Source organism: Polyergus mexicanus, unplaced genomic scaffold (genome assembly GCF_030449975.1).
Source record: "Polyergus mexicanus isolate NDT 795.1 unplaced genomic scaffold, iyPolMexi1.0 SCAF_4, whole genome shotgun sequence".
NCBI lineage: Eukaryota > Metazoa > Arthropoda > Insecta > Hymenoptera > Formicidae > Polyergus > Polyergus mexicanus.
The window spans coordinates 1,049,225-1,337,582 of NW_027223324.1; the positions used below are offsets into that span (position 1 = coordinate 1,049,225).

The 288,358-nt window shown below is 38.4% G+C and overlaps 7 protein-coding genes across 9 annotated transcripts; 2 read left to right on the forward strand and 5 right to left on the reverse strand.

Moving 5' to 3' along the window:
- Positions 1–6,807: 6,807 nt before the first annotated feature.
- LOC138932481 (uncharacterized) lies at positions 6,808–46,498 on the reverse strand. Its single transcript, XM_070294374.1, has 3 exons — positions 46,239–46,498; positions 33,056–34,878; positions 6,808–12,417 (listed from the first exon to the last, which is right to left on the reverse strand). Exons 2-3 carry the CDS (start codon positions 33,335–33,337, stop codon positions 12,403–12,405), a joined length of 297 nt encoding a protein of 98 aa, XP_070150475.1. The 5' UTR covers positions 33,338–34,878; positions 46,239–46,498; the 3' UTR covers positions 6,808–12,402.
- A 2,598-nt stretch (positions 46,499–49,096) lies between these two features.
- Positions 49,097–134,242, reverse strand: Mdy (diacylglycerol O-acyltransferase). Of its 2 annotated transcripts, XM_070295089.1 has the most exons (12): positions 133,785–134,241; positions 119,688–119,816; positions 112,363–112,457; positions 99,921–99,973; positions 94,791–94,899; positions 77,371–77,520; positions 72,104–72,284; positions 70,080–70,188; positions 60,023–60,067; positions 53,615–53,793; positions 50,195–50,345; positions 49,097–49,758 (listed from the first exon to the last, which is right to left on the reverse strand). In XM_070295089.1, the coding sequence occupies exons 1-12, from the start codon at positions 133,904–133,906 to the stop codon at positions 49,582–49,584; spliced, it is 1,500 nt and encodes a 499-aa protein (XP_070151190.1). In that variant the 5' UTR covers positions 133,907–134,241; the 3' UTR covers positions 49,097–49,581. The 2 variants fall into 2 exon arrangements, with proteins under 2 accessions (XP_070151190.1, XP_070151191.1); XM_070295090.1 differs by lacking the exon at positions 119,688–119,816 and having other exon boundaries at positions 133,785–134,242.
- A 6,207-nt stretch (positions 134,243–140,449) lies between these two features.
- Slmo (PRELI domain containing slowmo) lies at positions 140,450–168,304 on the reverse strand. Of its 2 annotated transcripts, XM_070295093.1 has the most exons (5): positions 168,070–168,300; positions 167,461–167,629; positions 162,419–162,505; positions 148,774–148,947; positions 140,451–148,315 (listed from the first exon to the last, which is right to left on the reverse strand). In XM_070295093.1, the coding sequence occupies exons 1-5, from the start codon at positions 168,099–168,101 to the stop codon at positions 148,253–148,255; spliced, it is 525 nt and encodes a 174-aa protein (XP_070151194.1). In that variant the 5' UTR covers positions 168,102–168,300; the 3' UTR covers positions 140,451–148,252. The 2 variants fall into 2 exon arrangements, with proteins under 2 accessions (XP_070151195.1, XP_070151194.1); XM_070295094.1 differs by lacking the exon at positions 162,419–162,505 and having other exon boundaries at positions 140,450–148,315; positions 168,070–168,304.
- On the reverse strand, positions 168,290–170,394 carry LOC138932861 (ATPase WRNIP1). Its single transcript, XM_070295091.1, has 5 exons — positions 170,003–170,394; positions 169,102–169,924; positions 168,852–169,043; positions 168,693–168,747; positions 168,290–168,374 (listed from the first exon to the last, which is right to left on the reverse strand). The coding sequence occupies exons 1-5, from the start codon at positions 170,342–170,344 to the stop codon at positions 168,341–168,343; spliced, it is 1,446 nt and encodes a 481-aa protein (XP_070151192.1). The 5' UTR covers positions 170,345–170,394; the 3' UTR covers positions 168,290–168,340.
- A 131-nt stretch (positions 170,395–170,525) lies between these two features.
- Positions 170,526–172,505, forward strand: LOC138932494 (uncharacterized). The gene is made up of 2 exons (XM_070294395.1): positions 170,526–170,627; positions 170,704–172,505. The coding sequence occupies exon 2, from the start codon at positions 170,737–170,739 to the stop codon at positions 172,291–172,293; it is 1,557 nt and encodes a 518-aa protein (XP_070150496.1). The 5' UTR covers positions 170,526–170,627; positions 170,704–170,736; the 3' UTR covers positions 172,294–172,505.
- Positions 172,506–172,665: 160 nt separating this feature from the next.
- Positions 172,666–176,255, reverse strand: Eogt (EGF-domain O-GlcNAc transferase). The gene is made up of 11 exons (XM_070294394.1): positions 175,619–176,255; positions 175,258–175,545; positions 174,773–174,979; positions 174,534–174,682; positions 174,292–174,455; positions 174,100–174,220; positions 173,855–174,008; positions 173,572–173,772; positions 173,374–173,507; positions 173,185–173,287; positions 172,666–173,091 (listed from the first exon to the last, which is right to left on the reverse strand). The coding sequence occupies exons 2-11, from the start codon at positions 175,429–175,431 to the stop codon at positions 172,831–172,833; spliced, it is 1,668 nt and encodes a 555-aa protein (XP_070150495.1). The 5' UTR covers positions 175,432–175,545; positions 175,619–176,255; the 3' UTR covers positions 172,666–172,830.
- Positions 176,256–285,413: 109,158 nt separating this feature from the next.
- On the forward strand, positions 285,414–286,501 carry LOC138932182 (uncharacterized). Its single transcript, XM_070293762.1, has 5 exons — positions 285,414–285,617; positions 285,695–285,835; positions 285,925–286,045; positions 286,126–286,304; positions 286,378–286,501. Exons 1-5 carry the CDS (start codon positions 285,414–285,416, stop codon positions 286,474–286,476), a joined length of 744 nt encoding a protein of 247 aa, XP_070149863.1. The 3' UTR covers positions 286,477–286,501.
- Positions 286,502–288,358: the final 1,857 nt, after the last annotated feature.

The window sequence follows — 288,358 nt, forward strand, 5'->3', positions numbered from 1 at the left end:
TTCCGTTACAGAGCTTTGATTCATTCCACCCCGCTTCGTGCAGTAAAATGAGAGGAAGTTCTCTTGCTCTTACAATTGTATAATTAATTAAAGTAGATATGCGTAAATTTTATTTTGTGTAAATTTTATTTTAATCAATTAATAACGATTAAAATTCATTGGTTTGTTCTGTCTCGAAAAAATCTCAAGTCATCGTACCAATTTTCGTACTTGTGAACGCAACGTCTCACAGTTAGCTCGTAGCACGCGTCAGAGATCTCATACGATCTTAACGAAGTACTACTTGTATTATCTTCTAACACGTGAAACCGTGAACAAGATATTACCGACGAGGAAATAGCATGCCAGACACGTTACATTTCCGGAGCATTATCGCTGACAAGGAGTTCAAAGTTTAATGTGTTTTCCGACTTCTGCTGTCTGTTAACGCGATTGCTGTCGCGAATCCTATGCTTTACCCCAGTCTAATTATAAATCGCATTTTTCAACATCGAAACACTCCAAGACATATCTATTCGCAAGAGTATTTGTCAAAAATGTACAAAGAATTATACGAATGCGGTTCGCGGCTTGAGAAAGCCTTTAATTTCGCCAAACGATCCCGCACGTAGGTACACGCGCGCGGGTTCTATTTTAATAGGACGACGATGCAACGTAAACAAATTTTCCAGCGTTAAAACTGCCCCGCAGGCACTGACCGACTTCGTATATCTCGAATGTGGCAGAAACATCACAGCGGGATCGTCAACATAACGACCGTTATTAAAAAACTTATTGTAGCTGTCCCGCGAGAAACGAATACTCTGAAAATTATTAAGTTCGGTACGGAAATATGTCCAACGTGGGATTAATTAAATTTTTAATACTTTATTTAATATTTGGAGCAGTGCTGTTGAAAAATAGATGACATTTGTCGAGAACGTTATACATTCAGTGCGAGGAAATGTAAACGTTATTATTAACGCGAACAGTAATTTGAATCGCATGCGAATCGGGAACATTAGAATTACGCATACTCTTTATTTCTAAAATGCGTTTTGAGCGACAAAAGTCGCTCCTTTTCATTGCAATTTTATCAAAACGAGTATTGAAATATTTTGTTTAATTGTTTGAAAGCATTTATGCTTTAATCTTTAATGCAATTGAACAAATATATGATTCATTTTCAAATATAAAATGTACGACTAAAAGTTTTAAATAAAATATGTCAAAGTTATATCATGAAATCTTTCTATACAAAACATATTTCATACTTTCTATATATAATATTTGCGAATATATTTTTATCATAGTTTGAAAACTTAATCAACTAACATCTTTTTTATAAATAAATTATTTATCAAATAAAATGTGAAAATCTTATTGTACTAAATTAATAAATTTGTATGTTATATTGAATAATTTGTAAAACGGAAATTATATCCAAGATTTAATGTACGTTACATATAATAAGTTGGACGTTAATTCTTGAAGAGACTACCAGTTTCAGAACAGAACTGCATATATATATATATATATATATATATATATGTGTGTGTGTGTGTGTGTGTGTGTGTGTGTGTGTGTGTGTGTGTGTGTGTGTGTGTGTGTGTGTGTGTGTGTGTATATGTAGATTAAGTTCAGTGTGTCAATTTCACGTTGATTCTGTGTGAAATTTGAAATCAAGCCCTGCGGCGCTTGATTGATTCTGAGTTTCCAGTACTATGTTGGAAACATTGACTTAACGATCGTCGTTAAAAAACCGTAACTCTGATTCCATCTTGCCTTATATTTCATCTCCTCCCCCTTTCTCACTACCATATATCTATATTTTTCTACATCCAGTTAAGCATTAAAAATTATATAATGTAGATACATACATATGTTTTATTGCATTTTGTTTTATGTTGCTTACCTAATATTAAATTTATATTTTTGTATATAAAGTTTATATAAAAGAAATTGGATACTTATATAAAAGAATATAATATCAAATCAAATTTCCGCTAAAAAAATTGACTCTAAAAAACCAATGTAATATTCTAATGTAATATTCTAATAAATAATTGAAGAGAATAAAAATAATAATATGTTTATATATATATAATAGTTTGCAATTTAACATTGGAACACTACACATTTATTGCATGTGTGTATAATTACTTATATATTAACTAATTTTTCGTTTTTTCAAAATCAATTAAATTAAAATTACACACACATTTAATATTTGAACTGTCAAATGTCATTGAACTGTCACTCATCCATGCAGGCTTTTATTTATATGAAGTAACGCACACCACAGCGTCGAAAAAATAACGAGAAATATGTCTATTTTAAAAATAATATAAATGAAAATCAATTTACTTACCGCATATCGTTACTTCGTACATCACCCGATGCTTTTCCAGATCTGTTTTTCTTGTTTATCTCGTTTATCCTTTACTGTTTCATTGTGCAAACTCACACTCACTCGCGAAAATATAATTAATTATGGTTATTGTCCTATATGCAACGATCGCGAAACCCCCACAATTATACAGAAGAGATACACATTTTATTATTCAAGATATAAAAGAAAATCAATTATTTATAATTATTATTAATTAATTATAAATTAATTATCTTCCGATACTTGTCGCGATCGCGTTTAGAAAAGGAAATTGACGGAGCATCTCACTATTATTTTACTCTTCGAATGCCGTCGTGTGAATGATAAAAAGCATTGTATGAAAGCAATTTCATACGGAACGTCTGTTACTATGACAGTACTATTCAAGTGTCGCGTAAATGATAACAAGGTAGAAGCACGTAAACATTAGCGCGCTATTGTATACCCTACCGAGGCCGAATACCATGTTATTGATCATTCGAAGTCGAAATGTTTAATTTTATACAGGGTGTCCCCAATTTAAATGGCAAAATTTCAAGAGCGTGTAGGGGACCGAAAAACTGAAACAAGAAGGACTCCTTTAGAGGTTTGCTCGTTTTTGCTCCATTTTAGAGAAAATCGCAAAAATTCAATCTCTCATTGTCACATTGTCACATTGTTCTCTTGAGTTGATTGGCACTGAATAAACTTTCTGCTTCAAGGTTCCTTACATATGTAAACGCTTGATGTTATCCATTACGGTGCCAATCAATTCAAAAGAGCAATTAAGAGACCGAATCATAAATGCAGTGCACCAAATATCGCTAGAAGAATGTCTAGCTGCAATTAATGAGATCAGTGCTAGATGTAATGCTTGCGTTGATGTAAGAGGACAACATTTTGAACAATATCTGCATTAAATAGATGGAGCAAAAACGAGCAAATCTCCTGTATATTATAATGTATACGCGGAATATTAAAATATTTGAGTATTTTAAATTATAGATTAATTATTTAACGTATTATACGTTTAATTAAACGTATAACGAAATCTTTTGTTATATTAATTATTCAATCTTGTGATTCGATTATTTAATTGCGCGTTCTTCATACGAATTATATTTAGATCGTCGGAAAGTCGAACAATAAAGCATCGGACGAAATATATTTAAGTATTTTTAAAGAAATAATTATAGCTTATAGAGATCGCAACAAAACAATAATTTATAATTTTGATTCCTGTTATTAAATATGTACACATCACGCGAAATACGCTTCGAGGCCTATCATTGTGATATCATATTTTACATATTATTTAATGTATATAAAAGATTATATTAATTATTAATTGTATCAAATTATTTCCCGATACCTATCACGATCTCGTTTAGAAAAGGAATTTGATGGAGCGTCTCGCGCTACTACATTACTGTTCAAGTGTGTTATGCGAATGATAGCAAGACCAAAAGCCGTATCACATAAACATAAACAATAGAACGTTATACGTCAAGGCCAAATACAATGTTATTGATAATTCGTTACCGAAATACTTTGCGTATTATATCATATGTATATGTTTTAACCGTATTCTGTCGATTTCGGAGGAAATTTATTCATTAGTAGCGCGTTAAATAATTCTTTTACATTTATATGATCAGTCGATGATACGTATGCTGTTAGGTTTTTGCAAAATGTTATACATAAAATCGCGATATCTCTTGCAAAATTGATTTGAACGTAGTAAAAAGATCAAGAGTTTCTTTTCTCGTCTCGTTTCTTTTCTTATCTCGTGGGGTAGAACTTTAAATAAAAAGCCGAAAATATGCGAAAAAATCTATCCTTCCCAAATTGGAAGTATATTTTAAGTTATATCTTTATATGACATTCGAAAAGTTGTGATTTTCGAAACGCGAAAATCTATTCTATTATATTTAATATTTGAACGCACGTGCATACGTGTGGACGCAATGAATCCTTTCTTGATGAGCCAGCATTTTGCAACACAAAGATATATTCGCGATCATATACGTCCATTCGCATATTTTATGGTTTATTAGCCATCGCAAACTTGTTTGCGTCGTAACCATGTTCCGTAATTCCCGGATAGTCTTTTTTACGACTTCTCGCGATACTGTTACACGATACTAGGTCTCGTGATTTCTACCTTTCTCATTTGCGCTTTATCTCTGGTTTGCCGCAAAATTCCATTGCCGTTATAGCCGCTCTATAAAGTCATACTCTTCTTTCGTGAAAACATTTGGTCCTTTTAATGGCTCATACAAGTAGGTTACCGCATCATACATATAACTTTAGCGATATGTCAAATAGAAATTATGTTACATGAAACGCATGATGTAATATTTTTAGATGGTTCTTCTAAAAAAAAGGATAAATCTCTGGCGTATATCTTTTTCTAAAAAATTAATTTTGCTTGAAAATTACATTACGATATGTATATGGTATATAAAAATTTTTAATTTGCCATTTAGTCATTTTTCGTCCATTCTAATATATCTTTTAATTCTCATAATTAGTTATGATGAATCGACATAAAAATGCAATCAATTAGATTGGAATGTTTAGTAAATTGTAAAACTATATTGTAAAACTATTTTATAACTATATTTATATTTTACAAAATTGCCAGACTACTCTTTTCGCAATGCCAGGTACAGGTTGCAAAGTTTAAATGGATGCATGAAACATAAAAGAAAAAATTCCCGATTGATTGCGGAAATACGACAGTGCACAAAATGAAAGTTATGCATTATATTCCACCGCTGGGAGAACGTTGGCTCTCCCTCGATGTAGTAATATATTTTCCACGTTTGATCGATAAGGGAAACTATACAGAGGGTAACATACTCGTACATAGTTACAATGGTTTATGAAGTAGCTGGAAACGAGAGACTGAATCATATCGCCCATATCGAGAGAGCATCGAGAACGTTTTTTATACGAAATAAAATTTCAAATATATACTTACGCTTATATTTTGAATTGAAAAAGATAACGTACTGGTGCTGAATTTCAACTAAGGTATACCATAATAACGTTCACGAGATAAAATCGAATTTCTATATCGAATAAAAAGCAGCATACCTCAATATAATATTCAAGAAAATCTCGAAAGATGTAAATATTTAAATTATTATGGCAAATATCAAATTTTTCCTAGATTTAGAAAAAATAGAAAAATGTTGTATAAATTAACTTGCTGAATATTTTTCTATTTGATTGCGTATCTAATTATCGTTAATGTGATAAAAACAATTGCTAATTTCTGCAACGCTTGCCATTAATTCTACGCATATAAATTATATCAAATTAATAAATCTTTCGATAATTACGACAATCAATCCCGTTAATTACTCTTGTATCATTGAAAAATATACCTTTTCATACAGATAAATGTGATGCAGGAGTGTCAAAAACGCGCGTCAATATTTAATTCATCGGTATTTTAATGCGAGATAAAATTTTCGATAGAGCTCTGTTTGCGGCAGATTTTATCGATCAGGGCTGGATACGTTCGATTATTAAATAATCGCTTTGGCTTTGATTTACCTCAGCGGCGCATTGTTATCGGCGCAATCGACAGTGGAGTATATCGTGTTTACAGGACAAAGCATCGCCGAAAGCAAACGCCGTCGTATTTCTGTCAAACGCGTACAATAATGCACGGATCGCGCCATTCGATGCACCGTTATTTCAGCGACCGGAGACACGATGAAAATTGCGTAACATTCGAGATGTTAAAAAATGCAGTTGCGTTCGACGTATTTCGACCGACTTGATCGATCGTGATAGTTTATCGAGTAATACGGTCACGCGTTTATACGGTTACGGCGTAACAAGAATACGGTCGAATAAAGCCGCGGCACACAAGCCGGGGGTAGCTGAATATACCGATCGTGAATAGTTTCCCATGCCGATCGGGCATGAAAAACGCATCGATACTCAATAAAAGCCGCGATACATTCGAAAGTACGATGCGCTAAAAGGCGAGGCCAATGCGTTTGTATTTCGCGGCCGCTTTTATCGCTCAGCCAAGCGTGAGAGCTGCATTGATCGCATATCAGTCGGGATGACGTTCGACGTTTTTATAGAAAGTAACATACGGGTTGAAAAAAAGTAGAGAAATGTAGCGTGTCAAATTTTTCTTCACATTTTTCATCCTTTAAACAATTTTTTTTTTCAAGAAATCTTGATTCTATTTGCCATCTGTAATAATTTTTAATGCTTCTTATCGACAGAATAATCACAGACGCGTGAAAATATACCGATGAGATGTAATAATCTGTTAAATGGATAAGAGAACAAATCGAATGTAAAAATAAAACGTACTATATTATGCTACGATAGATTTGCTAGAATATCGATAATTTCTCTCTCGTTTCTAATTCAATTAGGTTTACATCTATCGCTTATATTTACGAATGAGATAATAAAGTAGATACCATGTTATATGACATTTTTATTCGAATGTGGCTTATCGTGTTAAGTACATAGTTTCAAGCTTATTGTGTTTGACCATCTCGCACGATTTCATAATTCACCTCGCCGAGACAAGTCGATCCACTTTATTCACGTGGGCGAATGTATCTCGGAGAAGATATTTCCACGAAATAGATAGTTGGTACGTCACGATCGTCGGTGCTGAGGAGCGAGCAAAGAAATGACAGACTAATTCGACCAGTGATTCTCAAACTTATTTTAGACTTTAGCTCTCTAGTCGAGAAATGAACAATTTCAACATAAACAAGGTCGCAAATATAGGAATCGCGTCTATTAGTTTCTATTACGTAAAATCGCAAATGTCGTAAATCTCAGGGTAATCGCGGTAATGGTCGGATGAAGACGAATTGAATTAGCCGTCGCAAATAGAGAGAGAATTCCCCTAAAACGAAAACTTTTCGAAAAATACTCTGCGACAGCCGGTTTCCACTCAAGAAGAGCATCGAAAGGAACTTTCGACTTTATGTTCGTTCACGCCGCCCATCCAGCGAAAGGGAAGAGTCCGAGGAAGCGAGGGTGTAACAGGTGGCACGTTCCCTCCCTGCTTCCCTCTCACTCTCTTCTCTTCGACGACGCGATTCAACCACGAGTCGAGTCCGTGGCAGTCTCGTCGTCATTATTGACCCGTTCTCCTCCGACGGCAAAAGGGGTTTACTATAAGCCCGATAATTCTCTCGGTGCCGAATGAAAATTTTCGTTCATTGTCGATCGAGAAAACCGCAAAAAGATCGTACGCCACTCTTCCGTAATAAAGTTCCGCTCGTCTCTTGTATACATGGCGCACCCGTTGAATAGAGATTACGTTCTTTCGAGGATGTGGGCTTTGAGAGAAAATTCAAAGATTCGGCACCGTGAAACAATTTCATACTTCCAAATGTAATATGCCGCGCATGCAGCCGGTTCTTCGAGAACGTTCCATTATACTTCGAAATGTAATATGCGTTGTAATCTCCGCAATAGATAGCGTCGTATCTCGATTCTTCAGAAAACGAACAATTTCGAGAAATTTATGATTTATAAAAATAATATTGATTTGTACTACTTTTTTGTGCAAGTAAAAATTCTTAAGAAATTAATAAAATAGAATTTTTCATTAGAGCAAATCAATATTTCTAGTAGTATGTAAAAATATTTTTTTTTTTTCTTTACAAACACGTAATATCAATAATTTCAACGTATTTGATTGCCGTTTAAGGATAACACTTCCAAGTAAATTTTTCTTCTCTCGTTCACCAACCTCTTTACGCTGTCGCCATAATATTCTTCGCAGAAAACCTCTTGTCGCTAAGAACGCGATATTTGGGTCGACTCGCAGAACATAATTTTACGAAGCTCGGTATTTACCGTCGTCGACGGATGTTGAAATATTCATGAAACGAACACCGCGCCGCCCCGCCCCGCCCCGTCCCATCGCTCGCTCGCTCCTGGTAGCAGTCTTTCCCTCGATGGTCCCTATTGTCTACCCTGTGTTACACGCGCTCATCTTCTCTTACCTCTTCATCATTTACATCATCACGCACGCCTGGACAAGCCCGGAAAAGTACTCCCGCGATCGCGAGAGCTCCTTCTTCCTGAACATTACGCTTGCTCATCTACAGCTACAGTATTCTCTCTCGACGAGTTTACCGCACACACGTACACACGGACGCACACATACACACGCATACACGCGAGAAGAAGCTTGGGAGCTCACGCGATCGTGATCTTCCATCGAACAAGATCGACAGTACGATCATCGCGCGGCTCTTTTCGTTGATTCGTTTTCTACCACGAGAGGAAAATGGAAAAGAATAGAGCAAAACGTCGTCCGCGTTTTTCGGATCGACGCTATCCCCGCTACACTCACACATATTTACAAAATCACATATGCTGCGTCGCGCTTGTGGATGTAAATTGATATCGGTATGTGTCTTAAGCGATTAGACTCGGCATTTCGCTCGCGTGCCACCTATGTAGGAAATTCTCTATTTTAAGAATTAAATGTCTCGTTTTATCTATATCGTAAATCTAGATTGCAACATCGTGTTTCTTTTTAGCCACGTATCTTTTGTGTCTTTCGAGCATTTATCGAAAAGCGAATCTGCGGATATCACGTGCGCGCACACCTTCGAGAATTCGCTTGTCGGGTGAAGAGGAAAGTGTTTGTACATTCTGATGAAAAATTCGCAATGTGATATATATATATATATATATATATATATATATATAATGTATAATTTACGTTCTCTTGTACAAATTCTTTTAACTGTATCAGTGGAAAGAAAATTAATTATAAACGCAATTACATCTATCACAAGTGTACAAACATAAAAAGCGTTGCATCGCTCCTTATTTTATCATAGGCCAATGATATTTGTTTATGTCATTTATCGACATAAGCGCTATATAATTGATATAAAATGCTATTTCAAAATTGTTGATAAATGGTTTATTTAGATTAATAACTACTGCACTTTCACATTTGTCGCTCACTTTACTATATTTTATACAAAAGCTTTATAACAAAACCTTTTGCGCGCGCGCGCGCGCGCGCGTGTGTGTGTGTGTGTATGTATGATGCAACGTTTTCCCTGGTGTATATAAAATGAGATGTATGCAACCCTATTTTCAGTCGTACTCATCACGTAACGCAGTAAAATAAAATAGCTCCTATATATATCACGTATTACATAAATTCTATATTATCCAAATAGTCAATAAACTGAACATTCGTGCACATTTAATCTTGTGCAAGATTAAATCGATGTTATTCCTCGACCTGCGAATTTCATTCCATTATTCGCTGTCGATATTTGAGATTTTAAAACAGACAGATTAAGTAAATAACGAGATAAATCAATAACAATGGGATTATAACTTAAAAATACGTCACAGTTGCGCATTATTGACAATTTTATTAACGAAACGATAAATCCCTTGCATTTAATTTAATAGCTACATTAATAGATCAGGGAATCAATGCGAACTGTGTAATGTACGAATTATTGTATATTACGAATATCCAACGAATAATAAACGAGAAATTCAATTTCTGGCTCCGCGATTTCTCGCCGATTCTGAATTGGGATTCGCTCGATTATCAGAAGGGCGCGTAATTAGTGCGTCCACTCGCTCGGCGATTAGCCGGTCTATCCGGGATGGTAATTAACATTGGCATCGTTAGCGCGTTAGTCTCGTTATCCTCCGCCCACATTATACCTCGGAAATAGCTCGAAAATACACATGTCTGACGAGTAAGAATAAAAACTGACGTTTCGCGGAATAAAAGTAACAATTAATAAATGAAAATTATTAATTAGTTTAAGATAGGAAAAATATTTAAGTTGGCGAAATCAACATTACTTTTTAATTCGAGATAATGAAGTACATGTATTAGATTACTTATCATTGATAGAAGTATCTATTCTTTCTTTAAAAAAATTAATAAATCCTGCATCAATATTTTATAACACTCGAAGCTTCTATTAATTTAAATTATCTCGGATGAAAGTTACTCTGTAGTAACCAAAGTTGCTTTCTATTAACGCTGAGGGAATTGATTAAAGCCCTTCCGTCTATGAAACTTTTAAGCGCTGTTCCCGACGATTTTTGCACATATTCAATCCTCGGCTCACGTGCCCGACGAGGATGGAGATAATTCGATGCAACCGCGACGAATAAATCAGCCATAGCGGAGTCAGGGATCGCTAATTTGTTCGAGACACGCGATGATGCGTGTCCAAGTCGACGGAAAATCGACTTTTTCTCATTTTGTTGGACGGCTTTTCTCCGGCGCTCTCTTTTCTCTATATTCGCATCTCTGTCATATAATGTTGAGAAATTTATCATACACAACTGCTTCGATTCCTCTTTCAGGATTCAAAAATCCAGAAGCAACATTTGGCTTGTGAAATATCCTTAACCAATCAGATCTTGTGTAATATGATTAACATTATTAATTTTATTGCCAAATTTTTCGACAATATGCAATAATTAAAAGAGAAACATATCGTATTTTTTGTAAAGTCAAAGTACCGCAAGTAAAAATATAACTTGTTATGTATATATCTTTTTACGTGAAATGTTTTCTTGATTAAAAGTGTAAAAATATGAAAATATATAAGATATGTTTTCAATTAGAATCTATTTAGGAAAGAGACTAGAAATTCATAATTTATACAAATTAATGCGCGCGTGCGAATAAAATGAGAAAGGTAGTGAGCATCTTCGCGCGTTTTTTTTTTATATATTTTCATTGATTATTTATTATTCTCGCTGTTTCCCGAAATAGCTTGGATATTCGCTATTACGCGGCATAGAATAGATTCTTGAGGAAATTGCGATAATTTGTGTGATTTACATGATTGCGGAAACAAAATGTCAGCAGAGACAAATATAAATACATAAGAATATCTTTGTAATACGTTCAGAGCACGCGAAAACGCGTGCTTGACCGACATGGGGATTTGTAAAGTTTTATTTTTATTGTTTGCTTTGCCTGTAGTTCTCCCTAATTTTACATTTCTCCGTGTATTTATTCGCCGCAGCATATTAACTCAATTCGATTATCAAGAGAAACGTTCGCTTTCAAAAATATGTTGTTCTTCACCGTGTAATAATATTTTTCTTTTTTTCGTACATTCGAAAGAAATTTTTTAAATAAGACATAAACAAGCAAGGATTAATTTTCATAATGAACACAACGTACTATATGCGTCTAAATTTAAGAAGATAAATTATATATAAAGAAATTTTCATAAAAAAGATCTTCGATAAAAAATATTTTGTATTGTAAAATGGTTGTTGCTCTTACCAAAGAGCGATGATAAAATATAAATTGTGTTTAAAAGCTTCTAAAATTAAATATTAAATATTAAGCTTGTCGATGAATAACATATTATATGTATAAATACCTGTATATATATATATGTTATCTGAAAAATAAATACAAGAAATTAAAAATAAAATTTTGATATAATAAAATTTTTCGATAATACCTTCGGATTTGTTTCTTGTGTTGAGCGCACTAAATATTTTCTAATCTAATAAAATCTTTCGAAACACGATATACCATACATATCAAGCTTCAACTCTCTCGTTTTCTCTCGATCGAAAATACAATTCGTTCTCATTGCATCACTCGCTAATTATCGCAACATTCCGAACTAAACGTCACACAATACTATCCTTCGTCTGATTACCTGTAAAAAAATTCAATACCGTATCACACTACCCTTAACGGGCGCATCTTATCAAGTCGAACGCGATTGTAAGCACACGCTCCTAGTATCGTAACACTGTTGTCTTTTATCACGACACCATCGGGTAACGACGAATTGCGCCACCGGAAACTTCTGAGCGTGATGTGCTATTGTCTTGAAGCGGTTTTCGGGGCCGTCTGAATAATTTGCATCGTTGTTCCGCCAGCTACATTCGCGTTGGCACATGGTGGTCTTTGTGTTTGAAAGATTCTTCATCACTACACCCGATGGCTTCGACGACAACATCGTCGTCACCGTCGCTATCGGTTTCCGAGGAATGATGAGCCGCAATAGCTAGGTCGCCAAGCTCTGCAACATGCGAAAACGTGAACAATGAAACTCGGTATCTCTCGTTAGGACGTTTGATCGGAGATAGCAAAAGAATACACTGGGCTATTATACGTGGATTAAATGAAAGAAAAAGGAGGGCGACAAAACAAATGGACGGTTAATCCGTTTAAAACACAATGGACGTTAACGAGAGAGGGTCGTCGTTAGCGCCTTTCGAGCCCTGTACTTTCGGCATTTTAACCCCTCGGGCCATTAGCCTATTTTTCTCTCTGATGTGACTAACGGCTAACGGCATGCCGTTCCAATCGAGTGTGACGCACGAAGCGCCGATGTTAGTTTGTTGCGACGCGGCTATTAGAATTGTTTTTCCTCTCCCAATACCGTATAAACGAGCATAAACTTCCATATGCGTGTGAAGCAACTATTAGTGTTTATCGTAATTCGAAACACACTATTGTAGAGTCTTTATTATCTTACACACGTGCGTTAGAATCGATATTAAATCTTTCAGCGAATATGAACTTATCACAGAAAATAATCAGAGGTATTTTTAAAAAGTCTAGACAGTTTAATGTCGATGGATTGAAATTGTTATATAAATGGTAGGTTTGGCTATTCTACGATACATTGAGTTAACTGAGTTTTTCTATTCCTCCATTCTCTGCTATTTTTTAAGCAACGTATATTTTTGGCAGAATTTGATTTGCGTTTTTGTTCGACGTCGATGGAAAAAAGGAAATTAAATCAATGAGATCGCCGTTAACAAGAGATTCAAGATTAATCAAATCGTGAAACCGATATTTGCAGAGGTCACTCGTCATCTATTTTTTAGAACGGTAGTGTTTGTCTCTCTATATAAAGGAATTTGATTTTCGTTAATTGAATTTGCTAGAAATGAAAACAATTTTCGATGACTATGAAGTGTGTTAGAACGTGACTATGAAATATGTATATATTCGTGATTCACGATCAAAAAAATTTACGTAAATTATAGTTATAAAAATAATATATATTTTCGTCTTGTCTATTATAAAATATTTTTATTTTGTTATATTTTCATTATCTTACGCTATTAGTATCGGTTACAACTGCTGAATACAGTAATTCCTAAATGTAGCAATCTTTATAAAAGAAATATCAGAATACAATAAAAGTATATTAAATTATATCAAGTCGACAGTTTAATAACATTCTCTTCCGTCAAAAATTTTTTGCAATCGAACAGTAATCAGAGTTATATCCGCAAAAATGAAAAAAAAAAAAAAACCCCAGCGAAATCCATCATACGTGACTATAAAAGCGGAGATCAAGCGGCGGACTATAAAAATGGGACTTAACCCCGAAAGACGGCGGCGCCGTCGATTTTCCAATAACAATACGATCGTGGAATGGCGGCGCTATCTTTAATGACACCATTATATTATCTCTCGCACAAATCCGTGTATAAAGATCGGTATTGCCGATCGCAATTTGCGCGATCACCGATATTGCGCCCGAGCGGTTCCGCATCGTTGGATATTAACGTTGCAAATCGTCTCTGCTCCAACCCTATCTTCCTTTTCAACCTATCTTGCTCTTTTTCTCTCTTTCTCTTATTCATATTTTCTCTCGCTCTCTCTTGCAGAATTCTCAGTTAACCAGAGCTATAGCTGCTCGAACTTCTACCAGGGACTGTACGCAATCAGCTGCTAATTGGGAAATGATTGGAGGCGCCTCCGCCGATAGTATCGCACCCCTAACTACTCCTGCTGCACCGCTATATAATCGCCAGCCAATATAAATGCCCTCATAAATGCCAAAGCAGACACATATGCAGCTAGAATTGTTCTGCAATACTGCACGAAATAGGCACCAGCCATTCCATTTATTTGCTACCACCTTAGAATCGATATCAAGAATAAAAACAATATTTATTCTGCTACATGTTCTACTTAAAGAAAGAATGATGTTGAAAATAACATAGATAAAAGATATCAATTATATTCTATTTATATTTTAGACAAAAACAAAAAAAAATTTTTGAGAAATTTTATAATATACGAGTAAAAATTAATTTATCAATAATTTTCATATTGCAATGTCATACGTCATAATTGTATGCCTCCATTGTAGAAAGAAATTCAATTTTACTAATAAAATAAAATAGCTTAGATTTATATCTTTTCTAATATTTTACGTTTGATTTCTTGTAATAATAAAAAAAATATTAATTTTTTTCTTTTACGCCACGAAAACATTTTTTTCATTGATATGACTTTAGATGCCTTAATGGAACGGGCGATGAATGCATGCGAATAGACGTGCCAGACTTTATTGGTAAATCGTTTATGATGTCTATCGAGAAAAGTCGGGGTGTTTTATCTATTTATAAAGCTTCTCCCTCTCTCTGAAATTATGATGCTTTTATTTTCACGCGAAATGCAGGTCAGCCGATGGTCGCGATTTTTTGCATTGCACATCGCCTGGGAGAAAAATGCAATTGTACGTTTCCTCATATGAACCCAGCCGGCTATTAAAAGAATATGTATGCTTGAAACATCTAAAAAGAATTATGACCAAAACGAGCAATTAAGATGCAAATAATAGTAATATGACTTTATTACCTTATACATATATTTCAACAATTCAAAACATATAATAAAAAATGTTGCAATTTTTATTACATTATTACATTTGAATATACCATAAATGGTGCATATAATTCCATTTAAAGCGCAAACGAGAATTTATGTTCTCTTTTTAAATTCTCAAGTGCCAGTATTGTTTGCGGTGCATAATTGACATTAATATTTACGAATCGATAATAAAGAATATCTTGAAAATTGTATATGCGACCGTCGATGATTGATTACAATTTTATTCGTAATGAATGTTTTACGACTTCAGAATAATCTTTCGATCAATAATGCAAAGATGTCTTAGCGTGCGTTACTTTGAAGCTTACGTAGAACTTTTAAACGAATTTTCCTTTATTGCTAAAGAACAAAGATTAAGGAAAATGTGAATGAGAAAGATATTATATTAATCTTTATTACGCATATTTGAACTTTGGCATGCTGATATTAGAAATATATGCATAGTTAATAATTGATCAACATTTTTTATCTGTCTTCCTCTCTCTCCCTTTACTTCTCTCTTTTTTTTTACTCTACTCTATTTTTTTCTTTGATTCTCTAAAAACGAGGAGTTCGTAAAACTAATTTCCGCATTCTCGCAAACACGATTCTCAGCTGCAAATGAGCCCGGACGTCGATTATTATAAAGGGTCAATGAAGATATTACTTATATCCTTGGCAGAGTCGTTGTTTGTTCTCTTTAATCTAACGGCTAAGAACAGAATAAAGATAATAGCTTGGAGAGAGTATCTTCCCAACAATTATAATGCCTGGTTTTAAAAGATATATTTTGAGATTATGAAAATTGATATGATGATTACTCCATTATTAATATATATTATATATTATTAATGTAATGTAGTACAATAATCATTATTATATCCGCAACATTTATTAAGACTACTCGTCTGTATTTGATTAATTATAGTTGATACTTCCATCAACTTCCCTCCGCAATTAGCACATTTTTCATAAAAATGTGGCTCTAAAAATAATCTGGAGTAATATAAATAAAATAAACTTTACTTCTAAGATAAAAAAAATATGTTTGGCTGTCAATTAGAATAGAGAAAAAAAAATGTTAAAAATTTATAATAAAGAATTATTTAAAAAATGCGGAGTAAATTTTAATCCTGAGAAGTTTTCTTCCTTCCTCGCACAATCTTCTAACAAAGCAAGCAATTAGCCTGTAGCGATTGTAACGCGATTATAGAGTATACGATGGACAAAGTAATTGCATGCCCTCCGTCGTCTTTTCTTTCTCGTTATCCTTCTGGCATTTTTATTTTTTTGAGGGCACTCGCGATATGAACAGAAGCATTCTTTTTTCGAGATTACTCGCTCTTTTCCGATAGAAATTTTATAGCTTGCCTTTTGACCGTAACTTCAGCGACTCGCGATCGTGAAAAAATTATGGACTCTTTCATAATGGAGAATTGAGAAACGCTCCAGATTTTTAAGCGAGCGTAATTTTAGTGGCCTCGGTCACGACATTAAAATGTAACAGCTACTTCGGAGAATTGCGGTTTCCAGAACTCGTAGTATCTATTTTTTGCGCTTCCGCAACTCGGCTAAGAAATGGCGAAATTTTAAATTCATCGAGAAAGAGATACACTTCTCAGCATATTTTTAGAGGAAGCTATGTTTTTTTTATATTGCGCATTTTGCTAAAATTATTGAAATAAAATACACGCTCATAATCATTTTCTATATTAAATATATCTAACACAAAAGTCTACATTCTTTCATATACGAGCCAGTAAATAATATGCTTAATATCCAGATGAGAATGGAATCGATATCGATATGCAGGAAAAAGTATACGATAGTATGCATCGAAAATCATTCAACTTCGCCGAGTCGAAGCTGAATATGAAAGTTTAAGGGAAAAGATGTCTCTCTTCAGCGCAGAATGTTATTTGCGTCTTCTGTGGTCGCGCAGAATGTCAAATATCTAGTTAAAATTTGTTCAAATTCGTTAGGCAAAGTTGTAAGTCCTCACGGTGAGTTGCGTAAATTGCGACGCCGGAGCGAGTTCCGATTCCGGTTGCGTCTACTTCGCGAGATAAGTATCTCTTGCGAGTTTCGTGTGATCCCTCGTAACGCCACCCCGGAAAAATTCAAAGATTCAACATAGAAATGGCATTATCATTAAAATAAATAAAATTCGATTAATATAATTGAGATAAATAATAAAATTGCGTCGATGTAATTAAGTAAAAGACAATTTAACAGGCTCCAATAAAAATCTCATTTAAAATTGTGGATTATAGTTAAAGTGAGGCACTGTCTTATTATACACGGGACATGTAATGGGAGCTTTAATATTTCTTTAAAATTATTATAATTCACCGTGTCAATTCTCTCTTACACACTATATATAAAATGCGCATTCCCGAACGACATTTGTGGATGCATTCCGAGGTCTCATTCAGTCTTCAAGATACCCTCAGGAACACACACCACAGTGACATTAGGACGATATGAGAATGTAGCACCAACTGCGCGCACATGTAACGAGATTTCGTGGAGTCGATAGATACGGCATCATCCCCTTAGGATTTCGATGGGGTTGCAGACTCGCGGCAGGATATAGCAAAGGGGGTAAGAGAGCAACACGACACGGCGAAGAGGCTGTGGTGCAGATATAACTGAGCAGATAACACGTTTAATCCCCTGCAGATGAGGTTTAATTGCCCAAATTGATATCGTGTCGAATTCAAAGTCGGCCTATTCTTAGTTCAAGATTCCTTTAAAACGCGTGATATCCGTGCATCAAACAAGCCGTGAAATTCTCTAAACTATCTTTTTCTTCTAGAAAAAAATTATTGAATAAAAAATCAAGAAAACAATAATTCTCTCTCTTTCTCTCTCTCTCTGACTTAAAAGCATTATATACATATATGTACATAATTACGCGATTATCATATTTCAATTGTAATTTGTGTGCATCAGTGTAATGTAACTTAATTAAAATCGGATTATAAATATATCGGATAAATTAAATTGCATCTAGATTCCTTCACCTCTTCACTTATAAATGCCGTGTAAAATATTCTTTCGCCTATTCAAAGCCATCGTGTCACCGTAAAAGTGCCAACTCGTGAGATAAAAAATTACAAAGTATGCACAAACGTAATCTCTCCTTCGGCACTTTTCTTTCTTTTTTATTTAGGAGACTGAGATCTCCGGGTGGTCATTTGTTATTTTAATATCTGTGTGTATCAGACTGGACCAAGGGTTTGCGCGGGTTGGTTTAAGGTCCGATTTCGCATCCATCAATGTCGGCGGCGATTTTATACACGCTTGGCGGCAGAGTCGCGTGTCAGGGCTTTACGCGTGCACGTTGCACACGCGCGCGCGAGAGAGAGAGACAGAGAGACATTTCGCTCGTTTTGCGGTTTTACCGGACTCCACACGCGGAACAATAATTAGCGATAAATCGTTGCCAGTTGACGTGTTGTCGGCTTTTCTTACCGCTTTCCAAAGAAAGAAGATGCAATGTTTGCGAACGATAATTTCGCTATCATTTGACACAAAAATGATGCATCTAATGAGATTCGTGTCTGAACGCGATAAATAATATTTATGCAGGTCTACTTGCGGCTACGATATGTCTGCACGCTCTTCTCATAATAGCGTATTTAATCGAATACTATTATATAACATTATCGTTATTTGTAAACGACGTAACATAATTTAATATACTATATTACTATAATAACGATAGCTATTATAGTTATTGTATTAGAATAGTTATACGATTGTATCAACATTATCATTGAAATTATCAGATAAATATAAAATAGCTATAATATCGGCATTATTCAAGCTCTCGTATCTTATTACGCTAAAATTATATTTGTCTTTATTTTTTTCATTTCGTCATTTCTCTCGTTATTATACAATAACCTTACATACGTTACATTAATATAATTTCATTTTATCCCTAATAGTAAACAGCTGCGTACACACACGTCTGGAAAGAACTCCATCAAATTAAAATATTGACATTGCCATATGTCTCGATAGTAATTTCATCGATGCAATCGCCTTCAGTTTACAGTCCTTCGGTTATAGTATGCCATAGCGCAGCTCGGAGAACCAGAAGATTAAACCATAAACCAATATTTGCAATTTACGGCCATCAAAAGGTTTCATCGCTATGCAATCTATCCTTTCGATTTTATACCATGCAACTTATTTACAATGTTCATTTCTATTTTAATGCAACGTACCGTACGATAAACTTGACGGACAATAAAAAGGTTCGTTTATCTAATAATAAAAATCAATATACATTCTCCTAAATTATTTAACGTGTCAGTTTATTAACGCCAGAGAAACAGAAATCAAACCTGTAAATTTCCATGTTTGCAGACTAAAACAATAACAGTTATAGTTTGAAACAATGCAATTTATTATCACAGTTATAACGCTTTTAAAACTCGGCTTGATAAATTAGATTAATGTGTGTGTATGTTATAAATCATTTATTTTTTCGCGTGTAAAATTTTATCTATCGATAAAGCAAATGGCCAAAATTAATAGCATATTTGGATTAAACATCATCTGTAGAAATATTTTTACCGCTTAATTAAAATGCAAAATTATAAAATAATATTAATGTTTACGGCGATAAAAAAAAATTAATTGCGTTCTACGTAATATAGTTTTATAGTGGATAGAGTTTATATGAAAAAGGAGGAAAAACATTGTACAAGCGCCAAGTGACGTTTTAATATAGGGCGATGTGAGAGAGGGGGGTTGCAAAAAATATTTAATAATAAACGAGCTCTCGTCGATCCCGGAAGCAAAATTCCTGTGTTACGCTTCGTGACGCGTGTCTCGATATCTTTGGACTGACCGCTTGGACGCTTTGATCGGCGCTCTCGAGTAAACGACATCGTGTTACGGGAGCCTTTGTGCCGTAGCTTTCACCAACCGCGCGAGTTTACCAACTACACTCGATTTCGCATCGACGGCCGCCCATCCTTCGTGTATAAACGTGGCCTTTCTCCCATCGGTAAATGTTCGCAACGAAATGTACCGCATTCTGCGTGCAATCTGCGTTTCATTTTCGCAACTATCAAACATTCATATTATAATGCTTACAGAGAGATGACACTCGATAGGACTGTTTATTGATTAAATGTAACGAGCTTAAAGGCTATAACTTAAAACCGGATATACACTCGAATACTGATAAAATTTTCAAAATCTAAAAATTACAAGGAAAAAAAGAATCCATTTACGAATTATAGATGTTTTCCCTTTTCACCACGAAAATCTTAATAATCAGACAAATAAATTTGATGGTTCCAAAAAAATTTTACGCATAACAAGATATAAAGTATTATCTTTAAAAAATAATTACAAAGAGAGGATTTTCTCTCATTCACCGCAAAAAAAAAAGATATTTTTTTTTTAAAGATTTTCTTCTCCTTCGCATAATAAGCATTATGCTTTGCGAAGTTTCGCGGGAAAAGCAAAGGTGCACGTTTCAATTTAACAGCCTTTACGTTGTCCTCGTATGCACAAAACGCTACGACGCGCAACAATCCAATGTCCTTTCGCCCCTTAGAGATCGGTGATCAAAGCAACAGCTTTTAGAGCAGAGTGTCCGCGGGGTATCGAAGCACGCGAAGCGTAATACGGAAATTTTGCCTCCAGCCAGAGAAACGTGCGTGAAACGCGGCAGCGATGTGCAAAAAGAGCCGCGCGGAAAATCGCCATTGCCGCGCATTGGTCGCGTTCTGGAATTGTCATCAAGGGAGAAATTCGCCCGTGGCGCTAAAATATTTCCGCCGACTGATTTCTATCCCGGCGTTATCTATTTCGCGCTCGTTCTCTGCTTTCTCTCTTATCCTCTTTCTCTCTCGTACGACCGCCGGTCCCCTTTTGTCTCCGTGTGGCCATGGATTGTTGCCATAACCATTCCTCTCGACGGGACTCTTCTTGTGTAACCTTAGGGCACATTTCCGACAACTCTCTGAGCTGGCACTGATTCTGTGGCTACAACCCTTTGTGTCGTATTTCCCGATCGTGTCGGACGCTCCTACGTGGGCGTCTTCAAGTTATTATCTGCGGACGCCATTTACTTCTCAGCATTGTCCGCGATCAGTTTGCTCCTTTTTTCGTATCATTTCGGGTCTGATTTCATCTTCTACTGATATCGAGATTTCTGAAGGCTCGCAATGATAGAACAAAAGAGATAGTTTACAACTCTCACCTCGTCTCGAAACTTATTATATCTTTGTATTGTTATATATTTTTGTTTTCTTTTTTTTTTTGCTTCAAAGAATTATTTAACAGATTGTTCATAAATAATTATTTAACAAAATTTCCAATTTATATTCTTATGTAACATCTAGGTATTTATAAATTTTTATTTTAATTATAATAAATATAATTCTCTCGCGTCTTATAGTGAAGATTAAACATATCTTTCTGTAAGATTAATTTTAATCAACAACATGAGAGATTAAATTTGATAACAAGTTTATCGTAAATGAGAAACAGGAATATCTAACATCAAATGCTGTACCTAACTAACGCTTTCAACTATCGATATAATCTACAAACACGATCTCGTTAAATTCGCGTACCAATTTCAATGCATACTAAATCGCGCTTCAAAGTTCACCGCGGATAAGTTCGCCGTCTCACCTCCGACATTCCATCGTGGATTCGAGGAATTATTAGGTCGTATAACGTACAACGAGAGCGCTCGCTTCTACGATGTATCGACACGAATTTTCGGCCAATTACACACATCGAAACAAAGTGCTTGCATTTGTGCGAGGAACAAACATGAAGACATAGAGGGGTAGTGTCGCGCTTGTAATTACGTTTCATTCAATTAGTTTCACAGTCCGTCGCAATTCCGCCGATCGGCTGTCGAACTGTACGCAAACAACATTTTGCAATGGACGTCCGCGACATGTACTTCATTCGTGCGGTATTCGCTCCTCGATACTGTCGAAATTGAGGACAATATTTATGTCCAATTACAGTAACAATACATAAACGAAAAATAGATAATAGATGGATGATAGATTGTATGAATTATGATTAATTTAAGAAGAATAATTTTTTGTCTTAATTCGCGCGTATCGATTATCAGGAAAAAAATTGTACTAACTATAATTATGTAATAAAATAGATTAAATGCTTCTGCTGATAAATTTGATTTAGGCGAATGTAGCAGGTGCGGGAGAATAAGCAGTGTCTCTTCTTCTGGTTAGATTTCTTTCAATCTTCTCGTGCCTGTTATTTTGCAATACGTGCACAGTTTTCCGCGTCAGCATTCGCACCATACCGGAAGTACGGACCCGACTTTCTCCCTTCACTTTCCTCGTCGCTTCCCGATGCAGTCGTCGCCGACGCTGCAGCTGCTGCCAGAAAAGCCGACATAGATCGTTGCTGCCGTTGCTCGGTTCGTTTGAAACTCTCGTCAAGCGAGAACGAAATTGTCCGCTAGCCCCGACCTCGTCGTTTTATCGTTTACGTTCGCTCGATCCTAGCAAAGGACGTTAAAGACATGATAGCTGCAACTAGGGCGCTTTTATATAGTTTTTAAATGAGATATCTTGGGGCTATTAAATGTATATATATATATAGACTTTTTGTATGTAAAATACATAATTTGTATCCGTTATAACAGTATATTATGTAATTTATTAAACAGAGAAGAGATACCTTTCGTTTATATCATGTTTAAAAAAATCTACAAAAGTCCAATAAATTTTTTTTTTATTATAAATTGTAATCAGCATGTTTGTGAGCACTTTAGTTCGTACATAGATTCTAGATCTAACGAATCGAAGATAATGAGATTAGCAAGTAGCAACGATCAGTCAACGGTAATTCGCGTAAAACTTTTACGAGGATGAAGGACGCTTAAGGAAGAGTTTCTTACACAGAGGCAATTAACGGATAGATGTGCCGCGTGGATCAACGGATTTCTTGTCGCACGTGTTGAGGCGCAATTTTCGCAAAGGAGTGAATGAGCGAACGCGTCGACCGTATCCACTTAAATCCGAGACGCCGGAACAAGAATTTGCGGCCTTATAAATTTAGCTTGATATGCGACTTTGAGACGTTAATATTTTGTGGAGCGATTAAGCTTGCTGGTGCATCTGATCCTTGTGGGAGTTAAAACTGAGATCGTGTAAAAATGCATTAATTAAATAAAAATTATTTTATTCAACGACAAAGCAACGCAAATTATTTTCGGATTAAAGATATTTGCGTGCGCGCCAAAAGAGAAAGATTATGAAAGAATATTTTTATATTTAATATATTTTATAAAATATTGATATTAAAGTAAAATTATTGAAAAAATATAATAATAAAATTGTTCAACAAATGAAATAAACTTATACTTCTTTCTCTTAATAAAAAAATAATTAAAAATCTATGTATCTTGAAATTCATAACGAGACACTATTTAGACTTTCTTATCTTGAAGTATCAAATAAAGTCGTTATCGTGATAAACAGAAATTATAATTCTATTTGAGATATTGCTCCAAGAGATCATAAATAATGCGTGATTTTCGCATAACGATAGTCACGGTATATAGTGCGGTTAAACACGGTCAAACGCGTATCAAAGTAATTAGTCGAGCAACGCTCGGGTCGATGCTAACTTCATCGCGAGTGGGAATATTTTCTCGGGAATAGCAGCCCGGGGCGAAGGAAATTCGGGGAAAATCACGATAGTAGTCAAACCCCCACGATAGCGTGACTAATTAACCGCGGTTTTCGGAGATACGACGTTTGATCGCGGCCACTTCGAATTCTAAAGATTTCGCGCGCCTCTGCGAAAGCTAGAAGCGATTGTTGGAAAATACACGTTCGGCCGCCGACATCCGCCATTGCATCTCGTCTGTTTGCAAATTTCGTAATTTCATTGCTACGTGTCCGGGATGCGAGATGGTCGCAATATTGGCACAACCGTGACGCACGATATAGGCAGGTCTAAATATCGCACGCAACGTGTTTGCCGTCGGGATTTATTATAAACCATCACATCGGAATATCGTGACGTTTCCGTGGTGCGTTCATAGCCATTTCCTGCTGAAAATTTTACGTGTATCGGAATAAACGGTTTTAGACGAAGAATATTTGAAGTTCGAGCGCGTGGCTGTAGCTAAAATCTATGCAACTAAATCTTATGACATCTCATATATCATAGAAAAATAAATGGATACATAGTTGCATTTTTGATATTCAAATTTATTACGCGCAATTTGTAACTTGACAGCGCAGTGTTAACAAACTTAATTAAAATAAGCCAAACACGAAGAATGAATTTGACGTTTCCTCAAAGAGTAAATCTGTTTGCGTGTGTAAAAAAGAAGAAAAAAAAAACACCTACACTTTAGCGCTAGAATTTAATCAAGTTCAAGGCCATTTCCCGAAGCATTCCCAAGGAGTTTCCTGAAAGATCTCGGTCAATGAGATGGGTCCCCGTTTTCGGGGATATTCGTGGCGCGAGGTTCTAATGTAGTTGCCGAGTTCTCGCAAACGACGAGACAAAGCAGTCTCGGCAACTTTGGTGAACGGGTATCGCGTCAAAGCCGCCATTACGATGGAGAAGAAAGACTATCGCTATGAACCGAACTATACTGCTAATTGGCTCTTACGTCTTACATATTAATGTTACCGATCTGCTCCGATCCGAATGTCGAACTTGCAGACTTAAGTTCAGTGCGACGCGTGACACTACCGTCGTTGGATCGAATTCCAACTTTGACGCTTGCTTCGCCGATCATTATAACATGGCAAAGTTAGAATCCTGTACGTGCTCTGACTTGGTATTTTCGAATGTCTCTATAGGAAGACATTGGAAAATCTCCTTCATTCATTCTATCGAACTTTAACATGATTTTAGTAAGATTAGAAAATTGAAGAACGTCTTTTTTTTAAAAACGTGGTGCGTGTCGAACAAGCGTCTTCGTCGTTGGAATCATCGTTTAAGCATTTTTATGCACGAGATAAGATACGAAATCAAAGTGTTCCAACATCCGCTTGCGGCGAATCGCTGAGGAAAGCGGATCTCTTTTCCCAGTTTCCCGCCGACATTGGTGTCTCTGGCGGGTTTCTCAGTACCCTCTAAGCTCAAGGTTAATGCACCAAGATATGTACCTCGAAGAATATCGAACAGTTGTCCCCTGTCAGTGCCAGGGACGGTGTAACAGCTGCAGTATTCCAAGATCGAGGAATAAAACGCTGAACGCACGAGAAAGAGAGGAGCGCGATATACGGGAAGCGGAACATATGCGGGGATACGTAGGAGGGGGGGAGGAAAAGACATGACACGGAGAGCGCCATCGAGAGGCCTCGTCGCACTGACAAAACATCGATGCTGCATTTACGCGGAGAATATTCCCGGGTAACCTTGCATCCATGGACGAGCGAACGAGAGAAAGAGAGAGAGAGAGAGAGAGAGAGAGAGAGGGTTGACGGACCGACGGGGGTGGCCGACCCAGGACGGGATGGTAGAGGAAACGGAAGATGGGAAAGGGAGAGCTGCGATACCGGCAGCTTGCTGGCAGCTATATCGAGTTACGCTCCGGCGCCTATCTATCCGCCCGCCCTTCGAATCTCTCGCCACGATTCTCCCTGGCTTTCTCGTTCGTCCACCCTCCACCGTTCTCCCTTCCCTCCATTATCCCTTGCTATCTTACATATATCGAACAAACGACAACGTTTTCGGGATATACCGACAACAGCCACTGATGTTACCTTATTCGTACGTTTCGGCTGATTCAAACGCAAGATTTGCAATGTGAAAAAAAAATTTGTGGTAAAAATAGAAGGAATGATTTATTTTCCGTATGCATCGCGAGTGAAATATTCGTGCGATGTGAAAATAGCTGTGATAATTAAAAATACATTTTCACGTATTATTAGGAGAACTGATAAGTGATATCCATAAAGTATTAATTATATTCAGATATAATGAATAATTAAGGGAATATGGTAAAAATAAATTTTTACTTTGTTATAACGATTACGATAATTCATGTATGATCGATAAAATTCCAACTGATCGAGATCCGTTTAATAATAATAGTAAGATGAAAAGTAAGCGGAACGTCTTTTTCGACGAATAAAATCTCGCTTTCGTCGAGCTGACTACCGGATGATCGCGGGAAGAATGCTCAAACGGAAAATCTGAGAAATTCCCTCACGGTGGCGTGCAGGATATCGATGTAAGCCAGGACGGCACGTAGCCGTAAATGTCAGGAATTCAGCATCGGCGGCCGAAATTGACATTCGAAAGCCGACTTTCTAGAAAGGGATCTGATCTAAAACGCCCGCCAGCTGCCGCAGATTCGAGCTTTCCCTTCAATTCCTCCGCTTCTTCTCTTTCTCCGTTTCGTTTCCGCCGCAGTAATCACGGAAACGGGATTTGAAATTCGAGGCCTCGTTAATGGCCGGTGATACTCGTTCGTCGCTTGTGCGATAATCGGATTTTTTCTACGAAGCCGAAAGGCATCGTTCCGTCAATGTCATTGATTTCGTCCATATCTTGATAATCATAAATAATAATCCCTCTTGCATGCTCGCTTTTCACATCGTAAAATGTTTTAAGACGTTCTAAATATTCAATCGTCAAAATAATTGCGGCAAATTGAATTGTCATAATAAGTTAAAAATAAATATATCAAAAAAATTATACGTGAGATGGCAGTAATAACGCTACATCACACACAAAAATTATTTCTTAATTATGAAATTCGAAAAGACATGAACATGATTCATCTTTTTGCTATAATAATTTCCAAAAATTGAAGACAGTACGCAAATCAAGCGGGATATTCCGACATAGCAAGCAAGCATGACAAACAGAAATTGGATGACACGAGTCAATATCGATCAGCGTTCGGTTTACATCGTGTTTATCGTCGCTCCGCGAAGCGCACCGGGTGTGCCGGTACCGGCGATGAATCTCGAGTTCCGTTCGCTGGAACGAGAGCTGATAAATTAATGCATTAATTAATTGCATGATGCGACGCGGCATCACACGCAGCTGTCCCGAGTTATCCCAGAATTATGCTGGCCTGCGTGAACCCTGTCCGCGAATGGGGCGGCCACCACCGGTCGGTTCGCGTGCGTAGCACGTCGACGTAGATAGCAACTGTCTCGCGTCGCCGACCTGTCCCGTTCACTGACACGTAGCAGCCGTCACACATGTTTGCCGATGCGTGCTTACACGTGCGCGCGCATGTACTGTTCCGGACGAATATGCACTCGCAGTTACTACCATCGACTCGGCGATGAGGATCGTATAGAATCATGAATGTCCGAATGTTTGTGCATGCAACAATATAGCTCGTTGAATCTGAAGAGAAATTGGAAGAATGTCATTTGGGCGAAATAGTTCTCGATTTAGAATCATTGATTGATTCTTCTAATAATATATTGGAGATAAGTAGGAAATATGATTGGCTTGTACTACTGTAAACTGTCCACAAATTTAATATAAAATTAAATTTGAATAATTATTGTGTACAAAATATTACTACAATAAATGTTACGTGCTTTTAGCATTTTATTGGAAAAAATATAATTGACTTGTACTACTGAAAATTGTCACAAGTTCAGTATTTTATAAATTTGAATAATTATTGTATGAAAACATTAATGAGATAAATGTTATGTGTTTCTAGCATTTGGAAAATTGGAAGTGTCGTCTTGGCGAAACAGTTTTCGACTTGGAATCATTGATTAATTCTTTTAATAATATATTGGAGATAAGTAGGAAATATGATTGACTTGTACTACTGTAAACTGTCCACAAATTTAATATAAATTTAAATTTGAATAATTATTGTGTACAAAATATTACTACAATAAATGTTACGTGCTTTTAGCATTTTATTGGAAAAAATATAATTGACTTGTACTACTGAAAATTGTCACAAGTTCAGTATTTTATAAATTTGAATAATTATTGTATGAAAACATTAATGAGATAAATGTTATGTGTTTCTAGCATTTGGAAAATTGGAAGTGTCGTCTTGGCGAAACAGTTTTCGACTTGGAATCATTGATTAATTCTTTTAATAATATATTGGAGATAAGTAGGAAATATGATTGACTTGTACTACTGTAAACTGTCCACAAATTTAATATAAATTTAAATTTGAATAATTATTGTGTACAAAATATTACTACAATAAATGTTACGTGCTTTTAGCATTTTATTGGAAAAAATATAATTGATTTGTACTACTGAAAATTGTCACAAGTTCAGTATTTTATAAATTTGAATAATTATTGTATGAAAACATTAATGAGATAAATGTTGTGTTTCTAGCATTTGGAAAATTGGAAGAGTGTCGTCTTGGCGAAACAGTTTTCGACTTGGAATCATTGATTAATTCTTCTAATAATATATTGGAGATAAGTAGGAAATATGATTGACTTGTACTACTGTAAACTGTCCACAAATTTAATATAAATTTAAATTTGAATAATTATTGTGTACAAAATATTACTACAATAAATGTTACGTGTTTTTAGCATTTTATTGGAAAAAATATAATTGATTTGTACTACTGAAAATTGTCACAAGTTCAGTATTTTATAAATTTGAATAATTATTGTATGAAAACATTAATGAGATAAATGTTATGTGTTTCTAGCATTTGGAAAATTGGAAGAGTGTCGTCTTGGCGAAACAGTTTTCGACTTGGAATCATTGATTAATTCTTCTAATAATATATTGGAGATAAGTAAGAGATATGATTGACTTGTACTACTGTAAACTATCCATAAGTTTAATATAAATTTAAATTTGAATAATTATTGTGTACAAAATATTACTATAATAAATGTTACGTGCTTTTAGCATTTTATTGGAAAAAATATAATTGACTTGTACTACTAAAGATTGTCACAAGTTCAGTATTTTATAAATTTTTAAATAATTATTATACAAAAACATTAATAAGATAAATGTTATGTTTTTAGCATTCGGGAAATTGGAAAAGTGTCATCTTGGCGAAACAATTCTTGATTTGGAATTATTAATTGATTGTTCTGAGGATAGATTGAAGATAAGTAAGAGATATGATTGACTTATACTACTGTAAATTGTCCACAAGTTCAATATAAATTTAAATTTGAATAATTATTGTGTACAAAAATATTACTAGGATAAATGTTATGTGTTTCTAGCATTTTATCAAGAAACGAGATTGTGTCACCCACCAAAATTACGTGTGGCAAAGATACAACAAAAACGTTATTTTATCAAAGTAATGTTATATTCACACAAGTTCCGCTACTATCGGTTTTGCCTGTGTAAATTCATTATAAAAAAACCTTTTATACTCGAAGCCGACAACCGAGATTGATTTCATTGAATAAATATTGCGTATCCCACCGACGTAATCCTACAATGACTACTCTTACGTTTATCTGTACTACTCTGTAGTAGTCTGCACGTTTCATTCGTAAAACTGCTCTGTATTCAACGATAATATATAGTCAATCCCCTTAGGTAAATATTATTTCCATCGATCTCGCGCAGTCTTATCAATTTTGGTCTCATTCGGAAATGAGGAATTCCTATGCAGACGATTTTTTTACTCGTCTTAACATTAAGGATGTAAATGGAATTTGAGATTTGGAGTCGATTCGGCTGTCGCGTGTTCGTCGATAACGCATTTAAACACACGCACCCCTGTCGCACAAGTGGCCGTCACGCACGTCCGACGCATCATCGTGTTCGCATATTGCGTGTAACCGGACCCGGGTGCGCTCGGACGCACGCATGAATGTCCAATATGCGCTTTGAGGGATCGCTGCAACCGCGACAGGAACGCGCCGCGAGAAGATAATCGCAGGAGTTGTCGCACTAGGAGAGTAGATAGAGCGCAATGGCACGATGGTGGTCCTCCGACGCTGCAAAATTTGCAGCCGTGTGATGGGATTTGACGGCGTTGCCATAAATTTTGTACGCCGCTGTCTCAGATAAATAGTGACGCAACATACTTCGCGCAAATCGCCTGTTTCGCCAGTGCATAAAGCCATGCATAATTACCGTTAGGTTTTATCTTGATGGGGCTCGTGTAAACGCTCGCGAGTGCATTATAATTTAATATTGAGACGCTTGACGAAAAAAAAGAACTGATTAGATTAAACAGAATAAATGTTGAGAATCGCGAAGTGTTTAAAACGGAATCAAGTTTTCCTTGAAACACATATTTTCCTTTTTAATTTTATCATTTCCACGCCTCGTATTCGTCGACAGTGTTCGCATGAGATATTCCTTTTAGCTTTCACGATAATTGTTTCGTGTAATCGACAGTACCGGTTCTGGTTAGGCAAGGTAGTGTTAACAAGCTTTATATAAGCATTGGCGCAAGCAACTACCAACCACGGCGACATCAAAGAGAATTCATGCTCTTCACTCTGATCCATTGTTGGTAGAACAACTTGCCCTACGAGCTACATCAATGAAGCAAATCGAAGAACTGCATTAACGTGTCGCATGATGAAAAATGATTTTCGTAAATTAAAAGAACAGTAAAATCGTGCTGTCGAAAAAAATTTTCTCCAAATAATTCTCGATAATAAATAATATTTTTATTGTAATTTTTAAAATTATACTTGCAGATTGTTATAAAGAATCTTTAACATATTTGCGAATCTTGATTAGAATTCATTCTTTTCGTAATCAAGAAATCAAGTTTATTAAGGAATATCTTTTGTTTGCAATAAGACCACACAAACCGTGTATAAACAGTTAAGTAAGTGCTACCACGCTTCTACATGTTGTTAGATGTATTATGTATGAACATCCCGTTAGCACAACGATACTCTTTAGGGGTCAAACTATTTGCATTAACGAGCATTGCATAAGCAATACGTAAGCAATTGACTACCGATGCAATCAAAGAGAATCCGTGATTCTCCAGCAGACCCATCAGCGATGACCCTCCGTTTAACATCCAGCAAGCAACGCCTAAGGGACCATCGTCTCTCTCTCTCTCTCTCTCTCTCTCTCTCTCTCTCTCTCTCTCTATCTATCTATCTATCTATCTATCTATCTATCTATCTATCTATCTATCTATCTATCTATCTTCATCTTTATTTTTATTTCTCTACCGTATCTCTTCTCTCACCCTCTTGACCATAAGGCAATGTTGGTCCCAGGAGGGCTTGAGGGATGTTTCTAACCGCCAATCAGCCGGCAGCACGATAATCGCGGCTCAACCATGTCAGTTAAAATCATTGTCAATCCCTGCGGCGATTCAAAGGCGAACTTTCCGCGTTGCGGTTGCTGCGTTCGATGTAATGGTAGCAGGGGGTGCGGGCGAGGTACCCGCCAATCCTATACGCGTCTGTGTCCGTGCCGCTTTACCCGGGGGCACAATGGAGCGGCGCCGCCGGTTTCCCGTGGGGGAATATCCCGAGAGAGAAGAGGAGTGCGAGCCGCTCCTCTACTCTCGTCGGTGGAGTCGACGTAACCCACCGCCGTCCATTGGCCGCCAGTGAGAGAGCACTTCCTGTTAGCCTCGACCCTCGTCCGCAACCCTCAGCCGCAGGCCGCAAGCCTCGGTTCCTACAAGCCGTAGCTCTCTAACGTCACGCTACTCCAGGCTTGACCTCCCGTCGACAGCGTAATTGTTTAGAAACCCTTGATCTGTAATTTCAGAAGCCGCCCGACCATCCTCCCTACGCGCGTGTAACATCGTTAACACGATTCCATCGCCTTGCACTATTCTCTACCTTTATCTTTCTCCCTCTCTCTCTCTTTCTCTCTGTTTGTCTGTCTCTCTCTTTCCCTTTCTCTCCCTTTCGTTGAATTCTCGCGCGTGCATAATCCGCGATTCGCACGCTTCTCTGCTAGGAGTTCGTTTCGCGAAATTGAACGAGGTATGCGAGGAATCGGTGCATACGATGCACTCGGAGAAAAGGCCTGCGGTCGGGAATCTCGAATGAATGACAATAGGAGAATGTAAAAGCTAGGCAAAATGGATTTATCACTGATTAGTACACTACTGCAATAAAATATTTAATTTCGAACTACTAATATATAATTTAGTATTTTCTTTCTCTTAATGATTTTATATATAACTTTTTAATAAATTTTTAAAATAGAGGATAATAACTGAAATATATATTGTATATAATAAAATCTTTAAAAAATTTGTAAAAATATTTTTTAAAATAATTTTGTAAAAGTACCATATGATGGGCTTATTATAGAATATTACAAAACAGAAGATAGAATATACAATATTACAATATATATATATAATAATATAAAAATTTCAAGTTTTCACATTTGAAAATATAAAATATAATTATCTAAAAATTTTCCTTATATTTTTATATTATTATATTCTCTTTGTTTGGTCTTTTTAATAAAACAGTGAAACTAACAAGAGCATATCTATGGAAACGAAGGATTTATTCTACAGGTGGTCTGAAATTTAGGCGAGTTTTAGTGAAATATATTTTCCAAAGGAAGATCTGACAGTTCCTGTCCGACCAGAGCGTGACATCAAATTCTTTTTGACGGAAATAGTTTCTCTGAGTGCACGGAAAACTTCACCCTCGTCCCTTTCATTGGAAAATGTGTACGACGTGTGACTTTTACTCAAGTCAACCGCATGTTACGTACGACGACTTCACATTTCCACCACTCTCTCAGGTTCATGAAATTCTTTCGAAAGTCACGTATATGCGGCCGTCGGAGCGAATTTACAGAAATGTGGCTTGTTTAACCTTTCAACTTTCAAATTGTTCATGGCTCAAAGATCTTTACTTACGTAAATTTATGATTTTCCGATAACTATGTATTATGTATACTATGTAAAATTATTTACGCATCAATAAAGTTACTCTTGAATTATAATAAAAAACACGCACATTTATAACTGCTAAAAATTTTCTTCGAACATATAATATTCCTACATCATTATTTCGTCCTTTTCGCCGTACGGAGACGCGCTATTTCGTGCACTTAAGCGTAACGTTTCTAAAATAAAGAGATAAAGTTCAACTTACGATATCCTCCAGTTTCGAACATCCTTTCCTGGCGGTGCATACTAAGGCGACAATGACTCCACCTCCGAACATGAGCAGGAGAAATACCGCCAATTTCCAACCGTGATCTCTTTGGGGGATAAGTTTCTTGGCCGCCGGTAACCTGGCGACTTCCGCCGTGGAGATGCCGAGACGGGACGCCCTCACGAGGATCGTCCTGAGACGTCTCGATGCTTTCTCGCAGGCCATCTTCGTCGGGTTGCTCTTCGAAGCTGACCTCGACTTCACGTGCACGTGATCCATTTCCCCGTCTCTCAAACGTTCTCGAAACAAATTTTATGCTCGAACTTGCCCGATTCTTTCGCGAAAGAGAGATTTCCAAAGCTTTCCGGCTGGTTGCAATCTATCCGAGTTTCGAGCAACGCGCGAACGAACATTGGACGAATATCGGTATCCGGAAATAGATTCTCTGTCCGATTACAATATTCACTTCAGGGCTTGTGGGCGTTTCATTAAACTCACCGGCGCTACAATTTACAGAAGTATTCAAATATCGCGCGGTCCATTTCGCGATTGAATTCCCTCGCGTCGAGCACGTTGGGTCAGCGTCTCTTTGGAATTTGCCGGACCAGCTTTACGGTTCACCGCACTGTGTATTTTATCACTCTTACGCGTACTTGTAATATGGAGATTGAAGAGTTACACAAATGAGTACGATTTATAATCCGCCATTTTATCCATCTGATTTCTCAATTGGCCTAATTTAAAATATCTCAGCGTTTTATTTTAATTTAAAAGTTGCAATTATTTTACCTGTTTCAAAAATAGCACTAGTATTTACGGAAATTTTTCGATTTTTGGGTCACAAGTTTGGAATGTCGTTGATCTTGCCGATTTCGTGTGAACTCTTCCAAGAGTTTTACATAATTATGTCAAACGATTTCGCGTCATCGTGAAACTCTACACACATCCTTATTCCGTAAACCGCAAGCGTAACGCGTCCTAAGTTATACTTTTATGCTCGCGACATAGCAGGACGCGTAATAACGGAGCGATGGTGCTCGAATGAGAATCCGGGAGAGACGAAGAGTGACGGGAATTGTCGGCCAAATAGAGAGGGTTGCCGCCTAGAGGTTGGATGATACTATATCCCCGGATTTTACTCTTTGTTAGATGATATCCGAGACTTACTTTTCGTTATCTCGAGCTGGCTTTTCCATGCCGTAAATTTAAAAAAATTCTATCTTACGTTGCTTAAAGGACCACTCACCGTTTTCGTTCAATCAAAATGAATAGTATCTCGAATGAAATTTCGGAAAAATTGTTGCGAAAAGTTAAATATTCGATGAGTCAGTACTATCTGCTCGTCTTTGTCTTCTGAATTGACCGGAAGAGAAATTGGCCCGATGCGACTTGTCTTCTTACGTTGGCGTGCCTCTCGCACACGTTCATGGATCGAGGAAGGATCGCTTGTTGTTCGCTGATCGAGCGACTAATGGAAGATCCGCGCTCTCATGAAGACACGATTAATCTTGATAGCTCGGTCATTTCGCCGCGACCCGATGACCGGAAGGGAAATTAATTCTCGTCGATCGAGCAGACTCTCACACGATGGTCTCATATTCTTCCGCGCTCGTTTGTGGCGCCGTTAATTTTGCTTCAATTTTACCGTTCAATGCACGGCCAGACCATCCGTTTCTGTATAGCGTCGCGTATGGTCGACGTCCTCTTATTCGCAAGATATTGACACTTTCACGGTTTATGCCTTAGACTTCTTTCATAAGCGTGGATAAGTCCCCAATGGCCAAACGAGGCTGCGCTTCTGCCATATCCTTGCGTGGTATCTGCGAATTAACAAATAAAATTTTGTGCAACTATTCTACATTTTTGATAATTTTACTTCTACGAGAATAAAAACGCAAATTGTACCTCGAAAAATTTATTATGTCGATTAATATTAAAGCATGCATGAAAAACCGTTAAGATAAATCAAATTCTCGTTTTTAGCGCGATATTATTTAATATAAAATATTATCACCTTATTTTTTTAGATTACACTTCATATATATTGAAAATATAAAAGAAAAAATATTACGATGAGCGTCCAAGCGAAAAAAAAAAAAGGAAAGAGACCGTCGATTTTTTCCAATCCACGGGTACGAAAACAGTGCCACTGACAGCACAATAAATATAATATGGGGCGCAATTCCGTTTGCCATAAAGTTCAGTTTGGAAAACAGACGAAGATAGTCCGAGATAGTGCGGCAAGTTTGCCAAACTACCATCGACGATCGCAATTCGATCCCGTCGTATCGGAATATAATGTGTTTCGAAGTGGATGGATTTCGCGAGTACATTAAAGATGAAAGTAATATCGGAGATGAGATTATCCGCGCGTGGACGACGATACCGCGACGAAAATACTCGTCGCCGTTACGGAATGTAGTAACGAACGGCTTCGTCGCAAGGGCCTATATCCGAGGATTAAGTGAGAATTATCCTGGATTCCGCTTCTCGAATTCCATCCGCTTCATCCTGTTTCCCGCCTCGGCCCGTTTCGTCTACGCGCCGAGCGGACGGTCGCGACTGGACGTCCCGGCTCCTTCTTTTCTGTAACTCTTTCCCGCTTAATCTCGAATCCCCGCTGGTAATTGCGTTATTATACGTCTGAGGGAAAAGACCGTATTTCGTTTTATAGCGGTCACGTACAAATATATCATTCCCCGCGTTCTTATTGTTTCTTTTCGATACTTCAAGCCGCGTGGGCTTTGGGGAAGTCATTTCATTGAGAAGATAGATAAAAAGATAGATAAATGCGTTATATCTGTACTTTTTTTTATATTTTTTTTATTATATTATATATTTTATGACTGCGTGCGCTTTAATGATGTATTCGTTATTTGAATATACAATACAAATATTACATGCATTTAAAAATCTGATCTTATTTTAAAATACATTACAATGACAATATCTAAATTAATTTTTTTACCTTATTTGTTCTTTTGTTTAATAATTAATTCATAAAAATTTGTCTTAATTTTATTTGGTCGATATATATAATAAATGCAATTTTGTATGGGTCAATATCAGACTGCATAATATCATCTCCGAGTAGTCCGAGGACTTCTCAAAGCAAATGCGTGGCCGTGACGGGAACGCCATTTATAAGATAACGGGATGGCACAGAGAGCGAGCACGAAATGTTCTCGAGTACCGCCATCACATATCTATTGAAAATCCCAATGGTGGATACAAAGGAAGAGAATGGAGCTCTCGTCGACGGAAATTACGTAAGCGGTGCGCGGGCGTTTCTAGCTTACATCAGCGGTGATTAATTTTAGGAGATTAGCGTGGCGCCGGTCGTTAGAATTAAACAGGAGGAATATACCGGAGACCGAAATCGCCTTGTCGGCTCTGCATTAGACCGCACTAATTAGCTAATCGCGATGGCCGATGGATGTAACTGCCGGATCTGCCGCATTAGAGCTTCGTTCCACGGATCGTACACGACCTTAACATGGCGTTCGTGTTCGCGTTAATTTCACGATTAAAAGCTACATACTTCTAAGCTGGCTGAAAACGCACAAGAATAGAGGGAGAGACGGAGGTACGGAGGGGGATCAAGAACGAGTTCTCAGAATAGTGAGGTTCCTTGGCACGTTCTCATACGCGGGCTCTCATGCGAATGTTACGACTATTGCAGTCTGGAGAGTTTCGAGTGGGAATTAACGTGGCGCGATTAAGCTTATGCCCTTTAAGGCCGCGATTATCGTTAGCGAGAAGTGATTTAGATACGAACCGGGCGGTTCCATGGAAAAGTTGCTAAGTGCGGGCGAACCGCGATGTGGCTATTTGAGGCAAGTTTCGCGGAATGAATGGTTCGTGTGACGAACTCGCATCGGAGTTGCCTCGCAAAATCGTTCGCGATAGTATCGGTGCGTGAATTTGTCGCGTGAAATACTGCCGTATCTGGACTGGCACACGAAAATTATTCTCCACGGCCGCAAGTATGAAAATCAAAAATAAAAACAAATATTTTATTTGTAGAAATTTCTTTTGCCATGGCACGTAAATAACGTTCACAAATTTTCTTGCGATTTTATATATCTATGATTACTTTTTTGCAAAGAGAGTTGTCAGAACTGCATCAATTATTTTCGTCTATTCGGTATATATACAGACACAGTCTGATTGTATGTTAAATATATAAAAATATTATTTAATCATGATTTCTAATTTCGCGAAAGTTTATTTAAAAGCGACGTGTCATTAAACGAAGAAACAAAGGCGACTGCATTGTTATTAATATCGTCAGAATCCAAACTTGGGTTCTCATCATTCTTTCAAACTTATATTTAAAGGTTTATTCCAGAGGCGGGTAAAGTTTCGAGTTATATTCGATAGACCCCTTCAAAGAGGGGTAAAGTTAAATAAGCGGTTGCGTTTTTTACTTTTTCTTTTCTTTGCTTTCGTGCAATAATCGTCGATGACCATCGAGCTTTCAACCCCTCTGCAACTTGTATCGCGTTCGCTTGCTATCGTGAGATCCTCCATGTCCCGGCTCGTAAATCGCGACGTTCTTTATCGGATAAAACTCGAGAAAAAACTACGACCGGTAAAGCCATCGAGAGCGGCCTGCTCCGTTCGCTAAAGAAAATGAGATAGCTTAATAAGGCAGCGCGTCCTTCGGTATAATTACGCGCCCCAAGTTTCTCGCTATTTTCACGCTGCGAGTAATTAGAATACCGATAGCTTCAGCAAGAGAGAAAGAGAGAGAGAGAGAGAGAGAGAGAGAGAAACTTGCGCTGCCGTCGTCTCGGCGTTTAAGATTCCCATTTATTTTCGGCAGAAATGTCACATAGAATTCACAACGCATGCTCTTCTCCGGAATTCCAGACGGATAAACATCGCGGACACGGATTCGCTGGAAATCGACACTAACATCAACGGCGATGTCGAAACATTTAATGCCAAGTATTTAAACGTGCGATGTTAAAAGGAATCGCACGATGTTGCACGTGACAATTGTACAAAATGCTAAGAGATTGACATAAGATACTTGACTATTAATATAATTATTTCATTTTTATGTTTTTAGTCTATTCTATATTTGCTCCCTTATATATATTAATTCTTTACAATATTCTTTTGCAAAAGATAATGCAATATAAAATTCTTAGCCAATTCACGTGCAAAATTCAAAGATTACGATTATGATTTTGGCAACTTTATGTATCAAGATAACATCTCTTATTTTCTAATATTAGTATAATTTGTATATTATCAACATTTAATATCTTCAAAATAACGCTAGAATGATTATACCGCGGATCGATCTATTCTGAATTACGCGTCTCGAAGGTAAAGCTCCAGGATCGCTCGGATGAATAAATAAAATAGCCTCGATGCTCTCTTCCTTAGTAATTTATCGGCGTGCTATCGAGCGTTCGATTCTGAGACGCAGCATCGAAGACGAAACGGAAGATGTTGTATTGGGTTGTATTGAGAACGGTAATTTAAATGGTGTCGGCAGTAAATTGGTGGAAATATTTTTGACTGAAATATCGAATTACGCTGCTGAATGAAAGACGTATTGAAACTGAGTTGAAAGTATTAACAAATTAATATATTAATCTGTGTGCACTATAATATAATAGAAAGAAACAACATGTGATTTTAATTTACAGTTTGCCAGCATAAAATAAATAAAAATATAACTTTGGCCATTGTTATTAATTATGAAATCGATAGAACTTTGTGTCATCACATTTCTAATTTATTATCAATGGATTTAACTTCATCAAATTTATAACAGACGCTGCTACAGACGTTGCCGATTTTATGATCCAAGATTTACAGTCGCTTACGAAGGCCGAGCGCGAACTCATTTATGTATCCACAATCGAATTTTTCATATAGCGACAATTGTCGACGCAAAATTATTCGACGGCAGAAAGAGAAAGGGAGAGAGAGAAAGAGAGAAGGGAGAGGGATGGAAAACGAGAGGGAAACACGTCGGGTCTCTTGCTCGGTTATGGTTTGATACATCGTCCAGTTACACGCACTCGGTGGACTTGCCGAGCTTAATGTGATTTACAGGAGGGACAGAAGTTTCGAGCGATGGGCCGTATGTTTCGAAAGCCCCGGGAAATTATTGGATACGTGACAACTCGGGTTACTTTGGGCACGTGCAGAAGCGAAATTGACATCAGCGAGGACGGGAAAGGATAAAGTCGTAAAACGATATGACTCGTTACTTTCGCGTCTCTCACTACGCGCGACGCGCAACAACTCACAAGCAATAAACTCCTTAATCAATGAAATACTGCCACAAGTATTTTTCTGTGTTTCCCGCGTGTATATGCCACGTGTTTGTATAAATATTCTAAATTGTTTTGGGGCACAAAAAATACATCTATCTTTCAAAAATTATACGTAGAAATTTAATTTAACAAACTCTAAATATTGTATCTGTGCATTATATATATATAGCGCTAATAATATTTCTCTGCATCGCGTAAATCAATTATTATCTTTAAATTTTACACAAATATCCAGTTTAAAAGATCACTTGATTAACAGAGACATCCAATAGTATCGGGATCAAAAGATTGAACGTATCTGGCCCTTCGTCGTTGATGAAATCATCCGTAAGGGCGTCCCTTTTCGTTCCTCTGCACGGGTTTCTTTCGGAAAGTTTTCGGTACAACGCGCGAAATTGCATCTCGTACGCTATGTTGAGTGTCAGAAATTTACTGGTGACGCTGCTCGTTTACCACATGTAACTACATAGCATCGTTTTCGACAAACATAATAAAACAAGCTCAGCATGCGGATGTACCGCGAAACAAAGATCGGACAGAGCAGCTGTGACGTGATTTGCATTTTCCGGAGATTCGTTTTCGAGGTTTAAAGTGAACAAGTGATATTACAATCATCTTCCAAAAACACTTTTTTTTTTCTTTTTAATCCTGTTACATAAATCTAATTCGAGATGTGGACTAGCACGCTCAATAATATCGTCATCCATTTTCATCGTTGCTTATAATTGCGAGTATTTTCTCATGAGAGTTAAGCCACACATGAATCGTCATTTTCCTCGAAAATGTGTAAATAATATAAACGTTTATTATCCTCGGTTCTAAAATATGCAGGTAAACTCTGCTAATTCGAACACGTGCCGTGAATAAAGATTAACGTATTCGCATCACACGCAGAAGAGTGCGTGAATAAATATCATCTAGGGAAGATAAATAAAATTAGAAATTTAAACACGTTTTTCACTAAAAAATCGCACCTTCCAAAATAAACTTCGTTATTCTCGGTTTCGTCAAATAACTACGTATTCAAGAGGGAATCTCCCGAAGAGTTAGGCGATCTACCTCAGATAGAAGTTCGACGATTGTTCGCATTGTTATCGAAATTGGTAAGGATTTGTCGTCGATGCTAACGAGAACTTTATGTAAATGCCGCGTCTTTCGTTTGCGAACAAAATTGGAAGATCATTCGGCAAATCGCGGAATTATCGCCGCGAATTTGCGATATCAGTGATCTCTGTTTTCTGTGGCATCTTTAAAAATAATACGAATATAGTGAATGAAGAGACAAGCTTGTAGATATTAGCTTTGTTACAACTGTCAAATGTGGCTAACAAACAAAATTGACATAGAAATGTCGTAACAAAAACTTTTCAATCCGAAAAAACTAATAGATGTTCTAGACAACACTTGAGAATTATTTCCTCTGAATTAAAATTTTTCCGCGAGAAAGTTTACCGCTATATCTCCTCTTGTTATATCTCATTAATCTCCAGTATTCTCTCGTTAACCAAGCTTGACATTTGCGTTGGAAAGTGGTCCATTTTCAAAAGCGCATAATTCTACTACTTTTATATATAACTCGCCGACTATCTCGCCGCTCGTATATACACATTCCGTTCAGTATAAAATATTATACAAAATAAATTTTACTAAATGATATGTATTCGACAAAATGATTTCGATAATAAGTGTCAAAAGAAGTATCAAAGCGATCATATCTAGCTTCCGAAGAAAGGCGAAAATAGCGGTGTATATATTGGCGACAAATATAGAAGATAAGGGAAAAAACGCGAGAGAAAGAAAGAGAAAGGGAGCTCGAGAAACATCCCTGAAAGGGTGAGGAAGCGTGCTCAACACGTGTTTCCCTTATCACCTTCATTTCGAACCGCAAACTGCAGTCGCTCTAATGACACTCGTCGGCATGACACTCGTCTTTTATCGCGTCGTCGAGTGTCCTAACGGCAGAGGAGAGAAGAGAGGCTTTGATTTATTTCGTTCTTCAATAATTCTCTTTTATTTTCCTCGTCGTTCGATCTTCGCGGCTACCTTTTGATCTATCGCTCTCGACACGTCGGCGACGATTCATTTTTATTTACGATCCGACGCTGCTGGGCGATGAGATTCATCACCCTTTTCCATTGACCTCTCTTTTTTCGTCCATGCTCTCGGTGCTTTTTCTTTTTTGATTCGTCCAGCTGTTCGCGATTTTATTTCCCCTCGTTGAAATTATTGCCGATACGAGAGACTTCTCTCGTCGACGGTCCATGTGTGCTGAGCAGCCGAGCCCTTGATAAAGAACTCCCTGGTAAAGCTGTTTGACGAATTTAACGAAGGGAGGCTTCAGCAATTCACGCGTGATAACAGCAGCGAACCAGTGACTGCACGATTAAAATTTTATCATGGTCGGTGGACTTTACGTTCGGGCGTTACAACGTTGATTTATTCTGACGGTATACGAAAAATGTGTGCGTGTACGTTAAAACGACGGAAAGTAAATTTTTTAGAAAATGTGATAATAAAAAATGAACAGACACGGTGACGAATGAAATTGTTTCACAAATTATTGTGAAATAATATAGCAAGATTTTACGAAGAATTGCGAGAGGGGGAGTAAAAATTATATTTATGCGATAAAGAGAAAAAAATATCATATAATTAGAAAAATTTTCAGATGCTCTGTAAGTATTGGAAATATTGAAATTAAATAAAATTATATTAAAATGACATCACAGGGATTGATCTTTATAATTCAAAATGTTAGATGCGCTTTGTTCGTTCCATGATTCGTCGGTGAAACGCGATAAAGGAAATACGTATTGAGCACGCTTTCTCACTTCTCGTAGCCACTCGCTTTCACAACCTTCATTACTATCGTCTCTCGATCAGCTCACGCTCGTTCATATCGCTTTTTTACATCCTGCTCTGCTTCCTCAATCTCATATCTCAGTCTCGTTCGACTTTCCCTAGAAATTTTCGTCAACGCCGAAGTCACGAAAAAAAGCGGTAATCGAAAATATCATTTTTAAAAAATTTGTATACTTACGAAAGTAAATTTTGATCATATCAAAAAGAGAGAGTTTGTCAGATTATTATTATTATTATTATTATTATTAATTTAAATGCTGAATATATTCCCTTATATTAATATAATAGAAAAACAAAAAAATTAACAAGAAAACAAGAAAATTATAGTTTCTAAAATGTAAAGAAAAGAATATAATCGATATAGAATATAGTAGTTCAACCGAGTCCGACTAATGAAGAGAAATTGATGGTCAAAAATAGGTTGTTGCTTGAAGTGTGGCAAACCTTTGTACAGTCTTCAAACTTTGAGATTGTTGAATATGTTCCTAGTTGCCTAACTTGAGTAATTAGTTTTCTACCGTAAAACTGAATAATAATTGAATAATAGAATATTAGAAGCGGGAGAATGTCATGATATACTGATAGAAATTTTAATAAGATCAACAATTAAGGAAAAATTCATTTTTGAACAAAATTCTTTATTTTCCTGCCTTTTTTCAAGTGAAAGTAATTTTTCAATAACAAATCAATAATTTTAATTAGTATCGCGTTGTCTTTTCATATCTCAAATCTTTAAATTATTATACTCTATAAAAAATATATATCCTCGTTTAATAGTTATTTTTTTATATTATTTTATTTATTATTATTCTTCTCTCTAGAGAAAGAAAAGGAAAATTTATTAATTTAAGCTTCATTTTCTCTCCTTCTCTCTCTCTCTCTCTCTCTCTCTCTCTCTCTCTCGTGTTACAAATATTCTATTTCAGGTGAGATAAATATTAAAATACGAGGCGTACAATCACTATTTTATATCTTACTAGAACTGTCCGCGTGCGTTTTGCACGATAACGCTTTTTGTTTCGTAAATCGAATAGTGCCGGATTTGATAGGCCGCCATTAACAAGACTATCTATACGTTGGATAATCTGGGATCGGTAACGATCATCGGGAATTGGGTCAAAAGCCTAGTCAAGCGATCATTCGGCAATCGAACAGCAAATAACTATTCCCGCTTGCACTCGTGCAGCGCCGATTTTGTAATGATTCCATGCACGGAAATGCAATCCACCGCACGCACTTCTATGCGTGAGATCGGCCTTTATTTTCGTTTGCACGATACGAAGTTGAAAGTTATTCTGTGTTAAATGCACTACACGTCCAACATGATACGAAAAAAACGACAGTATAGCTGACGCTTTCAAAAAAAAATTTTCGTTGCGATATATAGATTTACAGTGTCTGAAAACAATAATAATAGTGAGACAAATTATACTTGTTATCTTAGTCAACTTTCTCGAATCACGCAGCAATAATGTTCGCGAAACACTGACGAACGGGTTAATCGATTGAAATTTTGCATAATCTGACCCGTCGTGACGTAAATAGTTTCAGGGCATTCACCGAGACTCGATATAGACAAAGCCACTTGTATAATAATCTCAGTGCGAAGAGGTTAACGTGAAGATTCAAATTTCCGGTTTATATTTGTGCGCTTCCTTTAATAGAGATTAATAAAAATCCAACAATTCTATAATATATAAATAAACTTATAACAAATATGTACATTAATATCAATATCTTATAATATGATATTTTAATATTCTCTATGGAATATTATTTAAAAAATGTTTCGGATTAAGAAATTGTACCACACAACTATATTTTTGAACAAGAAATGCTACAGGAAAAAATTCACAATTAAAGAATGGTATACAGTCTCCAAAAATTATAATAACGAGTTCAGTTAAGAGTTTTTTATCATCACAAAAGAATAAAAACTACGCGTATATCTGGAATATCTGATACGAATTTGATCTAAGCAAGAACTTTATCTAAGAAAAATGATCATATAATTCTCATTTATCTCGTTTGCCCAGCCTTTTCCGCGGAAATCTTCGCGTCATCGCTCTTGCGAAGTACCGTCGATCGTAGAACGATAATTCGACCGATGATGATCGTTTCAATTTTCCATGTGTCGGTTGCGAACGTCCTCGGATGACCGGTACCATTTTTCTTACACAGTAAGATTGCTGTGCGTGGCTCTTAACAAACGTCGAGTCATTGTTATCGAACGTCCGGAATAAGGGAACGGGAATAATGTATTTCCCGGGACGAAAAAGAAACGGCGGGAGAAAAACCGATGAGTCGAAGGGGAACCATTAATCGATCTTGGACTATTTTCGACGGGTTTATAAACGAAGCGCATTAAAGCGGACTAACCGACGCCGTTTAGAGCAGCAGGTAAAATTCAGGCGTTAAGTAATTAATTTTTTAAGCGAATTTTATACATTCTTCGCCAAGAGAATTTTCTCGGATAGATAGATATTCTAGTAACAATAGATATTAATAGTGGATTACACATATTGTACATTAACATCCCAAAGAAGCATATGAAAATTAATAATAGCTATTGGAAATCTGCGCGAGATTGACATGAAATCATTATGTAGAAACTCTATTTATACTGTTCGAATAGAAGATTTAATAGAAATTTCGTAGAAAAATAAATAAAAATATTTTTATCTTAGAATAAGATATTTTTAAAATTTTTGATCATATAATTATAAGAAGTTTATTGAAATCGATTATATGTTTGTATCGCACATCTAAAAAACATATTCTAATATGATACATCTCACCAGATTATATAATCGGGTTATCGTAAATGCGCTGAGCAACTGAATTAATTATCTGCATTTGTAAAATTTATAAGGCAACTTGTGTGAAAATCATGCAAATATAAATCGTGAAAAGGATAAAATTCGCGGCGATGTAATGCGGATAGCTCAATGTGTGCGCATTTAAATTAACGATGAATTTTTTTCCGCATTCGTCCGACAAGGTACCGCGATGCTGCGTCACGGCGTCGTAATTGAAATCGGAAGAGAAACGCGGAACGATGTCGTATCTCTAAGAGCGGGAGCAAAAAGGACCATTGTACGTTCGCTCGTCGAGGACACTCTCGGATATCCGGCTTTCGTTAACCGTCTGCAACTCGATTTACCCGAACGCACGTCCCTCGTAGCGAGTAAATATCGCGAGGGAATTGAATTCACCTGCCCAGCGGCGTATATTCACGGTAAACAGGGACATTATTTCCACTATTCATCAGGTAACGTTCAACTCGATAGCCTTATCTTCCGGCCATATATTATTGAAGTTGTTGAATATTTCATTCGCATAAGACACATTCATTATCGCTCATTCATTTATATCGGCATGATTAATAATATTCGCTTAATAAATAACCGTAATCCCTAATTTATAATATACGTGTAATCGCATCTCCGATGTTACTATAAGCATCGATAGACTATTGTGGCTATTTTAAGTACTTCTGAAAACGTGCTGTAGTAGGATATCGACATAGAAGCTCGTAAACTAGGCTAACATAAGATTAAAATAAAACGAGATGGAGTCATATCTGTTTAATATCGTTAAAATAACAGGAAAAAGGTTTCTTACATTTTTTTGTAAAAATAAAAAAATGCATTTTTTTGATAACTATTTTTATGAATATATAACGCATGTGTTTTGTTTTTTCTCTTTTGCTCTCCCTCCCTCCCTCCCTCTCTCTCTCTCTCTATGTGTGTGTGTATTCCGCCTATCTCATTCTGTTCCCATTTACGGCCGCATCTAAATTGAATGGAATGTAAATTATACTTGTCGCATTCATGCCGACAATTACTTGGCACACAAATGCTGCGAAATTTCCCGGCGAGACGTACCATTTTCCGCACAAGCCAGACACATTCTCCTTCTATTAGAACATAATGTCGCTCGCTCGCTATCTGAAAACTGTCGCGTCCTCCGTATACCCACCCCCGTCTCTCCCGGAATCTCCCGTAAAAATCAACCTGGTTGCTCCAGTGCGAAATACGTCCTAGGTCATCCGGAAAGCTTCTCTTCCGGGCGGATCGAAACGCGACCGCAGTTTTCACGGTGCGGAATACGGGATCGCGCCGCCTCTCTTCCCTTCGTCGGAGTTGACTTGCGGCTCGATAAAGGTGAAACAACTCTTACTCGTCACTGCACACCGTCAGCGTAATACGCGACGAGAGCGGGACACCTCGTGCATCGGCGATCACCTAACGTGCGATCCATACGATACTCTCCGCAGAGGCGTCGCGGCGCTCACTGCGGAGACTCCGCCGCGTACCCGCCCTTATAGCATCGTGTTGCGCTCGCACTGCGCCCCCTGCGCCCCCTGACCACCCTTCCACCTTCCTAGTCCGCCGCACCATCATCCCCGCCATCCTCTCCGCGCTACGCCTCTCCGATGCGCAACCCCCAACCTCGTTCACCTTATACAGGATAACGCGAGCGCTCGTTCGGAGAGACCAACCGATGCATTCTTCGAGAATGCCACGTCGGGGATGCAGCGAGCTATAGGTAAGAACGCGAGGGCATGGTCTTCTTTTCATTGCTCTCTTTCGGTTACTCAATCCTTTGTTTGCAATTGCGTTAAAGCGGAAAAATACGCTTCGTCGTATCCTGTGCTCGTGACATGCCACTTTATCGTTGTTCCGTTATAGAAGAGATGACGTCTCGAGAATATGTGTATCAAAGTTTTGACAGGATTTGAATGATTAATCTTTGGCGCAGAATTTGATTATGCCAATATATGAATTGTTATTTGAAGTGTTAAGGCGAGCGGAACCTCAATAAAAAGATAATAAAAGAGAACACAAGATTCTTCTTGTATAACATTATATTTACTCGATACTCAACTAAATTAATGTTAATGGGAGAGTTGCAAATTATGAATTTCACACCTTGCTCTTATGCAAATATTCGTCATAAAGCGCTTCCGGCGATATTGTGATGCGATACAAGTCAGCCACGTGCCTCAGAAATTGCCGAGATATTCGCGCGCGCGGCTACTTTTTTTTCTTCATATTTACATAAAGCTAATATAACAGCGCGCGAATTCGCGATCCACGTGGAGGCAATTAAGTTACAAGTCCCAACATATCAAGAGGAATAATTCTTGCTTTTACGGCACGTTCAAGCGAACTCGCGTATCAGTTTACGGAACAATGCAGCTGCCAGAGGGACGGACAAAAGTGCCTCCTATCTCAGAATTTTGGCGCTAACAAAGTTATTTACCATGTCAGACGCGAATGCTAATTTCTAAAAGGTAACCGCTATATAATTGACGCCAAAGTCAAGCCAATGATCTGATAAAATTCAATTTATACAGATATTCAATGTTTCTCACTAGCGCGGGACAATACACAATAAAAAACTTTAAGTCTAAAAACGATGCAAATGATTTTCGGTTGTCGATGAATTAATCCCGACATTTCAAATTCACGTTACTCTCGATTAATTAAACGCTGAGTTTCCGACAACGACATATTCGATAATTCTCTATATGGAAATATATCTTTTACGATATGTTATTTTTGATCATAATTAAAAGAAAATTGTAAAACAAAATACAATAATGATTCAATTATAGTTTATAAGCTTTTCCTCGATATTGCAAAATTTGGCGGTTGAGGGAATTGTCATTTCTTTTAACGATTCTCCAATCGTCGTTGACAAGTTGACAAGTGAAAAGAATCCATTACAGTTCCATTACAAATCCATTAAAATTGAGTTATCCTCAGTTAAAAATAAACTTTTAAAATAAAACTTTTTTTTTAGGGGAGATTGTATTATTTATATGTTTTCAGACACTAATATATTCCTGTGCTAAATGAAGAATAACATGTAATACATTATACATGCGCGATTAATATTATATTCTTTTACGATAAGATATATACCGATATAACATTGTTGTTTAAGGATATTGCGATCCCAAGTAAAGTACCTGTAAAAATTCTGTGCCTAATGTGCTTAATATTCTACGAGATAAAGATATGTATCGCGATTAATATTAAAGATAACATAGAGTGGCATAGTTGTCCGTTTAAATAATACATTACCAGTTCTATGAAAATCTATAAAATATATGAATTTGTTATAAACGCAAATTGACTATAACTTATTCTGAAAGCAGAATTCTACCGCTATTCTTACGCTTCTTACGAATCTTACCTGTATCTATCATTCTGACATAGATGTATTTTCTACCGTCAGTCTTCAACATGATTAATTTATCCATCGTAGGGAGACAGACTCATCAGAGAAGAAAAAGAAACTCAAAGTGTTTCTTTCGAGGGTTAGGCTTCTTCATTCGTGACGTGACCTAACTACCTCCGCCAAATAACCACAGTAGATTATTCAGCTATGTTGTTCACCTAAACATCTTTTTATTTTCTCTCACTCTGTGTGTGACAGATTATATAAAATATTTAAAAAGATTGCATGATAAATTAGCACAATATCGGGATAAAAATCATCTTCGTTTCTAAGATAAAAACAGAATTTGGAAAATGCGAAAATTAAAGAATTGCAAGGATATTCAAAGGTATAAAATGGTGAGAAATAAAATAATTTTCTAATACATTTTCTAACTTGATATCCTAATACAAATTTTAACGAAGATATAATGTCTCATTCTCTACGGATAATATATCAAAGAAAAATAAATTCGAACATATGATTTCTGCTTCATTGGTGAGAAAAGAGGACGTGCGTAGTCGCGCCCTTAAAAAGCTGTCCTTTCAACGATCCATGAGACAGCCCTTCAATTTCCAGCTGAGAGAATAATACCCTGATAACCTCATAAACATTCCCAAGGTGCGAAATAAAATTTCGCAGGTCTGATACAAAAAATATTTTATTTATTTGACAACAAGCTTTGCCTCCGGCGTCGCGGAAGCGATTAAGAAGTTACCGTACAAAAATTATTATATAAATTCCGATATACATCTGACACCGAATTGACTGGGAATTATTTACAACTTTATAGCACATTTGTGTATTAACATACTTATTAAACACATGTAATAGTACCTTCAAACAATCACGAAACTACGGTTTCGTTTTAATGTTCATTCGTGATGTACCGTTTATTCAACGCGAACAATTACACATATATCCTGAGGCACATTTATCGTTATTGAATTTTCAGAGAGAAATCATCAGGATGATGATTCGGGGAATTTTTTCTCGCCCAGAATACAAGTGAATAGTTACGCGATTGATGAAATCGTTGACCTCGAAAGAAAGCGATAGATTGCTCGCGAGCTTCTTTTTAAGAAGTTCTTCTCCCGTTTTCGCGTTTTTATTCTTTTTTTATCTCCCTTATACCACAGAATAGTCCTCGATTAGAGTCTCGCCAAAATGAGTTACAACATAATCGTGGTAATACATCATTATACAAAGTGGTTGCCCAATGATGAGGCTTGCCCATACGACGATGTTGCCCCATCTGGCGCCGCAGTATCGCTCCGCCATCTTGCTCAACACCGACAGTGGTATCTAGAATGAACAATTAGCGTTGCACGACCGGAATTTCCGTACTTAAGAGCGGACAGGATGAATCTTGTATGCGCATACAGGATATAGTACGCAACATAATTTCATGCAAAAGTCTATAGCGAATAATGTTGCAGTGTCTGCGAAATCTCTTAAAATCTCTATATAAGGGGTATTAACTGAAGTCATTACATATAATTTAATACGTGTTTAACATAGAATATTATTTTGATATATAATTTTATCTGGAGTATTAAGAATTCGAGTGAATTCTGATCCATTTCCCAGAATTAATAGTGATCTTGAAATCAGAACGTTATTGAAATTGTCTAAAGCCGTACAGTTTTTTTTTGAAGGATAAACAAGAATTTCTTGACGCTAGAGTCAATATTTGTACAGTCAACAATACATAGTCGAAGTAAACGCGCGAGAATCTTACCTGTCCCATCATACCCATAAAAGCCCATATCTTGAACGTCTTCAAGGGTACACTGACAAGATATTCATGGAAGAAAGCGCTGATGAAGAAAACGGTCACTGACGCCGTGGTCTTACTATAGCCCATCTCCACAATCGGAATGTAGAGATGCCTGCAACATAAATATGTCACATATTCATATATCTCTTGAATGTAAAGTATTTAAAAAAAAAAAAAAAAATTTTTATCAGCAAATTTCACACAAAAATAAAGTGTGAAAAGAAAAAAAGATCTTTTTTTTCTCCTTTTACGAAAGAATTAGCCACATAATATTCTAGCTAAGCTGCACACATTCGGTCCAATAGAAAATGCTCCAAACAATTTAATCGATTAAAGATCCTGATTCTAAACCTGATAACAAGGAATCCATTTGGAGCACGTTCGCCTATTATGCCGACAATATCATTATCGGCGTCACAAAGGGGAACAGACATTTCTATAGTATCCGCGCTCTTAGACGGCGGTTGTGCCGTGGAATACACGCGAAACATTGTTAAACCGATAAGATAGGCAAAAAGTACGATGGTGACAAAGACGAGAATTTCGCTTCGAGAAATTAAAGCGATATACAGGAAAGTTTCGCCGGATTGGCAACACTTTGCCGTTACCGTTTTCGTTTGTATGACGGGACAAGGAAAAATAGACAACTCAGGGGAAAGAATCGTTAGCCGCTTGGTTATCGGTGAAGCTGCATCGGAAAGGAGACGAGAGTACGAGGGGTGTGGAGATGGAAAAAGGAGTAGCAGAAGACACAAGGCGGAAGGAAGGAAAGAAAATTCAAAGGTAGAACGACGACAGTTCTGAAGATTTCAGACCGTGCACGTTTTGCCGCGGTCCCAGGACTCGAGATTCTGCCGCCTTTTCCGCGCCCCTCGTCCTCGTCCTTTCTTTTTCTCCAACCGGGGCGAGCATCTCCTCCGCGCAAGGCGCTCGAGAATATCTTCAGTTATAGAGGTATTATAAGTGCCGCGGGGAATAAACAGCCTTAAGTGCGCATCGCGATGCGTATCGGCTTTTCCCATTACAAACCTGAAAAGATCGTCGTCGGCCTCAGCGTTCTCGTCGACAACGATACACCTCCGTGCGTCTGACGTCGTCTCCGATACATTTCCATTTTCACGTCGGCCGTTTTCCCCCTCCCCCTTCCACTTCCCCCTCTGCGCACATACTAAGCTGCGTGCCAGTCGCAGCTTGCAATTGCAGCTGCGTATCTATGTTGGTGCGAAAAAGAGGAATAAATGACCGTAAGTGAGCAGGTGCGTCGTGAGGTAAAAAGAAGCGCGAGCGTCGGGAAAAGACTTTGGAAGTTCGTGCGACGTCTCTTTAGCGGGTCTCATTTTCATTCGTTTTTGTATCATTTAAAAAGGGAACACGGCCGGTCATTTTTATAGTACGTGTCGCGTTTTATATAAGACCCTCTCGTTTTAATTATGCAGTGTTAGCTACTGCTCTACGATTGTCATAATTAATTCGAGTAATTCCTTTTCCCAGCTCAACAAAATTAAGCGTCTCCGTCACGATGTAATTCGTATTAAATATCAGAATGCTAAAATGTAAAAAAGTATATATATAATATCTAAATCGAAGTACATGTCTTATCAATATCCGTTATCTGTAGTATTTACATCTACTATTTGGTACGGGGTATATCGGCTCTTTATACGACATTCATGGTGTACACCGGGCAGTTTGTACGTGGCAATTCCGATGGCTTTCTTTTCTCTCGGTCACATAATAAGAATTTCGTACGGCCACTTTTACAAGGATTTAAACTTTCTTTTGGGCTACTTTCGAAGTACAAAGAACCGGCGCGAGCTCTTGAAAGGAGGTCGTCACTATCGCCCGAGTTGTTAGGTGCACGTGCGATGGGTAACCGTATAGAAGATGGAAAGCCCGCCGGAAAAGTCTTTCGGAAGTTCGTTGATTGTATTGAGCGGGGGATGTATAATCTAATGTGGCGGCGACAGCCGAGATGTATGAGCTGAAGTAGACATTTTAGGCGGAATAAAAGGTTTTCGTACACGCGCGAAAACTCATTCTTGTAAAATAACAAAATGTTATCTCTCAAAAACGTATTATATATAATAACGCACGCGTCCCTATATGAAATATAAAAATTTTTACATGCACAAACAATCGAACAATCGAATTGTTCTTGCAATATCGATAGCAAAAAATTCAAATAAATAATAAACATATTAATAATATGTATTAATAATGTGTATAAAATGAATATTATTTATTCTACAGAATTTAATCGAATATACATAGATATAAATAGAGTTCTGTAATTTAAAAAATTTAATAAAATTAAAGTCTTTTTTGTACAAACAATGTTAGATAGCTAGCGCGACATGACATTTTCTTTTGCCGGCTGATGTTTTTACGTAATTGGTAAGATGCGCTGACGTTACTGAGGCGATACACGAAATGTTCCGCGTTGAAATGACGGTCATAGTTGCGAAATAACCTCAGCGAGACGCGTATTGCGTTATTATATAATCATGTTACCCCTACACAGCCGAGTCAAAGGTGTAAAGTGCGCGGAGTAAAGCGTCGAAAGTTTTTCCTTCTACGGAGCAGAACGTACGTGAGAGCCCGAGTATTACGAAGCGTAGAGATGGCGAGGGTAAATAGCGTAGGGGTGCAAGGGGGTGCAAGAAAGAGAGATGAGAGACAGGAAGTAAAAGAGATGAAGGCCGTCGCCTCTCGCTGCATGCCGGACCTTTGATCGACTCTTTCTCTGTTCTATCTAACCGGGATTAAACTTCGTTAACAAGTATGCTCCGCTTTAAGAAGATTTAATTACATTTCTCGCGAATGTCTGGCATCCCCCGTCTGATCTATGGAAAGAATAAGAAGTTTCCATGAATTGAAAACATCTAACCGCATGCACTTCTTGCGAATCTGATTGCATCGCGGTTAAGTTTCACAATTGTATTAAATCTCGCTTGATTCATAATAATAAATGGCATTCTCGATTATAACACGATGATATCCATTCTTAATAACTTCGAAATGAATTGTCGTTAAAATAAGTCTGTTCGCTTAATTACGAATATTTCAGAAATTTAATCACGTTATTGCATTTCTGAAAACGGCAATAATCAATATTTCCTAGAAAGATGTTAATAATTAATGCTTGATATAAAAAAATATCAATATTCTCAAACCAATTATCGACATTTCAAGAATAATCGTTCAGCAAAGTGTAAAAAATTAAAAAAATACTAAAGTCTCATTTGACGCTTCAGATTTATAATTAAACTTATAATACTTTTATTGAACTCGAAAAATTATTTCAGATTAATCTAAAACAGTAATCAAAACCAAAAGCTGCTGATATTAAACGTTGTTATGAATAAAAATCGTTTTACTCACCGCACAGCCCAGCGATGCACCGGCATGTTCCAAGTTCTCCAAAATGTATCGATATTGTTTGCGTTCCACCAGTCACAGTAAAAATTTCGATCTGCGAAATGCAGCAGCTCGCCCATCAAATTGAAAAAGGAATGAAATATCAAGTAGAAGAAACAAAGCCACACCAAATGATTTGGTATCTGGAATAATAAAGAATTTTGGCTTATATAAGACTCAAACTTGCACGACAATCGCGTAATTTATGATCGAATTAAAGAAAAATAGCTGAGTGCAAAAAGATAACTTGTGTGCCAAGAATAGAAATGGATTCTGCTTGATCAGAAAATTACATCAATATTTTATAAGCTTAGAATTCCGATTGTTCCGTTTCGAAAATAAAGTCCCAATTATAAGACAAAAATATCAATTTCTAATATATTGCTATATCAAGAATATAATTCCATTCCATCTGATCCATAAATATATTAGAATTTTGTTTCTAGAACGTGATATTTTACAAGTTTTCTGTAGCGGAATGTGTCGGAATTTTCTAACATTAATATAACTATTTTATAACTTTTCTTAATTTCTGCTACATTCGTGAAAAAATACTCTGAACGTGGAATGTTATATAATTTTAGATCTATTAAATCTCTTAAATAATAAATAGTTTTATATTCAATTATAAAATTCTAAATAAGCATTATAAAATAAGATATTTTTTATCAATATATTTTTAAAAATCTTTAGATTTATTCAGAACTAAAAAATATTCTTTATTAAAAAAAAATAATTTTATATTTCTTTATATTCTGTCTTTGTCAGAAGTTTGCATAAAAATTTCTTATAAAATTTGCGAACGAGAAACACGTGTCTAAAAGCGACAATACATGCGGCGTGAGAAGGTGCCACGATTAATGGAAAAGTAGAGAAAGATGGTGAAAGCTCTTTCTCTCTCTCTCTTTCATTATATGTCACATTTTTAATAGATTGAACAAAATGCAATGCCTCGAGATGATGTCGGAAAAAATTAATTAAAATGAGTATATGATCGACGTGCAAAGAGGAAGATGTGTTGCGGTATTATTTACGAATTTGCAGACATAAAAGTGAAGCAACTACAATATATAACAAACTTATAAAGTATCTCGTCTATTCCTTTAATTACGTTTTAATGGAAATAAGTAACTTAGACCGATCTTTGATCATTTATCGCACACCTTTATATAATATGATGCAGTTCTAAAAGTTTTTATTCATTTTCTTAATAATCCTCCTTTTCTTAATGTTATTGAAAGATTAAAGGAAAAAGAGTAATATATTATATATCGTCATTATGTCACTTTTTTATCTTTTATCTCCACATTAAGATTGACTATTTCTTTTTATACCGCGACACGTGTTGGCCTCGTGGTGAAATGACAACTGAAATAAATGCTTTCACATCAAAGAGCAATGCAGAAAAAAAAATAAATATAAGCTCGATCTAACATCAGATGAATAGTTTCGCAAAAATTTCTTTCTACTTTTATGGCAAAGAATTCCGAAGCTGTTTCGTTTCGGATGCCATTTCGGGGCCGTCGAGTCGCCGTATCATCCGCGTGCTTCCGCCGAGCTCTCTCGCACGAGGCAAAGGACTTAATAATGTTGCCAAGCACAAAGGTCAAGTCTCTTGCGCCGCAAGGCATCCGCCGCACTTTCACGAAAAAAGGACAGAAAGCCCTTCCGCCCGCTTCCTGGCAGCCTCTTCCGGCATAGTCCGGAAAACTTACCTCGGCGTTTTAATTTCGTTTACTCGGGGATGCTACTGTAGGAAAAAGAGGAAGACAGAGACGTAGTGCGAAGAATGAAAGAGATAGAGAGAAGAAAATGGGGGGGCGGACCAGAAGCCAGTGAATCGTTCGAGACATGTCGACGATACCACAAAGGGAAAAGCGGTAAACTTTAAGCCGTCTCTTCGGCCACAGGCTATCTAAAAAAGAAATGCTTTCTCTTCAAGGAGTTATACGAGAGATGCAAAATCTTGCCGATCACAAACGCGACAAAGCAGAATACGTGCACGTCGTTTCTCCGGTAGTAAAAAACTTTGAAAAAAAAAAAAAAAAAATTATCGATTTTAAAATAATCCAATCCTTCAAATTCTCGTCTATATTTATATGTCGCAAATTTCAATTGGTAACTTTTATTGGTAATTCAAATCTTGGTACATACACGTACCATCACTTTGGATTCATAAGTCTTTCGAAAAAATATTTAAATTTCACAATGCAAATATACACCGACACCGTTTCTTATTCATCTTAAAGAAACTTCGAATCAGAAATTGATTTTTTCCTCGTCAAGTCGTATACAGATTATATTGATATAGAGATACAAGATCTAATATTGAGATCAGCAAAGTCTACCAAACGACGTGCGTGAAATGCGCGAACGGGAAAGCGTTCATTCATATTGATGCGCGGCTCAAACATCGATCCCCGCGCAAGAAACCAGCAATATCGTCCGATTCGTGCTTGATCCCATCACCGGCTGCATAACATTAATGCGTGCTTGGCTTACGTATACCATCTGGCAGTCGATTTTCATCAATAATGCAAAAATATCGGATTACAAGGCGCGGCGGGATTTTCTACATGCGCGTATCGATACGCGATATCCACGCCATTAGTAGTCGTCGCGGAAAAAAAAGTACGAGAGTATATAAGTCGACCTGCTTAACCGCGTGTATCGCATTATGTTAATAATCGATATTTTCCATTTTCTTTTCGATCAGTGACCCTCCCTCGTCGTCTTCTTCAACTGCCATTCTCCCTTCGTGTCCCGAGAACGCTCGAAGTGTGCCTGTCTATCAGATACGTTTACGCTTATCAGGTCTCTCGAAAGATATTAAAAACATACCCCCCCCCACCCACCCCCAGTAATATAATGGTTGGGATAGAGAATATGTAAATACGAGCGGATTGAATCTTTTAACTTTATCGAAAGCCAGCTATTAGTCTGCGAGTCAAAGAGTGGAGCTAAATTTCACGAATAAGTATGCAAATGTTGAATAATCAAACTTCTAGACTATGTAGAAAAAATTTTAGTACCGGAGATAGATACTGATCGATGGCGAATATTCGATGACTATTCTCCCATGTATCACTATCGAAAAATAATGTAAGAGTAACAGTATTAATACCGTCTCGCTATGATTCCCCTATGTCAAATGTAACGTCCATTATCCTATGTTTATCGATGCGTAAATATCTTTTGCATCGTCGAGAATTGCACGTCGAAAATTAGATCGTATCCATCGTTATGCGCAGCCTTTGCGCAACCAATCGACAGGTAAAAGCGACGAAGAGATCGCGCGACGGCGGTGCCGTTATAATTGTCGTTTTGCACACTTTGGATGATTTTCAAAGGCAAAGGGATTTCGGAATGAGGCACTGACGCGCGCGAAGGGCGCGAGCGTGTGTAAAGGGCGAGATCGACCCGTGAGGAAGAGAGGGACAGAGATAAAGAGAAAGAGAAAGAGGAAGAAGAGAGGAAGGACCTCGTTGAACCGCGGGAAAATTGCGTTTGCCCATTACGACGAGATTAAAGTCCCGTCCCGCATTGCAGTTCCGTCTTGTTTCTTCGACGCCATCCTCGGGCCGACTTCGTATATAAGAACCGCAATTAACCCTCGACGGTCACACGCGTCCCAAAGTCCACGATCCCCCGCGGCTATTTGCGGTGCAAACGAAAAGTAAGACTGTGCGCGAAAGATCGAGAGGGACGATCTCGATAAACAATTACTTTCTACGCACGCGTGGAAAAACAAATAATTTACCATCGCGAATGAGCAACCTTTGCTTTAGCGGAAAAAAATCTACTTTTTTCATGGCAAAATTAATTTTGCCCCGGGGCTAATGAGCCGCCTCCCTTTCCTCCCTTCATACGTTATTAAAGAAGGGAGGGATTTTCTTCGCTCTTTTTTAGCCGATGCTTTTATTATCTATAATTTTATCGCTTTACTCTGTTTCAAAAGAATTCTGGGATTGAAGAGAAATCTATTTTTCGACAAGATTTTTAATTTTGCTTCGCGCTTAAATTTATTCTAGTACCGTACTCGATCTCCAGTATCTAAGTTCTCATATCAACCCGTATATCAACCCGTTTTTTATATTCGCGCATCACACACCAAGCTAGATAAAACGGATTAAACAAACACGGTCGGATTATGCACTAGGACGGAATAATAATATACTATCTGTACAATCAATGTGCGCGGGCATATTAAATTTTTCCATAAACAAGCTTATATTTATTTTGTATCATAGTTATCTGGATCGCGCGTCTCGACGGAAAAAGTCGGCGGCACGAATCGACGAAAGGAACAATAATTAACAGTATAGCCGGCTCAATTAACGCGAAACTTTTATAACAAAACTCAGCCATGCACGACCACCAGTCTACCGTTTTAATCGTGAATAATCGACATCTACCAACTGGCCGGACGCGACAGGAAAGTCCGTCGCGCGCGCCGCTACACACTCGAGGACAGTCGCTTTGGGACGAATTTATATAATTGAATTCGGTTCACTGGACTCCGTCCAGCATTCGAAACACTACGACCGGCTAGTTCCGATCCGAAGCATTCGAGCTAACGAGAGAATAACGAGCAACGTCGAACGAATGGACGCGAACGCAGAATAGCTCGGACCCAGTCTGAACGTCGAAGAGTAGCGGAGCGTGTCGGCGCTGCAAGGAAAACACGAATAAAAAGACACGATGAGCGCTACAGCATTCGCATGAACAAATCTTTGGATATCGGTTATTTTTTTTCTTATTTTTTTTTGCGTCACGTATATTCCCAATGCGCCGAGAATGTTCTAAAACAATCGTACATTCTCTCAACTGCGGATATCGGAATTTAAAATATGAAAAATAGAGACTGTTCGAATGTCGAGAGGAATTAATCTTCCATAATGTCAAGCTAATTTTAAATAGTCTCGAAAGAAATGTCTTTCAAAAATTATCAATACTTTAGAGATTAAAATGAGTTGAAAAGAAAAATTGACTTTATAAATTCAACAAAGAAGTTATCGTTTAAAATAAGTAAATTCCTCTTCTTTAAATTCTCTAAATAGATATCCAATTAGTAAAAAGAATTATGTTCTCCTAGATAGATTTACTATTTTGACATTCGCTTTCTAGCAACTGTTTGTATTAGCGGTACAGAAAACAGGTGAATCGGAAGTATCAAAATAACATCTTCGGCGCGTATCGTTGTGTATCGATCTCCCTGCGGACTTGGCGACAAACGACCTTTTTCCATCGTCGAACGTGCATATTTTACCCGGAAGCGTCAGGAAACTTAAATCAAGAATTCATAGATTCCGGCGTACTTTTCGCGAACGCCTGAAGCTCTTACAAAATCTCCTCCTCCCCTCTCTGTCTCTCTTTCTATATATATATATATATATATATATACATTTTTTTCAGACGTACTCTTCTTTGAAGAGAAACACAACATTTCTATTTCACATTTCCATAGACAATTTCGTTTATTTTCCAACATGCAACAGATGCAAGTTATCGTAAAGCAAACAGTTGTAACCGGGAACATTGAAGTTAACCATTTCTTATGCTCTATTCACATAAAAAATATGGCAGAAACAATGTAAGTAGTAAATTAATTGATAATTAAGAGCATTTGCAAAATACAGTTATATCGTGACAAAGCAATCTTCATTAACGACCCCGAATATTCCCGAATAATATGTATTATCCAACCAAAAACTTAGTTTTACATATTCTGGATTATGTTCTTGTTGGAATATTCGTACAAGAAAGCTGGTGCCGGCTCGCAAACTTGTGCAACGAATGGATTTATAAGGCGTTGTATTAACACGACATTTATCGACGACACGTAGTTCGATATGAGTTCTCTCTGTCTCGCATTCTAGCTGTCGAATGAACTCGTATAGTCGTGGCAAAGTTCAGGTGAAAACTGCGTTCTATTGCGGAAGGGAAGAGATTGAATTCGCAAATATTGCCTCGAGACTTTCCTTGTAAAAGGTGTGCTGTAGAAAAAGAGAGGAAAATCTAGCGCGAAAAATTGGAAGTATCTATCTATGGCATGCAGTTACGCAAATAAAATACGTTCGCGTGTGAACGGTATCAATATGACGACGAGCTTAAAAAATCGCTGAAAGAAAGATTTTACGTTAAAATAACGTTTAATAATATTTTATGTAGCCAGTATATACATACGTTTACATTAATTGAGAAATACTTAATATCTTCGAGTCATATGATGTCTGTCTACGTGACGACAAAAAAGTCTTATAATGTACTTGACATATAATATAATATATTTGACTTGTAATGTATTTTGGACACACCCGGTACGCGCTTATAAATTTGCAAGCGAATATATAGATACATGTGTATACTCACCGCTAACTTGAGAAGACGCTCGGAGGCCTTGGCTACGTCCATATTCTGGAACGTAAACGAGAGAGATACAAAATTATTAATGTAGAAGATAAATACATGAGAAAGAGAAAGAGGAGGCTAGGAATTAAGCAGATATGCTTTAAAGCTGAACGCAAAACAAATACAAGTTGGGGGCCGAAACATATTGAGAGCGAAACCAACGACAAAATATTACTTTCTTTAATTGGATTTAAAATTGTAAATATCAACTATAAGATCGCCGTGGCTGAATTATTTCGCGCGTCGCACAATTCCGGAATCCGCAAAAAAATATCGTGATTGTACGCCGCGATGGAAATTTTGGGCCGCGCGTTGCAGTTAAATCGAATCAATGAATCGTCAATTCTTTTGAAAGGATGCAGTATTTATATCCGTCTCTGTACAACGCGCTATGCTTTGCCGCAGTACAATTGAAGGTTTATTTTCGTGCAAACGTCCGTATACACACACGCACACACGCGCGCACACATGCGAAATTAGATTAACGTCATGCATCCAGAATGCAAACCGCAATATTTAATCCGCGAATCGAAAAAATGCGGTTGTATGGTATATCGCTTCTATTTTTATTTGAGAAACATTGTTTTGTGAGGAATTTTTGTTTTGACAGCCATCTCTCCAATATCTCCGAAATACCCAAGATAATCGCATAGATCAAGAATATGAATGCGATAAATATTAATAGCGGATATTAAATCTCTGAATAATATTCGTGAAAAATTATTAATCATTGCAAAGATAAAATCGATAATTTGATCATTACATTTCAGTCGTTTAATCCGGTTATTATTAGATATCCAATGATCGTATTTAAAAAATAATCCTCTTCTTTATTTTAAAATATATTTCTCAAAAATTATCATTTCAAAGCATTTTGATTTAATCGCTTTATCTTTCAAAGTGTATCAGTAGTGTTCCTACTTTTAATTTGACGTTAAATGTTTCCTATATAACTATGAACGTGAGAATTATTTAAATTATTTAAATGATTTAAATTATTAATATAAAATCAAAACTAAATATCATGTACTATTTTATTAATTTATAGATCATAATTTTAGAATAATATTATTTTAAAGACAAAAACCACTTTATTAATAAACTATTTTGTGGATTTACCTATGTTTTAATATGCGAACAATGAATATCTATTTAACTCTATTTTTATCGTATTATTTATATCTCAACACAAGTTAAGATATATTACAAATTGAAATAAATTGCATTTCCCTAAAATAGAATTTCTAAAATGTCGGACAAAGTAAAATTTAATATTCGGATCCGAATGATATAGAATTAATCAGCAAAGTTTAACGGAAATCCAGGCACTGTTAACTGAAGGCGCGTTATTAAATTATAAAGCTAACTTTTAATTTGACTTAACAATAGCTTCGTCACTGAGCAAAGACGTCCAAGAGTTTTCTTTTCCTCATTCATATTTGCACTCGGTTTATGTATGTTGAACGAGAAGCTTTCCGCCGATGGAATTGATATTTCGTGCGCTGGCGCGCTGATTGAACACAAGGGAAGGGACCGTCCCTCCGATGTTCCGCTTAAGTGGCGGTTGTCGAGAGGTCCCTTCGAATGCTGCAACAGCCAACCCCGCGCTTGTATAACAGGTATGCAAATAAATACCTTAGAGCTTCGTCGCGACTTCAACACGTCATTATCGCGTATATGCACGCGTCAGTGATCGCGTGTATCCCCTTAAAAAAAGTGACATCTTCGTTGAATATAAACGTAAATCACGAGTCTTGAAATATATATTTCATGTAACAAGTTGTATGTATGTGCATTTCGATATACGTACAACTTGTATATTCACTACACAATTATACATCACACATATTAAATATAAATAAATCTTATGCGACATAATTTTTGATAAAATGCTATCTAATTAAAATATTTTTATTGTATTTATATTTTTAAACGCAACTCGTTTTTATTGCGCGCGAGCGTGCGTGTATGCGTATATATATATATATATATATATGTTTATGAGAGATTTATATATTATATGTAATATCCAGAAGTAATATTTAGAATTAAATATCGGGATGATGTATTTTATTTCCCAATTTGATAACAAATAGCAGATTTAATGACAACAAAACGTATAGAACTGGATCAGGATAATTGCAATTATCATGATATGTATAGTCATTATTACATTTAATATTCTGCAGCATATATATTGTGGTAATATCACGATATTAATTGAATTATTCGTGTTTGTGTCATCGTTGCAACAAATTGAATAGAAAAACGACAAAGGCGAAATAGAGAGTGATGCTATTATCTCTGGTGGTGCACAAGTCAATATATAACACATGAAACGATTAACGCACACTACTTCATCCATTTGTGCACTTCATAGTAATGTGTTCGCTTATTGCAATGCTTTTGCAGTTACAAGTAGAAATCTGGAAACTAATTGCGACGAATTACTGGCTTAAAAAAGCGCGATTCAAGCGAGTGGCGATAAAATTTAAGGACTGCATCGTAAACAAACGCTTACGTCCTGGAGAAAATGATTTTTTTACGACAGCAACAAGTTGTCCCAACGAGAATTTCATGTTTCCTTAGCGCCAACTTTACAGCTTGGTTTAATGAGGCCGCGATACTTTACGCGGTCTGATAATTACAAGCCGGGACAAGTGGTGAGCTCGGCTTGCACGGCGCATCTGCTATAAAACACAGTCTTCTTACGTGTTTTAATTGAATGATTAAAAAAAGCTCTTTAAAAGAATATAAAAAAAGGTAATAAAAAGAAGTGCTTTAAACACGCAGCAAAAGCAAGAGAAATAATTGTTGATGAAAAATCTTAAAACATACAGGATTTATCAGTCGTTCAGTCTAGACGCTTCGGAAGAAGAAGCGAGCTATTTGAATTTGTATTTCCACAAAATCACGGCATTCCAAATGATTGCATTCCGTCCGGAGCTGCGAGAGTGCTTGGTGGCTGGAGAGAGTCTTTGCGAATGAATAGCGGTACTCGAGACAAAGGGAAAGGGAAAGTAAAGGGTGTTCTAAGGATTGAAAATAAAGCGAGATGGATTTTCCTTCGGAGGATCGCGTCCAAAACATCTCACGTAGATAGTTCGAGCCATTTCTTCCTCTTCTTTCTCATTCTCTTTTTGTTTCCGCTGCACTCGTGGAGTGCGATCGAAACATTGGTTTTTTAATATGGACTAGAAACCCGGGCCCAAAAAGAAAGTACAATACAATGCTCCTCAACCATACGTTATGATTCTCATACATGTCGTAAAAAAACAAAAACAAAAAAAAATTTATAAATTTATAGATACATAAATAATAATATAATTCTAAATACATATGCAAACGCGCGTTATGATTGCAACGATATCAATAATATACTCGCTGGATGTTGGTAAGTTAAATTTAGTGAGACATTATATAAATATCAATGCGAGAAAATATGCCAATATATCTGAAAGCCGCGAACAAAGTTGCAACAATTCACTAATACCTTCTCGCGACACCTCCCTCTTCAACTGCCTTTCCTGTCATCTTTACTCGACGTTGATACAGTTGAGCATTCTCATCCTTTTCACGGAATGAAAATAAGTGCTACTCGTGGCATTCGCGATAAATATACACGTTGCGGAATGCGAAAGAAGATGAAAAAAAAATGAAAGATAAACGCGGACAGAAAAACGAAGGAAGCTAGAAAAGATTCTCGGCATCAAGGAAACGTCCCCTCGTCATCGCCAGTCGTTTCTTTCGTTTCAATTAGCACCGAGAGATTTGCGGCTTTGCATTCGCGAATACTTTGTTCTGCAGCTGGAAAAAGTCTTCAAAATACCGGGAATTCACCCCCGTCGAATTGAATCCTGGTCGACTGACAATAGCACATGTCGAATGAGAGGTACTTATGTAGACATCGCGCTCTTTCGACGATCCTTCATCGCGCACGCTAGTAACTCCTTGAGAGAGCTTTTACGAGCAAAGCAGATGTAAATCGATCCATCGATAGGGAGATTCTCGGAAGTTTATTTAAATCGACGAGTTCTCAAAGTAAATATGTTAATGATTAATGTTAGTGAAGATCGCATCATTCGGAATGACGCGTAACGCTAATAGAAGTTATTGTTACTCAAACTCCATGTCGTAATTAGTCAAGTAATTAAAGTAATGATTAAATTGAATGAGATGTAGATTAAGCATTTACTTAAGCTTTCCTTTAAAATAAATTTTTACTTATCTGACTTTCTACTTTTAACATTAAAAATGTGTCGAGAATATCCTCATAAAAAAATGTGAAAAATAACTTAAGCGATGCTTGTTGTCAAGCGAGTTTCCACTAAGTCCCTGTTTCCATCACACGAAAAGTCTGTTTTTCAGCGAATTAATGTCTAGAGAATTATCCTCAGAATTCAACTCACAACTCTCTTTCCGGAGACCTCAAAATATTTACTCCGATCTGACAGTCGCATTTTCAGACTACGCTGCTGAAGAAGACAGGAAGAAGACTGCAGCGGAAGACAAATAAAATTAAAAGACGCTCAACGTGGTCTTAAGTGTTTCGTGTCGGAGCATCGGCAAAAAGGTGGTTCCGCGGACAACTACGCCTTCGCTGTTCTTCATTCGCTGACGTCTTCTGGTACTAGTTAGCGGTCGAATAAATATGGTCTTCGCATCCCCTTTTTCCTTGGCGTGACAAACACCCGAGAGAAGAGAAAGAGAGAGAGAGAGAGAGGCCAGAAAAAAATAAGATAATAACTCGCTCGTGGGACCGCAACAATTCTCGCAAAAATCCGAAACAGTGGAATCCCTTCTTTATAAAGATTTTATTTCATCTCGTTCGCGTTTCTTTTTTTTTTTTTTTAACACGAACGCTGCAAGATTGAAATGTTTCCGCAGCATATTCCGAGAGCAATTCGCGGCCGCTTTTCGCCGTCAGTTAAAAGTCGGAGAAATACTGCCTGAGATTCTTCGCCTCGGCAAAGATACGCTGCCAATAAAACTTCCCCTCGCTTTTCGGTCTTTTAGCGAGCACGTTTCGCTGTTAAACGTTAAGCGGCCGGTTATAATAACGTGAGCGGATTTTCAAACTTCGGAATAACACTAAAGTCTTGATCAGACAATATAATTATTCGAAAATGATTTATACAACGACAAAGCTGAACAGTTTCTTTATAGATAAACACAAATTTCGATAGAAAAATTTTTAGATTAAATCTTTTAGAAAAGATTGAAGTAATACGTTGAAAAGAAAGTGAGAAAAAAGTTATGTAACTCGATATGCTGAAATGTCGAAAATGTCGAAACGAGGATTGAAAACGAAATGCGCGCTCAGGCCTCTTCGAGCTTTAAAAAGAAAAAATTCGGCGGCAAAAGTATACGCGCCCATTTTCGTAAAAGTCCGATTCCTGGTGATTTTCGAATCACGTGCAGTCTCACCAGCGATTTTACTTGTTAGCTGCCGCCTCGACGGCATTTTATTTTTGCTCGCCTATCACGGGGCACGGATAGAAAGAATTTTTGCAGCGTCATAACTCGGCGCGAAACTTTCGCTCCGGTCGGCGAACGCATATCGCTAGCAATTTCGATACAAGAAGGTGCGATCGGCTTCCGGTATTCTGCGAATTCCGCTTCGACAACGTTGGTCAAGTGTCTGGAATCTTGCCGACAGCAAGAAAAACGAACAATAGGCGAATGGTATGCATGTCGCGCAGCTTTTCTCGATTCGTTGCTTCTTGACCCTTGCACTTTGATTCAATATGCGAGAAAAATAGATAAAGATATATGAAGGAACGTTAAATTTGCGCATAACTAAAATTTTTTTCTAAACAAATGATTCACATTTAAATATTTGCAAGTTTTTAATTAAATTTTTGACAGTATTCTTTTTCACGTTCTATTTTTTCAGAGAAATTTCTTTCTTTCTTGCTTTCTATATTTTTTTTAGGATATATATTACTTGTTAGATTAAATACATATAATGCGTTAAATTATAAGTGACAATATACAGAGCTAGAGGAGATGCGTTCTACCGCTAACCGTCATAAAACCTCATGCTTTTTGTGGTAATAATCACTTTCAACGCACTTCCAAAAATCCTTTAAACGCTTATCCCTGTTAGCTGCAGTGTGTCGTAAGCCGATAAGCCAAATCTTGATGCACTCTCCCTGCCACTCCTCGATTGCTCAATCGATCAGCAGAGTAAAATATCGCACAATGCTGTAGGCGGAAACTGCGGAAGAGCCGGTAATTATCCTTGTATTTTCGCGATGTAAAAGACTCATTCATAGTATTAATGCCGTTGAATTGCAAGAGATATTAATGATTATAAATAGATTAATATATCCCGCAAATAAAAAATAAAAAAAAGAAATATGAAAAGTAGGAAACGATATAGAAATAAAACAATAAGTGAATAGAAAGTGCACAGATTTACGTTTGAATCGGATAAAGTTATGTATGTATCCATACATGCGTTGGGCACGTGAAAAATCGCCCATGCAAAAGTAGACGTTGGTACTAAGCAGGCGCAATGCGACGGATTCCCTCGGCGCTGGAAGGGTTAATCGTCCGCTTGCCAGAGGAAATCGTGAGGATTTCCGGTCGCGCGCAGTGCCGATTCTCCTTCTCATCCATTCATTCCGCCTTATAAGAATAACGAGGCTCAAGTCTGGAGCACGCCGGTAAAAAGTGATTACCCTCCGACAAGGTATCATCTCCGCGATATTATCAATTTCCCCCTCTTCTCCCTCTTCTCGATCTCGCGACCCGAGGGAAGCAATATCCTTGTAGATTTCTTAATTTCTGGATCTCCCTCCCGCTCCCGATCCCCTTCCTCTTGTCACCCTCGTGACATCCGCGCCGGGTGACAATGATAGACCACGCCGGGTTAAATCCGAGGGAAGGGTATGTCGTCTCTCAGCACCAGCTGGAGCTCCATCGGGGACGTGACTGACGTAATCGCGACTCGCAATTATCAGATCCAATTTGTCGCCGAGCGAAGAAAGAATAGCGCGCGGAACGAGCGCGAAAAGCGATCGGGTATGGAAGAAATCGAAATGGCCAAAGAAATAGTTCGATTCCGATATTAACTTCCCTGCATTAAATAATAGCAGTGGCAATTACTTTGCGTTCGGTCGATATTGCGATTTCGAGTGAGTCTTTGCGAGAGAGGCGAAAGGATTCCGATGTTTCCAACCACGGTGCGTCCCGTTTAAGCGTTTCCTTCGAGTCTCTTTGGGGAACGGCGAAGGAGAAAGATGAAGGAAAAGGAAGTGAATGAGAGAGAGAGAGAGAGAGAGAGAGAGAGGCGTCACGATTCGCAGAAGCAATTTGTCTGCGGCATGAAATCATGCAGTCGAGAATCGATTCTTCGTTGAGTGGCTCGCGTCGATCCCGATTCGAAGCAATTCGAAACGCTTAATAATCCCACACGCGATATAGTTTCGAACACAATGGAGGAAGGGAACGTGCCTAATCGCGAATACGGAAGTTCCGACTAGCGCGGTTATGGAAAGGAGCAGCTAACACTCTCGCAAAGTTCCGCAACAATGCATCCGATTGTAACATGGGAGTGCGCGGATCAGACTTGACGATCGGCACTTCAAAGAGATTGCTCTCTCCAATGACAACATGAGTTTTTATTAGAAAGGGATGTATCATGTTGTTTATTAATTATACAAATTTAGTAAATGCAAACGTTGTCGATGTTATCATGTTTGTACATCTGTTTCACATTATAGCTTTATCTCTTTATTAATTACACGCGCGCAAAGCGTCTAACTAATTTTTAATCATATTAGAAGCTAAAATTGGAATTTCTGGCCTAAATGTGCTTAAAATATTATATTTATAATTCGTATTTTGTCATGCCTGCGTAAATAATTGTAAATTAAAAAGCGTTCTGGGGCAAAGGAAGAAAATCCTAGAATCTATCAAATTTAATCAAAAGGTTAATTATGTCTATTTGTGTTTTTTTAATTTCTATATTAAATAAATTAAATTTCATTTCATTATGAAATTTCAATTTCATTAAATGAAAGAAATATAAACATTGTGTTTTATCGGCAAAATTTATAGCCAAGAGTTTCTACCGTGAATTTTTAAGCCACTGCATTTGGCATTCGCATGAATAGTAGAATTATTAGTAGCTCTACCGGATCGATGGTAGGATCTGAATTCTCGATAATATTGTACATATATGAAATATGGGCGTAGATGGTAAACCGCGGATGCCAGTTACGGATCAGATGCGGTTAAGCTCGACCACGTAAAAGGTTCCATTTAAATCTATGGTCCTCTCATGAGCACGCAATGGAAAATTTGCGTTTGCGACATGAATCGACGCACCTCTCGTTACCCCGTGATCAAAGCTATAAGTACACACGCGCGCGAGATTAAAAAATACATATATAAATATCGAATCAGATTCTCTTCGTACTCCTCTAATTAACGCTTTAAATTACCCCCTTCCCCTTCCACAGCCTCCTCTTTCCCCTCAGAATGTAGCTTATTTAATTAAGCGGTTCATTCATCACACCTCATCGCCGACGATTGATAATTGGCTAATTAACCGTTTCTCCTCATGCGCGCGTGTGAACTTTTTTAATTAATTTATAAAATATGCTACATCTCTCTTCATTATCTGCCTTCATAGAAAAATGTAATAAAAATCATGCCAGAAAAAAAAAGAGAGGTGATATGATGTTACGTATTTAATGACGTTATATAATTTATTATGAAATATTATATTTATTACGAAATATAAAGAGAATAGAAAAAAGGAGTAGTTTTTTCATTCGTGTTTTTGAGAATAAAATAATTATTATAGGTAAACCAGCTGTCATATCCAATTCAATACTCGCAGATAATGAGAATTAAGATATTTAATTCGAGATATTAGAGTAAAATTAAGATGTCGTTGCGAATCTCTGTTGAATCTCACATAGATAATAAATGACAATTTTAAATTCCGCGAACGTATTTAACTTTTATCGCACCGACGGGGCACATCGCTTCAAGTGAACACGTGGGATATTTGCAACGAAAATATCACTCCCGTCAACCTCCCGCAGGATCAAATATAACTGGCAAATCATAGCAGTAGGAGGATTTACCTCCACATGAGATAAAAACTGATGGCGTGCCCCGAGCATTATTGCAACGCAAACGGAAAAAACTACATGTCGCTGGCACATTCTTTCTTTCTTCTCTCACTTTCGCTTATTTTTATTAAGAACCGCCACCCAACGCGAAAATAAATTGGGCGTATATACTGTTACTGCTGTAAATGTTTTGTTGTCGCGACAGATGGAGACAAAGTTATTAACATCGTGAAATATACCAGCGGTACTTTAGAGCGAATATAAGCGATAAAAAATATACTTTGTACGTGTCGCTGAAACTCTTAGTCTCCTTTCCTTTCGCGTCCATTTAGCATTTTAGGAAATGCAATTTACATCGTATTCCTGATATTACGCAACGTTATATTGTGAAGAGATATATTGCTTACAGATGCAACTTGCAATAATATTACTGCAACTGCAGCGCATGCAACAGCTCCCTTTTTCCTGTGTATTTTAACGCGCGAGAGAATTCGGTAGCACGGTGATACTTGCCCAGGATAGCACACAGAATTCGTTGTATATCTATGTGTATCGAATTTCCGGGCGAAAGCATTACTCGAAAGATTGATCGTACCTATTTGCCGAAACCAAATTACACTTCTACTCATCTCCCGGCCCCTCTATCTTACCAGTTATTTCGCGGTTAGTCCGGTTTATTTATGACTACAACGATAAATAATTAGCTCCCGTAATAAAGCGCAAGATATCGCGCGAGACATCAATAGATCATTATTCATGTTGTTCGAGAATAAAAGCTAGTAAGAGAGCGAATTGCGCTTCGGACAAAAAATTGATTTATTGGAAGAATATTATAAATATAAAATGTATTTTCTCTCTCTCCCCCCTCAAAACAAGATGTTTCTTTTGAAATATTATAAAAACGTAATAATATTAAAAATACTTACACTAAAGGGAATCAATGAATTTTTCACGGAAGGTATCATCCACTGTTGAAAAAGAGACATCACTACCTGGCATCCTACAACGACTTCCAATATTCGTTTTATGAGGAACCTGTAAATTAGATAGTACGCCGATATACAAAGAGAATACTATCTTAATATAAAAAAAAAATATTCACGTATAATGTGATTAATATATATATGTATGTAGATATGCATGCGTGTGTTTATATATAATTTTATTTAATTTTGGTTGCACTTAAATTCTGTGCAAAAATTTTATATAATATTTTATATAATTTCAAAATCTCTGTGTGTATGATTTAAATATTATATAAATATATGATTTTACCATTAAAAAAAGAATAATATATGCTTTTGCCGTTTTTACACATCTAGATTTATATTTCTGCCATTACGGCGAACGCGCAGATATACCTTTTATCGGATTTATCGGCCGTCCGACCTAATTCTTTTCCACGTGATTCTATTACATTGATCATTATGCGACACCAGTACACATCTATTTGCTCTCAGATTTTATCGACGGCGCAAACCGATTTCCGGCCAACCCCATGAATCCCCACCCCCGTTCTCGTTACCATCCCACCAGCTCTCTCAACCATATACCGATTCTCGAAAAATCGAAAATACGACTTTTGAGTGCTGTCGCGCGAAACGACGCTCCCATTCGACGGCACGTCGTCCGCACGAGTTTCGTTTCCGGTAAACTGCCGGCGACAAGCAAAGTCTGGATGCACTTTTCGACGAACGCGACTGCACGAAAAGTATACTTGTGCACAAAAGGGAAAAGCGAGCTATGAAAACCGGTAAGGATGACGATACAGTCAGGAGAACAAACTTGAAGAAAGATATGACCCGCAGATTTATTAAATCTCTGATTGAAATATAATATATATAATCCTTTTCAAGGTAATATTCAGGATACATAATTAATATTAAATGAATGATCTAAATAAAAATTTAATTGATATTAATTCAGTTATGTGCGTAAAGATATTTAATGCTAAATTCCTTGCTAACATATATTCTATAATAATTTGTTTTACGTTTATTTTACATTATTATAATATTAATAATATCGTAATATTGCACATATTGCTACTTACAATTTAATATATTGAAATTAAACAAGTAGCGCGATTCTTTTTGAGGGGTTCATTTAAAGAGATCTTCTGCGCACATTTCTAACTAAATTATATTAATAAAATATAAATGTAATATAAAATAAAATATGAATAACATATGATAAATTTAAATTTTACACATACGATATAACATAAAATTTTAAACTTTATTCAATTTCGACTTATGCAAATAATTCATGTTCTCGATAAAATCACAAAGAATCTTTAAAATTTTTTTTTCGAAGTGTTTCGGAATTCGTTTGCAGGAATCTGAGTTTTGTAAATCGGCAACTTTGGCATCTATTGACATTCTTTACGAAAAGAATATAAGACGTAAAGTAGAATAGCGCGGGGTTACGTCATAGCGAAATCTATACGAGAAATCTGAGAGCAAACATGGATTTATACGCCTTATGCAATGTATACGCTCGCGTGACCGAACTCAGACAATATCAAGTTTCCACTCGACTCACTTTCCGATCGAAGCAAACCTATAGTGGGATTCTTGAAAACATATGTAAACAGAAACAAGACTGTATTGCTTGGTAGGAACAAGTCTAGGAACAAGATTGGAGAGGATACTAAAAGACCTATTTTGCATAACTTTCGAAATACTTTCGTTTCCCAACTATTTCCTAAACGATTGGCAAAAGTTTTCGACATATCGCGAGGGGACAAAACGAGAATATGGAAATTTCATGCAATGATTAGATAAAATCGTCAAAAATGATTCGATTCCGGAAGAAATTCATGATTCATTGTTGCTTAAAAATTAGTACGATATTTCTACAAAAAACAGGCAGATCGCAAATTCGCGTTTCCGATTGAAATCGCTAATAATGCCTTTCTAAATAAACATCAAGATACCAGATCACTCACCTCTTACGAATCCGCTGCGTTCTAGGAAAGTTCAATTCATAGCATAAAGTAGGCGCTAATATATAGTAATAAAGATCGGCGAAATTTAAGTTGTCAGGATATTGTACCAATGTATTTCCGTGATCGCTCATCTTGTGCTCAAAGTCATTGGCATCATTTGCACTTTGTTTAATGCTGGAAGCTACAACAGAGAAACCATATTGTCGTCAATTTTTATTGTCATTAATCAAAAATAAAATAAATTACATACGATGTTATCGAGGTTGTTTCTTATAACTCTGCTCTTATTCCAAATAAGAAAGTGGTTTTTCATAAATAAATATGCAGCAATTGGCCGAGTAACAGAGAACAATAAAATAGAAGACAAAGATAAAAACCGAATAGATAATGATAAACATTCGTGCAGAGAAACATTTTACATTTGGAGGCAAAGAAAAGATCAGAAAGACAAAATTTATAATAAAATGTTAGACTCTAATAGGATCTAAGCATCTTACAAAGAATAATATACTTTTAGGATTAACGTTTTAAATGCTCACTCGATCGCAGTCTGTTCAAAATTAAAATAAGAGTTTCTAGAGAACTCTTCTAAAAAGTTCATAATTACATTTTCCTTTATACAATCGCTCGTCTCGAGCTCGAGTCTCTCTCAGATTGTCCTTAAACAACAAAACCGAACGCTCGCGCAATTTTCTCGGTCGGGAAGCTCGGAATTCCTCAGCGCCGCGCTAAACACGTGGATTCCCATCTGCGCGTCTAATCCCACCCCGACGAGGACCAGTAACTAATAGAATCCCCTCAATTATCCAAATCCGATGAATAATCCAATCTGGAATTCAAATAAGCCCGGGTTGCACCGACTGCTGAGCCGCGCCGATGCTGCTGCTCGTACTCGACGATCTCGGTTGCGTCGCGACATCGTGATTTTGTACTACTCGCGGCTCGTTCCCCGCGACGCCGATCGACGTCCATGTCGACGACCGAGAGCTCCGACGTCGCGTTCTACATCCCTACGTAATAAATGTAGAAGAATTCGACCAAATTAAATTCCTCGTGCTTCCCATTTACTTCGTCGCATTCCACTTTTCCTCCGTTCTTATAACGAAATAAACAAATATTCTTAAGTTATCTAGCCTCCTTAACTTTTTAATAGTTGGAGCAAAAAAATTACTTGTTTAAGCAAAAAATTTGCAAATTAATTCTATATATTATTATGTTCTGATAATTTGGCTTGGAAAACAACTTAATACATAATATATGTGAAATAAATGTTGCTCCTTTTCTTTCCTTCTTCTTTCTTCGAGATTCATTATCATACCCACAGAACAAAAAATTTTTGGTTACAGAAATATCGTCCAAGACGTTGCATGTCAACTGTTCTCACGATCATTTACAAACATTTCTCGAGTAATAAAAAGAAAGATACAAAATAATTTTAATCCTCAATGATTGTATGTCTATATTTATATTTATATATTATAATATGAATCGTGTATCGCAATTATATTGCGATAAAATTACAAGTGAATATAAACGCAAGTAAAGAGGACATTTGAATGAAACATACAGGTGAATTGTGCACACTCACTAGTAGAAATAATAAAATTGCAATGTAATTTCGGCGAATGTTCAAATATACAAAGTTAGCGAGTGCATGATTGCGCACAAGCACGTGGAAGCGATTTAATGATTCGTTAATGTTCCAAATTTATTTGATCGACCCTGTAATCTCCGATTATCACACCGGGGAACCCTTATTCTCTCTCTCTTTCGCTCTTCTTTCGGCGGATTAATAATTACAAATCATTCTCTTCTCGACTTACAGAAACTATTTGTATTTATTCGGAGTATTTCCGATTGATTAATTATATATAAATACTCGAATCTTTTATCAATTTATTGACATGTAGAATTACAAATAAAAATTATTAATATCGCTTGATTTGTAATATAATTCGATATGTAATAAAGGTTTAAAATAATAAGAGTAAAAAGCCACGTACTTTTTATTTGTAGATAAATAAGATTATGCATGCTTCATTTAGTGTTTATGCTGATAGAATAGCGTCAGATATAATATAAAATTTATCGTTTTCTCTAATGGGATAAGCTTCGTCTTGCAATAGATGTTCCTTGACACATTTTTGACGGAGCATGACATTGTTTATTACAATATGGCCGAGAAGTGACTTGGCTGCATCGTAACGCGACGTCCTTGTATTAATGTGCCATACTACTAGCAGCGCGATGTTACAATACACAATAATAATTATACGCTATATACATGTGTAAACCAGAATCAAGTGAGCAATCAAGTGTCTTCAGTAACGTCACTAATCGAGTAACCATTGCATTCGCGATAGCTTGTACCGCAAATTTGAGCGAAATAAATAATGAAATATGTATGTAATACTTGTATATATATTTACTATTTCTTTTTTAACATTTCAAATTAAACTAAGTAATAATAAAAGATTATATCCGACAAGGGAGGAAATGCGCGCGTGTATGTGTGTAAGAAATTCCTGACGTTATGACGAAGGTCAACACTGCGTTCTCCGATTGCGTAAAATCCGCCTACCTGCGCTCTCGAGTCTCTTTAGCGATTCCCATCACGTCCATGGATAGTCGCAGAAGGGTGAAAGAAGATCGGAGATCGTGGTTGTATCGGGGAGAAGGAGGAAGTCTCGTGGGGATGTGGCGGAATCGAGCGAGCTTCCGTTCGCGACGGGTGTAATTTCTATTTTTTTCAATCTCGGCCCGAGGGCGTCTCGAGGGCCGATGTAATTTCGTCTTTTGTGCCAAGGGATGCCTCGCGTTTAAGACCACCCTCGTTCATATATCTCGAAACTGGCGCGGCGGACGAACGACGGGCGAAAAAAGGGATCGATATCGAGGAGCAGAGGTAACGTGGAGGGTGGAAGAAGAGGTAGCAACCTTACGAGGACGCCGCTCGAATGAGAAGTCTCACAAATTAAGCACCGGCATCGCCGAAAAAGAAGGAAGAGGAGACTTTCGCCGCTCGACACGATTGCCTGCGATCTTTGATCACGCAATCCTGCAGACTCGTAAATTGTCTTGCATCCTCGATCCGACGCAGATCTAAGAACGACATCGACACCATCCATTTTTCTTTCAACTCTGGTACTCTCTTAAATTAAGTACCAATTCCCTTTTATTTTTCAAGCTTATCCTACTAGCTTTCGGAATCGCGTTTATTCTTATATCTGCGATCATCGTACCGGGTATAGTACAGTTTATTTTTTATTCACCTTTCCGTTCGCTAAAAGTTATTACATTAAAATAATCGATTTTCTAGAGGAAAATTCGATGTATGCACATTATTTAAAGTACAAGAGATATAAACTTTTGTGCGGATGTACCGGGGAATAAAGGAGAAGTTCCCGGCTTCTTCCTAGGAAAGGCGAGAGCCGACGAAGCTTCATTTCTCGCATGATCGATCGACCTGTGACGAACAAAAACGCAAAGAGTGCCCCGCCTTCACGATGCGTATACGCGGCTAGGTTACAAGCTCAGCGGCTGGTTCTACATCGTCATTACGGACGTAATAATACGACGACGCTTTAGGAACCCGGGTTAGACGGAGAGGGCGAAAATTACACGGCATCCACACGGTACGCTAGATTATACGAAGCTCGTGGTCGTAATAACGGAGTCCCGCGGGCGGGCTTTTGTCGATTCCATTTGTCTATCGATCGATCGGCCAGGTTGTCGTCGCATCAGTCGCCTCGCGATGAGCATCCGAGCGTTGTGCGAGCACGGGCTCTCGATAATTATATCAAACTACGTCACTTTTTGCGTCGTAATTAGGATATTACTCTACGAGAGGACGTTGCAGATCGTCCGAGCGGATAACGGGCTAATTAGTTGCGAATGAATCACCGAACACGAATATACGGAGAATATCCATCTTAATTTTCGAACGCGAAACACGATGCGGAGAAACCCTGAATGCTAGTAAACGCCAAATTTAGAGGAAGATTGGAAAATTACGCGTTCATGAGAAAATTCTCGCTTCGATGAAGCGGAAACACCTTGCTTATCGCGCATTCGTATTTTTGCAATCAACGGCATACGCACATATCTGCATACTCGCTTTTGGTCATATCATTCAAAAATATGAAAAAGTTCTAATAAATATTTTCTGTTTTAAAATTAATCTAGAGAATGCATCGAGAGATAAAAAAAACTTGAAAATTTCAAGTAACCTCTATTTTCACGCTCTAACTATTCTCGGAAATTTTTTTTTCCCGCTACGTTCTCGTGCAAAACAAGCTTCACGTGACATCGTATAAATCATCGCGCATTGATCTAAACGCGATCGGAATCCATTCGACGTACACGCGCCAATCAACTCCGTCACGTCGGCCGTGTTTGCGCAATCACGATTAAAAGTGCAAACGCACCGACTCGCTGCTTTAATGTCGCTACGGCCGTAGAGAAGAAGGTTTAATAACTTCGTACGGTGAGTTTATTGGGGAAAGACCGCTTATATATAATTTGACTTTGTCGGTTGCATCTGAATAATCGATATCGACCGCGATGCGTCCGATACCGGAAACCTACGCAGACCTGAGAAATCGGCTGTTTAAATTTAGTGGAAATTATTTCTCTCTACTCTATACTGTGCATGAATATATGTAGGTATACATTCGCACAATCAAGTGCACACCCATAAACGAATCGTATGTATACATACTATATATATCGTATGCCACAATGATACGTGCATGCGCCTTCAGGAGAGTGCAAATACCGCGAATGCAGTGGATTACCGATTCGTATAACGTGTTTGCACTACTTGGATGTATGCATTATATTATATGTATAAGCGCAAATATACGTAACGACGAAGATTTATGCCGTCAACTTCCGCCCGAGCGAAAATCCTGGTTAACTACTGACAGTATCGGTAAACCGTACTACGGCATCACAGCTCCGCAAAAAAAAAGCATACGGCAGACAACATGTTACGTAAAAAATAGTCATTCGTATGCGTTAAAGCAATGATATAGCTGAGATACGTAAGGTATACATGAAATAAATCGTAAATATCGGGTATATAAAAATGCCATAAGAAAGATATTTCCATCCTTTTGTTTTATCTTTAGTCTTCTGATCAAAATTTATGTTGCAGACGTACGCACAAAAAATATGCACGCATAAAACGCGTTAATATATAATACTAATAAAATACCGTAAAGAGATTATAATATATATATATATATATCACTTTTTATACTTACATTGAAGATTACTGTAGGATAACTGACGTCTTATTCTGCCATGCGTAGTTTTCTTTCGACTGCTCAAACGGCACCACATGTTCACTTGTATGTACGACCATAACTTTAGAAAAAGTATAGCGTATAGCATGCACACGTACATCGCACCAACTGAAACAACAAACCGTAAAATAGTATTAAAAGCGAGATATTTTAAATATCGTATAGTTAATATTTTTAGTTTTAAATGTTTCATGTACACACATTCGTTGTGAATCTCGTCGCTTACCATAAACTCCAGAGCAATATCCTATTCTTTTTTTTTTCGCAGCAATATATACGCATAATCGCGATCACACAATCGCCTAATCATCATAACTTTTCAACTCTCTGCATACACGACTTATATAACGATTTTTCCACGACACTTTTGTATAAGTGGTCGATTGTCGTTTAATTATCTATCCAATATTCCCATTGCGATCCCGAGAATGTCTGTTATTATTATGCAGTGCCGGTAATCGCGTCGTTGGAAAACTGCCGACACGATGACGAAGGCGACGCCGGCACGATCCTCGTATTTTCCGATATTTCCGTCGGGTGTGTGGACCTCTTTCGCGTTCCGGATTGTTCGTATCTTAATTAAATCGCGTCTGCTATCAAGTCACCTCGATCCCCTCGATGAGATGACGAGATTCCGCGCAGATGGAAGGACATAATTTTAATAGAACGAAACTGTTCTATCGCCGCTTTCGCTTTTATACATACGCGCGCTCACCCTTCTCTACCTGTACCCTGACTTGCATTTACCTGTGTCTAGAGTGTCAGCGAAGATTTATATCCGTACTCGCGCTATTAATTCCTCAGGACACACCAGGACGACGAGGAGGGAGATAAAATATCGATTGCGAAAGAAAATTAAGCGTCGTGATAGATGGTTGGCAACAAGCGTACCGTCATTCACTTTGTTGGGATTAGTTTGCGGACTATCGAACAGGAAAATAACAGATAAACAAAACGTGGTTATATGCAACAATCGGCGACGGTAGAGACGACGCAAATCACAATCGTTGAAGCGATCGAAAGCGACAGCTCTCTCTCTCCCTCTTCCCCCTTACCCCGTGGCCGCAACATCGACGAGCGATAATGGGGAAACGGGAGAGCCCGAAGCAAATATTACACGGCGATAGTATCGTTCGTTAATGTATACATGCTCGTCAGCAATGCACGAAAGCGGCAAAGCACTTCCGCGAAATATGCGCCGATGCGTATATTTGCGAAATATTTGCCGCCCTTGCAGGACCGCGGCACGCCAGCTAAACTATAACATACATTACAAAGCGATGAAAACTATCCCTCAAAGTACACTCCGTATGAGTTTGCCATTCGTAATTCTTCCCGCTTCTCGCTTTAGCGGTTTCCCCCCATCGTCGGACAAGACACGCACATCTTTCTCATAAAAATCGTCTGAAGAAAACAAAAAATTTTTACCAAATGTAAATGAGAAATAAAGTGAGAAATTTAATAAAATTAAAGTGTTTTCCGGAATTTCCCTCACTTCTTGATCTTGCTCGATGACTGCCAAACTGCATTAAGCGTTCGATAGTCAAAACGCGCCTCGGGACGCGTTTTAGCACCGCCGTTCGTTGCCGCTTATACCGTTTATGGTTTGTCGTCCGCACTAGTATTCGCCCGGGCAAGCCGGCGACGTTATAAGCGCGTATAGAGTGCTCGTACATGCCGAGGTAATTGCCAAATGTCGTGACGCGCATATATATATTACACGCGCGTATACGGTCTGTTGCAAAGCGACACGACGGATCTATCGGGTGGAGAAACCACAGTCTAGTCCAGATCTTGTTATTCTCGTAAAAAAGAATTCTGATATAGGCTGAGCTGGTCAAGGTTGAGTGACATATCGCATCAATCCATTTATTCGTTTAATCTAACAGAATGAGAAAAATTTGCTTTCTGGAAAATCCAAATTTGTGAATTTTTCAAAGTTAAGAAGCCAAAAAAAATGTGATTAAATATGTCATTTATTTTTTGATACAATATTGCCTCTTTTTTTTCTTCCATTTTAAAAGGATCATGTTAAAAACACAAAAGTCTTTTCTTTTTCTTTTCGAAAGATACATAATTTTTTAAATATTTATTTTTACCTGTTTGTCTTGCTTCAACAGGAGGATATATTTCTTTGTCCAAAGAGTACTAGAATTAAACAGAGCTCACCGTCTCGTCGACACTGTAAAACTACAAAGTTATTTAGTGCAAACACATCCATCCTTCGAACGTCTCCCAAGAGTACGGTAAAGCTCGACAGGATGATTACTTTTCACTCTTCGCGAAGTCATTAAATTTCCGCATGTTCGACAAAGGCTATATTTCACTTGATATCAAAAAAAGAGAATTGTCGCGACGAAATACCCTGCCGATAGCGGCGAGCAAGACTATCGCGCCGGTGCACCCTGTATGGTGGAAGGGTATCGACGAGAGTGCATTGCGCTACCATTGGTGGCTCAATGGGGGGTGACGTACCGCGTGTGAAAATAGTTTCTCAATTTTCCACGGCCGTTTGTTGAACTGAGAAATTGCCAGTTCTCGCCGGTGGACTATTGTCGTTTGGTGCACCTCAAGACCCACAATTCCCGACCTCGCCAACCCATTTTCGGCCCTTTCGCTCTCCATAGACATTTCATGTCGACAAAACCCGAAGCGCGCTATAAAACTTTGAATCAAATTCGTTTAATTGCAAAATTTAACATCACTGGAAATTTAGAAAATCTTGAACTCTGATACGCTATATAATAACATCGAGAATTGATGTTATCACGAGGTTCGTAAATAAAATCAAAGTTTTCCTATTATCCTGGAGAGATAAAAAACAGATATAATCCCCTTCTTTCATTATTTCTTAACATATAATTTAGTAGAATAGAAATTTTACATAAAATATTGTATTGAACTAACAATGCTAATAAGATCTAAATCCATTCGATATTCGTCAGTAATGCAAAGGAGCATTTTTATTGAATATTTGTATTACTTCTCTTTTCAAATATCACGCGCTATGTTATGTTACAGCGAGAGGTAAGAATTCAGTTCTCTGCAAACGTCATCTGTCTTTGCTTCGCGCTCGCGTTGACGGAACTTTTTAGATACACCTCGTACAAGGTTAAATTAATGTCAGCTCCTGAACGGACGGAGGAACAAACAGTGAAACACAATTTCCAGCGAGACCGCGCTTGGTATAACATTCCCCGGCGAATTTCATCGTGCACGCTTCCGTGCGCACGGCAAGTATAAAAGAAAAAGTCAGATCAATGATCAGGACTTTCTTTCACGGAAGACACACTCGGCGATACGTTTTCTCGTCTGCGAAGTTCAAGCATCATGGACTTTTTCGTTTCGAAGTTCACGCGAAAATAGTTTCTAATCAAAATGCATCAATTCGCATTTTTCTTATCATACGTGTCGAGAAAAGGGGGAAGAAAAAAAAAACGATAAAATATTGTATCGATTTTTATCAATGGATTAAGAGATAAAAATTATCTAAAGATAAAACATTTATTATTTTTTTGTGGTTTTTTAATCACACACTTATCATTTTAGCATGAAAGTGTTTGTATGGATACAAAATTGGAATTACCGGATAATGTATTAATATTAACGTAAACCGTTTCAATGCAAATATTAATTATAAAATTCATAGTGTTTTCCTTTTTCATTTTTATATCGCACAACTTTCTCTTCATCGTATTATTTTTTTTTTCATCTTTTGACGTCAATCCCGCCGCAGTTTAGACGCTATTCTATGTGCAAATGCATCCCGATTCGTGAAAGAAAAGCCGTTCGATTAGAATCCATCTCCGCGCGTCAGCTGAAACGAAGCAATCTATTGAATTATCTGGTGACGAGCGCGAGAAGCTATGCTGTAGACCACGTTCTTCTTGAAATGCATTTGCGATCGTGAGGATTCAGCTTTCATCCTTTATATCAACACGAGCGAGCACAACTCGGAACTCGGTGTGAATTTACAAACGCGTACGGGGTATCGATCTACAATAAAACTCACCGAAGAATCTTATCAAGCAAGATATCTTGCTCTCTTACCGAGAAACTGATATTTTGTTGTTTGTTTTTTGACGTAATACATCGGCCGCTATTGTTCTCCAGGGAAGGATTCTTTCACTATCCTACTCTTCAGTTTCACTGCCTCTCTTTCTTTTTCCTCTATGTGAATGTAAGAACTAATAATGAGAGTATATATATATAATCGTGTAGAATTCAAAAAATTTGTTGTCGTATTTGATTATCACATATTATGTAAATTAAACGCGGGGATTGTGACCATTAAATCTCTTGATGAGGCGCTGGAAGAGAATGGGAATTTTTGGTCCAATATATTCCATAGTTAATATTAGCCATCTGCATTCATTACGCATCGCTAAATAACACTTATAGCTCTCGTAATTTTTCTTAATGAATAATTGTCTGTGGCAATTCGTACTATCTGATATATGATAGAAAGTGACAAAGAGATGAAGCTTAGAATTCATTTCCGAGTGACTACGTATTTTATATCGCGGTACTTACGCACGCGCGCGCGCATTCCATTTCAGAAGCCGATATTCTTTCTCCCGTCGATGTAATTCGATTAATTCCTTTGTCAAGCGGTATCGAAAGTCCGCGTCGAGACGAACAATGTATACGGCTGCCGTACGTTTCTGCATCGCGTGCGCATTGCATTTGGCGTGACAGCGCGTGGAGATGCAGAACCGCAGCGCCGGATACATTTCCGAGTCGATGCCGACATATAAATCGATGCTCTCGGAAAAAAGTAACGGGAAAGAGGATGATAAAAAGAGGATCGAGTTGTCTGCTACGGTGAAACGGTATATTTCTGACGCGATCGTAATCGGAGACCGCCGCGCTGCATTTTCGATTCCACGCGTTTCCCGATTGCACGCCGATGTGCGTGAAAATTGGAGAGCCGGGGATAGGAAGCTTTACGTTTCAAATTATGCGATCCGATATTAGGTTCAGTTTCGCATAAAATATACAACTTTACGTTAACAAATTCCAGGGAGTGTTTGAAAGATATTAGAAAAAGTTTACAACCGCAACAAAACATGCATAATTAAAGCAAAAACATGACTTGATTAATTATTAAACAAATGATCTCGAGTTTGTATACTTGCTAAAAATTTCTACATTTTCTGCTATCCATGAAAATATAAAATTATTTCGATATACGTTCTCTATACGCATCTCATCGCTCTTTTAATCGTGTTCTTCGATGAATGTACAATATCAGTCTGGAGTCACATTGCCGAAGGAGCTTAATTTAATCCGGCAGTTAGATATCTCGCACATTAATTTAATGAAACAATACGCAATTAGCGTGGGCGCTCAACTTTCGTGAATGAAGGCCGAAATCAGTTTGCCAAGTAAAGTTGCGTGTTAGAAATTTTCGGCACGTCGAAACTTTGCGGTGTTTGGCAGATGTATAATTATATCGGTAAACGGCGGAGTGTATAATTCTGCGCAATGCGTTACTAGAAGCGAGATGTGTCACGGGCATAGCTCGAAGCCATCTCGATGGAAACGGGAAAGCAACATGATAACGGTATTTACAGCTATATCTCGCACTGTGCGAAATTACTTCGTGTATATCTCGCGCAATTTCGATTCTCGACTATCGCAACTAACACGCTGCTTGAAAATCGATAAACCGTGAGAGACTCTGACTTGCACGAATACTGTGATATTTATTTATCAATATTATTCGCCGGACTTTATTAGATTTGTTAGGAACGAGAAGATTTCTTTTCGATCTGTTTCAAATAGATAGTAAATAATATGTTTATATCTAGTTCTTTTATTGTCGGCAAAATAATAATTTAATTCTTGCAAATTAAGAATCATCTGTTAATAATCGAAGAGAAATATTTCATACATCTCGATGATTATAATTAATCAATCATTTTTTTATCAGATTTAATCAAATCCATATTTTATAAATAGCCACACCCGTGTATTTTTAGTAAATTTAACTAACGCGCTAGAATTAATCCTGCCATATATCACGGGTAAAATCCGTATTTGCAAAATTTGATTTATGCAGATATAATTATATAAAAACTAAAATTGCATCAATCAATTATTTATTACTATTACATAGTAATAGAAAACCGCTATGATTTATTCTGTGGCCAATTCTTCTCTAAATTTAAATAAAACTACGTATAATTATGAAATAAGATAATTATATGTATATTTAGAAAAATTCCTATTTTTGCGATTGCGAAGAAAATAATTTTCAACAAATTTTGGTTGTCATATTCAAATTTTATCTCATCTTCCCATTTTCGCTTGCATTATCACGATTACACATATAAAGTTAATATTCATCGATACAGATATCGTTATTCTTAAAATATTTAATGTTTTAAAATTTCTAATCATGAACTAAAAGACAAATTAGACGGATCAACAACGTTAAAAGTTAATAAATCTAAAACATTAATTAATCTAAAATAATCTAAATTAATCTAAAAATTCTTTTTTGTTAATTTTCGTATTAGAAATGTATGAAATTTATTAACACACACACTTTGTAGCTGATCTATCCAGTTCCTCTTTAAAAAGTTTAATTCATAAAATTTGACAATTTATTTCAATTTTATAAAAAGCCCAAAATTACATGTTAAAAGTTGTATAAGTTACCAAATAAGAATCATTTCTCATTGCCGCTTAGAAATATTTTTCTAAAGATACATCGATTAAGATAATTTATTATCTACACAAATATCCGGCCGTTTATGTTATGTCCGCGAAGAAGTCGCAAACAATTCACGACGCAACGTAAGTCTCTCTCTCGAGCGAGTGACAAAGCTCTTTATTTTCAACGATATCCGGCCGGATGCGAGCGATAAATTTATTCCCCGATTTGTCGTCTCGGGGACCTTTTACCTTTTATACAGACGTATGTATTTCGGGACCGATCGCCGCTCATAATTCACTCGGCACGTGTAATTCCCTACTTATGTCCTGACAATTTCTTCGCTCGTTCTATTGCCATACCCCGATCTTTCAAGATCCCTGATTCTGGCACGGTATCCAGTTGGCACAGGGATGTAATCACCTCGCCGAGCTACCGTGCGTGAAGAAGAATTTTGGCAGACGGCACGCATTCGTTTCACGCACATCTACACGCATGTCTACTGCGCGCAAAATCTTGCCACCGAGACTTGCGATTGGCTATTCTATACAAGTTTCTTTCGACAAAATGATAGATTCGGTGCCTAAAATGACTAAGAATAATAAACATAAAGATCAAGACTCTAATTGTTCTTTTGATTTTATTGAGAATGTCAAAAGTTAACCAATCAATTCTCGTTTGAGTAATTTATGAAGCGTTAAATGGCATTTAATGTTATTGCGATGCCGGCACAATATCAGTTTGATATGATTCTTTATTATCGACGTGATATCGAGCTCAAACTGTGATATGACATTGATGCGATACGCACTTTTGCTGGCATTCGTTTCACCGGAGAACGCACGCGCACGTTAGCGGGAAAGAGCGCGATATCTTTTACCAACAGTTATCTTTTGCAAACAGTCAATAGACTCTGAAACTCCAGATCAGACTCGTCGTTTTGTAATGGAAAGGTGTTTCTCTTTTGGCGGGGCTGGCGTAAAAGGAAGACTCCTTGAACAACCAACGCAAGCGCATCGAACTCGTTTTTATTCTCCCCATCCCCATTTCCCCGTTCCATATTTTCAATCTCCGGTCGAAAATGTTATTTTTCTGTGACTTTTCGACACGCTGCAGCGCGCTTTTAGTCTCGCACAAGCAAAACGTACAAAATGCCATCCGTTTTGCGAACGCACAATCGTAATGCTATTTCCGCTTTCGAGGCAATTCTCGAATATCGTAACTAATCTATTAAAAATTCGGAATACAGCGTGATTATAATCTATCACTCAAATTTATAATTTCTATTTACATAAGTCAGCATAAAGTATAACTAAGCTAACTAATAAAAAAAAATGATAAAAAATCTCGCAAAATTGAATTTGCCATTATCTCAACGCATCAAATTCTCTTTCTAACGGAGAAGTTATACAAGTTGTTCGCAGTTGAAGCGTTAATTGGAACGCTTCGGAGACGAATGTAAAGATGCTCGAATGTACGCCAGAATGGCGGGAGTGACCGCACTCGTGCATTGTTCGCGCGATGTATCGTGTCACGGCTTGGCCGCTATCCGCAGGATCAGAGATCCTGCCACCATTCGCATCCGCAGTGCGAAACACTCACGGTACGACGTTCTTGGCCTGACCCGAAACCTTGCGGAAATTCGGGCTATTCTCGCGCGAGACGCTCTCGAGACATCCTCACTATGTTACTGTCCGCTAGAATATTTGCGGCGGAAAAGAATCCTGTATAATTCGCAAGGATAGGCGAACGGCATTTGGCCGCAACTCGCGGGGCACGCCGATGCAACGTCGAAACAATGCGTGAGGGATCCAGATTGAACGTAACTCCTAATTCGAAGATTTAATAGATGGTTCGGAGCGAGAGTAAGAAATATGGAGAAATATCTCTAGTTTATAAGATGTTTCGTATTTCGAGCGAATCATACAAATTGTAGACTTCATTCATCCTCTAATTTTCCAAGTAATCAACTTAAGTTAATCAAGCAGAGAAGTTTCTTCGGATTTCGAATATATTTTTTTACGTTTTCTATAATAGTAAAATTATGCACACACAGTTATGTAACGTAATTTATCTCGACGACAAAGTGTCTTAAGAATATCAAACTTTGTTGACATCGGCATCAAAATATTTTTAAAAATCTACGAATGGAAGTTTTTATTCTGAAAACTATTGGTACGATATTAAACATTGTAATTCGATGTCATATAGCCGTCGGTATTAATATTCCAAAATCATCACGGGCTACGTGCACTGAAATTTCGACGTGATTCTCCGTGACGTTGCGTCGGCAAAAGCGGGTTCACTTCAGTAAACTCGAACCCACGAAATCCACCAACGAGTCGTTCATTTCCACAGAATTCCCCGCGACATCCAAGTCCCTGCTGTAAGCATGCTTCTCTCCGCATTATCCATGCGGCAACCAATCTCGTAGCCTAATTTTAACCGGATTATCTTACATAATAGCATCGGCGCATACATGCTCTGTAATTTTTATATAATGCTAATGTTATTCAAAAGCAAAGAATCTTATGCTTACAAAGATTCAATATATCTGTTTTTATATAAGAATTTCTGTTTTTTTATGTAACAATTTATATAACATATTAGAGATGAAAAGAACAAAATTATATATCTTATATATCTTATCGCTAAAGTAAAGAAACAGTGACGAAAGTTCAGTTCGTCTTTTGATTACAAATATACGTGGAGATTATTTTGGAGCGCGACAGGTGTTGCACGCACACATAATATCACGTGTGCGTAGACATCTTCTTTGCTTTACCCCGCGACATTTCACGCTACGTCGAGTCTACTGCTCGTTTGAGATCTACGAAATTGGTTGCGCATCTCCGTTAACGGGCTCCGCCGTCAGACGACGAGATGAATTGTATCCCTTATTTGCCGTTTTTCTTCTGCTGCCCTCTAGCTCTGTGTGTATGAATGTGTTTGTGAACTCCCTTCTTTTTTAATTTTCTTGTCAAAGGTGATCTTAGTGTACAAGTATATGGATCAATACCACAACAGATTTCTCATTCTTTGTCGGGACGGTTCCGATGGTTCATCTGATTGCTATAAATTCTAGAACGAGCTTCTCGAGTTTAACAGTGGCATTCAAACAAATTAACGGTATAACGAACGGACTTGATGTCTCTTTGAACTCGGCAAATATACAACTATGTGCCTATATTACGTGTAAAATAAAGGAATGCTTGGATTAATGTATCTTCATTTACCGCTTTTATATTATATTCTTCTCTTATCCCTTTTGTTTTTATGTCCATGTAACCGTTATATCTTCAGTAGTTTTGAGTAAAATCAAAAATTAAGAAAAGAACTTTAATTTTATAAGCATTTATTTAAATCTTTAGTAACCGAGGGAGTCTTATTAAAGGGAGTCTTATTAAATCTCCAATTCTTAAAAATAGAAATTGCAAAATTATTATATTGTATTGAATTATATTAATCAATATATAAAGTCTATTTTTTATAATTAATATTCCTTTAATTAAATTTATCAATTAAGCAAAAATATACTGAGTTTCACAGAACACATTTTATTAATGAAACATCGAGGCAAGCGAGAAAACTTTATTATTCGATGTGTATCGCGTTGATTTCAGCAATTCTCTCATCATACTCTATTACAAATTAATCTCTTCAAAGCGCTCTTCGAGATCAGGATTATTTATTCATGCTTCGCTATTTCTTCTTCACAATGGTAATGTTCCGATGTTTGCGGGCTCAGTATGCGGATTCAGCACTGATTATAGCGGACAAAAATCTTTAGTTGGGCACCAATCTTCACGGAAATTTTTCGAAAATAAAGAACGCCATTGTCAACCGTGAAATTTCGTCCACGTCCATTTTCTACGCCGCGTGCTATTTTCGAAAAATCAACCGTTTTATCACTCCCTCAATTCATGTTTACATACCCAGCCCTTCCCGTAACTCCCGTAGAGGTACAAACATTCTGATGAGCAATCTTCCACGTCAAGCTTTCCACGTCGATCGCACGAGACTCTGGGAGAAACTCGAATCTGATTCACTCTCGCGTTTCTTTGTTCCAACCTGCTCCGTCCGTTCCTGCCTAAACCAACAGTATCCTTCAGCGCTTCCGCGCGACCCTTCTGTACACAGAGTACCGACTGTCTGGACGTGCAATTTGTAATTCCGGTGGAACTCATCGGAGGAGAACTGGTTCTCGCCGAAGAACTGCTGCTGCATAATTTGTAATTCCAAAGAGCACCAGAGTCTACGAGGCGTTCGCGGGTGATGTGGTAAGGAAAGGCGACCTGATGACGGGGCTATGAGTTGATGAGAGAAAAAGCAACGGCAAGTTCATTTTTCTAAAGACAGAATTTCTAGAATCATCATGTCAGCGTCAGAATCGTGTAATTGTATTTTTTTGAATTCATTTTTAAATCAGAAAATGTGTTTAATTATCAAGGATCATCCTCGAACAAGTATTTTCTTTCCTTAAAAAAGATTCGTCACTCGCGACGAAAAGCGTAAAATATTTACTGCATACAGGACAGAAATTAATCCCAAGCAGACTTTTCGCGTTATTCACTGGTGGAAGTTCTCATTTGCTGAAGTAGACGCCGGTAGATTAAAGCATAATAACGAAGTAGTTATTCCGCCCGACCCGTTCTCTCTTGGGAGCCGGACAGAGGGAAGAGGAAGGGGGAGTCTGGTCGAATTAGGTAGCGGACCCCGATTTGTTATTCAAAATTCGCGGAAAGGCGTCCGCCTATTCGCGCTTCCGGCTACGTTCGAACATAATTTCCGTTTCACGTAAAGCTTCTACCTCCGCGCAGCTTCTGTCATACTTGTCAGAAAAGCGCGACGAGTTTCATCTAATCCCTTCCTCTCAAGACTGCATCGCGCATGCATATAAAACGATGCTTTTAAAAATGTGCGTTTCTCTGATTACAATCAAATATATAACAATCTCATACCACAGCAAATTTAATAAGCTCAAAAATCATATTAATTTTATACATTGTATTATTATCATATAAAAAACGAAAACCGCGTGAGTTTTATTCATCTTGTTGGAGAAATAAGATACATTCATCCCTCCATCTGTGTTTCGCGAGTTATATTAAGTCTATACTTAAAGAAAATTGAGCATTTTTAACACATTCCTCTAACATAGAAATGTTATCAAAAAACTATAAAATTTTTACTAAAGCACCGATTTTATTCTTGTTATCACGCCACCGTCTAACGCTCTATTTCTTATTCCGTAACAGAATTCTTTTTTTGCCTAATTACTTATTCATGTTAGGATTAACATTGGCGAAACGGATGCCGCGACAATCGAAAATATCGCTTCACGAGATCGTAATGATATACGGCAAAGACCGTTCGCAAACGTTAACGCTAACATTGTGTCTGCGTAAACAAGAAACGCGCAGAATAAATGTCCGTCTGCCCTAATTCGCGAAAGAGTTTCAACCGCGGTCTTTGTTCCGCGAGATGCAATATTGCATTTCCAACTGGCGGCTGCTGTCGTGCCGAGATTTTACGTGGCACTCGTTACAGCGTCACGTTAGCGTATCCGAAAGGGTAGATCGTCCCGGTAAATGCAAACTCTTAAGATCCATACATACACGTACAACACACCTCAGAACGCGTGTCACCGGCACGAGACTGACAATGAAATAGGATAGGACTTACATTTTTTTTATCCATCTCTGATAATAATAACACTGATAAATATGAATTCGTTTTTTATCATGGTCCGTAGCAGCATCAATCCATGTCGTATCGCAGGTATGTATGAACCAACCTTTACACACGGCTGCGAGGTGCGTGCGCGAAGTGCGCACCACGGAGGCGAATTTATGGATCGGCTGCGAAATTGAAAGCGTAGAGGCAGAGAATTATTAGAACGCCCGGGTTATATGTTCGAGTATATCCGCTTGCTCGTGACAGCTCGCCGCGAAGAGTGTGCAGCAAGAATTTGCGAGTATCACGGGGGGGGGGAGGGGGATCGGTAATTTCGGGTGACTGGATTCGCACTCGCGTCGGATGCATGGGAGTTATTACGACGAGATGGATAGTCGTCAATAATCGAAAGCAAGGAAAAATATCAGCAATATTGAGGCATTTCGGATCATAATAAAAAATATCTAATAGAAATCGCAAATTTAATAAGAAATAAAAGATCTAAATTTTTATTATGTTAACATATAATATTACGTAATTAAGAACTTGAATAAAATAGCGTAAATCAAAATATTATCGAAATAAATCAAATACAACAGACTTCTATTGATTAAAATACGTGTTTAAAGAACTTAATTAAAATATATTTTAACAAAAAGAACACGGAATACAAATCATAAGCAACAAGCTTTTCATGTTTTTACCAAATCAATTTTTATAATCTGGATTAATTTAATAATGATTTCGTACATCACATTAACGAATAAAATGTGACGCAAATCATATTTGTTCGTCTTTCAATCGAAGAGACATTAATTAGAGATCGATACGACAGGTTTTTTATTCGCGTGTCTGACCACTATACGATTTTTCTACTGCAGTTTTCTGACAAGGACTCGATATGTTTAGGATTCCCTAAAAATATTTATGTATAGCATATATGTGGGTGTTATCTAAAAAAATATATCTTTAATCGACTTAATCGGATAATTGCCATTGACAATAACTTTTATATAATTTTTTATTTCCGGTAAACGAAGCTTTCGACGCGTCGTCATACAATTATGCGATTGATTTACATCGATATATACGTCCAATCGTCAAACCGAAGACGAGGGCCCTCTTTATATGACAATATGGTACCACTTAACTGTGGTAAACACTCGACGCCTTTTATTGCGTTTGCGGCTATTGCGCGAGCGGCGCGGGAAAATGCGAGTAGATGAGTGCGGTTTCGAGAGCAACAACGAGGCGCGTATACAAAGAGACCGAAGGGAGTAAGCGAGAAAGCCAGGCGGTCGAAAGGTGCAGGGGTCCATGTTGCATTTCTATCAGGTGTCACGTTTCGTGTATCAATAGAAAAAAAAGTGCAACGTGCTCGTCAGTCGTAATTACGGCAGTCGACGGCAAGGTGCTACATGTCGCGCTTTACTCCGCTTCTTCCCCTCACTGTAAATCTCGCGTGTTTTAACTACGTGGTTTGATCGGACGAGAAGCCCGACCGAGAGAATTAAATCATTCGATACCCGCGTTTACAAAAAAAAAAAAAAAAAAAAAGTTGCACTGAGTGTACGTGACAACGACAATTATCGAAGTGGAAACGGACAATATCGAAATAATAGGACACGCAAAATCAGAGAAATTTAATGAGATATTCAGTAGCGAATTATCGGTAAACGTAAAAATGTAATTAATTTTTCGAATTAAAGCGAAATTCCCTTAGTAATTGCAGATTGACATATTATCGTTATGTAAAAAATAAACAATATTAATTAATTAACAATGATAGTATAATCAATAAAAAGAACATTATAGCATACGATCGATCAAGAAAGGGTTTTCCGATGCAAAAAAAAAAAACAATGTTTACGTCACCACTTAAAACGAATTCACCGTTAAATCTTTTCATATCGATAACATAAAAATGCAGAAGAAAGTTGGAAACCGCAACAGCGAGAAAGGCAAAGATTCGCACGAGTTTGGTCCGCATAAGCGCTTTTTAAAACTTCCCGTAACCGAGTACGCTTCGCGAACTAGAGTACAGTGGCTTGGTTGGTTCAAGTACCCGGGCGGACAATTCTCACTCTCTCAATAGAAGTCTTTCTCTCTTTCTCTCTTTTCTCTATCTGTCTGTCTATCTCTCCCTCTCTCTTTCTCTCTTTCCATCGCCGGTAGTATTCCTCGTCGCTCTTTTGCCCGGGATGTTCAACCCCTCAACATACGACGTATACGAGGGTGTGCACTCAAAAGTATATTCACTCATGTAGACACACTGGGAGTCTCTTGATGTCTTTACGCGAGCCGGGATGTAAAGATGCATTCACACCAACGAGAATTCTCTCAGGATGCCCATCCCCCACGATTTACGAGCAAAAATAAGAGAAGAATAAGGCTCTCAAAAATTCCTTGAGCGTCAAAGGTTTCTAGATGTTTGCCGAAAATTGTTTTCTTCTCAACTATTATATTCTGTGTCTGATTAGCGTCTTTTTAAACAATCTTTTCTTTTGTTTATCCTGATCATATGCAAATATTTTATATATAGTTAAGATTGCAATTTTTATCAAGCTTTTCTGTTTATTTTTTTTCTAATATTTTCTGTTATTACAAATAATACGTAATTAATTAATAATACCAATAATATATATATATATATATAATTGATATTATTATATTCCTTTGCTCTCTTCAATATGTACATTATCTCTAGACCTTAACTTTGTCATATAGTTGTTATACTGCGAAACCAATTTACAATATTCAACTTTTAACTATCATGATTATTTAGATAATGAGTTTTCAAATGTTCCAATATCCACGAGAACGGTAACACTTCCACTTTCGTAGTAGCGAGGTAAATCTAACGGAGTTTGAAGCATGACGATCCTTCACCTTCGGCTACACTGTATCTCCGATGATAAGAGATCATATGTTCTCCTGTCAAAGTTCAAAAGCTTCAATTCAATCTTTGAAGTTTCATTGTCATTCGTTCAATCTCAAGCGAGTTCTCTGGTATGAAATCGTGACCACAAGAAACGACTAAAAACTTTCTACGCTCATCAACTTTAAATTACATATTACATATTTACACAATTACACAATTACATATTTTATCATGACTTTCCGTATTTACTGAGATAAGCGTAGAAAACTATAATTTTTATGAGTTTTTCATGGTTTTCACCATGAAAATCAAATAGTCGCCAATTTTCACTATGATACTCGTAATCAGCGCATCAAAATACGTAAAAGTACAGAGTTTCAAAAAAACCGGGGCTGAGTACTTTTCGGAACTACACCCCTTTCATGAATGTGAAACATCTTTCTTTGTTGGTGCTTCGAGTTCTGACAATACTATTCTTCGCAAGCCCGCATTCTCCACGTTTTATTCAAACTGCGATCGATCGGCAAATCTTGTCTCTCGTCGTGCCGTCGACCATATCGCAAACGAGTGACGGTCGAATATCGACGGAATCAAAATTTTCTTTGGCCTCGCCGAAACGTCGTAAAAAGCGGACGATGGAAATACTACTCGATAACAGTATAAAGTTGGCATACAAGATTCACTTTGAATATTTTTACGGATACCAAAAGGACCATACATCGATTCGTTTCGCTCGAAAAACTGGTGAGAACTCCTTCACAATTATTTATTTATAATTATATATATATATATAAAAAATATGTAAATGACAGAAATAAATTATAAATATAATACCGAACGAGATTACCGGAAAAACACCGGCTTATTACAGCTCGGTGTCTTTGGCCGACTGCGATTAAAGATCTTTTAATTAAAGTTGGGGCGAGATTTTTCATAAAGTTCTAACTTTTCTTTGCGATTACTCGTTATTCAGATTGAAAAAGGAAATTAGATCGCCGCGCGCGACAATACACCTATCGAATCGATCGCTCGCTTACGAAGTGCGTCTGCTCCATGAGAATTAATTTAAATCCTTTTAATTAGACAAGCGCGCGCTACTGTTTTAGTGCTCGCAAATGCAGTCGCGTTTTAATTACTTTTCTTCAAACAAAAAGAGATTATAACATACAATCTGTAAGGAAAAAAATAAGATTTTGATTACATCTCTCATTTAATTGATGACAAACGCTCCAAGATGAGATTAAACAAGCTTCAATATCTCGCATTTTCTATATAAAAATGCAGAATTAAAGTGCGTAATATACATATACATATACATATAATACATATAACGTCGCGTATCCTAATACAGCTAACGTGAAACGAACGATGCAAGCACTCGTAAAGTTTTGTAGACAAAAGAGACTACAAAGTAATTGCATTTGCATGCGAATTCTACGATCCTCCGTGGCATTTGCCGATGCATCGATTTGCGCGAATAACCATACATATTGCATTTAGATAGAATTTTTGACACGGCAATTTTTGATATGTCTCTCCTCTGAGAATGAACATGGTACTCCGAAATGAATGTAGAAATGGAGGACAATTAAAAATCAGTTATTTCGTCTATATTTTTGCCTTAATTTTTCAGTATCTTTCGTAATGATAATGTATTGTATAGTCTATTGAAAATAATAACACTGGAGTGTTTCAGAAATTATAATATTCCGCAATATAATTAGAAAAACATGCTATTTGATGAAAAGCTATATACTCTGTTATACGAGAATTTGCTCCCGTTAACACTTTTATGAATGATGTTCTTGTACATGCTTGCAGACACATATGAATGGCATACATACACCAGGAAAGTTCGTGAGCGGGTTGAGAATTAATTATGTGTCATATGAAAAAATGTATAAGCGGGACTGATGAATGTCATGAATAGTTTCAAATCGCGGTAAGTGACTACGTAAACCGGGCACCTCTTCACGTGCACGACGGCGCTAGTATTATTTTAATCGCGAAGCGAGATAACTCGAGAACATTACTTATACATATTCTGTACGTTATTCCAATCGATCCTCCGCCGCGGTGCCATGAAATAAGTAATATCGCGTCTTGTGAGTACACGCACGAAAAATTCGCGGATTAAACGATACGTAAAATGGCACTTACCCAAGCTGAATCCGGAATCCTTTACGTGGATGACCACCATCGGCATCAGTACCGTCACGATAAGGTTTATGACGTGGAACACCATCCCTGGACCGTGAGCTATGATATCCTGCGACACAAAATAAAAAGATACACGAGTTATGACAGGAAGTGATTTGCACACAACACGCAGTGTATATCTTGTCGCGAATGCGAAAGTGATGACGAAGAAACTAAAATGATGAACACTGTTATGAGAGTAAGTACAATTTTCTGTTGTAGATTAAAAACAATTAGAAAGATAAAGAAAGAGAAAATAAGAACTAGTATACAAACAAATATATATATATATATATATATATATATATATATATATACCTATGTATTTGTGTATATATAATCGCAAAAGATTATTAATTGCATAAGTTTCAATGTAAATAATTAAATGTGATGAAAAACATTGTATCATGAAAAACAATGGAAGATTATTACAGTTAAATAAGTTTTGCGTTGATATATTTATAATTTCATATTTCGTGAAGGAAATATTTTTCTGTTTACGCTTCCAACGTGCTCGATTGGAAACCTATGGGATTCTGAATATGTGCAAATCACATCGCCATATTGGTATGCGTGATGTATCGGAACCGAAACGTTATCCGCGGCGCGCCTGCGGTAAAATTTACAAAAAATTAAACGTTATAACAAAAGTGGATTATTTAAACCTGCGTAACTCGTTACTTGTGGATGATGAATTGATGGAATTCAAACAAATTTTTTACTATCTATTATTAATGAAATATTTTCCTTTTATTCTCAACATAAAAGTATAAATAATTATTCTTTGATATTCTCTCTTTATAAAAATAAAATACAATTTTTAGTCAAATATCGTAACCACGCAGAAGTTAATTTTCATTTAAGATTACTCTTGAATCCAATTCAAATACGAACAGCGCTTATAAATAAACATTACTTTAGCAAAGGATAAAAGCCTGTATGTGTGCAAACGTAATTACTGTAAATATCCAAAACGTGAGATTACCATGAGATTAATTAGTAGGATAAAATATGTTACAAAAAAACGTACAAATCACGGCCGTCATCGCAACGTTCGCAAAATTGAAACACGGTATTTCATTCGTGAGATCGCACAGTTGGCTCCGCGCCTGTTATATAGAATTCAATAAAAAATTACACACCCGTCTGGGACAAAAGGTTAATTATTTAAACGCACTGTCGGGTATCCGTTTGACAAAGTATCGCATGAACGTGATTTATCACCGGTAAGTTATCATGGCGCGAAAACAAGCGTCTCGATGTTGGCGGTGAGAAACATTTGCTCGTCCGGAAAATATTTTCGCTTCTGCGTCGCGCACTGCAGCCTCAGCTGCAAAAACAATAGCGGCCTTCTTATTTGCATCCTCGTACTTCGCAAAGTTTTGTATCCTGAACTAATTATCCCCCCTAGGGGTTTAGAATAGATTCCATAAAGAATGCAGTTTTACAGCTTCTTCGAAACTTAACCGGTGAAGAATGCACGAGATCTTCAGAGGATAGTTAAGAAGAAATTTCTCTTCGTCGAAAGCACATTGTCTGCCGAAATCTGAACTAATTAATGAGCTACAGTTGCGAAAGATAAGATAATTTTAGAATTTTCAAACTAGTTATATATCGCACAAAGAGCTCAAGTCTTTTAAAATTATTTAAATCTGATTTGTAACAACTGTAAAAATTTAACAACTAAAAATTTACCGATAGAAAAACGCGCACGTACGTATAACATATATATATATATATATATATATATATATATATATATATATATATATATATATATATTTAAAATAATGAAGTTTGAAAAATATGTAACAAGCGATATCTCACGCAGTTAAAGGTTAAAACCCGCTTGCGATTTAGAAATCACCCAGCATTCGCATAACAATATAGAACACAGAAAGCACGTTTTCTGTCCAGTCAAATATTTACGGAGCGCTTGACCCAATTATATCGCACAAAAGAATACCATGAATTTACAGAGACCGGCGTACGTTTAAACATTTATGCAGCAATACACATCGCAGATTCCCGACACACAAAAAGTAGAATTAACACAATTTTTGTATTCTTTTGAACATGTTAAAACGGATTTAATACCGTATCATACAGAGACGACGAAATTAATGACAAGAATTTATTATCACAAATGCAAGAAACATAAGTAACATAATGCAAGAAACATTAGTAACAAAAAAATTATTGCTGGAAATTAGTGAACTTAATCGAGATTTAAACAATATTCAAGTGTTACTAAAATAGTTTTTATATTAATTATTATCATCATTATCATAATGCTTTATCTTTTAATTAATAAATAAAAATAATTATCTTTTAATTAATAAATATAATTTTTATCTTTTAATAAATAAAAATAATTATTTTTTAATTAATAAATAAAAATAATTTTTTAGTTACATAGAATATTAATCTGCGTCATTTTTTAGATAAGCTAAAGATAAGCGCAAGCATATACAAATGCTGAATAAAGACAAAACGCTATATTCTGAAAATGGATACATTTATCACAGTAGTTATCATATCTTTACTACAAATGCGCCGCATATCACATTGTTGATGGTTGACAAAACAGTTAAAAATACAGTTTTGCAAGCGAACGTGACCGATAAGTTTTCCGTGCCATCAGATAACTGTACGTTAAATTATGAAACGGAATCAATAGCACACGAGCAACTCGCATAATAAAATCCGACAATTTCATTCGAATGTAAGCGCGATCACGCAAATGATCGCAAATGCATGCGAAAACGGGAGCAGAAGTTATCCACGCGCGCGATATGTTAGTTCTGAGTATTAATTTGCTACATATTATTCATACGAGACTGCGCGAGTCTCGCGTCAGCCGAATTATTCATACAACGTTGTAATTATGCGTTCGTCATTAGCCGAATTATTAGTCAATTAACGGCCAACGATTAATCAGTGAGTGGTAATTCACGAGCCAATCCTATCGCCCGAGTTTGTATGTCAATGACGGGATTTCGTTTCAGAAAAGGAAACCGACAAGTCGAGTTCGATGTTTGGATAAACATAGCGGATTATATCGAACTGATTATGCATCACGTGTCAAGTAAACATACCGTTGTAGTTTACATGAAAATACAAGTGCAAATATATATGTCTTAAATATATATATTCTTATTTCAATTTGTTCTTCGATTTTTATATAATCCAAAATTTTTTTATTTCTGACATTGCAAGTTTATTGAATTTTTCACGCGGAATAATTGAAAAGTCACTCGTTACATATCATACGTTGCATGTTACTCGATCCATGACAACTTTTCGATCCACGAATAATCATCGCGAAATTATTATAATAATGGTATAATAATTATATTGACATTTATATAACGGACTACGTAACACGAAAAGTAACTGACAAACGTGTTCATCGTAAGGGAATACACACACAACGATGCGCGATAAAAGGTCCGTTAATGCATCTCTATTTTGTATGACGCTCAGAATCAACGGACTTCATAATGTGAGAATGACTGGACGCGTTTCGTCGGCCGGTGATCACTTTTACGACACGACGATAAGGGAACATCGAGCGAGAGATTTCCGACATTAAAATCCCGCTGCTGTCCGCCGGCATTATCAGCGCAGATAAAACACTATGTATGGCACAGTACGCGTCGACTTTCACCCTCGCAACCGGGAAAAATATCACCGCCCTTATCTACCAACCGTAGGATCGTCAAATCGATCGAATTGATTCGTTCGCAAACTTCGGCTAAGTTACGGCCAATAATCTGTGCTGACTTTAAACGGTATTCTTGGACATTATGACGGTTGTTTGAGTAGTGATAAAAAACGCCATTACAGGACCACTGATAGTTTTAATGATGTAATTATTGTAAAAAAAAAGACATCGTTTTAATGTTCACAATTTATCATATAGGATTTTACTAAATCTAGCATAAATAAATTTATATACTGCATTTCTAAATCAATGCATTTTATTAATAATAAATACATAATTTTTTATAATTCCCATAAAAGAGAAAAAGAGACAAATATAACAATATGAAAACAGTTTGTGAAATAGAATGAAACGGGGGTTTTTTTTTTTTCTTACATCGTTAGCAAAAAAGGCGGACAATGTAACGTTTCGGAATATTTCGCAGAGATGAATCTGACAGTTCATCGATATAAAAGGCTGAGTGAGAGCTCGGGAAAGCGTAAAACGCGACGAATATCTCCCCTGATAGTGTTTCTGTATTTTTCTCTAGTAGTTGTAGAAAGTTACTTGCCACGAGTTACTCCCTCATATCATTATTATTTAGTCTCCGTCTCTTTATAAAAAAATAAAGGAAAAGAAACAGTGCGTCGGAGGTGAAAAGTGTGCAATGTGTCCCTCATGTTTATTTCTCTTTGTCTTTGTCTTTATTTTTGATCGCTCCTCGATGTCTGCCGCGAGTGCGAAAAGAAGAAGAATAAGAAGTGAAAAAGCACACGAGTAACTTCCCTTCAAGACGCGAACTTTCTTTCTAAGGTTTCATATAATAAAACTCGAATGAGTTTATTTTCGTGATAAAATGAAAGGATCTTGATAAAGCGCTTGTGTATTATACCCAATTTTTATTGACTTTATAATCGCTCTGTTATGTTAAATATAAAATAATTTAAGTAAAGGAAATTAATATCGTGCACGTATTTAAAAAATATTGAAAAATACCTTCCTTTATCGGCAATTCTCATTAAAATATGCGTCCATATCGCTTTGCATTAGACATGCTATCCAGCATACATTATCAAAAATATGAGAATGATTACAGTGCATACTTTTAATCGAGAGAATAAATAAATTAATCGTACGCAAAATTCTACAAAGCCGTTACTGATGCAATGTCTCGCCAATTCTTTTATATCCAATCGGTACAATGCGAAAGCATCGACGCTATTAAGGGCAATAAATTACAATGTAACGCCTCCCTTGTCGAACGAGTTGCGGTATCGCGCGACTATCGTTCAGTCGATTACCCGGATATTGGATTTGCTCACTTTCCGCTCGCACGCCCCTTATACATATGTATATCAAAATATTTGGAAGAAAAATTCACTCACCACAGACAGTCCTTTCTCGATCAGCAGACAAAGGGCCACTGGTACGGTGGAATCTGCGAAACAAACAAAACAAAAGGGTTAGTTTATCGATAATATGGCTCCGCATCGCTTCTCCTCTCCGCGAATTTGTCATTCTCTCGTTCTTTTACTCTCTTTCTCGCTTTTTTCCTCTTCTTCCCTTTTTTTGAAACCGACCGAACATCGAAATGTGCAGTCGACCGATCGGCAGCCGAGCTGAAGAGAGGAAGTGACAAGGGCTTGTCACTTGGAGTGACGGTATAGAAGCGAGTGAGAGAGATGCGGAGAAAAAGAGAAAGAAGAGAGGACAGGCGAGTGTGTGGCGAAAGCTGCGCGCAGTGAGGATAAATGCTGCCAGTGATCGAGAGCGTCGCTCTCGAAGCGCTCGGTAGGGAGGACACGAAAAAAGAGAGCAAGCCGATATCGAACTAGCAGCGACGAAAGCGCCTCGTCGATAAATCATCCAAAATAGCACTCGATATAAAGCGGAAGTACGATTGGGCGTACATCGAGCTCGACGCGCGCCCGGAGTTCGCGGAAAACAATATCGTTCCCGATTCCAACTCTATCTGCAGAATAAGAACGAAATGTGTGTTTCGTAATCGTTTATTCGTCTAAATTTTTATCGCAGAATCGTCCGTAAAATTGCGTTCCAATGCGGCCCTGTTTGACTGCGCCAAGAGACTGTCGCATTCTGGAGATTTCAGAACATAAGTTATGAATCCGTCGTTGCAAATTCTACGATTTATTGTTGGAATGACAAGAATAAATGCTTTGGTAAATTTTTGTATTAAAGCAAAGTTGTTGCAAGATCATTATTTTCAAAATTATTCGTCAAAATTAATAATTAAATCGTCCCGTTAAATAATTTTTAATTATGCATCACGTTAAATATTTTGTCAAATAAATTCTTTCTCAAAAAATAAAATCTACTGTTATGTATTTTTGTCTTGAAATCTACTCCGCAAGATTCTATTTTGATATTCAGTTTGGAATATATTTTTGTGAGAGAGCTTCTCTTATTTAAATAAATTCTATGGGAAAACCCATTAGGATGTACTCTTCTTTTAATCTACGTACATATAAAAAATATCGTAGGAGAATATATATCGTATTAATAAATCGTACTACCTACGGAAACAGTATCCGATTATACATTTGCCCTTTTAATCGAAGAGCCGCATTCGATATATTAAATCGATATATTAATTCGATATATTGTATGTGTATCGTATACGAAAATTACATCCGAATGGGATCATTCAAGGATCGATCCTAACAACGGCGTTTGACGAAATACAAAATTTCTCCTTTATTTCATGTCGTTTCTCTTATCATCTCTCGCATCGTTGCCAGAATCGAGAACACTCGGACACTTTCGAAGATTACGTGGATTTTCAGCGTGGATGAGACACGCGATAGCGGTCGCTGTACTCGGTAAGATTTCACTGTGAGTGCCTCATCGTATTCCTCGAGCTATCATCCGCTCTGGGATAAAATATAGGCGAAACTTAAATAAGTTTAAGAGATGCAACGGGGTGATAGGCAAACTCGCAGGATTGGGAATTGCGAAAGCGTCACGTCGAAGGAATCAGACGCGAGGATCCGGAAATGCATGCGCCTGCGATATCAAGAATTTTAATAGTATGAGTTATTAGCGTTTTAATGAAAACATTGGCTATGCATTGTTTTCAAGAAATTTGATCTTTTCGACGCTGATACGAAACGTATTAATATATTAATACATCACGCAATCTGCAGCTGTCAAGCTTCGTTAAAGTAAGAAGATTTTCGTCCGGCTACAAATGATATTACAAAAATAAATTTTTGCTTTAATAAAGTTCGGACATATTTCTCCAAAGAGATTTTTAAAAGTTATTGAATTTGAATATTTCAACTAATATTTTAACTATTTTAATTACTGCCTGTCACTTTTGTTTGAAATGTCTAGATTAGAAAAATAATCGAGTTGTCTTTATCATGACAAATTGTGACGTTTTATGAAATCTTTATACAAGGAATTATAGTTATTACAAGATATAGGTCGAACATAACAGGTCATGCATAATTACTAGTTTTCACGTTACACGCAAGTATCATATATTACTGTAATAATTGTACAAGAATATTTTTTGCCTCCGCAACTATAATTAAGTACGCGAACGTTACGCTGAGTTTCCCTAAAGTTTTTTTTGCTAATCCCAAATTAACTTCAGCTAACAAAGAAAAAAAGTCGCATGCTGACGCGTGTAAAATGTCAAGTAGGTAATCAAGAATACATTAGGTCACACAATTGGTTGTTCTACAGTAATTCCCATGTAGAGTCTAAACTTCTCTCCTTTCATTATTACTCGGAATGTCAAGTAATTTGCACAATTGATAAAATTTTCTGTTAACGAACTTTTTAATGCAGATAATGTTTACCGTGAAATAAGATACAAAAATAATTACACACATTGCAATATGTTATAATAAACCAAATGCAGCTTTTGCATTCTTTCAACCCGATTGAACGATTGGTAGAAAGCTTGTTTGAGATTTTATTACTTTGAATGAACTTCGATAATGACATTATTATCACAGCTCAATAAATGTTTTCAAATTTTTCCTACGAATTTGTATGTTAACTTGATTTACGAAAACAAATGTTGCCCAAGAGGATTATCAAACTCGTTGACTTGTTGTTGCAACGTATCAAAATTTGTATTAGTATCAATATATATTCTGTTACCGAGTATTATTTATCGTATTTATCGTAATAAATACGTTAGAAAAAATAATCTCGTTAAAAATCTTATCTAATAACAATAATAATAATAATAATATCAAATCAAAAAATAAAATTTAACGATTGATTAAAATTTTACGATTATTTTCAACACAAACGTAATGTATAACATCGTGCGAATAAAAGTTTTTCAATTTGTCTTTTCTACTTATTATCATTTTACTTATTGTCAATTTTCGTTCATTTTTTGTGCTTTGTTAGGCACAAAGAAATTCAAGACCAGCCCGTATCAGAGCACAATGAGCAAAGGTTAAGCGACGATTGTTACAACATGCCAGACTAATTACGTCGACTAATTACGAGCTTTTTGAATTCGAATACGCTTCACAAATTACTGTTTTTTGACCTCTGGCGTTTTGTAGGCTCGCTTTATCAGGCAAATTACGAGTGCGCGTAATCGTGAAGGAGAAAAAACGCGGAGGCGTTTATTCGGTGAACGAAGCGCATCGTTCAAAGTGCATAAAACGTTCCAGAAATTGAAAGCACGGACGCTTTAAGAGGATTGAATAAGAGGATTGAAATAAAGTAAAGGGAAACAATCCCTTTTGCTCAATCGATGAATAAGATATCCCACTGAAAATACCTCGATAACGTTCCTACTTACATAACAAAAATCCTTTTGAAATACGAAAAAGGAAAAAAGAAGAGAAGTGAATGAGAATAAGTTAAACATAAGTTAAAAAGTTGAGCCGTTGCGAAAGATGCGCGAATTCTTTATATAATTGCAAGTTTGTTCATTAACACACACAATTAACACCAAAATTATATTTACAATAATAATATTTACAAATTAACATCTACAAAAATTACAGTAAAATAAATATTATTAATATGAGAGAGAAAAGTCCAAACACATCTATTCAAATCGTCAAATTTAAGAGATTTTTTTCTAACTTGAAACTATTTAAAAGCTTGAAGCAATTTAAAAACGTTTGCTGCCCGTAAAATGTTTAATAAAATTATCCATCTTTCCCACAAGCGTTTAACTTGTAAATCCCGCCAATCAATCTATGTCCAAAAATCCAGAGATAGAATCTGGAAAACGCCGCGAGGCAACAAAATTCCTCTCGCTCTTCTCGTGGTGAAATAGGTGATGGAATACGAGCGCGAAAGTGAAAATTGTTAGTAATGAATACGAAGGATCCCATCGTTGCTGGAATATTGATAATCCGGAAAACGTATCGGTTTCGGCGTCTGACATTCCAGCGTTGGCGTTAATTAATGAAAACAAACGACGTCTCATATTTCAGAATATCTCCGACTTTCCTCTCCCGTCGCTCGTTTTCTCGCACTTTTTTTTTTCTTTTGCGATAGTCCGACAGATAAGAGATTCGAAGAGAAATTTGGAGAGAGAGAAAGAGAGCGGTGAGGAGGAGATGTATAAATCCGGCCGATGTCGAGCACGGTTCGCTAATAGATATTAATGGAACCCTTTTCGTCGTGGAAATTTGCTCGGTTTTTCACGCCGACTGCGGGGCATGATCGCAAAAGCCTTCAGAGCTCGCTTCGTCCGAGAGGAATTAAGCGAGGAAAAAATGGGTTTTGACGAGGGTCGAAAAGCATAAGGGGACGAGGAGGGTTAATGGGCGACGGGCAAATCACGCGTAGCAAATCGAGCCGCGGTGATTGTGCTGCGTAATTTCGTCATAAGCGCATGCATTTTTTCTTTGATCTATTTTTGAACTCCATTTGGTGTCCCGAAAACAACGTTTCACGAACGACGGTTTTGTTTCATGACGTATACGGGCCGAATTTATGAACGATGAACGATTACCGTCGAAAACGATACGGCGATACCAACAACGTTGGGAGGCCGGCATTCGAATGCATTTTATCGCACGAGCGCTAGCGAACATCAACATCGAAAAATCGATGAAATATTTCGGCTTGTTTGGCGTTGAGTTTATTTATTCTTAGTATTTGCCATGCAGTATGTCATAAGATCCAATATACAAAAGCAAAGAAAAAATTATTCAAGCAAAAACAGACTTTTTGACAAGGTAAGATACATTATTTTATCTCGCGAAAATATCAGAAAAATCAATCTTCATATTTATTATATTTTCTTATCCATATTGCGTTTAAAATTGCAATCTGCGCTGGAAGTTTTATCGCAAGCAAATTTATATGTTGATTGAAGACACGAAGTTTGTTTCTTGTTTCATTTTCCGCATTTTAACTTAGATCAACCGTTTATGTATTTATAAAATAAATATGAACTTTTAAATATATAATATATATATATATATATATATATATATATATATATATATATATTGTATTTATATAAACGGTAATCTTTGATGAGTTAACAAATAAATATTATCATTAAAAATATTGTTACATTATACTCTCTTGCAAAAGTGAAATATTTTTTGAATATTATATTCCCCTCAATTGTATTTATAAATAGAAATCAAGGTAACTTTAATACATTTAAACTGATGAATAAAGACTAATAAAGTAAAAATAATACTACGATATTGACTGATCTTGGTGCATCTCATTTTAAAGAATTTATCTATCAAGAAAATAAATTATCGTAGATACATCACTCGCGTCCTTAGATATGCCGAAAATTGAATTTAAAAACAAACAAAAAAAAATATTTCTACGATACATATTTCGCGAAAGACAAAAGAGGCACCTTAACGAATTACAGTTGCCGCATAACGACGAAGCCATCGTTAACGGGATGAAATTTTTCTGAGGTTTCATCGGAAGGTAAGAGAGAGAAAAAGGGAGAGAAATGGCTAAAGGTCAAATATACGTACGAATATCGGTACGCAACGGACAGTGACAGTGTGCATTGACATCTCCAGGCTCGAGGGTAATCGACCTCCACCCTCGAGCACCTCTCCGATCTCAACCGCTAATTAAGACTTTTACCTTTTTCACGACGAGTCTCTCCTATCTCTCGAAGCGTCTCGGACGGCTGCGAATCATCGCGTCAAACCAGAGAACGGTTAGTTACACGGCGCAGCTCGCGAGAGATGGCGGAGATGAGAGAGAGATCAAATTCTGGTAGGAAGCGGATCTTAATTAGATTCTGACATCGAGGACATTCTTTCGACGCGTTTTATGAAAGTTTGATAAACTGGCTGGACTTCAGGCAAGCAGCGCGATCTTATTCCTCTCGCCTTGCTGACACAATAATTAAAGTAAATTAACGCGAGGACTGTATTTTTTCAATAAATATTTTTTTAATAAATCGGTATACTTCTTTTTTCTTTTTTTTTTCAATATTTAATTCTTGTTTTTATTTCATCGCTGAAATCGTCTAAAAATTCTAGTGCAAGTAAAAGTCTGTTCTAAAGACGATAAGGTATATGCAAACCGCATGTGTTTGTAGCAAAACAACGGTTTTATATGTAAAGCGTACGAAATATTCAGCTTGCTTTTAGCGCTTTTAGCGAAACTTAAATCGATCATTTTTACGACATCTCGGACGTTAGCACAGGTTTTATACTGAACATAAAAGCGCAGATATATCGCACGTTGATGTGTCGACGCAGCAAAGGAAGGCCTTAATTAGCACTCATAATTATTCGTAATTAGCACTTGACGCGCGCGGTTCAGACTACTCTCGACGGACTCGCCGGATAGTGGTGGTGATGTTGGTCGCGGTGCCGACGCCGCCGCTACTGGCTATAAAAAGGCAACGTAAACCGCGGACGGAAAATCGCCTCTTTTTATACCCGGTACTCCAACTCTTCAGCAGGTTTTGTATATAGGTATATATGGCGCCGCCCTCCTTTCCCTCTTTCTTTTCACTCTCTGGCGTCCGTTTTTCCACCCCCTTACCAACAAGTCCTTTTACACACAACTCTATCTTTCTTTATATCTCCTTAATCCAGGAGTGGGCTCGCGCCGCTCGAACGGAGGTTTCCGCGAGTTTTAACCGACACTACCCTGTTTTCGTATCTCAAGCAATACACAGAGGAGATTTATAAACGCAATTCTAAAACGATTGCGGCAGAATGACATGTCCCAAATCTTTTCGTCATGGAAAAAACTCTTAATGTTTTTAATTTTTTATAACAATATTTTGCGACGCTCGTCGAACAAGATTTTCGAACAATTCATAATCGAGCATTTCAAAAACCAAATTGATCGACCTCATTTTTTATAAATTTCTTAATTTTAGTAACACATACAGTGAATATATTTTATAATTACTAATGTTTTCCAGTATTAAAATTTAAAAATTTTTTAAAGTGGAGTTGATTAGTGTTGTTCGAAGACTCAATTGTGTATACTCATCTCAAATAAATGTAAAATGAAATATTCTATTATTCATTTTTATTTCAGTTTTTAATTTGTTATTTCACAAAATTTTTTTACGAAAGAAATCTTGTACAAAATTGCATAGAAATTACAAAATTTTATCTGCTCTTCGCTTTCCGCAATTTTTCTGCAATTTTCAGCAAGTTGAATTTTTCATATCCTATTTCCCTCTGTCGTGCCAATGCTGATCAATTTTTCAATATCATCTAAAAATTATTAATTATTTATCCGATCAATGATAAAGCTTGCGCTCTTGCTCGATTTCTCTTGGTAAATAAATAAATTAGTAAGTGTACATTTAGTTTAATTATAATAGTTAATCTTGAAAACAATTTATTAATGTACTTTTATTTTAATTACAATACGTAACGTCGAAAAAAAAATGTTAACGCATTATTTTATGCGCATCATGATTATGCGCAATCATACAATCGGCCGATGCTTTTTCCTTATTTATGCTGCTTTTTCTAATGAGAAGGAAAACTACACGATAGAGGGGATGATGATAAAAAGAGCGAATATTTTACGTGTCTAATCAGGAGCGTATGGACGGAGAAGCGAAAAAATACACAATAGCTCGATCGATACGCACTTTGTAATAAGTCTATGTTTATCCTGGCCATGTGCATAACCCGCAATAAACGAGAGAGATATGCGGATAGCGAGTGCATGCGGAGGGATCTCGCGAGGGATTTAGATCAATCTCGCATTTAATTCGATTACTTGCGTGCCGTGTTGCTTGTGCGCGGATTAATTCATACGACGACCCGCTTGTCCCGTTTTCCATTCTATACTTTAATGAGCAGCGCGCGAATGGCGAAACGTATAACATCGCACGACCGGCGTGAAAACCCGGCCCGGACATTAGCCTTTTGAAATTAACGCGAAAGCGATCCCTATCGCGCGAATTTCCTCATTCCGCTGGTATCTGGTCTGGTCGTGCTGTTGGTCCTTTTAAAGTTTCATCTCTCGTAAAACTCATTCACGATACTGCTGCAATTTTGATAGCGAATTGGATAAGAGATGAAGAAAGAGTAATAATTGTTTTGGGAATTAAACTCAATGTGAATCCGCGTAAGATCTCTTCCACGAAACTGCATGTACACCAATTTGTTCCACGCGAGAAAGAGAATTAAAAAAAAAAGAACTAGGGAAGAAAATCAAAGGAATCATAATCATCGACATACTAATTTTGAAAATATAAATAGTGGTTATCAAACGACGTATTATTTTCGAACAATAATTTAACATAATCTAAAGCGACAATACACTGAAATAAATCACGCAAAACAAATAATCTTCTTTACGGCTATAAGTTTGTTACACGTGTCCCGTACACTGGACCGTTTTTCACGCGAAATACCGTTACAACAAGTAACGTTAATGGATCGACGGCGTTACAACGGACAGTCGTTAATTGTTTTACCGCGATGAGGTTGTTTCCGGTGCGCTGCGGCGAAATCCACAGAGACGTAGCATGCAAATCTCGCTGGGTTAACACTCGACTAACAGAGAATAAGATACGCCACGGCGGGGCACCGACAATGTTGCCGGCATTATGAGAACAAACACTCTCGCCAGTGAGCTATCGTGGCCGTTGACTAGGCCGTTGGACAGGTCTGTGTGGTGGCTTGTCGGTACACCCTTTCAGATTTAGCCCCGAACTCGTTACGCAGTTCGAGGGCCACGAGCATTAAGTTACAGTCAACTTTAAGTTATTCTGGAACTTGTCGTCTTTGAACTTCCGGAAAACTGCCAAATGGACGCCCGCTACACGTTCTCGGAAAAGGTCCATTTCCTCGTGAAAATCCTAAAGGAGATTCAAAAGAGCGAGAGGTGAACCGGTATCTATCCGCTTCTTTTCAATTCTCCATCCGTAATGTTATTTCTAAATCAACGTATTTCCATTACCAGCAAATACAGCTGATTCGTTACGAAAATAGAATAAACTTTAATTGAGATTCACTTATCAATAATTAAATTAATTTAAAAAAATCCGATGCTCGTTTAATACAACAATACGCGGAATAAATAATCTAATAGATTATTAATAACAATTTTGCGTTTGCTATAAATTATGATTTTATATTTGCAGGTTTCTGTATATATATATATATATATATATATATATATGTGTGTGTATATATTCATATGAAATACAATACAAATATCAAAAATATATAAATTCATTGGTACTCTCCTCGCGACGATAGCAAACTGTATGGCTTTATTAGCTCAGTATTTTCGCGTCGCTGGCATTGTCATGGAATGCATACAACAAATTTCCGATTCAACATTGTTTTTGAGCTCGACATTTTTTATGTATGTATTTCTATCCATTGAAATCCCCCGTAAGAGCGCGTTTGATGTATCGTCATTTTAGTTAACAGACGATGTGCAAAAAACTGTGAGATAATATAAAGGACATAAACCGTATCGTAGATGCAAAATGAAATAAGGAAAAAGGGAGAAAAGAAAATACATGCGCACATGTCTTGCCTTCTCGTGATTTATAAAAAATAAGCTAACTCGCCGAAAAAATTGGCTAGCTCATATAATAATTAATACTCTAATCGCGAAACGGTTGCCGCGAGAAATCTCGCGTTTAAAAAGCAATTTCGGCTCGCTTGCTATAAAAATTATTATACGAGAGTTCGCGCAAGATACGCGAGGAACGAAACGCTTTCTGCCTGCTCCCATGGAGGGTGTCGTGGGAGCAGGCAGAAAGAAGACCGAGGGTTGAATGTAAAAAGAAAACGAGTTTAGCATCCCGTCAGAAGGAACGACGCCGCACCGCGCAGATTCTAAAATACAGAAGCTATTAGCCGTAGTTTCCCATGAGCATTACCTTCCCTTATGTGTAAATGATGCAACCCCGTGGAGGCCTGTCCGACGTAAACCTCCCGCGTTCAATCTGTACCAGAGATTGAAACCGTTAAGAAAATAATTGCGTAGAAATTATATCTATAAGGATCTTTTTTAGAGCGGCATATCAAAATGTGAAAATATAATCTTTCTAAATAAAATCAATACTAATAACATTTTTAAGTAAAACCAAATAAAAATGTATATTTTATTAATTTACCGTAAAAATTGATAAAATGTAAAAATCATATATGTTTCATTCTTATTTTTTTATTACTTATATATATAATGAGAGCAAGAAAACTCGCCTTACTAATTGTATAATTTTTTATTCTACTTTGTGCCTTTAAAAAATTTCGAAACTCTTTTTTGAATTATAATCCCTGATCTGCAACCATAGCGCGTGCAATCTGCGTTTAAAGTTATACGCGGTCGTTGCGCGTATGTAAGTTATAGTGTTGCTCGGGTGAAAGCACAACAAGCGAGCACACCGCGCGGTACTAAAGGGACAATACACGAGGAATATGTTCTCTATTTAAAGGCATGATGCGTGCCGTGAAATTTATGCCTCACGGGAGACTCGCTGAATTTCGACCCGCTTTAAAAGTCTACTTTAAAAGCGTTACATCATGGAATTTAAAGAGTTTGAACTATCGAACGTTGCGCAATATTGTACCAAATTGACGAGTAAAATTTGATAGTCAATTTTGCAAATGTTAGCTTCTTGAAAATTATTATTCTCACATATCGCGTTGATTTAATTCTACCTTGATTAAAACCAAAATTACTATTATTTGTGTGCGTGCCACGTATAATTACACATTTAACACAATAGAAAATAGAAACATATGCCATGTCTGGAATAAAACAATTCCAGTAACAAGAGATAGCAGACTGTAAATTACGAAAAAGATTCGTTCGTTAAGTTCTTCCTGCATCGCAGAAATGAAAAAGCAGCTATATGCAGCGCAGCAAATTATACCACATTGCAAAAACGCTCGAATGTTGTTCCCAAATGAACGACATTTAAAGAATATTCAGAATCAATGAATTCTGGCGAGATGGGAAATTACCTCGCCAAATTGTTTCCACCTTTTTGTAATTTTGCGATGCGCGCACTCTGTAATAAGATAACTAAAACAATAGCCAACTTGCCAGACAGAAACGAACCTTCATTTTCTCCATCTCATATCAGCGCTACTGACACCACCCCCGCACGCTCCTCACCTCATTTCGCCGAACCCTTTCAGCACATTTTCCCTATTCTTTTTTTATTAATTTCTATAGTACTGGGTAAAGCGCTTTATCGGTGGACGGCTGTTAAGAGAGGGTGAATTCAACTTTGAATTCTCAGAGCGTTTATCATTCTACTGTTCTTTTTTTTTTGCATACGTATTCCTGCCTTTTTCAGCTGTTCAGAAACCTTTTCCAGAGTCAAAGTCGTATATCTCATTATTCTACAGTTCTTTGGAGCTATTCTCGCTGTTACTCAACGAGATCACGTTAACGGGGATCCGTATTATGTATAGGTTGAATAAAAAAAGCATAACGTCCGAAAAACGGTAAAACTGAATTATTGCGGATACCAGAATAAAAGCGGTACTTAAAGTTCACACTATGCTTTTCCTTTTCTCATTGATATGACTTAATTTCCAAGTTTGTAAAAGCCAAAAAACGAATGCAAGCCCGTTGATTTTTCATTTTAAATACTCGAAAAAATTCTATTTTATATATATATATATGTATCTGTATATAATACCACGAGTAAAAAATTACTTTCTGTATATTTTTATTTTTATTCCTAATTTTTATTTTTCTTTAACATCATAGTATTAATGAAAATTATATATATATAATTTTTAATAATTTAATAATTTCCGTATTTCATTAATACTATGATGTTAAATAAAAATAAAAATTAGAGATAAAAATAAAAATATACAAAAAGTAATTTTTTACTCATTATCTCAAAAAAAAAAATCCAAACAGTGATGATAAGATTAATACATCAATGCTCAAAAGCTTGCATTCTCGATCCTATTATCGTTGCAAAAATTAGAAACTTAATATATATTATATTAGATAATAATGTTTAATGACTTAGGAATTTTGTGCATTTTAATAACATTTTCTTATTTCCGCGACTCTATTATTATATTGTAACTTGATCAAATCAATCTAATATTTGATAAATTTATAATAACAAATAAAATAATTGGCACACGATATTATTAGCATGTCGTACACAAGTGACAAAATGTAAAAAAATATCTTGTCAGAAAAAAGTTACCTCAAGCTATCAAATAGTGAGAAACGTTATCAATAACTTTCCGATTGACATACTTTTGTTGATATCGACAAAATGACGCAGTCGGGAAAGCTTCTTGTAATAAATGTCGATCATTTTGTAATCGAGGCCATGAACATCGACAGTTACGTTTTCGCCATACGATTATAAAATGACATATCGACAGTTTTACTTACAACAAATCAGCAACAATGAGGGATATTCTTCACCGCCATCGCTTTTACCGCTAAGGAAAATAAACCATTGCCTAGGATCCACTCTTATTCCATATCTGTAATATAAAATATAAAGAAATAAATAGTTTTTATGACAAATTTCCAAAAAATAATTGTATCACGAATATCTTTGCATAAACGCAACTAAATAATAATTGCTGTAAACAAAAGCAATAATAATTACAATAATTTCCATTTTAATATGATATGATTATATTGAATATGATATCATTTACATTAACATAACTATAGAGTAATAATGATAACAAAAGCAATAATAGAATACATTAATTCTAATAACACATTAACTCTAATAAAAGATATGCACGATATGAAAAAGAATAAACTATATTAATTGTTACGAAATAATATGCCAGGTTCACATACATGCTTAAATGCATGAAGAATAAAATGGCTGTTGATATAAATATATTTATATTTAACAAAATATGCAATCGTATATATATATCTTAATAAAATAAAATGAAATCAAGAAAAAAATAATTATTAGAGACAAAAATTGACACGTTTTCCATTATAATCTTTAGTTTTTCATTACTCGTGTATTAAGTGCAATACGAATCAAGAAGCAAATGCCCCATTATTATAGTCTATTTCTGTTTCTCTGTTACAATCTTCTTTACAGAGATAGTTGAGAAAAACAAGAGATAAAATGAGAGATGAAAGAAGAGAAAGGAGTTTGCTTATATTCTTTGTTCTTCAGATAAATAATAACCGTCACATTGCAAGAGGGAAACCCATGCTGGAAAACAAACCAATTTTCTTAGCAGGACAACTCAAAGAAATGTAGAAAAAAAAAACGCCTGTTTCATGATTGACTGCGATCTTGATTCGAATCTGTGATTTATTTTGATGGCGCACGTCGGAAATTATAAACGACGCCCTCAAACTAGATCATACCGGATTATTTATTGGCAATTTCGTAAAATGGCACTTTCTGTGTGCGCACGAATCATACATTAATTTCTGTACATAAATCAAATGAAGTTATGCAGAAATAGAACGCGTAATAAAACAAATGGAATATGCTAAACTACAATATTCAATTAAGTTATGTTTGTCTCCACAATATAAAGAACTATATTGATTACAAAAACAACGTAGAATATGCAAAGAGGATTTACATAAATTTAATATGTATTTCATGCATAAAAATATAGACATTGATAAACTCTAACGAAATTCTATCGAATGAGAATAATTTGCAAATAATGCGTGAGAGAAAATTATCCTTGCGTTTATTCCTAAATATAATAATATATATTTCACGACTGTGTTATTATTATCGTGTACATAAAAATACATTTATATAGCTTATCGTTACATTATCTTGAAAACGCAATTTGCGATGGTATCGATCGAACCCATCGAGAACATTATTTTCTCGCGAGTCACACAAGATAGGTGTACCGGCCGAAAAAAGGTAGCTGACGGTGTACACTAATGGTTTCAGGTCGTACGTGCACGCTAACGATGATAAACGAGACTTATGGGTCAAGTAATTAAAGTATTCCAAATAGACGCGGTTGTTACAAAGAGACAATATTTATTGGGACACAATCACCAACCTAGTTCTCTAAGAAAACGCAATCCGTCATGTTGACGCAGTCACGTTACGGTAATTGGATAATAGCATACAAAAAATATCATTTATAATTAATTATTATAATGCGCCATATGACAGCTGATCGGTAATAATTTATGAAAGTGGCTTTCACACGTCATATTATATGTATGTCAGATACATATGAATAATGCAAACTCCATCTTGGACATATATCTATAGCAATTATTTGTGCATGAGTCCGTTAAAGTTTATAACTTTATTGCTATATCTACAATTAACTTATTTTTTTATATGCTCTATCATAAATACGTAGAAAAGTAATTTAATTGCAGGGATAAAAAACAATTAATCATCATCAATTTTATTTTACTTTACGCTCGAGCAAATCTATCAAAGTCAAATAATAGAGAATAGACAGATTCTACAATACATTAAAATAATAGAATAAATTTTAAATATCTTATTCTGTTCCGCTAATGCAAATAATAAAACCCATTGGAATCAATACCATTATGCATAAAAAATATTATTCAATAAACCATTCATACACAAATGTTTATTTTAGCGGGATGGAAAGATTAATCGACGAGAAGAAAAACAATTACTCAACACCGTCGATGATTAAACCGATCCACAATACACATGATGGACGAATCTCATAAAGCCTTTTTCAAGTACTTGAAAGTTAAGGAAATATCACACTTATCGAAACTCATCGCTCCGAGACGTGAGCAGAAACGATATTAAATTTCTTTCCCGGCGGGAATAACCGTCTTGATCCGAGAACGCCCGTTAAATCCACGCTCGTTCTTCGCCCATCGGAGTTCGTTAATACAGCGTCACGATAAAATCCCCAATTTCGCATCGAACGTGATGAGAGGAGCCCTGGAGTGACTCTCGATCGATACGAAAGCGCGCAAAAATCCAGATTGAAAGAGTTATGGCGCCAATATGCGACAAGTCCGGATGAAAATATGAGCGCGCGCGAACGATTCGCATTAAATATTAATAAAACGCGTAGAACGAAAACGTCTTCTTCATTTCTATGATTGTAAAGAACGCAACGAATGATTCTTTTTCTCTGAAATTAATGGAAAGGCCTCAGGACTCGTTCCAAATGTCGGATTGTTCCGATGAGACGAGATGAATTGTTCTCGAGGAAAATTGGAAAAGCCGTGAACGTAGCTTGGTTAATTTATTTTTTGATATTTATCTAAATGAAATACATGTACAGCACGGTGTAGCTCGAGTTATTAAAGATCCTTTTTAAAGCTCAATATATAATATTAATTTATTTACTTTGTATCTGAAATTCTTTTCTATCTCTTATTATATTTAAGATATAATATTCTTTCTCTCTCAATTTTCTTTCAATACTAAAAATATTCAATAAATACATTATCTCATTTATGTCCGTGACATCTCTCTTTATTATTTTATCTTTCTTTTGGATCAATATATTTTTTAATTTGCGCTTAATTATTTTCTGTTCCATTTCGATCTATCTAGAGATATGAAGAACGAAAAATATATAAACCGATAATAATATATCACATACGAAAACATTAAAAATTTCCATTATCAGATTCCCAGAGATGTTAGTACTTCTTTCCGAATTATAATATCGAACGAGATTTTACGAAAATCGCTGATAATATAGAATGATAGAAATGATCACTGCGACGGCGTATTATTCTATTTATTTTATTTATTTCACATTCTTATAAATATCCGATATTTACAACAACATATTTTTTCAACGTGTCGTTAAAAATTTTACTGCCATACCGAACTGAAATTGAGCAGTATTATTTTTTATTCTTGATCGTTTGTATTTTATTAATTTTATTTACCACGTACTCATTTTATCACTGAAGAGAGCATCCAGTCGAGAACAGAAACGTTTGACAGTTATTTATATTTGTACTTCGCGTCTTTATTATTTATGAGAGTTTTTATTTATATTGACAGTTATTTATTTTTGCGATTCGCGTCTTTATTATTTTTAATCTTGATTGTTATTATTTATGTTTGCGATTCGCGTTTGTACAATATATTGTGAGATGCCTAAGGTAATGGCGCCTATTATTAAATATCGCTCCTTAAGCCTATTTTTATTTATTTGTCTATTCTTGATATTTGAAAAATTTGATATGTAAATGTTTATGTACAAATATCATGTACTCTTATATCATACGCAAATGTCTGTCATATATTTATATTGTATATTATTTATAATCTTTGAAATATTGTTTCCGCTGCGATTATAAATGGCCTAAGCAATTAAAAAAAATTGAACAATTAATGTATTCTTTGTACATAATCTATGGCACGAGAAACACATTAATTGTTTTATATTTTCTTATTTGTCAGCTCGTTTATAATCGCAGAGCAAAGACAATAATTTTTCAAATATCGCAAATTTAAAGAATTCAGAAAACACATATGAAAAAAGAAATTAACGTGTATCACAGCCGCGCTAATGGATAGAAAATAATTCAAGGAAACCGAGCCATGAAACAAATGCACTGGACGGTTCTGACTGCATAAATTATGACTGCATATCGGTTCTATGAAACAGTTTCAATCGATACGAATAGGAAAGACAAAGAAGAGGAAACTTGAGTAACTCCCTTTACCCGTCCCCATGGACTTTTATCGATAGCAAGGGAACCTTCCGTCGGAGGTTCGATTAATTGAGCTCTCTCGCTGCCTTTTTTCACTTTGCAGAGAAGCATCTACTTGCTTTCTTACGTGCTATTTTCAGTCGCCAATTCTTCCTTTCGTCTCTCCCACCCTCGTCTTGTCGATTAATCTCGATCGCAATGGAATCGTGTCGGCAACCTCATCCTCGTGATTCGATCACTGCTTGCGTTCTTCGCGAATCGAGTCTAAAAAGGATTTTTTGCCGGTTGGAACAAATCAGTCGAGAACGCAGCGGCATTAAATGGTTACGATTCTTTCGAAGTACTCGATTGGAAGCGCCGATAAGTTAATTAAGAGATGACGATTGTATGCGAAATTATCTGGCCAATTGAACGTTATATCATCAAAGCGCATTATGAAGCGCTATATCTATGTATATTAATGAAGAATAATTTTTTAATTTACTAGAAGATATTTGCAGCTCTGAAAAAATATTCTTTTATGAATGTAAACTAACGTGAAAAGAAGATAATCTATTTAAATCTTTATCTCGATATTTACCGAAGCTATTCCACATGTCCTTCTTCCATTTCCGTACATCTCTTTTTTTCGAATCGCAAAGATCCGCGATCGCCGGTTGATGACAACTGACTGATTGCTGGTAAAATCTTCTGTTATAAAGTATGTATGGAAATTGAATGAAAACATTCAGAACGCGGTTTATAAACACTGAGGTAAACATCGTAAGCGATACGTAGAAGCCAAGTCAATCATGATGCTAACATACAAAAATATTATATCTCAAAAACGATTGAGCTTTCAACCTATGTTTACTAAGGTTTTTTTTATTCAGTATGGTGTGTCCTATCTACCATACAAATATTGAATAGTTTTCTTTTAACCTGTATTATACATACACTGTGTATGTATTAAAAAATATATATATTTTACTAAAAATTTATATATATATATATATAACTGTGTCTTTAAAAAATAAATATTTATCAAATAAATATTTATTTATATAAACATAATATATGTTTAATATATTACTAATTTTGAACTAGCTCTTTTATGGATATATAAATTTTAAGCCAATTAAAGACATTAATCGAATTCCAAAATGCCTTTAAACGTCTCACAAAAGAATTTTCAAGCGATTTCGACTAGAATCGTTTACGATATCTTCGACAGCTCGCAGCTGCGTTTGTTTCAGGTTTCAGGTTCGTATGAAGCGTGTCAGGGCTACCTCGAGCAATTACGTCGCAAGAGTTCCCTCGAAAGTTTTTTCACGTTTAACGAGCGTGATAAATTTCTGTTACGCGCCCCCGGGAGCAGCCGGACGCGAGAGTTTACAACGACGATAAAAATCTCGTTGAAATTATTCATGAACAGCGCTTACGCTCCTCTCTCATTCTTAGAAGAAAAAGGTAGCTCTCTCTTTCTCTAACTTATTCCTTCAAGAATAATATTCTGCAAGGAAGAAACGTCGCGGGATTATCAATGATGCCAATATGCGTGAGAAAGAAGTCAGTTCTCTGACAATATTATCTTAATTCAAATTAGACATTATTTGTGTAAACAAATTAATTGTTGTTATTTTTCTAAACTCTAGAGATATTCATATTTTTTATATTTTTTGCATCAATATATAATTTTATAAATAAAATTTAAAAACTTTATAATTTTAATTAATCAAAATTGCACATCAGTTCGTAGCTACTGTCGCAGAAAGCTAATTGAATTTTAATTGAAGGGCGAGATTCAAAGGTCAGTTTTCCGCTCCATTCTACTATCCATAATTACATTATTTGCTATTATTCGTACTTTTCTTTCACCGGTAGCGCAAAAGTAATAATTGGCATTTGGAAAAGTCAATCGAATAATTCATACTGAAAATATTAATTTCAGCGCTGAGATAAAATTATCACGATGATAATAAAGCATAAATTATATCTCGCTCGATATTGATATATGTAATAAATTATACAATTCAAACTAGTTCAATTTTTACGGCTTTCTTCATTTCTTTTGCAACTAAACACTCTATGTTACACGATATTCATATATATATTGCTATCTTTTTATAAAAATATATAACTCTGAATTGTCACAAATGTAATGATCTATATTAATGATGGGCTATATGTATTTTAATTCTTTACTATGCTACTTTTATTTTTATTATACTTTTCATCTGTTATCGATTCTTATCGATTTCCCGATATTAAATGCAATATTTATGTAATATTTTAATAATAACGCAATGTCCCTATAGTTTTTAAATATATGTCAAATTTTTTTTTTCACATGCGATATGTGCTTGATGAGATACGAGCGTATCAAAACAGATTATGCAATCTTATTAGTCGACCTATCACGTTGTATCAACAATACTTGCTGACAGACTCCAAATAACATCCACTTACACGATCGATCTGTAACCATCTCTGAAGAACAACGAATAATCGCACTGTAGCAGTTACAGTTACAAACTCAATTCTGTCAGCTCGTCGGCAATCGATTCTTTTTGTCGTACGCCGTCAATCGCTACGGTAGCGCATCCATCAAATAGATGGGGGCGTTTTTGATCGCCTTTTGTTCCCCTATCGGATTTCCATTGGTCACGAGGACGTGTTTCACCTCATGCAGAGACATTCTCTTTTAATCCCAGTGAGCAAATAACAACTTCTTGATAAAGCTATTACTTGTTAGGATTTTCTCTTTTTTCGGTGTTATTATAACTTTGACAAATACGACCCGATCGTTAACGTTTTTTTCCCTTTCGTGTTTTTTTTTTCACGAAATTCACGCATTCTGATCCGAATGATGGAAAGCTTTCCACTTAAATGTCTTTCGGAGGATTGGAAAAAAATCACGTAAGACGCATTCAGAACAATAATGTCTCATCAATGGCACGATAATTTTTCGCGATTTGCGATTGTTTATATATCCTATTTAAATTGATGATAAATCTATCGCAAACTATGATTTCATCGTGATCCGCCGCGTAGTTAAACGAGAGTAAAATATCATCGATAATTTGACTCACTTTATGAAATTTTCCAGCAGTAACCGGATACCGCCAATGCCCAACAGTAGGAAGCCCCAGTTGACGAATCCCGTGAAGTTGTCAAAGCCAGAGCTCCACGAAAAAAGACTGTCTCTAGGACGATGACATCTGTAAAAAAAAAGAAAAAAAAAAGATTTGCAAATATAATAAATCTGATATAATTTGTACAAAAATAAAAGAATTTACAAAATTCGTTTCTACTCTTTCGTTATTATAGCGATCTAATCAATAATTTTCCAGCACAATTTCTATAAGATGTATTATACTATAATACAATAATCCTTAATAAAATGTATTCTGTAATAATATTAAATTTTTCCAAGATTAAATTATAAGTAACATCTTCACTATACATATATTTTGCGTTCCTCTATTTGCGATCTCTTTATGAATAGCGAACTCGTTACTATACCTACTAACCTACGGAAATTCGAGACCGTTGCTGAGTCGCTGAAGGAGAAGGTATTAAGGAGAATATTCTCATTCTGGCGCCATACTAGCAAAATGCTCCTTGTGCGCGAACAGTATGAAGAAAGACGTACGAACGTCATAGGGATGAAAATGGAGCAATAAAGGAGCTTTCATATCGCACGGTTATACATGTCCTTATATCAATTTACGGACTGACGTATAGTTCACACGTGACGACACGGTAAATGATACGAGTCATTTTCATCGCAATAAAAGATGCTCGTTATATGGCGAACGTTCGAGCAAGCAGATCTATCTCGAAGACATTCGCGGGATTTACGATTGTCCCGTGTTTTCCATATAAATGTAGCAAAATGTAGTTTATAAGAAATTATCGTAACAAGATTACTGCTATCCGTACGCGACTCTTTCACTTTGTATACTCTCGGTGGACGTTGCTTTACATCCATCAAGACATTGCAAATTCCGTTTGAACTACGTACCGCTAGAGTATCAAGATGGGCAGCAATAATAATGCATTCACGGATCCACGAAGATACATGGAATGCGTGTTTCACATCTTTTAAACTCTTTCCAGTACAACACGCTTTTCTTATAGAAACTTTAACGCATGAATATTAAAAAATCTATTAATTACGCATGTTAAAGATAAAAGTATTACACTGACAATGAAATATACAGACAAATTAAAAAATTGATTTAAAAAGGAATTTTGCGTAAAAGTTTTCCATATATAAACAACAATTTCGATCATGCAATTTTTTTCAGGAAAATTAGCACGTATTCTCTCCTATTTACAATAACCAATTTATATATTGTTTCTTTTTAACTTACTATAGCGATACGCGGTACAGTTCATCCGTTATAACCACTACCACTATCATGAATCGCAAGCGCGCCTTATCGATCAAAGATACAAGAGGCACTCGAATGTTTTGTGCACAAGACAAAACTCTTTCGAAAAGTTTATATGATGATCCTTGTCGGTCCTCATCGCGAGCGCGCAACCAACAGAGGGATGATAGACGCGTATCGTGGAAGCCGATTACGGGGACGCATCCGGCATATAATCCACCTAAGAGACACCAAAGACAAGAGGGTTTTGTGTTACGACCCTTCACCATGCGCTATAGATATCATTCAGATTTCATGCACGGAGTATTGTTGGCGATGTGCACTTGTCAGTCACACGAGAGATCGGCGCACCATATGGAATCTCCGATATCTGAAGTGCTTATTGAATGTACACGATGACGCAAAAGGATCTCAAATGGTACTGCGGTAAATCGATTACATAGTGGAGAACGAAAGGAATGATGATGATAAAGTGAAACTTTTATCTCTTCTTGTATTCAGTCACAGTTAGTATTCTTTGTAACATTACTTTTTCGCAAGATCATTTACGAAACTTGGAAATATCTTATTTTAAAAATCGCAAAATATATTTTTCACACACTGAGAGCGTGCCTCGAAAGATTTCTAAACAGTTTAGAAAAAGTCTGTTAGCAACCAGTGTAATATATTTTCATAAGTAAATGAATTTAAACAATTCAAGAGAAATAGAAAGAAAGAGATACGTGTATTTTTGTAAAATTAATTTCTGCATCAACAATGATAAATAAAACTGTTTTCCAAATGACTCGCGAATAAGTTTTGCGGTGGAAGTAAGTTTGCAATACGTATATCCGAACGTGATTCGAAAATAAATCTCGTATCAAACGATACGATTTTGCTGACTTCTCGATTGGCTCTTATTTCGTGACCACTAGTATCACGCTAGTGATCGAGATAGATCTCGAGAAGCTTCTATATCACTTTCATGGAAGAACCTATCGTCTTAAGTATTTACATGAAAGATCCTGGCAGAATCCGAGGCGTGGGCGATAAGATGTATCGTTGAGATTTTGTCTCCTTGGAACTTCGGAAGACGAGAAGCAACCGAAAAGCCATGAAATTGAATTTATATCCTTCAAGATACTACAATTTAACTTCTAAATCATATAAATTCCTCGGAATATTGCGAAAATGCAAATTATCTCCATTCAAGATCTTTTTAAAAAGCAAATGCAAATTACAATTTTAAATGTAATACGAAATGCACGTCATTCTAGTAAGATCAAAAATGTGATACGTTGCTTTTATTATTTATTTGTAATTATTTGTAATTGTGATACGTATATAATTATTTGTAATTATTGTATAATTATTTGTAATTATTTGTAATTGTGATACGTTGCTTTTATTATTAATTTGTAATTATCCAAGCTGTAACGTTTATGCTTGTTGTTAATATTGTAAATTTTCACAACAACGGCATCGCTAGGATGACGATGCAATTTGTCTAGCAAAAGAATTCCGTCGGTTTTGCGTACAAAATGTAACAGGCGAACGTTATATATCGCCCCGCCGTAATTACCCGCAGCCACCCTCAGAAGTGCGGTTTCTGCGTGTATTCAGCAGCATCGTCGCGCCTTCCCTCCTCCCCCGTTCTCCCGCATAACGGCTCACCTAATAAACCCTCTCGACCTGTGCGCCGTAACTATTACTCAGAATTTATGGCAGATCGCGATAATTAATAGAGCCGCGATAGAAACGGCGGTTTGTGCACGAAGAGCTATCTCTCACGCTTCTGGTATTGGGACAACATAGCGAACAGAATGCAGACGTGTCACTACGGAAATTCCATATGCATAAGAACGATAAGTACACTGGATATTTCTAAAATGTTTTGTCCGGCATCTTCGCAAAAACACGATGAGTGAGCTATAGTCATTAATGCGATCTTTTGACTTTTTTCACTCAATTTGCAAAACACGATGAGATAAACTCGATATGTATAATATCAAAAGGGTTGAAGATAACTATCATAATGTTTCATCATATTATAATTGATACAGCGTTGGAAATATATCTCCAAAGTTCGGTTTATAGACATTTTCCTTTCTTTTCTCTGCTTTTCTTTTACTATTATAACACGTTATTATTTTCTGTATTGATAAATTAGAATCGACAATGTCGCCTTGTCATGCCGAAGGAACCGAAGTTACACGCGCTCTCGGATGATTTATTGCGATTGTCGACGGCACTTTTTAGACGAAGGTCGAGCGGCATCTCCGTGGGATAAATTGCAATATCATACTTCAGTCCACTTTCTGAACAAACCGTAGCCATGAAAGAGCAAAAAGGATCAACTAAGTTGTCGTTGCTATTCCGGAACTGAGAGACGCGCTCCCAAAGCGCGCATCACTTTCTTGCCGTTTCGAAGCAAATCGCTTCCGCTTTTTTTACAGTGGACATATTACAAGTTGCGCAAAAAGTTCCTCTTAAGCGAAACTTCCGCTAACGCGACGAGTTTTCGGCACGTAGTCGTCGCGTCGCTACATCCCTTGATCATCGACACCGTATCCGTGCGCGTAACTTCGGCGTCGAGTTTTTGCCTGTAACATCCGACGAGGATCCGGTTTTTCTCATCCGCGCCGAACGTGACTTCGGTCCGATCCGCGGATTTAATTGAATTATGAGTTATGATCGCTAATATATTCCAATGACAATTGATTTCGCCAATTGATGTTGATGCTTTTTGCATGAGAAATTTTAAATTCTGCCATTTTTTAAATTGCTAATGCGAATGAATATTTCAATAAATGACTTCTCAATAAAGTTATTTTTTCGATATACTTTTCAATATACTTTTATTTGAGACAACAATGAATCACATATCTTATTAGGGAGGGAAAAAAGCAATTTATCTTTTAATATATTTCAAACTTACCAAAGACCCAAGCTATAATTCTCACCGAAAAAAATTAAGAGTCATAATTTCGCGCAATTCTCCACCAACGCATCATTACCATCCTGCATTATTATCAGTTGTAAATTTCCGTTGGAAATGATATTCGTATTTCTCTTTTTTTTTTGACATTTCTGTTAAAGACTTTAATGAAAATATGGGCTATCGCCATCAAACGTACAAATTACTTTGAAAGTTTGTCCGCGGCCAAAAATAGCGAGAGAAAAAAATCAAACAAGCAAACGCGGATCATGATCGATAAAACCGTGACAATTTTCAAATGGAATTATTTACAGCGCCTAAAATAAAAATCGTGTTTATTCGAAACTCGCATTCTATTGAAAAATGCAAACCCACGCTCGCGGATAAATTTTAAACAAAATAAAAGAAGTCGCGCACAAAAAATGTCATCGGTATTCTCGTCGCGTGCTCTGATTCAAAAATATGACGATTATTATTCCTGTGTCTGATAAAATGGACACTCGCAAGTTTGTCCGGCGAAAAAAATCCTTCCGCAATGAACATAAAAATGAGAGCGGAGAGTAAAAAAGAAAGAAATGAGGATAATCGACACGTGATGATCGAACGAAATGAAATAAAGGGGAAAACGCGTTTTCACATTGGAAAATGTCCAAAACATGGTTAATGTTTCTGTATAATTATTCAAGCGTATTGTCGCAGCTACAAAACATAATTAAATCAGAATACATTTTCGCGTCGAGGAGATATGCGGCTGTCCATCATCGGCATTTTCGCAATCCGACCAATATTTTTCCGAATGATCGACATTACGTGTTACTTTTCGAACGAATTTTATTGGAAATTATGAACGAGACTATTAGTACTGCAAATGACTAAATTAAATTGCAAATATTCCTCTCTATAATAGAAAATGACAAATATCGAAAAAACATTAAATGTGCATAAATTTTAAATATGACAATGGAGATTCCAGCAAATGCTAATGTTTTAGTTTTAATTCTAGAGTTCATGATAGATTAAACAAATAATTCGGGCCGTTAAACGAAAAAAGTAGCTCAAAACAAAATGAGACACAGCGAGAACTTGACGTATCAGTTGAGCCATTTTTTCATTCAATGACAAGAACTATTAATTTAAGTTTTTAATTTATAAGAACTTTATATATATATATATATATATATTAAATCAAAACTCTCAACAATAATTATTTTTCACGAAATGGGACGCCAACTTTATACACACGAAATTCCAATATTTTGTAATAAATTATCGTTTTCTTCGTTTTTATGAAAGTGTATCATAATTTATTAATGTAGTGTCGATTTATTTAATTGCTCGTCGGAATTGTCCAGATAGATACGCAAACATTGTACCTCGCCACTATATAATAACAATGTGTATGTCCGACTGCACATCTATCTGTGCAATAATTATTCAGCGTATCACGGATGACTAATGTCCCACGTCATACTGAGTTGCATAAATTATTCCGAGATTTGGAGAGACTTATATTCAGAGACTTAGTGATTTTCCAACATTATAGAATATCGTGCAATAAGATTAAAAAAATATCTATAGTCGCAAGCGACTAACATATATGAAGTATTATTTTTCCACAGTATATTCTTTTTTGTTCAATTTCTTTCATTCGTTGTCCCTGATACTACTCGTATTTCATCTGCATATTTTTCTGCAGCGTAATACAATAACCATTGTATTCAAGATACAATAGATGTATTAAATGAAAAATAGAACATGAAACATTAAACATCTAGACGAATAAATACTATTAAAAAAATAACTCAATTGAAACTCATTTGCAAACTATGTAAAAAATTACATACAGATTTCAAACAACTTGTATACCATATATTGATAAAGACATCGTATTTCATTATTCGATAATAATCCAGCTATATCGTTAATTTCATTGTCTCGACGTAATACCTCTTCATTTTCTTCAATTCATCTGATCATCATTTGAATTTTATTATGCTTTTAAATTAGTCGAAACCTTGATTTAAAAATTGCGTGTTTCATGAGTTACCCGTTAGAATGGACGCGTCTTTGCGAAGGATAAAGGTGCCGAATCTTTTGCTTCCAGGTTGATCTGAGAGTCACCCCGACAAAAGAAGAAACGCCACTCTTCTTCTTTTCTCTCTTTTTCTTTCTTTCTCTTCGCAGAGAAACGGCGAAAAGTAGTTCCTCGCGCCGAGGAATAAGAAGAAACAACCGATGAGAAGGGTAAAATGGAAGAATAGCAGCCTGTGTCAGGACCTTCCTTGTCGAGTGGTATTTTCCTCGCGAATCTTACGAGAGGAAAGACCTCATGAATATTTAAACGATAGACGGATATACATATATTACCGGTGTAATGAGGAGGGAATCCCTCCCACTACAACATCCGGTTAGCGAATTGGATAGGCAAATGGAATAGAAGAGAATAAGAGAGAAGAATAAGAAGAGGGCGTTCTTACAGAAGAATATTCTAAATGATTCATGAAGAGAAATTAAATGGCGCTTTAAACAGGTTTTCTTTTTCTCGCTTTCGTTCACCTCGACCCTGCACGATTCTCCCTTATCCGCACCTTCAACGACCTACGGCATCGATTACCTATCGTTTCCTTCTGTCTACCTTCTGATTCATTTCTCCTATCGCTTATTCCACCTTCATGCTATCCCATGATTTTTCTCATTGTTCTCTGTCCGCTTATCCGTCTATCCATCTATCTATTTATCTCGCTTATTTGCCCGTCCATCTGTGTGTCTCCTATTTTATTCTCTCGCTTCTTTCGCGACAAACCATTTTATCGCCATTTTCTCTCGCTGACGACATTTCTACCACTTAATATTGCATTCCGGAGATTCATCAAAATTTTCTCACCTGTCTCGCGAATGGCAAACGGCATTCGCATAAACCGGACAAGCGTTAAAGAAGCTAATTTAAGCTCGGTCGTGACACAGCCACTAAATTTTCCTTTTCGTCTTTTTGCAAAGCCACGCAGCAACTTCGTCACTCCCAACCGTTGCAGTCGTGGTCTAAATTGCGTTTCTTTTGACTCCACCATTACAAATTACGTATAATTGCAAATTTCGGTACTGTGAAATATCGGTCGTTTTATTTGAACCATATATATCCACGTAAAATATTTAATCGCCTTGCTTTATCATAACAGCGTAAGAAGGAAAGATAATAACAATCTTGTATTAAATTTACGACAAATATCGTACATAACATCATGTATTTTACACATTGTTTTTAATTAAATTAAAGCGACAAACGATAATTTATAATATAATATAACATAAAACGGTAATATTGTATGTGCGAGAGAGAAAGAGAGAGAGAGAAAGAGGTGCCTATATATATTTTTAAATATTATTTTAAATTATTTCGAAGATTGTGGAGCATTTTAAAATTTCTAACATATGAATCTGCAAAATATATATCTTTCATCCGGCACACTATCTCATCTTCGCGATGATTAGTAGAACAGAAGCTTCAAGCCGATAATGTTTTTTTTATCGCCAAAAAACCACAACCCTTCCTAATCCAGATACTCGTTCCGTCCCTTCCGCCGGCGTAATCGCTACCATTGTTCTTCCGCCTGATTTCGCGCGCGAAATCCGCCATTACTACCTCCTATCTTACGGTGAAAATGATCCACTGTGCCGGAGGGGGACAGAGGAAAAGAAAGAACGATAAAAATTATGAGGCAGTAGTACACTGGAGGAAAAAGATTGCGGGATTGACAGCACAATACCGTTAATCCTTATCCATTTCGAAGGCGCTACGCGAGACCGTCCTCTATATCACATAGGTTTGCCAGAGATTAAAAGTTTTTGCCGAACTCGACAAAATGCAAAAAAGTAGCAACGGAAGAGAAAACAGCAGACGAGAAGCAAAAATCTGCCGCGACAGACTGAACATTGAGGCAGAAATTTGTCGCCCGTCGCGACAAATGACGTGTGGTTTTAACATTTATTAAAAGGCTTTTTGTCAGAAAACGTGCCACCCACACGAAATTGAACGCATATAGAGTTACTTCTTGCGAGTTAGTATCAATGCAGGCAATAACGCAATTAGTAGCCTAGCGTAAATTAAAAACTAAAAGCAAGATTCTCTCTCTCTCTCTCTCTCTCTCTCTCTCTCTCTCTCTCTCTCTCTTGCCTAAATGATCTGTTAATTAAAGAACGATATAAATAGTTTTATCGAAACTTCATCATATCTCCAAGAATAAATATTTAAAGAAGTTTCAGTATTTTGTAATAATTATTACTATTGAAGAATTGTTCTTTTAAGTAACTCTTTCAGATATTTAAAAAAGATATATTAGCTAAATACAAATTATAATTTATACAAATTCTTTAGATATAACACTCGAGCTTGTTAATCTTCTTCTCAGTAAGCAAAACGGAAGACTTTAATTTGTATCTTGTCTTTGTAATCAGTAATCAATTGTTGCACTGAATAAGCATCACAATGTAATTAAACAATGCATCGATAAACTTAGCGACATTTCCTTTAACGGCAAAAGACGAAAGCAAATCGTCGAATCAGGTGCGCAACATGTCCTGAATACTCGTGCGCCGAAATCGAGAATTGGAGAGATCGAAAAGTCTCCGAAATCAATCTCAGGCACTCCGGAAATACACTGTAAAGTCGTCCCGCTTTTCTCACGTTGTGTCCCTCCATAGCCTTCGTCACCCACACCCACAAAAGAAGACGAAAATCCGATATTGCCCGACTGCATCCATCGCGCATCTAATTACAAACACGCGAAAACAAGAGAAGCGCTCGACAAACACGCCGTGAGTAAATATGAAGATCGTTTGTGCGAGGATGAATTCGCCGGAATAAGGAGAGGGTCTCGAGAAGAATAAAGGAAAGCGCGCCCCAAGACAGAAAAGAAGTTGCGACGTAGCAAGATAAAAGAGACTCGCCATTTTCGAGAACAAGAAACTCTTGTTTGCAAGTCATTATACCATGTCGGAGGAATAGTTTTTACTCTGTCTTACTTTCTTCCCCGTCTTATTAAACGACGCGATGAACAGAGCATATGTAAACGTGAGAAGAGACAGCTAAAACTTGGGGCATAACAAAATATATGCATTTTTTTTTTTAAATAAAACAAGAATATAAAATTTGTTATAGTTAATTTCAATATGATACGTTACATATAAAAAAACATTTTTTACTTTCACAATAAATATTTTTTCTATTCATTGAAACATCTTTCATTAAAAATAATATTAGAATTATATGCTCGTTGTGTTTTCATCCATTCGGACACACACATATTAATGATTTTCATATATTGTTATTTAAATCACTCCGCGATTCTTCAATAATACAACGTTTTTCCCACTATCTATAATAAATATAATAAAATAACAAATAATTAATCATGTGTAAATTTAATTTAAATTAAATTAAATTTTTCTTTTAGTAAATATTATATATGTGCTTTTCATTTTACAATGCAATGTGAATAAATTCTATAGTTCTCATGGCTAGTAACTCACGTACGATCAAAAAATTAATATATTCCACACATTTATCTCCAATCCACTTTTATAATATGCAAGAAAGATAAATATATACATATATTGTCATTAAAGTGTTATTACAATTCTGTATTCTCTTTCACTGCATATAATCCACCATTACTGTTCCATTAATGTACATTAAGCAAGCGATTACATGGCGATACAAAATCGGCATATTCTAGCAATGCAGATTATCAACGAGCACACGTATTCTCTACTTTCAGTCAAATCACGAATGGCCTATCAATTTGTTAGGTTCCATTATTAGTAGAATGTTCGGTTGAACGGGAAACGCACTTGATAATAGAGCAATCGCATTCCTGAATCCATATAGTTGAATAAGAAATTTGTGTAATACAAAAACTCATTTAATTCCAGTAAGAAATATTTCCATGAATAAAAAAAAAAGATTATTTATTAAATTATAATAGCATTAATCTCATACTTCAATAAAATTGCAACCTTAATGATAGAATAAAACAAGACTTGAATTATAAAATTTTATCAATACTCTACATTAAATTGGAAATAAGTATAAAAAGAATTATAATATATAAGAGAGTTTATATTTAATTCGATCTTTTTATAAGATCATTTTCATTATAAAGATCCAAAGTCCAGAAAAATAATAAGTAACAACAAGCATTTATTATGTAAAAAGTAATACAAAATCATAGACTAAATTTTGCATAATTGCTGTTATTTTGCAAAAGAAAGATTGCTAACGTATTATCAAGTGCGTATGACGCGAAGATCGGAGAGAAAAAGCTTAACGACACCATCACGTCAGAGTGATTTTGCTGCGTCACCCGAATTAACATTTTAATTAACGGCACGGGAAAGTGATGTTCCAACGCGCATATCTCGCTTTACGTTCCACTCTATGGAAACCGTCAGCGGTTCCGGAAGTCGCTAAGAAGAGTGACGACTACCTCACGAAGGAGTTTCCGAGGCATCGAAGCAAAACCTCGGCACAACACAGAGCTTAATTAAGCGCACCGAGGCGCACGGAGGCGTTTAATTTGTTCGTGCATTCGCGTGATCGAAAGTTCATAGTCCTTAACCTTGACCTACGATATTGCGGTTTCTTATGGACGTAGAATTATCAAGTTATTTATGCAATTTTTATTTTGCTTCGACGAAGCGCACACAAATTTGTATATTGCAAAAATTTTTAATAATAACACAATAAAAATTCCAAGCTTGATGTCTTTTCATTTAACACCTTTATTAAATTTATTCGTAAAATTAATTAACGAAAGTAGCGAGTTTTGAATACGGGAAATATAATACTGGTATTTAGAAAAAAAAAAAAATGTGTCTTAATAATGAAATTTGCATATTGCTGTAAAAAAAAGGTATCTTTCTGCAATATTTATTGTTGCGTGATTATTTTATATAAATAATGGAATAAAACATTTTACAAGATGACATTTTTTTTTTATTTTATCGGTAAAAATCTATTCACAAACTTGTTCCGCTTGATTTCAATTTGTTGAAAATAAATGTTTCATTGTGCAATGTAGTATTTAAAAAAGTATTTATTTGTTTTCAAGCGAACGGTAGTTAGCCTTGCAGATATTTTTGTGGCATTATTGAATTGTAGTTAAAATAATATTGTATGCTCTCTCTCGAGAGAGATAGATAGATACGCATGATAAATGATTGCTCTAAAAGTCTAAAACATTAATATTAAGAAAACTACTCAATCCAATTAACGTTGAAAAATAAAAGATAATATAAGAGATATCCCCTTTTAATTTATTGAGAGAATAAATCACTTTATAAAAAAAAAGGAAGAGAGAGTAAAAGAATTTGTGTAGTTTTAAATAATATTTAATTTCTCGCAAAATCAATCATTCTGCATAAACTAGGTATTCTTCGATTTCATATTCCACGAAAATGTCATAAATATACTGAATTAATTGAAATTGGACCTTGTCGATCAAACCATGCAAAACATGTTTTTAATAAGTCTATTCATTATTAATTCCGAGTCAGGCGCCATAATGTTTTAAATACAAAAATAAGAGTTTCTCGACTATAAATTTAGATTCTTGACTGTAAATTTAGATTCTACTAAAATTGATACTTTTTTAGCTACGTCAATTTTCAACTTCTTGTAAAAATCGAAAGGTATCGGAATCTCGATTGCATCTTGATGTTAACAAATATTTTCACTAAATAATTGACGTGACAAAAATGGACAATATAGAATAAATTAATTTATCTATAATAAAATACTAAAAAGTGTATAGAAATAACAAATGCAAGTAGACCAAAATCGGCCAAAATCGATGAGATATGTATTCAATATAATTTTTTTCATGTTTTGCATAACTCTCTACTTTGTAAACGTTATAATAATGAAATCAAAATATATATATTTCGTGAGATTAAATTTTGCATTTCTTCCACGACCACTTCTCCAAGTTCCTCGAATTCGATCAATCTCGTTAAAGATTGATTCATATTCAAAGTTGTGTAAGCATAATGCAACCAAACTCTAACTCGACTTCATTGATAGACATTTGGACAGAATAGAATAGATCGTTTCGATGTTAAACTTTGAAATAGCAAGAAGTATGCGTTAATTATATGCGATCGAAACGAATTTTATTCCAGTTGGAGTCAAACAAGATTTTGACAATAGAGCAAACTTTTGAAATGTCAGACTATCGTTTACATTATAAATTAAATGATCAATACTCCATAGATAGATCGTATATCCAGAGATATCTAATTTTATATCGTATAGATAGTTCCATCATCATTCTGTCATATAGACACGCTATCAAAACAAACTTAATGCAACATCGTTTCTTAAAATGGCACGAGGTTAACTGCATAGTGCATAAACACTTAAGAAAAATTACAATCTACACTTGATCAATATTATTATGCATACGTACAATGATAAATATATATATGTCATATATGTTTTTACAGCAAACAAGAATTAGTTAGATATTACAAATATAAAATGTACACAAGAAGATAGAACATGTTATTGCATTGGACATTTTATTCATATAATGTATTTTATATGCTCGTGTACTGTTTTTATAAAATATTGTTTATGTGAATTATAATATTTTCTAATATATACGCGTACATATACGTTTTAAATAATTTTTTCAAAGTTAACATACGAAACCATTTAAATGCTATTCAAATTTATTATACATATAATAATAAAGATTATATGAAAATAAGACATCATTGATATCGTTGTGATGTTAGGATGTTGACATAAAAGATAAATACTAAATAAATTGTTATTATGTATGAATTATGCGGAATTTATTTCCGCGTGCATCTTTTTTTCCGCAATATTTGCATATTCCAGTCAAAGATAAACAGTCAATTAATGAAATTTTCGCTTGCGTAAATACTTAAAATATTTAAATTCTCGACTCTATATCAAGCAAAGTATTCACTGATATCATGTTAATGACGTAAACAGGCCTATTCAAACCTCTCATCAAATTTGTATCCATTAATACATCTCTACAATTTTTCATTACTTATTAAACATATGTAATGTTTAACATATTAAAATTTAAATTAAAAAAAAAAAAAGATTTTCTTTCTAGAAATTTATATGTACTATAAAAAATTCAAGTATAGTAATAAGAATAAATTATATCCGCGTAATATATGCTGACCTCAAATGATATGTGGTTTTATGTACTCACATTAACAAAATGTTACGTCATTTATTGCATTGAATGTAAGGGGATGTCTGTTAGTAATAAATTCCCTGGCATTGTCATTCTTTTTTCTAATATAGACAATACGCACCTGTCCAGAGTTTATTATTTCGTGATTAATTCGTCAGAGGTACTTGTGCGTGTCGTGAAACGAGCTGTAGTTCGACCGCACTTTGGAGCGCCAGGCAGCTGACCTCCGCATCGATTACAACATTCATTGAAGAGAGATGCGGAATGTGAAACGGAACGAGACGGAGTGCGAGCGTCAAGAATGGGATATCCCCTCCCATTGTATCACCCCGTATACGATGAGGAAGACGCATGCGCACGTTAAACGAAGCGTGTCTGTTATGTCGCGTGTTAGGTTCTCTCCAAGTTACTAAAAATTTCACGTCCCCGCGTATTTGGCGACATCGCGAACGTCCGTCCTCGCCGTAACCGTGCACAGTCATCGTCCGTATCGTTATCTATATTTGGCTGATAATCGATATGTCATGGTGCCGAACGGATACCCGTGATACGTGCGTCAATGGAGATGAGAGAGAGGCACGGTCGCGTAAGTGAACAGGTATACGAAACTAGCTAGCTATGTATCAATGCGTTACTCACGGCTTGTCAGGCTGCGATCTGCGGACCATCTGTTCCGCTTTTTTGATCTCCTCCGCCCTCGTTACGCTCTTCGTCCTACGCGATCGCATCCGAAAGTCACTGTGCTCGTGCTCGGCCGTCATGATATCGTCGTTTAGATGCGACGTAGAGGAACATATAGAAGCACGCTTATTTGTGGCACGACGCAAATTACGTTCGTTGGCGTGAGAAAGAGAGACTCGCGGATGAAAACGAGAGCCGAAACGTTCCCGAACTTCTTGCTCTGACTCTCCGCCGTCAGTGAGACCTGTCCGCGTGGTAACGGCGGTAACGACCACTGATGCTGATAACAAGGAAGCTTCCTCCCGACGCGTGAGAGGCGTGCACGCCAAATGTTACAAACGATATGAATTTTAATCTCCGCTCAGACGCGATTCTGTCATGCTCACTATGACGTGGAAGATCGTGCTACTATGGAATGTGCGCGAGTCTACCTTTTTCCCTCTCTCTCTCTCTCTCTCTCTCTCTCTCTCTCTATATATATATATATTAGACGACTGTTTTTATCTATGTATTTATCGCTTTCCAGCAGATAACGCTCGTCGACGGACTCTTTCCGATATTGGAAACTTATAAAGCTATATTTGACTCATGTGTCTCGCGAAACATGTGCAAGTCACGTGTACGTTTGTCCTTTGAAATTGTTCAGAATTAATAAACAACGTCACTTAGTAATCAAAATGAAATCCTATCTTTCTTTTCAATGCATAAGGTTTTATTAAAATAAAAATAATGATAATAATGATATTAAAATAAAATTAAAATTTTGTATATTACAAAAAATATTATTATTTAGGATTTTAAATAAATATCTAACTATCTTTATATATAATGCCTATGTAATTTACATATACGTAATCTATATATAAAAAGCGTCGGTTTATGAATAATGGTTGTAATTGACTATTCGATATAATAAATGTTGTCTGTCTGAAAAATGAAATCATCTGAAAATAAATTCTTTTAGTTTCTCCAAGTTTTTCGGATAATATCGCCCCCTCTCTCCCCTTCTGCAATTAAAATAAATGATTACAATTTATCGTAGTCTGACCTTACAGTCCAACTTTGTATTTTAACTTTCATTCTAGTCATATGTCTTTATAGCACTTCTGTCCTAATTTGATAATGATAAAAAATTGTTGCGCGCAGTTTTTTAAAAGACCAACAATAAGACGTGACACGTTCGAGATAGCATAAAGAAATACATTTTACACATTGAGCTTTAAACGATTTTTAAACATTTTGCAAAAGAATGCAGACAATACAATACTTCGTATATAAAACTGCTGCTTTAAAATATATCTTGTATATTGTATTTATATTTTAAAAAAACTGCGACTCTCTAAAAAAAAATAATAAAAATAAATGTTATTAATAATTAATTACGAATCATTCGTTTAAGCTTTAATATTTAAGAGAATATGATCTGCCATCACAGCTTGTACTACTACAAAAACAACACGAGTTCTAATTTCATCGTATCATTCGCAGGCCAGTTTCATATTACGATTCAATTACACACACGAAACTAGCTGGCAAGTCGTCGGTCATTGCTAAATCAAACATTTTGACAACGACATATCCCATCAAGCGATAAAGTCGACGACGAGGTAATCACTGTGTTGTCACTTACATTAAGATTTCAGATAGCGCAGCGCTGTCACTTCGTCGCGGAACTTCGATTTCGGATAACTTCTGACTCTCCGGATCTCCAAAGTTCGGAGCAAATAAAGCCTAAAAGCCCCGAACACGTAAGACAATTTCGCGAATCGGTCGCTGGAAGGTATCGTCAAGCCAAACGAAACGAGGAACCCCGAGCTAATTAAAGTACACATGCGACGCAGGGTGCTGAGAGCCGCAAAGATCCTTGGGATATGTATGAGGGATCTACCCTTACGTAGATTGCGGGCTTACGGAGCGATGACGCGTACGAGTTTTCACGATCCGTTATTACACGAAGACATGATATACGTGATATACTCCGAACTGTTTAAGCCATTTTTTTCCCCAAAAGAAATCAAAATCTCGCACGTTTCAAAGATGTATAAGGATGGCTAATACAATTTTTTTAATTTATTTATTTTTTTATTTTGCCGCATTTCAACGTACGTCGATTAGTGTAAAATAATTAAAAGAATTCTCCGATTTATATATTAATGTTATCGATAATAATATATGTAAATATAAAAAAAATAGAAAATGTATAGCGAATGATATTTTTTTCTCCAGTTCTGAGCTTTTTTTAAATGTAATAAAATTTTAAAGTAATCTTAAGTAAAATATAAAATCGTTACGAATTTATTAATTTATTTTACGATCAATGAGATATCGACTTCATATTTTTGCGTTTCCTGACCTGGTTCCAATTCAATTGCAGAACAAATACTAATCTTGTACAGACCTTTAATATTGCAGTAGTATTCCATCGACCGCAAAGTAACAAGTAAACATTCGCCCGATGGTAAACTGCTTAGCGTAATCTTCATATAAGGAAAAACAGAATAGCCGCGTATTTATCCCTACATCCTCGGCAAATTTACCCGAAAACTTGTGTGGCTGAAAATCGCGTTTGTACGAAACCTCGGGAGACCAGATTGGCACGTACCAGCAGTACAATCTCTAGCTTGCCATTCCGCTTCGCGTATTACTGGCGGTCATCAAAGTTCAAGGTTATTGTAAAATGTAAACTATTGCAAATGCGAATGCTATTTTCCTTCTCGTAAACGTTTGCTATATATATATCCAAAGACTGTTTCCATTTTAGACCGATTCTAAACTTTGCCCTTTCTCTCTCTGTCTATTATCAATGTTATTATTATCAAATTGTTGATTTGTTTTTATAATTGTTTTTATAATTTAACGAGAATAAGAGAGACAGAGAAGACACGCGTCTATCTGCATATCTATTTCAAATCATTCAATCTCATTTTATTTTTCTTTTATCTCAAATGAATATTTTTGCATCTCCAAAAATTTATTTTTCTTAAAATGTGTTTTTATCGAACGGTGCATTTGAAAAATCCATTTGTGTACGATATGAACAAATAATAAATTGTACCACTTTTATATCTTTTGGAATGAATTTAATTCTTCAGCCGATTGTACTATAACTTTGCCGCACTTAATTCCAACGTAATCGGGGGTATCTCTTTCCGCCAGTAATGCAACTTCGCGAATTAAATTTTGCGAGATCGAGACGACCGTGCGTTTACCGACACATTCCGCAGGAATTTCGCAAACAATTCCGTATACGAGTGAGGAACGCTCTTGCCCTGCGAGACCGGAAGCGGATGAATCGACACGTAGCGGCTACAACATCGCACGTTTATACTCGTTCGTCGACGCTTTTCAACGCGAACTCGCGCATTCCGCGTGCACAGTCGTTCGGACCGCGATAGGGAAAATGCAGTGGGAAGAAAAGCTCGTGCAAGTCGTTTGTGAACTCCCTTTACAGCCAACCGCGAATATACCGGACGCTATGGCGAGCACGTTACATCGCATACGCAGTTACACGGGTTGTCGGGGTAGATATCTGCCGAGCCAACCCTCGGAAGTTCGGGGGATGTGAGAGCGACGCTCTTGCATACCGTTGCATCTCCCACACCCAGAGACACCCTTTAACAGACGTTTCAGCACGCCCGTGGAATGGGATATTTCACTGTTGTTAGTATCTTGGGACTCATCAAGATCTATCATTTATGGCCGAATTTTCGAGCACTCTAACCATACACGCACATTGCTTTATGTGCCATACGAGACCGTTGAAGATTTTATTATCCGGTGATAACTCTTTCGATTCTCCGATACTTTAGAAGGTTTTGCTATCGACTTGATACATAATACAAGACATAAGAGAGAACGCGAAGGAAAGTGAATGTATGAATAATAAATCGCTTTATAATATTTTTATAATTATTATTATAAATATATAATATTTAAAGTCGTGAGTCGTTTATTTCTATCGTGTGTTCTGAATTTCTCGTCATGTCATATCGCTTATATTTCTATGAATCTTTTTGCAACGCAAACATTTTCAACGAGGCAATTTCATGATTCTATAGTAATTTGCGCGAATGATTAGTTGTTTCTTGTCAGATGACACGGAACGTCAAAACTGCAAATTAAAAAAAAAATTGTATGGCAAGATATTGAATCTCGCAAATTGTGCCAATATTTGTAGATGTAAATTTATACGAATCGACGAACAAATGATTAAACAATACGAATCGCGTTAATTTACCATTTCGTTAAATACAATCAAGATGCATGTTACTGTTAGATAAACTACAACATCGGCTAAAAGTTGCCATGAACATTGTTAATCGGAAAATGTTATATCTATGCACTTATTATGATACTTTCTCGTTAGTTACTGAGCGATTCGTTTAATGATCTTGATGAGTTGGGAAGTTGATCAAGCGTCTAAGAGATTATTTTGAACGTTTATAATCGATTGTCCGCGCGAAATTGGCGTTAACGAGATGTCTTGTCACGTATATTACTTTCATAAAAGAATCTATAGATACAAGTTAGCTCTCTGTCCGAGTTTAATATAACCTTGTGGTTCCATATAGATCGAAAGATATCGCGGGAATCGCAAATTAGCGCAGTAAAGGCAAGCGTGCATCAAGAAAATCGATCTATAACGAGTTATGGTTTCCGCTAAATGAAAATTTCCGCAAGTAAATAATAATTTTACTCGTTTGACGTCATTTGAAAAGTTGATGCATCACAACGACGTGAACGTTTAAAATCCCCGATAGTTTACTGCGATCGAATTTATTTATTCAATAATATTTCAACAACAAGTTTTATTATATATGAAAATGGAAATATCAAAGGTCAATACAAAAACAAATTATTATTCTTTCTAATAATAGTTTTTCTTTCTAATAATATTACAAAAAAATAACCAATTAATATTTCGAAATGATAGTTATCTAGTGTGTTTCTAGATTTTCAATCTTAAAATTATTAATCCTTATCATTTTAAAGAAATTTCAAATAACAGTCTTGTACTGTATAAAAAAAACATTATATTGTAATAATCCGTAAAGTTTGCGGTATAAATAATCCGTAAAATTATTCACTTTTAGTTTTATCTGATAATATATACGATTTGAACACGGAACATTTAATAATATAAATACGATTGTCGTCTGGCGACGAATAAATGCGCGCGGATAGCGCACCTCGCTTTTAAAATATGATGCAATATATCCTAAGGAAAAACTAGCAAATATTCGTCAACGTCTAGCGACTTTTGCAGAACATCGAGTTGCATTCCTTATTGTCTTATAGTCATGTGTCAGTCGTCTCCGGAAGGGACGACCGGCTGAACTTTAACAGACCAAGAGTAAGCTTGGAAACTTTCGCAATATTGGTCGGACCGCCACCATCCCCGGGATTATTGCCCCCTTGTCCCGTAAACCACCCCCGAAGCAAATTGAGTCACCAGGATCCGTACTTCGTATTCAGACAACGTACACCTGAACGACGTGGTATCATCATCGTCTGTTCGCAAAAGGAGCACTCTCGAGGTCAGATGCTGCGATTAAGTATGCCGACGATTAAACTATATCATAATATCACGTGCGCACAAAATATCATGTATTTTACTACATGTTGTAATCCGTTATGAGCCATTAATTAAGCAGAAATACAATTATTATAGAATAAATATATATCTTTATAAGCTTACTTGACTAGTAATAAGCAAACAAAAAAAGCATTGAGAGAGAGAGAGAGAGAAAAAAAATATATAATGGATATTTTATATATATTATATTGCAAATAATGCAAAATAGAAATCATCGCGAAGACAAATTGACAATTACAATTTAATAACTAAAAAATATAATATGTAAATTAAATAAGTTGTAAATTTTTCTCACCTCACAATTGCCTCGTCGTTGTTCGATGCTTTTCCGGGTCACGTTCATCATTCTTGCTATTCCTTTTTGCCACTCACATGTTATTCGCGGAAACAACGATTAATTACAGTCATAATCTGCTCGGCAAGTTCGCAGCTAAACTTACGCGTAATGCGTTCGTCGCGATAATGTTAATGAATAATATACGCTTTCATTTTAAAACGATTATTTCGATCTTATATTACACGTGCGTCTATATATATACAAATATAGTTAAAGTATTCGCAAAATTTAATCCGAAAATGCGTCATCGTTTCACATTTGCGATTTCCGTGGATCGTAGCTTTGTACGATCCGTACTTTTCGCGCTTTATTCCCGAAAATATACACAATATATAATAATAAGAATCACGTATGATATCGAGAGCATAATGTATCGCGCAATTGTTGTGTTCTATTGATTAGTATGCGTGCGATCGTAATTAATCGTATTTTTGCGAGTGTCGTATGAGTGCGACAAAGTGGTAAAATCTGAACAAGAGGAGAAGAGGAGGAAGAAATCCAGGAAGGCATTACACGGCAGCGGAGTGACAACAGTACAACTGCAAGGTAAATAAAACTTATAAACTATTTAATTTATTATTTAATACTTTTGTAAAATTAATTGTTTATCTCGGCGATCCATTTACATTATTATAGAATATATATTGTATATATATGTATATAAAATATACGCTATACTGAGATTAACTCTGAAATAACATTACATATTGTAAACTTGAATTTTGTCAGTTTTTTTAAATGTAATCATATACATATATATAGAATAAAAAAAATAATGGTTGATATTTAGATATCAAACAATTAATACTCGACATATTACATCCAAATTTTATTGTTTATTTCTTAATGATAACATTAAAATGATAAAATTAAAAAAAAAAAAATTCAATACTTGGTACGTATATATACATATAATATATGTATAAACATTTACAATACACGCTTCTCCCGAAATAGAGACGTGAAAAATCGCTCGAAATGATCACAATTGGGCGTTACCTGCTAGTTAATTTATTTAGTAGCCTAAAAGGGAGACAAGTTCCGATGTCGCCATTGTATCGACAGGTTTTCACTGCTTTGAAATATTACCGACGCACCGGTGAACGGACACCCCCGAGCTCGAATAATTTCACAGAGAAACAAACGGCGTATACGTTTGTGTTAGGGTCGTCCAGACGTCCCAGTTTATCGGGACATGCCGCCGCCTGTCCCATTATTTATCGTCGTTCGAGCGCCTCGACTACTTAAACGAGATTTAATTAATGAATGGCACGTCGAGGGCCGCCGAACTCGAACTCTCGTGGATTTGTTTACGTGTGTCCTATCGAGTTTTCGTCGTCAACCGAAGAGAGTCCCGTTTTCGTTGATAAAGGTCCGCATAGGTGTTGCACATTGCCACCATAAATCTCGCGATTCGCCGGTTATTTAGCGTGCACCGCGAGATAATGACATTATATTGCCTCCGCCGGGAGTTTACGTAACTGTCGTAATGTTTCGCCAAACTTTTCGCATCGATACGAATTGCGATAGCCGATATACGCCGGTGAATAAATTCTCCGCTTGTCGCTCGGTTTATTACGCGCTGGGCGTCATTCCCGTCTAACGAATTCTTTTGTCGTTCTATGTGAAAATTTCTATGAAGATTCCGACATCGAAATTACTAGTGAATTTGATGCATATGCACCCGCGTTATTAATGCTTTAAGAAACTTGCTTTAGACGCTCGTAAAGGTTATTGCTTTTAAAATGTCGCATGCGCTGCACATAAAAGCGACTAGACGAGAGCAGCGTCCGCGTATTGGTGCGCATGTTATTTTCCGAAGGATTCTTTATTAATATTCTACTTGAAACTTTTTGATAGCGAAATTCAAAAGGACTTTATAAGAATACTTTAGACGCTTCGTAATAGACTATTACGCAATGTTTTTGTAACTCTTAACTCCGCCTTTCGTGTACTTTTCATCAAGTTTTATACTCTTTATGACTTGGTCACACATAAAAAATGAAACAGAACAAACTTTACTTTTCTCGCTATTATATATTTTCTAGTTGTTCGGAAAACATGATGCGTATTTTATATTGTTATTCTAATGTATTTTAATCATATATGCACGCGTTTTCTTTTATATTTAGATTTATTTATATTAAAAAAATTAATGAAACTCTTTATGGAGCGTTATAAGAATACATGTTTTCACAAATGATATAATTCAGTCAAACGCATATTGTCAGGAGATACAGCGTGGCTATAAATCTCCATTTTGAAAATAGTACGCGCGATCTATATTCAAGTCAAGACCTAAAAATCAGTCAATGACACAAGCTAATCTATCGTCAAATGGTAAGAAAAGGAAATCAGCAGTTTGCAAGGCTCGCACAGGCTTAAGGATCGTATCTAGGGTTAAGGGGTTTGCTCCAGAGTCTGAGAGCCAAGGAGGGTGCGGTCGCTTGCAGCGTGATCCTACCTAAGCCGAGGCTAAGAGGCTATTAGTTAGCTCTGCTAGCTGCGACATAACCCGTAAGACTAACACGGTACTTACACCTGCCTCGTCGGGATAGCAGGATATTCAACCAGCCACCTCTTTGCGCGTGTTTGCACGGCGGTTGTCTACGCTCATGGTGACTCCTGAACACGATTAATAGCGAGGAATGAATATCAAACAAACTAACCCACATCGCTCCGCTTTCACGTTCCATCCGATGTATTTAATTGCATTTAAACCGAGATAATAAAATATGCAATGTGTGTGGAAATAACAAATGCAAATGCTGACTGTAATTATACAATATAAAGTAAGATTTATAGATAATGCAATTTATATAAAGTAGAATTTATAAATAAATAGAAAAAAAATATATGAGAGAGAGAGGAATAATGCATGTAATGGTTAATATTAAGATAACATATATGTATAGGATTAAATTTATGACCGTGATATGTGAAAATGTAAATACGCATAGTTTTATTATTTATGTAACGTCACATTTGCAAAAAGTTACATTTTTGTTAAAACATGTAATAACTCTTAATACACTATAATATTACGGGAATCTTTCACAAAATTTTTCGCAAAAATAGATAATCGGTTTCTGAATTTTTATAAGACTAACCGTTTTGTACTTTGTGTATGTGATAGATGTTACTTAATTTTATTTATAATTATTTGTACTTTTTCTCTTTCTGAAAGAAAGAAAGAGAGAAGATGAAATAAAAGATTGACCATAATGGCATGCTAGAATATTCCGTATGCATAATTTATTTAGCGATGCTTAATGAAGAATACATTATTATAGACATCTTCATTAAACTGATGGCAGCTTTGCTTGCGACCAAATATTTTTGTAGTTTCTGATAGGTATGGGGGCTAACGAAAAATATGTAATTTTTCGCCACAGCGCGGCTGAAAATGCGCGTGTATATTTTGCAAATTCGATCCGCCGTTTCGTCAAAGTAAAACTCAAATAAAGCGAAATAAAGGGTAAAAATAGGTCGTTTTCATGCCGGTGCAAATGGATGCGTATTAATTAAATTAATGGATAGCCGGTGGCAATGGCGAGTCATTGAAGATATCGCAGCCATAGATTGTGTAAAAAACAGTACGGTATTATATATAAAAAGTTACATATATGTAACCTTTCATTATTGTACTTTATTGCTTCGAGCTTTTTTCTGTCCACTGTTTCGAAAGCGAAGAATACACGATGTCATTTGCCCTAATATGAATCATATGTCGTAATTAAAATTAAAAAATCCTCGGATATATCTAATGCTATCACACTATTAAATTATTCAGTAAAAGGGAATAGAGAGAGAAGAGTGAAAATATGACATTGTTTGTATCGAAAACACAATAAAATACTTTAGTTTGTTATTTTAAAAAAATGGTTTTCATATTTTTTACATTATATATATATATATATAATATTTTACATATTATATTATAAAAAGTTGTCGATACAACATGTGATCGATGATCTCATCGTTATCATTGATTTAATCTCGCTAATCACATTGACTTTCGCGCGACAAAGCAAACATAATCGACACACATACCACATCAGTCGATTGTTCGCACGTATGATGATAAATTTTCGTATAGTGCATGTTCTTGAAAGTGTTTTCCGGGGCATGTTTAAAATCGCAAGGGTATTATGATAAACCTGATAACAGGCGAGCACGAAGTACGTTAAATTTCGAAACAAGTATGATCGTAAAAGTCGTTAATTATATTTTGTAAGCAGCTCGATTTTGACGCGAAGGATGGTGATGGCGGCAAAACTGGCACTAAGTATGAATCATAAAAGAAGTATAAAGATAATTGTATGCTAATATGCACCGCGTCGACCACAACGGCTCGCATTATTACCTATCTATCTTTACGATGAATACTTACGTATTCGCGTAATTGCGATATAATGTTGACATTGGTCAATTTCATGTGATCAACACTGCCGTAAAACTATCTACTAGTGCCCAAAAATTACACATATATTACTTAAGTAAAAAATCTTTCTTTCGCACGCGCGCTAGCTTTTATCGTGGCCGCCGTTCGCCGATGATTATTATATTAATTATTCACAATCGCACCGCCATTATCTTCGTGGTTTTGGAGATAGTGAGGAGACTCAAACGCCCGGAACGTAAAATCGGGGATACAATTTTAATATTGTTGTATCGTGTATCGTATTTCCAAAGAATAATTTTTTTTTTATTCGAACAGAAAGTTTATTTGATTCTACGCGTACTTAAATCTTATTTTCCTTTCTTGTGCCAGACATTTAAACTTTTACTGCATAGATATAAATATGGAAATTATATCTAATTAAAAGATTTTTTTGATATTAAAAGGATTCGAATGATCTTATTACATATTTGAAGGCTTCCTTTCCTTTCTACTTTCGTGCATTTTTCTTTGAATTTTTGATAGGATACAGGCAGCGAAGAATTAATATACAGAGGCAATTTTTACGATGTAATATCGCAGACGTTCTGTACGTCATAATAATGCTCCGTCCCGTCTGTAATACTTTAGAGAAGCATGGCAAGATCTCTTTGAAGCTCGCAAAACTTTAAATCTTTAAACAGTGTACGCGATCTCATTAAAAGTTCTTTCACAGAAAAGATAAAACGGGATGTATTGACGAAGTTGGGGTTCAGAAATACACCGTTTGCGATGCAAACATCGGGTGCTAGTTTACGGCCAATTCTCTTTATCCATTACAATGCAAGTAAAATAAGAACTTGACAGGCAATACCGGAAGATAATCCGCAGAAGAGGAGAATTCTGTATTAAAATCGCGATTACGATCTTCCTTGAATTAATTTAAAAATACCACGCGATCGCGTATAAAAATAACGAAATTTTAATAACAAATGCCGTTCCGAGTTCTTACTAATAAAACACAATCCGTTGGTTTTTTTGTTTTAAAAACTTTCCGAATTAAATATCATAACATATATTTTATTTCTGCTGCACAGTCGGGAAACTTTTTCTTCTCGTCGACCCTGATTCCACAGGCGGAAACGGTCGAAGCTCGCGAAACTGCGTTCTCAAAACTTTTAAAAACGTCCAATAGAAATAAAGCAGCCGTTAGAACTTCTCGGAACGTACTTGACCGGTTGGGTGGTGGATGGATTCGCGGGCCAGTCGAATTTATTATTTGAAAGAAAATCGACGTCGCTTTGCGGCCCCTCGAGACCATCGGCGCCAAGGAGCGCAGCGGAGCGAGGCGAGGAAAATAAGACGAGCGCTGAGACCGCGGCGGGGATAGCTTTTCACGAGGTCGTGAATCGGCAACGGCGAGGAGGATCTCCTTGACCGTTTGCTAGCTCTCAAAGTCGATCGTCCCCGAGAGCTTTTACGGGTTTTGACGAGAGAGCGCCGTCACGATGTGTAAACCATGAGCCCCTTCGACGATTCTTCGAATCTCACCCTCTCTCGTAAGAAACGGAACCGAAGAGACGGAGACGGGATTCGACTGAGAAGCGAATCCTTTTTACGAGCACGGATACATATGCCGAGAGCGACATTCAGTGTCCCCAGACCCTCTGCGCACCGCTGCAATTTCATTGCAGAATCACGAGTTTTCAAGGCGAACAGCGAGACGCCTTTCGATTTTCCGAAAACCGCGCACGAGAGCGACTTCTGTTTCCCCTGAGTATTGCTGTTTTGCCCGTATCATCTCTAATGTAAAGCATTGTAATCTAAATATGGATAAGGCAAGACGCGTGCGAGCTATATCGCGATGCCAAAGTAAATGTGTAATACACGTATGTATATTCCCTCGGGATTATACATACTTTCGCAGTTATTGGCCGTTTGAAATCGTCGATGCTGCAGAAATCGGAAATTTGAAAATTCGAAATCGAATCAAATTTGCGAAACGGGAAGAATGCATTTTCTTTTTTCGATATTATTGTATCAAAATTTTAGAAATTTCTTTAAATAATATTGAACGATTTTAATAATATAATATTAAATTATAACACGATATAACTGAAAATGTAGAACCGAATTATTCTCAGATAGAGTAGTCATTATACATATAAACTAAATTTATTAATGCCTTTCTAGCCTCCACGTAAAAAAAACCTTGACTTTAATCAAGATAATCCATCAATCCTCGCAACAATATTCATCACAAAATATCTTATTTTCTCTTTAGGGTAGTTGTTCGCCTGCCCTAACTACTGTTCGAGGGCACTCACGCGGATCATAGAGTAGTTTCGTGTAGAGTGCGCAACGTATGCGCGGGAGATTAATTTAAAGGATCGAACACGATAGTGTGTACTCCAATAATTTCCGATCAAGCGGAATTTCGACCAAAGTCATTATTGCTTTCGATCGTCAAGAGACAATTTTCACCGGGAACGATTCCGCGTACTTCAGTCAATCACCGTGAGATGAACCGTGAGCGATCGTAATCAGAAGCGAAGGTAACGATAGAGGACGGACAGGACAAGTTTAACGCGCGACTCGTTTGATGGCGGAATGTAAGAGATAATTGATGAGGTTAGCGATTCATTGCTGACCTCTCTGTTACCCGACAAATATTGACAGCTTCCAATCACAAAGCGGCAAGCGGTATCCTTTGTACGCGCCCCACGCAACGTTGCTCGATGTCTGCTCAGTTTTTGTATCGGACCATCGAACTCGTGGGTGAATCAACATCCGTGCTCGACGTGCATGTCGACTTTCCTAAATTAAAGCATCCGTCTGCGTAAAGTGGACGTGAATTCATCCTCTCTTCTCTTTGTCGACTTTGTGATACAAAAGATACACTTTTGTTCGATACTTTTTGTTCGCTTCTTTTATAGTCAACAGGAGGACTCTTTCATGTTTCGGTTGGAATTTAAAAACGACCGATGAATTTAGATCGACAAATCATTGATTAAAACAACAAAATATCCATTATAAAAAAATTTTTCAAAATTGTAAAAATTAACACGGAAAGGAATCGATACAAAAGGAAAACCGCGAAATTATTCGGTCGCGACAATTTTGGATACGTCGACGTACGATAGATGCATCAAAGAGACCACACAGTGATTTCGAAACGCGTTGTAAGTTGCCTCCTCGCCGCAATCAAAGGGCTTTACCTTCTCGTTGAGAAGGAACGAGAGTTCGGAGAGAGCGAACATAGTTCGGAGAACATAGTTTCGCAAAGGTCTGTGTCCGCATTGTTCGTTTTCGGCCAGTCCATGAGACTGTTCGTGTGTCGGCTCGCGATAGATTCATAAGACGTACTCTTCGTGCAATTGGATTACTGAGCAAAGTAATTTATACGATAATCGATACGTGTAATAAAAAATATATAATAATAAAAGATTTCACAAGAATATGGGAGGGTAGTAAACGAAAACTATTTGTGATTGTTGATGAAAATTGTGTCTAATACTTATTAAAAATTTTTGCTACGACTAAATTATATAAATATAAATTACATATATTGACACATATTTTTTTCTAATTCTCTTGTACACGATCGAGAACATCCACGTGTTTGAATTGGGTAAGTGTAGTAGACTCATGATACAACTGGCTCTCATCATCATCAGCAGTTTACTGACATAGGTACGGGAGCACAGATTGAGATGTCAAGATTCAATTACCGAACCAATCGTTATACTTCCTCATTTAAAAGTTAAACCTACACATTTTCATATTTCTCTATATCAGTCATGTTATTTCGCCCGTTCGTTAGACAGATCCTTGCGGGTCTGGACCCAAGGGTACGGTTGCGAAGGCAATTGCCCTTCAAAGGGAACGTTCGTTCCTGCAAACCGGTTAGTAACAAGTTCCGCAAAATTCAATTAGGCTATCTACGTGCCCCGCGGCGAATCATCTGCTCGTTTCTGACGAAACCCGGGACGTTAATATTCTTCTGATCCGCGTAATCGTTCGATCTAAAAGTTGCCGCTGCCCACCGACGCCGGCGCTCATGTTGTGCTGATAGCGGCAGTTTAGAAGTTTCGCGACGGCGGCCGGGCCTTTCAGGCGAACTCCTTCATCTCGGATTCGAGTTTGTTGATCACCCATTCCAACCCTTGTCGACCCTCAAACGTAAGAAAAAAAAGATTACGTGCATACGCGAAAATCCGGAAACGCTTCCTCGGATCGCGAAGATGCCATTGACGGGCTATCATTCAAAAACTTTTATGGAATACGCGAACGCATCACCGTTTTATGAGATATTTTTTATAACGCAATTTCATACTGTCCGCCAAATTGAAAACGCGTATAATGCAAAAATGTCTCTAAATTTCTCTATATTTCTCATATTTCTCAAATTTATGTATCTCATTATGTTTTCTTTTCAATCATAAAAATCAAACATTTATTAAAAATTACAACTAGTTTATAAAAAATTAAAAATATCATTATTGATATTGTTATAATTGCAAGTAAATATGGTAATGGAACCTGAAGTTTTCATTAATATCCCATTTTTTCGAATGTTTTAATAAATTGCATATATGTATGAGAGATATTTGAGCAAAAGAATATTACTTACTTTGCTGGCATTGAATGAAATTTTCGAAGCTAAAAGGTCCTCCATGTAGTTGGTTAGTGGTACCCCTCGGACGGTGACTACCGCTTCTTGCGTGAGTAGCGTCTTGTTAGGGTCAGTCGGATGGGGTGTATATCTGACAGCTTCATCTACAGCGATATAATTGCCGAAAGTTAACTGTAAAAACAACAATAATTGATCCGATCAATGCAAATGCAATATTTTGTGTCTAATTATTAAATAAGAATAACGCTATTTCCGTATATTTTTATTTATTAAATAAAAATAACTTCATCGAGTGTTATATATATATCACTAAAATATCAATTATAAATCTTTTGATATTAGAGTATCAATTATAAATCTTCGGACATTGGAGTATTAAAATCTTCTGATTTTAGTAAAACACATAATTCGCGTTATAAAATTTGCCTGTGTTATTATATCGTATAAAAAAATGCCAATAAAAAATACCATTACTACTATTTCATGACGCGATATACTTGTGTCAAAATTCTCAAGATTTTTCACGATTAATTTCGCGCACGGGAACCGAATTTCGATCATTCGTATCGATTATTGTTGTTACAATTCGCAGGGTTAGCAATCCTCATGGTAGATGGGCAAGTCGGAACTATCGAGATGGAACGTTTCGACGAAAGTGACGTAGACCTTTGAATAATCGATGCTACGAAACAAGCTTGCAAACGAGTTAGCAAACGTGGCTCCTATGACAAGTTGTAAAAAGCACATCCGGTGCTTTCACTTCCGCGCCTTGCGTTGTGCTGTATTTCTCTCTTTTTCTATTATTTTGCTTTGACTGCATTATTTGACGTGAATTCCCGACTTGCTTTTAAAATTATTAACTTCTTTTCTCTCGTACGCAAGTGAATCAGATGCGAAACTTAATTATATATTTAGAAAATTAATCTTTCGACAAAACATTCCATACATTATTAACATTCCATAAATTTTTAATAATGCATATCTTAATTATGAAAATTATGTTGATAGAATTATTTTTCATTTTCCAACGTGATTTTTTAAATTATAAATATCATATTGTTTCGTTAGATTAAAATATATATAAAACATTGTAAACATGTTCTTTATACCGCGCAATTTGAAGGTAATACTTGCGCAGCGTTTTGCGATATCGCGCTGCAACAAAAACTGTTAAATTCGCGAAAGAATCGTGGCAACTCCGCATTGAATGACCACAGTGTATCGTGATCTCAATATACTACAGTGCGCACGCGCTACGAACTGGATGTGGATATGCAAATTCAACGTATATGGTATGCCGCAACTAATTGAATACGTAGAAAAGCGTGGAGCGTATAACAAAACCCGGAGAGAGTGGCGCGCGTTGGAAGACCATCTCGAATTCATTACAGTGCGCCAGTGCGTAAACACGCGGCGCGAAAACGACAAACAGCACTCTGCGAAGCGATATGTGTAGCGGGCTTTTGTTGCATCGTGGCATGCCATTGGTAGACCAAGTCCTGTGTTAGAGAGAGAGCAGCAGGATGCATCGCGTTGTCATCGCGCACGGATTTGTTTCCTGCCGCGAGAGAAACAATCACGCGCGCCACTTGCGCGATGAAGGCAAAGGGCGCGGAAACGCGAGAGGATTGAAAACTAGTGTGGCAACTGGGCGCCTAGAGCTCGTTACTCCCCCAAGACCTAAAGATTAATCTATGTCGTCTATTCGTTCCAGCTGAAACATATTTGCTGTTGGTATCATAAAGTGTGTAAATTTGCGGTGGGAAAATTGGCCGTTCGATCTCTCGTATGAATCTCACGGCGCGAGTATAGCTTTAGGCGCTATTCGATCCGAAAATTGCAGAGCCGCGGCATTGATTGCGTTTGCCATTTTTTTGCAAATCACTCATACAAGTCTCTAAAAGCTGCACTCTCAGAAAGGATTTCTGATAACGAGACAAAAAATATTCTTGACATATTTAATCGTATCACAACCTTATGCGGTATAAAAATAAAACACTTTTAAAATTAAATCAATAATTCCTTTTCTTCTCTCTCGAATTAAATAAGATTGTCTTACTATCTTGAGACAAGAGTAACATATACAAATCTAAGCTTATATCTTCTTGCATTTAGAATAACTCGATGTTAGATCGCTACAAATTTCCATCTTCATCTTTGTTAGAAAATTAACGGGATAGCACCAAGAGCATTTTATTCTAGATTTAAGAATTTTCCATTTAAGATTAAAATATTCCTTTTTCAATAATAAATATGATTGTCGCTATATCGATCCTATTTTATGATAGATTGAAGAGTAATAGCATTAGATCCGGAAATCTTTTCTGTGGGTGTGTAGCCGCAAAGGATAAAGTTGCGATTACAGATTTCCAAAATTGATATCGCCCCTTTACGCGCACGACCTCGTAAAACACGGACACGAGATTAGTAGAGAACCACATCATTATGAGTTCCGAGGACTAGCCATCGCAGCGTAGCGCGCCGTAGGGTGGAACAATTGAATCGCAGGGACGAAATACATTTCACGAGGAAATTAACGCCTGTGGCACATTGTAGGTCCGCGACCATCGCCGATATATAGAACGGTACAGCATGCGGTGTTCTATGCACTCTGCCATATTGGCAATCAGTGAAGCCGACTGTGTGTTTCGCCACGGCCAACTCACCATCCAACTCGCTTCGCGGTACGACGGTTTCCAAAGCATAGAGGTTCACATGGACGTAAAGAAAGAAACGAAAAATTAACATTACACCGCGAACTGTTGCGTTTCATGGAAACGGTCGGCGTGTCAGAAACAAAGATGTCGATTGAATTCGGAGAAAATGAAACGCCACTGGTACAAATGCACGATCGCTGCCATCCATAGAGATCATTGAAATCGCAGAATTATATCGATGTTAGAAAATGATGATGATGTACGGATTATGTTTGATTCTGAATTTCATATTTGGTTGTGTGATTTTGTAATATCGTTCTACTCTTTTAATTCAAAAGATAATTACGAAACGTGCAGAGTCGTCAAGAGACACAGTAATCCCATAATTATAAAATACTGACGAATAAGTTCTATATTTACGTTCTATTTTATATTACACATTTAGAGAACATTGAAATATGAGAAGAGAAGAAATAAAGACAAAATGGGGTAACCAGTGAAAAATGGAAAGAGTATTAAGTTTCTCGAGTAATGTATTCTCCTCGAGAATTTCCGGATCTATTTCGAGTATATACTAAGTACACGGTTGTAGAATGCGAAGAAAGGCGAGGTTCGTAGCAAAATTGAAGGACTGCTACACGACTGGTTATCTAAATAAGATACCGTTATTGCAGCTCTCGTTGCAATCGCGCCGCAACGGCAAGTTCACCGATGCGAAATATTAGTATTGTTGTTACTAGTGGTGTTGCGGTCTGTACTTAATTTTCTATCGCAGCAAGAATATCATGTTCACGGATCGAGCATGTCTAATATCTTCCGACTAATACCATCCATCTTAAATACCATTAGATATTAATATAATTATTTTATTTAATTAAATAAAACTGTTTTTATATTATTATCTATGAAAAATATTATCTATAAAAACTATTGTTATACGTTATCTCCAAAATGTTCGATTGAACGATTAAAACTGTGAAAAGACTATCTCATTATTGGGAGAAAAAAAAAATCTAGTGATATCCAATAGCTTAACGTTGTACACGAAAGAAGAGTGAACAACGAGAAAGAGGAGAAAAAAGGTATAATTAACAAGACGAGAGATTTTATTGTCATATCTGTGACGAAATCGCACTCATGTTGAAGCAAATTTTTTAAACGCGATGCGAAAAACGCTTCGCTTAATACTGAGTAGGATTATGACAATCCGGTGTTATATCAAAGAGCAGTCGCTTCTCCCTCTCTTCCGACTCTTGTTTCAATCCAGCTTTTTTATCCCAACTAACTGGGCAAAATAAAAGTAGATTCAACTTTTGATTTTCGAAATTTCCCAGCGAATGTGTGACATATAAATAGACTCAAAAACAAATAGTTTTTTACGCGGATTGTAAGCCTTTGAGCGCATATTCACATTGCCATAGGTGCGAGATTTTATCGCGAAAATAAACGAATAATAAAGTAACGGATGATCTGAAAACATTATAAATACATTGGTCGGTTTTACTTTATATTTTTTTTTCACGAGGATTAGGATCGTTTTTTAGAGAGAAAAAAAAAATTGTATTTTAAATATCCATTAATAGCGGTGCTATTCTATTAAAAAAAAAAAAAAAAAAACGGCAGACAAATTTAATTATACTCTTAATAACCCGGATAATTTAAATCGTGTTTTTCACATGAAAACTGCATCAATTTCTTTACTTTTAGTACATTTTTAATTAATTCCTAATGAAACTTTATAAAACAATCGCGTTCCATGCCAATAACAATTCTTTTTCCACGGAAAATATTCACAGAGATTAACTCACAATCCTTTTTCTTACGTTCTTTGAACAACAAACAACATAATCTCTCTCGTTGTCGACATCTCGTCTTAGCGCAATGCGTAAACATCGTGAAGAAAAAGAAATAATAAGAGAAAGAAACTTAACGATGGAGAACGAACGAGATTTAATCGTATCACGATCGAACAATCGATCGTCCCGTCAATTGCGAATCTGTCGTTGACGCCGAAAGTAATTAATTTCAGCCTCTTTTCCCAGTACGACCGCGAAGAGCGGTGGCGCATCGTCGTACTGGCACGTTGCGCGATGCCACGGGTGCATCGGTTAATTGAAAATTTTTCTCGTCAGTCGCGCGCGTCGAAATTCATGTTTGCCAATCGCTTCGACCTCTCTGTGCCAAAACCCCCCTCGTTTGCTTTCCATTTACCGGTGAACGAAATGCGACCGCGCCCGATGACGCATCAACCAGGAAACGAGATATCTCGGACGACTTCTGAGTAGCTACCTTGAAAGCGTCGTATCGATTCGCAGGGATACTTGACAATAGGACGGGCATTTCACGCTTTAAGGACCCTTAATAATCTTATTTTACGAGCTAGATTAGCGACGCAAAAATAAAATCAGAAGTAGTAGTAAAATTAATGAGACGATACATTTTTTGTTGACAGACCGCTGACTTCTTTTTAATTTTTTGATACGCGATCGAGAATACGTTATTATCAATTCGTTGATATACAAGATAGATAATAATAGAAGTAATCTTTCAAAATCTCAAAGTTCTCGATGCCGTGTAACGAATATATCAATCTTCTCGTGATAGGGAGAATTGAGAAATGTTGACTCAAACTTCGCTAATTAAAACCACGTCGTACGAAGAAGGAGTTCCCTGATGATTGTAGGCATAGCACGCGCGTCCCTCTTCGAGAATTCCCACGATTCCATTTCGCCCTTTGATATTACGAGCGGAGAATGGAAGACTGCAGGGCGTAGAGGGAATCGTTGTGTGTGGAGTGGAGGCTCTCTCCTTCAGCGTGTACTCGCGAGTAATTAGCATCGCCGCATAATTGAGAGGACTTTGCGGATTTGGCTGCGCGGGCTGCATTGTTCGAGCTCGGTGGGCTCGCAATTCGCCCATACCATCCCCGATGCCTCGAGAGGGTTTCGCGGCCGGAGAAGCCCAAATCTGCCGGCGCACAACTCTGGAAGCTGGATCGACCTCGATGCAGTTCGGACGCTTCCTCTGGGCGCGCTAATCGCCGATTTCAGCGGATTTCGGTGTTGCTGACAAATCGGTATTAGATTGTGTAAGCGAAAACTTGCAGCAACTCGCCCTCAACTTGATAGCGCACACATCGGCTGTGCGCTTTATTCGCATTTTCCATACACGCGGCTAATAAAATAGTTCGACAATAATATGGGAAAACATGCGAACTCATTTTAATTCGATTATAAAGTGATATACTTTTTATCTATCGTTTTATTAATGATAAGAAACTAAATATATATCGTTAAAATCTTCAAATAAGTTCAAGCGAGTGATTAAATGTACATATAGCTCGCGAGACAAACGCGGCCATCCATCATTTTGAAGCGAGGTGCTTATAAAAATCCTGTGGTATCGTCCCGGCGATTCAGAAGAAAATGGGGGGGACCATCGAATCCAGATGATTTAAACGCCCCTCACCGAAGGGGTTAATACGCATCCGCTCGCCGCCGATCAGACTTTCCCGGAAATCCCGCAAAAACAGAGAGACCCAGTAAATCAATCAAGCGCGCCCGTGTGTAAGCAGAATCGCAATACGTTGCCGGGCACGAAGGAAACCGGAACGATATTTTAACGGCAACGACTCGTGTATATATCCCGCTAACGATCTCCGCGTCGCGCTGCCGCCACCTTCATCGCCACACAAATTTCCGTAAGCGAACGCGAGAACATGGAGAGACAGGGGGATGAGACGGACAAAGGGGAAAGGGTTAACCCGACAGTGGCCGAAGAGGATGCGCTCGACCGTTCGCCATCGAGGACGAGAATTAATAACGGACACGCGCGTATCGACGATGTATCCCCAGGCTTCGTGCTCGTCGACTCCCCGCGGATTTGGATGATGGAGAACCCTTGCCGAACCCTTCCCAACCTCGCTTCATTCCCGGCCGAAGAGATGGCTAAACGGGGTGAGAAGGAACGAAAGAGGATAGCAGGCGAGAGAGGGTATCACTGGATGCGTAGGGGACTGAATTATTGTACGTGTGGTCCTCTAAATCATAAAAACAACAAATTGCGCGCGGTTCAACGCGCACTATAACGCTGAGTCACGTGTCTCGCACATTTCGTATACGCGTATACATACATCGAAAGGGTATTTATACGGATGCGAAACGGCTAGTGCGAGTTTTCGAATCGAATGAAATGTAGAGTCGACGGGCAAGCGAATGGCTTAATGAAAAAAAAAAAAAAAACTTCATATCGCGTTACGGAATAATTTCATCGATTATAGTTGTACAGACGCGTGTACGTTAGAAGCGTTGATCCCCTTTAACTCGTCGTCCGTTGCACGCTGTCATCCGAAATATCCTTTTCCGGCAGTCGGCTTTCAGCTCGTTTGTCTTTGTTCCACGAAACCTAACCGATGCATGCCGGAATGCACAACTTTGCTTTAACATATTAGATATAGTAACAACGATGTTGCGTGATTACTTTTACACACAAACTGCAACTGTAACAATTTACACTTTTGACACTTTGTGGCGAATACCGCTGATATCTACGCTTATATTCGTAACTAACTATTGTATTATATTCAATCAACAATTAAAATAATCAATTAGTAAAATAACATAAATTTTTGGTAAAACTATAAAAGGTAACACCTCCAATTTTATTGCCGCTTAAATATATTATAAAGAATTAAAGAGTTTCGCAGTTTTAATGCTTTCTCTCAGGTATTATAAAGTAATATTAAGAATAATGAAGTTTGTGTATCTTGTATTTGTTGTAGAACGGACAAAGTGGAAAAAGTGTTTGTTTACATTTACGGGATAGGTACACGGTCATGGATATTTTATCAACAATGTGTTTCACCTATTTTTCGAAGTTCGTTAACAACTTTCAACGCGCAACTACATGAATTTGTGAGTCTTGTCTTGAGAAATATCATTTATTGAATGCGTGAGTGGAGGACCCCCGCTCACGCGTAAATATTATAAACAGTTTTCTTCAATGAAAAAAATAACAGATCATACATCATACACATACTTTAATATCAAACTTCAATTTGTTGTATCTTCTAAACCAATGCCGTTCCCCATTCATTTCTTGCGGGGAATTACTCAGAAGAACCCTCTCCTACAACATATTTAAACGACGATCGAAAATCGAAGGTGTGTTACGACTTTTACGCAGTTTTATCAAATTTTTTAATATTTGTCTTCTTATATTTTACAAAGATAAGTGATATATAAAATATTATCAAATATATGGGAGGGGTAGGAGGATGAGTTAAGCGGCACGGCGGTCGGTTCAAGATGCCCCATCTGCGCGAGGAATGCGAGAAAAGAATGAATGAGTTTAAACAAGCGTGTGCGCGATTAATGTTGTGCAAGCAGACACATGCTAGGCGCGGTCGGCTTATATAACGCCCGCTCTTATTCGTTCTATAATCTGATAATATCCAGCCGGTGTAGCAACGGGAAAATATTTCATCGTTTTTGCGCCCCGACGCGCGCTTATATTCAACTACGAAACAATGACGCCCGCGAATTCCCGCGAGGCGCCGAGGGAGATCCCGCATCGCTGTAAATTAACAATATGCAATTTTATAGCAGCGCAATATTTGCGATGTCCGGACAGTGTAGTATTTTCATTAGCGCGAGTTTAAACAGATCGGCGTAAAAACACCTTGCTTCGTCGTTAACTATCGCTAGCACCGTGTAACTCACCGAAAAAAATAGCATTTGTTTCAATGTCCTCGTAACCGTACATCATCGCGGGTTCATCGTGCGAGTCGAATCGCGAAAATGATAACTTCGATACGTAGTAATATAATTACGATATAATATTGTGATCTCTCTCGTCGTTAACTGTATTTACGTCAACTCAACATTAGAAGAACTTCAAATTTTAATGGTTTCATTGATTTCTTTAAAACAATTGACTTTTATATATGTATAATATCAATCTGTTTATCCTAGTAAAATGAGATTTACATGGAACGTACGATAATTTTTCCGTGTACAGACTATAAATAAAAAAATTATAAACCTATTTAATATATATATATATATATATATAAAGAAATAAGAGAAAAACTCGTGATTCCAAGAATTTATTCCAGAACAGTTGATATTATTATTGATTAGTAGCAAATCGGGCAAGCAAATTATTTCACAGAAAGCATATCGACTTATAGTTGTTACAGAAATCTATCACACTCGGTATGCTAAAGCAATTAGAGAGAGAGAATCTTAACAGCCATGTGCCGACTGTGATCCTCCTATATACGGACTAATACCCAGTTGCGAAAGTAATCTCCTGAAGATAATGCCTTACGATTGACACGGAAATCCGTCAAATCCATTGCGTGTACGCGCGCAACATAATTATTCCAAGCGTGACTGTGATCGTCTTAATAGCGTTATACGTGATTATGATCCTCGCGAATGATATCTAGCTATCCCATTACGTTCGGTCCTGTAACAATATAACGTACATATACCTAGGATCGACGATACAGTAGCTCGTTACGGCGCAACGTATGTGTAATGTCATCATACATATAATATATCTAGTGTTGAGAAGTGAGGGCCAGATAAAAAAGGACATACTTTGTTCCGTGCCTCTTGCGCTCTCTCTCTCTCTCTCTCTCTCTCACACTCGCATGTAACATAGCGAAAGAGTACGTTATACTACGTGTGAGCGAAAGAGAACGCAAGGGGCACGAAACAGAGTATGTCCTTTTCTACGTGCATCTTTACCCCCCTCTCCTTAAATAAAGACTAGATTGGTAAAAGATATCTCCCGTAAATTCGACTAGTTGTACATCTGAAATTTATCGAGTTTACGTTTCTACCACGCGTCGTCCGTCTCGATTTTCTCGCTCGAGCGAATTACGTTCTCGTTCGGAAACGTATATAACGTACGCGCACATGTCTATCTGTATCACATGCCTGCAGGCACATTAGGAAACATGTAAACGCCGTGAGAGGATTGCTCAGTTACAGTCCGAGTTCATCCGTAAAGCGATAAACATCCTTATAGATTACAACAACCAACAACGGATGGGATCATTTTTGAGAGACAATCGTATACTTTAAAAAGATATAAGGTAGAATAAGAGTATAAATTAATAGCACGAATAAATTATTATATCCTGCTATTTCACGATGCTTATGAAAATCAATATATCGAAGATTAATACTGTTTAATTTTCAAAAATTATGGAAATTTTATCAATTTTGGAGAAATTATGTAAAAAAATTATTATAGCAGTAAATCTAGCAACAAAGCATATATATAATTAAATATATTATTTCTTATATAAATATAACATTTAATAAATATGTAATTATTGTAGATCAATTCTCTCATATTGAAAATTATATCGCGATCAATTTAATTTATTTTTAATCTAGAAGTTTTTTAAAAATTTAATGAATTTATAATATAATATCGCACGACATCGTAATACTAATTATTGCATGTCTCTTTTACACAATTGACATTTCTCAACAAAGTTTCTAGTAATGTTTATTTTAAACTTTATTCCTCAAAACGCGCCATGTCACATTAATACGAAAATTCGTGAGACATGCTAGCAGGTGAATAACCGAAGAGAATTCGGCCGCAATCTTAATTGCGGAGACGTTTCTCGATGGGAAGGAGGGTGGCACGAACAAGAAAAATGACGTCGACTCTCCCGCGATCGAAAGATAGAGTCGAAATACAATGAAAGACTATCTCATTCGAGGCATCAAGTAAAAGCAGCGATCTCCGGTGACGCACCAAGATTTCTCCTGAATCATCCCCATTTCTAGTCTCGCAGTTATTGGATATTCTGCGACGTAATGTATGCGCACGCAATATCGTATTTCGCCACCTAATCCTGCGTGAGACGATCGTGTAAATTATATACGTAATACATCCGCGTGAATAAAAATCGCACAATTACATCCATAAAATAATCAATGAGAGAATAAAGATGAATTTATTGTCGCAGCGATATTTGATTATGCGCGACTGCATCCTGCGTTGTATATAGCTTTCCGCATTAATAAACACTCTCCGATTTGTTTTTCCGTCGTATCGGTTTACATGTGGCACACAATAGCGTCTATCCAACTCTACAATGCAAAATTTTTTAAATGTATTATCTTTACGTCCCATAGTATTTTTGGAAAAAAAATAACACGGTCCGCCGTTGCACCTTGCTATATAAATATCGAAAATGGTGAAACTATTAGCCATTTTACGTAACCGATCGCGATTCACTATTCTACTTCTCTCTTTTATACGTTTGATAAGCTTAAAATTCTCGTATTTTTATCATTAATCATTGATAAACATTTCGAGCAATAAATTGCCACTAAAGTATCACACGTATAGCTAATGGAACTGCCACATCGACCTTTACAAAACCATTTACACACTCTCGCTCTATCATTCTATCTTCAGTTATACTTCAGTTATCCGCGCGAGTACATCATCGCTCAGCGTACGCCGATTTAGCCGCTTGTGAAAGCACTCTCTCGTACGAATTAGCCAGAAACCAGAGCATGCGAGTGCGATCTAAGATACATAATGTATTCGCGCGCAGATACATATGGAATGTCGATGGATATAAAAGGTCGACGTAACAGCTCCTCGTAGACGTGGGAGGGACTCCTCTCCTCCTTTTGCTTTAAGCCACCTGCGAATCGTTCATCATACCAGTAATGCATCTACCGCCCCCGCATTTCTCTTGGTCTCTTTTCCGTCGACGAAGCGGGGGATGATCTTCGATGCGAACGGGAAAGCCGCGACCAATACTACCGTCCACCCCTTCCCGCCCTCCTATCCTTTTTACTCTCCTCGGTTACCGCATCCCACCGCCCTTTCCCTGACACTTCAGCTGATACACCCCGCCAAGGAGCTCTCCCAGCTATGCAACCTCCGGTAATGTGCGCATCAATAACCTATCATATCCAACCTTCTGGATGCGGTAGTGGCGTGCGTTTCAACTCTCATGCTCCCCCTCCAACACATTCACCCCCCCTCCCCCCTCCCGATCTCAGACGCGTCGATCTCTTCGAGCTTGCAGCTAGATACTTCTCCGGAGGGTCTTTACTATGCATATATATATATATATATATATATATATATATATATATATATATATATATATATTCCTTAGAACGGATGTTATGTAAATCGGAACTAGAAAATCGTTTTCTGATAGCGGCTCGGAAAAAATCTGGTGATTTTGCGCCGACGCACCTCTATCCGAAAGGTGTTGCACATGCAACGCTAGGAAAACTATACGCGGAAATTGTCAATTTTTTATGATATCCCTGTGTTGAAAAATATTGAAAATTTCCAAGTATCTTTGAACATAAATATGACGTGAAAAATTTCGCACAATTTGATAAACTTGTTCGCTGTAGAACGGAACGGGAATATTGATTCGTCTTGATCAAGTACACCTCCCACTTAATGCAAAAAAGATGATATAATGAGAAAAATCGTTTAGTGACTTATCTCGTAATATTAAAAGATTGAAGCTGTATTAATATCCATATGTCTAAATTTTAATTTAATATGATACCTAACTACAGAGATTCGAAACTCTACAATCAAACTAGAAAGTATTTTCCTACAATTTTCTTTTCGTTCAGTTTAGAAAAAAGAATCAAAGAAATAAAATAAAAATCCAATTTTTACCATCAATATGTAATATAAATAATATATATCATATATAAGAAAAAATATGATAAATTCAGGCATCAACAATGATTCAATCAATAATAATAATTCGGAATTATTACAAAACAAAGTTCATTTATCCATAACATTTGCATGATTTCAACAACAAAACATATAAATAGAAACAGCGTTGCGGGAAAAATGCTTTATTATTCGCTAATGGAGCACAACCTCGCTCGGTATTCTCTCTTTCCGGTTGATACTCTATTATATCATTTTGCGACATGAACCACAACGCATTTGCAATCTCGTCATGGTCGAAAAATTGCCCAAAAATGCTCGCTTCGCCATCGCAAAAACGAGGAACCATAGGCGACGCGTTTCGACATAACATTTCTATCGATAACCAGCCGCCGAGACGAATATTATTTTTGCGGGCATGCATCTACGATCGCAAAATTGTTTATTTTATCATTTACGTTCGCTAGTTTTGAAACCAAAAAATTGAACGGCCAAACAGAAATAACCATAGTGCCGAGTCTTTAACAGCGATAATCGTTACTGCCCTGAAATTACCAACATTTTTCCCACGCATACTAATATCACTGCGATTAGATTGTAAAAATAGCAAAGAGAAGGGAGTGAGGTTGTCGATGCTGCCAAAAATTCATTTCAGTTTATAATGATATTACTCTGCGGGTATTTAATTTGGGATTGCAATTGAACCGATTGCAATGCACTCGTATCAAATACGATTAAAGATCTCTTATAGAAAGAAAACAAGAAACGTATATACATTAAGAAAATCAATAAAAAACGCGCGGAAAATATATTTATACGATTGTAATTGAATAGTATATGTGTATTGCGGAGAAATATATTTCATGAGTTGACAGAATTTTGCACATACCAGAAATACAATCGAAAATACAAAAATATAATTAAAAATATCTTTTTTATGTTTTGATACTACACGTGTTCTTCGCGAAAGATGTTAGCAGCTTATGCAAGGAGATCTCTCCTCTTTAACGCGCACTCGTTTTCTTTAAAACATCAAAATATCCAATACATTTACTTTTACATTTACATTAAATGCACCGAGAAACTATTTTTATTAATGACACACGTAAACTCAAAAATCATAACATGTCGACAGTGTTTGTTTTAAATAATTACATCTATTGCGACTACATTTTATAATGCAGAATTCATTGTAAATTGCACGTTGCAGAATCGCAAAACAATATAACAATTTTTTTCTTTCTACTCATTTTTTATTTTACAAAAAACAAATAAAAAGTACTTACATTATGCGTCCTGAGGATCATTTCTCTATTCACAGGATCGACCTCGCTGCGCTCGCTGGCGTAACACAAGTTCGCGTAGCCAATTAACTGTAAAAAAAAGAGGAAACGTGCGCTCGTATAATAAACCCTGATATCAACGTAAAAATTTTACTCGCGTAAAAAAAAAAGTCCGCACTATTTAAATGTAGTTTCGGCGAGAACTGGCTGGCGAACTGCTAAAAACCGATTCAGCCACCGATAAAAATCTCGGAAGTGCTATAGACAAGCACTTCCGGTTTCAAACTTTCCGCATTGAATTCGACGATAAAGCCTTCCAAACTTCAATGGTATGTTTCAGTCTTCGAGAGCTACTTGGACTCGATTTCACGACTTTTCATAACGTTCTCAGTAGAGCGAAAAAAGAAGTGCAATGAGAAATTAGAGCAATTCGTCAATTATTTATCATAGTAATATTATACAATAGAATAGATAAAATTAACTTTGAATCAATATATATTTGTATATAGAGGACACACATATACTTGTATACGGAGCTGCTTTCAATTCTATATCGTGTCATTCTATAATCCATCAAGTGCAAACATTCTTCACTACAATAAATTAAAATTAACCCCGTATTTAGTTATTCTACTGACTATTATTGATCCATTATAAATGGCATTAATAAGATATCATTTGCAGAAATTATATGCAGTAGCATTCATGTTCAATATCGGGAAGGTAAAACAACGGACCTTTATGGAAATACACTATGTACTCGTATCAGCATGTTTATATGTACATGAGGCGAATTAAACAAACAGGCGATATTTACATGAATAGCACTGGGCTCTATAGAAAGCGATAAGCGACTATTAATTGGTTCTGCGTCAGAACGTGGACGGTAATCAATTTTGTTAAACACCTATAGTGACGGTTGCGTTATCCTGCTTTCACAATTATATATGAGAAGCATACACGAAAACCTGAAATTAATGATATCATTTATTCAATCGTCGTGCAAAATATATTTAAGTTGTCGAGGTTGACGAAAATTGCAAAGTTATAAAAAAAATTATCAATCGTAGCAAAACTCACACTTTTTCGTTGAAAGTGGACAAAAAATTAACCGTAAAATATCAAATAAAAAATAAAGTCATTCTAGCAACAAACACGATATATGGTGATCGATGAACCAATTTTACTTCGTGAATTTTGGCGTACAATTTTGCAGTGCAATTTTGGAACGCAGCGGCAACCACTTGCATCGAGTAATTATTAGAACTAATCGCCGACGATAAATAATTCGAGAGCATAAACGTACCCGGCGGTTTGAACCGCCTTATTCCGGTCGAGAAGAAATAGAACGTCGCTTTTCATAAATTTGAGGGGCTGCGCGATATTAATAACAAATTAGCATGAGTAATTAGGTAATTAGAAAGACGCTAATTGGGCAGGCATCATGCTAAGTACACTTTAATTATTATTCCCCTAGCGATTAATTATGCATATTCTAATTAGTCGCTCGAATAAACCGACCTGCTTATACGACGCTCGGCTGCCAATTCGAGCGTTTTGGGCGAACAGGCGCGATAAGCAAACTTTTTTCCAGGACGCGTTTCGTTGTCGAATGCATCCGTTAATTACTCGGAATAGCGCGCCGGTGGATGCAGCATTGAAAACGGTGTTGGCGAAAGTGTCACGAATGGTCTGCGCACTTTTCCATTCGTTAAGTAATTTCGGCATATCTAAATACTGCAGCTTTCAGCTCTCTCTACGATAACAGTTACGTAGAGTGCTTGAAAAATACGACTACTACTATATGATAGTACACCTGCTCGACATTGTATTAAAATTTTCAACTCTTCTTTCTCTAAAGAATAACATTTTTGGTATACTAAAAATTTATCCTACGTTAAATTTAAATATATTCATTAAATGTTTTATATTATTCAAAAAGGGTATAACTGTCTCTCTCTTTCATTCACATTTATTACTTCTTCATTATTTAATACATACGTATTATTTGCAATAATAATTAAAAGAAGCAATTAAAAATAAAAATGAAAAAACTACGTGAAGATGAAATCATTTATTATCAATCTTATCAATTGTTGCGATAATATGAATGAAAGTATTTTAAGCCCTCGTGTAAAATATCGTAAATTTCTTGCATGCTGTTTCTTACCGTCGACCGTCTAAACGATCACTTTATGTACCGTCGTTATTCGAGCACCCTGTATACGATATCGTGAGTCAAGCCATTCGAGCGAATGGCGCACAACGACCCAGCGAAATGGCCGAGCTTATAGAAAATCCGACGAGAGGAAGCGATTCGCGAGAGAGGGATTCGACGCCCCAGAATCTCCAGAGTATGCCGGCAAAGGCACCAAGGGATAGCGAAGGATGGAAAGGTTTGCCAGGATATCCCAGAAAGCGGGCGCGTCTGGCTGGACGTTTGCCAAACGGCGTAACATTGAACGCGCTCATTATGAAAGTTGATGCCGGGCGCGAATGTTGTTTTGCAATTCCCCGAGTCCCCGGCACCTTTTTTTTTGCGCACGTTTGTCGAAAGTTTCGAATTTCCGGATCTCTGCGAAACGTTACCGGAGATTGCTAAGCTGGGATGAGCGGCGCGAGAGTTTTTGTCGACCCACCACGAGCTACCTCAGAAAGAGGTCGGGTGATTCTCGTTACGTTGGTTCACGGATTGATTAATTTCTTATCGTCCGCCGAAGAGATCAGTGCAATATCAATTTTATTGTGCAAAATGACTACGAAAAATCTATGCCGATAAAAATACGCATAAGTTATGCATCAAAATACAAAAACGCTTGATATGAATAATAGATGCAAAAATTTACAAAAAAGATGTCATTTTTTCCATAATTTAAAATTGTTACGTAATGTCAATATATAATTGCCATTTTATATCGGCAGATGTAGAATCTATTGATTAAAATAATCATAAAATGCAGAAATCATCATCTCACCGGATGAAAGAATAAAGTAGCGGAATTTAATTAATAAACTATACTTTCCCTGCATTTGTCACAAAAAAAAACGTAAAAAATCGCTATTTCCTATATAAAAAAATTCATATATAGACTACATTTCATACGAGCTATAATAAAATAAGAAGAGTGAAATAAAATTATACATATGTTCTACATTCTATTCGCTACAAAATTTTTAAAATAATTTGTAACAAACTTGTGAAAACTTGTCGAACATTTTGTATTTCGATCTAAAATACTGCTGTAAGTATGACACGAATAGCTCTTGTTCACGCAAGAGTTCACTAGAAAATCAAACGTCAACCAACATGCTAATTCCGTCATCACAAAAAGTTAATCATATTGTAACGTTTACAGTTGCGTTCAAAGTTCATTTCTTCACTGATGCTATCAAGACTGATATATGTATCGTGCCTGATTCGACTGATATTAAGAGTCAGTGCATTCTAAAATATTAATCATTAACGAGATATAAGTACCAATATATGATACATCATCGCGTGTATCATATATTCAAAGATTTATTTCAATCTAAAGAGACATGGCAAAGACTACGAATCAAAATTTAAATTTTCCATGCAAGAGATTTAGAGCTATTTAAGTCAAGCAATTGAAAATGGCTATAAGATATCTATATATTTTTTGAGATGTAATCGAACATGCTACATTTGTACAAAAGACCAAGAGATAAACAATCAAAAAATTTTATAGTTGTTCAAATTATATTACTCTAAGTTATATCTTCTTCCGCCAAGTACATAACAACAGTATAGTTAATAGTAATTTCGCGTGACATGAAAAGTTGGAAGATTAAATTGTAAAAGGTTTCTGCGTAATCAGCGCGAGTCGATAACTTATTTAAGCTAGCAGACAACATAAAGTCTCGAAAAGATTGTTTTGATAAATTTTCGCATGAATGAAGTGGTTTTATCCACGTTCCACGAGAGTGCGTTATAAAAATCGATGAACCGAGCTGTTGGTAAGTCGTCGCAAGGTTCGGGCAACTTGACCATTGCGCTCTGTTCTGTCTTAAGCAACGACCTTGTATAGTATATCCATGTGGCTATATACTTGAGAACGCAATGAAACATTCTTTACAACACAGCTTTATTGCTGCCTCGACACATAGAGCAATTTTTTATCTTCTTATAATAGAAAAATTCAATGTCGTGCTACATTGTGCAATCATATGTAATCTTTCCTCATTAACGATTAAATAGCAAGATTAGATTTGAGTGATTACAGAATGAATCACGCGCGATGACGTTTCTTTGTATTAAATTTCAAAATTTGCATTATAATATCGCGCTTTCATGGAACATGTATGGCATAAGTAAAAATTCTTTTATTTCAAACTTTGCATTGTAATGTAAATTGCATTGTAGCATTCTCTTGCTGAGATACTATTTTGTTTCTTGAAGTGAAAACAGCTGACTAATATTTAAACAAAAAATTTATCCACAACAAAAAGACATGTTCCTTTACGCTAATTACATTATTGCAAAACAATACTATAGCATTTCACACGACAAAATATTCATAGTCCTGTGTGTATATATTTTGAATTATGAAACAAATTTATTCATTCATAAAAAAACTGTATACGAGATTAAAAAGATTACATGTATAACAATGTATCAATACATCCGCAAGATGCTAGGTAAGCATTTCATAAATGGCACGTGACAAAGCTATACGTAACAAGCACGTAACAAGCTCGTATGTCTATATCAGCGTATTATGAGTCGATACAATTGTATTGGTTTCTCGTATATCAACAAACTGTATTGCAACGGTGTTGGTATCGAGCTTTATATAGTGAAATATATATTGAATAAAAAATCTTATATAAGAAGACTAATTTTTCATTTAATCTATATCAATATCATTTACATAAAATGAGTCAAGAAACTATTACAATTATATTAACTCTGACATTCACAGATTACCGTTCAAGAATAGGTTGGGTTAGGTTAAGTTAGATATGATATCGAACGCGCGCGCGATAATAGAGTGACACGTGGCAAAATTACAAGTAAGACCTACCGCTTGCGTCCATTTAGGAAATCCCCATTGTGTAGATACAACAAGTCTGTGGGTGTGAAGAACACCGTCAACTACTTTTCTGTCGATGACATCCGCCCCGATTACCGAAGGTACCATAGGGTTCGGGTATTTTCTCCATGCAGCTTGCGCTACCGTTTCCCATGGATGACTGCGGAAAGGGGGAAAGAGATTTATTAAAATTATTATTGTCTAAAAAAATATATATAAAAATTATTATTCTGTTCTGAGAGAAAACGTTAACCTTATATAACATGGATTAAATTAATGTGCTATTTTAATTTTCTTCTATACTTTTGAGATAGAATACAATGTTTTATAATTCTAAAAAGCAAATTAAAAAGATATAAATGTACTATAGAATTCTAGATGTCACAGATATATACATATATAACCTACATCTTTGCTTCCCCCTCCCTAGCGAGAAGTTGCCTTATTCATGAAATGTAACAAGTAAAACGATTAACGATAACGAGGTTGTTAGGAGTGTAGCCGAGTTATTGTTTTTAGATGAATTTCACAGGAATAATGTCGACGAAGAAGTAATGAAGCACTATATGAAGTGAGTATCCGCGTTCACTCCATACTTACTCGAAGATATGTTCGGACGTCCAGATTTTCATAGCGTTATGGATAGGGCGAGCGACGCTGCATGTAGGGCAGGCACTGTAATTTAACGTGCGACACGTGCGCGGAACAGGCTGTCACGATTTCGAGCGTCTGCCGTGCGTCGAGCCGTCTTTAAAAATGTGATGTAAGTGGGAAAGATTTTACAACGACAAGACCAGTATGTTCTGTCCCACGCTAAACAGCGTGAACTGAGGTATCAGCCAATGGCTGACGCATTACGTAGCGCGTAACGTCATTGGTCGATCTGCGTATGCGACAATGGCGCGCTAAAATCAAATATAACGTATATAAATAAAGCACTCGTATAAGTTCGATATTTATAAAGTTTGGTGTGTAGAGATATGCGGGTACTTTAATAGTTATTAAATAACTCGCTAATTTTGAGATAAATATCTATAATATAAGTTGATGTATCTCGATTAGTAAGAAGTTAATCAATTGATCAGTTTTAGCTTAAAATATATGGAAATTGATAACAATTCTATCTTGGAAGTTGAGAAGGTTAATAAAAAAAAATTGAATATAAATATAGCATAAAAAACCGTGTATAGTATTAAATATTAGTATTTTAAATATTTACATACTCTTTTTCTTGAAAAAAATTGATGTGCTGTAATTCTGTAGGTAAACAATCGATATCTGTAAGGAAAAGACGATAGGTTATTGTAATATTAAAAATAAGCGATAATTATAAAAGCAATGAAATAAATGATAATTACATAAGCAAAGAAATAAAATCTTACGTCTTATATGTAATGGCACAGCAGGCTGAGGGTCTTCGTGTCCCAAAATAACGTCCTTAGCTGCTTTTAACGCATTGTATACTGATCGAGACTTTGGTGCTTTCGCTAAATAAATTGTACATTGTCCCAAAAGTACATCGCACTCTGGCATACCAATCATTTGACATCCATACATTGTATCAACAGCTACACCTAAATTTTAAGAACAATTTATTTATGTATACTATGTGAAAACAATCTCTTTTTTTACCTAAAGCATCTGGATCAGCTAGACCAATATCCTCACTAGATATCCTAACTAATCGTCTTGCAATGTTTACTGGATCTTCCTTAGCTGCCATAATTCTAGCCATCCAATACAGAGAAGCATTTGCTTTACCAGCTCTTATTGATTTATGAAGAGCAGAATACAGATGATGGCTCTGATTGGTTTCTTTCTCAGAAAGCACATGTGCTTTTATTAAATTCTCTTTAATATCTTTCAGAATAATATCATTATTACAAAATGTTTTTAATCTATCTGTCTTTTTTGCAAGCACCGCTAATTCTAGAGTATTCAGAGCTACACGTGCATCACCATCGCACGCTTCTGCTAGCCACTGTATTGTATCATTATCAATACGAAATTTAAGATTTGAATGGGAATGTAACTGTTTTCTGTTCATTTCATTTTTTTCTTGTACACTGAATATGCTTCCATTCATATATTCTATTGCCTTATGAAGAATCTCTGTTATATCACATTCTGTTAGTTTATTTAGTACAAATACACGACAACGACTTAACAAAGCTGGATTCAAACTGTAAGATGGGTTTTCAGTAGTACACCCAATTAAAGTGAATGTTCCTGCCTCTACATGCGGCAAAAATATATCTTGCTGAAGTTTATTGAAATAATGAATATCATCCATAACAACAATAGTTTTGCATCCAAATCTGGATTTGTTCTTTGCTGCGGTAACAGCATCTCTTATATTTTTTACACCAGAATTTATTGCAGATAAATTTACAATGTACACATTATCACTTGCTGTTTCTTTACTTAAACATGCTATTATATTGGTTAAGGACGTCTAAAATATAAAGTACAAAGATAATTACTATAAAGTATAAAAGTAAAGAGTATAAAAAATAGTAAAGAATAAAATTACCTTTCCACATCCAGGTGGACCCCAAAATATCATACTGGAAATCTCTCCCTTTTCCAGTAAGTGACCCAAGACAGTGCCTGGACCAATAATTTGTTTTTGTCCTATGTAAGCTGCAACATTTGTCGGCATCATTTTTTCAACAAGCGAGACATGTTCCTTATTTAGTTTCTTATCTCCCTCTAAGAATTGTACTTTGGAATGTTTTGCAAAAGTATATCGAGATGTCGATACATTTTCCATATTATTTGACATTTGATTGGTATGCACTTTAATCTTTTTACTTTTATTGCTTATAACACAGTTTTCTTCAAAAGGAAAAGATCTTTTAGATTTTTCTTCCATGTAATTTTCTATTTCTTGATTATACTATTCCATTTTTCTACGCACTTGTTTGTGGTTTGTGTTTGTATTTGGCGAGTATTATTAGCATTAGCGCGAATATATACACCAAATAACGATTTTATCGACAGTGTAAAAAGTGCTAAATAATTACAATTTTCAACACAGTAGATATGATGGCGTTGCTATGCGAATTTGCACTATGCGTATTTACATACAACATTTTGCATATTTGTCGTGAAACACCCGACCGAATTATGAATTAACGGAAAGATCGTCCGCAACTGTAAGTTTCTCGTCTACGTCAAGTATGCTTTTTATATCAGTTGCGTAAAATTATAATTGGATTGGAACGCTCGTAGAGAACGCCTGAGAAATTCAATGTATCTGCAACGATGGCGTTGGGCAAGGAACAATATCGTCTTGAACAAGAAGCGTTCGTTTCTAATCACGGAGGTACGACACCGCAAGAGGTAATTTTCACGCTTTTACCGAACGTTTGCGGCATCTTGTTGACAACGACGACTCTGGCAGTCCTTAGGAAATACACCCACAAAAATGTGAAAGTTGTCATAGAATTCGTACTAATTATTATCCCGACTATTTTATGCTGTACTGTATTATCGGAACACATCGGTAGTGTATGTATCGTAATGATAACTATTTCTGCATTAAATATAATGTTATTAGGAAGTAAGGGCACTCATCTTTCTAATTTAGATGTGCGGCCGGTTACCGGTAAAAGGCCCTTCATAACTAACTTTCGCGCGTTAACCAATATTATAACTGCGATTTGTATATTAGCTGTCGACTTTCGAATCTTTCCGCGAAAGTTTGCCAAGACAGAAGTGTTTGGATATAGTTTAATGGATACGGGTGTTGGGCTTTTTATATTAGCCAATGCCTTAGTTGCACCAGAAGCTCGAGACATTTCCACTTATCGCCAAACGGGATTTCAGGAAACTCTGATGAAAAATATAACAAATTGTTTCCGAAGCTGTGTACCTCTTTTGGTGTTGGGTTTTGGGCGTTTTGTAGCAGTTGAGTATATAGGATATCAGAAGCATGTCACTGAATACGGCATTCATTGGAATTTCTTTATAACTTTAGCTGTTGTTAAATTATTTACTAGTATGATTACCAGTACGATTAGCTCGAAGTATTCGCTATTGTCAGGTGCTTGGATATTGGGTATGCATGAGTATATTATGAGCACAAAAGGTTTAAAGACATGGGTTTTAAGAGATAGTCCAAGAGATGATTTTTTCTCTGCCAATCGAGAAGGCTTAGTTTCTGTACCTGGTTATGTAGGTTTGTATTTCATTGGTGTAGCTGTTGGAAGATTAATCCATTCCACATATCAAAATTCATATACAAAATTGAACATTTCTGTAAAACTATATCTTGGTCTTGAATTTGAAGCAAGCTACAATGAGTCTATGTTGTTATGTATTAAGTTATCTTTGATATCTGCACAAGCTTGTATCGCAACATTATTATGTGATTCATACTCAAAGGTTTCAAGAAGATTAGCCAATGCTGGATATTGTATGTGGATATTGACTTTGACAACTACATTGCTTACTTTGTTATTACTTGTAGAGATTGTGCTAGATATAACTAATTATGCAGCGAGTGAACCGTGCAATGAAAGTAAAACAAAGAAATTAAGTAAAAACTTGCGATTAAATTTAAAAAAAAATGTTGAGAGTGATAGGAAAGAAAATAAAGAATGTGTAGTTAAGAGATCTTTGGAAATTTGTGATGCTGTAAATTACAATGGTCTGTTTTTCTTCCTTCTTAGTAATGTTTTGACTGGTCTTGTCAATATGTTGGTCTACACATTATATGCAAAACAATTGGTAGCTGTATTAATATTAGTTATATATATGGCTATAAGTATATTTTCTGCATTGATACTTTACAGATTACAATTATCAGTTAAATTGTGAAAAGTTTCCAAAAATTGTAATAAGCCAATTTTCATGAATTTCCAACTTTTGAAATAGAATTTTTGATAATTATGCTAAAAGTATTATTCCTTCAAGTATTTTCATATTTGTTTCTATATCGCTAAAAATGATTGTATAATTTATATCTCAACACATGTATAGAAAACTATTTTTATTATAAATTATGTTAATTTTTATATAATCAAATATATATATATATATATATATATATATATATATATATATATATATATATATATAATTAAATATTATATAGATATTATATAAACACTTTATAATTAAGAATTAGCAATTAAGAGGAAACACTGCCAAAAGCAACTCAAACATATCGAAAGAATTACATCACACATTTATTTATTAAAATATACATTAATATAAAAAAATGAGTAAAAAGATTTGTTCAATAACAAATGCTTTACTGCATTTCAGATCACACCACTCAATCTGTTTTATTAACATATCTAAATTTTTAAAATTTAATATCTAAATTTTTAAAATTTAGTACCTAAATTTTGTTCACAATTCATCTTTGGATAATATATTCGACTTTTCTTGCAACCGAATAGATTCTTTTGCATTAGTAGATTGTATCGATTCTTTATTATCCGTCGTTTTAGTATCATTTTGTATTTCACTGTGAAAATTATTGATAAACTTGTTAAACGCCTTATGATGTTTTATGTGATGTCTTGCAAGCGAAACGATTCTCAGGAATTCTTTAACATCAAAACTATAGTTTGTAAATTTAGCATGAGCTCCGCCGTCGGGATGCGTTCCCTATAAATTTTTAAATATATTATTTTTAAGTTTTATTATATATTTTGTCATATATTTAAATATTAAAATTCAATGAAATGTATATAAACATACTGGATCCTGCTGTACTAATTTTAATGTATCTTCCCATGTAAAATATTTCACGCCTCTCAATCGTGCAAGATCCTTGTAACAATTAGGATCTTCGCAATTATATCTGAGAACAGTTGGAACGAATATAGCATAATGCTCTACCATAATGTTTCACAATCATATTTTTAGAAGTATTAATAGCGATCTTACATTTCAAACACCGCTGCCCAATCTGGTAAAAACATTAGATGCGTCAATCCGGCACCATGAATGCCAATAAAAATGTCAGAATTTCTAGTGATTTCCAGCTGCTTTCTGAATGGCACATTTTTATTGTATACTACCTGCAAAAACGAATCGGTAGTATGACATACGATAAATAGAATATTAAATCTATTGAAGTTTTACCTTTCTGACTTTATACTCCGGGTTTTCTTTCAAAGCTTTTAACAATTCGTTTTCATTCAAAATTTTTCTATATTGAGTTTCTCTACTTAGCAATGTGACACGGATTTTGCGATCTTTCCTTTGATGAAGAGGTATTTGAAGTCTATGTAGAATATGATCGCTGAAAGCTTTGAATAATCCGGATTTTTCACAGCCATAAATCTAAAAAATATTTTCTTGTAATTAATAATGTTTTTAGAGCTTTTTTGAACTATCATAATGAAAGGATATACAATGATAGTACTAATGGAGTATTGTAGTACAGTCCGAATATCATTCGTGGCAATAAGGGAAACACCAGGTTCTTAAAACATACTGTTTTGCCTCTAAATGTTTTTAGATCCCACAATGGATTTCTAGTGAATGCTTCAAAAGTATCTTGGAATGCCGATCGGTAACTGAAAGCAAAACATAATTTGATATATCTAACGATTCATGATTTTTATTTCATACTTGTGCCAATTTTGTGTTATACTTCGTTTTATGTACCTATAACTTTCCCATATCATTATATGAGTATCTGTGTCGAAGACGGATGGGTGCGAAAGATTCACGTGCAATGACGCATACAGGTTGAAGAAGTCGCAAAAATGATGATACATATTTAATACTATAAAAAAAATGATGAATATGAATAATTTGTTTGAGAAAATCTTTTTGTGCGAATATCTTTAAACTTACTGGCATCTATTTTCATAATGAAGGTCGGTTTTTCTATAACAAGATCGCAATCACCGTGAATGATCGGCCGACGATGCAATTTTCGAAAATTTCGTAATTCTGGTCCCCAGGATTGCAATGGGCTCATATGGTTTGCATTTTCCTGTACTCTCCTTTCGTTCAGCCTGATCGCAGAAGAGAGAGTTAGATACTTTCCAATTTCTCGTACAGGTGATCTATTTTGCTCGCTGATATTTTCTTACCCACAGTAGCCGCCAATTTGACCTTCTTTTAAAACGTCCATTTTGTATCGTATAGGTTCCTTGCGATTTAGCAAATCCGTAAAATTTAGCATCACATTTCTCGCTCTGCAAAATCTCATATGCTCTGAGCATTCCAAGGACGAATCATCCTGAAAAAAATTTGATCATGATATCGACTTAATTATCTTTTTATATTCCGTGCATAACGTCAGATTTATATTATGATTCAGTGAGCTCACCACGAACAATGGCTCGCATAATAGCATCATCTCTTTCCTCTGGTCGCGCACGTATCCGAAATCACCTTGTGCGTAATACGTATCTAATTGAGCTTTTTTTGTAGCGACCCATCCTTTGTGATCTCCTGGACAGTGTGGAATGGAAAAAAAATTTTCCATTTTGCAGCCTTCCTCGTAGCCCCAACAGGCTTCTGTATCGAGATTGTCCTGGAGTATATCGCAAAATTGACATGCTTTTTCATTAATTATATAAAATATAATACATAAAATGTAAGAACAATTCGAGAAGTTTTTTTATGAATGAAAATATATATGGGGTAATATCTGGTATTGTAATGCCTATTTGCAAAACTAAGTAAAATCGTTTTCGAAATTGATAAATAAAATTTTTCATATTTTTATATAATATATTTAAGTATATCATACATACGAAAAACGAGGGTGAAAGCGAAGAATATCGATGAGGAATTAAATACGAGCCTTACCTTATACGGGCAGGTCGCATCGTTGCGGCATTTTTCTGCTTCCGTGGGAAAAGAGTTAAAATAATACTTGACGTGCGTGTGCGGTAGATTGATATCTGTGTAATTGCCGCCAATGGCAGTGACCGTGAATATATATACGAGCACCAGCGACACAGGATGAGCCGCGAACAACATCCTTATGATGTATAAAAAGGCTACTGGAACGGAGCGGATATTCTTCAGGAGTTCCTCGCAAGTTTCTCTTGCAACACGCGGCGGATTGCACGGCGTGAATGAAAAACGGACCACCTGTAAAGGTGGGTGTATGACTTTACCTACCTACTATGGCCTGTCATACAACCACGTGTATCCGCGTACTTACACACGCGCGTAGGACTCGCGAAAGAACGGTGAGAGGCGACGCTGAAAATATGATGCGTGAAATGCGAGGCAGCTTACATCATTGATATTATACACTGGCTCGTCTTGGGAAGTTGGCGAAGAGACACTTTTTTTATTTTGAATAATACATCAGCGTTTTATCGATCTATCGAAAATTAATAGCATTTATAATTATTAATATTTAATAGTGTATATCAATAGGTTCTTTTGATAACGAAGCAAGTAAAAATATCGAAATAATTATAAACAAGTTTATTTAATAATGTGTTTTTAGCTAAAGTATCAAAATATATTTTTTTTCTTTTTATAGACACAAAAGAGAAGGAGAAAATTCTTTTGGACATCCAGTTGTCTGTCACGCGTGATCAGCTGTTTAACATAATATTTGCAATATGGCTGCGCACGAACTGTCACTGGCAAAGATTATTTAATTGTTATCGCTAAATTTACTCAAATTGTTTCTTTTCGAGATATCAAATGATCCATTTTCGCGGAATAAACCATCGAAGCAATGCACCTTCGAACAACTCTTACCACTCTAATCACTTAACCTCCACCGTCTTGAGGTTCGGATCTTTGAATCGTATTGTGGGCTTTGTATCGTGTATGAAAGCATTTTTAACCGAATTAGATCCATCTGGGTCCATCTATGGGTTTCTTTCCATCATACGGGCTACAAAAGGTAGCATTACTTAGAAAACGTTGGCAAAATAGGAACATGAAACTTTTATTTGGTATCGACATACAATATAGTAGATAAGATGAGATCTGTAATACCTTCTCAGTTTTTCTGTCGCTCTTCAATACCGATCAAATATAGAAACTGAATGGGGGCAGCATCGAGGGAGGGCGCTCTTAGTCCATCTAAATGAATTTGCCACAAACAATTAGCGCGCGCAGTGAAAGTTTGTTCTATTTGCAATTTGCGTCTATAATTTGTAAAAGAAACTTAAAAACTTGGTGTATATTTATTAATGTGTGTGTAGAATGATGAGGCAATAATAAAGATCTTAGAAGGTAAGCTTTATACTATGGATAAATTGTTACAAACTATCGTTTTGCTCATTTTGTCTTCCGTATCCGCGCGTGACGGTTATATTTCAAATTCGCGTATACAGAAATTACGATGTCTTTAGAATACAAGCATGAAATGAACAGGCTTTGTAAAGAATCATTCCGTAATGCGGGGATTATTGTCTAGCATTAATATCGAATGTGATAGCTTTCTTTATTATTATTCATCGTGCTCTTATGTAAAATAAGGCTCGATAAGTCTATCGAACGCATCTTATTACGCTAATCCTTGCGCGATATTTCAGAAACGATTTCGTCTTATACGGAAGAGACAGTTGGATTCTTCTCTCGAGAGACGTGATCGAGTCAGATTCTATCTTCGCAATTTATACGATTTTACTCGGAGAGAAAAAGAAGAGGAGAAACGAACTGAATCTATGCGAATCTCTCTGCATTTACTGGTTAGAATCCACCGAATCCAAGACTCCGGTAGACATAAGTCTTGATGTAATCTGGAAGACTAGGATATCGTACAATTAAAAGCTACGTTTGCAGCGCGAAAGGAGCACAGATTCGGATCTATGCAATTTATCGAATAATTTTGTGCGACGTCCATCGTTCCTTTTTTCCGTCAATGTTGACGCCGCGGCGTATTCGATATTTTGTACGTAAGCGAGTCTTTTAAATGTTCACATAGAATGTAGATACACGTTTAACTATCGAAATATCGGACCATAACGAAACCTATGCGTGAGGTTTCTACGTGGGATCGAGCGATCTCGATCTTTTCTCACCGCGGGCGAGCGATCGGCTGATTGTTCGCCAAACGGAAGATCACCGCTATCTCTCGTACGTATCCGAGTAAATCGGCATTGGCCGCTAGTCCCGCGGGTCAATCACGATGATCTACAAATCAATGCTAATCGATGCGAGATATCGCGGGACAATAGCGCCGATATCTTAGGCATCAACCTGCCATGAACGTGACTCGGAAACGGATCTCGCGCTTCATAACGTTATATATATTTATATATGTATAACTTATTCGCGCGCGTACATGTGCGCGAAGATCTCTTGCTATGTCTGTATGTAAAAGCACGTAGTTTACCGGTATATGTATATTGGCCTGCCCAAGCACGGATTGCCGCAGATAGATCGAAAGAACGATCTACATCGATCACGATCGCATCACCCCGACCCTCAACCCGGTACAGCCGCAACGGTACCTCGCGCTCGCTATTTATATACCCGATGCGCCCAACTTTATTTCTCCTCTTGTAAATTTCCTTTGTTGTCGTGGATGTCGTTTGAATAAACGTTTGAATAAACTTTTCTCCCCGAGAAATTATAACGTATCCAAATTATCTTTCTAAGAAATGTCTTTATAGTTACGATATAAAATATATTTGATAGTTTGTCATTCGTTGTTACAAGATATCTTTTAAAATTTTAATCGTACCGTGTACGATTGAAAATGATTTATATGTACGGTATAAAAAATTTACAACTCTAAACACTTAATTTTTATTTTATATTATTTTATTATTTATCTATAATTGTGTATATTAATGATACAACTATTAAAGATTAGATATATCATTTTCCAGATAAAAGAGTCGGAGATCGGAGAAGATTCGTTGTCGCTCCACGAGGCACCGGAAAACAGACAATTCTCAAGTGAAACCGGTTTACATCCCTGAAATAGGCAAAGCTATTCACCTATGAAGGTATGCGAACATTGAAACTGCTGATTGCCGTCATGTTTGAGTCACGATGTTTGTCGTAAAATTTCTTCAGCGTCGCGTAAAGCCGCGTCGCATGACGTATCGTGCGCCAGATTGATTTCATGACGCAACTTCGCGCAAATCACGATTGATAAACGGGGTTCCAACATTTTCGCAGAAACGCAACGCGCGCGATAATACAAGCACCGTAACATCGGCGCGTAACGTTCAACCGTCGCCGCCACTTTGGCGCCATGTGTCACGGCCGAAAGAGCCGGTTATATTCAACCTACGCGAAAATCAACGCTATAATATGTTCCTCGTAGATCCCGGGGTTCCTCCATCGTCGCGGAGAAAATCGCGGGGGCGACGCGTCACATTGCAACCGCAGCGCGACATGTCTTGCGAAATGGGAACGCTCCGGGTCACCCACGCGATCGAAAAAAAAAGAAAAAGTTTGCCGACGAATAAAAAATTCCCTTTTTACGGATGCACTCAGAGGAAAAAGAAATACGGATCCCTGACGCTCGGAGATAGTTATGGGAGATCTCTCGCGTCGCGCGATTTACGCGAGACGCAGAGCGTCGTACGTATATTCTTGTGCGGATCTACCTGCGTCTTTTCTCTCCGCCACCCACACGCTCATTTCAATACGTATCCGTAGACATAAAATATAGCGAGATCGTCGTCTTTTCCGGATAGACCAAACTGCTCGCCTCGACTCTCGAACATTACGTCGCAATTGCTTGACGAATGATGACACTTGTTATCATCGACACATGTGATAATTATAACCATAGATCACATCGAATGAATAAAGCGTAATCACTAACGCGTAAATGTACAGATCGTTAATACGGAGAATGCTTGAAATAGAAAACGTAGAAAATGGGCGAAAAGCGAACGTCAGATTGCTGATATGTATTCCAATGATCGCTGACACTCCATGGCGTAAGATATGAAATGATAAGAAATAATAAGTTGTTTCTTTCGGGAATTAATAATTATTGAACCTATTAACATTTAGATATTATGCACGCTCGAATTCCAACGAGTTTAAGTTTGATTAGCTCGGCAGAAATTGCCCGATGGCGTTCGCACCAAAGAAATTCCGTCTTCGCGCTGACTTCCTCGTTAGCGATGCCGCGGACTAATCGCTTAATTAATAAATGATAAATGTTTGCAATTCCATCGACGAGCCCCGTAGATCTCCGCACGCAGCTCGTTACCGGGCTCAATTAATTACGAAGCGGAGCGATTAAATGCGCAGCGCTTGGCATCGTCCTCGAATCGCCGACCAGGACAGGAGTATGTTTCTTCGTGTCGTTCTTTTTTTTTCGCCTCCAGGAGAGATCCTCCACGAATTTTCTTCGTGTCTCGAGGCGCGATTTATTTCCACGTGTCGACGGGGTCACGGGATTGCGGTTTCTGATGTCGTAGGCATGCCAAGAACGCGCGAAGCTTAAATTATTGCATGAGGGTCGGGGAAGTGAGTTTAAGGTTTCGTCCATAAGGACTTTTAATTCGAAATCTATTGTTTTCGAAAGTGCGCATCGGTGCATCCAATGACTTGTATCCTGTATCAAAATCTTCTACGCGTGTATTCAGTTTAATCATGAATTTGATATAAGCGGAAAATGTAAAGAAGTATAATTTCATTGTCATATCTATAAGTCATATATATTACGTATATTATAATAATTTCTTTACATTTTTTATTAAAATATTATTTTTTAAATTTACTTCAGTTTTTTTGCAAGTTTAAATCTTTAAATTAAAGAAGTCGTTATAAGAATTAAAGATTCAATAATACAATATAGTTTTCTTATATGTTATCATTATGAGAAAAAAAAAAAAAATGAAAGATGTACGATAGTTGATGCAATCCTGGCAATCAATTGCATGATAAATTACGTATAAGAAAGGAAAATGAGGATCGTTAATAAGCAGATAAAATTAAACATTTTTTAATAAAAATAAAACTATAACTATACAGAATGAAACTATACAGAAAAACTCTTATATTATTTGATTAATATATTGATAAATAGCATATAATTATTTTAAAAAATTGCGATTATAAACAGCTGTTTCATTATATGTGTTAAATCCAATGTGGAATTTCTTTGAGAATGATAAAGCGATCGCCTATTAAATTCTGGTTTGTCATTTCGAAGCAAAGAAATGTCACCTCGGACACTGTTTCTCGCACGGACGCGATCGTAAACGGTAGTCAGTAATTGAAATATTAATGAGATGTCGGCCATGGAACACGCGGTATATGGCGTATACTTGCGCTATAAACGAAAGAAGGCTTGGCCGTATTAACGTCGTCGTGGGTGACAATATGAAGTCGGGTCGCTATCAGTGACATGGTTCATCCGCTAACGAATTATCGTTACTTCTCCGGTTGATTGTGCCGTGACTATAAATCAAAATTTCATCGTATCTTTCATCTTAAAAGCCGTCTCGATGAACACAACCGGCGCATTAACTAGCTTCGCGATAAGCAACTTTTATACTGAAATCCGTCCCGAAATACAGTTACCGCATTAACGCTATACGAATCTGCGTTGGCGGTTCCAAAATATTCCCTGACCATATAATCTTACACGTAAAATAGTTATATTCTTGCATAGATATAGAATTAAAATATCTAAACCTCGTAATGTCTGTATGTATGTAAAGATTATATTTATTGCCAACATTCTTGTTAATTGTAAAAATATAGATTCTTATCTCGATATGCAATCAGAAAGTTTTTAAAAATTCAAACAATCAATTTAATTAAAACATTTCGGTAAAGCTTTTGCGAAAAGACCTGCTCCTAAAAAATTTAATATAACTCCCATTCCATGAGTTAGCCGAGATAATCGTTCAAAATCCACGCAACGCAACAACAGGATCGTCGCGCGCAGGATATACCAAATCGTTGTTACCAGACCTCTCGTCGAAGAGGTCCTTTCAACAACTCTGGCAACTCGGATACATCTCGAGGGAGTCCTGAGCCGTGAACGCGCGTCGCAGTACGCTCGTAAAAAGGTGAACCGGTGACAACCGCTATGACGCGAAATTTACGACGTCGAGGTCACAGCCCAGGTCGAATCGTGAACACCGCGGGACAAGTTTGTCGTCGTTAGCAAAAAAAAGCCCCTCTCCGTCGCTTCCATTCCGCCGGATCGCTGGTACGGCTTAGATACGGGCAGTTTCTAGATGGCCAATAACGTCGCTCGGAACTCGCGGTTATCTCGATCGGTCGTAGTCGTCCGGATCACGTGTCTCTTCGTGAGGATAATCACGAGGACGGTTGCGGCGGGTCTTCGGGGATGATTATTATCGCACGGACGGTACTTACAACGTGATTCAGGTGATCGCTCAATTTCTCCCGCCGATCTCTATACAAGTCACTTTCGATAGAACAGAGCGTCTCTATTTGATAAAGTTCATGAAAATTTATATATTTTGCGTAGAATTATTTTGTGAAACAAATATTTATGATATTTTTCAAAATTTTGAAAACACATTTTTCCCAGTAAAAATATAAGTTCTAAGATTTTTACGCATTTTATAGTAATTATATCTTTTTGAATATGAAAAAAAGGAATTATATGAAAACTATTTGGCCGTAATAATGAGTTTGCGCCAAACATATTTGAAAGATTTTTATTAGTGATAACAAACGAGAGACAGAGAGAGAAAGAGAAAAAGAATAATAAAAGTTCACAAAAATTTGAGTAATATAACGCGCCGGCGGGAGGTCTCCAGTATTCCTCTCTAACGTCTCTATAATCTATTAATCCCCTCGTAAAAGTGATCTAGACACGCGGCGCGACCCGGAGCTGTTTGCCCTTCGAAACAGGAATTGCCAGCATGTCACATTTTTACAGGTGCTCCTGGCAGTTTATTATATATGCTTATATATATATAAATTATTCTTAGATATATTATCAGTAATGTGACCATTGCAGTTTTTAATAACTGACTGTAATTTATTGACGAGACAGCAAGCGTTTAAAAATATAAAAAACTTATTTTAATTCGTGAACTTAATCAAAATTTTAGGAGCACAATTCACATTTACATCTAAATCTTTTTTCATAGAGTGTTTTTTTTTTTTAATTTCGAACAATTACGTCATAACATCGAAGGAAACATTTTCGAAGGCTCTTATACCAGAATGACATTTGTTATCGCGAAACGCCCAGGCTATCGCGTCGTGGCGAGAAACGCAGGTGTATCTTTCCGTTTCTCTTTTTCCACGTCGCGGAACTTCTATTTTGCTCTAGCAAATGCAGACCACACGCTGGTCCAAGAATGCACGCGACTTTCTTCGTCTCTTTATGGAAACGCGAGAAGTGTGCGAATCAGTTCCTCATGGTAGCAAGGAGAGAAAGGTTGCGAAAAGACGGCAGAACAGAGGCGAGGGAGGCGAGGGACGAAGGTAAATTCTCGTGCAGTTCGCGAGTCAAGCTGCACCTGCGTGATCCTTATTCGTTACATGTGATGTCGTACGCATATGTACTCGTATCGCACACTTACCACGAAAACGCACGATTACTTCAGGTGACTTGCATAATAATTAGTAAATCTCGAAACCGGAGGGAAGTTTATATTTTTACATATCACGCGCGGCCGTAACATTAAAATAAGTCTTCCATTATCTCACGACATAATGCTCCGTAATTATATTCGATGATTCTATTCACGTCATAAAACACCGTACAAACATGCGCGATAGTCGAGAAAGAATTTCAATCTTGTTTTATAAGGTGCTATATTATATACATTATGAGAATAGTTGTTAGTAATATCGCAATCTACAAGCAATGTATAATTTTACGAAAAAACTAACGAGTTGTATTGATTAGTTAAAATTTACAACTTGTGATACATTTGTATCATAAAATTATAATTCTATTATATTCTATTCTATTATATTCTAGTATATTCCTTTAACAACAATTGAACTTCTGCTGATGAAATTTTTTTGTGCTACAGATATATTTCTTTTTTTTTTGCATAAACGCAAGTTGAAAATTTGTAAAAAGGATCTTTGAAAAATTCGATAAAAGGAAACTTCGAAATTAATATTCAAGGCACTTTCTTCGGAGCAAATAGTTCCTCAAACGGATATTCGCGGCACGGGATCGCCGGGATTACTTGCTTAGGAATTCGGCGATCTAGCGACTCGTCCAGGCGGAAATAATACGAGACCTTCCACGTCGAGAGTTGTCGAAAGTTTGCCGTGTCGTGCGGACAAAAAAAAAAGGATCCTAACCGAAAACTGTTTCACAGTGGAGATTCGCACCGGTTATCAGGTAGGATCGAAGGAATAAGGGCGTGCTTGGGGCCATAATCGTGAATCAACTTCTGGCTGCGAATCAGTTCGCGTCGCTCCAACCAGTGCGGAATTCCACTTATCTGCCCTGTATCGCCGGTGAATGTTCTTACATGGGCTCGAAACAATACACAACGCAATACGCGTGCATACGTATACGATGGGGGCGTGGCGCATGATACTCTTTAATTTTTAAGAATCAGTAATCAATCACGTTCGTAAATACTCTCCTTTTTTTCACGATTAGATAATCAAAAAAACTATGCATGTGCTGTATGAAAATTATGAGTGTAAAAATTAAATATCGCCGTATCACAATAATATTTAAAGAAATATTGCTAATACAGAAAAACGTTATAACATGACAATGAATAAAAATAAGAAATATTAAGAGATCGCATCGTTGTATTACCGCGCACAAAAATGTTAAAGATAATTAGGCAAGTCGATGCTCGGCGGTAGTATGTATCTTAAGTATCTTTTACCGTGGATAAGTGTGCGCTTGATGTTGGCTTTAACGGCCTTTAGGACGCAGGAATTGTATCACTTAATTAACTCTACCTTCGGCCGTTATCTCCTTTATGAAATCGTTAAGCGCCCCACGCGCGTGTTTCTTATCGGATGTTTTAAGCCGCCGCGTCTGTCTCGCCCATGTTATCTTCCTCCCGACTGCTACCTAGTTGCTTATGCATACTTATATTCCTACATAATCGTATTCTCGATATGCGGGAAACGATGCAATAACGACGAATTAAACAACATTGTTTTAAGTACTAATCATCGGTAGAATCCGTGACAGGTGAGAGATAAGAGCAATTATACGCACTGTAATTGAAATGAAAGGAGAGAGGTATGTATAATTCAGCAGAAGCGGATGTGATAAATCTCTTGAGATTCATATAAGATTTCTCGAATCGATGAATATATTTATCATTGCTCTCGCAACCTGAAAATCATGCATGAAGTAAGAATCATCAGCTGATTGTCGACAAACCGCAGTAATATCCTAATCAGCGGTATCTCGCGATCGTGGCATCTCGTTTGTCTCTCGTTATCTTAAGGGGCAGTTAATCGTCGCTAATCGGCCGATGCGTTTGATGAACGGTATCGATGGGATTTACATCACGATTGAAATTCGTCACGCTCCGCCCAACATCTAAACCGAGAAATTAATGTCGCAATATACTTATACGCAATATCCGCGCGAGTTGAAGAACAGCCTCGTCATTCTAGAACGTCGTTTCCTAAGGAATGACATATCGCTGAAAATTGACGAGGTAATATCGATGCTCGCGAGGCAAATTGTATCAAATTGTATGACTCACCTTCTCAAACATTCACCAAACGAAAGGCACAGATCCTCCGCAATCTGCCATTATGCGTTACGGTAATATATTTGCAAGATAGAGAATATTGAGATGTTTGGCGTTGCACGCAACACAGACAAATGGTCGAACGCAATTATTTTCCTTTCAAACACGGGGATATATCTTATTTTACAAGCTAATCCAAAGCAGCCAAGCATCCTTCAGTACTCTCGTATTTCTCGTACAAAAAGAACGGCAGGGCCGATGGTGCGAATGTGTGTGTTAACAAGCAATGTGATCTCGTGTACGTGCATCGGTCGGCGCACCGATGTAATTATAGATTGTGTCTCTGCGCGACCTCTGCGCTGGATCTTATCGGATAGCTGCGAAAAAATATCGCGCGGTTGTAATTATTGAGCTAGGTGATACTAACGAGCGCACCGTACCAGGCGCTTGGTTTAGATGTGTCGGTTCAAGATCGACGTCGATCGATTTCTGCAGGTATGTACGTGCGCGGTTAAGTAAGAAGACGACGAATTCGGGCGCGGCTGTAGAAGAGAAAGGAAGAAATGACAGTGATTATATGGACATACATTAAACTGGATGGAACAAATCATGGCAATTAATCGTATTCACGCGTATAATACGTGTTTTACGTAACTTCCTTTTAAAAGCCTTTTGACGGAGCGGAGATAATGAATAGGCGCCTATACATCGGCATTGCATTGCGGCTATTAATAATCAAGCGCGAATTTAACTTTATAAGAATCGTCTCTTTTTTTCACGGTGCATTAATAGCCGCGAGAAAATGGCATTTTCTCAGTATTGGTGAGAAGACAATATTGCGTCGATCTCAGCAATCACCGCCGTATGATAATCTTTTATCTGAACGGTTACGTTCGCGGACATCAAGACAAGATTCTCGCCTAATCAAGTCGATCCGACAAGCGGTAGTTGTCGGGACACAAGCAACATTCGCGGTCGGCTACTCCAAAGAGATGCGCCCGTACTTACGTCGTTTAGATAAGAGCCACGATGGCCGATATGCATAATATGTTGGCCCATATTGGGACAGCCGAGCGGTGCGGGCCCCGAGATGCGCTGCTCACGAGCTGGAAAAGAAGAAGAGAAAGGGCGCCGACAACGAGTGGAACATCGCGCCGCGGATCGCCCTGTTATTTGGCTGTCAGTAATTCGGTAGCCTCTTTGGAGCCTCTTAAGGCCCGCTGATGCCCCCAGAAGAGCACGTAACCCATCTGCCAGATTGATCAACCTGCGCTTCGTCCATTTACTTCTTCCTTCTTCTCACATCCTCGCGTATAAAATTGGAATTTAGCCGTGCTTACGGAATATGAAATCGGCAACTTATCAAATAGGATACAATAACATCGTAAAACAATCTGTTCGAGTAGTTGCACCAACGGTTTCTGATGACCATTAATCGTACGATCCGCGAGTTACATATTTCTATTTTTCTTTAAGATAATAAGTAAGATGTAATTATAAAAAAAGATACGCGCAATATTAATTACGCTACCTTAAAATCGTTGGAATTATCTGACTTCGTCATATATAGACTTCGTCAATATCTTCTCTAAAATTTACTTCATATTTTACGAGACATATTAAAAGTTATATAAAGCTAGTACAATATAATTACATTATTATAATCTCAATAACAATTTTAAACCGATTATTCGTTACAAATTACTTTACGATCGAATTTGCGGTGAATCAATTTGAACAGAATTTTGAAGAAATCTCCGATGAAGTAGTCTCGTGTTTCCGTTATAATAACTCTCATAACGCGAAATGTGCGCGTTTACTTTCTATAGTCTTATCGTTGTAGCGGCGATATTGTGCGCGATGAGGCCGTAAACCAGCAGCGATAATTATTCGCCGCCGCCTCTGCCGGAGTGAGATGTAGCCATACGTTGCCGAGGACTTTCCTTAGGCCGCAGGATTTCGCATGTGGCCGTCATATCGTCTCGTCCGTATATACACGCACTTTCTAACGGCGAGGAATCCGACACTCCTTCCACGTGGTGGTAACGAATAATAGTGTACGATGGTCGGCGTACCGTACATGCGCGCATCGCCAGGTGCAAATTCCCCTGACATCATCGTCGATGTACGCGTGATGCACGCGTTGCACTTGCACGTCGTTCGTACGGGTGTCTTGTATGCGTGCCCCGTGCGTGCGTTCTCCTGCGGTTTAAATGTGAAAGTGTGGGTGGGAGTGTATGGCGCCAGTGTGGCGGCGTCCAGCGGAGCCGTACTGTGGAGGAATCGTTTACCGGGGACGAGGAGAGAGCACGGAGAAAGGTAAAGAAGATAACGCGCATCCTGATCGTGGAAGCGACTTCGGATGGGGGAGACGTTACTCGTATCGTGTGCACCAGCCTCGTCCACTTATTAAATCACTGTTAAATCGTATTACCGCTCTTCCGCTCGCAGAACACGTCACTATAAATCTGTGATTTAGCCGTGAATCTCCATGTCGTCCTAGCATTGATGTCCGGTAGTTCTGGGCATATAAAATAGCTTTTCTTTTCTATCCTTTTCTATTAATTTCTTCCAAGCAGTATGTATATACATATACATATGTATATATGATTGAAAAATTCTTTCGTTAATTTAATTATTTATAACGATTTGATAAGATTCAATACGATTTGTAAATATATGATAACATAAAAGATGTTTATCAGAAGCTTTAGATATATTTATCAAGTCAAAATATTTTCTTTGCATTTAGTTTCTTGGGAAAATATTTTTTTTTTTTCGATATCTATTCTATAAGAATTATTCTCTTTATCGAAGTTTCAGAAGTAAACTTTACATTTCATGATGTACATAGCATACAGTCGGATATAATCGGACAGAAAATACCCATATTAGATAAAATTTCACGTTTGTTTCGGTATGTTACTCGAATATAAGTTATTATATTAAACTGAAAATTATGTTGTCGCGAAACGGTAATTACTACGATGTTCATAAGATTATTAATACTCGGTTGTATTTGTTCAAGGATTCGGGATAACGGTGCGTTATATAATTCATTGTCGACATTGTTATGGAAATGTCATAACAAATTACGCCGTGCAATTTACATAAAGGAAAAATATGCGCAGACACGGGCAAGACGTTTTTCAGGTATAAATAATATACTTTGCGTTTGATTAAATTCTTTATGCTAATATAGGCAGTGCCAAATTGCCTAAACAGACAATAGAAGCCGTGTCACACGCGTATGCGAACGTCATAATATCCGATATATATTCGAATCATAGAGATCTTCCTTAGATTCACCGACGCTATTTATTATAGGCGTGAATGAAGAAGAGGTGACACCCTTGTGCACATCTCGCCCCGGCTTATTGCGATACAAAGGCTATATATGACGAGGCAATAAGCAGATTGATATAGTGAAGCGATTTTATGGTACACGGTCTCCAATGCACGGCCCTAGGCTCCGGACATCACTCAACAGCCCGAGCTTGCCGAGAGTGGGAACGTACTCAAACTGGTTCCCTGATAGATCGTCGTTTCGAGGCCGCTTCAAATTGGCGAATCGCTCGCGTTTGACGTCGGATCTGTCGGATTACCCAATTCTTTATGCAATCGCGTGTCAAATATTTATGATGATATTTCCGATTAAGTCGTTAAGAAGAAGGAGGGAAAGCGAGGAAATCGTTATGCAGTGTCGTTAGCGAATGTGTCCTATTTGGAATTGCTCCGATTTAACTCATCCGAGAACGTGTTAAGCATCGATGAAGATTAATCTTTGTCGATACGAATTTCATATCGAGGTGCGATAATTTACCGCTTATTTAGACGGCGATTGATGATTATCTCACGGAATCCCCCATCCAGATTTCTCTTCTTCGAATGATCGGACGATATAGGAATTTTTTCTGCTCTCCTTTTATAAAATTTTTTATTTAGTTTTTCGAGATTTTACTCCCGCACAAGATCCGAGCGACTCTGAATGAGTCTGCCAATGAGCTTGACTATACCCGCTGATTTGATCGAGTACGATGCAAGGATGCATCGTACATCTTGGCTTCGAGCGAATTGGAATTGTTTTAACTTGCGTACTGACAAAATAATTTTTGCTCTCAGCTTATCGTTTCGCACTGCGAGATTGCTCGGCCCGCGTCGCCTGTATACAGTACGCTTTCCATCACTGACTTTCTATAAATTAATGGAGCATTGTTAATACAAGATGTTAGATTACTTCATAGGATAAGAATTAGATCAGCGAGACATTTGCAGTAATTGAGTAATTTAAAATTATCAAATATCTTTCGCGTACAATCTCTGGCGAGACGATAAAAACATTAACACTGACATTAAATATTACAAACTCGTAACGACGATATATCGTGATCACGCCTCGCGATAATTTCAATGAGCAGAAATGCGTGGTCCGGATACGTGGTAGTGTCAAGTCCATTGGTAATTGTTAAGATCAAAAAAAGATCACAGGTCCGAGAACAAATATCGCGTTGGAGTATTAACGCGACCGCCGTGATTGTCGTGCCATTACCGTACAACGTCATTACGCTGAACGGTACAACGGAGCAACATATTCACCGCGACATGGCAGTATATCAATCCGCGGTAATATTGCCCGCACAACAGGTTGAGAAGCAGATAGACCTTATCGTTAATATCTCCCGGTAAGCGCAGACGTACGACTCGTCCCGACGATAGGTGAGTTTCTTCAGCATCATTGAATTACAGCATCGCGCTCTCCGGAGGAATTAATATTTCTTAGTTGCTCGCACACTTTATATATCTCGAGGATCTTGACGATTCCTTGACACCGACATCTATCGCAAAATCGTTCTATGATTTTGTCTTATTGTTTGTAAAAAAAAAACATTACGTTCCCGATAACTGTCTTAATCTTGAATTATATCACGGTGTGAGAAAGTTATTTTTTTTCTGTGCATTTCCTATTTTTACTCTTACGGATATCATACATGTTTCATTCTAAGAATCTCTTGACATCTATACTTGTCGCGAATTTGTCTGTTATCAATCGTATCAAAAGGCACATATATATATATAATAACAAGCATATGACGTGATCTTTCGAAAGGGATTAAACGTTACAAGTCAATCCCGACAACGGAACGGTGATCGACCGAGTTCGAAAGACGATATTGTAAATCATGTAACCCAATTCAATAAAGCAGGCTGCTCTTTTCCTCTAACCGATGCCAGCAGGTACAACTTGAAGAAATCTCGAATGTGTCCATAATTCAGCTCTTTCTCTTTCTCTCTCTCTCTCTATTTCTCTTTCTCACGGTCCTTCGGACACCATCTCATGCCTCATGATTGCGAATACGAATATAAAACGTAGTCTAGCACCGACTTTCTTCTTTCTCTTTTTCCCGTTCTTTCTTTGCGTCCGACTTCTCCTTTTACTTTTTGTATGCACCAATATGTATGAATACAATATGGCCCACAATCATGGAGTCCACCCTACATGCATCTCCACTGTCGGATTCGTAGAACAATATTATCGTGAACTCTCGTGTATCTTGTGCGTATCGGTGGCGCAACTGTAAATTTAGAGCGCCTCTGCGAAAGTCGGGAGAATCGAAGCAACCGATGCGAGATACACCAATTGTTCCCGTTTGTTTCCGATGCAAGATTAACTCACAACGGACACTTCAAGTTTAATTCCGTCTTCGTGGAACAAAGCGAGTCTAATTGCTCACCGCTTGCAATATCTTTTTGATTGTAAATCATTTGCCAATCCAAACTGATCGTTGAATCGAAGCCGATTTTTATACTAAATCAACAGCTTTATATAAAAAATTGAAGTACAATTGAAGTGACTGTCTGCGCGAAAATAGATTAGGCAATGTGCCGATATGTGGTTTATAGAAAGTGAATATATGTTTATACGTGCCGCCCATACGTTTGCGCATATGACATTCACGCCAATCTTTCGAAACAATTGGAAAGGAAAGAAAAAAGCGTAAAGGAGAAAGAGGAAGGGAACAGGGCGCAGGCTTTGCCGATCGCATGGAAGGAAGTGGGAACGATGTTTGCGCTGAGCCTGACAGCAGGAGAGTCTCGGGTTAAGGACTTAAATCATTGAATAACAACGACGATATCGACGATGGTGACGATCGACGAGACCGTAGACTCGGATCTCCGCATCGATCACTCGTGAGAAGAGATCGATACAATGGCCGATGTACGGATGTAAAGGAGAGTCGGTGTTTGTTGCGCAGGGAAAATATATAGCCATGCGGCGCAGTGACACGTGAGAGAACACTTCCTTCGCTCCATTACGATCATAAATACGCGCGAGTGTTATTATAAGTTCCGCGATGCAACTCAAAAGCATTATTGTTCATTTTTCCATTTCCGCATACCCGACGAATAACTTTCGAAATTATTACGTTGAGATTCCGCAAAAGAAAAGAGGATAAAATTGCAATTTTTTCCAAGCGCGCGACGTTACATTCCATTTCGTTACGATATGATGCGAGATTATTATATTCCGGGGGCGAGTAATATATTACCTGATTTGGTTTTACGTGATCTCGAAAATTACCCTATTAATCATTATTACCGCGAGGCGTTTTTAATTCACAGGAAACGCACAGGAATAACCTCGACACCCCGATTCATCACGCAGGAAAACGCTCCAACAATGCGCTCTCGCTCTTCTGCGTAATGCACGCGATGCGTGATCACAGTGTTTACGACATTTACGGCGTTTAAACTACATAGCACCGGTCGTTCCTGAATCGACCTCCGCGTACGAAGGATGACGTAAATTATTATAAAGATTTTTAGTTTAGCTAACTTTTCACAAAAACTTTCTACATATGTTATTTTTTTTTTCATAAACTAATGGCGATGAAAAATAAATAAATAAATAAAGTTGCGCGGGTTATTGTTAGCGTGCAAGTGCAATCGGCGCCAACAAATAAAAGCAATAGGAAGGAGTCAGGTAATTAAGAGAGACATTAGGCGGCTAATGAGGCTACAGTTGCGACGATCGCACCTCTCGGTAACGACGATGTTGCGGAGGAGGACGGAGAAAGGGAACCTCCCCGTCACCCACGGGGGGATAAACTCTCGAGAGTTCGAAGACTTTTCTCTAGCGATATCGAACCTTATAGAGGTGGAGGTGGAGGTGGCGTGAAGTGGTGCAGCGAGGAAAAAGAACGGATATATAAGCGATAGATAAATTCGAACGATCTTGGGACCACTGCCGTGGGCCAGAAGACAATGCGACATAAATCATGAACGACAGCAGGACGCCGTGGCGATCGGTCGATACACTCCGATACACGCTCGACGAATTAATTGCCCGTTGTGTCTCTGGCAGGGCACAGAAATCGAGGCTTGATTGCCACGGGAATCGAGAAGGAAGTAGTGTGATCGGATTGATTGGGATGATCATTCTGCAAGGAGACGCGGTTACTTGCTCGAACCTTCGAGAAGCTAATCGGGCACGAGCGCGTAGATGACTGAATTAGACAAATTTGAAATAATTAAATACGGAGCGCAACAATATCGGTATAATAATAGCAGTGATTGCGAAAATATGTTGCATCTGATTTTAATATTCAGACGATGTTCATTTTTGCGCCGAAATAATTACAATTTATTTTTTAAATAATTAAAAATTATTTCCCGAATTATTTTCATTGTATTTTAAATAACGGATATATTTAATATTATTACTTGAAGACGAAGAAATAGATTTTCCGCAAATATTGTTTCGTCGCAGGGCGTGACTTGGTCGCTACATATCTATACTTTCTTCTTCGTGGCCTAGTGGCCAGCAGTACACGTTTTCTCTACGAAGCATATCGAGCGGGAGTCGAGAAGCGACAGTAATGACACTTGATGCTCTGGAAGAGCATCTCGACGGACGCGTGACCCGGAAACCGACTCGCGGCCATTTTTCGATCCGAGTGAAGTGGTCGATCACCTCGTCTGTCCATCCCGGCCACCTTGTTCGGGCCTCGCGTCTCTCTTATGGTTCCTCTCTTTCTCCTCGATTTCTCACTTTGTGGTGGTAGACACATACAGACACGCGAAGAGCGAGATTAGAGAGAGAGGATGATCTTGGCTCCGACCGTCCTGGACTAAGGACTCTACGGTCTCTCGAGGTCAACTCGCTTTAGGGCATCGTGCTAACCGCACCGATGGATCCTTCTACCCGGAAACAGTTTCTATCGAGTTCTCGCGGTCGATCCTAGGGTAGGATAGGGTAAGGCACGGCTACTTCGCGATGCCTCTTCTTCGTTTTCCGGTTACGATCACTCATAGGGGTTTTATGATCTCGTCGCTCGCCGCATCTCGTATCAGCGAGTATTGTTAACCGCGGAAGGAAAGTCCCGAAGAGTCGGAAGCACAGGATTTTTTTTAAATTTCGGCACTTATATTTATACTGTGTACTAATACATTCGATAACACTTACGAAAAGATATATTATAATTACCTAAAAATTTATGTTCGAGCACTAATTAAACATAGGAACGTTGATGATTGTCAGTGAATTTTTTATAACACTTGGAGCATACGGCACTGCAATTTTACGCTAAGTCGATCCGATAAACTATTGGCTATTAACTATTCTTAAACAGCCAAATGGTTGCACGGAGAGAAACATTTCGCATATCGACTTAGCGTTTCGAGAAGCGCCAGCATGAGAAAACGATCGAGCGATCGGGCGGCTACGTGGAAACCTCAAGGATCTGAGATCGTCTCCGATGACCGATCAAGAGTCACGTCATTCCGTGAAGATCGAAGAGATGTCATTCGCTAGTCCGTTATTCTTGAATACACGATTCTTTATGATCCGAGTACCACCTGCAGAAATCGCAGATCCCGCAAGCTCTTCTTAACCTTTTCAGATCCGATTCTGGTCATCACGATCTAAGACCGTTATTATACCGCGAGCAAAATATAAGAAACTAAAAATTTTTACGCGAAAGAACGAAAGATCCGTACATTCTAATATAAACAACATTTATTAAGTACGAATATCTAGTTTACAGAATAATATCTTTAGAAGAAAGTTTTTTGCCTCTCATCAACGTTTTCCAGTCGATTGTGCATCGACCACATATTCAGAAAAAATCATATACCGGTTTTCTGGAACATTTCCTGTTCTACAACAACGAGAGAACGAGCAATTCGTTATCGAACGTCCGTTATAACGGCGCTTATCAGAGCTTACCTCGCTACAAATTTGCAAACAAGTTTTTAATCCTCACAGCCGGCTTTCAAACTCTACTGAAGAAATTTACATTTTATCTACGGCAACTTATCAGAAAATAGCGATACATTAATATTAGACGCGCTTCCGAGAGACACACGAAATCTGAATGAGAATGTTTTTCAGATGTAGAAGCACGTGCTAGCGACCGGTTCGATCATGCTCTTAATATCATCTCGATTGACTGATTAGTATTATTAGAAGGATCTTCGCGTGCACCTTATACAAAACAGGATCTTTTGAATGACTCAGATAGTCTCAACGGCCGTGAACATGATGCTTAAAATGCCGATAGACTTTAATGATATTCGGTAGCGAGAAATCTCATTCTGTCTAGACGTATATTCATTTTTTTTCTCGACCAGATATATATTCACGGATGACATATCGATATAACTTAAAGTCATGAATAAATAAACTAAAAAAATAAAACTCCATTAAAATAAAAATAGCCTCCTCAGTATCTTATATAAAATATAAGACTTAAATTTAATTTTACGTGAATATACCTGATTTTATTTAAATTATTTCTTAAATAATTTTTTTATATATTTTTGCACAGGCTGATGCCAATGCATTCTGTCTGCTTTTTATTTGATATTATTATTCACTCTTAAAAAAGGCGTATTAAGTTGATACTCGAAAGTCTCGAATTGTTGCTTCTTTTCCAGGCTAATTAGTTCTTTTGCTTCATGAATAGCTGTCATTGCGGAAACGCATATTTTAATTCAGTTTGTGCAGTTTGACAATTTAATGTTATAATAGTCAAAAAATAATTTATATAAATAAATTTGTTTATAATTGTACTCTCTCTCTCTCTCTTTGTTTCTGCTGCGTTAACGGGAAAGGTTTTGCGTTTCAAAAAATTCTGATTATTGTATCGCATGCTTTCTTGTGTTAGCGGCAGATTGACAGCGCGAAGGTTATTATAATAATTTTGAAGAAGACAGTTTTTCTCTCAAATGTGTATAATTATGTATATGAATCAGTAAAAAAAAAAAAAAAAAAAAAAAAAAATTATTACTGTCTCAATTATTTCTTATAAATATGTTATTTAATAATTATTACTTTATGTTGAATTTTTTCTTCTTTATTTGTTATTGATAAAATATCTTAAATGGTATGATACAGGCAACTCTTCCCTATACATATATATGTAAAATCGCGCGCGTGTATATATCGTTTTAGTACGTATAAAATATTTTGGCATCAAAGTAATAATAACACAAAAGTAATATAAACAAAGTAATAATAACGGTGTTCGGTTTTTGCGACATATTATAGCCTGCTAATATTTACACGTCTCGATTCTCGATTCTGTTATCATTCGCATGACAACACTCGAGCAGGAAAGTAATAATGCGAGACGCTCCGTCGAATTCCTTTTCTAAACGCGATCGCGATCAATATCGAGAAATCACATTTGCTGTTATAATACATTTAATAATTAATTAACGTTTATAAATAATTATATATATATATCGTGATAATAGGCTTTAAAATGCACGTTTCACGTGATTTATTCATTTAATCAAGTAAGAATCGAAATAATAGGAAATGAAATTTGAAATTATTTTGTTTTGTTGCGATCTTTAGGGACTATAATTATTTTTTTAACACAACATAGAATCATATATACTTTGTACGCGATGTTTCATCATTTAAAACTTACCGACGATCGAAATATAATTCGGATTAAAAACGTGAAGTAAAACAATCGAGTTGCAAGTCCGAGTAATTAACATAACGATAAATTCCATGATACATTAATCGTTTAATAAATAATTGATCAATAAAAATTAAAATATTTATAATAATTCAATATTCCGCACATATACATATGTATGTATACATGTACACATATGTCATAGTACGTTGTAAAATATGTTGGCCACAAATTATTAATAACATAGGGTATTCGGCCTTGGCGGCGTATAACGCTCTATTGTTTACGTGTTACGGCCTTATTATCATTCGTACTGCGATCCTTGAATAAGAATGTAGTGGCATGCGAGACGCTCCGTCACATTATTTTCCTAAACGCGATGGTGATAATTATCGGGAAATGTGAACAATGAGCAGTGACCAGTGACCAGTGAGCATATTTATATATATTATAATTATATATACATAGATATTATCTGGAATTATATTAGCTAGAAGGAATAAATGGCGCGCGCGTTTTGTAATGTCTAGTGATTCGTATATTTCTCGTGAATTAGGATATTTTGCCTCGAATGTCCCGACAGAGAAACTGATCTCGTTTCGGATTACTTTGCGAGTTCTCACACGAGCACCCAGTAGAAGCATAATAAAATTTGGAAAATCCGAGGGATCGGCCGATTCGCGTGACACTCTCATTCACGGAGATCATAAAAGGTCACTTTATAAGTTCCACCTACTTTATAAAATCCTTTGTATCGCGGAGATTTAGTCGGCACGCTCGAGTGCGCGAACACGAAAACAGGACTGAGGTCCAAGATTTATTGTGTAAGAACTTATTGTGTGTGCAATCGCACGTCTCACACGCACACGCGAAGTTGTCTCAATGATCGCGTTCCCTCCCCCGCTACTATCATTTCACGAATCGGTCTATTCATCATCGGCCCCGGCGTCGATTTGGTTTCTAAATTCTACATAGTTCCAACGGGTTTTATGACCTGCGCCGCCTCCAACTTTGTCCGAATCTCTTTTCTTCACGAATGGACCGCTTCTTTTCAGATGTTTACAATCGCGAGCGGCGATGCACTTTACGTTTTAAAATCTTGAAATCTTTTCTCGAGTTCTATCGAACCTTTGTCTCAAATCACAATCGAGCAATTTTATATTTGATAAACACATTATCATTCTTTTTAGCGCATTTTTCATTTGTATTATTATACACTCAGATAATATCTTTATTTATCCTATTATTGAAATTAAAAGCGCACATTCTCTTGTAGAAATATACATAGTTATATGTATAATGATAATATAAGAATCAAAATTGTCTACGAAATCTAAATTAGAATTTTACAATTGTGAAAGTGAATTTAGTTAAAAAAAATCTTCATTCTTTTCCCCTTTTGATTACGCATCGTTTGGTTGGATCTTGGCGAAGATTATCGTAGAATGGAATGTGCCGCTTTTTTCAAGTGGATATTGAGATCGATACAATGCCCTTATAAACATCGGACGGTCGGTGACGGCCTACAGGCTCAGAGGTTTTCGTTACTTCGATGAATGAGGCCATTATTCGCTTCTTACGCCTGCAGGTTCGTGGATTGTATGCGCGATCCGCTGCCAAAGTCGGATTACTTTATAGAGTTTCTGGAGTACCTTAAATCTAACCTGCCTCGATTGAATAACCTTTCTTCTTCGTTTCTCAGTCCAAAAATACATTCTTCGTCTAGTGTATATATAATGCATGGTATAGAAAATAAATATTGAAAAACTATAATATTAATCTTTAATATGTGATATATTTAGAAATTTTGAGTGCTGAGGATCGAAGATAGCGAAGGGGAAAAATTAAAGGGCAGAGAAAAAATGAAAAAATTTGCATCTATAAATTATTTTATTGAGATAAAGACATCACAGAAATATCGCTCATCTTTTTTACGAAATGTATATATAATTTAACAAGCATATGTTGCGAATAAATTAATCTCGCAAAACAAAACTTCTTTCTTGAAGAGAGAAAGAGAGAGTCTTGAAAACACGAGCTGCTCTATAATTTCGCTTGCGAGTGTGTGTGTGTGTGTGCAATAAAGCAAAATATTTTCTCTTGCGATGCGCATTATAGCGAAGTTGATCTCGAAGATGGGCGAATTGGCAACTGTTAAAGCGATGCACCGAACGCGGCGAAGTCTCGTTTCTCGTTACACGAACATAACTCATGAACAATGGCCGGTCCGAGTTTCTCGAGCCAAATGAATAGCATTGCGCCCGGAGGCAAGTTTCGACATTGGCATATCGAATCCCGCTAAGCCGCGCGAAGAGTCGCCTCGCGAATTAACGAATTACGATTTATGTATTCACGTGCGAATCGGTAATTGGCACCAAGGCCGTGGACGCTGCGGGGAACGTTTCTAATGTTAATAAAGTCAAATATCTCGACATTCGAGTATCAATGTTTATTGTTGTACGCTAACAGAGGGGAGTAATTAAAATATGCGCTATTTTGTCTCATTTTCAGATGACAGAAAATAAAATATATATTTTTACTTATTGTTTTTATAAACTTATTTTTATAGAAACATAAGACATAAAGTGATACAAGGAGAATAAACCTCGAAATTTAGCGTCTAGTCTAGCGAGTCTATGGTGCAGAATTATCGTTTCCAGATTCATGAATCGTTATAATGTAAGTGTTGTCGGTATGTCATCGACTCGTTTTTCGATTCTTTTCAATTCATCGAGATCGAGTCTATAAATCACCTGAAATTTTTCGCATTCTTGCCATTGTGGGCCGATACACTTGTTTCAGGTTGCATTCTTCGGTTCATTCATACCTGCGCGACAATGCTCTGCACCTTACGTTTCCAGAATCCCCGTGTACCTATACATAAAAATATCTACTAGCATCGACCACCGGTCGAATGTTTCCCCATTGAGGAATATAGACGATGCGGAAGGAAAAAAAAGTCTTTTTCCGAATTTCTACGAATTATATCGTCGCGATATCGAGAATTATTTCGTTCTTTCTGCGTATCGACAACTCATTGTTCAACTTGTTGATTTTATCGTATTTATATTTCGAAAGAACATTTCTATCTTTTTCTCTTTATTTCTATCTCTTATTCTTTTTTAATGCAGTTGACATCGTACGGTTTGAGGATTTACCGCTTACTTTGAAATTTCTATTCTTTCGAAAGGACGCGCGCTGCAAGGAAGCGTACAATTTTCTTTTCGATATGGCGTTTGTCAACTGGATCGAATAATGGAGTTTAGTTCTTTTTGAATGGAGTTCCGTATATAGGATTTTATAAGGGAATAGATGGGTTGTCTTCGAATTTTGATGTGTTGCAACACACGCTTGATAAAACCGTCAGCTTTTTTTTCTTTTTTTTTTTTTTGGTTACGTATATTTATTTTCTTAATAGAAATGTCAGATTAATCAACGGTCGTTATTAGTTTTTATAGTAATATTTAGAGAGAACTTTTGTCGGGAGGAGGAGGGATTAAAGTATCTTACGTTATATTTTATGAAAAGTACAAAAATAAATATTAATAATATTCATCAAATAAAGAGACGCTCAGCTAGTAGTATCGAATAGTTGATAATCTTAAAGCCATCTCTACTGTAATTAATTATGATTCCAAAATATTTATCACTAATAATAAGATTTTGCAAATATGTTATTAAATAGAACGATATTCGCGAGTGCAATATCATTCTTCTTCTTAATCCAGTCGCGACGTCCACTTTTTACGACTGTCGAGCAAATTTTTATGGTGCCTCGAGTCGGCATATTTAAAGTAGAAACGTCTCACATTCCTGGCAACGAGGCCCCTGTATCTGGATATTATTTCGCCGGTAGACCGCTTTTTTTATCAGCATGGTCCCGCTGCTAATCTCTCTCGTCTCCGACCGGAGTGTTTCCCTCCACCTCTGCCATCCCGACCGTTCCTCTCACCCCATCCCACTTTCTCTCATACAATACACTTTTTACTCGGATTCTGCTTGTTGACAAGTTTTTTTTCTTCCTCGTTGCACGTATCTGCGTGAGTCGCGCGGTGAGGAACGTCCGTCTACTTTCCCCCTCACCGCGTGTTCCGACAACCTGGCCCCGTTTCGGGGTACACGTTTCGGGGTACACGTTTCGGAACCTGTGAAGTTTCGCCGCCGCGTCGTCTATCGCGCGGACAAGTTCGTTTTACGCGAACGCGGGCCTTTTGTCGTTTCGGGGACGTGACGGCGCGGCGACACCTATGTAGAGAGCACCCAAAGGGACCGACCACACCTGATCCCCGGAGTCCTTTAAGCCCCGAAGAATTCGAAATTGCGCGCCACCGGCCATTCCGGAGAAGCGGCCGGGATGTAGCGGACGAATTATCGACGATCTTTTTATGTGTTTCGCCTGACGACCTGCACGTTGAATGGAAAACTCAAGTGTCTCGTCTTAAGAAGACATGATTTCAAACGTGATATATATCCAAAAATATTTATTGCAAATTCCTTTGTTTGTTTTGTAAAAAAATATCGAGTTGAACGGAAAGTTCATGCCGTTTTCTACTAAGAGATGAAGACCGAAAAAATCGCACGAACATTTCCTTTCAACCCAATAGATGCTGCAGTTAAATTTTAAAAAATGGTTACGTGATATTGGAAGAAAACATTATTTTCTTGCAATGATATAAAATATAATATAAACTTATTATATCAAGCATTGGTAATAACGTTTGTTTCAAATTATTTATATATAATTATGCGGTTTAAAAAGACGATTAATTATTTATTGAGATATATCAGACATCGTCTCTGATGCAACATGTCTTGAAATCTTATTTTATTTCGCGGAATAATACTGGAGCACTAAAGAGACGACCGGTACTACGTTCATTCAGTCCTTTCCCACAGACTTGCCTGAATCCTGGAAACCTTTTTCTATTCTCCACGTTTTTTCTCCTCCCTTTCCCCGTCTTATGGGGCTGAAGGACTCTTTGCATGGGAACGTTCGCGGAATTGCGGACGCTTTTCCTCGTTTTCTTCTCGCCCTTTTATCCGTAAACCTCGACGATGCGATCATCTTTGTCGCCTCGCCATCACCGCAGCGGCTTTTGCAATCCTTTGAGATTTTTACGTAAGATTCCTTTTTTACACTTCAGCTACTCTTTGTGCTTACAAATCTCGCTCAAGTCGATCGGACGAAACCACGCTTGTTGTAATCCTCGGAACCCTTCGTCATTTCATTCAAACGTAAAAAAAGCGATGGAAACGTCTTGCATTCCTTTATCTAACACTAAACGTTGACTAGTTCACAAATATAACAAGATAAAAAATTGTATATGTATAATTGAAATTTTTTCGATTAACACATAATTAAAATTAATTTTATTTTTCACGTATTTTGGTAGCAGGACTTTATCAAAGATTTATTGTCACAATCTACATAAAAATTGAATTTGGAATACTTGATTTTTTTATTTTTGTTTAACAGAAAAAAATTATCAGCAGATTATATTCTCTGTTAAGATAATCTTATAACTATATATCGCATTCTATTATTGAATCGTTTTTTCCATCATCTCGAATCGATAACACGCGAACGATGCGTACGGACGATGTGTTCGGGCGATGAAAAAAACCGGAAGAAGTCGACGAAAGTTTCACAGATGAACATTTGTATGAATGCGCAACATCATCGTGATATTACATAGCACACAACTGACACACATTTGAAATATACGGCTCGGTTACCGTTGTCGTCTAATCGATGGAAATGAAATGGAAAGTATTTACTATTACCAATAGTCTTCTACAGAGATCTGACAGTTGCGGTTACAAATGAGCTTGGGTCTTCGTGTACCCATCTTCTTTGGATCGCCACATGGCGCAATTAAAAACGGCGCCGACTTTTCTTTTTGTGCCACGCGTCCAAAGATGCCATATGGCCCTCTTCGGCACCCTCTTCTGATCCTTCTCTCTTCTTCGGAGGATGCATCGCAAAGATTAAGTGGTGGTAGATACGGGCTCGGGAAAACGATCTATTTTCTAGAAGGATATAAAATATCGTCTTAATAAATATAGAAATTACTAAAATGCCAAATAAAATTATTGAGTGTGTTATTTAATGGCTCAGTCCTCTTAAAAAGAAATGCTTTATAACATATCAAAATCTCGATTTTGTACGTATAAAATTATTAGAAATATTATTTGAAAAAGTGCTCGCTTTCGAGAGCAATATAATATTTAAAAAATTAATCTTTTTTTACATGTAAACAGAAGTTTATGAGGAATATTAGTGTTAGAAATCAGATTAAATTCTACTTTACAATCGGATATAATAAAGTAATATTACAATAATCATGAGGCTCGCATAACGTAAATGCACATATATTTGCGAGAAATATCGCGCGCTAAAAACGATAAGGCCGAGCTCTTATGAAGTCACAATGGGCCATAGCGGCTCTTAAACTGTATCTTACACGGAGATTCTTGGCATAAAGCTTGGAACAGCGTCGCATGAGAGTCATAGTACTTGAATTGTGCGATGGCCACGAAGTAGCCGGCGATGCGAGTGCAACAATGTTTAAGGGCTGGCGCATATCGCGTAATCAAAAGCGAGCTGCAGAGACAACATTGGTATTCCATGTACCGCGTCTACAATGAAGGAACAAGTGGTAAGCACCAGCGCGGTCGCACAACACGTGCTATTATGCGTGTTCAAGACAAGCGCATAGGAGAGTCAACCGAAGAAAAGGCTGTAAATCCCCGTGGCTCCTCATGCGTGTTTCATTGTGAATCTCGCGCTTACAAACTCGCTCGTTTCATGGCAAATCCTTCGTCGGGAGAATCTGTGTCGGGTACGACGTGTGTGGTATATAACACACGACACGAAATTTTCGTGCAGCCTCATATAACAAATAATAACGCTCGAATAACGGAAATACCGAGAGTATCGAATTGATTGTTCGCGCTTTCGAAAGGGAATATGAATCTTTATCAAACTAAGTTTTATATGTTCTATCAGTATTTAGCGATGATTAAATTGTTTGTGCAGCAACGTATAATTTTCTATTACATATTATATATCAAAAATATTTATAGAGGTCTGTTATAATATTAAAACATATTAAGAAAATGAAGGAAATTCCGCCACTCGACGCGTTCATTAATTATGTTGCGCTAGGGAGGTCTGCTTGAAAGACGTATCAATTTTTTCTAAAACGAACGAGATCCGCAATTTTCTTGAAAACAAAGACATTCGATTAGAGGAACCCAGTATTAAATAGCCATCAAGAATTGGCTCACGGTTTTCCGTTATTATGGAGGAATTGGAAAGCACCCCCGCAACAGCAGGTGGGACAAGTCGTCGGCAGAAAATAGCCAAATAGTTAGTATCCGCCCTCGTTATTGGTCATGGAGCTGGTATCCGTGCATGGTGGTCAGTTTTTAGAGGACGGCTACACCTTCTATCGCTTTCCAGACACAAGGATCGATATATTATTGGCAAGGTGGCGTCCCGCTCGTTCAACTGTCTTTTGGGGATCTATATACGATTCTAGACACGCGCCATGTGTTTATCGCACTCACGATGATCTACGACAAACTCATCTATGTGTAAATTGATGAGAAAATTAAATTTAATATAGATTATACCGGAGAAAAGGAAAACAAAATTAAAATGACGAATGAGACACGCATGCATTAACATTATTATTACTATATAACATTATTATAAATAATCATAAATACGTGTTAATTTGTGATAGTAAAAAAAAATATATAAAGAGCTTCTAAAAAAATATAAGTCGCTTTATATATATAAAGAGGTCTTTGACCTTACAGTCGGCCTGTCTACCGACTGGACTCTTTTAATTTCTTTTCATTCAGTTGGAAATGTAATATAGTCGTTTTGGAAGCGACCGAAACTGCCGCATAAATGGGCCACAATAAAATCATGAGACAGAAGTTGTTGCGCAGTGACTTCTTCGAGGAGCATCCGAGGACAAGACATCAGGTATCCTTTCAGAACGATCGTGTGGAGAATGAAAGAGGGAGACAGCAAAAATAGACGTCATCTCCGGTAGTGTCATGTCGGACGTGTCCGAGTCTTTGTCGGATCATGGACTCCGGCCTGGTATAGTCTTCGTCCTCCTGCGCACAATGGCAGGTCTACACGGTGCAATCGGAGAAGGTTGAATGCGAGTAAATGACCTCCATTCACGGTGGATCGCCCACCATTCCATTGAAGAAACGATCCCGGGTGGGCCCACTTCTCCTCACCCTCTAAGGCGAGATGTAGGTGCGCGTCCAGAAATTTAACTCGTCGAGTACCGGTCGACTTCGAATTTTATTAGCGCATTGAGAAAATGGTCCATTGTCGCTCTTACTAACTCGTTTCTGTACGATTTTTTTATTCTAATCATATCTTACGATTGCAAAAATGACCTGTATTGTGTTCTCAGTTCATTTCTAAAAAATTGATTATCATAATTTTTAATTATCTTCAAACAAATACTCGATTAAACGGATACTTGTGTATTATATCTTATAATACTTAAAAAAAATATTTTGTTACTTATTTACACACGAAACAACTGACGTTAAAACTTGAAAATCTATAATATTTTCACTCGATGAGAAGCAACAGGAAGTTATAATTCTATCAGCCACGCTACAAGGTTCCATGAAATGCGAATTCGAACATCTTTCCAGCGTAGGTGCATAACCGTATATATACTACTTATTTTCTCTTAGTTATTAAATTTTTACCGTAACGTTTAGTTAATAGACGAAGTTGTTTTGGAGTATCGCCGCGTTATGTGCGACCTCATGTGGAGGCCTCTAATAGAGAAACAGCCGGAAATATTTAATTTCATTACGTGGAGAGAAATCAATGATATCCGCGAATTGGACACACCGAAGACGAGAAAGATTTGCACTGAAATGAAAGATTTTACGGTATTTATCTTTCTACGATATTTGCGTTCGGTCTGCTCATTTTAATCATGAGTTGTAATTAAAAAAATATTATCATAGAGAACGAAAAATTATCTAATTATCAACTTCTATGATTATTATCGCGAATTATACAAGCGAAAATCTGCTTTTTATATATTGTACATAACAGAAAACATTAGTTAGATTCAAATAATTCTCGAAATAAATATTGTATCAAATAATTTTCGGTTCTAATAACAAATGCGTGAAACGTCTCGTAACATCATTTCCGTCCTCCTCTGTCGCATACCTGATGGGACAGGTTGAGAACTGAAACGGGGCTGTTAAAGGGATAGTTTGCGCTACGAGAAGACGAGACGAAAAAAAAAGACACATCGCCGTCCTCTCGCGCTTCCGCGGCCGCCACGTCAGCTTCCAGTCGGCGTACCGTGCAACGTTTTGTTAATTAACGCGGGGCTTGCTCACTCGATCGGCTAATGTTAATTGCGCCGGCGGTTAGCCAACTTGCGCCGCCTTGTCGGTAGGCGTGCCTCACCACGTGCTGTTAAATGTCCCGTTCTATATATTCCACTTTATCCCGAAGCCGCTTTTTGCCTTAGCCTCGCTCTCGTAATCCCGCCGTGTGCCGTAGCTAATGAATTTTAGCTAATAAACTGCGCTATGTGATACGCACGGTCGATTATATCTTCGTTTTTCACGCGTTTGTTATAATAGTCCATCGCCATCGTTCGTTCTGTCCATGGTCATAATTCAAAAGTGCGAAAAATTTCGCATAATTAAACTCCGAGTTTTACTAACGAGCCATTTTATTTTGCAAGCCGTCAATTTGTGAAAATTCAACGATATTCAGAGATTCACTCTTATTATTCTTATAAAACATTTCTGTATATTAAAAAATATATTTTTAAAAATTATGGATAAATATTTTCTTGTATGTTTTTGTTGCAACGAATATAAGGAGAACAACATGATTCCCTATCTGACGAAAGAAAGGAGAAATCGTTATTCGTGCGAGAGGATGTCATTACATCATTGCGCTAATTAGTAACATTTAATGATCGAATGTTGCTGCAGGTCCTATCTTTTCCAAATCTTTCCTATCTAAGTCTTTTCGTTGGAACGCAACCAACGAGATCCCGATGAAAATCAGGAACTGCAGGAGTTTTTCTCAGCGATCACGAACCACCGGGCTTGTGCAATTATTGCGGCTTTAGGGACGTAGGGCATCAGCGGGGTTGCCGCACTCTCTACGGCCGATCGGTTATCTGCGACTAATTAACACGATCCGTTAATGAAGCCCACGTATATATATGAACCGCGCACGTAGTCTGCCTCTTGCCTTTTCTTTCTCTCTGTCCCTCCTCGCGTTCTCGCTTCCGAGGTATGAGACTTCGTTTAGCCATAATCACGGCGTCCGATACACACCGACACGGTATTCGCGCGCGGCGCCTAATTAGCAATTCTCGGCTCTCTTTCTCTCTTTCTCTTTTCTCTGCCCTGCTTGCACGTTCGCTTCTTTTTATTTCTCGAGATGTATGTACGATGCGACCGCGTACGGGCTGGGAGGCTCGGTTCCGCCCAAATTCAGACTAATCGCGCAATTAGTCGGGGCAGGTACCTCGTTAGGATCATGACGAGCGAGTGCGGAAAGGGATCGGTTGGCGAGTAATACTCTCGTCTCGAAAGACTGAACGGAGCGGAAAATAGCGATGCACGATAAACGATAATTCGTCATCTACAGACCGTTGATGAAGATGTTGTTGTTTTGTAACTTAGAATAATGCGATTGTCTTGTATAATAATGTTTCTTCATGATAATATATTTAAAATTTTTTAAATATATATATATAAAATATATATTTCTATAAAATATATATAAATATATTTCTACATGAAAATAATCATAAAATATATTTCTATATGAAAATAATTATAAAATATCTCGCTATGGCAACAATAGGTTTCGTTCGTGTGTTATGCAATTAATACCTCCAAACGCAAGCATACATTTTCCTTGCGAATAAATTGATGATAACTCAACATTTGTCACATCCAATTCCGCCAATGTGCGCGCGTTTCACTTTAGTAATATTCTAGCTGTTTACGATGTCAAAGCAATTAAGCAGAATTCTGTAATACGTATCGTTACGTATACGGGATAAGTGCGAAAAGCTGAAAGAACGCAGCAGTCTAAATTGGAAACCGGTGGAACGGGTAGAGGCGGAATCATAGATCACGCGTTCATTTCATATGCGCGCGCTTTGATATAAATCTCTAGGTAATATCTCACATTATGAAAATCTGGCCCGTATCGTTCACATATCGGGGCGCTACAAAAAATTTTGTTATGAAATTATGTTATCAATAAAAGTAGTTATAACATCATATATAATCGTATCTCATTAATCATATACACAATTAGATAAATGCCTGTCATTTTCGAAAACATAATCTCGCATGATATTTCCTCGATACGCTTTAACGTAAACGATATTATTAACTCTTAGAAAAATAGAATAGAAAAAAAATAGTTACTCCAAATGTTAAAAAAAAAAAAAAAAAAAAAAATGAAAAACACACAGCTATATGATATGATACACCTGCGTAATCTATCGGAAAAAACCGACCGGATGTTTGGGATATCGCAATGTTTGCGTCGGATCTATTTCTTAAACCGGATGACTTTTAAATGATCCTTCGTATTTCGCCGGATTCTACAAGGATAATCTTCGACTTTTCACGGTAGGGAAATCGGCGTTACGTGGAGAAATAAGTCTTGCGCGTGTATGGCATTGGCGAAACCATGACGAAGCCGGCAGCATTACACAGAATGCGCTTAATCCAATTCCAGGAGCATTCAGTCCCGGCCGTTTCCTGTCCATTCGCGCCGTACCGACGAAATAGAAGGCGCGCATACATACATAGCATACGCGTATGTATATGCGCATTCAGGGTTTCATAAACTGGATTATGCCAGATGAAATGTTCGTCCGAGACGCATCCGGCTAACCCGAGAGGAGAGAGACCATTCAGAACGACTCTGCTCACTCTTTTCCGCCCTGCAAAAGTTGTTCCTTCGTCTCGCTTTATCTTGCTGTTTCTCCTTCCTCCCTTTCTTCTCTTTTCCCTTTGCCTCTCCCTTTTCCCGCGATCCAGCTCCTTTCGCGGAGACAGGATACGGGAACTGACGGACGCGGGAATCACGATCCCCTTTGTTCGTCCCGCGGACTTCAACGCGGCCGATTTCAGTTTCAAATTCCTCTCACGTCTCGGATCCGGAGGATAAAACACTTCGTTCGCGAGATAGAGCGCCATCCGCGCCGGCTCGTTAATACGGGAACAGGTTAGTCGTCCATTTGTTTTTACGATAACGTAAACACGCGTGATAAGATTTCGCTGCTCTTCTTTCTTACGAATTTTTGGAGCATTCATTTTCTTGATTCTCCATATATTTAGATCTATGTTTATTTACTATTCCAGCATAATTATATGCTCGTTTGATATTTAAAAGCGAAAAAGCAAAACACATATACTAAAATAATCGATTAATCATAAGATTAATGTGTCGGAATAAAGTGCTTGACAAGCGATAAGTCATTAAGCTTCCAAGAATGCATAAATCTAAACTACTGATTTACTCTGCGGACATCGCGCTATGAAATATCTGTGCGACATTTTGTCGCATGATACGATGCATATCTAAGATGCACTCAATCTTCTTTCGCCTTTCTCGACATTAACGATTATTATCTTTAACGATTAATTTATAGAATAATATTTTTTTTTCAGATCGTTCAATATTCTTATTTTCTGCTCGGAGCTATAAGCGTCAAACACCTTAATACTTTAAAAAGGTGCTTGTTCCAGATTGTATTGCGTATGATTTAGACGAGATTACAATTAAATAGCGCAAAACAGGATTAATGCCACTCAAAATTGCAAAGTATCAATGAACGAAGCCGCGCGTCGAATGCGATTTATCGGGCTGAAAGACAAATCGTCTACGGATCGGTCGCGGCTTCGAAACCGCACGTGAGATGCCCAAGAGGAGAAACGCACTCGTGTCATTTTGTCTCGTTAGGAAGGGGGGATACGCGTCTTGCGGCTAATGTTCTCGATCGATGTAGCTGACACCTTCGTACTGCGAGTAAGCTTATAAGGCGGACAGCGGTAACGATTCCGTGACACCTCGCCTTAATAAATGCGATTGATCCGCACGCGCTCGCCTTCACGCGCCGAGAAAAAGGAAGAGGAAGAAAAAAAGGAGTGAAAATAAGCGGTACCATACGAAAGAAAGATAGCGTCTTGCTGTTTTGACGTTTCATTGAGTAACTTTTTCGCGAACACCGCATGACAGTTCCTCATGTCCCCCTATCAAAGATCTCTTCTGAAAGTTGCGCTCAACTCTTTATAAGAGTATCGGGAGAACGAGATAACGGGGCGATCGAGAGGAAGGTGGATCCATCATTAATGCTTTATCGCGCGGTCCTTGACTGGAATTTTAAGCAGCGACATCTTGTCGACCGCAAGACCGCAGTCCCTTTTTGCTCTATACGGTCCTAATTTCGCGCGTTGGGTGGCGCGTCGGCTTGTCAAAGGCTTGTCGTTGATGAAGGGACACTAAAAGAGCGCGAGTCTCTAAAACCAATGTTATTACAATAGTATGTTATTAAAATAGTCAGCCTTGTAAGTTATTTTTAGATGATCTTTTTCAACTTTGCTAACAATTCTTTGAGAATAGCAAAGTATTATAAAACGATATTTAAGTTTTTTAATATTTAAAAAAATAAAAAAAATAAAATCTTTTCATATACGATTGATAAAATAAGATAAGAAATAAAGCTACATTCCAATTTGTACGTCGCAGGAATATCTATGAATATAAGTGGATGATAAGTGGAAGATTGTGTTGGAAAACGCAAATGTCGCTCGCATGGTCAGGTGTATTTCATTGGATGAATGAAATTTTTCTCGAGCGAAATGTTTGGGTAGGAATTTAAGTCACGTGATTTTTTTTCACCGGCTTCTTTTTACCGCTGTCCCCGCTCTCGCGAGATCAGGATGGAGGATCAACATCTCGTTGAAAGTCACGGCGCAACGTAAATTCGTATACGCGCAACGCTGGAACCTGCTTGAAGCATGCATGGAAGGGAGTCGTCTTCGCAGCGACTGCTGCGTTCTTTTCTTCTTGTTCTTCGTCTTCTTCTTCTTCTTCTTCTTCTTCTCGGCGAGGTGAGATTCGTGAAGATAGCTCGGCACGGTAGCTCGTCAGAGAACCGCGATGAACCTTCCGTGTGCCGTAGCACGTGCGTGTCCGAGCGATACCATCGGTCGTAACTCGATATTGTTTCACTCAAACAAATTAGGGGAGTCCTGGGCCCGGGGTAGAAGACCCCGGGTTTTCAGAGTTCAAATCCGCCCGGCTTTCTTCTCGGAACGAAAGATAGGTAGCCGTGTTGTTCGGGGACGATTACGAGATATTGAAACAATTTATTACAGATACATTCTGCACGTATTCATTTCTTGATCAATACTTTGATTAGATATTATTACAGAAGCCTCTCGTTCACAGAAAATAACTTATTGATGATATTAATTTATTTTTGTTTATTATGAAACGATTTATGGAGCAATAATTAAGAACAATTTAATCATTGTAGCGTTCTCGTCGCAGCTATGACATAGAGATTTTATCAAGGTCGATGTACACAAATATAACATATAAATCATAAATCGTAAAATAGCATCTAAATGCTCCTATTTTTCGACACTACTTGAAGTTTATGTGGAATAAGAAGAAGCGTCGCGACAAATGGGACGATCGTGCGCGAAATGAATGCATTCGCTGCGGTTTAGATTGTTGATCATAAAGCTGTGATCATAACGTTGATCGTAAATTACACGACATACGTACACCTGCGACAATTATCATAACGCGTTGTGACTCGCCGGTCACATATTTATGATAATGCATTCGCGCGAGAGAATACACGGCGAGCTTCGGACTATCGAAATTCAAGCCTCGTCGCTGTAGCTTTGTTTCTCTTGAAAAATTTCCAAGAAACTTTTTTGTATACCTCGCGATGGAGGCAGAGGTGTGTCTATGTGTGCGTGTGTGTGTGTGTCGCTCGCGTGGTAAAGGGCTGGACCGTAGGTTGCGCGGTTTCACGAGCTCCCCTTGTAAATCACGCCTAGCCTCCGGCGGTATAATTGTCGGCGTTAATAAACCCGCGACGTCGACAGGGCCGTGTTTATGCTCTTTTATGCGCGGTCGACGTAGGTTTCCGAGGGCGCCCTGAGCGGCGCGTTAACGCGAAACCCCGCGTTAACTCGCCGCCGACTTGCCCGTTGGTCGTTAAGTTAATTGATCCGTAAGCCGAGACGGATTTTCGTGCCCACAATGTTGCACGATGACGCGACGGATGACCGACGGATTATGTCGGCGAAATTAACTGAGCGTTTATTTTTTGATGTTGCAATAATGACGTCTTGTCCTCTGCGACGCAACGGGAGAAAGACAATGGATGTATTGACAATAATGTTGTCATTTTTTAATATTGTAGAGAGATGATGTATCCGAAAGTATTTAAAATTTATCTATAAGTATATTTACGTGAGACATTCTTTAATTAAACTAAAATAAAAAAATTTCTTCGTAAGAGTTTGAGATGTTTAAAGTTTCAGTTAAAAATATATCGAAACGAATATATATTGTATTTATAAAAGTATTATTGCGTAATAAATCATAGATAGTAATCTCTAATGTTGCTTGCAATATTATCGAGAAACGTCCAGTAAATGACACATCAAGATCCGACAGCGTCATGTTAATATAATCATTACAACGTAACACAGTTGTTATAAAATCGCGTGGGAAGAATCCTCGGCGTCTCCTGAGCGTATCAAAGTTTCTCCGCATCTGCGTCGGCATCTTCAGAAGGCGCCTCATTACGTGAGACCTAATAATTAGTAGCGGGCACATCATCGTGAATGATCTCTTTGTAAAGAGCCCGCGTGTCAGGTGTCATCGTGTCCGCCTCTTCGCCTGCTCCGAGTCCGCCGCCATCTCATCACAGTGGACGCGTCTCTGTGTCCACTGTCTCTGCTCCCCCCCTCCCTCCCCCCTGATTAACGACCCCTCATTACGAGCTCGATGCGCGTCGTGAAAATCGTCGGGGACTCGATGTAGCACCGGCGCATGTCTCTCGGAGAACGAACTTGTCAAGGGACATGCTCGTCTCTTACAGCGGCATCAGACCCTGACGACTTGGGTGGCGGACATGCATCGAAGGCGATCGGTGTTGAATTCGTCCTATTCAACCGATCAGAAGAAAATGCAAACGAGATTTCGAACATATAAAAGTCTCTCGCGTCCGCGTTTAATAGAATTATTAATAGTATATCTGGCCGCGCGATCGATCCTGACATAGAGACAAATATCGATTGGTAGTATGTTAAAAAAAGGCGCTTAATGGCCGAGTTTAAAATGTTATGATCGAGGTTGTACTTAGCCTTTTGCTTTAGAGTGGAACAAGATGCAATAGAGATAATGCGGAAGAAAGACGGGTGGTCAAATCGTCGGAGATAATCCGCTGTCTCATCTGGCGACATTGTAGGCCCGAAATGGAACTCTGGTTTCCGCTTCACCGAGCGAAATTAATTTTTGCGAAAGATCGAGATGCTCGCACGAATAAAATTAAATATTCGGATGTGTACAAATTAAAAAAAATGTCAGTTATTTATTGTATGTATAATATATTTTATTTTATTTACATTTTATGTGCTATAGCGATGAGTGTTATTTTAACAACAATATAGAGATTAAAATATAGAGAGAAATATTACAGATTTTTAAAATTTAGATCAAAAAAACGCAAAAGAAAATTAAACAAAGCTTTCTCTATAAGGAAGCAAAATTGCTAAATATTACAAACATCGTTTAAAAAACTTTTATTTTTTTAATGTTGCAAAATTTACGACATACAGCATCGGAATATAATTAACGAAAATATATCACATATTCCTCAAACAAGCTCTTTTAAAAAAGTGGTCTCCTCTCGAACAAGTATATTAATTTACATTTTTGTATAGCCTAGGGCATTTCATTAATCGCATTAACATATCATTGCATTCTCCCACTTTTTTTTCTCCTCTTCCCCTCTCTTTTTTCCTGCCGGGCAAATACATAAATTACTGTCATAACTTTGCGGTGATCTTTAAAATCTTATGAACGAAATTACGGACTCGCGCATGGATGATAAATTAGTACAGGATTCCGGGCCATTGATCGTCGCGAACATTACAACGACTCTAATTAACGGCATCTACCTAACGCGGGCTAATAAGTTCGGTTGCTTCCACGGCGCGAATCGGCAGTGCGACTAATCGAGTCGTTCGTACGCGACCAATAAATTCATGCTCCGATTGCGTGTAAAAACGGCAATTACCGGTGGCCACCATGCGTGAAGATATCGCTGAATTACACCCCGTTAAGTTTACTTTCCCGCGCTACCAGATTATGCGCAGTAGATATTCTTCCTGCCATTGAAAGATTGATTATAGGGTGTTCGAGAAAAACCTTTCAATATTTATATGGTAGATAGGACACATCAGTAAGTCAATCATGATGGTAACATACAAAAGTATTTATATCTCAGAAGGTTGAGCTTTCGACCTATGTTTACTAAGATATTTTTACTCAGTATAGTGTGTCCTATCTACTATACAACTACTGAATGGTTTTTTTCTTTAACACCTTGCATACATAGATAGCAAGATGATTATTTTTGAGATAGAATTATAGTTATACAACTATAAATCTTTATTTAATTTTCTTATCATTAGACATGTTTTATATCGTTAATGAATACTTTAAAATATAATCAAACGATTATATTTTATTAATGGAAAACGGCATAGCAAGTTACAGCGTGATCAGAAATTATCTATGTTTGTAAGATGTAAATTCTCCTCGATGATTATGCCGCTTACTATTCCTCGAATGTAAAACACCATCCGATGATCTTATCGGAGAACGAGTTTAATCGCGGGGAATTTGCGTCAAGAGGTCAGGTATATCGGGCACAAATACTAATATTCCTCGACTGAAACTGACTTAATGAGACGGCGTCAATCGCGAGGCGAGGTCCTAATCATTATTCCAGCAGTAATGTTAATTGCGCTCGTGTTCGAGCAAGGAGTGTAGAAAGAGGGAAGAGGACAGAAATTGCAATTGCATTTCAAATTTGCATTTCTCTTATTAAAATCGCTGACCCTCGACGGCGAGTTCGGTTTCTACGAGACCGATCGATTGTCCAGGCTGTCGTACAGCTCGTGAAAGTACAGCTACTGCTTTATTATTGTCTAACGATGAACACTGTAAATATCTTATGACAAAAACTCATTCGATTTCATATTAATTATCTATTATTCTTGAATAACTTTTTGTCGAGACGTTATAATCGGTTGATAAAATCCAAACGTGTCATTTTATTCGCATATATATATATATATTATGAGTTATAATTTGGAGAGTGAGAGTTTCTCCCCAATTATTTTCTATAATACTTTTTCTTTGTTCAATAAATATGATAAAAATCTCTTCGTTCTTCATTGTGCGTCGCGATTTTGAATCTTCCCATGGAGAGAACGGGAACGAGATCTGAGATCGATCGATCAATCGGAGGTCAAAGCACCGGGCGACGCGGTCCGTGAAATTCGCCTCGAAGTCCCGGCGGCGAGCATCGACGGAAAAGGGTGAGACGATTCCCCACGCGTACGGTTCGATCGCGATAATAGTGACGGCGATCGTCGACAGGAAGGCAGTTTGATTGGACGTGCACCGATCGCGTAATTAGACACGCCTCATATCTCGTCGATAGCATTGAAAAGCGTTTAGCGGGGGTGGAGGAGGAAGAGGGAAGGCACTGGGGCGAGGAGAAGTCCGGCCTGAAAGGATTCACGAGGTGAACGACGATGTGGTGGCATACAAGCGCGAAAGTATCGGAGGATCGCGTGCGTATGTTTACGTGGGCGTATACGATGCTTACGTTATAGTCAATCTCTTGCTCTCGTACGTGTCTCAGGCTCTCCCTCGGTGTGCGCGTCTTCATTACGGATAGCCGTGAGAGCATTTAGATGATATCGTCATGGCAATTACCCGGTTGATCCGTCCGTGCTCGTTCGCCAATTCCTTCGCCGGCCGGGCGGCATGGTGGCCACATCGACTAATATTGGTTCTGCTCATTATAGCGATCTCTTGCCGACCTACCCCTTATTGCCATCGTGATAGTCGTCGACGTCCGCAGTGTCGTCGTGGGTGTGTGACCACCGGCTTGGTTCTACCTCGACATGTTGTAGTCGACAAATTATGCAGTCTGCATTCATTCTGTTAATATTCGGATTTAAATTTTCAATAATGTTACCGTTTTTAATATAAAAAGGAAATATTTAAAAGATATTTCATAATGATGCGATTAAATTAAAAAATTGATTAATCTAAAAATTTTTATTCCAATCAGAACTGAATTGTTTTTACAGCTCATTTCGATAATTTCTCCGATATGTCTTTATATAATTAGTCCTTACGATGCCATCACGGATAATATCTCGTATCCATAGTCACGCGGCTATTCCAATAATCTTTTAATCGAACATATAAGAGAATAGATGAAACAGCGGCGAATGCTACCGCGTATATTCCCGCGCTCGCGATGGTCGCTCGCTGTATAAATGGTTCGTAATCTCGGGACGGGCAGGACCACCGCGACCGCGCCATGGTCACCGCCGTGTAATACGACAGACTCGTAACTCATATCAGGACGCCCACGCCCTCAGGTAGCGGCGACAACACCGGACAACGTTGGACACCCAGGGCGAGGACACTCAATTAGGTTTCCTCTCCCTTCGACCATCGTCCGCCGATAAAACCGCCCTACCGTCTTGGCGCGCGATTGTCGCGGCGACCACCTGCCATTCGAAAGATGATCATTGCACTTTGCGGGAATTATCGTATCTCTGACGTATTACGATCTACCGTGTCATGTTAAAATTGTCAGTATTCGCTGCAACTTCTGATCAATTTCGTGTTCTTTAACCGTCTCGTTTATCGAACGTTGCTTGATGTCATCATTACTGATAATGATTGATAATTTCTCACGCAGCTTCTCCCTTTTCCGGATTAAAGTGATCAACGATGATGTTTCCATGCCGCGTGTTTTTTTCCGCAAAACGCACCATTACGGAATTCACCGTTTGCGAAAGATTATCGTGCACGCGGCAGGTGTCCCTCGAAGCTTCATTAAACGGCTAAATACGTCCTTTAAACATAAATTAAGATTGATGGGGTCCATGGGTTTTGCGACACCACGGAAAACAGGACGGTACTGTCGGAGACACGCAGGAGAGATCGATCCCCACCAAGAGAAGTATCTGCGTACTCCACATCGTGTGAGAGGTCATTAGGCTCCCAAGCTCCGTCGGGATCTGAGATGTCGTCGACGCAGAACGATAAATTTCCAAGATGGTCCGCTCGGGGATAACAAGGATTTAGAGATAGCGAAGAGAGATTCGCATAAAAGAGAGAGAAAAAAAGAAGGAGCATTCTGTCCTTAACCCCGAGTAAAGTCCCCTGATCCCGGTGTCAGCGAAGGAGAATGTCGAGGAATTGTCGCGAGGAAGGAGGCCACGAGGGGCCTCCGTAACGATCGTAAACGTAAAGACATAGGAGCGTAAATGCGAGCGTAAAGGCCTTAAAATGTGCCTCGTAAACCGAGCTAACAATGTGCGAGAAGAACGTCTGGACAGGCGCTGGACTATGCAAAGAGATCCTCCCTTATCCTCCTCGAAGGAGAGAGGGGGTGGAATCCGCCCGTCCTTCTCACTTTTCCGCGCGTAACCATAGGTCCCCTCTCCGTCGGGGCCCGGAACTCCGGAGATATACGAGCGAGTGCAACCTGTCCGGTAATGAATGCATGCCATAAAACAAGGATGCCTTGATTTACTCGCCGAGCTAACGTTGAACGCGCAGTATTAATAAATTATCGGTTATTAAGTGCGCGGCCATTCGTTTCCACCGTCGGGTCGCCTGCCTGCGAAGTTTACCTTTATCGAGACGGGATGATACCGATCTAGCTGTGCCAATCCATTAGGAATCGGCGTTCAATTAATTTAATGTGTTGCGATGTAATAGATTCGCTGAAACATAGGATCTCGTTTATCGCTGAACATCAGGAAAGCTCATTTTTCCAGTGCGTTTTATCTTTCCTGCGTTTTCGCTGTCGATCGAAAACTCGTTGAGATGATACACGATCGCTAATAATCCTATTGAATTCATTGAGATTTAAGAGGAGAGCTAATTCTCATTCCCGATTAGATACAAGACTTTATATTTTACATCGATTAAGTTTTCATACTATTGTACATCGCAAACTTCGTTTAGCGATTTATATCTTTTAGCGAGATCAAAATTATATCATTCGCATCGTTTATATTATTTTGTAATTCTAACGGATTTTGTTGCTTAATAAAATCGGAATTTTGACGCAGGCGGACGTTAATTTACATGAAAGCGCGAGGATATCAGCAGTGTGCTATTTCAATTATCCGCTTCGCATCCGAGTCAACGCTCTTGTCTAGTCTACACTTATCCGCCGCGCGCTTCCTCGTATGGAGAGCGTACGATTTACGAGGCAATCTGAAAATTGAAATTTACACCCGCACGCTGGTGACAGGAAACGCGATCGACGCCGCGAAAGTGGGTCGTAAGGAAACAGTTGGCGATCTCGCGGTCTCGAGATCGCTTTTAAACGTGTCGCACCTTAGCGCGGTGCGCTTTCAGCAGTGATTTCACGAGACCCGATACTATTATACATATATCACGGCAACATCTGAGAGGAAAAGAGAGAGAGAGAAAGAGAGAGGGAGAAAGAAAGAGAGAGTTGCCAAGTCGGCGGGGGAGAACGGTGCGAGAAAGGAAGAGAGCGGTCTCGCGGTTGTGATTAGAGCTTGCCGCCCGGTGATTTGTGGTCGAGCGGGTCTGTTAATTGTCACCGGGACGCCCCCTCGCTTTTATATCTCCGCGCCGGACCAGCTTTTGCACGCGGAACGTATAATCCGCTATCAGCCGCGTGCACGCGCGCAGCTTATTCGTCTTTGCAACGGCGAAAAGATAATGGTACATGCATAAGCGATGGCGTGAGACTCGCGACGCGTTCTCGCGATTACATTATCTCGATATACGAAAATCATTTTTAGAAAACTGTATGAAAGGGAGCGTGTCCGCAGATTCCATTAATCTTTATATACGCTGTTATAAGAGCCTCAAGCGGCTCTTTAGATTATGCGCTACGATGTCTTCATTTTCTTTAAAAGTCCTCAATGGCTCAATTATTAAATACGCGTTTCGCTAGTAAAAAGAAAAGAAGCATCCAGATGTTTATTGCCTATGCGATTGGCGCGTTTATTTGCAATTTCGTGCAAGAATGCTGAAAAATATTCTGCATCTATAACGTATATTTGCGCAATAAGACGCGCAATTTTTTTATGGCGAAAGAGATAGAGCAGAAAACTTACGTGACCAATTCGCGACGGGTTTTCAATGCGTGCAGGAGACTCGTAAGAAGTTCTCCGTAAATGGTGCACACGACAAGAACGAAGTACGACGGTGTCCAGCGGACGTGTACATATGTGGACGCGTTTAAGTACGTATCACGCGCCGAGAGAGAAGGAGGAAAGAAGATAGAAGCGGGACGGGACGGGGTGCGGCACGTGCACAATGGCTACGTCCGTCAAGGTTGGATCCTCTTAATTAACCCGACTGGTTACATCGTTCCTCCTGCGCGCGACGGACATACCCGTCTCGTCTTACCCTGTTTCGTTCCCGAAGACGCGCTCCTCTTCGCTAGTCAACGGCCGGTGCTCCACCGCTGCCCGTTCCGTTCCTCGACCTTCTATTCTCCGCTTCTACGAGAAAGCGGTATCCTTTTATCGGGATGAGTTGTGTCGCCGAGAATACCGCGCCGGCCCGGCCGGTGCGCGTCGTTATTATATCATTCTCATTATGCGCGCTCGCGCCAAAGGCGGTACCGGTCTGCGGTTACCGTGCGACGTCCCGCGCGTCCTGTTCCCTCCGTCTGAATTAGGACGATGATGCTGCGGAGAAGCGGGACGGTGCCGGGATGCGCTCCGGGGAACTACCGTCAGACGATTACCGCGCTCTCGATCTCTCGCAGGTGGTGGTAGATGCACGATAAGAAGGAACTCGCCTACGGTAGGGTTGCGGCACGCGATGCTCGGTGCGCGATAACGACTGGCATCACGGGAAGGTCGAAGTGTACTTCCTCGAAGCCTTCTTTCCATTTGGACGTCTGTCTCTCTTCCGCCTAAGTCCGCTCTAACTCGGCTCGTTCAGGCTCTGATTCGCTCCCGAGATTGATTCTCAGAGACACAGGTGGAACTTTCCTTTCTCTCTCTCTTTCTTTTCTTAGCATATTTCTATGCGTTCAGCCGAAATCTTTTTCAATTCGTATTAAAATAGGATGTAGGTTTTATTTGGTTAGATAAAAATTGAAGAGATCGCGAAAATCTTTAAATATCTTTTTATCAATCTTTTCGTCAATCTCGAAAATCTGAATTCTTAACTAACGGTAGTAGAAATATCGTTTAAAACTTTTAAAGAAATAACTGAAGCGCACTGCTAATATCTGTAAGCGACTATAACAAATTGTCAGAGTTTTGTAGCTATTTAACAGTATATTTTCGGGAAAAGAAAATCTCACAATTCTCCAGCACTCGTCTCCAGACTTCGTATCTTGTAATTCCAAGGGAACACGTCGACTTGGCTGATCGCGCATCATTCCAGACGAAAGAATTCACGCGTAGGTGTACCGCCGTCGATACGCAGGTGCGATTACCGGATCGTCCTCCGAAGAAACGAAACAGGGTCGGCCGATCGCATCACGGTTTGAACGGCTTTAAAAGTCACGAGGTGGCATGGCCAAGTGAACGTTGGAGACATAGATTATTTCACTTCAATTCAGATCTTATAGCTTGAAAATCCAGAACGAGAGAGAAAATATATCACAGTGATAAATGCCTCTGTCTAGAAAAAGATTTAATCTTCGATTAACATACCATACTTGAAACCAAAACATTTCTCTTAAGTATCATTTTTTTTTTCTATTTATTATATATATGTTTCCACGTGTGCGATCTGGAAACTTGAGATGAAATATCCTACATATACACGTATATAGCCAGTCAATGAGATTGCTATGCTAATTCCGTTAATGTCGCATGAATTATGGCACGGTGATTCTTTTCTTCGCGGGAAGAAGCATCCATTTGCGGAGGCGAAAAAGACGATGTCTTCTGTATACAGTCACCGCCAACGGTGACGATACTCCCGCATATATCTTAAGAACCGATAAATTGAACCTAAGAAAGAGGAAGCAGAGAAATAGAAAGACGATTTGAAAATGAGAGGGAGAGAAAGAGAGAAGAATCAAGCTTGGCATCGGTGTGCGCGGTAGTCATAAACGCCTTATCGCGCGCCGAGCTGCGAGCATTCTCGCTCGCAGTAACAGGTGAAAAAAAGCCACCGTAATCTACGGTAATTGAGATCCGATACCAATTAACGGCGCTCGACCATCCGATGTAAATGAGCGGGAACGTTAATGTCGCGCGGCGGAGGCGCGTTTTTCAGATGCGCTACGTCCGTTGGAACGCGATAGCGATACGAGGAGTAAACGAGGCTTCTTTGTTGCTCGATTAAAGAGAACGTTACTCGATAATTGAGCGGATAATGGGTAAATTATTGAAAGAATATTCAGCTGTAAGAGCGTGTGAATAATATCGCGGTAATCTTGACATAAATCGCGAAGAAAGATGGAGCGGAATGGAATTCGTAATTTATACCGTAATTTATATCTCGCAGCTTTATCGATGCGCAATATCGATGATAATTATCGGTAAATCTATATGCGCGGAATGGATTCCTCGTTAATGTTGTAATCTCTCATTAGTTAAAACGTATATCTCCTTACATTTACTATCCTAAATAGCACTTTTAGCACGTTTCGATTAAAATAAAATAGCATTATGGAAAGCTGAAGCAGCGACCACGAATTTACATAATCCATCGGCATGCGATCTCTTCGGAATAAATGTATCGAACGCGCGAAGATTTGGATGATGCGTCACTCGTGGGCGATCGAAGGCAGGAGAGTACGCGAGTAATCGACAGATTAATTATCCGGAATAAGAAACGCGTGTCTAATTGAACATTTTCACGATGGTTGGTGTTTCGTATATACGACTATTAAGGCGAGAAGATAATATAATTGCTCGTAGAAGACGAGTTTGCACGTTCAATCCCCGGAACCGCGAGGTCGTCGGCACATCGTCCTCCGCGGCCATCGCCGCTTAATTCGCACCCACGCCCGATCATTAGCGCTGATTTCCGACCTGCCTCAACATCTCACATTATGCGCTCTCAATCATACCGGCCGTTCACGGCCGCCTAGTCGCTCGGGGAGCCGTTCGAATCATCGCTCCTCCTCTCCAGCGTCAATGACGCTCTCGTAAATAACCGCGATTCTCCGTAATTGTTTTAGATGAGTACCTGTCACCTGTTGGCCGCTCGTAGCAAAGAGGGGACGAAGAAAAACGGAGAAAATTCTATGCGATACGCAAGTCGGAAGATAGAGATGGACGATAAATCGAGCATCGGTGCATCACTCGAAGACTGATTCCAGGCGAAGAAGCAATGAGAGAGGAAGATTCGACGAAAAGTGAGATTTGCAAGGAGGGAGGATATTCGAGAACATGTGAGATAAGTAAATCATGGGATAAGTAAGTAAATCATTGATGATTGCAACGTTGGTCGCGCCCACTCGGCTCCTTTCAAACATCTTTCTCTTTTTATATCTCTTTCCGTATCTCCTTACATATCGCATTCACATTTTATATGTACGAAATTTTGTTTATCGGAATATTAATAAGTCAATTAGAGTAATGATTTTATTAAAGGCAATTGCACGTTTATATTAAAAGTAAAAAGATTAAATCGTCGCGAAGAGAAACAAAAAGGAAATGTTACAAAATAATTGAGCTCGGAACAAATTTATGAAAAGCGAGATATGTCGTTTGTCGAGGGTGACTACCATTTACCGATCGCACATTGTAGCTATTTATGTCATCGTTAACGATAACACGCGTATTGATTGCTCGCGCACCAAGCGAACATTCTGCGAGCTTTCACGTAATAAGATTTACGCGTCGAGAATTGTCGTCGTGTATCTTAACGACAATCTCGACACATTCGGGGGATGAGATTATTGCTCCGGACGAACATTATTTCGCTGAAATTCGCGTGTCGCGAGTAAATTTACCGGACGTTTATATTGCAGATTAGCAAATACATTGTGCCGCCCGTTGGTCCGCATAAATGAAAGATAATCTCGCCCATTCGCGGAACCATTGCGTGTCGAGAAACGTTTTCTCGGAACACAATGTCGAAACGATGTGCGCTATCGCCGCGAGCAAAAGTGAAGGGCCATAACCGAATGATTAGATATCTCTGAATCTTAACGTGCGTTATTATCGGGAACATTAAACGTCTTCTACCGGCGACATTATATCTCGTATCACGGAATCATTATTACGTTGGAATAAGAAAAGTCAGCCCTACAGATATTTCATAGTCCTATCCAAATAGCACTTGAGACAATAAATGGCAAGAATTTTCCAAGCCATTTGATCAGATTTGGCTTTGGTAATCATTTCAAACGAATGTTGAACATTAACTCAATACTTTACGTCAATTTTTCTACTCCTGCATCTTAAACACTCGTATCTCTAGTCTCTCTAATGGACTTTTAAATAATCAAAATAAATAAAAAAGCATTTGTGTGTGCCATAATTTCACTTTCTTCGCATTCGAAACAATTTTAATTTGGATAAAGTTCCTTATCCGAGGTCCGATGAGAAAGCACTTGTCTAATCACGCGAGTTAAACCAAGCGGGTGTAATTTATTTCTTCTTGGCTGATAAGATGAATTTCCGTGTTCCAAGAGAGTAGTGCGAGCCTCAAGTGTCTTAAGTGTCTATTTATAATAAGGCGACGCTTATATACCGCTTATATCGCCGCCACCGCTATCGACCACGCTACTTACGACCGGGTCCGCGCTACCAACGTCGTCTCGTCAGCGGTGGATCCATTAGTCACCGGTTGACACGTTGACGGCTACCGTATATACCCACTACCGCTTACCTTGATGGACCGTAGAGGCCGAGGAGGCGCCGGTTACGAGTCGAGAGGCGAGATCGTCCTCGTGCGAGTCGCGCGCGGGCAACGGCCAGTTAATGCTATGCCTGTTCCGGGCGACGGTGACACTGCCGGGGAAAAGCGTGCATTATCGTATGTGGCTGGGTATACCGCAGACATAAAAGAGAGGAGGAACCCTATAAACTAATAGAGCTGCTCCCCCCCCCCCCCCGAGATCGAGTCTCGCGCACGTGAAGCTCGTGACGCGCGCGCATTTATTATCGCTGAAAATTATTCCGCCTGCGGTTATGGCCGCGAGCCAGCGCCGATACGTCATACTAGAGGAGACGATTTAAATATTTCCCGACGCGACGCGCGTTACATATTACGAAAAAATCACCTCGATCGTCGAATGTAGTTTTTAGGAGAGATCGTAGCAGACTGCGATAGTAGATATATTTAGAGATTACGACTGGCTGAAAAAGCGATAATGCCACCAGATTACATCTGAGAAATTTAATAATATCGTGGTATTGTCACAGAATTTTCCATAGGAATGCACAAATAATGAACTTGACGATAGTATAATCTGAAAATAAATATACATATAGATGTGTTTATAATTTAATATCGTGGATTAATCGACAGTTAAATTTGAAATCTAAAAATTAAAGCTCATGTTAACATAACGATGTAAAGTCTACTCTATGATATTCCTCTCTTTTTGAAAAAGAAAAGTTTTAGAAATTCATTATTCACAGTTTTAATATAAAGATACAAGATTTTTTTTTAAATGGAGACTATCCAATTATTTTCTTGACATATAAGTTTTTTCGAAACAGGAAGATCGTGTCTAGGAAACATAAAGCCGTTTATTATGGACTTCTCGTTGATATATGAAGTAAGAACGCATATTCCAACAATCGTCGATTTATTAGAAAGCTATCGACTTGTCTCCGACTTTGCCAACCAATTTCCATTCGCTTCTCAGGTGAGCGGAGTAGAGAGAAGAGCGAATGTATGCACCAGCAAAGATGAGGTTCTCATAGGGTGCGTAGGTTCACCTACGCGCATTAGAGGTCAGGTACGCATCTTTCAGGCGCCATTACGTTGCCTCCGGCCGACGAAGGAGTTACGTTCGGCAAATGCGCGAACGCGATATTTATAATGCCATGCTTAATTGTTGTCCGTAGATCAACCGTATATCGTAACTTCTCCGGAAACTCGCGAGGCGCCCACGTGTAAGTGCATGCGCGACCCTATCGCATAATTTCTAAAATCGCCAGCGGACTTTTCGTGCTGAACGAAATAGAAATTTTGTTAAATTTTGAGCCATTTCATTTCTTTACATTCGTATTTTACTTCTTCTACGCAGATCTTTAAAGTCTTCATTTTTTAGAAAAGGAAAATATACCTATAATTAATTTTTGTGAAGGAAACTATCGATTTAATTATAAAATCGCTGTGTAAATCAACTGATTAATGATGATGATATGATAGAAAGAAAGAAAGAAAGAAAGAATATAATATAAGAAGATATAATATCTTAAATCTACATTGTCTCCCTTGATGGATGCATTGTCTTGCTCTCGTACACGATTAAGCACTAGATGCTAAGAGAATAAATTTACCAAGTTTACACAAACTTGCGGAGATCGGTGCGCCCCTGCGTAGCAAGAGGTCATAGGTGGCTACCGTTCGTTGCCTCTGTGCGTTGATAGAACGGGAGGAGCAAGACGAAGTAGACATCGTTCTTGGGGAGGCTACGTCTCTCTGTCTCTCCCGCTTCTACCAGATATATATTCACTAAGTGTGATTCTATGTACCAGCCACCGGCATCTTCGATGCAAAGTTATGTCGCGCATCAATTGATTGCCCAAGTAGGTAGATACGTGACTAATGTAAGACGACTGCGTAATGAGGTGACGAGAAACGTCATGACGGTGACATTGTATTCATATATATCCGTATCGATAATTCTTTCAAACGTTTTGATAAAATTGCTTCAATAAATTCCGAAATAATTGATAATACTTTCCGCAACTTTACGTTGCATCATACAGAACGATGGAAAATTCTGATCATGAAAATTATGCGATGCAATGAATGCAGCTTCTAATATCATTATCATAACTGGAAAAAAATTTACAAGTGCATTGTATATAATAATTCGAACGCGTGTCATTATCATTCGTGTCGCCGTGTCTGTGTCTTCCGTCCGCGGTTTCCTTTAACTCCATCCAATGCCCCCGTTTTATATGGAGCACAAAGAGATCCGCGCGAGACGCAAATGCGTGCGCAGATCGTGCACGTTCAGTCGCACGCGCGCTCGTTCGATCTCTGCCGTTTTTCGACATCCGTGCCACGGTCAACGGAATTCATTTAAACGGGGAATGCGTGGCTCGTGTTCGCGATCGTTTCCCTATCGAGTGCATCCCGCGCTCTCCGTCCACATACATACTTACTCCTCTGCCTTCCTTTATAACGCGAACGCGTTTCAGCGAACGCCATTCGCATTGACGCCGATTTGAATGCTGATGAGATACAGGTGCGATCGGAAATTCGAGACGATACAACCACATCGAGACGATGCACTTAGCAGGAATATCGCACGCGAATATGTCAAACGCGCGCAATAGTATGCTTTCGGGTTCTACGTGCGTAGGTTGTAACGGTCATTATTTTTCTTTCATTCTTTTAATTCCAAGATGAGTTAGAAATTACGAAATTCTTGACATAAATGTAACAAATGTAAATATGAAAATGTAGAATAAATTTCTCCGAGGATTTACTAAAATAATTATTTTATCGTAGAACAATGGATACTTAGGCATGCTCACGTGTGTACGAATGCAAGAAGTTATGAAACCGTACGAACACTTTCATTTTTTTTCTTTTTATATTGAAACACTAACATAATTTCAAAATCACGACACGCACATACGCAACCTTTAATCGCACCCCGACACATTAAGATGACAGTTATTCCTCCAGCGAGGCGCGAAAAAAATAACAGTGCCTCTTAAGAAAATACGCACGTGAATACGGCTATATTTCTCAACGCTGTAGAAACATTTTCTCTGTTGCACAGCGTGATGTCGAGTTGGCGCGCGCGAAGCACGCATTGCGCCAAATAAAATGATATCACTGGTATTATAAACCTCGCGCGAACGAGGCGTACCGATCAGAAATCGGCCGTGCAAAATTGCAAATATCTATGGCGGTAATAAAGTCGAGCCGCGTAATTATTTTATTGCACGCAGGCGCGGGTGCGTGTCACCTTAAAGGCGAATAAATATAAAGACACTCTTCTATTCTAAAAGCCTGGCGCTCGTGGACTGCGCCGATGTTGTTATTTAGCGGAGTTCTTATCTACGCGCGTCCGTTATATTGAATTGATAAATTGATAAGCACTTTTATTCGGTCGGGCGTGGTCGGGGAATTGGGGCGGAATAAATGAGGCAGTCTATTATCCTGGAAATGGAGCACACGAGATTTCCGATATATCCTCGTATAGCGACTGTGCACTTTCGTCTCTTTTACATACCGATAATAAAGTGAAAAGTATGTTAATTTTATCGGGCGCGGTCAACACGCGCAACGAAAATATCGCATCGACGCATTGTTTATGGCGCATTTCATTTTCACGCGCGTGCCTTAGTTAGTATAATCGGATTATCATGCGTATGGATACTGTGATTACGCGTTATACCGTCTGCTAACGAAACGGTTCTTCCGTCAAGAATGTTCATCAATTTAGCGAATTTACTTGAACGATTTGTTCCATGAAACAGTTCATAATTTAAACAAATTTGTAAATATATTACAAATTTTGTATAAGGACAATTAATATGCCCAAAAGAACTTTGACTTTTTTATGAAGCATGTTGCAATAAGTATATATGTAATATAGGGCACACGTATAATTTAATATACGGCAATAAATAAAATAAATTAAATATGAAATCGACAATGACAAAATAATAGCTTATTATTATCTATTCCGTAATTCAATTTGATCAAAATTAATTGCCATTCTCCAAGTACAAGAATTTTCAAATTCCGCCGGAAAGAAGGTTAAAAATACGCGCAATTTCATAAATTCGCAATTAGTTTACTGGCCGACCGATTAGTTAACCTGGAACTATCGTCTATCACGACGCCGAAAAAATGAATTGCTCGCTGCGTAGATTTAAATCAGAGTCTGTGAAAGTACAATAGTCGTGGTTGCTCACGTGCGAATGACTATAAATTCACCGTAGCCAGACCGTGAGTAAGTTTGTCTACCATAGCTCAGTCTTTGCGAATTAACATCAAAATACATTAGCAGCAGCGTAACCTTCCGCACCTCGCGTAACAGAGTAAAAAAATTTCTATAAATCAAGGAGGTTGAAAAAAGATGGATTTTAAATTGGACATCAAAGTCGGAACCAAAGTACTACGCCACTATCGCTATTTTTGCCCGGCTAGAAATAGTAAAGCAATCGCCGTAAATCCAGTCATACAGTTACTCCGATATCCTCTGGTCAGGCAAATCCGGTCAAAAGTACCGCCGACATTCGCTACTGACGTTGGACCGATCTTGGCACCGGTCGGCCCCGATACCGCCGACATACGAGAGGAGAGATAACAGTTTTCTTATTGAGCGGCGATCTCGAGAGGGAGGTCTCCCGGTGTATCGGCACCGGTACACGGGTACTGCATTACTCGGTCGGGTAAATCCTGGGTAAGACGCTACTGAATCACGAGATAGGCACCGAGACACCGGCTTCCCTGCGTTTTCTCGCGTCATCATCTCCACCGCAAGATTTGGGCCCCGTATCGAAGCTCCGGTGTACACACCGATAACTAACGAGAAAAAGAAACACGTGCGCTGGAACTAATCGAGCGTGGCCCCCTCTTAATTTAAGTCGACGATATCGCCAGCGCCGACTCGCCGCGCGAGATACGCTCGAGACATTGATAGTTTGCCGTTCGTATGCACGTGTGCGTGAGGCAACATACTCTCGGAGCTGACTAAGGACCGACATACAATGAGATACGGGGATAACGTACAAGGAACAAGAACTAAATATAAAAATGCAAGCTATAGAGAATATTAATATAATAACGCTTTATTTTTTACATTAGAAGATCGTGTTTATATTTCTTTTTGTTTGTAATTAATTAATATTTTTAATTAATCACATTAATCAACAGTTCCGTCATTTCATTAAAAAAAGAAGAATTCGTTTTTATTGCGATTATCTAAATTTTCTTTCCATTACACGCTATTTTAAAAGCAGGACATAAAAACTGTCCGTAACTAATGCAAATTAAAATTCCGCTTATATAGACATCATCGAACGGCGTCTTCTCCTTGCATCGAATAATCTTTTCCCCTCGCAAGCTAGTAAACAGGATAATGGTTTGTTGGAAAGAACTCGCGTATAGCTAAAGCGCAACCGTTGACTCACGCTCGCCCTTCCTTCGTCTGCCGCTTGTTCTCTCTGTATGGAGCCGCTATCGCTTGCCGCGACAGAAAGCGTAATTATAAATATACGGTGCGGCGCGCGAGACAGAACTATCGGCACGACGGTTCGTGTTTGCTCATTTTCTTTCTTCTTTTTTTTTTTTTTTTAAAGACATACGCCCACGAACGCAGCGGCAGGTGTGCGTATAACTCTCGCTACGCGGCGATAATTATCCGATACTTTTAGCAGAACCGCCGTGGAAACGGGCTGTTATTATCGTTTCCCGATATTCAATCGGCCATCGAACCGCTTACTCCCGCGCGTGGCGAACGATGAAATATGTCGGCATTATGGTACCGTTTGAGAAAGGCGCAAGAAGCAAGATCGCAACAATGTCTGTAACCCGGTTGTTCATCGTTATATGCAAACGTATACGTAGCCGCCGCGGCTTTCCACGAAACGTACAAAGGAGTGAATAATGTCCAACGTTATAACATATAGACGCTGGTATCGCTTAATTTGTGTTGGCACAGAATGTTATTGCGCGAACCGTTATTTATTGAGCTATTAAATTGTTACATATAGTATTCGCTATTGAATCGTATTATGAATAACCGTCGAATTATAAAGAATAATTATTTACGTATGTACATAAAATATCTTTAATTTCAATTTTTGTACTTTTAATACCGTTCGTTGAAATCATATTAATCTGCCATAAATAAAATAACGTAAACTCTCTGAATATATCTCCAATTCTCTAGCATTGAAATTATTCATACATCCTTGATGTTTGAGCATACTCCTCTTTATCCAACGAAGGACATCGCCAGGGCCGTCGATCCTCGCGAGTTTCAGGGATGAAGGAAGATAGACCGCAGGCGAGGCGAACAGAGAGAGAGAGAGAGAGAGAGAGAGAGAGAGAGAGAGAGAGAGAGAGAGAATGTCTCCTCTCTCTCTCTCTCTCTCGACGTAGGCGTTTCGGGTATACAGGTGCGACGGCACCGAGAACCGCGGATAACATCGCTTAATCACACGTGACTCAAGCATATGCGCTCCACCCACATCTCGTTCCGTATCTCGCGCGGATTATCTATGCAAAAATAAATAAGCTACTAAGTAACGATCGGGCCCCCGGTCGTCGGAAAAATACCCGCACGCGGGTATATTACTCGTAGGCTGTCGAACGATTCCGCGGCGCGTCCTGCGATATATTTTTCACTGGTGCCGGTGGCGGTAGGGTGTTGCCCTACGCACTACGTATCGTTTATTGATTTACAGTTGCAGATATAACCCTTTCTTTCTTCCCCCCCTCTCTCTCTCTCTCTCTCGTCCTTCCTCGCGATTAACATCGAAGCTCTGTGTTATGCGAGATGCGCAACGCCGTACGTCTCGCTGGCTCCTTATTACGCCGCATTTTATTGCCCGCGATATAATCGATATCGTTAGACTGATTAATCGTTGAAAATTAAATGGTACGCGCGCGGCGTCCTTTTCTGACGTCTTTACAAAAGTGCTCGCGTATCGGTCGCGAGCATCGGATGCACCAGACGCGCGCGCTCCCCGCTTGCGTTACGTCGTAATGCACCTTCGACACAATGCCGGGGCTTCTCTCTTATCCATCGGGAAGAATAATGGCGATAGCCCGGGGGCAGTGCTCGTGTATACTTTATTATGCTTTACGTGCTCGGCAGCGGCGTCGATAAAAAGGTGACAAATCCCTCCTCGATTTACTCGTCGACGGCGCGCGATGCATAATCGACATTGCGAGAACGTTCGCTTTCGTTCCAAGCGAGGTCGTAATTAAAATCGTTCAGACTCCGCAACAATTTCGAACGTAATTATTACGAGGAGACGAAGCAAGAAATGATCGCGACATTCCGGCGACAGCATCGATTGGAACTGAAAGAGAGAGAGAGAGAGAGAGAGGAGAGAGAAAATTACAAAACTACAAAATCAAGATTTTCTTTAAAATGTTTTACCGGAAACACTACTAAAACGTATAAAATACGCTGGCGGTGTATTTTCTCACCTCGCGGTGTTTAGCGTCATGATGGGGATTCTACGAGATCGTAAAGATCGTAGAGGAGGCCCGCTCGATCGTCATGGTATCCATAGAGAATCTCGGAGAGGCGAATCGCACTCGCGCGAACAAACTCGTCGCCGTCCACCTCGTGGGCTAGTAAAGGTTTATGACCAGGTAATTGAACACCCGTGTCTCTCGGGATTCCTCGGGGCTGATTTAAACCGCCGTAATGCCGCATAGACGGGACGCTAGCAGATATTCCCATTTACGGGGTGCACGGGATCGGACACAGTGTTGTCGCGGGGTGTTACTACCCTCCGCAAAGCACCCACGCGTGTCGCCATTATCTGGACACTTTGGATACTACTACGGCTATTGTATTCCAAATACACGCGCTCCATAAGAAAACGTCGACTTGTTTCCCTAGTCTTCCATATTTTATTTAGAAGATTTCATCTCTCAGAAACGTAATCAGAGACGTAAATCATTGAAACTTTTCGCATATTAAATATTTGCGTAATTTGTATCGATTCAATTTTTTCTCTTGCGCGAGAGTTTCTAAACATTTAGAATTAATTTTGACTCTTTCAACAGTTAAGTTTTGTCCAGTAATAGGATTTGTTATCCTCGGATTACTTCACGTTCACCGTATCGTTATACGTTACACATTCTTCTAACTGTATCGCGAGAAGCATCGTGAAATCTAAGGCTCATAAATTCCAATCGACGGCGATACTTCTACCGTATTAGTGCCCCGAGAATGGTCGTTGTTAAAACCTAAGCCGTGTCTGGAAAAATGAGACACAGTTCTGCTGTAATTCTAACACATTTATTACCGCCGTGTCCGTTTAAGTTTCAACGTTAATTTCATCTCTAACATCGGCCTACTTGCTCTTCCATGCCTCGGGACTTACGATAGTATGCCACGCCCATTATTTTTTAATAAGAAATGTTTATGGCACGGATGTGTGGCTAAGCCTGGGGGAATCTATTTCTATTCTCGGTAAATCTAAAACTACCATATCTTTATTTGATTTAAAATGTTTGATAAAAAAACTTTCATACCTTGATTTTTTTCTGTAAAATATATGCTGTATTATTCCGAATCGATCGAATATCTTTTGACTAGTTGAATAGTTGAATTTCTAATCGAAATAACAAATCGTTAAGTTTCTAATTTTTTTCTTATGCCATACGATACGATAGAATGTGTGCAAATTTGAATGACCGTTGTATTTAATCGTCATGAATTCGCACGGCTCTGAGAATTTAATTAAACACCGGCGCAGTCGCATTAGCAACGTGCGATCACGATCTGGTGTTCCCACTTTTATAGCGCATGTTAGTACGTGAATACATATAAATTAACTGTGACTACCTACTGCACAGGTAGGTTCTTTGGATTTCACATTTGCCTCGCGTAATTCCGCGGCGAGTTTTGCGTGTAGGTGTCCCATAGTCAGCCGTTCGCGCGATTAGGCGTCGCAAGTGAATACGCATGAATCATTGCGAGGAAGCGAGAGTCCCCGTTTACACCTGTTTACACGTCGAACGCTTGAGCCACCCACGGTCTGCGGAGAATCGAGATGCAACGCCGGAGAGGCAAATCAACGAGACGAGAGAAGGAGGATGCTGGGGCCGCGGCGGTCGCAACGAGAAGAAGGAAGAATAAGAACTGTCAGAGGAAGAAAGAGAGAGAGAGATAAGAGAGGCTCGCTCTTAACGGCCGGTTTGGACCGGCAGCTTCGTGTGAGGTAACGACATAAAATCCCGAGATCTTACTTATACGTGCGTCCACTCGCGCGATAATCTCCGGTACCCCCCTCCCCAATCCCGTACACGCTCGTACGGTTCCGCTTCCTCCCATCGATCTCTTATTTAAGCGCCACATTTCTTTCCATGACCGGCGGCCTTCCGCGTGGGGAAAGTGAAACACCTAACTGTCGTCCATACAAGCCCATACCGCGTACGGCGTCGCCGTGCCGACGTTTATTGCGTATCCGAGCCGGTGGATTTGTTTAGCCGCGTGTATCGAGTCGCGCACCCGTCGACCCCACGTGTGCGCCGCGCGCAATCGAATGCTCCATACCAGCGGTGTGTTGGATAACGAGATAAATTTGTATCTCGCCGGACGAAGGGATAGGCGGGTCGGGGCAGAGCTCGACAAGTAAGTCGATAACGATGCGGCGGGTCCGCTGTCGTTAAAATCAAGACGAATTTTTCAGCGCTATATTTCTTCGAGCGCGGCTTCGAGGAGCTTCGATCCTGTATCGATTCCTACTCTGAATTTTTTCAAGCGACAAAGGACAAAGTGGAGTGTTTTATAAAAGTGCTGCAAACACGTATAATAGAATTATTGTTTAATCGATATAAATCTTTCTTAATATCTTGCAATTAATTTAATTATTTACGTATCATTTTTAAGTAGTATTCAATCAAACGTTACCTCTCACCTTTATTATTATTTTCTTTTAAGATATGCTAGGCTAATAATGATAATCGTTGAAAATGACACACAAGATAGTACTATATTTTATATCTCCTCATTCTTTAAAAATATAATGCTGTCCAATATCTTACGTATTGTCGCTCTATCGTATTTTAACCGTGCGATGGTTAAGATACCATGGCTCAATAACACTTTGGACGCTTTTTCGAACCTATGCACATTTACTCAGGGGTGGTCCGGGGCAAAAGAGCCCCGGAGCTTATCGGGACCTAAGCTCGGGCCGCTGTTACCTATTACCCGCCATGACGGGATCTCGAGATCTCTGGTGGCCGGTTGGTTCACGGCGAATTATCATATGCGAGGCGAGATTTGAATGGCGAGCTTATAAACGACGCTATGCACATCCCGCGTACTCGAGAAGATATCGCCTTCACGGCGGGTCATGTCCTCGAGTCAGGATCTGAATTGCTGACTCGACCAATTGTATCGCCGACGATTGTTTCTGAACGTTACGGCCACAAATCGCGTTGGGAAGAGGAAAAGCTCCATTTAAAACGGTGCTTAGAGAACTTTACTCGCGCGACTCACGATCAGAAGAACGATAATGTTCGCCGCGTCCCGAATATTTCATCGAACGCAACGTGACGGGGAAAATATACAGAGACAATACGCTATTTATATAAATAACGCTTTTATTCCGCCCACGTGTTGACCGCGATTGTCGTACAGGCGTGGGCCCAGTCGCATGACCAAATTTTATGAGCTACCTGTTTCATCGACGTCTGTTCACTTAAAATCGCGCACTATCTCACGCTGAATGTCTTTTAAACAATTTCGGACGGCAGGCTGTTATTTATTGTTTAATGTTTAATCCATTAATTATATCTATTAATTATTATTTATATCCATTATCCCAATTCATATCCATTTATAGCGCTTTATATTTATTTATTTAATTATTATTATCAGTTATTTATTTATTATATTAATTATTTATAAATTATTTAAATTTCATTTTTCTTTAGTAAGAATATTCCAGAGAAACAAAAAATATTTTATTCTTAAATATTTGGATTTTTAATAATTTTATGTATAATTTATACCATTGAGTAGACAACAGAGGTTCTTTTAACGATACAACGGAGATGTTTCTCTGGCATACCTTTCACAAATATACGCACACGACTAATGTATTCAACTCGATTAAACAAATAGAATCCCTTGCAAGGAAGTTTATACGCTGCCGGTCTGAGAGGCCAAGCCTTATAGATATACAAAGCCCGACCTCCCACCTGGTGGACGAGATCACACAGTCCGCGATTGTTATTTTTATGCTTCGCTAATCAGTTATTATTAATTGACGATTACCAAAAATATTAGATAGTTTTGTAATATGTAATAACGATGAGAAAATATATATTATATGTATATATATATTATAAATATATATTAAATATATATTTTTTCGTGAATCACGAGAATGGAGCGACGTAAATCGTGTTTTCACTCCTTCGGCTCCTGGAACACGCACGACATTAGATTCCCAGGCGGCGTTATTTCGCGGGCTTTATATTCCAAGCGGGCAGGAAGAAGGCGCGTAAGAGGACGCGTTTCACCATTTATCTCGTCACCGTCTCTCCGGATGCGTTGCCGGTGACATCGATAAATCAGCGCTATCGGCGCTTTCCATCAGCATTAATCACTATAATGATCCCAGCGTGCAATCCCGACAAGGATCCAAATACCGATGCTACGGCTCCAGGCTCCGAGATGTTCACCATTTGATTATCTCACGGGACCTCGGGTCACCGGTCATTATCAAGTTGTTATCTTCTCTACGAAAAGTCTCGGACACAGTCCGCGTCCCCTTCTGTCATCTCCCTCGTCCGCGACGCTCTTTCATCTCGTTTGCACCGCACTGCGCGTAGAGAATGCCGGTGGGAGGACATTGGTCCTTGAACCTGCTTATCTTCCACTGAACTCAAGCCACCTGATTCCTTTCCCGCAGCCAGCAACCTGTTGCTAAAGCGGCAACCTGCTGGTGTATGTATATTCGTCAACGTACTCGTATATTCGCGAATTATAAATATTTCATTGTAAATGATATATTTATCGACAGTCTAAAATAAGATATATATTTATCGATTTTATTAAAAGTATCAAAATAGAAAATAATACATAATACATACATTATTACATCTCTAAAAATATTTATTATGCTAAAAAAAATCTCTTTCTTTTGCGCTCTTTTGTATTATCTTTTTATCGTATAAAATTATATCAAAAACTTTTGAAAACATAAATGGCGCTGATAGGATAGAGTGCTCAACTAGTTGATTCTTACAGACGGAACTTTCGCGTTTCGCAAGAATACGCGTTGCACCGGAACCTTTTATCGTTCTCCGCAACTAGTTGCTATTGGTTCCATTTACGCAGTCGCAGCCGCTCAGGAGAGCCGACCGGATTGAAAGAAACGAGATAAGTCGAGTCGCGAGAGCGTGCAATACGCACGAGCGGCCTATCTGCTCTTGCACAGAATTCTTCCCTTTTTCATTCTCCTCTTCTCTTGAGACAGAGAAAGAGAGAGAGAGAGAGAGAGAGAGAGTATTTTCTCTTTTCGCCGATTCTTCGAAGCGAAGTCGGGCGAGCGCCGTGCGCCAATCTGTCTCTTGGCGTGTGATAAATCAATCGTGCTCGCGGACGTGCGAGACACGATCAGCGACCCTCGCACGTTCACTGCGAGCACGCATACACGCGCGCGAAAGATGCGAAAACGAGCATGAGATAGGCAAATACAAACTTACGCGCGCGCGCAAGAAGCGTCGAAATATATACCGGCAACCTCCGTGCATGGATCTAATAGGATAGCTTGGAAGACCGATGACATTCTATTGTCATTGAATAATTAGCCAGTCATGATGAATTTAATATCGATAAGTTAGAATCGGCGATAAGGAGGACGGATGTTGGGGGGACTGCTACTGGAAGACGCATGTTTCTTCCGCGGTATACGTACGACATCCGCCTACGCGGAAGGTGTCGACGCTAGAATTTGTTTCGACGATATACACACAAACGACGTGAAATTCGAGATTTTATGAACTTATGCCGGACGTCCCTCGTAATGTGGAAATAATCCCGACAGATCGATCGTTTGACACTAATTAACAAAGACGTGTTTCTTCGAAGCCGGAATGGAAACGCGTTATCTTATTACTTTGAGAAAATTTAAAAGAACATAATTCAATGTATTAAATATCGACAAATTATTATCGATTAGCTGGCGTGAAACTGAGATAATAAATGCGGTTCGAAAGGACCGCACGGGGCTGAACTGTCACGCTGTTTTTGCGTCAAAACCAGATCGGCTAACGACTCTCGAAGTTGCTGGCGCGGGATTAAAACTGATTTATGTATTTGCGCGTATCCCGTACTTGGATGGGGAATCAATTACACTCGTAAAGGCACGTGATATCCCGGCAACATGATTTCCCGTAACATAACTCGCCGCGGTATCTTTACTGCGATTTCACGATGAGTCTCGCTATGAGGGTGTCCTCTGATTAATGATATCGATTAGCTGTTATAAGGGGAAAAAAAAAAAAAAAAAAAAAAATCGGTCCTTTCTACAATTACTTGCCGCGTAACAGCAAACGAGCGCCGCTGCGCTTCGCGGTGATCGATGAATTATTACTACCGGATGTCCGTGTTGATTACGGCAACGCTCCGATGATCGGCCGATCCACGCCCCTCCAACAAAATTGTTCATACTACGTACTCTCGCTCCTCCGAATGCCACTTATCAACTCCTTCATCGAGCCTCCGACGAATAACGATGACGGTAGTCTTGCGCAACCTGTTCGAGGTTCTCCACCTTCGCGACCTCGAGTGCATCCACCGTAGAGCACGAATTATTATTATCGTCGGCACCTAACACGCATGATTGAGCGATCACGGCCTCGCTGGTGGAAGGCGAGTACGATCATCGGTCGATAGATTCGTTCGCGATTATGCAGATTAATTGAAGTACTAAGTAAATTGATATTAGTGACATTTTAGAGAAGAAAAATGAATGGATTATTAATTATACAATCGAATTAATTTAGAATAGAATATGTAAACGCTGTAGATTTATATATTTTTATTGTAAGAAAAAAGGAGATTTAATGGGACAAAATCTAACAATGCGATAATCCTCGGTGATTGCGCGTGCAGTTTCGAAGTTAGAAGCGCAAGCGGTAATCAGGTTTATCGATATGCACCATTGCTCCGCTGCAAGGCTCATTACCTCCATAACACCCAGGATACATTCGTATCGCCAGGGTCTTTTTAATAAGAACTCTTCGGTGGGGAAAGCAAATACACGAGACACATTGATAGACATTTTAATAGGCCGCATTATTTCAATAATAGCCGACTCATACATCTTGAAGTAGAAAACGTACGCATTACGCATTCAGAAAGCATTTATTTAAGCGTAAGCTTAAGTGTTGCAGATCATTACGATTGCGATGGCTGCGTTGTTCTTGTACTGTTTTCTCCGAATACCACATGTTCCTCTCTCTCTCTCTCTGCCTGTGTCGTTAGCAGAGTGAACTTTCTATTGAAAATAAAGAATGCTTTACCTTAATTATACAACTGACAAAGGCGAACGAACAACTCAATATCGCGACGTCACTCTTGTCGGGCTGACTATACAAAGTATTATCGATCAATAACGTAGAATGTGTAAGACAAATCAATGCTATCGCAATAAGCTTCCTCCCTGCCATTCCGCCTTGGCCGACGTCTCTTTCATCTCCTCCACGGCAACGTGGCGCGTACGCGAAGGAGGCTCATGAATATTCAGCGTACAAGTTGTCCGCGAGACGCTCGCAGGTCCAACGGCTGACATATACTCTTGTTGATCATAAGTGGGTTTGTTTCGCTGATTGTTGTCGCGTCGTTGGGACCCCGCGCACCGAGCCTGGGGGATCCGTTGAATATGCATCGCCCCGGGGGGGGCCCAGCTTTGCTTGCGTGCCCCGCGATATGGCGCTCGGGCTTATAGGTTCTATAATTTGCACCGTGCTGATAAGCCGGGAATTCGTCTGCCCGTTGTGCCCAGGCATTTGATCGCGCGCGCATCCGGCACCTCGAAACGCTGCGTAACTTCAAGGTGTGCCGGTCATCGCTCATTCGGCGCCGTGACTAATACGGGAGACGTGAGAACGTCTAATGCATCTTGTCATTTTCAAGTCGCATGATTGCATAATTATTTTAATTTTGCCTAATAAAATTTTAATTATACTTGGCTCGGTAATTTTAATATATAAAACTGAATAAATTTAATATATGGTATATTGCTTTTTTATTTTAATTTATAATATAGATATAATATATTTTATATAAAGATATATAGATATAATATAATTTAATATAAATATTAATTTTATTTTTATTTCGTTTTATACGAGAGCTTATTAAAGACAAATGCAAAATATTTTATATAAAACTGATTTTGAATCAATCTAGAATGATCTTTTTACGATACGACGTACAGATAACGCGACAAAATTATTGTACCGGATGTGCTTTTAGTCGCATTTCTACTCTCATTTATTAAGATAATGTCGATCCAAATGTGTGCAATACGGTGCGTGTTTCTCATCCGCGAAAAAGGTAGCCTATGTCAGATTGGATTCGTTATCTGTCTGGACTTTACTGGCCGACGCACGGCGGAAGATCGTAGATCGAGGTTTTCCATGACCAATTAATTACGCGTATATGCGTTTAGACGGATAGCTATCGTGGCGATTGGTCTCTCTCTCTCTCTCTTTCTCTTTCGGGTACTTTAAGTTTTCTCGTTTTCTCGCCGTCCTTTTCTGCGCGTATACATGTCGTACGACATAATCGCAACCGGATAATCGAGAACCCGTTGGCGGATCGAATGGTATCTCCTTTGGATTCTCTCCGACTCGCAATGAATGCTACTGATTTATAACGTGGAAGCCGCTATAGCACGTTTCTGCAATCGAGAGCCATTGATAACGTCACGGTATCGGTATCGTGATCACGTAAACCGGCGCCAGGACGCTGCACGCCAGCTCGAAACTCGGCGACGATTACTGCAAAATCATTTCTACGCGCAACTTCGTTCATCATTTCCTTTCCTTTAAAGAGACTCTGTCTCTGATTGTCGCGCAAAACTCTTGGTGGAAATCAGATGGCACCGGCGGCTATTAGTGGCGCCAAGATAGAAACCTGAAACGAACGCGCATAAATCTCGATGAAATCAAATCAGAATAAATTTCCGTAAAGATTAATAATCTCTTGATATTTGGTAAAAATTATCAAACGAGTAAAAATACTCATAAACATATGACATTGAACATTACGAATCACAGATTTGTATTCACAGATTTGTCGTTTTTCCTTAGTTGAATTTTTTTGCATGATTGGAAGAGATACGGTAAATTAAAATGATTTAACCAATCGATTTGTCGAGTTGTAACATCGTTATCTATTTTGCACCGTTGCACCAGCAGCAGAAATAATGTTCATAGCAGATATGTGCCTGCGCTAATAGGCAAGCACACGCAAGACTGCCGTAGAAGATTGCAATGGGAAACTGCTAGATCTTGTTTGTATAATCTCGAGATCTGAAAAGCCAATTTAATCTGATCGCTGCTTTACACCTGTGACTTTCTACGACATAATGTACAAAAATTCTCTCTTTTTTCCTGATTTTATGCACTACTACATTTTTTGCTACTTCTGATCTTTATTAATACAGACATTATCGTAGACTATAAAATTTTTATAAATAACATGAATCTATAACATTAAATGCCACCAGTGTCAAAGCATCGTATTTTATATAGTTGAGATTTAAAATAAATTAAACGAAACATTTTCGAAGTGCATATATCGAGCATCTCTTTCGTATCGCATTACGCGTCGACACGGTTGAAGCATATTGGTAAAGTCATGAAGATATTGGTAAAGTTACGTATCATGGTAAATCGAGCGCGTTTACGGCGCGGAGGTCCGATCGCGCGCATCGTCGTAATAATCTTTCCAGCGACTATCAACGCGCGCGCGGGAAAAAGCACTAATAGTAAAACGAGCCTACGCATTAATATGCACACGTATACACGACGCCCTCGCTCGAAAGTGAAGCAGCCTCGAAAGAAAGAGGCGGCGGATGGCATCGAGAAGAGGACAGGAGCGGAGAAATTGTCGGCAAATTGAAAATTTATAAAATTGCGATAAATCTAACTAAAATTTATTCGATATTTAGACGTACACATAATTTTTTGATACTTGTTTTTTTTTTTTTTCAATAAGATATTAGCTTAGCGTTTCGTCTGCATTCAACTGGCTTCACGTCCTTTCAGGTCATCGCGATGTTTCTCGATAAGTCTCGTAGCCAGTCCGCCCCTGCAAAAGGTAGACGAGAAAAGAGAGGCACGGACGCGCGGGTATATCTCGCGACCGCCCGGAGTATCGGAGCGGCGAAGGCGCGGCTGTGCGCATAAAATTGCGAATATAAGCAACCTGCTCGCAATAGGCGCGTCCTCTTGCACGCAGGTAGGCACGCATGCACTCGCGCGCGGACGTGACCACATATTTAGCCTCGAGTATTCTTCTCATGCTTGTTCTTGGTTGCGAGAAACCTCTTGCGAACTAGCGCCGTTAATAAGGTTTTTGGAAAACTTCTTCGGCGGTTCCAGTTCAAACGAAGAAGATAGATTGCTCGAGTTATTGCCAAGGGGCATTAACGGTAACTTTATAATATTACTGATAACATTCCGGTGATAAAAATACGAGATGAGTAGAATCAGACAAAGTTAGATTGCAATCGAACAATTTTAAATAAGAGTCAACGATCTATCTCTTTCAAAGTCTTTTCGTTTTCAAAATCTTTCGTTTTTTTGGGGGGGGGGGGATAAAATTATCGCCCCGCTAGTGCAATCAAATTTGATTTTATTCAATTCGTGTAGGATCGATTTAAGAAGTAGAGACAAAGATGATAATGATACGATAGGCAGATGATACGATCGATAATAATAGAAAAACGTTGCGGAGGAAGAATAAGGTGCGCGCGGAATAATCTACGAGAATTGTCAGTCTTCCGTCGCAATTATCTCCACGGAACATACTACAAATCGATCGGGGAGCGATTGGTGGATCGGAACTATCAGCGGGGACCCGTGCCCCGGATCACGAACGCGGAGGCGCGATGTATGACCGTCGGTCACGCCAGCCTATCACTCCGTAGCACTTAATTATCCCCCCGGTCGATGGATGCAGGGTGGTCCACGATTTCCTTGCCGGGATGCCGATCACTCGATCCGCCTGCTGATTACTCCACGTGCGAGGCAAAAAATTTACTTGATCGACACGCTCGATGAACATTTCATTAAAGACAACTTTCGTTTCCTATGAAAAAATTATTCGCAAATTAGAAACGTCAGATTTTTATCCTTCCTTTTTTTCCCTCCTATCGTTTCTTTGTCAATTTTAAGCTTTTTTATTATATTCAAAATTTCTTTGTCTAAAAATAATATACTAATTAAAAACTTTTGAATGAAACGTTATATAAAATATGGCGTGTATTACGAATTATACATATGTGTGATGAATGTAACATACGTGTTGTTCTACGTTTGATTGAGTGACTACGAGTCATACTATTAATAAAATAACGCACAAAGGGGCGCTTAATATTCTTGAGAGGTGACACCTCCATCCGAATTGTAGAAGCGAGACGTCGTTCTTAGATAATAATAGACGTTGACACAATAGCTCTTTATATCAAGCATGGCACAAAGTTGCATTTATGCAGTTGTAGGTTTACATTAACGCACCGATTGTGTGTACTTTGACCTATTTTTTGACATGAATTTATGGATTTATGCCGTTAGGCGCCGTCAGAATTTTACAACAACACCGGACTTTGCAACTTAATTGCATACAGTTTGCGTATCTTCTCTCACGTGCTCTGAATATTACCGTGAAATGAATCGCTGACAGCACATCGAGGCGATGTGACACACAATCTAGCGCATAATCTCGATTCCGGACGCCTGTTTGGGCGGTAAGTGAAATCTTAAAAGTGGCAATTTCGCGAAAGAACGTCATTCTATTAGAACTCGTATATCATAAAGTCATACTTTGATTCGCGAGATGTAAATACCAGACATAAGAACTAGGGTAAAATCATGACGCATATATTGTATATATCTGTTGGAAAACTACGACGGAATTCATGTGATATCAACTAGGTGAAAGTGGAAGTATTTATTAGCGATTTCTACACAGTCTTCCTTTCCCGACATAAATTATATCTCAATGATATACTATATTATTCTCTCTTATTACTCGCATAAATTTTAACAGTGTTGCAAACACATGACGATCTACATTCTCGTATCTCTCGCGAAAGAGAAACGACTGAAGCAAAGACGCACTTTTCATTTTATAATAATATACAACTTTTAACTATGTTTTCAGTGATAGAAATAATTTTTAAAGTAAGATTGCGAATATATCTGGAGCGGCATCGATATCACGATCTTGCTTTAGCCATTTCCAGGGCGAGTCGAAAAGGCGACACGACGAAGTAGGAAGACGCGGACGCAGTCCGTGACTAATCTTTCATTCGGTGAGGACTCCCAAGAGTCCTGGTATCGTGAAGTTCTTGAATTATTGCCCTGTTATCTTGTAGCTGGTTGCACGTCGAGAAAGGGTGGCGGGGGATAGACGAGGGCTCCCTCGAGATCCAGTTTCATGAAAGGCACCGACGCTCGCAGTCTCTCTGATGAAGGGGTCCGAGGGAGGGATGGCGGAGGGGGACACGGTGCGCGCGTACCGTTTCTAGTTCTAATCTGTCGGCCATTTGTTAGGCGGTTATGATGTCGGGCAAGGGGGATGGAAGAGTGCCGGAGGGGGTGCGTGGAATGGAAGGGGGGTATATGATGCGAAGCACGTTGCCCGTGTCGCCGTTACTCCCGCGCTGAGGCCTCGAGACCACCCTGAAACCGGCAGCACGCTCGGCAAGGATCCGGGGCAACCTGCGCAACCTGCGGCTAGCTAGAATCTCAAAAGGCCCCGAGAGCTCGTCTTTTTTGTCGGTTGCGCGTGGAGGCCTCTTTGGTGTCTCTAGATAGTGAGAGGGAGAGGAGGAGAGATGTCCTCTTATATGGTTAAAATTGGCCCTGCTTGTGGATCATGATTTATGGATGTGAAGACAGTGACGCAGATATTTGTACTTGACACTTTGACACGCGTACATACGATCGATCTTATGGGATTTGCGTGATGTGTACACAGCGCCAGTATTTTTGGATTTAAGAGAAAATTAATGAAATCGATACTGACTTTTCATTCTCTCTCTTATTACGTCAAAGCTCTCTCTTATTGCGTCAAAGCTCTTCGGCAGATATCGAATCTTTTGTTCGATGCATGTTTGTTTTTATTTATTCGTTTACACGCGTCCATATTTGCGGTGAAATCAGGCATGATGCACAAGTTACGATTTGCTACATTATAGAGCCTACATAGTAACGCCGTGTAAGCGTGTCGAAATGGAAAAACATTTGTCAAGTCCGACAATAGCCTCACAAACGACTCGACGAGCTGACGTCTAGTAGATCTCGATGGCGATACAATGGGAGGTATCGTTCAATTCTGGGCGCGCCAGGAAATTCGATATTTCGCTCGTGGATCATCGTGTACGATGACGATAAATGTTTGCCTAGTATCGTTCGGAGAACGTCAGCCTCCGTACGAGAGTATACATCCCTTTTCATCTTTAACAAACGTCGTGTTAACCATCTTTTTTATGACTCGATAATGCGCCCAGATACATACACGTCTCATGTTAAAGACGTAACGATATATTTAGTACACAATACAAGTATCACGCGAAGTCTCGCGTGGTCGCTCGGAGAGCCCGTCTGCTCCTCGCATTTCATCTTTATCGCGCTTTTTACGTAACGTGCGCGCTCGCCTCCTGTTAATACTCATCGTCGCGGCAGCGTCGTCCGATGGTAGATACGACGACATAAAATACAAATCTGGACGAAACTAATTGCTTGTACTTGTTCGACAAAGAGAAAGTCGTCGAGCCCGCGCCAATAAACACGTCCCACGTGCCTTCTGCTCGCTCCGATCCTTGCGTCGTCTTCCATCCTCTCGTCTCTCCGACGAACGGAAGGGTTGCACGAGTTTGAAGAGGTAAGAGGCACGCGGATTATTTATTCGCGAAGGGGTCTATTAATTTCGAGCCAATAATAACTCGGATTCCCCCCTCGTACTAATTAATATATGAACGCTTCGACCGGTAAGAGCCGAGCAGGTTCGTCTCTCTCTCTCTCTTTCGCATCTAATGACTTTGCGCACGCTGCACGCGTATTTCTCTCTCTTTCTCTGTTTCTGTCTCTCTTTTTTTCTTCCTCCGGCTGCACCGGTTCGCGCACCCTTCTTCCTATCGGCGGAGCGATGATGGAGAACCGGCTCCGCCGACAAAGATATCGCGACATGAACTCTGCTTGCGCGCGCATGCGGTGCTTCGGATCTTCCGATACACCCGCCGGGGCTCGATGGAGTGGTCCTCCAGGATCTTTATAGGCGTGTCACCGCGATAAAAACATTACGTCCTGGCGCACGCTGCTGCCAAAAACCGTCAATCACGATGCGGTACGAAAATACGACGACGCGCCCTCGTAAAGATGTCCGTCGACGTCGATAAGTCGTGGACGTACTTCCTTTCTCTCTCTTTCTCTCTCTCTCTCTCTCTCTCTCTTTTTGGTCCTTTCTTTTTCTTCGACGATCGAATATTAAAAGCCGTCGTTAGAAGCCCAGCGGCACGTTTCTTGCGACTGGATACACGAGTCGCATGTATCTCATATGTGTGATTAGATTCTCTGTCTCTCCGTGTGTGGAAGAAATTAATTTACGGACCACATTTCTCGAGCTAATGGTAGCGAAGTTTAATCGAAAGTTATCATCTACTTGATATGGTCTTCCGGCATGAATTAAAATTCTTTAAAGATGGATTTACACGAATAGCAGGGCAATTAATTAATCGTTTATTTTTATCAACATGTTATCTTCATAATTATAGCATTAATTAAAACGGCGCCAAAGTGAAGGCTGAATGTGATTATTAGAGGACAAAGATCGATGAATACGCGGTGATCAAAGTCGGCTCGCGGCTTTTTTTTTCAACGAACGATACAAGGAATAGAGTTTTGCAAGCGTTTGCGCATAAATAATAATGTTGTAAATCTTGTATCAGAGATTATTAGTATGTAATATATTTTTAAATCTTTTTTATTACACACTCTGCTATTACTCTACTCAAATATGCAACATCGTGCAACGCTTCTGCAATGAAAGCACAGTCGTCGCGCGATGAAATCGTCACTATGCATACAAGAGCGCGCCGATTGCACCGGAACGACCGTTTAAACTCACGAGAGTACTTGGACCGGATCGGCGAGTCGATCGCGGTTCGCTCGGTGCTTCGACGCGTGACCTCGCAGGCGGTTATCGGGTTCCGTGAAAGACGGTTCCTGAATATGTAAGAACCTCCTTGCAGTGAAGGAACTTCTTTTGTACGATACCGTAGCACGAGCTCGAAGGGCACAAAAGTTAGTTGGATCATTTGCATAATAAATTATTAAATCAGTACCGCTGTTGATTGAAATATTTTGGTCGTTGAACACCGTATGCGATATCTATTAATTTTATATATATTTAAGAATAAATTAAGACCAAACTAAGATCATTCTTTTGAATAAATAGCCATTTTTTCTTAATTTTAAATATAATTTAAAATTAATTTAAGTAATTGAAATATTGCTTAACAACGGTATTTCATTCGATAAAAATATTGCTATCGCAGAATATATAATTTCTAAAATATTTCTGAAATATCGCATCATCGGTAATGTTGTTTGAAGGAAGCGTAATGCATGGCTAATGGCGAAACACGTGGTAGCGAAGATATATCGGTCGTGAGGGAGAGGACGTTTCGCACGTAGGAGTGCCTGCGCTGTCATGGACTCGTGGCACGAGCGTGCAGGACCGAGAAGTTAGTTGGCCCGTTTGCACGGTGGATGCACCGAACGCGTTCCTCTTCTCCTCGGGCGTTATATACGGACCTCGAGGTCGCGAAGGTGCGGGACACGTGTGTGCCACCTCGGAACACGTACTCGCCAAACCCGTACGAACTTACAAGCTACGATAGTAAGCACATGTACGCGTCGCCGATCCAACACAACGCGATGCGATACACTTTAGCGGTATACGAGACCGATACGATGGGCGTAGTCCTGGCCATTGTGCCGTGACAGACCGCTGGATTGTCCCTATTAATAAAAGAGAGGAGGTCTACCCGGTATCCTCTCTGATATCCTCGAGTGCCCTCGTTTCCTGACTTGCCCACGTACGTGGCACCTACCTACCTACCTACCTATACCTTCGTTGCGCGATGACGACGATGATCGTCTCTCTTTATAAACGCTTCCTCTCTGACCTCCTTCCTGCGAATAATCATGCCGGATAGAGGTGCGGAGAAATACGAGAATCGGAGATGGATAAGGAAAAATTGTTCGCGTGAAAAATCTTTACACATATCAATTTACATATTAATTAAAAATATATTTATTATAAATTGTCACTCTTTATAATCATTTTTAAAATTATTTTTTATGAGATTATAATTATATTATTACGTGCAATATATTTTAATCGATTAGCGCAAATTACGGGAAACGCATTACGGGATCGCAGTTTCGAAATATGACCTAAATTCGCCCCAAGTGATGCATTTAAACGCAAATTCTCCTTCTGACCTCATAAATCATATTTCAATCGAAGATCACAATCACGAGAGAGCAGATGAGTCGTTTATGCGTTAAAACAACGCCCCGATCCGCCGTACAATAGAGGTTCTTGAAGAAACGACGATGCACACGACACATCGACGCTTATAAATTCAAATCAGCGAGCGAATACAATGCTTCACGGGGAATGTATAAGCGTTATCAGCGCGCGCGCAATGACAAAACACTTGAAATCAATGTATCCTCTTGTGGGTTCTTTACGGCCACGCATTCCGCCGGTGCAAGACAATTTCATGCGTCATAAATATCGATGCTAAGACTTTTTGCGTACGCTGTTGCGGTCGATTCGCTACGTATGCGCCGTCAAATAGCTCACTCATCCTCGCGAGTAGGGTCGACGCGATGCGACACGACGTATATCGAGCCACGGTGACGAGAAGAAGAACGAGTACAGCCTTTATCGTTTTCTGTTTAACATTTTCGCGACGATATCTGAACCTAGTCGGGCTTAACGGGTTGTCATTCAACATAGGCGTGATCGATTCTTCGACATTTCGACTTTGTTCTTTTACGAAATATTCGTAGAAATTTGAAGCCATTTGTATCGACAGACGGGTGTTTATACGGATCGGCAGGCATTTTACAGAATTGATTTAGCAATCGTAGATATAAATTAATAGAATTGAAATGGATCGGAGTTGAAATATTCTTCGTACATACATGAATATATATACAAAATATAAATTTTATCTTTCGATAAGTTCTTTTTTTTTTTTTTTTTTCGAAAAATGACATTTTCATCTGGAAACGATTTCAAAAATCTGTTGCAACATTTGGTTTCGACTTTCGCGTCATCATTCTCGTACGTGCGGCGGTAATTTTATTTATCTTAATTTTACTCTACCCGGGGGTCGCGCGTCTACTCTTCGGGACATCTCTTTCTCAAGATACCTGCCCGATAAAGCGGCGAAGGCATAACGTTCGCGAAGGCTGTTATATTTCCGAGAGAACTGCAGCGTATCGCCAGTAAATCGTCGTTGCAACTTGACGCTGTCCCGTCGTTTCATAATGTCATGTTGTTACAAATTGGCTATCTCATAACAAATGGAAATTCTTTATTACCTTTATGTGCTACTTACATTATCTTGTCGATTTATTTCACGTTGATGAGGATGTCACTATTATAAGACTGTCCGCATTTTCTTTAAATATAATCGTATTTTAAATTTTTTATGATATATTAAACGCGAATGAGTTTGCTCGATCAAGAATAAAATATTGAGCATCCAGGGAAGTATTTTTGACAATTGTCACTTTCATTCCGTCTGCAGTGCCAATAGAGCTCGCTCAAAAAACGAAATAGCCGTGAATTTAATAGAAATGTCAGACTCACGATAAGAACGATGAATCGAGAGAGAAGAGGATCTAGAACCTCTGGAACCTGTCGGCACTATTCGTTCCACTAATTCGCATCGGCTTCATTCTCTCAAAGAAATTGTTTCGCTCGATGCTAGAGACCGAGAAGAAGAAGCACCTGTTTTTTTGCGCGTTACAATAGTTTGCGGCGCTAATGCGCTCTTAAAATTCTCTTAGTCACTCTCGATTTTGTATCGTGCTTTATTGTTTTTCCGCTGTTATTGTACAATACCTTTGGCGCTGAAATGCAGCGATTCATGTGAGACTAATTGGACGAATACTACATGGAAGACAAAACGAGAAAACAGGCTTTAATACAAGCGTAATATTCAATTTTCGTGAAAGTGATTTTCAACAGCGATAGCTTTGAACGGCGATAAATGTATATCGTCCGCCAGGCTCATATCCTGTAATTTCTATTTGTTTCGAGCTACGAGTAATCCTATATCCACGCTGTAGAAATGCGTCAGCCGGCGATATACTTATTCGAATCGCGCAGCCACCGCACGTGGTATCTGCGATCACGTATAAGAGTCTACAGCCGCGACCGCAACGCTTCTCCTGCACGGCCGTGATGGAGCGAGCCAGATAAGCGCCAGATTCTCTCTTGCGGGGGTCAATCGTTAATTTCCACGGGATTCCACGTGCTGACAATACGAGGAATACAGGTGGACGGCAGATGAGAGATAGGCGGTGTTCGTTCGAGCTCCTCACGACGCAAACGACACGACTCGAAACGAGGAACAAACGAGAGCACGTTGACTACTGCCCGCTCGAATACTGCTCGTTGTCCGATTAGCTCTTTATCCGCTAGCTCGGCTTGTTTCTCCGATTCGAAGATCTTCCGTTTGTCCGTTTTTTAGCTTTTCGAATAAGCTGACAAAATACCATGTAATATTATCTAATTTAGCAATATCAATTATAATTTTTTATTTATAAAGATACAAACCGAAGTTATTGAGTTATTATTACTTTTCACGCTTTACATTGTCACAATAATTTAGTTTCTTTTTTTTTAATCGTTTTGTTATTCCCCTTTTTTGCGTCTTAAATATCTCAGGACAATCGCGCATGTTAACAGTGCAAGTAGATAATAACAACAGAATCCGACTCTCTCGAAACGAGTCTTTCGCGTTACGACGCCAGTCCGGGGGAAGAAGAAACGTCTTAACTACTTCGCCGCAAGAAGACGAGAAACGAATCGATGTAGCCACACGTGCTACCGTTCTTCTCCTCGTGCGATTTCTCTCTCTCTCTGTTTCTCGAGGCCGTTTCTTCCGCGCCGACTGCTCGTACGGAATACAGCGCCCTGGGACTCGGGGGTATCGAGCTCGGCTAGGTCGATCGTGGCATACGAGACAAGAGCGGGGTGTTTCTCTTTCTCTGTCTCTCTCTTTACGAATCGCAGACAAGATACTCGCTTCTCGGAATGAGTAGAAGAGTCGCGCTGCTGCATCCGCCGCCGCCTGGCATCCGCGATGGAGCCGTGAACTCTCGGGACGACGCGCGCGTGTGCGCCGAGCTCGTGTTATGCATCGTGCAGAACACGAGGAATAATTTGTGGACAGGGCACGACGATTGGAACATTTACTCCGCACGCTATGCCCGGTGTACCTTATACGATGGGATCTTCGTGGCCGCCAGCGTTCCGGCCACTGCTCGCTCGGGCATTACGGTGCCTTACTTTAAACACGATCCTCGTCCAAGTCTCGGGAACGAGACGGGGGAGTGATCCCCGGGAGAACGATAGCTATTGTCGTCGCGATTTCATTTAAGTTTATTCGGTCTTTTCGCATGATAATTTTCTAAGATTAAAATAAGAGAGTCTTATCTACGAGTCTTATACGATTCTCTCTCGTTAACTTCCCCAAGTCAATTGCAAATTCTTTAATTTCCTCGCAAATTTTTTAATTTCCTTACTAAAAAAGAAACTTCTTTCAAATATACGTAACTTATATTTTGCAGGACTATAAAAGTATAATAGCGTAACACATTGAGGATTATTTATTTTTTATCGAATCATGTTTGGATTTTATCGGAAAATGTTTTATCGGATCATCGTACGTCGAACAGTACTTGTTCATTGCGAAAGAACAAAGCGGATGCACCGAGACGGCCGTTGTAATCGCTACGTCTCGTACGTCGTTCGCGCCATCGACAGCCGATAGCGTCGATTTAATTTCCGCGATTTATTCTTCGTTTCCACCAACGCGAAACAACCTGTCCCATTTGCGGCTCCGCCGCGGCCCACGAGGCAATAATTCCGATACCACGAGGTAATACGTATTGCACGAGGCGAGGTGTGCCGCCCGTGCGAAGCTCGTTCTTCTCCCGTACCTCTCATTTTAATGCTCCTCTCGCTTTCTCCCTTCTCCTCCACCTTCTCTTTTCTCTTCTTCCTTGTTTCTCATGAAGTATAATAAGCGTGCATATAATCTCGCGCCCCGACGACGTTTCTAGTACGCCCACCCTAGGCGTCCCTCACATCAGATCTCAAAGAACGCCGACCCGTGGCGCGAGGACGTACGTCATTCTCAATTACCATCGTCGACAGAATCGTCGGCCTTTTCGTTGCCTCGTCAATGCTAGTTATGCTCTACCCGGCGAGAACATTTCTTTCCACGATCGCGAGTCAAGGGACCCGTTTTATGGTTGCGATTCGTATAAATATGCCAATAAAGTTTTATACTTGAAAAAGAGAGAGTTAAATTTCCTTGGAATAGATTTATTAAATATGTCAAAGTCTTTTTGGAGAGAAGAACTTTGGAGAAAACATCTAGAAATTACATCGAAATTCTGAAAATTTATGATACTAATTTTACACAAGCGAAAGTTGATCTATGAAAGAATCAACTTTCATCCGAATAGAGATCGCAAAAGAAATTCTGCAGATCTTGAGCCTTTCTAGATTTTTGATATGGCGGAAAAAAGTGATACGTCGATTTTAACTAGAAACAAATGTTGCAAAACGCATAGCTGTCGTATTTGCCGGGAAGAGCATCCGACATTTCGTAACGAGTCGACGCACATATTCCGTCACATGTGGCTTTTTTCTACGCGGCACGTGCTCGATACCAGGGGGTCGTCGTAAGGGTGTGCCGTTGGCGGTCAGGGGGTAGATAACCATCGAGAGTCATCTGGTTGGGACAGGGTCGTATCATTAAAACGTTACATACAAGCCAGGCGGCGGAGCGGGGCCTGATTCACTCATTGAATTAATTGGACATGCAAGGGTTCATCCGGACGGAACCTACACACGGCCGAGCGACGGATGGACGAGCGACGTTGGGCTTTTGATCGTGTCGCTCTCGTCGCGCGAATGCTCGTTATCGTTACGATAATGTCGCGCTTTGGCGTGTCGTGTTTCGCGATTTTTATGCGGGATCACGTCGCACGGAGACCGTGTAAATAGACGAGCGAAAGTAACGTCGCCAATTGTCGATAGAAAAATTCTCAACACTTTTTATAAAGATAGTACTTGAAATAACTTGCTAATACTATGTTTGAACAATTTAATTTTAAATTTAATCTATCGATCTTAAGATAATTTTTTATGTCATCTTATAAGCGATTGATATCATTTATTTCAAAATATATAATTGCGTGATATATGAGGGAATTATTATTTTACGATGATTTTATTTTAATAAAATTGAGATATCTCGAATTACGCGAAACTTTTTTATGAAATGAACGAGAAGCGATACAGGAAGTTACGTTCGAAATCTACTCGTCGAACAATCAAGCAATGACGTTCATAGATGGGCGCAACCTCCACGAGCCACTAATTAATCGCCATCAGCAGATGACGCACCCATCGACCGAGACGATCGCGAGATCGAGATTAGCCTCGAATGGTAGTCGCTTTAAGCTCGTGCTCCTCGTCCGGCTGACTCGTTCTCATTAGTGACTCATCTGCCTCAGCGTAGAGGCAAGTGACATCGGACATGATGACGACGAAAAGCGGACACGCAGGCAGGTAGCTCTCTACCTGACGAATCGACGGAAGGATTCACCCCCTGCGCTCGGCTCCGCTTTTAAGGTGTCATCTGCCTTCGAGCGGTCAGGTGGACGATGGTGAGGAGATAGAGAGAGACTCGTTATGTTCAACGAGCTGCTCTCGTCCGCTGGTAGTCATTGGTGTAACGTGCAACACGCATTTCATAATGACGCCAGAGATGAAGGCGAAGGCGAAATTATGGTGGCTGGACCTCCCGCCGGGGAATGATCGAGCAGGTAGATCGCGTTCTTTTACCTGGTCAACGGGTCGCGCTGCTACATTGCGCTATTCCGTTAATCTAATGCACGTACGAGAGTACCGTTTACGGTTTCGAAACTGCGAAAGGGAGATCCTGGATTCAAGAGTGCTGGGTGGTCGGTCGCTTGTCGAGCGCTATTCGAATTTATTAATTACTAGGATCGGCGCACGGAACAGGCTGATTTAAGATTCCGCAATAACGCTCGCATATTACTCGCATATTACGTGCGAGCGTAAATTGGGTCGTGTAAATGATCTGTAATATGTAAAGTATTTACTGTGTTTAGAAATAATACGAGCCAATAGACATAAATCTCATTTCGAAGGGCGCAACGTGTAATGGAAAGGAACTATTTCATATATTATACAACATCGTGTTTCGATTACATTTAATTAACATATAGCATTATGCCTATCGAGTTAATTAATATATGACGTCAACTTTTATTTTGTATTAGCAAGAAAATCGAGATTTACAGATTTTACAATTAAATTAAAGCACGCGTTAAACTTAATTATTCTGCTGCTTCTCGCTATCATTCTCAATGCGCTTCATCTTTCTACGCTTTGAGAAAATCAGGAGCGGAGACTCATCGAGAGGAATCTCACATATGTGAGTTTGGCAACAGCGTTTAGGGGATGGGATTCGTTCTGGGATCCTTATTGTAAGTTCGTGGCTATTCTCTATGGCTCAACGCCTACAATAATCTCGTTACGACCGGTATCTCGGGACTCGCTGGCCCCGGGGGTTTGACAGGGATACAATGCAAGGTGCTTTGTCCGTACCTGTCGTGGACCGATGTCGATCGCAACGATCTCGAATCTCGAACTGTGGGATTTTTCTTATTTCCTCCGGCGCGAGAACAGTTTTCCTTTCTCCCATCGCAGCTCCCGTCGTATCGTATAGAGAGTTTGTTTGAAAATGTTTTGGCTCGTTGGGAAAATATGGAGATATCTCGGGGTTGCTCTAGAATTGTGTGAAACGCGCGTTAGCCTTCGGCGAGAGCCAAAGGCTAACGCGCGTTTTTTTTTTTTTTTTTTTTTGTTTTCTTCTACTCGTCACTCTGTGAGAATTCGTAAGACTCTCATTTCGCCGTTGGCCAAAATTATAATGGAACAATTGATTATTGAAAAGAGAAATCCTTCGTCGAATAAAAATTTATAATTAATTTTCCTGAATGCTCTTCAAATCGAGGAGGAATTAGTCGTCAATCTTAAGATTTTTTTAAATATTGTGTTAACGTAATATATCTATATATTTCAATCATAATTTTTTTCAAATATTTCTCTCTCTCTCTCTCTCTCTCTCTCTCTCTCTCTCTTTCTCTGACAATATTTAATGTTGCTTTTCTATCTATAAAAATGTATAAATATTTATAAAAATTTGATATAGCAAAGCATATGAAACGGATTTAATTAGGATATTGTTTGCCATATGATGAATTAAACAAAATTTAATTTATTTGTTAATTCACTTAATATTATATAATTTTTAACAAAGCAATGCAAGGCTTTCATGAGTCAGGAATGAGTCCTTTAAATTTGTTTGACGATGAGCTAATATCCGCTGGATAATGTCCATTGGAGTTTTTTTTTTTTTCATACCTTAACAGTGCCGTCTGCTTTTTTCAAGCAACGTGCTGTCGTCACGATGTCGTGTTGTCGCAACATGCTGACGCCAACTGACGCGAAAAACGCTCGTATGGTGCGGCGTTGCTTCTAACGCGGTAATTGCCGGTCGATTAATTTGTGAAAAACAAGGAGCAGCCGGCGCTGCCATATTGGGCATGAAATTGATTCTAATGAATCGAATCGAAGTCTTTCTCTTGCCCATGGCACTGCGCGCGTGTCCCGGCCAATTGATCGATCAACCGGTTTTCTGTGGCTCGTTTAGACAATGAAAGAGGTTCTTTCAGCCGCTTAATGAAGACGTGTTGCTCGCAACCCATCACGAAGTCGTTACGAAGGAGAACACGAAGCCTTTTGCAGCAATGACAAGTAAATAACGTTGCGCGACTACGGAGTCTTTATTTCAGCTCGGCAATAGATCGATTTTTTGCCAATGAAATTTTTGTATTGCGTCAACATTTAATTGCTAATGTACTGTTTCAATTTAGGATTAATTTTATGCGTCTTAAAATAGATAGTCAATATTGAATTATCTTTAGATTGCACATTTAATGTAATAATAATGTTATATTTTTTAATTTATATTACTGAATCATTTGTCCATGAAATATAATCGAATATATGCTTTCGTTATTACATCCACAATCGAGTGACTTGATTCTTTCGATAGTGCGATAAAACTGTCAATAGAGTAAGTTCTCGTTAGTCGAAACTCCCACAAATCAACCTCAAATGTGACAATCAACCCTTTATAAACATGCCACGTCCATATGCTCACCGATATTCCCTAACGTATCTATTGCAAAGAAATCTCTCGAGAGTTCGACCCCTTATTTGTGAATGAAGAGTTTTAAGCAAGATATTTGATTATCAATTATTTCCAAAGATAATATTAGAAAAGAAAATCATTTTTTTGTTTTTTAATCAAATTCTTCATAATTCTTGTTCATCCCCAAACAAACAGATTTATTCATTTTATAACAATTCAACGAGGCACATTGCCGTCTATTCTCTAGTGACCAATTGCAACTTTCCACTTTAGCGATCCGAAAAGCCCGATAAAGCCGTCAATTGCAGGCTCTCGTTACGTGAAAATTCCCGGAGAAGCACGGGAAGCGCGCGGTGCGAGAATCCCCGCGAGTTAATATCTCTAACCCCCATGATTGCAGTCAATTGAAGCGGCCGACCTTATCAGATCTTGGGCGCGTGCCCATATGCCATCTCCCACCACATGGCGCACCTCGTTGCGATACCCGTGGCAAGTCGTTTCGCGCGGGGGAAGGGCTCGTCGCGATCCCCCCTCGGCTTCAGCCTGCGGCCGGTGGTCAACGGTACGGCACACCAACGGTATCACGGCCGATCTACAAATATATTACGTGCATTATGCGTGAGCGTCTCTTTTTATTTATACGTTTCGCGCCCATGTTTCGACCGGCACAAAACGTGGTAGCCGCGCATAGCGAGCGAGCATATGTCACGCGGCACGATTGCTGCTATGCAAATTTTCTAGCGATGCCCCCCCATGCGCACGCCGCTCCATCCCCTTCTCGATCATCCAAGAGATCCGTCGGATGCGCACCGATGTACATACGTATCGCAATAATTTTCGCGATACACGCGGGAAACGAGCCGAGTTGCATCCGCGAAGAAGTTATTAATTATTTATTAAAAGATCCTGGTACACCGGATTATTAAACCTGACTTTACGACGCCGTGCGCGGCCTCGACGATACTTTCGCTTTCGCGATACGACGAAATTATTGGATTACTTGCGCGCTAACTTAACAGCCCGATCGCCGCACTTGCTCGCCTTGTTTAGCTCGATTTTACCTTGTTTCTATTTGACTTAATTCCTTGTAACGAAACGGTTGTGATCAATCGATCAAATGCATCGGCAAAATTACGATCGTTGGAATTAGAAATATCACATATAACTTTAGTTATCGATTAAATATTTTAAAGATATCTTCGGGCGATATTTATTATTTCTTAAATTTTACAATCGAGTACATTTTCATAATTTTTATTTAAACAACTACTTAACGAGATATTTTAATATAACGATAATAGTCGATATCTCGTTTTACGCACACCTTTGCCACACGGAATATAACACAATCTCTTGACAGAAAGAATATATCGGCGCGAGCGATCCTAGCAGTAAAACGACACGGCGCGCGAAGAACATTCGCAGCTATTGTGGAATTTACGGAAGAAGGGTAGTGCGTGGTCAGATGTAGTTGGCTGGTGGCGTTAGAAAATACGCAGAAGCGAGATTCTACAGAGGACATATCAAGGGACATCGACGGCCGCGAAACGTGTACCTGATATCTAAACATGCTCCATGAAGTTGCACAGAGGGCAGAGAAAGAGAGAGAGAGAGAGAGAGAGAGAGAGAGAGAGAGAGAAAGAAAGGAAAGGAGAGGGGAAGAGGGCGAAGATAACCACCACGAAGAATTCCGCGGCTCCTACGTGAAGCTATCAAATGTCTGACGAATGGGCAGGAATGCCGTGCTATCAAAAGATCTGGCATCCCCTCCGCCCTCGTCCGTTTTCTCTTCGTAAATACGCACGCGCGAGGAAAAAGAAGGAGACGAGGATAGCACGAAGGGGATGTCTTAAGACAGGTAGCGAACACAAAGGGAACCGGACACTCGCCTACGCGTCTGGCCATTTTCTTCCTCTCGGCTGGTGTACCTAAAACACGAATCCGATGTGCCTCGAGAAGGGTAGCCTCCTTCACAGGTGCACCCGACGTACAGCCCGCTAAATCTTCTCTAATTATATGCCGCGTCCTGCCGGATTCTATTTACCCGCACCGATCTCGGATAACCAGCAACGAGATGCGGCAAACAAGCGATATGTAGAACGATGATGTAAGCCTGGATGAGCACATTACAGGAGAAGGTGCATCGAGAGATCCTGCGCGCAGCGCAGGTAGCTCGTCTCTCGAATCTTTACGAGACGATTCCGAGCGGCGAAGAATGCACTTACCGCCCATCGCCCGTTCTATTAAAAGACTTAATCGCGCGATATTTATGGCGCATCGCGCTTTATTACTCGCAAATCGCGCTTTATCAATCGCGCCACGATGTACTTGAGGTAGATGTTTTTCCCATTTACCTTGAATACATATTACAGTATCGTATCATATACAAGATAGATATAATAGGATATGAAATATGATAAAACGTAGAATGAAGACATATAATTGCGAATTGTAATTGCCCAATGGAAGAATCAGTCATGATTTACTACAAATAATTTCACTTTTTTCTTAATGCGTAAAATAATTTATAAAATATAGATGAGAAAAAGAGGGAGAGAGAGAGAAAATTCTATCACATCGAATATATATTTCTATATAAATCTTATATAAAGAAGTATTTTTCGAAATTATTCTTTCCGTATGAGAGAGAGAGAGAGAGAGAGAGAGACAGAGAGAAAGAGAGAATATATGCGATTTTAATAATAAGAGCACTTTGAAGAACGAAACATCCAGACATGAATAAACGAAAGCCAACGATCTCAAGCTCCTCTCCAATGGGACAAAGGTTTCTGTTTCCCGTTTAAAGTTCTTCGCCATGCGCGAGACCTACCTGCGCCCATAGATACCTCGAACCATTGCTCGAAAGAACCACTCGCACACATCGGCCGATCAGAGGACCTTACAGCCAGCATAAAACGACGAGCTTAGGACCAGGCGCGATGCTGCGGGATGTTATTGCGCAACGCTTACGGCCGCGCCGTATCATCCCGCAACCTCCCACAGGATAAACAATGCACGTAGGAATCCTCTCGTACGCTCGAACAGGATATGGAATCTGAGAAGTCGACCGGACACTCGCGGGGGATTAGTAGTGATGGGCTCGATCTAATTACATTATCTTCTGCTTTTTGATTAATTTTAAATAATATCGCGATATTTAATGCATGTATTGAAAAAAATATTTTCAATTAAAAAAATTTTTAAAGATATATATATATATATATATATATATATATATATATATATCTAATAAACGCATTTATATGTAGTACAATTCCAACATATTCTCGACGAAAATGTCGAAAAATTTCCAAAAAACAAGATAAAGAAAAAAATTTAAATTTAAATTCCATTATATGTTTGAGCAACCATAATGTTGGGAATAAACTGCGTACTTTAGATTCCTAGTTGTATGCTTGACGAAATAACAGTCTGAATGATGTTAAAAATTGTCGACCGAGATGACGCTTGATCCCATCACTAGGGATGAGTACCGACTCATAACGCTAGCGCGTATCTTTGCTCTCGCGCGGCGCGGCGAGATCCCGGATAAGATGCGCGGTGGGTGGCCTATTCGGCTAGTGAGTAGTAAACGCCGAAGCGGACATATAATCGCGCGATCGTGAGAAGTGTGCTTACGATCACCATTTTTTCGTTCAAGTGTCCGAACGATGCCGTCGCGGCGTCGAGTTAAGGGTCGCGCACGGTTGGCTCGTTTCGAGGCAAATTTGTCGAGCTGCCCAAGTGATTGTTAAATGTCACCGGAGATTATTACCAGCGGATTGTGACTCGACGATTCGCGGCGGAATTATGCGCTCGTTTTGAGAATTTTGATTGCCTAGCATCGCCGGGTGCGGATTGTTAAGTGATTTTCGTGCTAGCAAATTCAGAGATCTCCTTTCGTGTTGTGCAACGCTTGCCTCGAGTCGAGCCGATGAATAGATTCAAAGAGTAGACAGAGGCGAGATATATGTTGTTAACTTATCTCCGAATCCCATTAGACTATAGGAAATAAATCTGCGTAGATCGCAGGAAATCGTAATAGTTTTTGCAACGCTGTAGCATACTCGGGCAATTTACGGCGATGAAGAAGCGGTGTAATTAATTAACTCGGATTAAGTATCTCCATAACTTCTCTCGGCGGTACTACCGCGGATAATTGCGATCGTTTGCCGTCAGAAATGGCTGATAAGCGGACGGTCGATCATCTGGTCATCCTGTAAACGCCTCTAATTCGCGCGGAGTTCATTGCACCAGACGATTTAACGACACAAGATCTTTCTTTTTCGCGAGCACGCGAAAATCTCGACGATTATCGTCGAGCTCCGTAACGTCACCTACTTTATCGCGTCGATGATCTATGAAAAGTCGTGCATTTAAAGAAAATCGTAATTTCGTTCACGCGATGGTTCGATTGGCGTCCCTGCGTGGAGGATAAGTTAGCGCCGGCGAGGCGAGAGAACGAGGCGTTTCCATTCGTCGGGAATTAAAATATTTCGCCGCGCCGACAGTAGGGTTATCTTCCAGGTCTTGCTGTGCGTTTGCTCACGCCGATGGCTAATGGAACGAGCGAGGGGGTAATGGGGGCCGCGAACGAGGTGATTTCTTCAGGGACGTGCGCCGGTGGTCCGCGGCCGCGAAAAGGAGAGGGAGATCTCTATCGCACCTGCAGCGCCTTGCACGAGGTGTGCTTGTCTGACTGCCTGCCTACCTACCTACCTACCTACCTACCTACCTACCTACCTACCTACCTACCTACCTATCTCTGCCCACCTCGTAAAAATTAATAATTACGATGAAACTTACGAGGCGGTCGAACGCCCCGCCGATGATCCGCTCGACTCTACGTGGAAACTGGGATAAAGGCGAGGGGATACGAGAGCGAGCTTTATTAACTATAGTATCCCGCCCGTAAAACACTCTCGGCAGCACAATCGCGCTGCCGTTGGCGAGCCCGGTTTTTCCTAACGATGGATATATACAAATCGCACCTTCATTCTTCGGCGCAACGGATTGTTCGCTTCGCGGACATAATCATCGTCGTGCGCGCGAATCTCGAATCGATTTCTAGCCCGTGACGACACGCATACCTCGATCTCTTTGTCATCGATCCGGTATCCGCGCATCATTTTGGCATCTGGAACGCGATAGGGGCAGCGAACGTGGGAAAAAAAATCAGGAATGTTTACACAGCCATGAAGATACGCTGTTCGCATATTAAAATCAATTTCCATGATACATTCTTGCTATCAGCTGGCTATTATACTCTGATTATCTTAAAGTTATCTCATATTATGATAAAGAAATATTAATCTTTGATTAAATATATTCATCTGACATAGTAAAATTAATAGTGTCGTTATATAATTTCATGTTTTTTATTATTTCTGAGTATTATTAAATCATAAATTAATAATACAACATAATTTTTTATTTTTTATTTTAAGTAATAAACAATCTGTTGCACCCACGCAAACTCAAAATTTGTAAAAACCAGTTGTCGTGACTTTTTTTTTTTTTTTTTTTTAGAGAAAAGAACGTTTTCTGGAATATACCGCGCACAACACGTCTTCGTATTTCGTGTAGAGTTATAATTAAACACCCCGCATTCAATATAGATTGCCTGACAAGTTTCCCCCAAGGTGTTTGAGAGCCATGATAATCCTCCCGGAAAACGCACCATGTGGGCTACGCTCACCACGCGGGCTATTCATTACACGAGCTCGGCACACCCACCGGCCCGGCAGGCGTAAATTAATGGCTAATTTTTCGGTAAACCGTGAAACGCGGACCACGCGCCTACTCTCGCTGCCACCTTATGGAGCACACACCGTACGCACGGCGGAACCTCTATCCCCCGACAGACGGTCCACGCGCCGAAACGCGAGCGTAGAACCAATGCATTAGCACCGTGTCCGACATTAGACGACGAGTTCTTCCTCGATACAAAGCTACCTCCTTGGTTACTTTGATATAATCGCACACACACATACATATACACACTCAACACGTGCATTCTAAAAGATTCCGCCGCTATTCATATTTATATAATAACAAACAATCTTTTATTTTTTAAAGAAAAAATATAGGCATACTTAATATTTATTATATCTAATAAAATGATTAGATTGTTAACCAAAATTACATTCGAGTAATATTAACACCATCGAGTCTGAAGAAAATTTTTCGAGAAGAGAAGAAACCGCGTAAACATTCACCTGTACGAAAGGACCGGATGTCCCATTGTCCAATTTTGTGGGCGGCACCATTCTCGATTGATCGTAGCTCGACGAGATTTTAAATGGAGTTTAGTTGCGCTTTGGGCATAGCCAAGATCGACGGCTCATTGTCGGATCTCATGAATCCGCGAACGAAAAATAGGATTTCCTCTGAAATTTCTGTCGTACAAACATCGTTGGCAGCTAGTATTTATTTCTATCCGTAGCACGACGAAAAGTTCGACCTCTTGCACCTCCGGAAAAACCGAGTTCTTTCTTCGAATATATCTTTTAGAGAACGCGCGATTCCAATACAGAACAAGTCCCCCTCTTTCAATTGACACTTTGGAATTTGGCATTCATCGCACTGCTTTCAGCAAAATTCTGCAGTCTATCGGGAAACTTAAATTCCAATTTTCCAGGAATTCTGGAAAGAGAAATATATTTTATATAAAATATATAAAAGAATCTCTCTCTCTCTCTCTCTCTCTCTCTCTCTCTTTTGATGGTAAAAGAGAAATTTTTTAATTACGTAGAGACATTTAATAAAAAATGTATTTTCTCGTCGACATCTGGATCGCTCCGTGCCACGCGACAATCTAAGCGAAACGACGATACAAACACATAGAAACGACTACTAGTAATGATCACGATATAATTGAATTAACGGAACGCGATCGCTCGATCGATCCGATCGTTTATGCAAGTCGCCTTTGGCTGCATTCGAAGGCTGCAGTTTGATCTTGGCGAGCCGTACACGACGCGTGGAAGCGGCTAAGAGCGAGTAAGGCCGAGGCCACGGTGCCTCGTCGCGAAAGGCGCAGCGAACGCGCGAGAGTGTTAAACCAAGTTTTCACGCTAGTTGATAGGCAGATCGCTCTAGGATAGTGCGTCAGCGCGTGGGCGTCGAGAATGGTAAAGATACCGGTTTACGATGCCACTAAAGTTACATTCGGCGCATAATCTATAATTTTTCATCCTTTCCCCTGACACGCCTTCGCACGTACGAAGATAGAGAGAGAGAGAGAGAGAGAGAGAGAGAGAGAGAGAGAGAGAGAGAGAGAGAGAGAGAGAAGGGATCTCGGAGGGGAGCTTCAGCCGCGAATGGCGATATTTTTATATTAAATCGAGAGCCCGCAAATTTTCCGCCCATATAATAAACGCGTCCATCTGCCCGCAGCGCGTAACGTCATAAAACCAAACGATCAAGGTTGAGATACTGCGAGTAATGTCTCTCTTCCTATTTAATCACCTTCCGTGTTGCCGCGGATCCGATGCTCTCGCACCGTGCCAAACCTACTCCGAGTGATTGGAACTCGATCCTTTGCGATTCGCAGTGCATTCACGAGCGTAAAATGTGTCGTTATTGAGATTATAGCAAGAAGGATAGTAATGTGCGAACGCATTTGATTGAATTTCATTATTGCCGTAACATAGAATGTAATGATTTGATTCAAAGAATTTATGCTTCTTGTAATATCTATTTATTATATCATATATTTTCTAATTTTATATCTACTTTGATATTTAATATAATTACATAATCTGGTTATAATTAACAATTTCATCATGATAACAACTTTATCCGCCGACGATTTACTTTATTTGGCTTTACATCCAATTTTATTTATTTGCTATTAAATTAAAATTTTGTTTTTTATATATTTTCCGAGATTTGCTATTTATATCTTTGGCATGTTATGCTAAAAGAAGTTATTTTCATCATCTGCGAATTCTACCTGTTGCGTACCTGACGCAACAGATACTTGAAGCCGGCGATATAAGGCGGTGTACTTAGGTTGTGCGCTTCGTGCCTTTTCTCTAGATATCTTTATCAAGACAGGCCATCCACATAGTCGATTTGATCGCGGAGCGTTCTTCGCGGCTGCATTTCGCTACGATTTGATAACCCTGCAGGCGCGATGTAAGAACTGGCCGGCGAACGCTCGATGGGATACAACCGGGTGGAGCATTCTCTGGGCAAACACTCGAGAGCGCGTGCGAGCACGCGTGTACGCATAGAATATACGTTAGTGTAAGCGCGCGAGGCCGTGAACGAAGAGATGCTACGAGAAACGATAGACTCGAAGGTGGAGAAGCAAATCGGAATGACGAAGGAACGCGAGGGCTGCGAGGGGAATACCGGGTGTGCATTACCTTCTGAAGAAGGCGCGACTCCCAACGACTCTATATAACTGCTTTAGATAAGGATTGAGTAGACACCACCACGCGCGGAATGTCGTTTTACATAAACCGTATAATGCCAGGACTTGGCTAGAGCCTTCGTGTTCCACTGTTCCTTCTTCCTCCCCTAGCGGTCGCTCCTTTTTTTTACATTCGCCAATCTCGCGCAGTTTCGCGCAACCATCTCTGAATGGTCACTGTGTGCGTGGTACCTTTACCGAATGACCCATGGGAGGCACGTAAAGGCACGCGCGCGTAAATGTAGCGCGTTAAATCTATGCACAGCCGTCTTCAATGATCCTCGAGAGCTCGAACAACCGACATTGGAGCAATCGTGATCCTCGGTGGGCGGCTCAGCTTCTTACTTGCTCGATTCCTCGCAACCTCATCGGATGTTCGAAATACGAATTGCTCTCTCTACGAGCGATCTCTAGGCGAGAGATAAACGCGCGATAGACTCGGTATTAAGATTGGAGTTGCACGGTTGAAGAACATTTTGCTTCGAGGAACGTTTCCTTTATTGTTCATACGAACTTATCTATGATCGCGCAACTTTTTAAGCAAATTATCTTCTTTAGACGAGAAATGCGTGAACGCCGCACTGTCGCTTCGATTATCTTCAAATTCGATGGAGCGTGGTGGGAGGTTGAGCTGTTTTTCGAAGCTAAAAGTCAGCAGGATCGACCGAGTCGCGCGAAGGATATCGTGATCGTAAAAAGACCGCGGTCGTCTCGTTACACGGATAAGATCGAGACTCGAACCTCTTTTCTGCGCGGCGACACATCCAAGATAAATTAGCATATACGATAATCCGGATGAGGTCGCGCAAACTATTCCGGTAATATAACGCTGTACGGAAATATTACCGCCATACGTTTCAGCTTAAGGACGGATCGTCGGTTTAAAACGAATGCCGTACGCGCAACCACGGCGTTGCACTTGTGTAAATTGCAGCGACGGATATTTTAAACGCGTGTGGATATTCTAGTCGTTTATCGAGTGTACGGCGCGTATCTTTCGATAATAAATTTTTGGTCACATCGTTACGTAACGAAGCCACGTGTTCCACGATGCTGTCGCGGCTCGAGAAGGGGGCTTCGAAAAATGTTCACGTCTTTCGTCAGTTTCCCAAGACCCGGTGCCGGACGGGTCAAACCGCGGTTGGAGACTTTACATTTCAGATGAAGCATGTATCGCGCGTACACGAGGGGCCTGATCTTAATCGTTGTTGCGATCGCGCCGATAGATCGTCCAAGATCACGACAATCCTCTAATTACGGCATTATAATTACAAATGGCCGATTATGTGCGACGCGGCGCAATAATCGTGGGCACAAGTCGGGCCATCGCATATATGTATTTGCATTTACAGCTAGGTTGTCTCTTTGACCTCGTGCGCCGCTATTCCACGACATTGTCAAATCGACGGGGAGGATCGGCGAGACACATGAATCGCTCGATAGTATCTCCGCGCCACTCCGCGAGGAGCGAGACGATCGCGGATAAATCAAGAAGATCGCTTTATTTTCTCCTGCCAAACGCAGGTTCCACCGCGTAATGTATGCACACCAACGGAATAGCCTGTTATTAACGAATATGCCGTGCCACGGCAGACAAATGCAAGTATCTTACAACGGGATTACAATAGACAGATAGTGCTTGATAGAATTTACATCTGCATCCTAATATCGTCTACAACACCAAAAATATATGAATGAAAGTTGACATATGAAATATACAGTATACATATATAAAGAGAGAAAAAGGGATAAAGAAAGCATTACCTCTTGCGAATAAAGAAATATTTATAAAAATACTTTATATAATTGATTTGTACAAAATTTCTGCTGTATACCATATACCGTAACATACGGTCGTAAAGTATATTTGTCGATTTATCATGTCGAAAAAAAGAGGAAAATGCGATTGAAGGTAAAAAGGAATGATTAAATTATTAACTCGGCAAGAAGTCTTTGACAATATATTCGTTTTCGTATACTTCAAAGTTTATGTTGTACCCGGGGCGAAAAATCGTCTTCTCCGCATGTGCAGCCAAGGGGCAACGTCGGCAGATTTCGGGGCAACAATATCATCTGGTGGCCCCAGGTGATGTGGAGGATTGGAAATTCCGGGCGTGGGTCTGCGACACGCACCGGGGATTCGCGTCGACCAGACGAGAACATCGCGCTCATTTGTGCTCGCACGAGGTTGCGTGTCTTTACGTCGCGGCGGCAGACGTGAAGAAGGTGAAAGAAAAGAAAGATCGCAGGAAGACAAACCGACCACTTGACATTATTATTTTGCTTCGAAAGAAACGCTGTCCTCGTCTGTGTCTCCTCGGCCTCCGACTTTTCGCGATGCCGTCGAGATGTCGTTTATCGGTTTCTCTTCATCGGAGGATTTTTTTTAGAAATATTGATAAAATAGAAACCGTGCGTTAACGATAATTTATTACATATATACGTTTTGCATTTTTTCAATAAAATAGAAAATTGGTAAAACTATTTTATACATCGCTTTATTTGCTTTTCTCGCGTTTCATTGCGAAGTATACTACTTGATTTTCAAGCTTGTCTTTGAACGATATTCGCCGCCATTCTTTCGTTTCACCCTCGCTGGACTGCTTTCCGGGTGCTTTTCTAACTCTGATGGAAGATCTGAATCGGATCCTTGGTTCATAATAAATCGTGCTCTCCCCTACGTTCCGGAGACGCATTAGGACTACCGTGTCTGGCGGGACACGTGTCCTATCCGACAAGCGGATGCCGTGAACACGGGAAAACCCGTATATATAACGTTTAAATCCCGCTGGAGAGGGTATCTTCCTATAATAACGCGTGCCGCAGGGTGCATCGCAGTGGCGTCAGCTGATATTATATTTTCGTCTCTTCGAGTCGCAAGATTAATTAAAACAGGCTCGAAGGAAAAACGTCGAATAATCTCGACGTCGACCTATCGGTTACGCGTGTAATCCCATCCTTATCGGACGTTACTTATCTCCGTCATCTTGGCGAAAGAGGATATTAAACGTCGCAAAATTAAACGATCTCTGTGTAATGCTGTAGTAACATTGTAAAAATATTACTTTTTCGATAGCCAGGAATACGACTAGATCATCTCTCTCTGGTCCTATCTCTCTTCAGAATTTTACATCTCATCGTTTTTGTAATTTTCGAACATTTTGTCACGCTCGTATCTTTTGTCGTTTATATACTAGTCGAAGTCGAAGACGGCAGATCCACGTCTCTTCGTGGCGAAGGAACAAACTAATTTACATACTGGCTACGCCACTGCTCTGCCTTTACTGCGGGGGAGATGACATGTACATCGACGTGTGCGTGTACGTGTATGTTTGTATGTATATATGTACACATGTGGGCCCCTCGTCATACCCGGAAGGCACGGTTCCAAAGATTCAAGGACTCTACGCCAGGTGCCGCTGAAGAGGACTTAAGCCGAAACATGTGCCAGCAGGTCCTTCCTTTGATTGTGAGATCCTTAGAAGAGCGTCTTCTCGTGTGACCTCTTCATCTCTGTTGAGCTCGACGAATCTGCCTTACGATCTGAGCGTTTATTACTTACAATTAATACGAATTTCTATAAAATTTGGAGACAAACATAAATATCAAATGAGTGATCCTTGTTGTCGCATATTATCTACGCTTAATTAAGTTTCGGTTATAAAAATGCGTATAATATGAGAGGTTTTTTCGCATCTCGATTAATTAATCACGGACGACGAAATCGTACGACTTTGCATTTTATGACTGGCCGTCTGATCCCGTTTAAACATCGTGTGTCAACCAACCCATTCCTTGCGAAATATATTTGACGTCGATCGTAAATCGCGAACGATAAGGAAATCCCGTTATTGTCCGCGGTAAATCCGACCAGTACGGCACACAGTTCTATTTCTCTCCTCGATTAATTTACGATGCTACCGATAACACTTCAAGTTTCATTGGAAAGTCGCGTCGTCACGAATGAATTTTCTCGATCCAAGCCTGGACGCGATATTCAGACAATTCTAAAAGCACGTGGCCTATCTAACTAATCGCCTTAAGCTATCGACGCATCTTCGATTAAACAAGCTGTTTCCTAACAGAAAAAAAAAAACAGTATAAACATGACGCGAGATTATTCTTATCTACCTGAAATGTACGAATGGAATATTCGTGGAAGAGAGATAATGTGAAGTATGACTGTTATTATTAATGACGAAGCTGGAGCTTGAAAATTATCGAATACATAATTAGCGACGCGTTCAACGCCAACGTGCGATCGCTATAGGCGATTATAAGGTGAGTCTTTGCAAGCGGCTTTTATGTATAGCTTGACTTTTTCCGAGTCGCGTGGCGACGAGAGTGCGATGAGAGAATTTCGGGAGAAAAATACCGAGTCGATTCTCTTCTTCGCTTGGCCGTCTCACCCACACATTCCTACTTTCAACCTCGTATCAAGCACGAGCCACAGTAATCTCTCCGACATCGACGGTTATATACTTGTCCGGTTCTTTCGCCGACGAGCATGATTCATCCCGAGACGGCATAAATCACTTCGCGGGTCCCAATTCCGTCCGGAAGACGCCGACAACTTGTCGAAAAGAAAATTTCTCAACGTGTATTCGTCGTTTACGTAGAGTATCTCGTATTTCGATGTTGTTCTACGTGACAAATAAATTGCTGTAATCAAAATACTTATAGGGGAAAAGAAAAATGAAAGGTTCATTTTATAACCGCGCAATACGAGACAAACGTAGACGGATCTCAAAATCACAAAGTCGACGACGTAGAGATATCGTGAAAAATACGAGACTCGAGATGAAGTCTCGTTCCGGCGCAGAAAAGACGTAAACAATATCGCCGCGGTGCATCTCGCGTCAGGCTGTTTATCACTTGGACAAGCAGCGTGTTAACGGAGATCCATAAAACGAGGCAATAGATTTAGAAAGTACATAAGTCGCCGTCGTAACGACAGCGCGAAACAGCCCCTTTCGAGCCGTCCCGCTTCACCAAACTCGTTCCTCGTCCGCGGTGGAACGAGAACGAACCGAACGTCTGTTGCATATGCAGCTGCGACAGTCTGCCACGCGTATATACACGCGGGCATCCTAAAAGGCGCGCGTTCCTAACGATCAGTGCGTGGGCTCGCGCATCGGTAAGTGCTCCGAAATGATGTACAAAAATAGACGGAAACGTATGTTCGGCACGCTTCCTCTTCTCCCTCCGCAACGGGGAACGGTTCGGGAAAAAATCTGTCAGCGCGGCAGATGCCCAAACGATAATCACTAAAGTGTCTGAATCGCAGACGCTGTCGCCCAAGGAAAGTTGCTTCTCTACATCTAGGTTGTTTGAATCACGCGCATTGTGTATAATTACGGTGATTTATTTATGTACTTACATTACGAGCAATGCGTTTTTCTAGAAAATTATAAATTAATATTCATAAATATAAAAATTATGCCGCGTGATGACTGGACAGATCAAAATCACACTTATGCATACAAGTATATATTACAGTAGCATCAAAATATATATACGGTAGGCGCTATTCTCGAACGAGATATCACTTTTACGTATACTATACACCTGTCTCTACGTTCTACATTCTAAAAATATACCAACACTTTTAACACTTTTGATCCCGTAAGCGGCAAAAATAGCTTACGCTGTTTTATATCGATTCATTATGCGAAACGCGTTCTCGCTTATTCATTACGTGTCGCAGACCAGATATATTATAGATACCGATCGAACGAAAAATTCATCGTTACGATGTGTGCGCGATTTGTAACACTTTCGATTAATAACCATTTAAATGACGGTCGGTTAATCGTAGGCCTCCATGTCGTTTTCGTTAAAAACGCGAATCCGCGCTACGTCTAACATTCTATCGCGAATTCTTTATCGCCGTCGTCATCGGGTCGGGTCGCATAAAAATTGTTAATAATCCCGGCTATCCGTGTATCCGCTTGCTGTTGCAACGCACGGCGTTGCGTTTTGTAATAATCCGGCGCTGGTGTTTCTTATCGCCCGTTTCTCATTTAACAGTCCACTTCAATTAGCCGTCAATTAGATACCACTGGCGGACCACTTGGCTGATTAACGAGTGTCTTGAAACCGGTCAAATCGTTTCTCCGTCGACATCAAAGCTCGCAAACCGCGCGAGCGACCTCGCTGAACTCGTATATGCATATTTATCTATGTATATGCGTTTTATAATAAGTCGCGTATGTACAGATACGCGTGAGCACGTTAACGTGTTGCCGGTTAACGAAAAGTTTTAATCGCGCCTTTTATCGACGCACACGCCATGTTGGACATTACGCGTGTTAATGAAAACTTCTTTTTCACTTAACTAATTACGACGCGCGTTCCCATACGCGTGTCATGCCAAGCTGTCATGCAATAACGATTCCCTTCCGCGATGTTCTTTCGTCTGCTTTTCACGTCTTGAAAACACGCCGCGATTTGATTCAATTTAGCGGATCCCGATTGATGAGAAACTCACTGGCGTGTAACGATGCGAGTTATCTAGACGTCGGTAATTATCGCCGACGCTATATATAAACGGCCGTCTTCCGCGCTTGCGTGCGTTTCGTGGCTACTTTGCGTCTTTTCTTTTTGCGCGCGAAACGTCGGACAGCGGTAAATCGAAGGCAATTTCATTCGCTTCGTAGAGACGCAGATGTAAAACATAATAAAGCATTTTCTACCTGTCCATCTATCACTTTTCATTCCGGCACGGTATTGCCCTTAGTGCTGTTGCGAGTAATAAGTGCGATTTAATTTAAAGCTTGTTTACGTCTAAATTGACAGGACACTCTAATCCTTTCACGAGAAAGGGTGTTAAAATGCCTATTTTTAACCATCAAGATGAAATCAAATTATATATCACGTCGCACACCAAATAGCGAATTCATTTTTATATTTCACAAAAACGTATCCTCGCGTCGTTGCGCCGATCGGATACATTCGGCCTTTGACTGCCGCCTGTTTGCAACGTTACAATCGCTAATAGCAGTAATTTTTGCACACGTTTGCCAGCCAGTGAAACTCGTCGATGACCATGCTCACGAATCACGGACACGCAGTAAAAAAATATACTTTACGACACGAGCATTCGGGGCAACAAACGGCATTCGACGCTCAGCGTCCAGGTTACGAGATGGTGCGTCGTTCCTAAATATATCTTTCTAGTTTTTTTATATTAATCTTTCTGAATAATATTCCTCAATTACGATTATGATTAAATTTAGCAATTAATTGCTATGATCGTGTTTAATTGTCTCTAATAAATAGAATTGTATCTAACGTTAATCATCATAGAATAGTATTAAAATTCATATTTTAATATTCTGATTACATAATCGCAGCCAATACAAAGGAAGATAATATATATGTTATTCTATAAATAAAGTTTTCCTTGAAGTAGTTAAATGTTCATAGTATCATGATAAACGAACGCCGTTTTCTTATGCAATGTCGAGTGATATTAATGATATGTGATATGTGATAAGTGATGTAATTAGGATAAATGGCATTCAACTCTAGCATTTTTTTTTGCATTTATATAATGCATTTGTACGCGTGCACTTTCGTAAGTAATCTCATCAAAACAGAAACATATGACTCTTAGATGACGCCTGAATTGCACTGCAAATAGTTAAATGATTTAATTAATCTATGGTATGCAAATGTGATTGGTTAAATAATCATTGAAAGAGACGTTGTGGTCAAGGGATCTTAACAATCATGATGAATAATCAGTCCTGAAATATGTAAATTGACATTGCTATTTAAGCTCATTTTGATATTCGAATATTCTACACATAATTACCGTTATTCGTATCATATATTTATTATTGATATTACTTTAAAAGTTTCTACACGTATACAATACGTTCTAAAGTCAATCGAACGTGATCTAAATTTATTTCATCTGTCAAAAACACATGTACCATGCAATGAATTCAAGGATGACTGTCAGCCGCGCGACGTTATCGTCCCGTGGACGTTCTAGAATTCTCCTAGAATCCTCGGCGCCGTTTCTGTTCTAAACTCCTTTTCGTGACCAGCTCCGATGTCCCGCAAGATGTTTTCGCCGGACGACCGGGAAACAATTGTCGATTGCGCGCAAAGTGAATCCACGACGAATCTCGACAATAATTGCACGTCGTAGCGAGGTACTCGAGTATCCTTTCACATGTGAAACGGTCTGCTCTAGATTCTGCTCCGAAAGATCAGATGCGGGAGGGGTCAGCTAGGTAATGATACACCTATGCAGCCTCCGCCTGATCCCACCCCCTTTAACCTATCTTCTTTGCCGCGGGTCGCGCGGCCTCGCGAATATTCTATATTCATACTCACGATTTTACGGATTCTTATTACCGATACTTGCTTTACGCGCCATTGATTTCAAATAATCGCTGTTATTGGCCTGCTTAACGAGAGACATTCTATTCGCTGATTCCCACTGGTTGTCGCTGGTGCACCTTCACCTGTTTTCGGTATTACGGATGGAATTTATGGATATCGTTGTCCTAACGAGCTACGATTAATTCTATTTGCGATTCATTTACCACCTCATTTGTATTAACCCATTGAAACCTTTAGTTTTCTTTACGAGAAGCGTGATGTAGCTGCTTATTGGATCACGATTAACAGCAGTAGCTCACGATGTCAATAGATTTGTATCAATTATCATTGGAATATAATATAATAATAACGCTTCGAGAGACTTTGGACACATTTATTTAGTTACATTCGTAAATAGATTGTGAAATAAATAAATAAGTTTCTCAGATATCAAATTATCATTGCTTAAAGGAAAAATAATTATTATATATTGATTGTATATTTTTAAATATGTAGAATAAAATTAGCGAAAAATTCAATAACAGGAAAATATCCCTGTCAAGTAAATTAGCTAGTTTTAAATAGCAACGTACTGCAAAGTTTTTTTTCACTCTTGCGACGTGCATCTTGGGAACATAAGAAGTGCGTATGATGGCTGACGTTTGGTTCGTGAGTATACGATGCGATTGTTGCCTATCTATAAACAGAATTGCAAAACTCGCAAGAGGTCAAGATCAAATAAGCGTCCACCTTTAATAGGTACGAAAGAAGTTTCGATGTGTGCCTCGCCACAGTTAAATGGCGAGTTTTATACGTATGAATTGAGACTCGCGATCGTGAAGCCGGAAAATGAAATCTGCAAGTTTACACGGCGTCGCTAGCGGAAAGCTCATCAAGTTCTCTCACGAAGAAATAAATTGGTCGCCAATGTAACTACCACGAGAAATTATTATGAAAAGAACGACGATATTTTTAAAATAAAATTCTTTCGTGATCTTTTCTTTGCTACTACAGAAAGAGAGTTAAAAGATTTAATAATTTAATATCTTAATAATTTACACACAAACGAAAGAAAAATAATACAGATACAATAGTATATAACATGTAATAATAACATTACGTCCATCTATTTCCGCGAAGTCGCGAGCTCGCGACTTTCTATTCTGCGATTCGCTCAAATCGATTATGCGAGACGATCGGTTCTGATTTTAATGGATCGGCATAAAACCGATCGTTTCGCCACCTGCGCCCCGAGCAGCCGCTTTCACGCATGTTCGCAAATGGTGATGATCTTCTGCTCGGCGCTGACCCAGCGTTCGACGTCGTAATGACGTTTTATCGCCGATTGTCCTGCTCGACGGACATCGATACTCTGCCATGATCTTTAACGTGCCGCGCTGTTTCGACGAAACCTTGTAAATTCCCACTTGACGCCTTTACTGCTCGTTTCAAGAACGATTCTCTTTGACGAGTTAAACAGAAGGACGGGCGCGGCGAACAAAGGAGCGCGTCTCAGTTAGCAATGCCAACATTTTGTTAAATAATAGATTGCCTCTCACGATTCTCTCTACCAGCGCTCTCTATCATCTACTGTCATTCATTACAGGTGTCTTTAAGATCGATAGATTGTAGATTTTTTATATATCGTTGGTGACATAGATATTAGTGCAGAAATATTATTTTATGCGGAATTATACATGTGCAAAAAATGTTTAAAGTGAGTTACTGTAAAAATCAATTGTCTACGAACTGGATGATTCAATATCTTCAAGCGTAACTTTCTCCCAGCATCTACTTGAATAAGACACGGAACCGCATGGGAAAACACCGTTGCAATTTTGCCTGAACTTTTTGACGGGAGAATCAGCATCTACAAGCGATTGGAGAGTCCCAATTTCACGACGGAGATCTGTCAGACAGATCAAACTGTATAACTATACACGCTACAGTACCATAAACGAGAGGAGAGGGAAAGGGGGATTTATCGATCTTCGTGAAATGGCACGCCAACGATCGTCAACGTATCCTAGTCGTCCAGGACACCTGCGGAGAAATCGGCGCAGAACGACGGATCGATCAAACGATCAGCATTGATTTCTCGTATCGGCGCGATTGGATCCCACGGATCTATCAGCGTAACGCCGGCGTCGAAACTGGAACTGTATGATGTCGCAACTTTTTTGTCGTTGCTGCTGTCGTTGGCATGAGATTGGCCGATCGATGGATCGATGACCCCTGTGGAACCTCAAATCGAGACCGTACCGAATCGACTTAGTGACGCAAGTACGATTAGAATAAAAACTCCTACACAATAGTATTGGACTTTTTAAAATTGAAATTATTTTTCCAACTTTTTGCGCTGTCGACATCCAATTAATTTCACTCATTCTCATGATTCTAATTACTTTTGACAAATATTTTATCAATAGAATGGCTTCTTGAAATTATACGCTAAAGAGCGTCCTACATTAGAAGACAAAGTCTTTTAAAAATTATTGATGCCTTTATAAAAATTATTAAAATAATTATTATTTTGTAAAAATATTAATGTGCGCGATATTTAGAAGAAAATATTTCAGAATAGAGATGATAGAGATAAAATTTGCGACTAACCATATTTCATGGGAAAGTTCTCAAGAGGATGGCAAAGCAGACGCCGCCGTAGCCCAAAAATCAACTAATCACCGTGTAGGCTGATCATATTTCATCCAGCGAATTTCTTTCACCCGCACATTCCGCTCGGTCGCGGAGTAACATTGATTTCATTCAATCAGCGGATTATAACGGTCTGCACGGTCGGTCGGCCATATTCGGCGATAACTACAAATAATCGGCGGCGGTTCAGGTAGAAACGCGCAGCCTCTCGTCACCGTTTAAAACACTGGGATCCGTAATTGTATCGTCGATCATCAATCGGCCGATAATCGCGGCAAACACTAGGAATGGAAGTCGCGCGAAATAGCACATGGTCGTCGATGAGATGCCTCGGGGATAGTCTGTCTCTCGAAATCACTGACAATGAGTCGAACTTGTTCGACGGAGCTTAAATCCGATCGGAGAGAAATCATCGATACAACAATATGCGATAATAATACGTCTACGCGTCCTATTTCAAACGAGATCGAAGCACTTTCGTCAAGGAACCGTGCGCGAGGAATGGACGCCCCAGGTAGCGAACGTAGAAACGCGACCTTTCATCGCTTTCATACTCGGAATGTATAATTATCGCAGATACCACTTGTGAAAAGCAGATAAACACGCATAATAACATACATTCGCCGGGAATGGAGGCTGCACGAAATGGTGTAACCTGTCGCTGATTGAAGCGCCAACTGAACCGCCTCAAGAAATTCTGATACACGTGTCAATAAATGTCTACTTTTTTGTTTTGATTGAATAATCAGCTTCATTACTCTCTGTCTCTTTAGATAGCACCATTGAAACAATTTTAAGTATTATTTAAAATTATTTTAAATGTGTTATAACATATAATATAATAATCCATATAATTTTAAATGTCCGTAACTCTTTTATATATAATAATATAATTTTATTATAGAGAATATACAATATTATGTAAAACAGTGTAATATCTTATTAACATGTGATTTTTGATACAGATTTCGACATGTTTCTTTACTATATTTAGATTGAAGATACTGCAAAGATAGATAATTTATTTCTAACAAATTTAATAGTTATAATTTGAAATGTGATGGATTTATTTTTCTAATAGAATGCAGAAAATGAGCTCCAATCGCTATAAATGTATCTAGAAACAGGCTCTGTCTTCACAAACTTTTCTTTTTCTTTCATTTCTCCATTCGTCTCGCGACGACGATCGCCTAATGGAAGCCAACGTCGCTTTTCACGGTGCGTAATGAGAAAAAATGACAATGTCGAGGACGGTGCGTCTCGGGTTGGGTCTCGATGAGTATCCGGGCCCGCCAAGAGCGGGAGCGATCGGGGCCAGTTTGTTGACGTAATCGACGAAAACGCCTCCCGTGCCGGGGCAGTGAGCGAATCGGTTGAGTGGTCGAGTGGCAGGCCGGTGGTTATCTTCAATTTTTCCATTAAGGCACAGGTTGGTCGCCTAATGGTCGCTATTTGCTCCCCCGGTTGTGTTTCGGCAGTGGATCTCACTTGGGACGGTCTCGCGCGGAGTCGACAACACTCAGCATATAACTCGTCGGGGCTTCCGGAAGGTCTGACTTCGAGCACGACGTCGAATTCCTTTTGGCGCCGCCGCGAGGCCGATTTCTGGAACGAATATTAAAATCGGTCGACGGACACTACGTTGATGCGGCACCCGCGCTCTCGCTGCGCCTTCGAGACGATGGCACATAAGAAGAAACAGGTTTGACAACCTGGAGGTGGGCCCAGCGGGGCCACGTGCTGCGGCGCATTACTTATAATCCTATCAACGTTTCTCTCTTTCTCTTTCCGTTCTCGCTCCTCCTCTATCTCTCTTCGCTCGTCTTCTCCACTTCCTCTTTTTGCTCCTCTTCCTTCCTTCTCTTCATCTTCGAGACTTCTCTCCTCCCCCGCACACAGACCCTTTCCGAGCTCTGGACCTTGCTGGTCGCCCTCTCCACAGGCCGCTGCGACATCGGCGCAGCGCGTGTCGTCCTTCATTCGGACGAGAGTTTTTTTATTGTTGCGAGACGATGTCTTTTAAGTGTTCGAGAGCACGCGACGTTCCATCATTACCGCTAGTGAAGGGACGTTTGATTAAACGGGGATCAACGAAAATGCTTCAGGAAATATAATATAAAGTCATTTACAAGGGATAGCATTAGAACTTTTTAGCACAAAAAAAATGTAGTCGGAAGAATACGATCATGATTGGAGAATATTTAAAAAATCTTCGGATAAATATAAGTAGGACATTCTTTCACAAACATTTGAACTTTATCGTCAACTCATTTACCAATCGGGGATTGTTTGATTCGGGGATTTGATTGATGGATTTATTGATTTATGAAACGATGGTAAAAAGTGGAAAACAATTGAAAAAAATGCAAATCTAACTGCATATCAAGTTTATATGCGTAATGCAACGACCTTGCCCGCATCCATTTTGAACCTGACGAAAAACAGACACGCGAAACATGTTTCATTGTGTAAGATAAGCCGCAATCTAAAGTTACAGAAAAACTATGTACAATAAACATGTTAACCTTCGAATATTTTAATTTTAAATCTTTCAGTAAAATAGAAATAAATTTAAATGAAGAAGTGGCAAAAAACAAATGTAAAAAAATGAAAAGACAGAAAAAACGCGCATGAGACGGTATTCTCGGAGAAAAGATAAAATTTCTACTACAATATAATGATTATTTTTATACGACGACAGAAAAATGGATAAATAATATGATGACGTTTCATAATCCATGAGATGGAGATGCAAAAGTTATTGCGATAACTGCGATCATTTCGACGATTAAGATAATATCGCGTAATGAAGTGAAATAAATAATCGTATGATTAGCGGGTACGCGTGGAAAATTGTGGATCGGTAACGAGTACCGCTCGCCACTCTGGTTATACTTATCAAAAGAAGGCGCTGAATTACGAGAAGGCTGCGGTAAGAAAACGAAGAAGGTGGAATCGCGCAAGTTGGATCCGGGACTTAAATAATTAAAGCGTTCACGAGGCATCGCGGTTGCCGCTTTCTTGCGTAATACGATCTCTCCATCGTATACGATTAGATCTACGCGATCCTTTTTTCCCTCTCCCTGCGCCGATCCTCGCCGTTTGCACGAATTGCATACTCCGCGGTCTCTTCTCCACCATTATATCATTCCGTAAAAAGAAATGCATGCAGCAGGTGGCTGTATGCAACGACCGGCGCGTTTGGAATGTGGGAGTGGGATGAGAGTGTTCGATAACGCGCTGTCGGCGCAGATATTACTGTGAATCGCTTTCTAGATATACGAAGTAACGTATAAAGTTATATATACCTGGAAAGCAATTCACGTGATACGATAATACGAAGTTATTTTTAGAATTCTCATTATAAAAGAAATATAACGAATATTTGTCAAGACAAAAAAATCGCCAAACTTTTAAATAGTATTGGATTAAATATATTATGTTTAAAATAATCTTGGATCGTTTGAATTTCCTTTTTTTTTTTTTTCTTTCGTATATCGATATCATGTGACGGCGAGTCGAAGAGAAACGTAGCGTAATCTTCTCATTATTAATTCATTCGAGAAAGGCGACTGAGAAACGGATGTCCGCGGGCGTTTGGAATTCGACAATTATTGCTGTACGCGTAAGACAAAATACTCGATCTGCACTTCCGGCAGCGAGTAGGTCGATACACCGTTAGGATATCCCCCTACGAAAGAGGAGCCAAATGAATAAAATGTTGGAGAGACAACCTGGAGGTGGACCACGACTCGTCCTTCTTTCGTTCGTTTCGAGGCGCGAGAGGGAGGATTTATTACGCCCCGCTGGCAAATGTAGCGTTAATACACGAGTCCTGGCTTCAAAATTTACATAGTTGCGTTTATCTTGAAGTATCCGAATTGAGGCCCGGCAAAAAAAAATGCCAAAAACGTACACAATCGCCTTTTTAAAATTTCCAAAAAGGAGACTGAATAATTTGCATAGCGCTCTCCGACTTCAAAACTGTTATTGTTAAAAATTATTGTACGTGATAAATAATATGTTCTATTCTCCTTCAACTACTATTAAATGATGCAAATTAATATTTTCATTGAAACCATTAGACCATGAAAATGCGATGGTTAATATGGGTGACAGGCGAGCAAATTGAACTGCATCTACGTTATAACGTCACTCTTCCTCTCTATGAATTCTAATATCTCAGAAAGGAGAAATGCCTTCCCTGAAACCTCTTTCGACTCTCGCTTCTTCCTCTCTCAGCGAGTAGTGCCATCGACCAATACATGATAATATAGGCTTGATAGAAGTTAACACACCCTAACGGTATGGAGCCTTCCGTGCTAATTCATCTCCGCAGCTCGGCTCGAACATGAGCGCATAGTAGAAGAAGAGAGAGAGGAAGAGAGAAACATATTTACCGTCTCTCTTTTTCACACTCCGTTCTCCGCTTTTATAACTCGGAGTTTCATCGGAGCGTAATCGCTCTTCTTCGAGAACCTCGCCAACTCCGGCGATGTTCTTCTCGTAATGCTTGATTTTCGCGCGGATCTCCGTTGAAGAAGACGTCATGCGACGCCTAAAGCGACGAAGCGCCTCACATGGTGGGTGCTACATGATGTGGATAATGGACGCGTTGATCGAGTGTATACGTATCTATTTTATTCATCCTTCCATACTGCATGAATATTACAACTCACAATTATATGAAAATTATCAGTCCGCCAAATAAATTTTAATGAAATTAAAAATCCGTTATTTTTTCACATTCAAGACATATAAAGTATTATTTCACTTTCGTAAAAAATGCGAATTGCCAATTCAGAATATGCTCCAATGTCGTAATTTTGAACGGATTTTGTCAATCAGTCAGAAAAGTAACAATTTTGACAATTGAACGTGTTAACAATTTTAAACAATTTCGACCTTATAATAAATATGTATGCGCGAGATACAAGCATGCTGGCATTTTCAGTTAGACGCTTTCTTCGCGTTTCGAGTTCGGCGTCGGTCATCCAGGTCATCACTGTCGCCTCGCAAAAGCGCGTGCACGCAACACGCATGCATATGCGCACACACAATGGCCGCCGGTCAAAGTTCTACCCTCACTTAGCAATAATTCAGCCGTGCTGGTTTATCCTCCTCGAGACTTGCGCCTCCGTATAGCTTCCTCCTCCGCTTCTCTTCCCTTTCGCCCACCAACCACTCTGTCTCCCTCGAGTAGTTACATACACGATCTTACAACGTGCCAATATCGATAAGTCAGTCGGAGCAAAAACAAGCGAAGGATTGGTTCCACCCGGTACAGTCGGTTGCATCTTCCGTCCATCGTAGTGATCTCGTTGCACGCACGTATACAGGGTGTCTCCGATGTTTACTGTTTATCGCGGTGACGTTCAAAAAGATGCAAGGAATCGTTTAAATTATAATTATGAATAGCTAATATTTATTAGACGAAATAGTAATTTTATTATGTATAATTATACTTAAAAAATATATTTAGACAATATTTCGCGTCCATGCATTTTACTTGAAATAAAAAGAGAAAAATGCATGTGTTAACAATGGTAACAGAAACATCTGCAGGTACTATTCAGAATATCTGCGGATTACGAGCGTGGAATTAATTTCACGTAGCACGTGCACCGGTAGCAGCAGCATAAACGCGCGTTTAATTATCCTTCTCGTTGCGTGCCGCGATGCATCTCGCATTTTCTGCACGTAATCTCACCACGATTCGCGCTATACACCATCGTCTAAATGGTGTCTAAACGAGTCTGTTTGCGCTAAATGCTAACAGCTACTTTCGCGAGAATTTGTTATTTCTAAAATATAAGCAAAGACTAAGTAACCGTAAAAAAAAAAAACTTTATAAAGTGAAAAAGAGAGATAAGACTAAATTGATGATAATAAGAATGAAAAACGTAAAAATTTTTTGTACCATACATTCGATTCGTCCGATTGAACTTGCTGTAATTTATTCTATAATAAAAATCATCTATATGTTCAAGGCAAAGCAATCGGTTGAGAAATCTCGAATGAGTACGTTGTTAAACGCAGTACTCTCTACGGACACAATCCCTATATCGTCCGACATCGGTCATATTCGACAAATAGACGTCACGGTAATATAACTCGCCGTACCTACGACCATAAACGAGTCTACGTGTCGGAAAAGTGAGTTTGATAGTTTCATCGTGCGCGCGTATCCGGACCAGGATGTGCAATAAACCGACACCATGTTGATCATCGTAACCGGTCGGACATCTCGAACATCTCGAACGAGCGAGCAGATTGGACCATAGAGTCCCGGGCAGGTCGTGCTATGCGAATTTAATGGTGCAAATCATTCTGGCTTTCGACCAATTATCGGCAGCGAGTCGTGTACGTGCATCCGCACACGCATCTTACGGCGCGGTTTCTTTTTTTTTCGCGATCACAATTTCTGATCCCACCCACCGGCGTAAAGTCCAATTAGAGTCGGCTACCCGTCTGGAGTTAATTGGCGAACATTCGCACGAGGATGTAATTCACCGTAGCCGGTAGCCTCTCTTCCTTCCTCCGTCTCGTTTCTCCTCGCTCTGTCTCGTTCATTCTCGCATCTCTGTCACTGAAGCTTCCCACCTTGGTATATACTACTCATCATTGATTACATCCTGCGCAGATAACTCGCCCGCGCAGTGAAATCGCGAGATGAAAAGTGTAAGACGCAAGCTCAGAACGAATCGATCGCGTCAGGCAAGCTGAAGATTTCAATGCTGACATGAGTATAATATAGAGACTTCAATGCGCGAATATAATGTATTACTCGCGTATTAAACTAGGATTGTTTTTTTATCCCAACATTACTGTTATCTTAAACAAAAGATCGTCATAGATACATCTTTATACGTTTTGCATCAAATCTATATAAAATCGCTAATTTAATAATATATATATTTTTTAATGTAGTCTTAATATTAATAAAATACGTATTCACGTTTCCAGTTATTCTTATGCTTATCTGATATTTTAGTGTTTGCAAACATGTACTCGTCGTACACTTTGCATTCGTCTATATCGCGAAAGACACTGTCGCCGAATACAGTAATGAGTTTCATCGGCGCGATAACACTCGGCGTACGAATAAATCGCTTTCCATTCGCAGCATCCGGACATTTCCCCCCCGTCGGAGGATCGGGGAGAGCGACAAAGAGCAAGACGAAGTCAATAATATCCGCGTAAAACACCCACACGAGGTGAGGTGAAGCGGCTGGCCGACTGGCTGGCTCCCCGAGCGGCGATTGAAGCACGGCCCGATCGTAAGTCTCGCTCGGGCATAAACCAATCCTGAAAGGAGAACGCGATGGAATGGGGTATCCATTTCACGAGCGATGGAGACATCGGGGATACCTCGTTCGATTCCAACCTCGTATGCTAATTCTCCGGCTGTGCGTCGCGCCGCGCCATTCGCCGCTCTCGGTGCGGCGTCTCGTACGCGCGCCGGTACGCGAGACCGGCACGGAAATAGGAGGAGGCCCTCGGGGATATTCGAAGAGCCTCGCACTGGGATCTGTGTGTATTAAATCTCTGCGCGCCGGTTTACTTTAGAAGGAGAGATCGTCGGCGCCGCGCGCGTCGGGATGAAAGATACGCCGTGAATCGGCGCGATCATTGAATCGTTGGGAGCCAGGATTTTTTTAAAGTCAGGCACGAAGCGGGGGTGATAGAAATTATTTTTTTATGAAATCATATTAATATCTAAATAAATCTTAAATATTCAGAATATATTTTGTTAGAATTAAAATTGGATTTGTATACAGTAACTCCCTATAATGCGGTACTTTTTATAAGTTGGATAAATTTCGTAGATAAATTTCAAATCTCTCTCATAAAACATATTATTTCTTTTTTAATAAGTGACATATTTTTGAATTTTATACAACTTATGAATATAACAATGCGAAATATATTTCTCGCGTTATATGGGAACCGTCTATTTAATCTTTATCATTTTCATTTTCTGTTATCATAAATCAAAATATTTCTTTTCTGTAAAATGTAATCTATTATTTCGATAATCTTACCTTAATATTCATGCTTGTTAATGCGTACAAGCACGTTATTACATTAATCGTTACTAGTATAGGTTTATCATATGAAATTGTTTGATACGTATTGACACACCTTGCGGTAGCAACGGCCTTTGTATCGCTTCACCTGCAGAGCAACATTAAACAACCCGCATCTTCGTCTTATCTTACACCTTCACGCAAATAATTCTTCTATTCCTCTGCACCCTAGGCGGCTGTTGAATTTTTCATCTACCGACCGTTGCTGTCACTTCGCTTTTCGTTCAATCTCACATATTTTTATTTTAGATTGCCGAGAGCGTAAATTGGAAGATGAAACTTTGAGAAATTTTCGACGAAATATATAGACACATGTATGCAGGCACGGAGAGCTCCCGTGAAGGACTCGACGACTGATAAAAATGTTTCTACTTGATTCCGCTTCTCTGCGAGAGAAGCCTCTTGCTCGCTTCTCTCCTCGCACGCCCGCCTTTATCTCGTCTTATTTCGTACGGACGAATGACGAAGGACGCACGAGATTACTGCGTTGCTGCCCGTCGAGAGACGCGGTGCCCGAGTGCGGTAGGTACCCCGCAAGAGTCAGTTAGCCGGATGATAAAATGACGAGGGATGAGACCGGACCGCATGTGACGTGCGGACACTATCCTCGTTATGCTCGCCAACAGCATACGCCGCATCAGTGAATGATGAGTCCCGCGGAATTTCAGCGTAGGAATCCGTGAGTTTTTAGAGTAACAGAAAGAAATTGCAGATTAATTTTCTTCGGTTATAAAGTTAAAAATAACAATTGTAATAGTAAAATTTAATATATAAAAATACTTGAAAAGGCTTAACATTTCTAGATTGAAGAATTGTTTTACATAATTAAGTAATTAAATAATATGTGTACGCAAAGGGAGATATATCATTAATTTTAAACGCAATTAACTGCATCGTATTCGTCTATGGAGAAAGTTATTCTCAGAGATATCTCTTCCTCTAAAATACCAATTAAAATGATGGAATCTGCGCGCAACTGGCGGACGAACGCGCATGAAAGTTCGCCTCGCCGTTCCTCGACGCAGTCGTCGTCGACGTTATTCTCGAAGTAACGCTGAGGATAATTTATGTAATTCATTCGGTTAATATCGGCGCGCCGTGTCGTAAAGCGTCCGCATAACCAATTTGGCACTAAAGACCTCGGCACGAGGGCCCTTTAAGGCCCCTCTCGCGGTGGGTAGCGCCATAACATTACGGGTTACGAGTCACCCCGCGTTCCTCGGCGTCCACATTCACGTCGTAGTCATCTTCGTCGTCGCCGTCGGTTCCTTCCCCTTCCCCCTCTCTCGCGCCATGTTTCGTTGCCTCGCGCATTGCCCCTTTTTTCCAACCACTACCTTTTTCTTCGCGTTCGTCCCGGCGTCAGGTGGAGAGGCTGCGCCGATGGCGGATGATATTAGCATGGTAACTGGTGGCCCCAGCAGGCGTCTTATTAAATTTGTACCATAAGCAATATCGGGATGCGGCCCGGGGCCGTTTCAATTTGCCGGCTTGGAAATTTAAGGCTCACCCCAGGGCCCGTCCCGCTTGTTGCCGCGAGTGCTACCACGTCGCCGCACTACCGATCATGCATTGCGATTACTTTATCGTAATCACAAATTCATCGTGAAGATCAAAGGACTTAGATTTTCGCAACGCTTTTTTTCATAATTGCACCAAGTCGCGCTAACTTCGACAATATTTTACTTTACTTTACTAGAGAGATCCCTCGCAGTCGAGTCTCGCGCGGCAGTTTCAGGAATTCGCTAATTACGAAGCGAAATACATGGCTAAGAAAGCGAGCAGGTGGAACTTCTTTTACGAGCGCAATCCACCGCAACGTCTCTTTTCGCAAATCTCAAGCTGTACTACATTCAAGCTCGTAGTGAGTGGAAAACGCGAGTGTGTTTTCGCGATCAATTTTTTTCAATTGCTTCGTAGCTATCTGGAATGTATAAATTGTGAACAGGGCTGCCGAGACGCTAATTTTGCGCTCGCGTCTGAACACGGTGGATTTACATATTAGCGTGTTTATCGCATTCCGTGAATTAAATATCATTGCGCGGATACAATACTGTAGTACACTTTACTGCTGTAAGGATCGTGCCAATGGTGTCGCGGTCGTTATCAAACCGGCGTTATGAGATTCGCGTTTTCTGAAGAACGTCCTTCTAAAACGTAAACTCGACACTTTATTTATAATTGGATCGAGTGTACCAATGCGTATATTTTTAATATTTATGAATATTATGTTAAATCTCAAAATGATAAAAGACGATTTAAAAAGATGCGCTCGTGACATTTATGTGATCACGTAATTGTATAATTAAAACGCTTATTCATTTTACTGTGTGCATTCATCCACGCTGAATAAAAGTTAATTCAATGTTTCATCGATAAATGATGCTCTCGTTGAATACTATTTACGACAATGCCAAGGTATCTATACCGATGATGCGGCGTGAAAGAAAAGATACGAGACGAAATGACATAATAAGATATCGGGCTCGATGGTACCATGCCGCTAATGATTACAAATGACTGTGCCGATGTACCAAAAAGATGGGCCTCGAGATCGATCGACAACAAGAATATCACTCGATTCGATTTGGAACTCGCCGATGTCACCGATTAACTTTTATCTCGTATGGGATTCGATTAGCTCGTTGGAGGTCCTCTTGTGTGACAATATATATAAGCTTTGAAAAGAATTGAATATAAAAAATTCCGGTAATGATTTAAAATTAAAGAGATAGAGATATAAGGTTATATACGAAATAGTTTCGTGATTTTTATTGACATTTAAAAATTATTGAATAGAGAATATAAATTTGGTAATACGATATTCGTCGCAATTATAACAAACAATTGACATTATTTATCGAACAAGGAAAAATCATAACCAAAATAATGAACTGTTGTCAAAATGCAAGATGAGGCGCGTATGTTAATCGTTAAGAAAAAACGAAGACTCTCTATCTCCAAGAATTTAAATATCGATCATACGTGGAATATTATCGGACCGATCGTTGCTCAAGAAATCGGGGCGCCCGATTATACTCCGATTCCATACTGCTTTGACACAAATGCATATAAAATCGGACATATTTTTGTGCCAATCAGCACGCAGGTAACGGATTATTACAAATCATCGATATCTTGAATCTACAGTTTCTTCAAGTTATTCTATGATTTCTCGCTAAATAGATAACATGTTTCCGTGCTGTACCGATTCTAAAGATACTTGGACCGATTCGCGATTTTGCGTTGAAAGACGAAACAAACTTTAAATGGCTTAGTAAGGGATTTCATAGTGTGCGAACGTCCGGTGATCAAGTGAACTTTCGGGTAAAGATATCTATGATATTACAGATTGATTTTAAAATAGAATAATAGATTATGGAATCAGCTGAATATATTTTTAAATCTCTTTACAGATAATTCTTGAGCATGGAAAAAATCAAATAAATTGTACAGGTTACAATTATTATTTTCTCAGTAAAGCGCACGACATGTTGACTTTGGGAAATGTGACGATAAATCGCGCAGCTCATGAAGGTGAAACATTAACATTGATTAATCTATGTATAACTATGTATCTTTTCTTTTTTTTAACATTTTACATTGATAATTTTTAGATTTGTCCAGAACGAAATGGTTTGGATTGATAACGAACGTGGTTGTTACGAAAACCTTGGAGCTTCGTATCACTACAGATTTACGTGAGAGGACTTTACACATAAGCGATGACGAGCATACTATTCTTATTAAATATGAGATATGTGAAATCGACGAAAATGGAACCGTAATAAATTCTGTAAATTCTTACGTCAATTTTATATTTGTATCAGTAGCTGAGAGAATATCACAGATTAATTTTATTTCAATAGGAAGTGAAGAAAATACATTGCAATTGGCTGCCAATAGGAGAAAAAAAATCAGACAACCTTCCATTAACCGAATTCCGGAGTACGGTCAATAAAACGTGATAATGTCTTTTACGAAATTTAAAAGATATTTGATATATTTATCGAAGTGTGAAACTTTCTCTTTATAATTTTTTCCATTACTTACATAGTTCGTTATCACGTCTTTATATATTTTTATGTATATCTACATTATATACGCTATTATATTTTATCATTTTTCATTAAAAGACAACAGAATCCATTCTTGATAATACGCTCGCGCATAAATATCAAAACTAGTTCATTCTAGATGCGGTATCTTTATAATCGGCCCGCGATGACACCGATGAGGGAATATAGCGAGATAGCGCACGATTTATTTCCATTTTCCGAACGATGCGAATACCCGCGTACACTCGCAGGTACGCGCGCAAATACGCACGCGGGTTCAGACGTGGCAGATCGGACCCGCGATATCAGCTGACTGCACGCCCGGGTCGTGTGTGCATCGCGCATGACTTTATTGCGAGATCAGCGCGAATTTCAATAAAGTTATTTCGCCCGCGTGGTAAAAAGACAGAGAGGGAAGCAAGGGGTGACAAGGAGGACGGGGGGACGGGGGGACAATCGCGGCCGGATTGAATTATCGGCGTTAAATTCCGCGTTTCATGCGCGTGGCCGTTCGCATGACCTGTCAGCGCCGGATGGAGACGTTATAAATGTTAATTGCCCGAATTGCACAGTTATCGCGCGATGTGGTCGCTTTCTCTTTCTCTCTCTTCTTCTTTTTCTCTCATCTGTATCCTATCCTCGCTCTCCGTATTTTCTCTCATCTCTTACAGCGTCCTCCGCCGTCTCATTTCCTCTCTTCTCTTCTCTCGCTGAATGCGAGAGACTGCATTTGCATCTCAATCTCGCCGTTGATTTAGCAGTCGTCCGGGGCCATCACTCTTGCCGCGGGAAAGGTCGACTTTAGTATTTTTAGATTAGCCAGTCGCGATGCGGCCTCTCGCGAAGCACTTTTTCGTACCGGAAAGGGAGGGGATTCATTTCTTTTTCTTTTAACGCAGGAAAGAGGGTCGCACACGTTCGAATGTCTTTAAATTGTAAATGGAGACGCGGCTCAACTGAGAGAAATCAGGAAAAAGATCACGAAGGAGGTCGACTTTTATCCTTCAAATGGACGGGGGATGTGCCACGTGTCGGCGACTCTCTTTTCCCGCACTCGCAATACGCTCATATTGTATTTTCAAAAACGAATTGTCATCGTTCATGTCGTAAATCGCGAAAGTTGAATTTACGTATGGTTGGATCTCTTTAAAAATTGTGGGTCTCTTTATTGTATAACAGATTCCAGAAAAACGTATTTTTGTAAATATGCATTTCTTTTATATTAAAGAATTAAAAGTTTTTTTTTTTAAATAAAATTATGTTATATCTTCTTAATAAATTACAAGTACTGTGATTTAAAAAATACAAAGCAAGGTACGAGAAAATGTAGATATTATAGAACATTTGATTTATAGTTCGATGCAAACAAAACGTTCAGTTTCTCAGTTTCACATTTTACCGAGATTTATGATCTAGTAAGAGCGTAAAAACGTCGAAGATTTCGCAGCGCCTCTTTATTTACGAAAGGCCAGCGAAACCACGGGTCACACAATAAAACAGTCTTTATTACGGCGCAGCTCCCGCATTGCGCCCGTGCTGGAGCATCGATCGTGCACTGTATCATCTTACAAGTTAAGTTTTATTACGGCTCACCTGCCACCATTCTGGAATAAGTAAACAAGTACTATCTTGATCTTAATGCATCCGCGATTTCGAATTAGTCTCTAATTTCTATTTATCTAAGGAAAGAATTTTTATACAAACGCTATAAAACGCTTACACAATTTTCGAAGCAATTATAAAAATGTCTCTTTATCGCGAGCAAATGAACGCACCCAAACGGTGAAAGCAT

Coding starts and splice junctions, on each gene's coding strand:
- LOC138932481 (XM_070294374.1), bottom strand. CDS start 33,337: ATGGATCACGTGCACGTGAAGTCGAGGTCAGCTTCGAAGAGCAACCCG.
- Eogt (XM_070294394.1), bottom strand. CDS start 175,431: ATGTTGTTCGCGGCTCATCCTGTGTCGCTGGTGCTCGTATATATATTC. Junction 174,980..175,257: donor ATGCGACCTGCCCGTATAAG/GTAAGGCTCGTA, acceptor GATATACTCCAG/GACAATCTCGATACAGAAGC. Junction 173,773..173,854: donor TGTACTACAATACTCCATTA/GTACTATCATTG, acceptor AATATTTTTTAG/ATTTATGGCTGTGAAAAATC.
- Slmo (XM_070295093.1), bottom strand. CDS start 168,101: ATGAAAATCTGGACGTCCGAACATATCTTCGA. Junction 167,630..168,069: donor ACGTCCGAACATATCTTCGA/GTAAGTATGGAG, acceptor CCCTTTCCGCAG/TCATCCATGGGAAACGGTAG. Junction 148,316..148,773: donor TTTCATTCAATGCCAGCAAA/GTAAGTAATATT, acceptor CTTACGTTTGAG/GGTCGACAAGGGTTGGAATG.
- LOC138932861 (XM_070295091.1), bottom strand. CDS start 170,344: ATGGAAGAAAAATCTAAAAGATCTTTTCCTTTTGAAGAAAACTGTGTT. Junction 169,925..170,002: donor GTCCACCTGGATGTGGAAAG/GTAATTTTATTC, acceptor TTTATATTTTAG/ACGTCCTTAACCAATATAAT. Junction 169,044..169,101: donor AGCTGATCCAGATGCTTTAG/GTAAAAAAAGAG, acceptor CTTAAAATTTAG/GTGTAGCTGTTGATACAATG.
- LOC138932182 (XM_070293762.1), top strand. CDS start 285,414: ATGCAAGATGAGGCGCGTATGTTAATCGTTAAGAAAAAACGAAGACTC. Junction 285,618..285,694: donor TTGTGCCAATCAGCACGCAG/GTAACGGATTAT, acceptor CTCGCTAAATAG/ATAACATGTTTCCGTGCTGT. Junction 286,046..286,125: donor AAATCGCGCAGCTCATGAAG/GTGAAACATTAA, acceptor GATAATTTTTAG/ATTTGTCCAGAACGAAATGG.
- LOC138932494 (XM_070294395.1), top strand. CDS start 170,737: ATGGCGTTGGGCAAGGAACAATATCGTCTTGAACAAGAAGCGTTCGTT.
- Mdy (XM_070295089.1), bottom strand. CDS start 133,906: ATGACGGCCGAGCACGAGCACAGTGACTTTCGGATGCGATCGCGTAGG. Junction 77,521..94,790: donor GGATTCCGGATTCAGCTTGG/GTAAGTGCCATT, acceptor TTGTTGTTTCAG/TTGGTGCGATGTACGTGTGC. Junction 50,346..53,614: donor GTGCATCGCTGGGCTGTGCG/GTGAGTAAAACG, acceptor TTTATGTTGCAG/GCATCTCTACATTCCGATTG.